Source organism: Ovis canadensis, chromosome 10 (genome assembly GCF_042477335.2).
Source record: "Ovis canadensis isolate MfBH-ARS-UI-01 breed Bighorn chromosome 10, ARS-UI_OviCan_v2, whole genome shotgun sequence".
Classification (NCBI taxonomy): Eukaryota; Metazoa; Chordata; class Mammalia; order Artiodactyla; family Bovidae; genus Ovis; species Ovis canadensis.
In genome coordinates, this window is record NC_091254.1 from 85,365,264 (window position 1) to 85,620,170 (window position 254,907).

The 254,907-nt window shown below is 41.6% G+C and overlaps 1 protein-coding gene and 1 pseudogene across 2 annotated transcripts; both read right to left on the reverse strand.

Annotated features, from left to right (window-relative positions):
* Positions 1-53,622: 53,622 nt before the first annotated feature.
* LOC138446671 (ATP-binding cassette sub-family C member 4-like) lies at positions 53,623-228,289 on the reverse strand. 2 transcript variants are annotated; one of them, XM_069601902.1, is made up of 31 exons: positions 227,770-228,284; positions 221,619-221,729; positions 220,948-221,068; positions 204,429-204,653; positions 200,171-200,260; positions 198,973-199,136; positions 198,413-198,502; positions 195,615-195,864; positions 185,856-185,957; positions 182,020-182,109; positions 180,385-180,576; positions 162,461-162,555; positions 162,152-162,238; positions 153,013-153,109; positions 150,597-150,764; positions 149,113-149,253; positions 148,276-148,313; positions 147,789-147,883; positions 135,603-135,749; positions 133,494-133,573; positions 121,386-121,536; positions 114,441-114,560; positions 113,173-113,283; positions 107,223-107,323; positions 105,762-105,953; positions 95,448-95,603; positions 82,894-82,983; positions 77,325-77,497; positions 76,797-76,902; positions 59,840-59,974; positions 53,623-55,437 (listed from the first exon to the last, which is right to left on the reverse strand). In XM_069601902.1, the coding sequence occupies exons 1-31, from the start codon at positions 227,841-227,843 to the stop codon at positions 55,417-55,419; spliced, it is 3,813 nt and encodes a 1,270-aa protein (XP_069458003.1). In that variant the 5' UTR covers positions 227,844-228,284; the 3' UTR covers positions 53,623-55,416. The 2 variants fall into 2 exon arrangements, with proteins under 2 accessions (XP_069458003.1, XP_069458004.1); XM_069601903.1 differs by lacking the exon at positions 198,413-198,502 and having other exon boundaries at positions 227,770-228,289.
* A 17,556-nt stretch (positions 228,290-245,845) lies between these two features.
* On the reverse strand, positions 245,846-246,596 carry LOC138931602 (small ribosomal subunit protein uS12-like; annotated as a pseudogene).
* Positions 246,597-254,907: the final 8,311 nt, after the last annotated feature.

Below are 254,907 nucleotides of genomic sequence, written 5' to 3' on the forward strand. Positions count from 1 at the left end.
CCCTGGCTCCATATTTAGCCTTCTTTATACAAATCAACACTGGTTTTCCATATCTCTTCTAAATACAGTATTGGTTAATGTTCAGAAAAGAACATTAAGACGTTTCCAAAAAATAGGTTAAAAAAAATAAGAGCAGAAACTGAAGGGAATGAATATATCTGGCAGTTTAGAGATGGCCAGTTATAGTTCTAAGGGCTTCCCTGGTGGCTCAGAGGATAAAGCGTCTGCCTACAATGTGGGAGACCCAGGTTCAATCCCTGGGCTGGGAAGATCCCCTGGAGAAGGAAATGGCAACCCACTCCAGTACTCTTGCCTGAAAAATCCCATGGACGGAGAAGCCTGGTAGGCTACAGTCCATGGGGTCGCAAAGAGTCAGACACGACTGAGTGACTTCACTTTCACTTTCAGTTATAGTTCTAAGATAGCAGTAGGGACTAGAGAGTATAGTATGGGCCATCTGAAAAGGGAAGTCTCTAGATTTCCAACTTTAGCAAGCAATGTCTTCATCTTTGAAGTAGCTCTGCTGCTACTGCTGCTAAGTCGCTGCAGTCGTGTCCGACTCTGTGCGACTTCAGAGACAGCAGCTCACCAGGCTCCTCCGTCCCTGGGATTCTCCAGGCAAGAACACTGGAGTGGGTTGCCATTTCCTCCAACGCATAAAAGTGAAAAGTGAAAGTGAAGTCCCTCAGTTGTATCCGACTCTTAGCGACCCCATGGACTGCAGCCCACCAGGCTCTTCCATCCATGGGATTTTCCAGGCAAGAGTACTGGAGTGGGGTGCCATAGCCTTCTCCGAAGTAGCTCTGGTAGCTGCTCATTTAAAGGGCTGAAACTGTACGGAAGATCAAAGTGAAAGTCACTCAGTCATGTCCAGGACTGAAACCTGACAGGCTCCTCTGTCCATGGAATTCTCCAGGCAAGAATACTGGAGTGGGCAGCCATTTCCTTCTCCAGGGAATCTTCCTGACCCAGGGATCAAACATGGGTCTCCTGCATTGCAGGCAGATTCTTTACCATCTTTGTGTTGTGTACTTAGTTGCTCAGTCATGTCTGACTCTTTGTGTCCCCATGGACTGCAGCCTGCCAGGCTCCTCTATCCATGGGGATTCTCCAGGCAAGAATACTAGAGTGGGTTGCCATGCCCTTCTCCAGGAGATCTTCGCAACACAGGGATCAAACCTGGTCTCCCACATTGTAGGCGGATTCTTTACTATGTGAGCTACACCAGGGAACCCTCTTTACCATCTGAGTCACTAGCAAAAGATAAAAGAGAAGTGTTGATCAGGTGAGGGCTAGTTATGTAGGCCGTAGACTGCATTATCTGAGAAACAGCAAACACCAGAAAGGTAGGTAATTGGAAAATTAAAATTTTCAGCTCTTATTGTGTTCCATTTTGCAATAGAAAATTTCAAACATGTATGAAAAATCAAGAAAATTATATACTAAACCCGTGTCACTCTCATCAATTGAAAATTATCAACATTTTGCCATTCTTATATGTTTGGCAAAATATGTTTATTTTATTTTTCAAGCATAAAAAAATTATTGAATACACTAAGGTTTTCTGTAAAATTGATTTCTCCTCCAGTGTTACTGAGGTATAATTGACAATCACAAATTGTGTATATTTAAGATGTACAACCTGATGACTTGATATACATTATCAAATATTCATCACAACCAAGCCAATCAACATAGCCATCACTTTACATCTTAATCATTTTTTTCTTTTTTATGTCAAAAATATCCAAGATCTACTATCTTAGAAAGTTCTAAGTACACAGTACAATATTGTCATCTGTAGCCACATGGCTATATGCCAGTTCTACAGATATTTATTCATCTTACATAACTGAAGCTAAAAGCCATTATTAATAACACTGAAAGTGAAAGTGAAGTAGCTCAGTTGTGTCTGACTCTTTGTGACCCCATGGACTGTGGCCTATCAGGCTCCTCCCTCCATGGGATTCTCCAGGCAAGAATACTGGAGTGGGTTGCCATTCCTTCCCCAGGGGATCTTCCCAACCCAGGGATTGAACCCAGGTCTCCTGCATTGCAGGCAGATGCTTTAACCTCTGAACCACCAGGGAAGCCCATTAATAACATTATTCTTAGCCAAAATACATGGGAAATTATCAAATAATAACAAGATGATCTTGTTAAAAGCACCAAAAATTTTGATCTTTCTTCAATGATGATGGAAGGAAAGAGAAGCTGTTGGGCTGGTAAGATGGTTACACAAATAACTAAAGACTTATAAGTAGGAAACCAAGATTTTATTCCTTCAGTCCTACAGTCTTCCAAACAGTGTATTGTACGCACTTTTCATGCACACTGTCAATATGCCAGTGAGACATGCATACTGGACCTGAGTCCCAATCAAGATTCATCATTTACTGATTTGAAGACCTTGGACAAGTGCTATCCTTAAGTCTCATCTCTCTCATCCATAAAACAGGAATAATAATACCTTCTTGAATAGGGCATTGTTAGAGTTAAAAGTGAGGTAAGGTTCCTGGAAATGCACATAACCTTGTTTTCTGTAACATATACCACTGTTAATATGCTAGACCCTGAGTTCATGATGAAAGAAATCATGTCAGTCTCTCTCTCCCCATATTCCCCTTTCCCAGTCTAAGAGGGGAGCAAAGAACTCTCAGAGATCCCTACACAGTCCAACATGTAAGATGAAAAAGGCCTGTCTCCAATGACAGCATTGAGTCATCTTCCAAAATCATTCAAGCTTTTCTAATCCTCTGTTACTTTCCTTTAGATCTCTGTAGCTCTACAAACAGAATCTGTGCTAAACTCTGTTGCTGCCTGAGGTCAAATGCTTGGCCACAGGTTGTGTTGTTGAACCCAAGTTCCTGTGCCCAAGACACAGTGGTGTCAAAGACACTGAAATGTTGGAGTTTCAAGCAGAGAAAAGTTTATCGCAAGGGCCAAGCCAGGAGAAAAGGGGCCCATGCTCAAAGACCCAAACACCCCAGTAAATTTCAGAAGAGTTCTTAAAGGCAAGGTGAGGGAGAGTCCATGGTACTAAGTTGAGAATTCTGATTTATCTGGCAGACTCACTGAGGATTTAAGCCCAGGAGACAGCTTCTAGATAGCTCTGAGGGGCTGCTCTGAAGAGAGAAGAACCAGGACAAAAAGGATATTTTGCAAAAACTGGTAGTCAGAATATCAAATGAAAATCAGACAGGACTTCCCTGGTTGGTACAGTGGATAGGAATCCACCTGCCAATGCAGGGGACATGCGTTCAATCCCTGGTTGGGGAAGATTCCACATGCTGCACCACAACTAAGCTCGTGAACCACAACTAATGAGCCCCTGTTCCACAGCTACTGAAGCCTGTGAGCCCTAGAGCTGATGCTCCATAACAAGAAAAGCTGTCGCAATGAGAAGCCCTTAGGCACCTTAGTCTCAGCCACAACAATCGAGAGAGGGCACAACTGTGAGAGAGAGCGAACACTCTATGTGGAGAACTAAAGACCATCAAGGTGGTTTTAGCTATAAGGTAAGAGGGAGAGCAGAGTGGGATAAAAACTAGAAAGGTGGGGAGGAGCTGGGCTATAAATTGCTTTGTTAAATCATGCAGAGGCAGGTGCTCTGGGTGCAGTAGACCTGAGAATGGCATAAGCCCTCTTGGAGGAGGTCCCCATTAACCCCACCATAGAGCTGCCAGAACTTGCACAGGACTGGGAAACAGACTCTTCGAAGGTACAAACAAAACCTTGTGCACACCAGGATTCAGAAGAAAGGAGCAGTGACCTCACAAGAGACTGACCAATACTTGTTTATGAGTGTCTAGGAGTCTCTGGTGGAGGCATGGGTCAGTGGTGGCCTGCTGCAGGGTTGGGGACACTGCCTGCAGCAGTGCCTGCATTGGACCTTTTGAAGGTGGCCATTATCTTCATCTCTACCATAGTTTGGCCTCAGGTCAAATAACAGGGAACGACCACAGCCCCTCCCATCTACAGAAAATTGGATCAAAGATTTACTGAGCATGGCCCCACCCATCAGAGCAAGACTCAGTTTCCCCCTCAGTCAGTCTCTCCCATCATGAAGATTCCATAAGCCTCTTATCCTTTCATATAAGAGAATGAAAACCACAATCACAGAAAATTAACCAATCTGATCACATGGACCACAGCCTTGTCTAACTCAAGGAAACTATGAGCCATGCCGTGTATGGCCACCCAAGACAGATGGGCCATGGTGGAGAATCCTGATAAGACATGATCCACTAGAGAAGGGAATGGCAAACCACTTCAGTATTCTTGCCTTGAGAACCCCATGAACAGCATGAAAAAGCCAAAAGATAACACACTGAAAAATGACCAGCCCAGGTCAGTAGGTGCCCAATATGCTACTAGAGGTCAGTGGAGAACTAACTCCAGAAAGAATACAGAGATGGAGCCAAAGCAAAAACAACATCCAGTTGTGAATGTGACTGGTGAAGGAAGTAAAGTCTGATGCTGTAAAGAGCAATATCACATAGGAGCCTGGAATGTTAGATCCATGAATCAAGGCAAACTGGAAGCGGCCAAACAGGAGATGGCAAGAGTGAACATTGACATGTTAGGAATCAGTGAACTAAAATGGAATGGGTGAATTTTACTCAAATGACCATTGTATCTACTACTGTGAGCAAGACTACCTTAGAAAAATTGGAGTAGCCATCATAGTCAACAAAAGAGTCCATAATGCAATACTTGAGTGCAATCTCAAAAATGACAGAATGATCTCTGTTTGTTTCCAAGGCAAACCACTCATATCACAGTAATCAAAGTCTATGCTCCAACCAGTAATGCTGAAGACTCTGAATTGAATGGGTCTATGAAGACCTACAAGAACTTCTAGAACTAACCCCTAAAAAAGATGTCCTCTTCATTATAGGGGACTGGAATGCAAAAGTATAAAGTCAAAAGATACCTGGAGTAACAGGCAAATGTGGCCTTGGAGTACACAATGAAGCAGGGCAAAGGCTAATAGGGTTTTGCCAAGAGAATGCACTGGTCACAGTAAACACCCTCTTCCAACAACACAAGAGAAGACTCTACACATAGACAATGGTCATTGTCCAAATGACCATTGGTCAATGGTCAATACATTGATTGTACATCAGATGGTCAATACCGAAATCAGACTGACTGCATTCTTTGCAGCCAAAGATGGAAAAGGTCTATACAGTCAGCAAAAACAAGACCAGGAGCTGACTATGGCTCAGACTATGAACTCCTTATTGCCAAATTCAGACTTAAATTGAAGAAACTAGGGAAAACCACTAGACCATTCAGGCATGACCTAAATCAAATCCCTTATGATTATACAGTAAAAGTGACAAATAGATTCAAAAGATAATATCTTATAGAGTGCCTGAGGAACTATGCATGGAGGTTCACGCCATTGTACAGGAGGCAGTGATCGAGACCATCCCCCAAAAAATGAAATGCAAAAACACAAAATGGTTGTCTGGGGAGGCTGTACAAACAGCTGGGAAAAGAAGAGAAGCAAAGGGAAAAGGAGAAAATGATAGATACACCCATTTGAATGCAGAATTCTAAAGAATAGCAATCAGTGATAAGAAAGCTTTCCTCAATGATCAGTGCAAAGGAATAGAGGAAAACAATAGAATGGGAAAGACTAGAGATCTCTTCAAGAAAATTAGAGATTTTCTTGAGAACATTTCATGCAAAGATGGGCACAATAAATGACAGAAATTTTATGGATCTAACAGAAGCAGAAGATGTTAAGAAGAGGTGGCAAGAGTACACAGAAGAACTATTCAAAAAAAGATCTTCATGACCCAAATATTAATGATGGTGTGATCACTCACCTAGAGTCAGACATCCTGGAATGTAAAGTCAAGTAGGCCTTAGAAAACATCACTACAAACAAAGCTAGTGGAGGTAATAGAATTCCAGTTGAGCTATTTCAAATCCTGGAAGACGATGCTGTGAAAGTGCTGCGCTTAATATGCCAGCAAATTTGGCATACTCAACGGTGGCCACTGGACTGGAGAAGGCCAGTTTTCATGCCAATCCCAAAGAGAGGTAATGCCAAAGAATGTTCAAACTACCACACAATTGCACTTATCTCACATGCTAGCAACATAATGCTCAAAATTCTCCAAGCCAGACTTCAAAGTATGTGAACTGTGAACTTCCAGATGTTCAAGCTGGATTTAGAAAACGCAAAGGAACAAGAGATCAAATTGCCAGCATCTGCTGGATCATCAAAAAAGTGAGACAATTCCAGAAAATCATCTACTTCTGCTTTATTGACTACGCCAAAGCCTTTGACTGTCGGATCACAAAAAAGTGTGCAAAATTCTTCAAGGGATGGGAATATTGGACCACCTGACATGACTCCTGAGAAATCTGTATGCAGGTCACGAAGCAAATGTTTGAACTGGACATGGAACAACAGACTGGTTCCAAATTGGGAAAGGAGTACATCAAGGCTGTATATTGTCAGTATATTTTCACCCTACTTATTTAACTTATATGCAGAGTACATCATGAGAAATGCTGGGCTGGATGAAGCACAAGCTGGAATCAAGATTGCTGAGAGAAATATCCATAACCTCAGATATACAGATGACACTACACTTATGGCAGAAAGCAAAGAAGTAAAGAGCCTCTTGATGAAAGTGAAAGAGAATGAAAAATTTGGCTTAAAGCTCAACATTCAGAAAACTAAGATCATGGCGTCTGGTCCCATTCTTTCATTGCAAATAGATGGGGAAACAATGGAATAATAATAGATGTTCTTTTTCTTGGGCTCCAAAGCACTGCAGATGGTGATTGCAGCCATGAAATTAAAAGACACTTGTTCTTTGGAAGAAAAAGGTATGACCAACCTAGAAAGTGTATTAAAAGCAGAGATATTACTTTGCTGACAAAGGTCCATCTAGTCAAAGCTATGCTTTTTCCGGTAGTCATGTATAGATATGAGAGTTGGACTGTCAAGAAAGCTGAATGCCAAAGAATTTATGCTTTTGAACTATGGTGTTGGAGAAGACTCTTGAGAGTCCCTTGGACTGTAAGGGTTTCAAAGCAGTCAATCCTAAAGGAAATCAGTCCTGAATACTCACTGGAAGGACTGATGCTGAAGCTGGAAACTCCAATACTTTGGCCACCTGATACAAAGAATGGATTTGTTTGAAAAGACCCTGATGCTGGGGAAAATAGACAGCAGGAGGAGAAGGGGATGACAGTTGATGAGATAATTGGATGGCATCACTGACTCAGTGGCCATGGGTTTGAGCAAGCTCTGGGAGTTGGTGATGGACAGGAAAGCCTGGCTTCCTGCACTCCATGGGGTCACAAAGGGTTTGACATGATTGATTGAACTGAACTGAACTGCTACTAGATGCAAAACTTTAATTAAGAGCTTCACCTCACTGAAGCTCATTTGTATTTCCTTCAAGCTCAGGGACACTTCAGTGATTTCAGAACCATAGGTGTCTCTGTTCATTAAATAAAAAATAAGTAATGTTCTTTACTGTCATGACCAGGTTCCATGTTGTACAATGAGAGGCACACAGGGAGAGAGGGAGGGAGAGACATCATAAACACAGGGACAGAGGGACTCATGAGGAATGGAAATAACCTAGATGTCCATCAACAGATGATTGGGTAAAGAAGCTGGGGTACATATATACAGTGGACTATTACTGTCATAAAGAGGAAGAAATTTGAGTCAGCTGAACTGAAGTGGATGAACCTAGAGTCTGTTATACAGAGTGAAGTAAGTCTGAAAGACAAAAATATTGTATATAATGCATGTATATGAAATATGGAAAAAATGGTACTGATGAACCCATTTGCAGGGAGGAATAGAAACACAGACAGAGAACAGACTTTTGGACTGCAGGGGAAGGAGAGGGTGGGATGAACTGAGAGAGAAGCACTGAAACATATACATTATCATATGCAAAATAGATAGCTGGAGGGAAGTTGCTACATAGCATGGGAAGCTCAGTCTGGAGCTCTATGACAACCTGGGATGGGGGGATGGGAGGAGAAGTGGGAGGGAAGTTCAAGAAGGAGGGCACATGTGTATACTTATAGCTGATTCACTATGGCGGTATGCTAGAAACCAACACAACATTGTAAAGCCATTATCCTCCAGTTAAAAATAAATTTTAAAGAAAGATAGGGGACAAGATGGCATTGTTTCAGAGCACTAGTTAGATAAAGAAGTTCTTAATAAGATGCTTGTTTCCAGGGGAAAAGGTGCAGATTTATTTCAAAACTGCAAATTCCTGCACAATATGGAGGCTGCCAGATAAGGGTTAAGTGGTGGTTGCGGGGCGGGGGGTTGGTTCTCCCTCTTGATGGGGATTCTTCCTTGGCAGCCTCTGTTCTCAGCCTCCCCACCTCCCGATCCTATTGCTCCTATTATTCCTCCTTTTCCTAGGCACTAAAGGCTGGTGGGAGGGCAAGTAGCAAAGTAGGGAGACCCTGGATCCCTGCCACTAGAACCTCCGGGTCCCCTCCCCTGCCCTGTCCTCTCAAGCCCCGGCGCCCAGGGCATGCAGGAACCACTGAGCCAGCGGAAAGCACTTCCTTGCCTGGGCTCAGCTCTAGGCTGCGGAAAGATGCCTGTGGCTCTCGGCTAGGGCCTGGCAGGGGAATGTCACAGCTCAGATGTGGCACTTACAAGAAGAACAGGCACGAGCGGAAGTTCACATCCTGCAGCGGGTTGGGTTTCACCTCTGAGGACACTGGCTGCATCCTCCTGGCCTGGATGAGCTCCTGGAGGCACCAGAGGGGCGGCTGGAGCCCCAGCTGCCATGTAGGTCAGCTCCTTAGAAGCCAGAGAACAACCTGCATCCATGAGTAGGGCTCCGGGCCCCTACTCAGTCTCCGCCTCCCCTGGTCACACTGCCTCCCCACCTGAGGGCGCCGGCTAAGGGCCATGGCCTGAGCCCTGGGAGACAGAAGCTACGCTCCATGTGCTGGGTTGCTTGATTATGAAAGTAAAAGCATCAGTGGCTCTGTGGAGTCTGACTCCTTGCAACCCTATGCACTGTAGCTGACCAGGCTCCTCTGTCCATGGAATTCTCCAGGCGAGAATACTAGAGTAGGTTGCCATGCATGATGAAGAGGGGGCAAGCAAAGCTACCAGGAGCCACAGGCAGTTGTAAGGCAAGGCCTCCAGCACAGCTGATGGAGGCAAGTAGACAGACTGCCCAGCACATTGGGTCCAGTGCCCAATTGCACACATACCGGCACCTGGCTGCAAATTCTGCCAAATGCTTCCTTTGAGCCCAGACACCCACCCAGAAGATGGAGAGGGAATTGAGACATCAACCGCCACTGCTACTCAGAAATGTCCTCTGGGCTGCAAGGAAGACATAGAAAATGCTGGTGGAAGGCAACCCACCCTCTGTTCATCCTACCCTCATCAGTATCAAATAGGGGAGCTATGGGAGGTTCCCCAACTGTGACTGGAAGGACCTACAGAGCCTTTGGAGGACAGATTCTGCTGCACACCCACCTCCGCTCCCAACCTCCCCCACATACTCATTCTCTCTCTAATGTCTTCTGCTGCCTTTTGTTTGTATTGATGAGCTTTAGTCTCCCAGGGCACAAAGGCTAGCTTAGGAATTAACGATTCAAATAATGTGAACATGCAGTAACAAAAAATAACAGATAACAATGTCGTCTAATCCACATTTCTGAGTTGTTGTTTTTTTTTTTTTTGCACGTACTGAACATCCCACTAGATGAAATAAGTTAACTGCATGTTGACCATGACCACATAGCCCCCAGACCCGCTAGAACCTGAGGATTAATTACCTTAACTCCTGCAACACCACTATGTTACCTCATCAACAACCACTCAGGGAATTGTGCAAGAGCTAATCATGTACACTGAAATTCTCCCTCATCTTGCCTTTAAACACCCTCCCTTGAATTTTATCAAGGAGTTCAAGTTCTTTGAGCAGGAGCTGCCTGTACTCCTTGTTCGGCCCTTGCAATAATTGTTTCTCTGCTTCAGTCTCCAAAGGTTTAGTTTGTTTGGCCTCACTATGCGTTGGTTAGGTTCAAAAACTTGGGTTGGACAACACAATCTGTGGCAAGCATTTGACCTTGGACAACAGCAGGGTTTAGCACAGTTTATGTTTGTAGTGTTTAAGACATCATGTGTGCTGAGTTGCTTTAGTTGTGTCCAACCCTTTGCAACCCTATGGACTGTAGCCTGCCAGGCTCCTCTGTCCATGGGATTCTCCAGGCAAGAATACTGGAGTGGATTGCCATTTCATTCTCCAGGGCATCTTCCCAATCCTGGGATCAAACCTGTGTCTGTTATGTCTCCTGCACTGGCAGGCAGGTTCTTTACCACTAGAGCCACCTGGGAAGTCCATTTAAGACATAAAGGTGATAAAAAATTAGAACTCAAATGGTTTTGGAAGATGAATAGATACTTTCCCTGGGAAAAGATTTTTGGCATCTCATATGCTGCATTATGCAGGGAACCTCTGTGAGCCTTTTATTGCCTTCTTAGACTGGGAAAGGGGAATGTGGAGAAAGAAAGATACTGCCTTATGATTTCTTTCATCATATGCTCAGAGCCTAGACAAATAACAGTGACATATGTTGCAGAACACAGGTTGCACATATTTCTGCAGAATGTTGCCAGAAGCCAGCGTGAGGAATTCTACCCGTGACAAGGTCATGCGGCAGAGATCTGATGGGCAGGGTCGAGTCAGATCTCAGGTTTTCCCCCTGGCATTTCCTGAGCAGGTACTCCCAAAAAATAAGAATCTGCCTGCTTTTTCACTCTTCTGACATTCTCTGGAAAAAGTCAATTCAGGGCTTTAGTCTTCTGCATTTGAAAGAGTGTTTCAATCCAAAAACCCTTCTGATGGCTTTCTAGTCTGCCTGCAGGACTCGAACAGCTGTGCATGTGATTGTTTGAGGCCTCCTAACCGCAGGAGGCACAGGAAGCTTAAAACATCCTAGGAATGTAGGGGCTTCCGAGGAGTCATAATCATTAGACTAGGACTGATTAAAGGTTTCATTTGTTGAGCCAATATTTGCTGCCAAATTTTCATATCTTTTACTTGTTGATATAGTTGGTATATAGGAAAACAAGTAGCAAAATTAGATCTTTGAGTTAAGTACCTTCTTTGTTATAACCCACTGCACCTTTGTTCTGTAGAGATGTAACTTTAGTGCTTTAAGGAGATGCAGATTAAAGAAAAACACTTCAGGGGAAACAAAATTAACATTCATTAAGGAAGAGAGCCAAAAAGTGTTAACAAGCCTCTTGGCCAGAAGATAATGCAAATCACCTGAGACCTTTTGTATACAAAAAGATATACAGAAAGAGTCTGGGCTGCTAACACTATATAATTTTGTATTACCCATTGATCTCTATGTATAATCAAAAGTATAAAAGGCCTTGAAGGACAATAGAAGGAGAGCCAGTCGCTGGACTGGTTTTCCCTGTGTCTCTTTAATTTCAGGCTGAATTCCCATCTGGGGTGCGGAGGCTTGCCAAGTCGACTTACTTGCCCTGGCTGTTAAGACCTGTGCAAAAGGGAGCCTAAGGCGAGGCACCCTTAGACATTCAAGCGAGCGCCAGTGGCCTAATGTAGATGGTGCAAGTTCCTTGTCTGGAATTTTATTGGTCTTCCACGTAATCCAAGTTATTCAGCCCTCTTTCTCCACTTAATTTTCCTACTATACTATTGTTTCTTAATCTAATCTTATATTAATAAACAAATAAGTTTTTCTCATGCCAATGCCGTCCCCGCTTCAAAATCCCTGAATCCACCAGGGCTGGATCCTGGCAGAATGTTCCTTTCTTTCAATGTTAACAAAGCCTTATTCAAGGAAGGTGTTATCATCCCTATTTTATGAATGGGAAAAATGAGGTTCAAGGACAGCACTTCTTCAAGGTCTTTGAATCAGTAAATGATAAATCTGTGCTGATGAATGGTGACTCAAGTCCAGTTTCAGCATGATCTGTCTCACTGGTGGATGGACATTGTGTTTCAAAACTGCCTTGAATACACTGCTTGAATGAATGAATGGCTGTAGGATTGAATGAACAAAATCTTGAACTCCTGCTGGTCTTTAGTTGTTTGTGTGGCCGTCTTACCCACTGAATAACTTCTCTTCCATTCCTCACAAGCTGAAGAAAGATCAATAGCATGTGGTGCTTATAACAGGAACACTTTATCACTCTAACAATTTCCCATGTAGCTTGGCTAAAATGGTATTAATAATGGCTTTATCTTCAGTCATTCAAGATGAATAACTGTTGAACTGGTGTATAGTAATGTGGCTGTAGTTGACAATATTGTACTATGTTTTCTTGATTTGCTAGAAAAATAAATCTTGGGTGTTCTCAATATAAAAGAAAAGAAAGAAAAAATGGCTAAGGTGGAAAATGATGGCTGTGTATATTGGCTTGGCTGTAGTGAATAATTCAATGTCTATCAAGTAATCTGGTTATACATCTTAAATCATAAATTTTTGATCACCAATTAAACCACAGTAAGATTGGAGGGGAAATGGATTTTAAAGAAAGCCATAATATATTCAAATGGTTTTTATAAATCAAACCTATAAAAATGGCAAAATTTAATAATTTTCAATTGATGGGCATGATGGGGAGTTTATTATGCCATTTTATTGATAGTCCATGCATGTTTAAAGTTTCTGTTGCAAAAAGAAAATTAGAGATGAAATTTTTTTTTTAGTTATCTGCATTTCTGGTATTAGTTCTTTCTCAGATAATGCAATCTACTACCTATATAATCAGTCCTCACCTGATTTACAGTTTTTTTTTTTAACATTCTGTACATTTTCTAGGCCTGTAAATTCTCAGATACTAGTTCTACTTCAAAGATGAAGAAATTTCTTGCTAAAGTTGGAATTCTAGTGATTTTCCTTGTCAGGTTACCCCAGACTGTACTCTCCAGCCCCCACAACTATCTCAAGACCATAATTAGCCATCTCCAAATTGCCAAATATGCTCCTTCCCTTCATCTTTTATTTTTTTCCTAACTAAGATATTTTTAAATTTAGCATTATTTTATGCACATTAACTAATATGATATTTCAAAGAGATATTGAGAACCAGTATTGAATTATACAGAGAACACTAAATATGAAGCTGGGGAGTCAGAGACCTAGATGCTTTGCCCATTAGCTAAACTATCTCAGAACAACAATGGGAAATCCCTACTCTTTCTACTTCCTACAGGATTACTGTGAACCACAAAACTTGTGAATGCACTTTGTGAAAAGTAAAACCTAAGGCAACATATGAATACAAATAAAAGTTTTGTTTTGTTTTTTCATTCATTGAACAGATGTTTAGTGAATGCCTTCTAAGTGCATGACCACTAGGCCATGCACAGAGCTTATAAACGTGAGAGAAATGTCATAAGAGCGTTATCTGCACATGTTTACTGATCTTAAATGGTTGAGTACTATAACTAAAAAAGACAATAGCAAGTATTGGAGAAGATGTAGAGAAATTGGAATCCTCATACTAGCTGGTGGGACTGGTATGTGGTACAATTCCAAAGTTACCATGTAACCCAACTATTCTACTCCTAGGTAGATAAATGAAACACACATGAAAACTTACATATAAATATAATAGTAACACTATTTGCAAAAGCCAAAAAGTGTGTTGGGGGTGGGGAGAATCAAGTTACATCAACTGATGAATGAATAAATAAGAAGTGGTATACATGCAATGGAATATTACTTTTAAAGATAGCTATAGTGATTCCTTGACTAGACGGACCTTAGTTGGCAAAGTAATGTCTCTGCTTTTCAATATGCTATCTAGGTTGGTCATAACTTTTCTTCCAAGGAGTAAGCGTCTTTTAATTTTATGGCTGCAATCACCATCTGCAGTGATTTGGGAGCCCCCCAAAATAAAGTCTGACACTGTTTCCACTGTTTCCCCATCTATTTCCCATGAAGTGATGGGACCGCATGCCATGATCTTTGTTTTCTGGATGTTGAGCTTTAAACCAATTTTTTCACTCTCCTCTTTTAATTTCATCAACAGGCTTTTGAGTTCCTCTTCACTTTCTACCATAAGAGTGGTGTCATTTGCATATCTGAGGTTATTGATATTTCTCCCAGCAATCTTGATTCCAGCTTGTGTTTCTTCCAGTCCAGCGTTTCTCATGATGTACTCTGCATATAAGTTAAATAAGCAGGATGACAATATACAGCCTTGACATACTGCTTTTCCTATTTGTAACCAGTCTGTTGTTCCATGTCCAGTTCTAACTGTTGCTTCCTGACCTGCATACACATTTCTCAAGAGGGAGGTCAGGTGGTCTGGCATTCCCATCTCTTTCAGAATTTTCCACAGTTGATTGTGATCCACACAGTCAAAGGCTTTGGCATAGTCAATAAAGCAGAAATAGATGTTTTTCTGGAACTCTCTTGTGTTTTCCATGATCCAGCAGATGTTGGCAATTTGATCTCTGGTTCCTCTGCCTTTTCTAAAACCAGCTTGAACATCAGGAATTTCATGGTTCATGTATTGCTAAAGCCTGGCCTGGAGAATTTTGAGCATTACTTTACTAGCAGGTGAAATGAGTGCAATTGTGCAGTACTTTGAGCATTCCTTGGCATTGGCTTTCTTAGGGATTGGAATGAAAACTGACCTTTTCCAGTCCTGTGGCCACTGCTGAGTTTTCCAAATTTGCTGGCATGTTGAGTGCAGCACTTTCACAACATCATCTTTCAGGATTTGAAATAGCTCAACTGGAATTCCACCACTTCCACTAGCTTTGTTCATAGTGATGCTTTCTAGGCCCACTTGACTTCACATTCCAGGATGTCTGGCTCTAGATGAGTGATCACACCATCATGATTATCTGGGTCATGAAGACCTTTTTTGTACAGTTCTTCTGTGTATTCTTGCCACCTCTTCTTAATATCTTCTGCTTCTGTTAGGTCCGGATCATTTTTGTCCTTTATCGAGCCCATCTTTGCATGAAATGTTCCCTTGGTATCTCTAATTTTCTTGAAGAGATCTCTAGTCTTTCCCATTCTGTTCTTTTCCTCTATTTCTTTGGATTGATCGCTAAATAAGGCTTTCTTATCTCTTCTTGCTATTCTTTGGAACTCTGCATTCAGATGCTTATATCTTTCCTTTTCTCCTTGGCTTTTCGCTTCTCTTCTTTCCAGTACTCATGTATGGATGTGAGAGTTGGACTGTGAAGAAGGCTGAGCGCTGAAGAATTGATGCTTTTGAACTGTGGTGTCAGAGAAGACTCTTGAGAGTCCCTTGGACTGCAAGGAGATTCAAGCAGTCCGTTCTGAAGGAGATCAACCCTTGGATTTCTTTGGAAGGAATGATGCTAAAGCTAAAACTCCAGTACTTTGGCCACATCATGCAAAGAGTTGACTCATTGGAAAAGACTCTGATGCTGGGAGGGATTGGGGGCAGGAGAAGAAGGGGATGACAGAGGATGAGATGGCTGGATGGCATCACTGACTCGATAGATGCAAGTCTGAGTGAACTCTGGGAGTTAGTAATGGACAGGGAGGCCTGGCATACTGCAATTCATTGGGTCGCAAAGAGTCGGACACGACTGACTGACTGAACTGAACTGAACTGAACTGATAGTGATTCCTGCTACAACATGGATGAACACTGAATACATTATGCTGAACTAATGAAGCCAGTCATTGACTCTAGAGAAGATGATGAGATATCATCTAAACTGAGATTCAGTCTTTTTGGCTTTGATGACTCATTCCCAGATAAATCTCAGGGACACATGATGCAAATTTGTAACTGTGCAAACTGTTAGGTTTGTCAAAATTTTTGTTTATTTTTTCCCCCATGTGATGGCTCTAATAGTGCTTAGTTGTCTTTTTTTTTTTTTCACATGAGTTCCCAATCCTGAACCCCCCTACCACCTCCCACCCCATATCATCTCTCTGGATCATCCCAGTGCACCAGCCCCAAGCATCCTGTATCCTGTATCAAACATAGACTGGTGATTCGTTTCTTACATGATAGTATACATGTTTCAATGCCATTGTCCCAAATCATCCCAGCCTCTCCTTCTCCCTCTCCCTCAAAGTCCACAAGTCCGTTCTATACATCTGTGTCTGTTTTGCTATCTCGCATACAGGGTTATCGTTTCCATCTTTCTAAATTCCATATATATGCGTTGCTGCTGCTGCTAAGTCACTTCAGTCATGTCCGACTCTGTGCGACCCCATAGATGGCAGGCCACCAGGCTCCCCCATTCCTGGGATTCTCTAGGCAAGAATACTGGAGTGTGTTGCCATTTCCTTCTCCAATGCATGAAAGTGAAAAGTTAAAGTGAAGTCCCTCAGTCATGTCCGACTCTTTGCGACCCCATGGACTGCAGCCTATCAGGCTCTTCCATCCATGGCATGTGTTAGCATGCTGTATTGGTGTTTTTCTTTCTGGCTTACTTCGTCTGTATAATCGGCTCCAGTTTCATTCACCTCATTAGAACTGATTCAAATGTATTCTTTTTAATGGCTGAGTAATACTCCATTGTTTATATATACCACAGTTTTCTTATCCATTCATCTCCTGATGGATATCTAGGTTTCTTCCATGTCCTGGATATTATAAACAGTGCTGCGATTAATATTGGGGTACATGTGTTTCTTTCAATTCTGGTTTCCTCGGTGTGTATACCCAGAAGTGGCATTGCTGGGTCATAAGGGAGTATTATTTGCAATTTTTTCAGGAATCTCCACACTGTTCTCCATAATGGCTGTACTAGTCTGCATTTCCACCAACAGTGTAACAGGGTTCCCTTTTCTCCACACCCTCTCCAGCATTTATTGCTTGTAGACTTTTGGATTGCAGCCATTCTGACTGGTGTGAAATGGTACCTCATTGTGCTCTTGATTTGCATTTCTCTGATAATGAGTGATGTTGAGCATCTTTTAAACTGTTTGTTAGTCATCCGTGTGTCTTCTTTGGAGAAATGTCTATTTAGTTCTTTGGCCCATTTTTTGATTGGGCAATTTACTTTTCTGGAATTGAGCTGTAGGAGTTGCTTGTATATTTTTGAGATAAGTTGTTTGTCAGTTGCTTCTTTTGCTATTATTTTCTCCCATTCAGAAGGCTGTCTTTTCACCTTGCTCAGGGTTTCCTTTCTTGTGCAGAAGCTTTTAATTTTAATTAAATCCATTTGTTTATTTTTGCTTTTATTTCCAGTATTCTGGGAGGTGGATCATAGAGGATCCTGCTGTGATTTATGTCGGAGAGTGTTTTGCCTATATTATCCTCTAGGAGTTTTGTAGTTTCTGGTCTTACATTTAGATCTTTAATCCATTTTGAGTTTATTTTTGTGTGTGGTGTTAGAAAGTGATCTAGTTTCATTCTTTTACAAGTGGTTGACCAGTTTTCCCAGCACCACTTGTTAAAGAGATTGTCTTTACTCCATTGTATATTCTTGCCTCCTTTGTCAAAGATAAGGTGTCCATATGTGTGTGGATTTATCTCTGGGCTTTCTATTTTGTTCCATTGATCTATATTTCTGTCTTTGTGCCAGTACCAGACTGTCTTGATGACTGTGGCTTTGTAGTAGAGCCTGAAGTCAGGAAGGTTGATTTCTCCAGTTCCATTCTTTCTCAAGATTGCTTTGGCTATTCGAGGTTTTTTGTATTTCCATACAAATTTTGAAATTATTTGTTCTAGCTCTGTGAAAAATACCGCTGGTAGCTTGATAGGGATTGCATTGAATCTGTAGATTGCTTTGGGTAGTATACTCAGTTTCACTATATTGATTCTTCCAATCCATGAAGATGGTATATTTCTCCATCTATTAGCGTCCTCTTTGATTTCTTTCATCAGTGTTTTATAGTTTTCGATATATAGGTCTTTAGTTTCTTTGGGTAGATATATTCCTAAGTATTTTATTCTTTTCGTTGCAATGGTGAATGGAATTGTTTCCTTAATTTCTTTTTCTACTTTCTCATTATTAGTGTATAGGAATGCAAGGGTTTTCTGAGGGTTGATTTTATATCCTGAAACTTTACTATATTCATTGATTAGCTCTAGTAATTTTCTGGTGGAGTCTTTAGGGTTTTCTATGTAGATGATCATGTCATCTGCAAACAGTGAGAGTTTTATTTCTTCTTTCCAATTTGGATTTTTTTAAATTTCTTTTTCTTCTCTGATTGCTGTGGCCAAGACTTCCAGAACTATGTTGAATAGTAGTTGTGAAAGTGGGCACCCTTGTCTTGTTCCTGACTTTAGGGGAAATGCTTTCAGTTTTTCACCATTGAGGATAATGTTTGCTGTGGGTTTGTCATATATAGCTTTTATTATGTTGAGGTGTGTTCCTTCTATTCCTGCTTTCTGGAGAGTTTTTATTATAAACGGATGTTGAATTTTGTCAGAGGCCTTCTCTGCATCTATTGAGATAATCATATGGCTTTTATTTTTCAATTTGTTAATGTGGTGAATTACATTCATTGATTTGCAGATACTGAAGTATCCTTGCATCCCTGGGATAAAGCCCACTTGGTCATGGTGTATGATCTTTTTAATATGTTGTTGGATTCTGATTGCTAGAATTTTGTTGAGGATTTTTGCATCTTTGTTTATCAGTGATATTGGCCTGAAGTTTTCTTTTTTTGTGGCATCTTTGTCAGGTTTTGGTATTAGTGTGATAGTGGCCTCATAAAATGAGTTTGGAAGTTAACTTTCCTCTGCAATTTTCTGGAAGAGTTTGAGTAGAATAGGTGTTAGCTCGTCTCTAAGTTTTTGGTAGTATTCAGCTGTGAAGCTGTCTGGACCTTGGCTTTTGTTTGCTGGAAGATTTCTGATTACAGTTTCAATTTCCATGCTTGTGATGGGTCTGTTAAGATTTTCTATTTCTTCCTTGTTCAGTTTTGGAAAGTTGTACTTTTCTGAGAATTTGTCCATTTCTTCCAAGTTGTCCATTTTATTGGCATATAATTGCTGATAGTAGTCTCTTATGATCCTTTGTATTTCTGTGTTGTCCGCTGTGATCTCTCCATTTTCAGTTCTAATTTTATTGATTTGATTTTTCTCTCTTTGTTTCTTGATGAGTCTGGCTAATGGTTTGTCAATTTTATTTATCCTTTCAAAGAACCAGCTTTTGGCTTTGCTGATTTTTACTATGGTCTCTTTTGTTTCTTTTGCATTTATTTCTGCCCTAATTTTTAAGATTTCTTTCCTTCCTTCCTGGGGTTCTCTATTTCTTCCTTTTCTAGTTGCTTTAGGTGTAGAATTAGGTTATTTATTTGACTTTTTTTCTTGTTTCTTGAGGTATGCCTCTATTGCTATGAACATTCCCCTTAGCACTGCTTTTACAGTGTCCCACAGGTTTTGGGTTGTTGTATTTTCATTTTCATTCATTTATATGCATATTTTGATTTCTTTTCTGATTTCTTCTGTAATTTGTTGGTTATTTAGAAGCGTGTTGTTCAGCCTCCATATGTTGGAATTTTTAATAGTTTTTCTCCTGTGATTAAGATCTAATCTTAATGCATTATGGTCAGAAAAGATGCTTGGAATAATTTCGATTTTTTTCTTTTTAATTTATCAAGGTTAGATTTATGGCCCAGGATGTGATTTATCCTGGAGAAGGTTCCGTGAGCACTTGAGAAAAAGGTGGAATTCATTGTTTTGGGGTGAAATGTCCTATAGATATCAATTAGGTCTAACTGGTCTATTGTATCATTTAAAGTTTGTGTTTCTTTGTTAATTTTCTGTTTAGTTGATCTGTCCATAGGTGTGAGTGGGGTATTAAAGTCTCCCACTATTATTGTGTTATTGTTGACTTCCCCTTTCATACTTGTTAGCATTTGTCTTACATATTGCGGTGCTCCTATGTTGGGTGCATTATATTTATAATTGTTATATCTTCTTCTTGGATTGATCCTTTGATCATTATGTAGTGTCTTTCTTTGTCTCTTTTCACAACCTTTGTTTTAAAGTCTATTTTATCGGAGATGACTTTGCTACTCCTGCTTTCTTTTGGTCTCTATTTGCATGGAATATCTTTTCCAGCCCTTCTCTTTCAGTCTGTATGTGTCCCTTGTTTTGAGGTGGGTCTCTTGTACTCAGCATATATAGGGATTTTGTATCCATTCAGCCAGTCTTTGCCTTTTAGTTGGGGCATTCAACCCATTTACGTTTAAGGTAATTATTGTTAAGTATGATCCCATTGCCATTTACTTTATTTTGGGGGTTAGGGTTTATACACCCTTTTTGTGTTTCCTGTCTAGAGAATATCCTTTAGCATTTGTTGGAGAGCTGGTTTGATGGTGCTGAATTCTCTCAGCTTTTGCTTGTCTGTAAAGCTTTTGATTTCTTCTTCGTATTTGAATGAGATCCTTGCTGGGTACAGTAATCTGTGCTGTAGGTTACTTTCTTTCATCACTTTAAGTATGTCTTGCCATTCCCTCCTGGCCTAAAGAGTTTCTATTGAAAGATCTGCAGTTATCCTTATGGGAATCCCCTTGTGTGTTATTTGTTGTTTTTCCCTTGCTGCTTTTAATATTTGTTCTCTGTGTTTTATCTTTGTTAATTTGATTACTATGTGTCTTGGGGTGTTTCGCCTTGGGTTTATCCTGTTTGGAACTCTCTGGGTTTCTTGGACTTGGGTGATTATTTCCTTCCCCATTTTAGGGAAGTTTTCAACTATTATCTCCTCAAGTATTTTCTCATGGTATTTCTTTTGGTCTTCTTCTTCTGGGACTCCTATAATTTGAATGTTGGAGCATTTTATATTGTCCCAGGTCTCTAAGATTGTCCTCATTTCTTTTAATTCATTTTTCTTGTTTCCTCTCTGATTCATTTATTTCTACCATTCTATCTTCTATTTCACTAATCCTATCTTCTGCCTCTGTTATTCTACTATTTGTTGCTTCCAGAGTGTTTCTGATCTCATTTATTGCATTATTCATTATATATTAACTCTTTTTTATTTATTCTAGGTCCTTGTTAAACGTTTCTTGCATCTTCTCAATCCTTGTCTCCAGGCTATTTATCTGTGATTTCATTTTGATTTCAAGATTTTGGATCATTTTCACTATCATTATTCGGAATTCTTTCTCAGGTAAATTCCCTATCTCTTCCTCTTTTGTTTGGTTTCGTGGGCATTTCTCCTGTGCCTTTACCTGCTGGGTATTCCTCTGTCTCTTCATCTTGGTTGTATTGCTGCGTTTGGGGTGGCCTTTCTGTATTCTGTTAATTTGTGGAGTTCTCTTTATTATGGAGGTTCCTTACTGTGGGTGGGGTTGTATCAATGGCTTGTCAAGGTTTCTTGGTTAGGGAAGCTTGCATCAGAGTTCTGGTGGGTGGAGCTGGATTTCTTCTCTCTGGAGTGCAATGAAGTGTCCAGTAATGAGTTATGATACGTCAATGGCTTTGGAGTAACTTTGGGCTGTCTGTATATTGAAGCTCAGGGGTGTGTTCCTGTGTTGCTGGATAATTTGCGTGATATGTCTTGCTCTGGAACTTATTGGCCCTTGGGTTGTCCTTGGTTTTAGTGTAGGTATGGAGGTGTTTGATGAGCTCCTATTGATTAATGTTCCCTGGTTTCAGGAGTTCTCTGATGTTCTCAGGATTTGGACTTAAGCCTCCTGTTTCTGGTTTTCAGTTTTATTTTTACAGTAGCCTCAAGACTACTCCATCTATACAGCACCAATGATAAAACATCTAGGTTAAAGATGAAAAGTTTCTCCACATTGAGGGACACCCTGAGAGGTTCATGAGTTTTGCAACTGTGCTGGCCCCGCAGGCAGCCCCGCGAGGCTGGCTGGGGCACTGGGGACATGGTGCGGCTGGAGCTCAGCGGCTGCCCAGCGCCGGTCCCAGTGCTCCGCCAGCCGCGCACCCTGTATGGGCGGGAGGCCCCAGCTCTGCAAGGCGCCCTCTCCGCGCACCTCCATGGTGGCGCTAGGTGAGTGGGGACGCCCCAGCCTGGGGTGCCAGGGTGTGCCAGCATGCGGGCAGCCACAGCGCTGCCGCTGGGAGCTGCTCCCAGCACCGCGCAGATGGCCGCGAGTGGGCGGGCCAGTGAGGATTAGCGAGCAGCTGGGTGGTGGGCGCAGTCGCTTAGTTGTCTTTAACTCCACTCAAAACAATTTTCTTAAATTGTATTATGACAGCTGTAATATCAGCATGCATTTAAAAATCCTTATCAAAATTGCTGAAATTCTGTGTAGCCATTTTAATATTGAAGGTGGATGAAAAAAGCAACATTTTCAGCATATTATGCTTTATTATTTCAGGAAAGATAAAAACACAACCAAAATTAAAAAAAAAAAATTGTGCAATGTATGGAGAAGGTCCTGTGACTGATCCAACATGTCAAAAGTAATTTGAGAATTTTCATGCAAAGATTTCACACTGGACTATGCTCCACAGTGGGTAAACCAGTTCAAGTTGATAGCGATCAAATCAAGACATTAATTAAGAACAATCAATGTTATATCACACAGGAGATAGCTAATATACTTAAAATATCCAAATCAAGATTTGAAAATCATTTGCACCAGCTTTGTTATATTCATCTCTTTTATGTTTGGATTCCACACAAGCGAAAAAAACTTCTTGACTATGTTTCCGCATGCAAGTCTCTATTTAATCATAATGAATATGTTCCATTTTTTAAAACAAATAGTGACAAACGATGAAAAGTGGATACTGTATAATAATGTGGAATGGAAGAGATCATGGGGCAAGTGAAATGAGCCAACACCTATAACACCAAAAGGCCAGTTTTCATCCAAAGAAGGTGACGTTGTGTATATGGTGGGATTGGAAGGGAATCCTCTAGCATGAGTTCCTTTGGAAAAACTAAATGATTATTTCCAACAAGCATGGCTCCCAGTTGGACCACTTGAAAGCAGCACTTGACAATAAGTGTCCAGAATTAGACAAAAGAAAATGCATGATCTTCCATCAGGGAACCGCAAGACTGCATGTTTCTTTGATGACCAGGCAAAAGCTGTTAGAACTTGGCTGGGAAGTTCTGATTCATCTACTGCATTTACCGGGCATTGCATCTTCAGATTTCCATTTATTTTGGTCTTTACAAAATTCTTTTAATGGAAAAAATGTCAATTCCCTGGAAGACTGCAAAAGGCACCTGCAACTGATCTTCACCCAAAAGGATAAGAAGTTTTGGGAAGATGGAATTATGAAGTTGCCTTAAAAATAGCAGAAAGTAATAATTATTATGCACTGTCATCCATCTCTGCCTCTCATTCAACTGAACTGCCTATAGTTTCATTTACATAGAAAAGTAATATATTTTTATTGTAATGGTATTTGTTTGTTTTCCACTTTCCTACATTCTTTAAAATAAGCAGAAGGAAAAATCAGTATGTTAATATTTTAAAAAGCAATTAATGCAAAGATGGAATGAGCATGAATAGACCAAAGGAGATACCTCTTTAGCACATATATTCCAAACAGATTACTATATGAAGTATTGACACTTTTCTATAGTTATATAAGAATTTTCATTAGAGAAATAAGATATATAGAAGCAAACCGAAAGGAGAGAGGGAGAGAGAAGCCAAAGACTGAGCCCTGGGACCCTCCATCACTTGCAGGTAGAGATCCACTCAAGGAGACTGAAATGGGAGAGAAGGGCTTCCCAGGTGGCTCAGTGGTAAAGAACTCATCTGCCAATGCTGGAGGCATGGGTTCAGTCCCTGGGTTGGGAAGATCCCATGGAAAAACGAAAGGCTACCCATTCCAGCATTCTTGCCTGGAGAATTCCCATGGACAGAGGAGCCTGGCAGGCTGCAGTCCATGGGGTCGCAAAGAGTCAGACACGACTGAGTGACTGAGCATGCATGCACATGCAGTCACAGAAGTGCAGAGAAAGCTGGAGTCTAGGCTTCTGTGATGCTGTAAGACAGAAAAGTGACAATTGGATTTGGCAAAGTGGAGGGTTTTCGTGACTTATTAAAGTAGTATTTTAAAGAGAGAGAGAGAAACCCTGTAAAACGTGTTGAGCAGAGAACTGTGTACGAAGGCTTGGACACATTGGTTGAACACAACTGCTGTGAGAAATTTTGCTGTGAGGAGGAACAGATACTAGAAAAAGAAGTAACTGCAGAAGTCTTAACCCTTGAGGAGGCACTCATCCACACTGTGGACTGTTCTATAGCCAGCTTTTAATAACATGGCTGAGTTGCCGTTGTCAGTGTCTCCCCGTAAGCCCTGCTCACTTCCATGTCACACTAGCCTGATATCCTGCAACTCTGCCTGAGGGTTTTGTCTGCCACCAGAGTCAATTTTGCTGAAGTACAAGGCAGCTCATGAGTGCCAGGAAATTTAATGTCTACCTCTGCTCTCCTCCCTCAACAGTCTTCAGTCAACAGACAGGCAGGAGCTGATGTATGCCAACTCACTCATCCAAGGAAGTTAATCTTGAGGTTTGTGCTCCACAGACTTCTAAAGTATCCCTGCAGGATTATGCTCCAGTAGCCCATCCTGGCAAAATGCTTGATAATACATCTTTACTGCCTTCATTATCTTTCTTGTCTCACTTCCCAACTCCATTTGGACTGTTTCCTGAGACCACCTCTCAAATAATCTATTGCATTCAAATTCTTAAAGTTTAGTTTTAGGAGACCCAAACTAAGACAACAGAAAATACTCATATTATGACATGAAACCATTATTCCAATTTTGTACAGGAATGCATGGAAAAAGAAACATTGGAAGAATGTATTCCAAAATGACAACAATGATTATTTGTTTCTGCATTGTGAGATTATGGGTGATTAAAAATCAAAACAAATTTTACTTTTCCCAAGAAAAGAAGGACGAAGGAATTCAGGTTTGTTTTCTTGTTTTGTTAAAGAAGTACTGTAAGTACAATATACAGATTAATAGAGGTTTTGTGAATTTCAGAAGGTGACCTTACAAGAACAAAAACTGTTCATAATACTAAATAAAATCATGGCTGCTGCTAGTTTACTCAGCAACACATATCAAATTAAGTGCTGATGTTCATATGAAAAACACACCAAAAATCTAAGTTTTCAAGGAATTTAGAATCAGTCTAGAAGTATGCTTCATACTGAAGGTCCTGTCATAATAAGGTAATTATTTGACAAAGCATGATTTTTTTATTCAGTAACAATAGCTACCATTTATTGAATGTGTGCACCCTTTTATCGTCTCACTAAATCCTTGAAACACTATTGTACAGTATGTATTATTATTACCTTTTTACAGGTAGCACAGTTTGGAGAAAATAAAGTGAATTCTCCAAACTATGGAAAAAAACCCACAAGATTTGAACCCAGATATTTGTCCCAAAGCCCATAAACTTTCTGCCACTTTGGGATGTCAACTTCAGTTATTATTTTAGAGCCACCAACAGAAAGTAAAGAAGTAATCATTGTATCAATAGCATATGTGAAACGAATCGCCAGTCCAGGTTCAATGCATGATACAGGATGATCGGGGCTGGTGCACTGGGATGACCCAGAAGGATGGTATAGGGAGGGAGGTGGGAGGGGGGTTCAGGATGGGGAACATGTGTACACCCGTAGTGGATTCATGTTGATGTATGGCAAAACCAATACAATATTGTAAAGTCATTAGCCTCCAATTAAAATAAATAAATTTATATAAAAAAGATTTCCATTAAAAAAAATGTCTGATGTACTTGGTGCAATTTAGAATCAGGAGGATAGAAATGTATAAGGACACTTTGCTGGGGAAAATGGTTGCATCAGAGCAAGGTGAAGTGGGGTCAGAATGATTGGAACTCTGTGCTCTCCAAACCATGGAACCTTGGCCAGTATGATCACAACAGAAAAAGTCAGCATTTACAGCAGAAACATGGATTTTTTTTTTAATGTCCAGGCCAAGAAAACACAATTATAAAGTATATCCAAGCTTAAAGTACTAAAAATGGCACAGATTACATAATAACATGCTGTAGAATAAATTTTTGATCAGAGTTAGATTCTTCAGTCACATTTTACATGAGAACAGCTCTTGCTCATCTACCAGCAGTATTTGCTGAGTACATACTGGATGCCAGTCACTAACTACTTTATTTACAGGTAAAATGTAAACAAACCTTTAGGAGAAGAGGAAGAAAGAATCCTTTTAGTTCTGTTTTCAGCTTTTTAAAAATGAGGGAAGAGTTATAATTGTCTGATCTGCACTTGTTCACCATACCTGGACCAGAGGCTTTTTAAAGCAGGTGGAGAAGGACTGTTTCCTGGGACTCAAGTGCCCACAAGAGTTTCAAAAGCACATGCCTTGTGAATGACGAGGGTATCACACCTCACCAGAAATAAGAGGGTGCTGAAATCTTTGGAAACGTTTAATGTGACTCAAAATTTCTCCTTCTGGACCAAAGCAGACTGCTTTTTCCATTGCCTGAGATACCTGGAGCTAGTGGTCCACACTGGTCAGTGGAGGTGAGCACAAACAATAGGGACAAAGCCAGCCAGGCAGTTTAGAGCAGGGTCCCCAAACTCTGGGCCTGAGACTGGTACCTTCTGTCAGATCAGTGGCAGCATTAGATTAAAAATAAAGTGCACAATAAATTTAATGTGCTTGAATCATTCCAAAACCATCCTCCCAGTCTATGGAAAAATTGTTTTCTACGAAATTGGTCCCTGGTGTCAAAAATGTTGAGGACTTCTGATTTTGATGACAACCCTAGACTCCCTAGTGTCTGTTCTACTGCTAGGTTGGTCCTGGAGGAATCCTGTTGTGATAACAGAAGGAAAGAGGAAAGACCACAGCATATTCTTTTCCTTGCATGAAGGACAGTTACCTAGCAACTGATGCACAGAGAAAACTGCCCAAGTAAGAAGTAAAATTTTAGTTCAGTTATTCCTCAAATAAATACATTTAAATGTGCTAATAAGTGAATATCAGTACAAGAGGGAAATAAGTAACTTCAGCCTCTTTTTTTTCTTCACATATGACACTCATATGAAAATATATAAAGAAAATAGATGCATTTAAAAGTGTTATTTCTGGAATGAATAAACAAAATATGGTATAAACATGTAATAGAGTATCTTTTCACCTTAAAAAAGAAAGAAATTCTGACATATGCTGAGCATGGATTAACTGTGAAGGCTGTGATATTGTGATTTATAAATATAAATCCATCTGGTCTGCTGGGACTTCCCTGCTGGTCCAGTGGCTAAGACTCCGTGTTTCCAATATAGGGGGCCCAGGTTCAACCCCTGGCCAGGGAACCATCACCCACATGCTGCAATTAAGAGTTTACATGCCACAACTAAAGACCCTGAGTCACACAAAAAAGATCTAAGATCCCACAAGCCACAACTAAGACCCAGTACAGCAAAATAAATGAGTAAATATTAAAATATATATATTTGGTCTTCATGATGTTTTGGCACAGAGCTTCTAAAACCCTTAGGAGTCCTAAGAGAGATAAGGTGCATTTTGCTAGTTATAACAAGCCCCTTTCAACCACACCTGTTTTTGTGAATGACTCTGCTTGTCAGGGAAACTAAACATTTGATTAAAGAATAGCAAGAAGAGATAAGAAAGCTTTCTTCAGTGATCAATGCAAAGAAATAGAGGAAAACAACAGAATGGGAAAGACTAGAGATCTCTTCAAGAAAATTAGACATACCAAGGGAACATTTCATGCAAAGATGGGCTCAATAAAGGACAGAAATGGTATGGACCTAACAGAAGCTGAAGATATTAAGAAGAGGTGGCAAGAATACACAGAAGAACTGTACCAAAAAGATCTTCACAACCCAGATAATCATGATGATGTGATCACTAATATAGAGCCAGATATCTTGGAATGTGAAGTCAAGTGGGCCTTAGAAAGCATCACTATGAACAAAGCTAGTGGAGGTGATGGAATTCCACTTGAGCTGTTTCAAATCCTGAAAAGTGATGCTGTGAAAGTGCTGCACTCAACATGCCAGCAAATTTGGAAAACTCAGCAGTGGCCACAGGACTGGAAAAGGTCAGTTTCCATTCCAATTCCAAAGAAAGGCAATGCCAAAGAATGCTCAAACGACTGCACAACTGCACTCATCTCACACGCTAGTAAAGTAATGCTCAAGATTCTCCAAGCCAGGCTTCAGCAATATGTGAACCGTGAACTCCCTGATGTTCAAGCTGGTTTTAGAAAAGGCAGAGGAACCAGAGATCAAATTGCCAACATCTGCTGGATCATGGAAAACACCAGAGAGTTCCAGAAAAACATCTATTTCTGCTTTATTGACTATGCCAAAGCCTTTGACTGCGTGGATCACAATGAACTGTGGAAAATTCTGAAAGAGATGGGAATACTAGACCACCTGACCTGCCTCTTGAGAAATCTCTATGCAGGTCAGGAAGCAACAGTTAGAACTGGACATGAAACAGCAGACTGGTTCCAAATAGGGAAAGGAGTACGTCAAGGCTGTATATTGTCACCCTGCTTATTTAACTTATATGCAGAGTACATCATGAGAAATGCTGGACTGGAAGAAACACAAGCTGGAATCAAGATTGCTGGGAGAAATATCAATAACCTCTGATATGCAGATGACACCACCCTTAAGGCAGAAAGTGAAGAGGAGCTAAAAAACCTCTTGATGAAAGTGAAAGAGGAGAGTGAAAAAGTTGGCTTAAAGCTCAACATTCAGAAAATGAAGATCATGGCATCCAGTCCCATCACTTCATGAGAAATAGATGGAGAAACAGTGGAAACAGTGGCAGACTTTATTTTTTGGGGCTCTAAACTCACTGCAGATTGTGACTGCAGCCATTAAATTAAAAGACTGTTACTCCTTAGAAGAAAAGTTATGACCAACCTAGATAGTATATTCAGAAGCAGAGACATTACTTTGCCGACTAAGGTCCGTCTAGTCAAGGCTATGGTTTTTCCAGTGGTCATGTATGGATGTGAGTGTTGGACTGTGAAGAAGGCTGAGCACCGAAGAATTGATGCTTTTAAACTGTGGTGTTGGAGAAGACTCTTGAGAGTCCCTTGGACTGCAAGGAGATCCAACCAGTCCATTCTGAAGGAGATCAGCCCTGGGATTTCTTTGGAAGGAATGATGCTAAAGCTGAAACTCCAGTACTTTGGCCACCTCATGTGAAGAGTTGACTCATTGGAAAAGACTCTGATACTTGGAGGGATTGGGGGTAGGAAGAGAAGGGGGTGACCGAGGTTGAGATGGCTGGATGGCATCACAGACTCGATGGACGTGAGTCTGAGTGAACTCCGGGAGATGGTGATGAACAGGGAGGCCTGGCTTGCTGCAATTCTTGGGGTCGCAAAGAGTCAGACATGACTGAGCGAATGAACTGAACTGAACTGAACTTTCAACCCTACCTTACTCCGCACATACAGAGAAGAGTGGGACTAGAAACTGAGTTCAATCACCAATGGTCAATGGACTTTAATTATCCCTGTTTAAGTATGCTTCTACAAAGCCTCAATTAAACACACACACACACACACACACACACACACACTAGCATGGGATTCAGAGAGATCCCAGGTTGGTGGACATATGAAGATGGTGGGAGGGTGACTCAGCTGGAGAGAGCCTGGAAGCCCCATACCCTTTTCCCCATACTTTGCTCTCTCCATCTCTTCGATCTGGCTTTTCCTAAGTTGAATCCTTTTATAACAAAGAGAGAGAGAGAGTGAGAGTGTGTGTGTGTGTGTGTGTGTGTGTGTGTGTGTGTATGTGTATGTTTTCAGTCATGTTTGACTCTTTTGACCCTATAGAGTGTAGCCCGCTAGGCTCCTCTGTCCATGGAATTTTCCAGGCAAGACTGTTGGATTGGGTTGTCATTTCCTACTCCAAGGGACTTCCCAATCCAGAAATAAAACCCATGTCTCTTGCATCTTGTGCACTGGGAAGCAGATTCTTTACCCCTGAACCACCTGGGAAGACCTTATAATAAATTAATAACCTGCTAAGCAAACTGTTTTCCTGAGTTGTAAGCACCTGTAATGCAAGAGATGGGTTTTATCCTTGGGTTGGGAAGATCCCCTGGAGAAGGGAAAGGCTACCCACACCAGTATTCTGGCTGGAGAATTCCATGAACCGTATAATCTATGGGGTCACAAAGAGTCAGACAGGACTGGGTGACTTTCAGCACTTTTTCTGTGATCTAGAAAATTACCAAACCCAAGGAGGGCATTTTATGACCAGTTGGTAAGAAGCACAGGTAGCCACCTGGACTCATAGTTGCTTCTGAAGTTGGCAAGAAGGGGCAGTATTATGGGACTGAATTCTTAACCTACAAGGTCTGACATTAACTCCAAGTATGTTGTGTCAGAATTGACTTAAATGGTAGGACACAGTTATAGCTGGAGAGTCAGAGAACTGGTTATTATGGGAGGAAAAGCCCACACACTTGGTATCCAGGGGTATTGTGTCACTGAAGTGCAAATACTGTGGGAGCCCAAGGTGGGTGGGCACATCCCCTCACTCACCCCCAGGGATGCAGGCCTTGAGTGGATTTCCTGATTGGCTCTGGGCTCCATGCCACCTCATGGTCCATGCCACCCTTTCTCTTCCCCATCACTAAGTGCTCAGGTTGAAAGATCCTTGAATCTTCTTAGACCAAAGGCTGATTGGTTAAAGATGGCAGAGTTGAAGGATGTGTACTCTGCTCATCTTCTGCTAGAGTGCAAAAGTCACAACTAGCTATTTGAACAACAATCTACAGGAGCACATTGGAAGTCACACACACACACACAAAAAAGATATCCTACATTCAAGGACCCAAAGAGAAGCTGCAACAAGCTGGTAGGAGGGGAACACTCACAATAAAATCAAATATTATACCTGCTGGGGGCACAATCCACAAACTGGAGAGAAAATGATAACAAAAAGAAGTTCTTGCACTATTGTGAAGGTTCTAGGCCCCACATTAGGCTCCCCAACCTGAGGTTTTGACAAAGGGATTCAGAATCCCCAGGGAATCTGTCTGTGAAAGCCAGTGGGATTTGATTACAGAACTTCCACAGGATTGGGGGAAACAGAGTCTTGGGAGGAACAAACAAAGCCTTGTGTGCATTAGGATCTAGGGAAAAGGATCAGTGACCACAAAGGTGACTGAGACAGACCTACCTGTGAGTGTTTGATCGTCTCCTGCAGAGGCATGGGTTGGCAGTGGCCCACTGTGGAGATGGAGACACTGTCAGCAGGAGTCCTGAAAAATGTATCTTGGCCTAAGTCCTCTTGGATGTTACCATTAGCCCCACTATAGACCTTCCCTAGTAGGTCAGACAGTAAAGAATTTGCCTATGATGTGGGATACCTGGGTGCAATCCCTGGGTCAGGAAGATCCCATGGAGAAGAGAACAGCTATCCACTCCAGTATTATTGCCTAGAGAATTCCATGGACAGAGGAGCCTGGTAGGCTACAGTCCATGTGGTCACAAAGAGTCAGATATGACTGAATGACTAAGGCTTTACTTTTGGAGCGTGTAGACTCCAGGACTGGGTCACCTCAGGCCAAACAACTAACAAGGAGGGATTGCAGTCCCACCTATCAGCAGACAATTGGATTAAAGTTTTACTGAGCATGGCCTGAACACCAGAGCAAGATCTAGTTTCCCTCAACAACCAGTCCATCCCATTAAGAAACTTGTACATGCCTCTTATTCTTCATCCACCAGAGGGAAGACAGAAGAAACAAGAGCTGCAGTCCCACAGCCTTCAGAAGGAATAACACAATCACAGAAAACTAAACAAAATGAAAAGAAATAGAATTATGTCCCAGATGAAGGAATAACATAAATCCCCAGAAGGGAAAAAACAAACAAACAAACAAAAAAACCTAATGAACAGGAGGTAGGTCAGGTGGTCTGGTATTCCCATCTCTTTCAGAATTTTCCACAGTTCATTGTGATCCACACAGTCAAAGGCTTTGGCATAGTCAATAAAGCAGAAATAGATGTTTTTCTGGAACTCTCTTGTGTTTTCCATGATCCAGCGGATGTTGGCTACTTGATCTCTGGTTCCTCTGCCTTTTCTAAAACCAGCTTGAACATCAGGGAATTCACGGTTCACGTATTGCTGAAGCCTGGCTTGGAGAATTTTGAGCATTACTTTACTAGCGTGTGAGATGAATGCAATTGTGCAGTAGTTTGAGCATTCTTTGGCATTGCCTTTCTCTGGGATTTGAATGAAAACTGACCTTTTCCAGTCCTGTGCCACTGCTGAGTTTTCCAAATTTGCTGGCATGTTGAGTGCAGCACTTTCACAGCATCATCTTTCAGGATTTGAAACAGCTCAAGTGGAATTCCATCACCTCCACTAGCTTTGTTCATAGTGATGCTTTCTAAGGCCCACTTGACTTCACATTCCAGGATGTCTGGCTCTAGATGAGTGATCACACCATCTTGAATATCTGGGTCATGAAGACATTTTTTGTACAGTTCTTCTGTGTATTCTTGCCACCTCTTCTTAATATCTTCTGCTTCTGTTAGGTCCATACTATTTCTGTCCTTTATCGAGCCCATCTTTGTGTGAAATGTTCCCTTGGTATGTCTAATTTTCTTGAAGAGATCTCTAGTCTTTCCCATTCTGTTGTTTTCCTCTATTTCTTTGCATTGATCGGTGAAGAAGGCTTTCTTACCTCTTCTTGCTATTCTTTGAAACTCTGCATTCAGATGCTTATGTCTTTCCTTTTCTCCTTTGCTTTTCACCTCTCTTCTTTTCATGGCTATTTGTGGCCTCCCCAGACAGCCATTTTGTTTTTTTGCATTTCTTTTCCATGGGGATGGTCTTGATCCCTGTCTCCTGTACAATGTCATGAACTTCATTCCATAGTTCATCAGGCACTCTATCTATCAGATCTAGGCCCTTAAATCTATTTCTCACTTCCACTGTATAATCATAAGGGCCGGGGTCCAGCCCCAGTGGATCCAGGGTAATTTGAAGTAGGGATGGAGTTGGCGGTTAGGAAAGAATTATTTAATTAGAGATATAAAGAGAGATTAAGAAAGAATAGTGTAGTGAAGAAAATAGAAGAGAAAAAGGGGCTGACATTCCTTGGTTTGCACAAAAAGCTAATAAAGCCTCAGAAAAGAGACTTGCTCTGTTCACGTAGGCCACTGGCGTCTGCTTGAATAGCGAAGGGTGCCCTGCCTTGGGCTCCCTCTCACATGGGTCTTTGAAGCCCGGGCAGAAAAGTGAACGCAGAGAGCCTCTGTGTTCCAAGGGATCAGCCTGAAAAAGAGAGGGAGGGAGAGAGAGAAATAATTGACATGAGGGAGGCCAAGTTTGTGCAAAAACCCAGTAACTTTATTTTCAAAAGGTGCTTATATACCCCAAGTTTTACATAATGGAAGATGTAAAGTTACACAGGGGCAGCAGTCCTGACCCTTATCAATATCAGGCTTTCTTTCTGCATATCTTCCCATATACAAAAGGTCTCAGGTGATTTATATTATCTTCTGGCCAAGAGGCCTGTTAACATTTTATGGCTCTTTTCCTCGATGAATGTTAATCAACCAAAAATACTCATTTTCCCTTTAAGTGTTTTTCTTTAATCTGCATCACCCTCAAAGTACTAGATAAAGTTGCATCCTTACAGAACAAAGGTGCAGTGGGTTACAACAAAGAAAGTACTTAAAGATCTAACGTTGCTACTTGTTTTTTCTATATACCAACTATATTAATTAATGCACTCCTGGGTACAGAACAAATAAAGGATATGAAAACCTGGCAGCAAATATTGGCTCAACAATGAAACCCTTAACTAGTTCTAGTCTAATGATTTTTAACTCCTCAAAAGGCTCTACATTCCTAGAATTTCTTAAGCTTCCTATGCCTCTCCCGGTTGGGAGGCTTTAAACAATCATATGCGTAGTTGTAAAAAGTCCGGACAAACCTGTCAGTCAAGTTAGAAAGCTATCAGAGGGGTCTGAATTGAAACACTCCAATTATGTCCAGGAGACTTATTAACTAGAGCTCTAAGATAATTTTGTTTAGAGAAAGGTGGTCAAGGATAGCCCTCCGTTAATGTCAGAAGAGTATAGTATAGCAAACAATAAACAGACAGATTTTGGTTTCAGGGTAGAAGCTCAAGCAGATCTAGGGGATCCCTTTGAGTCCTGATCCCCCCTTTGCCTGTCAGGGCTCTTCCTTATGAGCTTTGTCATGGGTGGGATCTCCTGTGCTGGTTCCCGGCACATAAGGGATTTGATTTAGGTCATACCTGAATGGTCTAGCGGTTTTCCCTACTTTCTTCAAATTAACTCTGAATTTGGTAACAAGGAGTTCATGATCTGGGCCACAGTCAGCTCCTGGTCTTGTTTTTGTTAACTGTATAGAGCTTCTCCATCTTTGGCTGCAAAGAATAGAATCAATTTGATTTTGGTGTTGACCATCTGGTGATGTCCATGTGTAGAGTCTTCTGTTGTGTTGTTGGAAGAGGGTGTTTGCTATGACCAGCGCATTTTCTTGGCAAAACTCTATTAGCCTTTGCCCTGCTTCATTCTACATTCCAAGGCTAAACTTGCCTGTTACTCCAGGTGTTTCTTGACTTCCTACTTTTGCATTCCAATCCTCTATAATGAAAAGGACATCTTTTGGGGGGTGTTAGTTCTAAAAGATATTGTAGGTCTTCATGCTGCTGCTAAGTCACTTCAGTCGTGTCCGACTCTGTGCGACCCCACAGACAGCAGCTCAACAGGCTCCCCTGTCCCTGGGTTTCTCCAGGCAAGAACACCAGAGTGGGTTGCCATTTCCTTCTCCAATGCATGAAAGTGAAAAGTGAAAGTGAAGTCACTCAGTCGTGTCCGACTCTTGGTAACCCCATGGACTGCAGCCTACCAGACTTCTCCATCCATGGGATTTTCCAGGCAAGGGTACTGGAGTGGGGTGCCATTGCTTTCTCCAGTAGGTCTTCATAGAACCGTTCAACTTCAGCATCTTCAGCATTACTGGTTGGGGCACAGACTTGGATTACTGTGATATTGAATGGTTTGCCTTGGAAACGAACAGAGATCATTCTGTTGTTTTTGAGATTGCATCCAAGCACAGCATTTCGGACTCTTTTGTTGACCATGATGGCTACTCCATTTCTTCTGAGGGATTCCTGCCCGCAGTAGTAGATATAATGGTCATCTGAGTTAAATTCACCCATTTCAGTCCATTTTAGTTCACTGATTCCTAGAATGTCAATGCTCACTCTTTCCATCTCTTGTTTGACCACTTCCAATTTGCCTTGATTTATGGACCTGACATTCCAGGTTCCTATGCAATATTGCTCTTTACAGCATCGGACTTTGCTTCTATCACCAGTCACATCCACAGCTGGGTATTGTTTTTGTTTTGGCTCCATCCCTTCATTCTTTCTGGAGTTATTTCTCCACTGATCTCCAGCAGCATATTGGGATCCTACCGACCTGTGGAAAATTCTGAAAGAGATGGGAATACCAGACCACCTGACCTGCCTCTTGAGAAATCTGTATGCGGGTCAGGAAGCAACAGTTAGAATTGGACATGGAACAACAGACTGGTTCCAAATTGGAAAAGGAGTACGTCAAGGCTGTATATTGTCATCCTGCTTATTTCACCTATATGCAGAGTACATCATGAGAAACGCTGGACTGGAAGAAACACAAGCTGGAATCAAGATTGATAGGAGAAATAGCAATAACCTCAGATATGCAGATGACACTACCCTTATGACAGAAAGTGAAGAAGTACTAAAAAGCCTCTTGATGAAAGTCAAAGAGTAGAGTGAAAATGTTGGCTTAAAGCTCAGCATTCAGAAAATGAAGATCATGGCATCTGGTCCCATCACTTCATGGGAAATAGATGGGGAAACAGTGGAAACAGTGTCAGACTTTATTTTGGGGGGCTCCAAAATCATTGAAGATAGTGATTGTAGCCATGAAATTAAAAGACATTTACTCCTTGGAAGAAAAGTTATGACCAACCTAGATAGCATATTCAAAAGCAGAGACATTACTTTGCCGACTAAGGTCTGTCTAGTCAAGGCTATGGTTTTTCCTGTGGTCATGTATGGATGTGAGAATTGGACTGTGAAGAAGGCTGAGAACCAAAGAATTGATGCTTTTGAACTGTGGTGTTGGAGAAGACTCTTGAGAGTCCCTTGGACTGCAAGGAGATCCAACCGGTCCATTCTGAAGGAGATCAACCCCGGGATATCTTTGGAAGGAATGATGCTAAAGCTGAAACTCCAGTACTTTGGCCACCTCACACGAAGAGTGGACTCATTGGAAAAGACTCTGATGCTTGGAGGGACTGCGGGCAGGAGGAGAAGGGGATGACAGAGGATGAGATGGCTGGATGGCATCACTGATTCGAGGACATGACTCTGAGTGAAGTGATGGACAGGGGAGTAAGTTGGTGAAGGACAGGGAAGGCTGGCGTTCTGTGATTCATGGGGTCGCAAAGAGTCGGACACGACTGAGTGACTGAACTGAACTGAACTAATGAGCAGGAAATAGGCAACATTTCAGAAAAATAATTCAGAATAATGATTGTGAAGATGATTCAGGATCTCAGGGAAAAAAATGGACAAGAGGCAAGAAATGTTTACCAAAGACATAGAAGAACTGAAAAAACAAATAGAGATGAACAGTACAGTAGAGTGAATCAACAGCAATATAATTTAGGCAGAAGAACCAATAAGTGACTTGCAAGACAGAATGGTGGAAAACAAATACTGTGATTCCAGTTATGTGAGGTGCCTAGAGTAGTCAAATTCATACAGATACTAAGTAGAATGATATTTGTCAGGGGCAAATGGGAGAGAGTGGGGAGTTGCTTAATGGATGTGCATGGCTGCTAAGTTACTTCAGTCATGTCTAACTCTAGGTACCCCATGGACTGTAGCCCACCAAGCAACAGTGGATACAGAGTTTCAGGTGGAAGAAGAAAAAGTTCTGGAGATAGACGGTGTTGACGGTTGCATAATAATGTGAATAAATCAATGTCACAGAAGAGGATACTTTAAAATGTTTAAAATCATTCACTTCATGTTATGTATGTATATGCTACCATTTAGGAGAGGGAGAAATTTTCTTTATCTTTTACCCTTCTAGGCTCTCTGGATGGGACCTTAAAAATTCAATTGATTTAAGACTGATAAACAACAGAAAAATAGTTCTTTAATATGTGCAGCATGCACACATATGGAGAAAATCTTTTTTTAAAAAAAAGGAAAATATTTTTATCATCTTTTAATTTTCCTATTTGCGTGTTTTTGCAAAAGTGCTTCATCTTCAAGTAGATTCAAAGGAAGAACTTTTGACAAACACAAGCTTCTGATAAATTTCAGATTATGCTGCTAAACTAGGTAAGAAATTAGAGTCCTAATGGAAAATTGATGCCTTCATAAAAATGTTAACAAAGAGGATTATTGCTGAGTGAACTGCGGATGTGGTTATAATTTTTATATATTTATCTAAAATATCAGTGGTTTTAGTTTATGTTATCCAGATAGACATTTGCTCTTTGGAAGAAAAGCTATGACCAACCTCGACAGACTATTAAAATTAGAGACATTACTTTGCCAACAAAGGTCCGTCTAGTCAAAGCTATGGTTTTTCCAGTAGTCATGTATGGATGTGAGAGTTGGACTATAAAGAAAGCTGAGTGCCAAAGAACTGATGCCTTTGAACTGTGGTGTTGGAGAAGACTCTTGAGAGTCCCTTGTTCTGCAAGGAGATCCAATGAGTTCATCCTAAAGGAAATCAGTCCTGAATATTCATTGGAAAGACTGATGCTAAAACTGAAGCTCCAATACTTTGACCACCTGATACGAAGAGCTGACTCATTTGAAAAGACCCTGATGCTGGGAAAGATTGAGGGCAGGAGGAGAAGGGGACAGAGAATGAGATGGTTGGATGGCATCACTGACTCGATGGACATGAGTTTGAACAAGCTCTGGGAGTTGGTGACGGACAGGGAACCCTGGTGTGCTGCAGTCCATAGGGTCGCAAAAAGTCAGATACGACTGGGCAACTGAACTCAACTGATCCAGATAGACAGAAACCTTTCCCCTCAAACTAATTATAACCTATTTGGAAAATTATACCTTTGTAAATAGAATTAAAACATCTTTCTTTATATCTAATCCTTCCCAAAACTGAAAGCTCTCAGGTTCCCAGCTGCTGTATAGGTAAATCAAAAAGGCCACCTCCTGATAGGCGCAACTCTTCTGCCTCAGGTTGAGTGACACTTATGTTCCCTGAACTCAATTTTTCATCTGTAAAGTGAGTACTAAAAAGTAGTATCCATTTCATGGAGTTATTGTTTTATGTGAAAGTGTTTACTGCAGATCCTGGCACAGAGGAGATTTTCAATAAGTGCAACTTATTATGGCAAGATATTTTATTAGAATATTAAATTAATTGCCCTTGTTATGTATGAATGTTTGTGATAAAGGAATGAAAATGGAATTCTAGAGGTTATAGCTTAAAGACCACTGTGCAGGCATAAAGAGAAAAGTTTGCATGAAAACTTGGCTAACCATGTTTTCCTCCAAAGAGATTAAAACTTAAGTCAGAGGAGAGAAAACTTCTGGAAATAAGAGGCAGAGAGCTGGAGATCTCTGTCCCCAATGGTCACCATCCTTAACCTCTCAGCCAAGGACAAAGTAGGGGAGATACAGGATATGATAGAAACCCCTTTGAGTCTGGCTGGTGCTTTACCACTTGCTAGAAGCCAGGTGAGTTGGTAGCTTTGTAGAGGAGATGCCCATGCCATCAACCCATGCTATAAGTAAAACAGAAAACTGTAACTTCCCACTTGGGGTCTGAAAAATTCAGAAAGTGGGAGGTAGCAGCCTTATGGACTCTGTAAGCCAGGATGAGAGAATGTCATAGAGGGAGATGAAGTGTGTGCCATCCAGCTGGGGAGCAGATGAGAACCCCATTATATCCTTCCTTTAAAATCCCACAGCAGACTTGATTTTAAATAAAAAACACATGTTAAAAACATTTGCCCAGGATGGCAGAAACCAGACTTTGCTAAAGTTTAAGAGACAACTCTAAGAAGATAAATAAGAACTCTTCCTAAATCTAGATCATCTGCTTTATAATCAGGTTAGATCTATGATCTCTATTTGTCATCCTCCTTGTTAAAATGGTGCAGGAGAAGGAAACATCTCTTTCTGGGAGATGGGGGAGTACCTGGGAGCAGCTTCCAAGTGAGGGTCCTTAGCTTCATGCAGGTAAAAACTGAAGAGTGAGGTGAAGTAGAGTGAAAATGGACTTATTCAGGGAGATACTCCATAGTCAGAATGTGGACCTTCTCAGAAGGTGAGAGGACCCAGGGTATGGGGTTGTTAATTTTTATGGGCTGGGTAATTTCATTACTTTGCTGACTAAGGTCGGTCTAGTCAAGGCTATGGTTTTTCCCATTAGTCATGTATGAATGTGAGAGTTGGACTGTGAAGAAAGCTGAGCACTGAAGAATTGATGCTTTTGAACTGTGGTGTTGGAGAAGACTCTTGAGAGTCCCTTGGACTGCAAGGAGATCCAACCAGTCCATTCTGAAGATCAGCCCTGGGATGTCTTTGGAAGGAATGAGGCTAAAGCTGAAACTCCAGTACTTTGGCCACCTCATGCAAAGAGCTGACTCACTGGACAAGACTCTGATGCTGGGAGGGATTGGGGGCAGGAGGAGAAGAGGACGACAGAGGATGAGATGGCTGGATGGCATCACTGACTCGATGGACATGAATCTGAGTGAATTCTGGGAGTTGGTGATGGACAGGGAGGCCTGGCGTACTGCGATTCATGGGGTCACAAAGAGTCGGACACGACTGAGCAACTGAACTGAACTGAACTGAATTTCATATGGTAATGGGTGGAAGGAATATTCTTGCTATTCCAGGGAAGGAAAGGGATTTTCAAGAAGTGAACCGCTGCATACTTTTGAAATGGTGCAAAAATCTATGGTCCTTGTCTCTCATGTCCCCTGCCTGCCTTTTGTCTATGGAAAAACTTTAGCCAAAGAATAAATTTATTCAGAGGGATGAGAACATGCAGAAACAAAGGAACACAATCAAAGGAGACCAAATGTAGAATAATAATAATGTAGTCATTAAGCACAGTCAGGGACATTTTAATTCCTTCTAAAGGGTGACAGATAATATTCTGAGCCATATCCAGTGAGCTGTCTTATAGGTACTGAAATCCCCATCAGGTAAAAGAACTACATAGTGACTGGACTATAGTCATGACATAAGCTGCCACAATTCTGAGAACTGACCTTGAGAAGTGGGAAAAAATAAACAGTCCTGGAACTGAAGACTACTGTACTTAAAACAATCAAGATGACGCCGGTAGACCACCAATGACCAATTTCAAGATGACTGTCAGAACTGACTGCTGTTTCAACACATAGCTCTCTCTGTCTATGAAAGCTCTCGTCCACTGTTAATCAAGGGAGGGGACAGTCAGCCTTTGGACAGGCATCCACCCTCTCGCCCACCAATGCCAGCATCCAAAATAAAGCAAACTTTATTTCCACCAACCTGGCCTCCTTATTGGCTTTTGAGAGTCAAGCAGTCAGAATTCCCCTTTTGGTATCACTTTTTGGCCTTTTCTGGTCAGCCTTGGAGCTATCACAACACCCTTAACAGCCAGAGGGGAGTGAATTTTAGTGCCATAATGAAGATGTAATAAGTTAGAGATCAACAACTGGGCCACGATCAACACTATCTTGATCATAGCTGGTTTGAGGTAGTTTTTGTTGGATCCTGTTTTTCTCAATATCTGTGCGCCCTTCTTTTTTTTTTTTTTTTTTTTGTAGAACAAGTGACTTTATTGGATAACTGGGATAAACACAAAAATCTTATCTCAAAACAGAAAACAGTCCACTTTCAAAAGATTTAGTCTCAAAAATCAAACTCATCTTAAACTTTTCCTGTACATCACTAGACATCATATGTTATTGTCCATGTTTGAAGTCAACAAAAAGGAATCCAAATCATACACTCAAAAATATACCAAATCTATCTGAAGATACTATTCAACTAAACTTAATCTGATTAATCCAAGTGAAAATTTTGTCAATGGAAGAAGAAATCTTGCTACCCTTCATTTTTTTATTTTTTTTTAATTTTTTTTAATTTTTATTTATTTTTTTTTTTTGTAGCATGAAAAGTATTGTGGTTTTTTTTGTTTGTTTTTTTTGTTTGTTTTTAGTTTTTTATTTTTTAAATTTTAAAATCTTTAATTCTTACATGCATTCCAAAACATGAACCCCCCACACACCTCCCTCCCCATAACATCTTTCTGGGTCATCCCCATGCACCAGCCCCAAGCATGCTGCATCCTGCGTCAGACATAGACTTGCGATTCAATTCACATGATAGTATACATGTTAGAATGTCATTCTCCCAAATCATCCCACCCTCTCCCTCTCCCTCTGAGTCCAAAAGTCCATTATACACATCTGTGTCTCTTTCCCTGTCTTGCATACAGGGTCGTCATTGCCATCTTCCTAAATTCCATATATATGTGTTAGTATACTGTATTGGTGTTTTTCTTTCTGGCTCACTTCACTCTGTATAATCGGCTCCAGTTTCATCCATCTCATCAGAACTGATTCAAATGAATTCTTTTTAACAGCTGAGTAATACTCCATTGTGTATATGTACCACAGCTTTCTTATCCATTCATCTGCTGATGGACATCTAGGTTGTTTCCATGTCCTGGCTATTATAAACAGTGCTGCGATGAACATTGGGGTACATGTGTCTCTTTCAATTCTGGTTTCCTCGGTGTGTATGCCCAGAAGTGGGATTGCTGGGTCATAAGGTAGTTCTATTTGCAATTTTTTAAGGAATCTCCACACTGTTCTCCATAGTGGCTGTACTAGTTTGCATTCCCACCAACAGTGTAGGAGGGTTCCCTTTTCTCCACACCCTCTCCAGCATTTATTGCTTGCAGATTTTTGGATTGCAGACATTCTGACTGGTGTGAAGTGGTACCTCATTGTGGTTTTGATTTGCATTTCTCTAATAATGAGTGATGTTGAGCATCTTTTCATGTGTTTGTTAGCCATCCGTATGTCTTCTTTGCAGAAATGTCTATTTAGTTCATTGGCCCATTTTTTGATTGGGTCGTTTATTTTTCTGGAGTTGAGCTGCATAAGTTGCTTGTATATTTTTGAGATTAGTTGTTTGTCAGTTGCTTCATTTGCTATGATTTTCTCCCATTCAGAAGGCTGTCTTTTCACCTTGCTTATATTTTCCTTTGTTGTGCAGAAGCTTTTAATTTTAATTAGATCCCATTTGTTTATTTTTGCTTTTATTTCCAGAATTCTGGGAGGTGGATCATAGAGGATCCTGCTGTGATTTATGTCTGAGAGTGTTTTGCCTATGTTCTCCTCTAGGAGTTTTATAGTTTCTGATCTTACATTTAGATCTTTAATCCATTTTGAGTTTATTTTTGTGTATGGTGTTAGAAAGTGATCTAGTTTCATTCTTTTACAAGTGGTTGACCAGTTTTCCCAGCACCACTTGTTAAAGAGATTGTCTTTACTCCATTGTATCGGGGATTCCCATAAGGATAACAGCTGATCTGTCAATAGAAACTCTTCAGGCCAGAAGGGAATGGCAAGACATACTTAAAGTGATGAAAGACAATAACCTACAGCCCAGATTACTGTACCCAGCAAGAATCTCATTCAAATATGAAGGAGAAATCAAAAGCTTTACAGACAAGCAAAAGCTGAGAGAATTCAGCACCACCAAACCAGCTCTCCAACAAATTCTAAAGGATATCCTCTAGACAGGAAACACGAAAAGGATGTATAAACCCGAACCCAAAACAATAAAGTAAATGGCAACGGGATCATACTTATCAATAATTACCTTAAACGTAAATGGGTTGAACGCCCCAACCAAAAGACAAAGACTGGCAGAATGGATACAAAAACAAGACCCCTCTATATGCTGCTTACAAGAGACCCACCTCAAAACAAGGGACACATACAGACTGAAAGTGAAGGGCTGGAAAAAGATATACCACGCGAATAGAGACCAAAAGAAAGCAGGAGTGGCAATACTCATATCCGATAAAATAGACTTTAAAACAAAGGCTGTGAAAAGAGACAAAGAAGGCCACTACATAATGATCAAAGGAACAATCCAAGAAGAAGATATAACAATTATAAATATATATGCACCCAATATAGGAGCACCACAATATGTAAGACAAATGCTAACAAGTATGAAAGGGGAAATCAACAATAACACAATAATAGTGGGAGACTTTAATACCCCACTCACACCTATGGACAGATCAACTAAACAGAAAATTAACAAAGAAACGCAAACTTTAAATGATACATTAGATCAGTTAGACCTAATTGATATCTATAGGACATTTCACCCTTCATTTTTTTAAAACAATTGTGACCCCTTCCTTCCCATCTCACTTGCATAGATACACTGTTTCCATAGTGAGGAGGTCATCTGGGAGTCCAGACCTGTTTCTCTGTACACTCTGATGCCGAGGTCCTTTCCTTTCTCATTTAACCAATACTAGGTTGTCTTCTTTGGATGAAGGGCACCACGGACTCCAATCTATTTCATAGCACCATCATGCCCCAGTCAAGAGCAAGTTACCTCACGGGCAAAAAAATAACAAAACAAAAATGATTATATCAAGATCTTCCCTTTTTGGATCATTAGGCACATGGGGAGAAATTTGTCTCTTTCTCTTCATCCATAGGTAACAAGCAAACAGTCATTAAAGGTAAGCTGGGACCTTTAATATTCCAGGAGGCCAGGCTGTGATCAGTCACCAACAAAACCCATCAACAATTCCCCGAAGTAAAAGTAGAATTCGGTAATAAAGTGTTGCCTTTTCTCTCTTCCTTTGTGTTGAGTGAAGTTTCACTTGCTCACAGAATGCTTTGTGCAGAAGCCTAGCACCTGGCCCTTCAGATGAGACTCCCTGGTGTGAAATGGCTGTACCGACACCTCAGCTCTGAGTGCCATGTGGAGAGTCTCTGCGTCTGGCACTTTGACCCAAGATTGTGGCCAGGGGGCCGTGTGCAGAGATGCTGAGCCCAGAACTATGATCTGGAGCCACGGGCAGCAGAGCCTGTCCTGTGAGAACCCTCCAACCCCCAGCTGACAGGAATCACATACAGCAGTCCCAGGGGTGCTTTTAGGGGAAAGCATGTCCTCTAGAGCACATTCTATGGGCACAAGCCACACCTGGCACAGGGGCTTCCTAGGCGGCTCAGCAATAAAGAACTTGCCTGCCAGTGTAGGAAACTCACACTGATCCCTGCTGGGTCAGGCAGATCGCCTGGAGCTGAAAATGGCAACCCGTTCCAATATTCTTGCCTGGGAAATCCCATCACAGAAGGGCGTGGCAGGCAACAGTCCTTGGGGCCAAAAAGAGTCAGACAAGACTGAGTGACTGAGCACACCCACACCCCCAGAAGGAACCACCTTCTCCCCCGGCCCCAGGCCCACCATCGCCTTTGGGGTCTGACTGTGGAGGGGCAGTAACAAAATAGGAAGAAATCTAGCTGATTCGGTTTTCCTGGTAGTTTAGAGGGTAAAGAACCTGCCTGCAATGCAGGAGACCTGGGTTTGATCCCTGGGTTGGGAATATTCCCTGGAGAAGGGAATGGCTACCCACTCCAGTATTCTTGCCTGGAGAATTCCATGGAATTCTGGTGGGCTACATAGTTCATCAAGTCACAAAGAGTCAGGCACAACTGAGACTACACTTTCTCACACTTTCTAGTAGTGAAAGCAGGTGCCATTTGGGAAGAAATGAGATTTTTTCCTCCATCAGTGGTTCTCGCTTGGCTGCAGGGTGGAATCACCTGTGGGGTTTTATTAATAAAAGGTGTTGACTCCTCTTGCCCCTCCCCCAAGATTCTGACTTAACTGAGATGAGGCGTCAGCCCTGGGATTTTACAGAGCTCCCTTGGTGATTCAAATTTGTAGCCAAGTTTACAAACCACTGGCCTTTACTATATGAGGATATAAAGAACTGTACCTGGATGAGGAAACAGAGGAAACAGAGTGATTCTGCAGGAGCAGGAGTGGGTGTTTCTGTGTATTGGGTGTAGATGAGGTGGGGGCCTGTGACCCCTCTTCCACTGTGAGGCCTTCCTGGCTCCACATTCCTTGGCCTGTCCATGCTTCTCACCTGGACGCCTGGATTCTGCTGCCCCATGGTGGTTTTCAGTATGGCACAGCTGTCCCTGGAGGTTTCATACAAGCCCAGCCTTAGTTCAGCACAGCCCTATGAGCCTGAGTCCCAAGGTGAGGCTTGCTGGAAGGGAAATCCTGGGAGCTGGACACGATGAGCAGACAGTAGCTTCAAGAGTTGCTCCTGCGCAGGGAAACTCAGGAAGCTCCAGGACAGTGGCCAAGCACAGGTCTGGCACAGGACTGTGGCTGGAGCCTTTCTGTGCCTGGGGTCTGAGGTGTGTGTGTGTCTGCTCAGTCATGACAACTCTTTGGCACCCCAGGGACAGATGATGGGATGTCTCGGGCAAGAATACTGGAGTGGGTTGCCATTTACTTCCTCAGGGAATCTTCCCCTACTTGTGTCTCTTAGGTCCCCTGCATTGGCAGGCACAAGTACCCCTGGGGGTTTAAGGTTATTGGTCTTATCCTCCAGTGACAGGTGCTTCCCAGGTGGCTCATGGTAAGGAATCCGCCTGCCAATGCAGGAGACACAGGAGACATGAGTATGATCCTGGGTCAGGAAGACCCCCTGGAAGAGGAAATGGCAACCTATTCCAGTATTCTTGCCTGGAGAATCCCATGGACAGAGGAGCCTGGCGGGCTACAGTCACAAGGTCTCAAAGAGTCATGGATGACTGAGCACAGCCAGTGACAAGTGCCTATGATATCAAGCATCTGAAAATGCAGAGATGTAATGAGTGGCTCAGTAAACAGCAGCCACTCCTATTCTGCTATGTGTGGCAGGATGTGTTTTTACTTATCACATTTAATTTTAATGCAATCTTGGAAGGTATTAGGATCCCCATCTTACAGACAAGGAAATAAACCTACAGGGCTTAAGGAGCTTGATTAACGTCATTTAACTCCTAACTGACAGATGACTCTGAGCCGCAGTTGGACTGCAGTCTGTCCCAGCTCCTCCCATGTCCCAGGAGGTCTCCCTGCCCAAAGATCTGCTCAGTGGCTTCAGCCCAACTTCCTGGGTGGGACCGTGTGGTCCCTCCAGGCTCCCACAGCCCCTTTGCTCCTATTGTCCCTGATTTGGATCCCTCCTTCTTCAGGGCAACACCCCCGCCCCCACCTGAGAGGCCCACGGTCGGCAGGAGGACACCCTTGCCCTGTTCTGGCAGCTTCTCCCTGCAGCCAACTCCCAGGGGTGGGGTCAGGCCAGGTTGTGAGGATAATCATGAGAGAAGCAGGAAGGTGTGAGCTTGTGGTCATCACCTTCCTCTGACCTGGGCCCTCCCTCTCTTCTCCTGACACTTCCCACCACTCAGGTCAGCTGCCGTCCACGTGCCCCCCAACTCCCATTACAAGGGCTCCTGTAGCTCTGCTGTGGATCAGAGTCACCAGGGGAGGGGTCAGAAAGCACATTCCTAGGCTCCAGCCCTGAAGATTCTGATCCAGGAGGTCACACAAGGGGGGCCTGGGAATTTGAATTTTTATCAAACAGCCCAGTGGATTGGGATGCAGGGAGTCCTCTGAACACACTTTGAGAAGCATTTAACAGACCTGCCACTCATATCTGTGAGCCCTGGATCAAGAATGAAGAGCATCCTATATGTTTAAATATTTAAAAGTTGTAAATCAAGCTAACACACTGTCGAGTACACTTTCATAATGACCTGGCAGGCTGGGATTCCTGGACCCTGGAGTTAGCAGCCAGAAGGAAGAACAGCAGAGGGAGGGCTAGTCGCAGCCCCCAGCCCTCCCCCTGCTCTTTGCACCTCTGGCTTTGACCCTCTTTGTGCCCTGAGGAATCTGCTGCTCAGGCAAGAGCATTACAGCCTTCAAGTCCAAGCTCAGACCATCCTTTTCTGACCTATAGACAGCTGTATCTCGACTACCTGTCAGGTTAGGACATGGGCCCCAGGAAGGAGGCCTGCACTGGGGCTGGGAACAGGGATTCTAGGGTCCAGGTGCTCAGAGCATGGCCTGGACGGGGCGGGGCTCCAGGTGACCACACCCCCTTGTCCTCTCTGACTGCCTGTACCTGAGGGGAGGGGAGGGCGGTGCAACCACAGGATGACCCAAGAAGGGCCTCTAAATCAGCGCTTCTCATACTGTACTGTGAGCAGGAGTCACCTGGGATCTGGAGATTCTGGGTCAGTAGGTCTGGGTTAGAGACTAAATTCCACGTTCCTAACAGCCTCCCAGGGCAAGCCAATGCTGCTGGTCCACAGGACGCACTTACAACAAAAGAGCCCTAGGGAAGGTGGGTGGAGTTTTCCTGTAAAGTCCAGGAAGTCCATTTTCAGGCTTTCAGGGCCTTATCATTTCTGCTCAGAAAAACATCTACTTCTGCTTCATTGACTACGCTAAAGCCTTTGACTGTGTAGATCACAACAAGCCGGAAAACTTAAACAGATGGGAGTACCAGACCATCTTACCTGTCTCCTGAGAAACACGTATGCAGGTCAAGAAGCAATGGTTAGAACCCGACATGGAAAAACTGCCTGGGTCAAAATTAGTAAAGGAGTATGACAGGGCTGTATATTGTCACTCTTTTTATTAAAATTACATGAGAAATAATGTATGTATATGTATAACTGAATCACTGCTGTACAGCAGAAATTAACACAACATTGTAAGTCAACCACACTTATATATTTTTTAAAGAAACAAGAAAAAAAGCCAAGGGTGTCAGTAGGTTCAGCAAGTTACTTGCTTACCCTGGTGTTTGCCAGATTTTTTCCGCTTTAAAAATATAATTCTTCCCTAAAGCACTAATGTGAGAATATATTTTGAGTCCATGAAAATACTGTGCCTTGCCCAACCCCCAAACATTCATATGTTCAGTCAATGATGAATTTTGTCTGAGTTATTTATGACAATGGCTGCCATATGGTACTTTTCTGTTAATCTGTTTACATTTGTGAGCTACCTTTCTGCTGTAAAAAAGAACTTTCCCTTCCTCCTATTTTATGTCTTATTGGAATCAGTATAAACTTATGGATTTAAAAAAATTTTTATTGTTGTAAAATGTAGGGTTTAAAAATCCTCAATCTACTGTTTATCTTTATTTACTTACAACGGTTTTAATGCTATATAAACTCCATCTAAGAGACTAATTTTGTTGTCTAGGTAGCCTGCAAAATGTAATTTTACAAATGTTTTTCACGTAACGTCCTTCAGAATTAAATGTGATTAACTATTGGACCAAACACTGGCTTGGAATACTCAAAGCCTCCACCTATTGGAATGGATAATTGTGAGCATTGTTGCTGACTGAAAGAGTGAAGTTAGTCAGAACCATTCAATGTAAACTCCGTGTAGAACCTTTTTAGTGTGTCTAAATCTTAACCCTGTTCTTAAAAATATCACACAATCCCAATTTGAATCTTAAGGCAAGTCATATGGGTCTGGTGTATAGATGGAGGTCTCATAGGGCTGGGGGATGTTATTTCTTCAAGTAGTATTATTTTTAGGTCTAAATACAAATAAAAATGTATTTCTCCCAGTTTTGAACATAAAAGGCTGGTTTAGTTTTTGAAAAAGTGTATATTTTCCTTAAAACATTAGGTTTCAAAAACAAAAGCTCAGTTAATCCATATTCTGTTTTAAAATGAAATTTAATAGCTTATACATGAAAGCTTGATTTAAAAAACTCTGAAGGGTTTTAAAGTAAGCTGTCATGTTTCTAGGTACCTTCTTCAGCAGTAGAACCATGCTGCTGATTCAAGAACATAATCTATATAAATACATGCACAGAATTGTTGTTAGACTTGGAGGAAAAAAACAAACCTCTTGAAGCATCACTACGAACAAAGCTAGTAGAGATGATGGAATTCCAGTTGAACTATTTCAAATCCTAAAAGATGATGCTGTGAAAGTGCTGCACTCAATATGCCAGCAAATTTGGAAAACTCAGCAGTGGCCACAGGACTGGAAAAGGTCAGTTTTCATCCTAATCCCAAAGAAGGGCAATGCCAAAGAAAGTTCAACCTAGTGCACAATTGCACTCATCTTCCACAGTAGCAAAGTAAGACTCAAAATTCTCCAAGAGAGGCTTCAATAGTCTGTGGACTGTGAACTTCCAGATGATCAGACTGGATTTAGAAAAGGCAAAGAAACCAGAGATCAAATTGCCAACATCTGTTGGACTGCAGAAAAAGCAAGATAATTCCAGAAAAACACCTTCTTCTGCTTCATTGACTATGCTAAAGACTTTGACTGTGTGAATCACAATAAACTGTGGAAAATTCTTAAAGAGAGGGGAATATCAGACTACCTTACCTACCTCCTGAGAAACCTGTATGCATGTCAGGAAGCAACAGTTAGAACTGGACATGGAACAACAGAGTGATTCCAAATAGGAAAAGGAGTACGTCAAGGCTGTATATTGTCACCCTGCTTATTTAACTTATATGCAGAGTACATCATGAGAAACACTGGGCTGGAAGAAACACAAGCTGGAATAAAGATTGCTGGGAGAAATATCAATAACCTCAGATATGCAGATGACACCACCCTTATGACAGAAAGTGAAGAGGAAATAAAAAAGCCTCTTGATGAGAGTGAAAGTGGAGAGTGAAAAAGTTGGCTTAAAGCTCAGTATTCAGAAAATGAAGATCATGGCATCTGATCCCATCACTTCATGGGAAATAGATGGTGAAACAGTGGAAACAGTGTCAGACTTTATTTTTTTGGGCTCCAAAATCACTGCAGATGGTGACTGCAGCCATGAAATAAAAAGACACTTACTCCTTGGAAGAAAATTTATGACCAACCTAGATAGCATATTGAAAAGCAGAGACATTACTTTGCCTACAAAGGTCTATCTAGTCAAGGCTATGGTTTTTCCAGTAGTCATGTATGGATGTGAGAGTTGGACTGTGAAGAAAGCTGAGTGCTGAAGAATTGATGCTTTTGAACTGTGGTGTTGGAGAAGACTCTTGGGAGTCTCTTGGACTGCAAGGAGATCCAACTAGTCCATTCTAAAGGAGATCAGTCCTGGGTGTTCTTTGGAAGGACTGATGCTAAAGCTGAAACTCCAGTACTTTGGCCACCTCATGTGAAGAGTTGACCCCTTGGAAAAGACTCTGATGCTGGGAGGGACTGGGGGCAGGAGGAAAAGGGGATGACAGAGGATGAGATGGCTGGATGGCATCACCAACTCAATGGACGTGATTTTGAGTGAACTCTGGGAGATGGTGACAGACAGGGAGGCCTGGAGTGCTGTGATTCATCGGTTGCAAAGAGTTGGACACGACTGAGAGACTGAACTAAACTGAAAGAGCCTCTTGATGAAAGTGAAAGAGGAGAGTGAAAAAGTTAACTTAAAACTCGACATTCAAAAAACTAAGATCATGGCATCCAGTCCCATCACTTCATGGCAAATAGATGCAGAAACAATAGAAGTAGTGACAGACTTTATTTGGGGGGGGCTCCAAAATCATTGCAGATGGTGACTACAGCCATGAAATTAAAGGACACTTGCTTCTTGAAGAAAAGCTATGACCAACCTAGATAGCATATTAAAAAGGAGAGATATTACTTTGCTGAATAAGGTCCATATAGTCAAAGCTATGGTTTTTCCAGTAGTCATGTATGGATGTGAGAGTTGGACTATAAAGAAAGCTGAACCCCAAAGAATTGATGCTCTTGAACTGTGGTGTTGCAGAAGACTCTTGAGAGGCCCTTGGACTATAATGAGATCAAACCAGTCCATCCTAAAGGAAATCAGTCCTGAATATTCATTGGAAGAACTGATGCTGAAACTCCAATACTTTGTCCACCTGATGCAAAGAACTGACTCATTGTAAAAGACCCTGATGCTTGGGAAAGATTGGAGGAAGGAGGAGAAGGGGACAACAGAGGATGAGATGGTTTGATGGCATGACTGACTCAATGGACATAAGTTTGAGCAAGGTCTGGGAATCGTGATGGACAGGGAAGCTTGGCATGCTACAATCCATGGAGTCTCAAAAAGTTGGACACGACTGAGTAACTGAACTGAACTGAAACTAGAACAGGAATTTAACTATTTCTAACTTTTAAATGCTATTTAAAAACTTTGATAATGAATAGTATTGCCTTTTGAAAGCCTGTATGGTCTCATTTTAAATAGAATCATGATGGTAACAATTAACAAGGCAGTGCTGGAGAGAGTAGTACTGATTGACAGCTAATCAAATATCAGGCGTTGTTTAAAAGCAGTTTTTCTCAACTGTGATTAAACATCAGTTTTATTTAAATTTTCAGACCATTGCAACTTAGTCACTGATCCACTGTGCATGGCTAGTGTGCAGCTCAACCACGTGCATCTCCCCCTTCAAGTGCAACACTCACACTGGTCCCTTGGCTGTTCAGGATCCCACCCATCCTGAGTGTGGATGTCATGGCAATAGCTGATGGCTCTGAGTTTCTAGCTTTCTTGAGTTTCCTGTAGTTAATTCTAACCTAGTTACAAACAGTTCATGGACTGACACTAGTGCATAGACCACAGAGTGAGTGTCACTGTCATTGTTAATGTTTGCAACAACCCTCTGTGAATCATACTATCCCCACCTCAACTTTCAGACGAAGACACTGAAGCACAGTGGACTTCCCAACCTTCAGAGCTCATGGGAAACAGGAGCAAAATTTGTATCCAAACCCAGTCAGCAATGCCCAGAGTCAGTATTTGTGCCTGGAAGGCTGACTCCAGAGCTTGTGCTCCTCCCTGTGATCTTATGATTTTAACCACGTGTGGAGGAAGAATTGGAGAAGGCAATGGCACCCCACTCCAGTACTCTTGCCTGGAAAATCCCCATGGATGGAGGAGCCTGGAAGGCTGCAGTCCATGGGGTCGCTGAGGGTCAGGCACGACTGAGTGACTTCACTTTCACTTTTCACTTTCATGCATTGGAGAAGGAAATGGCAACCACTCCAGTGTTCTTGCCTGGAGAATCCCAGGGATGGGGGAGCCTGATGACCTGCTGTCCATGGGGTCGCACAGAGTCAGACACGACTGAAGCGACTTAGCAGCAGCAGCAGCAGGAGGAGGAAGAATAGTCTGGTTTAAGCCACCAGATGAGGACCTTCTCAAATACACCTTCTACAGTCTACAAACCTCCTTCATCCACACTCATCTTGTTCTCCTCTCCTGGTGATTAGGAATCACCAAGGTCAGTGATTCTACTCTGTGTCTCTGGATGCTCTTGGTCCATCCATCATCCCAACCAAAGAACTCCACATGCAGGAATCATATCCATCTTCCAGATGAAGAAGCTGAGATTCAGAAGTTAAGATACCCAAACATGTAACTAAGGCTGTAAGGTGTCCATAGTCCATTTTTTCAAGGATGGTGCCAGTTTATCTCCCTGGCAGTCTGGCTGGTTACTGCTTTCCTTTCACTGTCAAGTGTCCCACTCTGGACAGTACTTTCTTTGGACACCCACACTGCTGGTGAGGAGCAGAGGAAGACCTGACAGGCAATCAGTGTGACTGACTCCAAAACCAGGGCTTTCCGTTAACCCAGGCTACTTCTTAGAATTCCAAATTACAAAGTTGACAAGGAAGGTTTGTTCTCAGTCATCATTTATTCATTCAGCAAACATTCCTGAGCGCCCCCTATGTGACAGACACTGTGCTCAAAGATGTAATTAAAAAGCGAATAGAGCACAGTTCCAAGTCTTTTTCTCACTTGGTTTAGTGAGAAAACAAACCATATGGATACTCATAGTCAGGGCAGGCTACATAGTTTACATAACCTGTGTAAAATGGAAAGTGCAGGGCCTCTTGTTTAAAAATCACCACACTGGATGACAATAGGACACTAACCAAGTATGGGTCAGTTTAACAAACTAGTGGTGCTCAGGGTCCTACAGAAATACGAGTTACCTAGGATGATGACTGATCTAAAGGTGACTTCCTAGAAGAGGTGACAACTGGGCTGACCCTAGAAAATGAGATTTCTCCCCTTCATGGACCTTCTGCTCTATTTTTCAAACCAGAGGGTATTGAGGAGAATCACTAAGTCATCATTCTGACTTACACATCAGTCATCAAGAGTTTCCCCCACAGGACATCTTCATCACCTACCTAAGAGCTGTGACACAGGATGTGGGGGGACATGGAGACGTGCTGTTCAGACCTCCCTTCAAGGACTCGTTGCCCAGCTGCTGGGGGTGCTGCTAGTGGGCAACCTTAAACCACCAGGCTACATGCAATGACCCTTCCAGGTGGAGGTATAAAGACCTGGCCATTGGATGTGTCAGGACAACCTTGAAGGGCCATCTTCACTCCAGATGCCCCATGGGATCAGCTAAGGTCATTGGCTGTTGTTCCAGCTTGATCCTTCCTTCTTCCCTATCCCATTTCTTCCCTCCTGATTCCACAGTGTTGACCCCAAGGGCAACCCTGATAAAAATCCCAGCACTAAACTCAATCTGAGTCTGCATTCCAGAGAACCAGCCTGCAACATGTATCAGAAAACACTCCAGTACTCACAGTGGACTTTTATTTGAAAATTACTGGTTACACATGTACTTAAAACATTTTAAAACCATAAAATGGTAGAAACAAGGACTTCCTGTGTGAATATCATCACCTTTGGTTTAAAATCCACAACCTAATGTTGTCTGGCCAAAATGAAATTAAGTTATATATTAATAAAGAAAACTATTATGTTTAAACATATGAAAGTGTCATTTTATATAAAAGGCTGAATGTTAGCAGTTCCACATGTTCAATCTAACAGAAAAAAAGCCATTAGCATTTGAAATTTAGAGAATATTATGCTTATGACTAACTCATGGGTAAAAGATATAGTTAATGAATTAAATTAGGAATTAGAAAATATATAATACCTTGGCTAGTGATTGGTGGTAAGTATCAAAACTTGTAGGTTGTAGCTAAAGTGGATCTCAGAAAAACATGTCAGCTTTATATACTTATATTAGAAAAATAATGATGTTATTGATCTGTTTTCAATTTAAGAATTTGAGGAAAAAATCTCAAAATAAAGGAAAAGTTGAAAGAAAGAAAGAATGATATGATGAACTAGAAAGAAAAACAGAGCATCAAACAAAAAGTTGATTCTTTGAAAACAGGAAAAAGTTATACTAGATTATTCATAAAAAAAGAGAAGCCTCAAAGAAAATTAAAAGGCCAAAAGAACACAGATATGCTTCAGAGATTAAACATATAAGCTATTGTGAATAAATTTATGCCAATCAAGCTCAAAACTCACAGGAAACAGATCCACTTCTAGAAAAATGAAACCAAAATAACTCTGCAGAAATAACACACTGAATAGGAAGCAAATAATTATCAAACGTTACCCAATGATGATGGCTGCACAACACTGTGAGTGTGATGAATGCCACTGAATTGTGTGGTTAAAAATGGTTATATGGCAAATTTTATGTTATATATATTTTACCACAATTTTTTTTAATGTAAGAAAGTAAAATCCTCTATCTAGAAGACAGTTTAGGCATGTCTGCCCTTCATTAGCGAATCCCCTAGAGGGGCTCCTACTTTGGGAAGGCATATTTTCTCTTCCTTCTCTTTTAGAGGGCTTCCCCAGTGGCTCAGCGGTAAAGAATCTGCCGGCAACGCAGGGGACACAGGAGATGAACGTACAGTATTCCCCTTCTGTATTTTAACCACATTTTTTTTGGAGAGGGACACGTCTCTCTCCTATAATGTCACTTAAACTACATGTACTCTATGTTTTTCCTATTACTTTTCTCTGTAGTATTTTAACCAGAGGGCTTTGAGTGGAAAATGGATCGTAGGTGACACAAAACGTGACATAAAGGAAGTGGTGACACAAAACGGCACCTTCACACGATCTTCAGGAATCTGCAATATAACTAGAAAGTAAAATGTAATTCTGCGAACAGTAAAAAAAAAAAAAAATGTGAGAAATTTGTCTCAAATCTTAGAAAATAAGTTTGGCTCCAGAGTCTCTCAAGACACAAAACCCGGGAGACACCTTTTATTGGTGGCCTGCACCTCTGATTTGGATAAAAAAGAAAATAGTATAACACATAAATAAACACATAAATCCTTTTGCAAGAGCTTGAAATCACTGAGTGAAGTTGGAGAAAAATTATAGATTAGTGTCTTATAATATGCCAATATCTGTTGCTGGTATAAAAAAAGAACAACATAATTTACACAGTGCAAGGTAGAATCACAGAGTTGACTAAAAAGTTGTGAAGGCTGAGGGTTGTCCATTGGCCATTCATAATATTCATAACCACATGGTCACTGTGAGTGATATCTGGTTATTTCCTTTTAGAGCGCACCTGAGCGGGGGGGGGAGACAAAAACCACACGTTTATGAGTTTTAAAGTCCTTCTCCTAAGGCAACACATTCTTAGGTCCACTGCTTCACATGAAGCAAATTATATCACTACTAGAAGCACAATAGGAAACACCAGGGGTGTATTTATTCTATGGAGGAGGAAGCCCCATTAAAACCTTCATTGGGGCTGGACTTAATGCCAAACCACCTGTAGATACACTTGAGTTCTGATCATTCTGATTCACAAATATGTTTTTAATACTAGAGTAAATTCATAAGTAAAATCATTTTACTAACTCAAAACCTCAAGAGAAATTAAAACCAAGGTAAGAAAGAGGCTGGGAAATCTATTAATAGTGCCTGACCAAGGGTTTCTCATTTTCACATATAAAATGAGCACAAATTTGGAGGTTAATATCAGGGTGTAATCCCTATATTTTATAAACTGATTGACAAGCATCGAAAATAAGGAGTAGGAAATGGAGAACGCATAACACTATGTTCTTGCCTGGAGAATCCCACGGACAAAGGAGCCTGGTGGGCTACAGTCCATGGGGTCACAGAGTCGGACACGACTGAGCGACTAACACACACACACACATAGTCATTAAAAAGAGTGAGATAACCATATGCTTGGATATAATCTGAGATACAACATTAAGTGAAAAAAAGAGAAAGAACAGCTATCATTTGTGCTTAGAAACAGGAAGTTTCTTCCTGATACACAGAACAGCTCAACAGAACAGTCAACAGGGGTGCTGGGGCTCCACCTTGTGGGGGAGCTTTGTGATGACAGGAGTGGAAAGTAATTTACTTTTTGTTCATACATTTAAAAAAAGTATTAAAAGTTTTTAAGTTTTGTAGCATTAGATAAGATATGTGTTTTAAAATCTATTATTATAAATGCATTTTAATTGTTTAGAGCAGTGGTCTCCAACCTTTTTGGCACCAGGGACCCAGTTTCTGGAAGACACTTTTTCCACAGACAGGGCGAGAAAGGGGAGGGTCAGGTGTAAAGTGAGCGATGGGGGCAGCAGCTGAAGTGTTGCTGCTTTGCACACCACTCACCTCCTGCCGTGTGGCCCAGTCCCTAACAGCCCACGGACCATACCAGTCTAGCCCGGGAGTTGGGGACCCCTGATTTAGAGTCTCTAAAGCTACTTAGAACTATGGGTATATTTTTTATTACTGGAAGGCAAGTCTTCTGTCTACAGCCTTTAAAAACATGATCCCATTTTTATACTGTAAAATGCTCTATATTCTCAAAGCCTTTAAGCATCTGCTCTCTCATCTGATCCCTGTAATAAGTGTGAAGAAGCTGGTAGGGCTGTAATCCCTGCTGTACACACAGGTGAGGACCTGAGGCTCAGAGACCATGGGGGACACAAGGCCACGTGGAGGCTAAGTGCCTCCTCCATCGATTGAAATGGGTCCAGGCTCGCAGAGCTCGGATATGAGGATTTTATAGTTACACACTGGGAACAAAGAAACCAGAAAACTTCAACCAGCTCTGCTTCATCACAGAACAGAATGGATTACAGGCATTCATTCTTCGAGCTGAACTGTGTCCCCTCCAACTTTACATGTTGAAGTCCTAAACACCACAGTACCTCAGAGTGTGACTGTTTGGAGACAGTGTCTTTAAAGAGGCAATAAAGTTAAAATGAAGTCGTACAGGTGGGTCCTAATCTAACAGACTGGAGCTCTTAAAAGAAGAGACCAGGACACAGGCTCATGCAGAGGGAAGACCCTGTGAGACACAGAGAGAAGACAGCATCTCCAAGCCAAGAAGAGAGACCCCAGAGGAAACCAACCCTACCGACATCTTGACTTCAGACTTCCAGCCTCCAAGGCTTTGAGGAAAAAAATTTCTGTTGTCTGAGTTGCCTACTCTGCAGTCTGTATGGCAGCAGTAGCAAACTAATGCCCCCTTCAGCTTTATGTATCTAAAAGGTACTTTCTCTGCAATTTCATGGATCAGGGTCAATCAGACAGTGATCAGCTCACCTAAACTATTTGTTCAAGAAAATGTGATGTGGAAGCACCTTCTCCCAGACGTTGGGTTTTCTCTTCAGACAAATGAATTCTGTTCTATTAGAGTGAAAATCCTGCGGCTTAGGCTAATCATCCTGTTGTTACAGCTCTGAACATTGATACCTGATGCTTGCAAATTCAGAAAACTGATAATCTGACAGCTTCCTCCTAAGAGGATGCAGAGTATGAAGAAATAATGGCAAGATGGGATGAGAATCAAGAACCTCATTTCTTTCTGTAGAGGTGACCTGAGCCAGTGGCAGGACTGAAATCCAAGAGTGAGTTTCTGTCACCCTGTGAACTTGAGTGACCACCCCACCTTGGCTACCACGTGAAAGAAGCAGTGTTCTCAGACTCGGCACAGAACACAGTACCCAGGACTGTACTCAGCCTCCCCAGAAATTCCCCCTCTGTGCTCCCTGGACCAGCTCTGTGACCTTGGGTGAGCCCTGGACCCAATCTCTTCATACGTGACATGGGATAAAAAAGGGCAGTCATGAGGATTAAGTGAAATCATACATGCAATAACTGTGTAAAATAAACGATAACTACACAAATGTAACTTGCCATTAATATTGTTAGAGTAGGGGCAGGATTACTAGACCAGGAATCACAAGATTTCTCATTCTATGACCTATGTCTGCTTCTGTATGTATCTTATGTGACACTTGATTTAAAAGATTTACTTAAAGAACAGATTTCTAGTTCTGTATCTGCTGCAACCTAGCTTAACACCAATTATATACATCGGACCACATTCCTTCTGAGGACTTAGTTTCCTCACCTGTAAAATGAGGATATTGAACCCTGCTATCTTATCTGGACATATCTAAAATTCTGAGATCAATTACTTGATCATACATAAGGATAATATAGTTTTTAAATGAACACTTTGACACATAGGTGGGGACACATCAAAATGTGTAATGCCTAACTTCTAAGGAACAAAAGGGCTTCAAGAGTCCTTGCTGCTTTGTGACTTGGTTATATGGGAAATCACAAATGATTATCAGATCTCAGGAGGGAAACTCTGACTGGGAGACACTGTAGTAGATGAAAGCAGTCTGTGAATTTTAGGTACAAAAAATACAGAGCTCCATGTTCAGCTTCTCAACATTTGCATACAATATAGTACTTACAAAAAGCTATCTCCTACCCTATGAACAGTGGAAGATACTGCTGTGCATTTCCTCATTTCTGAGGAGGATTGAGATGAAACAGTGACAGAGGGAATTTAGGTCACGTTTTAGATACATTTTTCATACAGAAATACTGTTAGATACTGGGGCATGTTTTCTTTAACAGATATTTTAAAGATTACACAATTTTATTCTACTTACAAGTGAAAATCTGGGAAATGCATAAAAATATGAAGAAGGTAAAATGCATCCATAATTTACTGCCCAGACATAAGTTTTCATGGCAGAAACCTTACCGCATACAGCCTGAAGCCTCATCCCACCCAAACCATGCATCTCAGGCAGCAAGAACACCACACCCTCCCTCCGTCCACCTATCTTCCCATCAATGTCAATCCCACCTTGTTCCAGAATGAATTACAGGTGGCTGCATGACAATGGCTAAGTCCCTTAAACTAGACCTCAGTTGTCACATCTGTCCAAGATACTATCACCTCTCACTTGTTAGAAAGGCACCACGTGACTGAAGGTCACTCATCAAGGGCCTTCCTCACACCAAGTACAGCGCTTAGTGCTTTCACCCACCTCATCTCCAAGCACCATTCAGAGTACAGTGTTAAGGTATTGTGAATTCCTGATTTATCCTGATGACAATATACCTTCTTCTGGAAGTTAGAGGGAGCATGGGCAAGGACAGGGTAATTGAATAAAATTCTAAACAACAAAGAATTAGGGATTAAGTGACAGTAACATGTAGGAGTTTTCTTTACAGGTTAGAAACAGAAGCAGCTTATACCTTTTCCTAGTCTGAAGATATTCCAGAATTTTTTCCCTTAAACTCTCAAATTTCACGGATGTTTCTGGGCAGCACTTGCATCACAAATGTGCTGAGGACCAATCAGAATGAAACACAAAGGGTCTGCAAAATGAAAGTGTTCTGTGCTCTAAGGGAATCTGAACCTAGGGTCCTAGTGTGTGGTGAGTCCTATCCAAAATCTGTCTCTTAGGCACAGGTGTGTGTGCACAGAAGAGCACACTCACCCTAAACCCCACCCCTACCACAGCTACAGATTCTCAGCAGACCTGCTTTCAACCTATCACATGTTGTTAAGACCCAGTCATGAAGCTTAGTCTCTGGAGGTTTATGATTGAAAAGGGCACAGAGACCCCTGGTGGAGATTCTGAAGAGTGAACCAGGAGACAGACTACAACACCCTGCAGCAGGCTCACCTGTTTTGCCCTTTCAGTGAGGGCAGAGGCCTCTGCCTTGCCCAGTTTCTGCACCATCTTGTGAAACAGGCTATCTGTATTTTGCAGCAAATCATATGTTTGGGTATATTCTTTCAGTCTCCCTGAATCCAAAACCTGTTAATCAGCAGAAAGAAACCAATTAGCACCAGTGTTTCACAGTAACATATTGTGTATGTGTGTATGTGTGTTAAGTCACTTCAGTTGTGTCCGACTCTTTGTAACCCTATGGACTGTAGCCTGTCAGGCTCCTCTGTCAATGGGATTCTCCAGGCTAGAATAAAGAGTAAATTGCCATTTCCATCTTCAAGGGATCTTTCCAACCCAGGGATTGAACCCATGTTTCTTATGAGTCTCTTACAATGGCACGTGGGTTCTTTATCATGAGCACCAAATGTTTCACAGTGATATTATAACTTGGACAATATTTCAGAAACAGGCAGGACAGAGAGAATAGGGAGAATCTATTTGGGTGGTAGGTCTGGCTGGTGTTTAAATGGTTTGATTCCCCTGTTTTACTAGGCAGACAAAGGTCTAACCTAATCTTTTATTATTATAAGGCTATAGGAAAGGAAGAAAATGGAAGTTTTACAGTATGATTACTGACACTCAGCAGTATGTAGCATCTTATATTTTGCCCAGGGCAGTTGGGGTTGTTATCATTAGTTAGTGCTTTTAGCTCTGAGACTCTGAGCTTTCAGGGATATCTATACAGATATACAGAGTTGGCAAATACCTTGATTCAAGAAAATGAAAGTCAATTTATCTAAAAAGCAGGTTGATATCAGACAAACCAGATGGCAGGGGCCTGACAGCAAACTATCAAGTTGGTTTGACAGAATCTGAGCAGTATTTGGGAAAGAAGGAGATGCTTCTGGAATTTCTTTAGGGTTCTGGATTACTGTCAGCTGCTAAGAGGGGCAGAATCCTTTATCTGAGAGGTTAACATGTTTCTTAAAGTTTGCTGTGGTTGTAGTTTATTATTCTGAGAGTGAAAGGCTGGCAAATGGAGCTGCTACATAGCAGCTTTAGTAGAATTGCTCTACACACACACACACACACACACACTCTAGAAATCCAATTTTCTCCTTGGATAAGATCAAAGAAGCAATTAAGAAATTGAGCTCATAATTCTAGTGATCATGGACCACACAACACATGGAGGCAGCTCAATCTGAACTGCCTAGGACCTGAACATGTTTTCACAAATTGTCTTTCACTGCTCCTTTTTCTTTCTTTCTAAATGCCTTCCTTGCTGCTGCTGCTAAGTCCCCTTTTATTGTTCATTAAGAGGTCTGCTGGGTTTCCCAGGTAGCTCAGATGGTAAGAATCCACCTGCAATGCAGGAGACCCTGGTTCAATTCCTGGTTGGGGAGGTTCCCATGGAGAAGGGACAGGCAACCCACTCCAGTGTTCTTGGGCTTCCCTGGTGGCTCAGACAGTAAAGAATCCACCTGAAATGTAGGAGACCTGGGTTTGATCCCTGGGTTGGGAAGATCCCCTGGAAGAGGGCACAGCACTCCACTTCAGTATCCTTGCCTGGAGAATCCCACGGACAGAGGAGCCGGGCCAGCTACAGGCCATGGGATCACAAAGAGTCAGACACAGACACAACTGAGCGACTAAGTGCAATAGGTCTGCTAATTGGAAATCGAAAGAGGAAGGGGCTCAATTCTCCCTTTCTACTTATTAGTGACTTTGGTTAATGATTTTTGGTGGGGAGGGGAGGGAGTGTCTGAAACAATTTGCTCAAATGACATAACTATAAAAACTGTTCTGATTCATGTCAACGTATGGCAAAACCAATACAGCATTGTAAAGCAAAGTAAAGTAAAAATAAAAATTAAAAAATAATAAATAAATAAATAACTGTTCTGATGTTAAGTAGTACTTCGTTCTTCATTTAGAGTAAATGTATCTTAAGAGAGTATGCTGAAACTCTAAACAAGACACAGGTTGTTTTTCCACATTACAGTAATTTTTAATTTTAAAGAGGTATTACAGTTAATTCCATTCTTTGTATTTAATTAGAAATATTTATTAAGTCTCATAAAGTCCATTTTCCTGTTGACCTTTTGTTCACTCCTGTGGATCTTTGCTAAGGGCAGCTTTCTCAAAAGAGCCCAAGAATTATAGAATCTGTCACATCCACATAATAATTTATATCTTCTGTAACTTGGCCAATTGAGATGCTCTGAATGTACAATTTTACTTAAGTATAACATGACAGAACATAACTACTCATTCTGATGTCAAGGAAGAAAAAGTACAATTTTAAAACACAGGTCTCCAAACGCCTATGGTCAATTAATCTATGAAAGAGTACTCAAGAGTATACAGTGGAGAAGACAGTCTCATTGGCAAATAGTACTGGGAAAGCAGGACACCTACATCGAAATAAATGAAATTAGAACACACTATTTTTTTTTGTATATATACAACCATACAAAATAATCCACATACAAAATAAACTCAAAATGGTTTAAAGACCTAATGTAAGACTGGATATTATAAAACTAGAGGAAAACACAGAACATTCTTTTTTTAAAAATTTTTTCTAACATATATTTATTAACACTCTTTGACATGAATCACAACAATGTTTTCTTTGATCAGTCTCCCAAAGCAAAAGAAAAAAAGCAAAAGTAAACAAATAGGACCTAATCAAACTCAAAAGCTTTTGAACAGCAAAGAACAACAACACCAACAAAATGAAAAGACAACCCCAAATGAATGGGATAAAATCAAAGGATGCAACCGACAGGGGTTTAATATCTAAAATACACAAATAACTCACATAACTCAATATCAAAAAACCAACCAAAAACGGACAGAAGACCTAAATAGACACTTCTCCAAAGAACACATACAGAAGACCAACAAGCACAGGAAAAGGTGCTCCACATCACTATTTATCAGAGAAATGTTACTCAAAACCATAATTTGGTATCACTCACATGGGTCAGAATGGCCATCATTAGAGTCTACACAGAACAAATGCTGGAGAGGGTGTGGAGGAAAGGATGCACCTCCTACACTGTTGGTGGGACTATTAACTTGGTGCAACCACAATGGGAAAAAACAGTATGGAAATTTCTGAAAAAAAAAAAAAAACTGAAAATGCAGCTACCATATGATCTAACAATGTCAGTACTGGGCTTGTATCTAGAAAAGACAAAAACCCTAATTCAAAAAGATACATACAACAGCGTTCATAGCATCAATACTTAAAATAGCCAAAATATGGAAACAACCTAAGTGCCCATCAACGGATGATTGGTTTAAGAAAATCTGATACACACATGCACATGCACACACACACACACACACACACACTTATGCACAGTAGCATATTACTCAGACCATAATAAATGATGAAATATTGTCATTCGCACCAACATGGGTGAACCTAGAGAATCAAATTAGTGAAGTAAATCAGACAGAGAAAGACAAATATGATATCATTTGTATGTGGAACCTAAACATGATACAAACAAACCAAAGTATAAAATAGAAACAGACTCACAGATACAGGAAACAAACTCAGTTACCAAAGAGGAAAGGAGAGGGTATATAAATTAAGACTATGGGATCAGTAGAAACAAACTACCATAAATGAAACAGATAAGCAAAATAGGTTTAATGTATAACACAGGTAACTATATCTAATATCCTGTAATTGTCTATCAGTCAAAATATGATGAAAAAAATATACATATTTAGGAGAATCAGTTTGCTATACATCTGAAAATAACAAAATGTTGTAAATCAACTATATTTCACGCTTACAAACAGGAGTAACACATAGCCAAAACACATTTGAGGAACACTAAGGTAAATTTTCATTAATTTCTGAATTGATTCTGCAAACATTTATTGCACATTTGAGTGCACTGATGGCACTTTGCTAGATGCTGTGGAAGATGAAATCACATATAAGCCACAGACCCTGACCCTGCGGAGCTTGTACTGAGAAGAGAGAGAAAGAAGAAAATTTCAAATGTCTATCATGCAGGAAAAAAAGCAACAACAAGGGTTTAGTAACAGAAGAGAGGACTTCTGGTCGGAGGTTCTGAGGATGAGCTTCAAGGAGGAGAGACGGCAATGAACTAGACGTTGAAGAAAGGACAGGCATGAACATGCAGAAACAGGGGTGGGTGGACAGTGGTCTTTCCAGACACATGGACTGTCATGGGCCAAGTGGACTGGAGATGAGCCTGGCAGCTCCTTAAGGGCAGGGTTATGTAGCTTTCCTTGTTTGCTGTTGCATCTCAGGGCCCTGGCACTGTACATGATAAGCAACAGGCACAGAGTAGGTTGAAAGTTCAATACAAATGAAACTAAATTCAGGGCGTGACTGGGTGAATGCCCAATGGTGTGGTTTGTCAAGACTACAGGGTGAGATCAAGGGGAGGATGAGTCCAGCTGTCATGGGGAACAGCTAAGGCAGGGGATACAGGGATGACAGGATGAGGGATGTGGACCTGGAGGACCACATGCTTCAGGTTGAGGGACAGGACGGAGAGTGAGAGGGAAAATGAGGGAGGGTCAAACCATGGTTGCAGATGAAGGCTTCAAACTCGTTTATGTCAAATATTGGAAAAGATAAAGAAGAAAAGAGAGAGAGAGAGGAGGGGGAATTGGGAGGAGCAGGAGTGCGGTGCAGCCACAGATATTCTAGGGAGCTGTCCTACACATAAAGAGTAAACGGAGCCACTGCAAGGTAATACAATTTGTAATGGAGTGGCTGCAAGGAAAAGTCGGGGCAGGAGAGGGTGGAAAAAAAGCCTAGTAAGAAAAAAAAAATGGAGAAGGCAATGGCACCCTACTCCAGCACTCTTGCCTGGAAAATCCTGTGTACGGAGGAACCTGGTGGGCCACAGTCCCTGGGGTCCCTAAGAGTTGGACACGACTGAGCGACTTCACTTTCACTTTTCACTTTCATGCATTGGATAAGGAAATGGCAACCCACTCCAGTGTTCTTGCCTGGAGAATCCCAGGGATGGGGGAGCCTCATGGGCTGCTGTCTATGGGGTCGCACAGAGTCAGACACGACTGAAGCGACTTAGCAGCAGCAGTAGGAAAAGATGCCAGGAATAGTTTTCAACATGGTGACAAACATTAAAGGGAGATCCCATTAGGGACAAATAGAATAGGGAGGTGAAGATCTGAGTATTAGACCTTGATTTTGGCTGCCAGGTGACACAGGGAGAGTTGTCCAGCCTTGGAAGTTGGGTCTCTCATAAAAAGGGTCCTTGTGATTTTCTCAGGGATTGGACAGTCTAAATTTTTTCTTAGGTCCTGAAATAATAAATCATTCTTCTTGCCCATGGAATGATGAGTGCTGGGTCATGGTCACCTCCATCATTGCTCTCCCAAATCTGCTGCTTTTCCATGTAAGCGCCTCCTTCATAAAGTATCTCTTTTCCCTTAGTGTGCTCTCTGGTGGTGGTTTAGTCGTTTAAGTTGTGTCTGACTCTTGTGACCCCATGGACTGTAGCCCGCCAGGCTCCTCTGTCCATGGGATTTTCCAGGCAAGAATACTGGAATGGATTGCCATTTCCTTCTCCAGGGGATCTTCTCAACCCAGGAATCAAACCTGGTTCTCCTTTGTTGCAGGCAGATTCTTTACTGACTGAGCTATGAGGGAAGCCCTATTGTGCTCTCTACTTCCATATTAGTTATTTTTCTTCTAAAAACTTAAATGAAAGCTCTTGACATGTTTTTGAAGGAGATTTCTCTTCTGAAATGTTCTAACTGTATCCATGCAGGCTTATGAAAGAAAAATTCCATGAAGGTAAAAAACAGAATTTAAGTAAAACTCTAGTTAGGTTTGAGTTGTTTTTGTGTTTTACAGGTGGGTATATTGCATTAGTTTCTGGATTTGATTTCTCTGGGAAAAGTACTTAGTAGAGGTTTGAGCTGAGGAAAAGAGGCAAAGAATATGCATAAGATTGTTTACAAATAGAAGAGGTGGAATTCGAGATTCCTGTTCCTGGTTTTGGTCCTTCATCATTCATTTCCAAAGAATAATTACACAGTGAAAATGTAAAACAGAGACAACAACACTGTTACAGCAAGTGCAGATTTTCATCTGCCTCCTCTGCTCATTCTTCTAGGGAGAATGCAGGTGATATGAAGACTGGAGTTTGCAGAGATGCGAGGGGACAACTGTGTTCTTGGCTGAAGAGAAAACAGGTCCCAAGCACCAAGTGAATCCTAAAAACGACCGGAAGAACCTACCTTTTAAGGCAGAGACAGTGGTGGGTATTAGGAGAAAGAGGATTTCTAACTTATCTGTCTTGCTCCACTGTTTTGGAGGCAATAAAGAAGATTAAATTAGCTGTCCCTATGACTCCATAATGTTTAATAAAATTAAAATTGAGAGAACATCTTTATAAAATAGAATTCTGAAATATTATTGGTACTTAATGAACTAAAGCAGAATAAATCCCTTTGAAAAGTCAACACAAAAATGAAGTTATTAACTGAGTCAGTTGTTTCCCAACAAGTCTTTTGCTCAGTTTACTTAGAGTAAAGAAAACTAATTCAAACAGCTGAGATAAGATAAGCAAAAGGCAAAGAAGAAAGGGAAACATATACTCATCTGAATGCAGAGTTCCAAAAAATTGCTAGGAGAGATAAGAAAGCCTTCCTTGGTGATCAATACAAAGAAATAGAGGAAAATAATAGAATGGGAAAGACTAGAGATCTCTTCAAGAAAATCAGAAATAACAAGGAAACATTTCATGCAAAGATGGGCACAATAAAGGGCAAAAATGGTATGGACCTAACAGAAGCAGAAGATATTAAGAAGAGGTGGCAAGATTACACAGAAGAACTATATAAAAAGATCTTAATGACCCAGATAACCATGATGGTGTGATCTCTCACCTAGAGCCAGATATCGTGAAGTGCAAAGTCAAGTGGGCCTTAAGAAGCATCACTATGAACAAAGCTTGTGGAGGTGATGGAATTCCAGCTGAGCTATTTCAAATCCTGAAAGATGATGCTGTGAAAGTGCTGCACTCAATATGCCAGCAAATTTGGAAAACTCAGCAGTAGCCGCAGGACTGGAAAAGGCTGGTTTACATTCCAGTGCCAAAGAATGTTCAAACTATTGCACAATGTACACATTTCACATGCTAGCAAAGTAATACTCAAAATCGTTCAAGCTAAGCTTCAACAAGATGTGAGCTGTGAACTTCCAGATGTACAAGCTGGATTTAGAAAAGGCACAGGAACCAGAGGTCAAATTGCCAACATCTGTTGGACCATAGAAAAAGCAAGAGGATTCCAGAAAAATATCACCTTCTGCTTCATTGACTATGCTAAAGCCATTGACCATGTGGATCACAACAAACTGTGGAAAATTCTTCAAGAGATGGAAATACCAGACCACCTTTCCTGCCTCCTGAGAAATCTGTATGCAGGACAAGAAGCAATAGTTAGAACTGGATATGAAATAACAGACTGATTCAAAATTGGGAAAGGTGTACGTCAAGGCTGTATATTGTCACCTTCCTTATTTAACTTCTATGCCAAATACATCATGTGAAATGCTGGGCTGGATGAAGCAAAAGCTGGAGTCAAGATTGCTGGGAGAAATATCAAAAACTTCAGATATTCAGATAACACCACCCTTAAGGCAGAAGGCAAAGAGGAAATAAAGAGCCTCTTGATGAAGGCAAAAGAGGAGAGTGAAATAGCTGGCTTAAAACTCAACATTCAGAAAACTAAGATCATGGCATCTGGTCCCATCACTTCATGGCAAATAGATCAGGAAACAGTGGAAACAGTGACAGATTTTATCTTCCTCGGCTCCAAAATCACTGCAGAGAGTGACTGCAGCCTCAAAATTAAAAGATACTTACTCTTTGGAAGAAAAGCTGTGACAAATCTAGACAGTGTATTAAAAAGCAGAAGCATTGCCTTGCTGATGAAGATCTGTATAGTCAAATGTATGGTTTTCCAGTAGTCATGAATGGATGTGAGAGTTGGACTATAAAGAAAGCTGAGTGCTGAAGAACTCATGCTTTGGAACTGCAGTATTAGAGAAAACTTAAAAGTCCCTTGGGCTGCAAGGTGATCAAACAAGTCAATTCTAAAGGAAATCAACCCTGAATATTCACTGGAAGGACTGATGCTGAAGCTGAAGCTCCAATACTTTGGCCACCTGATGTGAAGAGCCAGCTCATTAGAAATGGCCCTGATGCTGGGAAAGATTGAGGGAAGGAGGAACAGGGGACGATACAGGATGAGATGACTAGGTGACATCACTGACTCAATGGACATGAGTTCAAGCAAACCCTAAGAGATGGTGAAGGACAGGGAAGCCTAGCGTGCTGCAGTACCTTGGGTCATCAGGAGTTAGAAACGACGAAGCAACTGAACAACAACAAAACAAAACCATACCCTTTATGTGAAGAGAAAATATAATCTAAAATAAATTGAAAGAAGGCCACTACATAATGATCAAAGGATCAATCCAAGAACAAGATATAACAATTATAAATATATATGCACCCAATATAGGAGCACCACAATATGTAAGACAAATGCTAACAAGTATGAAAGGGGAAATCAACAATAACACAATAATAGTGGGAGACTTTAATACCCCACTCACACCTATGGACAGATCAACTAAACAGAAAATTAACAAAGAAACGCAAACTTTAAATGATACAATAGATCAGTTAGACCTAATTGATATCTATAGGACATTTCACCCCAAAACAATGAATTTCACCTTTTTTTCAAGTGCTCATGGAACCTTCTCCAGGATAGATCACATCCTGGGCCATAAATCTAAACTTGATAAATTCAAAAAAATCGAAATCATTCCAAGCATCTCTTCTGACCATAATGCATTAAGATTAGATCTCAATTACAGGAGAAAAACTATTAAAAATTCCAACATATGGAGGTTGAACAACACACTTCTGAATAACCAACAAATCGCAGAAGAAATCAAAAAAGAAATCAAAATATGCATAGAAACTAATGAAAATGAAAACACAACAACCCAAAACCTGTGGGACACTTATAAAAGCAGTGCTAAGAGGAAAGTTCATAGCAATACAGGCATACCTCAAGAAACAAGAAAAAAGTCAAATAAATAACCTAACTCTACAACTAAAGCAACTAGAAAAGGAAGAATTGGAGAACCCCAGAGTTAGTAGAAGGAAAGAAATCTTAAAAATTAGGGCAGAAATAAATGCAAAAGAAACAAAAGAGACCATAGCAAAAATCAACAAAGCCAAAAGCTGGCTCTTTGAAAGGATAAATAAAATTGACAAACCATTAGCCAGACTCATCAAGAAGCAAAGAGAGAAAAATCAAATCAATAAAATTAGAAATGAAAATGGAGACATCACAACAGACAACACGGAAATACAAAGGATCATAAGAGACTACTATCAGCAGTTATATGCCAATAAAATGGACAACGTGGAAGAAATGGACAAATTCTTAGAAAAGTACAATTTTCCAAAACTGAACCAGGAAGAAATAGAAAATCTTAACAGACCCAACACAAGCATGGAAATTGAAACTGTAATCAGAAATCTTCCAGCAAACAAAAGCCCAGGTCCAGATGGCTTCACAGCTGAATTCTACCAAAAATTTCAAGAAGAGCTAACACCTATCCTCCTCAAACTCTTCCAGAAAATTGCAGAGGAAGGTAAACTTCCAAACTCATTCTATGAGGCCACCATCACCCTAATACCAAAACCTGACAAAGATACTACCAAAAAAAAAAAAAAAAACTACAGGCCAATGTCACTGATGAACATAGATGCAAAAATCCTCAACAAAATTCTAGCAATCAGAATCCAACAACACATTAAAAAGATCATACACCATGACCAAGTGGGCTTTATCCCAGGGATGCAAGGATTCTTCAATATCTGCAAATCAATCAATGTAATTCACCACATTAACAAATTGAAAAATAAAAGCCATATGATTATCTCAATAGATGCAGAGAAGGCCTTTGACAAAATTCAACATCCATTTATGACAAAAACTCTCCAGAAAGCAGGAATAGAAGGAACATACCTCAACATAATAAAAGCTATCTATGACAAACCCACAGCAAACATCATCCTCAATGGTGAAAAACTGAAAGCATTTCCCCTAAAGTCAGGAATAAGACAAGGGTGCCCACTTTCACCGCTACTATTCAACATAGTTTTGGAAGTTTTGGCCACAGCAATCAGAGCAGAAAAAGAAATAAAAGGAATCCAAATTGGGAAAGAAGAAGTAAAACTTTCACTGTTTGCAGATGACATGATCCTCTACATAGAAAACCCTAAAGACCCCACCAGAAAATTACCAGAGCTAATCAATGAATATAGTAAAGTTGCAGGATATAAAATCAACACGCAGAAATCCCTTGCATTCCTATACACGAATAATGAGAAAGTAGAAAAAGAAATTAAGGAAACAATTCCATTCACCATTGCAATGAAAAGAATAAAATACTTAGGAATATATCTATGTAAGGAAACTAAAGACCTATACATAGAAAACTATAAAACACTGGTGAAAGAAATCAAAGAGGACACTAATAGATGGAGAAATATACCATGTTCATGGATTGGAAGAATCAATATAGTGAAAATGAGTATACTACCCAAAGCAATTTACAAATTCAATGCAATCCCTATCAAGCTACCAGCCATATTTTTCACAGAACTAGAACAAATAATTTCAAGATTTGTATGGAAAGACAAAAAACCTCGAATAGCCAAAGCAGTCTTGAGAAAGAAGAATGAACCTGGAGCAATCAACTTGCCTGACTTCAGGCTCTACTACAAAGCCACAGTCATCAAAACAGTATGGTACTGGCACAAAGACAGAAATATAGATCAATGGAACAAAATAGAAAGCCCAGAGATAAATCCACACACATATGGACACCTTATCTTTGACAAAGGAGGCAAGAATATACAATGGAGTAAAGACAATCTCTTTAACAAGTGGTGCTGGGAAAACTGGTCAACCACTTGTAAAAGAATGAAACTAGATCACTTTCTAACACCACACACAAAAATAAACTCAAAATGGATTAAAGATCTAAATGTAAGACCAGAAACTACAAAACTCCTAGAGGATAATATAGGCAAAACACTCTCCGACATAAATCACAGCAGGATCCTCTATGATCCACCTCCCAGAATACTGGAAATAAAAGCAAAAATAAACAAATGGGATCTAATTAAAATTAAAAGCTTCTGCACAACAAAGGAAAATATAAGCAAGGTGAAAAGACAGCCTTCTGAATGGGAGAAAATAATAGCAAATGAAGCAACTGACAAACAACTAATCTCAAAAATATACAAGCAACTTATGCAGCTCAATTCCAGAAAAATAAACGACCCAATCAAAAAATGGGCCAATGAACTAAATAGACATTTCTGCAAAGAAGACATACGGATGGCTAACAAACGCATGAAAAGATGCTCAACATCACTCATTATTAGAGAAATACAAATCAAAACCACAATGAGGTACCACTCACACCAGTCAGAATGTCTGCGATCCAAAAATCTGCAAGCAATAAATGCTGGAGAGGGTGTGGAGAAAAGGGAACCCTCCTACACTGTTGGTGGGAATGCAAACTAGTACAGCCACTTTGGAGAACAGTGTGGAGAGTCCTTAAAAAATTGCAAATAGAACTACCTTATGACCCAGCAATCCCACTACTGGGCATATACACCGAGGAAACCAGAATTGAAAGAGACACATGTACCCCAATGTACATCACTGTTTATAATAGGCAGGGCATGGAAACAACCTAGATGTCCATCAGCAGATGAATGGATAAGAAAGCTGTGGTACATATACACAATGGAGTATTACTCAGCTGTTAAAAAGAATACATTTGAATCAGTTCTAATGAGATGGATGAAACTGGAGCTGATTATACAGAGTGAAGTAAGCCAGAAAGAAAAACACCAATACAGTATACTAACACATATATATGGAATTTAGAAAGATGGCAATGACGACCCTGTATGCAAGACAGCAAAAAAGACACAAATGTGTATAACGGACTTTTGGACTCAGAGGGAGAGAGAGAGGGTGCGATGATTTGGGAGAATGGCATTGTAACATGTATACTATCATGTAAGAATCGAATCGCCAGTCTAAGTCTGACGCAGGATACAGCATGCTTGGGGCTGGTGCACAGTGATGACCCAGAGAGATGTTATGGGGTGGGAGGTGGGTGGGGGGTTCATGTTTGGGAACGCATGTACACCCGTGGTTGATTCATGTCAATGTATGGCAAAACCAATACAGTATTGTAAATTAAAATAAAGGAAAAAAATTATTACAAAAAAGAAAAAAAATTAAAAAATAAAATAAAATAAATTGAATGCACACACACACACACACAAACCATACCCTTCTGCCCTTGTGCAAATAGGTTCACCAGTGCAACAAAATGTACTTTTTACAAGAAATGGCAGCCTGCTCCAGTATTCTTGCCTGGAGAATCCCATGGTCAGACGAGCCTGGCAGGCTACCATCCATGGGGTGGCACAAAAGTCAGACACAGCTTAGCAACTAAACAACAACACCTTCAGCACCTAGAACCACAGGACTTCATGGTGGCAACCCTGTCGGTTATGCCCTTCATCAGTATCTGTCATTTCTCCAGCCCCTCCCTGAAGCTGGCTGCCTGCCCTCTGCAGCATCACATTTGGCAACAGGTTGACTCGTTTCATGTCCACATTAAAGCTTTCAGAACAGACAGTCACCTGCTTTCCAGAAAGGAAAGAGGTACAGGGATCCCTTAGAGATATTGGGGGTTTACTGCCAGAACACCAGAGTATAGTGAATATCACAATAAAGTTAGTTATACAAAATTTATGGCTTCCCAGCCTGTACAAAAGTTATGTCTAGACTACACTGTAGCCTAGCAAGTGTGCAGTAGCATTATGCCTGAGAAAACAATGTAGAGACCTTAATTTAAAAAATAATTTATTGCTCATGGGCATACCCGTGGGTGATTCTTATTGATGTTTGACTGAAAACAACAAAATTCTATAAAGCAACTATCCTTCAATTAAAAAAATAAAGTAAATTAAGCAAAACCATCATAATAAATTATTGCTAAAAAATACTAAACATCATTGGAGACTTCAGCAAGTAATACCAAAAATCACTGATCACAGATCACCATAACAAATGTAACGATAGTGAAAAAGTTTGACATACTGTGAGAATTACCAAAAGGTGACACAGACATGGAATGAGCAAATGCTGTTGGAAAAATGGTACCTGTAGATTTTCTCGACTTGCTTCATGAACTTTTTATTAAAAACAAAACAAAACAAAAAGCATTATCTGGGAATTGCAATAAAACAAGGTATGCCTGTACTTCTAAAGAAAGCAATAAAAAAGAAAACTGATTCAAAAATCAAAGGATAGAAAAGGAACACTATTTGTTATTTGTAATGATTTGCTGAATTAAAAACCAACTGGTAGCTTCAGAAGCTCTAGAACAAAACATAAGGTTTACACCTGGGGTGGATGGAGCACAGAGGACAATCCCCAACTCTGAAGCTGGGAGATGCAAGTCCCTTAGTCCCCTAAGGTCTGATCCTGCCATTCCTACCAGAGGAATCAGCAACCACAACCAGCTCGAACCAAGATATAAACAAGTGGCTGAGTCTATATATCCTGGTGGGACCTCCCTGTGATTTTACTGATGACCTCAACCAGGCAGCCCTAAACTGAAGGTCTCCCCACACAGGAGTGGGAAGGGTTCCTCCACAGTGAAGGACAAGGTCATCATGGAAAACAAGTCCAATCATTGCAAAGGTGACAGACTTCAAAGTAAAGGCTTCCATTTCCCTTCTGCCTCCATTCACCCAGATGCTCAGTCTCCACACCCAGAGACCAGCATCGACTCCTCTCTCCCCTCTCAGATCCCACGTTGAATCCATCGCTTGGCTCCACTTCCTCATTTCCCCCAGATCCAACCATCTCACCATTTCCACTGCAGGCACCTTAGTCTCAGGCAAGGGAAGTGACAACTGTGAGAGGGAGGGAACACTTCATTTGGAGAACTGAAGACCATCAATGTGGTTTTAGCTCTGAAGGAAGAAGGGAGAAGAGTAGGGAAAAAACTAGAAAGGTGGGGAGGGGCCAGAGTGTAAATTGCTTTATTAAACCACATTAAAGATTTGTTCAAAGACACTGACCAATCGAGAAAAACTTGAGATTATAGAAATTTATCAGGAGATAGGCCTCCCTGGTGGCCCAGATGGTAAAGAATCTGCCTGCAATGTGAGAGACCCAGGTTCAGTCTATGGTTTGGGAAGATCCCTTGGAGAAGGGAATGGCAACCCACTCCAGTATTCTTGCCTGGACAATCCCATGGACAGAGGAACCTGGTGGGCTACAGTTCATGGGGTTGCAAAGAGTCAGACATGACTGAGCAAGTAACACACACAAGTAAGTAAAGCATTAAAAAAGTTGAACATATTTTGATAACAGCAACAACGCTGATTGGTTCAAGGGATACAGATGTTCACATCTATGGATCGGGTGCTGAGGAATAAGACTTAGAAATGACCAGAGGACATGCTTTCCAAATTCTGTCATTCCTCTCTGTTCCCCTAACCAATCACACATTTCAAGGTGACAGTATTTGTAAGAATTAGATAATAAAAATAATCTGCTGCAATTAATGCTGGAATACCAAAACCCAAAAATAAAGCTGCAGGGTACCTTTAGGAAAAAAGAATTTATTTGAACCGACGCCTAACTGAGCTGGAGATCAAGCCATCTTTCTGTTGCTGCCTCTAAAGCCTGATAAAGGGTTTGAAACAGCTAAATTTTATAGCATCGTTTATTTGTTATGGAAGAAAGATGCTTTGGGGTCAGTCTTAAAAATATACAGTGCTAAGAGGTAAGAGCAACAAAGCAACAAGGAAAAAGTAGAAATGAAAGGCTGTTTTTCCAATTAGCATTCAAGAACACAAAATGAGGATCCAGGAATACCGGGTGCTAAAAAGCATTTCTGGAATTTGAGCTACTGTCCTGTAGTCTTGGAATTTAACCCAGTCCCTCCTGAAAGTTTTCAGGTGGAGTCGGCTTCCTACTGAGCTGCTCTAGTCCAGGCAACTGGCTCCACTGCTGGAGCCTAGAGCACCCCTTTGGTTGGGGATGCCTCACTCCTCTCGTTGGACTCCTTGGAGCTCACTTCTCTGTATGTCCATCTTGGTGAGTGAGGCTACAGGCACTGTTTCAATGCTGACAGCCTGATATCTACTCAATGTTCCCACTGATGATCCATCTGACAATGCATGTGAAGTGTGCGGAAGGGAGTGATATTTTAGAAACTGTCCGAGAAATCAAAAGAGACAGTTCCATTAGCATAAGGCATAAGGAAGTTTGGATGTTACTGTTTATTATTGGTTATTACCTATTTTGTGTGGACCATCAAAATACTTCTTTTGGGACTGACTTCCCTTGTGGCTCAGACAGTAAAGAATCTGTCTGTAATGCAGAAGACCTGGGTTCAATCCTTGAGTCAGGAAGATTCCCTGCAGAAGGGAATGGCTACCCACTCCAGTATTCTTGCTTGGAGAATCCCACGGACAGAGGAGCCTGGCAGGCTACAGTCCATGGGGTCACAAAGAGTTGGATATGACTGAGTGACAAACACATTCTTTTGAGATTATATGCAGCCAACGGTTTTCCTTTCAGCCATGGTTTCTATATCATTTTGTAAAGCCACATTCTAACATTTACTGAAACTCAGCGAGCAGCAGAGGGAAACAACAAAGGGAAGATGAAAAGAGATAAGGAATAGAGGGAGGAAGGAAAAGAAGATAAGGAAGGAAATGTTAAATTACTGAGAGGAAAGAGCCAGCCAAAGCTGGAGGGAAGATAGTAGAAAGATATCCAGAGACCAAAGCTTGAAGCCCACTGCATTGCAGTGCCTCGATCTACTGCGCAAGAGACTTGTTGGTTGTTTATCTACAGTCTCTCAGCCTTGATTTGCCTTCTTTCTAAACTCTCTCCTGTGATGCACAGGTTGGATCTTTGCAAGTCACATTTCAGAGGCTCTTTGGCAAGCTGGCTGTTTTTAAGGTTCTGCCAGTAACTGGGCACTAGAGGGAGACTGACAGTGGGACAGAGCTAATGTTCTATCTGACTTGCTGTTCCTGCAGCGTCATCTCAGTAGTGGGGCCTGACTCCAGCTCCCAGCTTTCATTAGCACATGGAGAAATAGCCCCTTCCTGCTTCCTCTGCATATACGACCAGCTACTGGGCCTCTCCTTAGAGGTTTCAGCACCAACTGTAGGGCCTCTCTTCTGAGTTCTTAGGTCTGGAGATCTGTCCTAGGACATGGTAGCTGCTTCCTAAAATCATTACCCCAGTGCTTCCTTTCATTTTTCTAGCCTCCTATTCTTATGTAACAAATTTCCTATATTAAATCCTTGCAGCTGAAATATTGTTTTTCTCACGAGGCCCTTTCTTCTCATGGACTCTCTTCTGACAGCAAGAGCTGAAAAATTCTGCAACCTTAGCCAACAACCTCCTGGCAATCTAAATGAAAGGTTAATATCTTGATTAAGGGAATTAAAAAATACTGAAACAACTGTGACACAGTGAAAATGACTGTGTTCTAGCCTCTTGAAATATGAAGCTACAATTTGGCTTTGGAATATTTTCATGGCTGGATGTCTTTAGAAAAACAATTCAAATATAAGAATATTATATAAAATATAAGGTTATTGGATATATTATTTAATAGCACATTTTGAAAGTAAAGTTCATTGCTTGAGTTATCTGCAGGAATGAGAAGAGAAACCAAGAGAAAATTAATGGAGGTTTCTATCAAGTTTTACAAGGAAGGATCAGTGCTAAATTGAATATAAGTGAAAAAAAAAACAAATAGTGAGGGACTTACCAGTATCCATTCACAGCCAGTAACGGTGCTCAACCTGTGTGTGATGGTTAGCACAGTGCACTGGGTAAATTTCTCATGAATTTTTTTTTGTATTAACTCATCAGTTCTGAAATCAGAGAAGTTGATATACTTCAGTGAAGACAGGAAAGGCAGACTAAAGAGTTAAAAATTAAAAATCAATAACATATAATCTTGCTCCTAATAAACTAAGTATAAAACGTCTATTTATAAATTTACTATTTTCCATAAAGTGATGGAAAATAGCCTTCTCTTGAAACTGTTTAAAACTATCTGGATTAAAACTAGCTGGATTCCTAAATGCAGCTCTCTTAGGATGCCTCACAACAATATTAACAGCATATAACTGTCTTGGTTTCTTTCTTTGTTTTCCTTTGTTTGTGATTAATATTATTAAAAGACATCTGTGGGCCAAAGAGAGCACAGAAACATTTCTCAGCATCACTAAATGTTTTCCATTTACGACATTTACAATTTGGATTCCAGGTTTAATGGACCTCAGCTCCATACCTTGGATCCACATTGGATGTGGCCTTGTCAAGAATCAATATCTGATTTTTCCTGAGAACAGTCCTGGCAAGGCACACTAGTTGTCTCTGTCCAACACTCAAGTTCAACCCTGATTCTGCCAATTCAGTATCCAATCCACTAGGAAGAGCTTTGATGGCTTCTTTAAGTTGTACCTATGGATACAGAAAGAACAACATTTCAAAAACAAACTGCTGCAGAAGTAGAAAAGCCTCTTAGACATTAGAGCTTTGAAGTCCTCATGACTTCTTATGTATCTTACATGTACAGTCACATGATGGGAAAAGCTGTTTCCAATTAGTGTTCACTGAGACCCAGATAATCACGATGGTGTGATCACTCATTTAGAGCCAGACATTTTGGAATGTGAAGTCAAGTGGGCCTTAGAAAGCATCACTATGAACAAAGCTAGTGGAGGTGATGGAATTCCTATTGAGCTATTTCAAATCCTGAAAGATGATGCTGTGGAAAGTGTTACACTCAATATGCCAGCAAATTTGGGAAACTCAGCAGTGGCTACAGGACTGGAAAAGGTCAGTTTTCACTCCAGTCCCAAAGAAAGGCAATGCCAAAGAATGCTCAAATTACCACACAATTGCACTCATCTCACATGCTAGTAAAGTAATGCTCAAAATTCTCCAGGCCAGGCTTCAGCAATACGTGAACCGTGAACTTCCTGATGTTCAAGCTGGTTTTAGAAAAGGTAGAGGAACCAGAGATCAAATTGCCAACATCCACTGGATCATGGAAAAAGCAAGAGAGTTCCAGAAAAACATCTATTTCTGCTTTATTGAGTAGGCCAAAGCCTTTGACTGTGTGGATCACAAGAAACTGTGGAAAATTCTGAAAGAGATGGGAATACCAGACCACCTAACCTGCCTCTTGAGAAATCTGTATGCAGGTCAGGAAGCAACAGTTAGAACTGGACATGGAACAACAGACTGGTTCCAAATAGGAAACGGAGTACGTCAAGGCTGTATATTGTCATCCTGTTTATTTAACTTATATGCAGAGTACATCATGAGAAACGCTGGACTGGAAGAAACATAAGCTGGAATCAAGATTGCCAGGAGAAATATCAATAACCTCAGATATGCAGATAACACCACCCTTATGACAGAAAGTGAAGAGGAGCTAAAAAGCCTCTTGATGAAAGTGAAAGAGGAGAGTGAAAAGGTTGGCTTAAAGCTCAACATTCAGAAAACGAAGATCATGGCATCCAGTCCCATCACTTCCTGGGAAATAGATGGGGAAACAGTGGAAACAGTGTCAGACTTTATTTTTGGGGGCTACAAAATCACTGCACATGGTGACTGCAGCCATGAAATTAGAAGACGCTTACTCCTTGGTGGAAAAGTTATGATCAACCTAGATAGCATATTCAAAAGCAGAGACATTACTTTGCTGACTAAGGTCCGTCTAGTCAAGGCTATGGTTTTTCCTGTGGTCATGTACGGATGTGAGAGTTGGACTGTGAAGAAAGCTGAGCACCGAAGAATTGATGCTTTTGAACTGTAGTGTTGGAGAAGGCTCTTGAGAGTCCCTTGGGCTGCAAGGAGATCCAACCAGTCCATTCTGAAGGAGATCAGCCCTGAGATTTCTTTGGACAGAATGATGCTAAAGCTGAAAACTCCGGTACTTTAGCCACCTCACGCGAAGAGTTGACTCACTGGAAAAGACTCTGATGCTGGGAGGGATTGGGGGCAGGAGGAGAAGGGGATGACAGAGGATGAGATGGCTGAATGGCATCACGGACTCGATGGATGCAAGTTAGGGTGAACTCCGGGACTTGGTGATGGACAGGGAGGCCTGGCGTGATGTGATTCATTGGGTCCTAAAGAGTCGGACACAACTGAGTGACTGAACTGAACTGAACTGAGAAGGATGGTGGGTAGAGTCAAGTCAGTACAGAAAGATCTCAATGTTCCCCCATCCCTGCCCCATGCCGTCCACCAACTCCCACCTAGGAATTAGTTCAGAAAGTCTCTCAAATATTGCAGCTATTTCTCCCAATATGGTTTAAACAAAAAATCTAAAAGGATCTTTACAGTTGAATCAACTTTACCATAGTAAATTTTGCATAGAAGTTGAAAAAACATTACAGAAAGTTGGGTTCTCTAAAGATATATTATTAACACTTTACAATTTTTTAACATTTAAAATAATACAAATTTAAACAATGGAAAACTCTGTCTTATACATTAGTGATCCTGGAACATTTCCCAAGCTTAGTCTATAAATAGTGGAGTCAAGTGCATTTTCTTCAATATCATAAATGTCTTAGAGTGAATGAAAACTCAGAAAATCAAGGTAAATATTACATCTTATCTCCCCCACAATATGGATATAGGTTATCTCCCCCACAAGATGGATAATCCATCCTCATAAAATTATACTCATAAGTTTAAAAAACCAAATCTTTAACTACCAAATATAATCTGAAAGTACACTTGGTGGTAGGGGTTACTTCAATGAATATTCATTTTGGAGAAATACTATGGAGCAAGAAGCAAACTCAGGCTCTACTTAAAGTGAAAGAACAAAGAAGAAATACACCTCAAATTAAGAAACCAACAGATTGATGGCCAATAAGTTACGTGACACAGTACAACTTCAGATAACAAAACACCAAGGGTGAATGATTAGTATTTTCTTGATATCCTAAATGCTGGAGCACTTCCAAGAATGTGATCCTGAATTGTGCTCCTGATGGAGTCCAGTCCCTAGAAAGCAGGATTCTGAGTTAGGATTAAATATGGTATTGGTGTTTACCAGCATAAAAGGTATACAAACTGTAAAGGGTAAGATTTGGATTGTGGTGCAAGTGGTTGGTCTTTGTTAAGACTGACATTTTAACTTTGAGGAAATAATCTCACACTCCTGAGTTGGATGACATCACATAACTCATCTGTTTTTTTCCTCTTCCTTCAGGTTGTCCATATTTGCTTCATGATGAATAAGAGTTGTAAGGGGAAGTGTTTTTCATAAAATACTGTTTTCTGAGACACTATATTTATTTATGAATCAGGGATGGTTATGTGAACAACATGAATATCAAGGCCCTCTGTAGTGTAATCATAAAATCAAGGTATGAAATATTACAATGGAAGAAAAGGGCAACAGATGCAGTAGACAACAGAAGTTGCAACTGGAGAATCTGAACATATTAGACAAGAGTGTAATATGACTATTTTATTTCTTAATCAAGATAATTGTGTTAGATTATGCAAGAGAATGTCCTTGAAAAGGACAGAGATTGTGCCTCCTGATGACTGTGATAGACCCAGAATCTGCAACGATGCCTGTCTAAGAAGCTCTCAGAGATATCTGTTGGCTGTGTGAAGGCAGAAGTGAATCTCATCATATGACATATCTGTCCCTATAAATTAGAAAGTAAATCCATATAAACAGGTTATGTATAACACTATTATTACGTGTTAAGGGATTATATACTTATAATAATTAACTGGCTCCAGAATATCACAACATCACACTGTAAATTGTGGAAAGTATATAAAAAGTTATAATTTAAGGAAAATGGACCAAATAATACTAATCAAAACTATACATCTCAATATGAAACACTTTAGATCATTTTTGAGGTTGGGAAAATAATGGAATATAGCAAAATTGAGAAACAGTAAACTGAACTTATAAGGTACCCTATTTCTATCATCATAAACATGTTTAAAGTAACCTGCTGTGTAGTGTATCTAGCAGGTGCCAGCCCCTCTCACAGGAAGTTAACACAGATGTCAGGTGCTTCCCACATTTCGTGGAACCTTCTTACTTCTCAAAAAGAAAGGCTGGTGAGGGCTGGAAGGAGACAGGGAAATGCATTCAACAGATGGGGAAGAGCTTTTACTAGAGCAGGGCCAGCAGTAAAGGAAGCAAAGGGACAGCCCGTTCACCTAGCACAAGGCCCCGGGAAATGGATATGTGAGTTGTCCCACAGCAAGGACTGAACCACGTGGTTCCTGATGCACAGGCTGCTGATGACCAGGTTTCTGTATCTTGGTTTCCTATGTGATGAGACACACTTGTGCCCTAACAGAGATACTATCAATGCTGGATTTGTGTAACACAGAATTTTTTAAAGAAATAAGCCATATTTCTCTAAAATGAAGAAATCAACCAAACATTTAGCACCTATTTATCAAGTGCTGACTTCCCTGGTAGCTCAGATGGTAAAGTGTCTGTCTGCATGTGGGAGACGTGGGTTCAAGCCCTGGGTCGGGAAGATCCCCTGGAGAAGGAAATGGCAATCCACTCCAGTACTCTTGCCTGGAAAATCCCATGGACAAAGGAACCTGGTAGGCTACACAGTCCATGGGGTTGCAAAGAGTTGGACACGACTGAGCAACTTCACTTTCACTTTCACTTTATCAAGTGCTACTTTTTTAAAATCAAAAGACTGAGCTAGATCCCATGGGAGACTAGAAGTCTGTCTATGGTTTAGAAATCTAAAGTTTCTGCCATCAGTAGAGTCAATTTGCAAAATTAGGACTAATATACAAATTAATTAGTATTGAAATATACAAACAAACAGCAACTTAATAGTCAAATTTTTTTTCATGCAAGGGCAGGGAAATTCAGTGAAGTAGGGCAAGGGGAAACATGACACAAATAACAGGAGCTCCTCTAGTAATTAACATATCCATGTAAAATCTGAGCCAGAACACCAGGGTTCTGTTACCTGCATTCATGCTGCAGCATTAAAATGATATAATCACCAATAAGTAATCATCATCACATTCCAACTAAATAATTTACTTTTATAAACACTTTCTTATACAACTTCATACCATTTTATTTGAATGATCTTGTTTATCTTTCAGTTAATAATGAAAAACTAGTGTCTTCACTTAGATATCCAGCAAGCAGATCCAACCAGCCCATTCTGAAGGAGATCAGCCCTGGGATTTCTTTGGAAGGAATGATGCTGAAGCTGAAACTCCAGTACTTTGGCCACCTCATGCAAAGAGTTGACTCATTGGAAAAGACTCTGATGCTGGGAGGGATTGGGGGCAGGAGGAGAAGGGGATGACAGAGGATGAGATGGCTGGATGCCATCACTGACTTGATGGACGTGAGTCTGAGTGAACTCTGGGAGTTGGTGATGGACAGGGAGGCCGGGTGTGCTGCAGTTCATGGGGTCGCAAAGAACTGGACACGACTGAGTGACTGAACTGAACTGAACTGAAGGCCAGAGGAATAAAATGAACATTGGAGGGTAATTAGGGTAATTAATTTACCAGGTCAATCATGGAATTTGATCCCACAGTTTTAATGTCTAGTTTAATGCTCTGTTAAGGACAAAATAATGAATCTAGTTGCTTGGGGTTCTATAGAAAAAGCTAAAATGAAAACAAGAGGAATTATATTGTTGGTTTTCATTATCAGTACACACATTTTAGGTGTACCCATCTCATCACTCTTCTCCTAGAAAGTAAACAGTTAAAATGACAAGCTTCCCTTAATTACCTGCAGTGCCATGAATGTACACACACAGATACCGATGCTAACAAGTTAACAACATTACATAAATTACCTCTTCTAAGACATTCCACAGTTCCTCCTCCAAATACTCATTATAGGGATCCAGATTTTTCCTCATTGTTCCAGTGAATAAAACAGGTTCCTAAATACCAGAAAATAGTGAATGTTAGTACCTTAATCTCTTTTCATTTTAAACCAATGCTTATAGAAAATGAAAATACCAAATATCAAAATTTACTGCAATTATTAATATTTAAGTTTCAAATGTATGTTTACAAAACAGTATCTCTAAACTAATTTTCCATTGTACAAAGTGTGCTACAAAAAATCCTCTGGACTATTAAACACTAACAGAAGAAAGTGTTTAAGAAGTATTTTCATCTTAAGGAAAAAAATACTGAAGAAAAGAAAGGAAATTTTGATTTTTTTTAAAAAGTTGCCATTCTGGTAATAAATATCTGCTTAAACACACACACAAACTGACATTATAATCACAGGAAGAAGTTTACAGCAAGATCTACATAAATGAAGTATCAATCCTGGTGTGACTGGGAAACATCAAGTGCATGATTAGCTGAGGTTTGTGCTTCAAAGCAAAACCATTCAATATTTATACGTTGGCAATGAAGAATAAACTAGGCTATTTTCTCCATTGGTCAGACTGTCTTCTAGGACCTGGAATCTCTCCCCAGGTATGAATGGAACATCCCCTCATGTTCAGAGAACGTCAGCTCCTGGGGCCTGAGGCACCTCTGTCCATGGAGAGATCACCTCTGATTCTGCACCAGCTGGTCCCCACGTTCTCTCACCTGTGCATCAGGATGACCTGCCTCACAGAACCTCGTTACTAACTTCAAGGCCAGAAGGACCTGAAACCCACTGTGATGTGAGCCATCATAAAACTGTTTAAATAGCTTTTCCTATTCATCATCAGGAGGAGCCACAAGTAAATTACACTGGAAACACACCTCCTGAGTTTCGAGAGAGAATCTTGTACATAAGCTCATGTAGACAATTTACATTTTCTTCTGGAAGGCTCTAGTAAGCCAGGTCATAAGAATATGGGCAACAGAGAAGAGCCCAACAGGCTCCTTTCAGTGAAGGGGGCAGAGCAAGGGGAGGCACATGTGTGGGAACAAGAAGAGACCTGACTCCTCCACAAGTGCCCGGAACTGCTCGGAATCACCAGCCTCAAATCCCGCCTGGTCTTGGGGCTGGACTTTCCTCCTAACTTCATAAAAGCCTGAGAAGAAAGATGAGGAAGACAAATATTTCTTTTCTTTAGTCATGATGAAGAATGACACTCAGAGAGCCTCCCATACCTTCTTTCCCTCTTGTCTCAGTGTTAAGTCTAGTGATCGAGAAATGAATGCAGAAGGCACAGGACAGTGTGCCACCAAAAGAGATATATCCCTAAGGGAAGTCCAAGATTAAAAATATACTATGTAGGGAGCTTCATTTGCACAAAGTTGATTAAGTGACTGATAAGCCTACAAAGCATTGAAAATCACTGGACATACAACATTTCAAGATGATTATTGAATTGAACTGAAAAATCCAGAGACTCAAATTTAAAGTTTCCCTTAAAACTCTTGAATTTAGGAATAAAGATTAACAACCATCTAAGCAATACTAAGAGTTCCTTGTCAGGAGAATAACCATCATTGTACTCCAGATTTTTATAAAAACTTTTTACTCTTTGTAATTTTCAACCCTAAGTGTCCCCTATGCAGGCTATTTCTCATCTTTTAGCTGTATCTATGAAGTTTACACAAACAACCGGCGAGGTGAGGGGAGGCTGGTCCCCAATATTCCTCACCCTTCTCTTTTCCATCTTCCCTCCATTATTCAGGTCCTTTCAAGTAAGCAGGTACTCCCTGAATGTAATCTCAACTGGAGTTCTTCATGGGGAATATACTTAATTACTTCAGATCTTGAGCACAAAGGACGTATACACTTCAACTCCCTGTTGCGTTTAAGGAAATTATTTAGGAACCCTTTCACTTTTGCTTTTTCCTGAAAATTTGAACACAAATTGAGGAGTACTTCTTAAGAACACAGTATTCATCTCTTAAAGTTCCCCCCAGGACTGATGGTCTATGCCCCCACTCCCCTGTCTCTGGTCCCTACTCAGGTCCTTGCTGCTATCACACCTCCCCCAGTTCTGACCTGTTCATGGCAGGACCAACAGTGATGGGGATAAGCCTGGGGGAGAGAGAGAGAGATGACCCCAGAAGCTTGCTGCTGTTCCCAGGATCACAGGTAACAGGGATTCAGGGAACATGATGTGGGCCTGGCTCACTTGAGTGGGGCAACTCAAAGAAACAGCACTGGGCTCCCTCTTCTGCAGAGTCTGCTCTCAGCTTCCCAGGTTACTTAAATCAGGGTGTTGACACACAAGCATCACTTGCTACTCATTTGAGGGGAAGAGAGATGTACATATTCTGCACTTAGACAAGTTAATTTCGAGTAACCAAACCAACAGATTTTTCTCCATCTCTGAGCCAACAAGGCACTGTAAAGACAAAGGGCTCTTGCTGGGGAGGGGTAAGATTTTGAATATCTTCTCCTGATACTTATTAGCCCATAACACATAAATGAAAAAAAAAAAAAACATTTCAAAACGGATATTCTCCAAACGAAACTCAAAACAGGAGGAATCATATCTTCTGACTTTACTAAACTTTTGTTATGTTTTGGGGAAAATATCTCATGAGAACATCATCAGTTTAACTAACATTTATTGAAAACAAAAAATAAATTTGGAGTCAGACAGTTCTAAGTTCTGATTCAACTTCTCATTAATTATTAGACTGAGGGTAAATTATTTATCTTTCCAAGACAGTTCCATTACTGGAAACTAGGGTTAGCCTTGCAAGGTTGCTGTGACAATCTGAAACAACAATGAAGTTCCTGATGTGATGCTAACATGGAACAGGAGCCGAGCCCAGCCCAACAGGGGGACAGGCAGGGACAGTGTCTGTCAAACTTCAGATGTAGTCAGTGGATTAGGAAATTAATTTTGTGCATAGTGATAATCATTTTGTCTTTTATATGAAGTAGAATAGAACTGGCATCACAGAAAATATCAGAGCACAGAGCAATAGGAATGTTGTTTTGTGACATTTTTGTTTCTCTGTGTATGTGTGTGCATGCACACGAAATCATGATATGAAGCAGTTCTATCAAGGACCACAGTCAAGAGCCGCCTGAAGTCTTGCACAAGCAGAGTAATTTGCTTCTCAGCCTCTGGAGTTGGGAATCTTTTTAAATTTACTTTGAACCCTATTAGTATATTTTGGAAATTAATACATTGCTGATCATGTCATTTGCAAATATTTTCTTCTTTTCCATAGGTTGTCTTTTTGTTTTGTTTTGTTTTGTTTTTTTAATGGCTTCCTTCATGCTATACTTTTAAGTTTAACCAGGTCACATTTGTTTATTTTTGCTTTTGCTTCCATTACTTCAGGGATCAGATCCAAAAAAATAGCGCTGTGATTTATGTCAAAGAGTATTCTGCCTATGTGTTCCTCTAAGATCTTGTCTTACTAAGCATCTTGTCTTATAGGGCTTGTTCATTTATTCATTTTTACTTTATTTTTTATATGGTATTAGAGAATGTTCTAACTATTTCATGTAAATGCAGTTGTGCAGACTTCCCCACACTATTTATTGAAGAGACTGTCTGTTCTTTATTACATATTGTTACCTCTTTTGTCTTAGATTAACTGACCATAAGTGTGCGGGTTTATTTCTGGGTTTTCTATCCTGTTCCATTAATCTATGCGCCTGGTTTCTGTGACAGTAACATACTTTTTCATTATCGTAACTTTGTAATATAGTTTGAAATCAGGGACTGTGATTCCTCCAGCTAGCTGTGTTCTTCTTTCCCAAGATTGTTTGGCTATTTGCAGTCTTTTCTGTTTCCATACAAATTAAAAAAAAAATTTTTGTTCTAGTTTTGTGAAAAATGCCACTAGCAATTTGATAGAGATTGCATTGACTCTATAAATCGTCTTGGGTAGTATGGTTATTTTTAACAACAATGAATCTTCGAATCCAAGAATACAGTTTATCTTTTCATCTGTTTGTATCATCTTGAATTACTTTCATCAGTGTCTTACAGGTTTTGTATACAGGCCTTTTACCTCCTTCAGTTCAGTCAGTCAGTCAGTTCAGTTGCTCAGTATTGTCTGACTCTTTGTGACCTCATGAATTGCAGCACGCCAGGCCTCCCTGTCCATCACCAAGTCCCGGAGTTCACTCAGACTCACGTCCATTGGAGTAAGTGATGCCATCCAGCCATCTCATCCTCTGTCACCCCCTTCTCCTCCTGCCCCCAATCCTTCCCAGCATCAGAGTCTTTTCCAATGAGTCAACTCTTCGCATGAGGTGGCCAAAGTACTGGAGTTTCAGCTTTAGCAACATTCTGTCCAAAGAAATCCCAGGGCTGATGTCCTTCAGAATGGACTGGTTGGATCTCCTTGCAGTCCAAGGGGCTCTCAAGAGTCTTCTCCAACACCACAGTTCAAAGGCATCAATTCTACGGCGCTCAGCTTTCTTCACAGTCCAACTCTCACATCCATACATGACCACAGGAAAAACCATAGCCTTGACTAGAAGGACCTTAGTTGGCAAAGTAATGTCTCTGCTTTTGAATATGCTGTCTAGGTTGGTCATAACTTTTCTTCCAAGGAGTAAGAGTCTTTTAATTTCATGGCTGCAGTCACCATCTGCAGTGATTTTGGAGCCCAAAAAAATAAAGTCTGACACTGTTTCCACTGTTTCCCCATCTATTTCCCATGAAATGATGGGACCAGATGCCATGATCTTCATTTTCTGAATGTTGAGCTTTAAGCCAACATTTTCACTTTCCTCTTTCACTTTCATCAAGAGGCTTTTTAGTTCCTCTTCACTTTCTGCCATAAGGGTGGTATCATCTGCATATCCGAGGTTATTGATATTTCTCCCAGCAATCTTGATTCCAGCTTGTGTTTCTTCCAGTCCAGCGTTTCTCATGATGTACTCTGCATATAAGTTAAATAAACAGGGTGACATTATATAGCCTTGACGCACTCCTTTTCCTATTTGGAACCAGTCTGTTGTTCCATGTCCAGTGCTAACTGCTGCTTCCTGACCTGCATACAGATTTCTCAAGAGGCAGGTTAAGTGGTCTGGTATTCCCATCTCTTACAGAATTTTCCAGTTTATTGTGATCCACACAGTCAAAGGCTTTGGCATAGTCAGTAAAGCAGAAATAGATGTTTTCCTGGAACTCTCTTGCTTTTTCCATGCTTAGGTAGGTTTATTCTGAGTTGTTGTGTTTTTTTTTTTTTTCCCTCTGATGTGATGTCAATGGAATTGTTTCATTAATTTCTCTTTCTGATACTTTGTTTCTAGTCTATATCAATACAGTCAATATCTGTATAAACAATAGCTTATACAGCTCAATATCAAAGAAACAAACAACCTAATAAAAAAATGCAAAGAAGACTTAAATAGACATTTCTCCAAAGACATACAGATGGTCAACAGACCCATGAAAAGATACTCAGCATCACTAATTATTCAGTTCAGTCGCTCATTCATGTCCAACTCTTTGCGACTCCATAAACTGCAGCACGCCAGGCTTCCTTATCCATCACCAAACTCACAGAGCTTGCTCAAACTCATGTCCATCGAGTTGGTGATGCCATCCAACTGTCTCATCTTCTGACGTCTCCTTCTCCTCCTGCCTTCAATTTTTCCCAACATCAGGGTCTTTTCTAAGGAGTCAGTTCTTTGCATCAGGAGGCCAAAGTATTGGAACTTCAGCTTCAGCATCAGTCCTTTCAATGAATATTTAGGACTGGTTTCCTTTAGGATTGATTGGTTTGATCTCCTTGCAGTCCAAGGGACTCTTAAGAGTATTCTTGAACATCACAGTTCAAAAGCATTAATTCTTCTGTGCTGAGTTTTCTTTATAGTCACTAATTATTAGAGAAATGCAGATCAAAACTACAATGAAGTATCACCTCACACTGGTTAGAATGACCATCATTTAACATCTACAAATAATAAATCCTGGAGAGGGTGTGGAGGAAAGGGGACCTTCCCACGCTGTTGGTGGGAATGTAAATTGGTACAGCTGTTATGGAAAACCATATGGAGGTTCCTTAAGGAATTGAAAAAGAGTTACTGTGTGATCCAGCAATTCCCCTCCTCAGCAAATATCTGGAAAACATAAAAACTCTAATTCAAAAATATACATGCACCCCAGTTTTCACAACTTTTCTATTTATAATAGCCAAGGTATGTCCATGGACCGATGAATGGATAAAGATATGATGTATACACACACACACACAGAGGAATATTATTCAGCCATAAAAAGAATGAAATAATGCCATTTGCAGCAACATGGATGAACCTAGAGATTATGAGACCAAGTGAAATAAGTCAGCAGAGAAAGACAAATATCATATACGATCACTTATATGTGGACTCTTAAAAATTGATAGAAATGAACTTATTTACAGCACAGAAAAAGATTCACAAACATAGAAAACAAACTAATGGTTACCAAAGAGGAGAGTAGAGGAGTAGGATAAGTTAAAAATCTGTGCTTAAGAAATACACACCACTACTTTGCTATACAATTGAAACACTGTGAAAAATAATCAAACACACACAAAATCTGACTCCTGGCTCTGCCCCTTGATAAGTGAGACAAGCCCCCAGGGCCTCAGTTTTTAAATCAACTGTTAGTTAAGGATAACTACAGAATTGTGAGGATTAAGCAGGAAACGGTTGGATAAGGGGTTAAAACATGTTAATGATTCCACAAATGTTAGGAATTCTTATCAGTACTTGTCAGGGACTGTAATAAGCACAGAGGAGCAGAAATGAGAGCTACATTTTTGTATCCTCAAGCAGATCCTCAAGGAGAGGAAGAAAATAGCCAAGACTATGGGGAGGGCTGAGAAAAAAGGCCATTGGTCTTGGTGGAAGACTGGTAAGTAACAATGTGTACAAGGTGGTGGTCAGGAAAGAAGCTGCTGGGAGGGGAAAATGAAATCAAAGTACAAGAAAGTGTCATTCTCTCTTTTTGCTTTTGGTGGAAATGTTAGATACATATCTCTGTTACACCTTCCCACAAATTCCTATTGCATTTTTTTTTCTTCTTTGCTCTACTATTTATATTTATACAAACAATTTAGTTTATATTGTAAACAATAAATATAATCACCAAGCACCATGAACACATATGAGAAATTAAAGAGTAAAGTCATTCCAGAAAGTATTACTCTTTTTACTTAAGCAGAAATAATATTCAAGGCCAGTAACCCAATCATTAAGAATAATAATAGATCCTGATGACTGAGCATTCTCAAGAACCAGACATGGACACAAACCTTATCTCGCCCAGTTGTGTGTGCTAAGTCACTTCAGTCATGTCAGACTCTTTGTGACCCCATGGATTGTAGCCCACCAGGCTCATCTGTCCAAGGGATCTTCCAGTCAAGAATACTGGAGTGAGTTGCCGTGCCCTCCTCCAGCAGACCTTCCTGACCCAGGGATTGAACCTGCATCTCTTATGTCTCCTGCTTTGGCAAGCAGGTCCTGCACCACTAGCACCACTTGGGAAGCCCAGATACATCTTCACAACACATCTGTGTGGCAATGATTCCCAGACCTGGTTTAAAGATGAGAACCCTGAAGTCTGGAAGCTGAGTAATGTCATCAAGGCCCCAAAGTCCTTTGAGGCAGAGCAGGAATAAATCTGCGGGTCACATTGACACTCGGGCTACACAAACATTCTCTCCCTAGCTGCCTCTGGAATAATTTCCTGGGAACTTTGCACATTGCAAGTTCTCTACAGATACTCCTTCTTTTATCAACCAGTATTGTAGCTTAGAGACAAAGGCATATAGAGAGGAACCTACATGTATACTAAGCTTGACACTATTTTGTAAGGATGCTCTCTGGAGTGTGTATGTTGAACATGCTCAAAGGAAGGGTGGAAATCAACAGAACAGAACAGAACCAGACCATGTTGATGCAAAGGTATGTTTAGTCTTTGCTCAGATGTGCTTCCAAACATTATTGGCAGAGCCAAGGATCTTCCAATGTTATTTCTTTACTTATAGAGTTATTTTATGTACACAAGCATACATTTTTTTCAAATTAAGAACCTTTAAAAATAAGGCAGTATATGTTTCAAAAGCTTTGCATCAAAGGAAATGAAAGGACTCTACAGATATGCCCTTTATTTCTACTAACCAATCTCACTTGGACATTTCAGAGATGAGTATCATCAAAATGTAAAACTTGGGAATCTAAACTCATTTATTTTCTACTGTAACCACAAGTCACGAATTAAATAGCCAGAAGGAATCTTTAAATATGGAGACTAAAAGTGCTAAAAAGTTCTTCCCATTTTTTCTGAAACGGATACCTTTAAAATTTTTTAAAATAGTGGTAAAATACACATGAAATTTACTAGCTTGACCAGCTGTAAGTGCACAGTTCAGAGATATAGAGTACATTTACACTGTTGCTCAGCGATCATCACCATCCTGCCACAGAACTCCTTTCATCTTTCAGAACTGAAAATCTGTAGACATTAAACAACTCCCCACTCCCAGCGAGCAGCTCCTGGCACCCACCATTCTACTTCCTGTCCCCATGAATTCAGTACTCTAGGTACCTCATATTAGCAGAATCATACAGTATTTGTGCTTTGTGACTGGCTTATTTCACTTAGCTTAATTTCCTCAAGGTTCATCTGTGTTGTAGCACAAGTCAGAATTCTCTTCCTTTTTGAGACTGAATAATACTCCACTGTACACATATATCCACTACATTTTGCTTACCAATTCATCAGTCAATGGACCTTTAAGTGCCTCCACATTTTCGCTACTGAGAATAATGCTGCTATGAACATACAAGTACAGGTATCACTTCAAGATCTTTCTTTCAATTCTTTTGGGTTTACACTCTAAAGTAGAATTGCTAGATCATATAATAATTCTATCTAACTTTTTTGAGAATTGGCCAACTTGTTTTCCACAGTTGCTGCACTATCTTACATTCCTACCAGCAATGAACAAGGATTCTAATTTCCCTACATCCTTGCCAATACTGCCAACCCATTCTTTATTTCTCTCTTTCTTTTTTTTTTTTTTTCTGATAGCAGATGTCTTAAGGGGTATGAGGTAGCATTTCACTGGAGTCTGAAAAGCTATATCTTGGTTTCCAAATACTTAGACATATGCATTACCATATGTAAAATTAGATAGCTAGTGGAAATTTGCTGTATGATGCAAGAAACTCAAATTTGGTGCTCTGTGATAACCTAGAGGGGTGGGATGAGGTGGGAAGGAGGTTCAAGAGGGAAGGGACATATGTATACCTATGGCTGATCCATGTTAATATATGGCAGAAGCCAAAATGATACTGTAAAGCAATTATCCTTCAATTAAAAATAAATTAATTAGAAAAAAAAGAGTACTTAGAGTAATTCCAGGCATTTTAGAGGCCACAGGTAGGTAGCCACAGCTGTACTCAGTCATAAGGCCCAAGCCCACATTCTCCCTCCCTTTGGGTGCCATGCTGAAATGCTTCCTAATAAACAGGCATTTCAGGGCACGTTACACCCAGATTCCAGGAAGCACATTCCCCTGGCTCTTTGTGTCTCATCTCTTCTCTGTTTCCCATCTCAAGAGGGTGCTTTTCTGAGCTCTGTTTGATAAGCAGATGATTATGGAGTACAAAAATAAAACCTCAAAAAAAAAAAAAAGGGAAAACAGCAAGTCTCTCAAAACAGAGGGCAGGATGGAAGATCAAGATATCTGGCCTACATTGCCCTTGGCTATATACCTGGACACAATCAAGGACAGAAATGGTGAAGGCCTAACTGAAGCAAAAGATATCAGAAGAAATGAAAAGAATACACAGAAGAACTGTACAAAAAGGATCTTAATGACACAGATAACCACCATGCTGTGGTCACTCTCCCAGAGCCAGACATTCTGGAGTATGAAGTCAAGTGGGCCTTAGAAGGCATCACTACCAACAAAGTTGGGCTTCCCAGGTGGCACTAGTGGTAAAGCATCCACCTTCCAATGCAGGAGACATAAGAGACGTGGGTTTGATCCCTGGGTTGGGAAGATCTTCTGGAGGAGGGCATGGAAACCCACTCCAGAATTCTTGCCTGAAGAATGCTATGGACCGTAGCCCCTCAGGCTACGGTCCATAGGATCTGCGGAGAATCAGACATAACTGAAGCGACTTGGCATGCACAAAAGAAGCTAGTGGAGGCAAGGGAATTCCAGTAGAGCTATTAAAATCCTAAAAGATCATGCTATCAAAGTGCTGCACTCAGTATGTCAGCAAATTTGGAAAACCCAGCACTGGCCACAGGACTGGAAAAGGTCAATTCTCATCCCAATACCCAAGAAGGGGAATACTAAAGAATATTCAAACTACTGGACAATTGCATTCATCTTCCACACTAATAAGGTTATGCTCAAAATTCTGCATGCTGGGCTGAAGCATTACATGAACCAAGAACTTTGAGATGTCCAAGCTGGGTTTAGAAAAGACAGAGGAACCAGAGATCAAATTGCCAACATTTGCTGGATCTTAGAGAAAGCAAAGGAATTCCAGAAAAACATCTACCTCAGTTTCACTGACTATACTAAAACCTTTGACTGTGTGGATCATGACAAATTTTGGAAAACTCTTAAAGAGATAGGAATACCAGGCCATCTTACTTGTCTGTTAAGAAACCTGTATGCGGGTCGAGAAGCAACAGTTAGAACACTGCATGGAACAACTGACTGGTTCAGGATTGAGAAAGGAGTACAACAAGGCTGTTTATTTAATGTATATGCTGAGAACATCATGAGAAATGCTGGGCTGGATGAGTTACAAGCTGGAATCAAGACTGGCAGGAGAAACATCAACAACTTTAGATATGTGGATGATACCACTCTAATGGCAGAAAGGAAGAGGAATTAAAAAACCTCTCGATGAGGGTGAAGGAGAAGAGTGAAGAGGCCAGTTTAAAACTAAATATTAATAAAATTAAGATCACAACTTCCAGCACCATCACTTCATGGCCTATAGAAGGCAAAAGGTGGAAGCAGTGACAGATTTCCTCCTTTTAGGCTCTAAAGTCACTGTGGATGGTGACTGCAGCCATGAAACTAGAAGATGGCTGCTTCTTGGCAAGAAAGCTATGACAAATCTGGACAGTGTGTTAAAAAGCAAAAACATCACTTTGCTGACAAACGTCTGTATAGTCAAAGTTATGGTCTTTCCAGCGGTCATGTATGGTTGTCAGAGCTGTGCCATAAAGAAAGCAGAGCACCAAAGAATTGATGCTTTCCAACTGTGGTGTTGGAGAAGACTCTCGAGAGTCCTTTGGACTGCAAGGAGTTCAAACCAGTCAATCTTAGAGGAAATCACCCCTGAATACTCACTGGAAGGACTGATGCTGAAGCTGAACTCCAATACTTTGGCCACCTGATGCAAACAGCTGACTTATTGGCAAAGACCCTGATGCTGGGAAAGACTGAAAGCAGAAGAAGAAGAGGGCAACAGAGAGTGAGACGGCTGGATGGCATCACCATACGAAATGGACGTGAACTTGGGCAAACTCTGGGAGATGGTGAGGTCCATGGGGTCACGAAATCAGACACGACTGGGCAACTGAACAACAACAGTATACCTGGAGGATGGTAATTGCTCAGTAAATATTCACTAAAGTATGTTGAGTGGGTAAATCACAAGGAAAGACAGGAGCTTCTACTGTTCACATAATTCAATTTCCAACACACTGTCTGAAAGTCACACTTCTTTAAGAAGCAGAAGAAAAGAAAACAGAATCAGAGCTGAGGGAGAGACGGTCAATTCAATGCTGCACCATCACAGCAGCCACACACTGGGTCTCAGGGTGAAGCACTCTATACCATGCACTGATCTATTTTGCCATCAGAACACCTTGAAGGGTTGGTATTGTTAGCTGCCTTATAAGACAGAAAACTGAGGAGCACAGAGGTGGAATTCCAAGTCCCTTTCTCTTCCTCACTATTCTGTACTGACTGCCTGGAGAAAATTACTTATTAATGGCTGATTTGTCAAAGTCTCCCCATAGCATCCAAACACTCTGCAATTCTCAAAGCCCCACAGTTTCATAGAACACCCTCCAGGGACACAATCACCTTTGAAAGGATGTCCTCATTTCCTACAGCAAAGCTCTATCTGGAAGACACTTAAAATTTGCATTTCCCTATGGAAACCTCTCCAGCGCTAAACAAACAATTTACTGTTTTGTTCTCAGAATTATGTGGTTATCAGTGGATAAAATTGTGGGACCTGAAGAAGTCTGAGTCCAGAAATCCATCTCAGTAAAGTATTAAATCACAAGCACAGAAAACTAACAAATAAACAAAGAAACAAAACCTAGTATATGATGAAAGTATCTGTTGAAAATACCTGCTGCTAAAAATATGCTCTACTAGGTGTAAAAAGGATTAACCCTTTGTTTAATTTGAAAAATATAAAAATAAAAAATAAGTAAATTTAGGTGGCTTATGAAAAGAACATGTGAGTGCATACCTGAAGTGCAACTGACATTTTCTTCCTTAAATCATGAAGTCCAATATCGCTTATCCTGATTTCATCAATCCAAACACCACCTTCAGGTTCTGACAGTCTAAAAAGGGCAGCGATGAGGGAACTTTTTCCAGCCCCTGTTCTTCCTACAATGCCAAGCTGTAGAGAGATCCAGGAGAGAGTAAGAATTAACAAAATGCAACAAACCTGGGAGAAATGCTGGCTATTGATGATGAATTTTAAAAGTTCTATATAAAGGGTAGTCTATAAGTTTCTCAGTCATGGCACTGTTGACATTATGGGCCAGATTTCATTCTTGGGGGAAGAGGGCTTGTCCTGTGTATTGTAGGATGCTTAGCAGTGGCCTTGAACTTGACCCACTAGATACCAGTACCAGTAGCACTCCCTAAATCAACTGTGGCAACCAAATATTTCAGACACTGACAACTGTCCCCTGGTTGAGAGCCCCTTAGTCCCAAGAAGAGTTAAAAATGACAATCTGCTGGCAATGAAAGGCCAGCGATCTCCTAAGTGGTCCATAAGAAGTCAGCCTTTAAATTAGCTTTATTTCTATAGCCTGAGTAATTTGACCTGGAGAATTATGTGACTAATTTTATGGAGATATCAACAAGTAAAGTTAGAAGTATTATACATAAAAATAATATTCACTTTTTCAAGGGCCTAATTATTTAAGAGGAATTATTCTTTGGTAGAAAAACTAAAAAAATTCCCAATATTAAATATCTTAACTATATTATATCTTGAAAGAAAATATCTTAAAATTATAAAATGCAGATCTCAGTGTCTTATAAGGCAGAGGACAGTAGACAAAATACACATAATAAAGTCAACATCAACACAACATTTGCTACTTATATGGGACCTTTCACTGGAGCAGTTCAAAAGGTATTTTATAAACAAATTAATACTTGCAATTGCACCTTGGAAAGATACATGTCAAGTGTCAGTCAAGTCATTAAAACCAAAGCAGAGAGAAATTCAGTGCGCTAACGATAAGATTGGGGCTTTTCTGATGACTCAATTGTAAAGAATGTACCTGTCAATGCAGGAGACTCAGGTTTGATCCCTGAGTGTGGAAGATCTCCCAGAAAAGGAAATAGCAACTCACTCCAGTATTCTTGCTTGGATAATTCCATGGACAAAGGAGCCTGGCAGGCTACAATCCATGAGGTCACAACGGAGTTGGACACAACTAAGCAACTAATACCTATCAGTGCAGGAGACATGGGTTCAATCTCTAATCCAGGAAGATCCCACAGCTACAGAGCAACTAAGCCAGTGCACCACACCTACTGAAGCCCACATGCCCTAGACCCGGGAGCCACAACAAGAGAAGCCACCGCAGTGAGAAGCCTAGGGACTGCAACTAGAGAGCTGCTCACTGCAACTAGTGACCCCTCATTCATTCCAACCAGAGAAAAAACCAGAGCAGCAATGAAGACCCAGCCCAGCCAAAGAGAAAGAAATACAATTATTTTGTAAAAAGTTATGTTTATACTATGTTGTAGTTTACTTAGTGCACAATAGCATTATGTATGAAAAACAATATTCATACCTTAATTTTCAAATACTGATTGCTAAAAGAATGCTAACCACCATCTAAGCCTTTATTGGGTAGTAACACTAAAAAACACTGATGACAGATCAGAAAAACAAGTTTAATAATAATAAAATGGCTTGAAATATTGTGAGAATTACCAAAAGTTGACAGAGGCATGAAATTAGCAAATATTGTAGGGAAAATGGTGCCAATGTACTTGTTCAAAAATGAGTTGTTGTAAATGTTCAGTTTGTTAAAAAAAAAAGAAAAAGAAGCAGCATTATCTGTGAAGCACAATAAAAATATGCGTCTGTCTGTCTGGGTGTTCTCATACATAAATCAACACATGTTAAGAAACAGGTGACAACTGCATCCATGAGAATGTGTGTATGTTCCCATGTTATGAGCTCTACTGACACTGATCCATCTGTGCAAATGGGAACATTTGTAGACTTTGGATAATGGGCTGAGATATGTAGGGGCATTGAGGGCTGTTCGTGACCACAGGACTGTGAGCTCCAAACTCCAGTGAGGAGAATAATAAGAAACAAAGGACTTCACGGGCAGTCCAGTGGTTAAGATTCTGAGTTTCCACTGCAGGGGACTTGGGTTCGATCCCTGGTATGGAACTAAGATCGCACATGCTATATAGCCACACATCCCCTCCAAAAGAGGCAACTCAAAGGGAAAAAAAAAAAAAAAAAAACCTGGCTCTGGCTATTTCTACAGTTAAATCATTAAACCTATAAATATAGTCTGAATGTCTTATCTGGGTCACCAATGGGTTTTACCAATTCCACACGGAAAGTGTCACCAGTATCAGTAAGTTTACACCAAAGACACTTGGAAAAAGTCTTATTTTAGCTGCTTCACAACAGCTCCTTTCTGTTTTTCCTACCACTTGGATCAGAGTGGGAAGTGTAAGACAGGAAGACAGGAGCTGTTGTGTCTACAGCAAGATGTCATGGGAAAATGATACCACTTTTTGAAATTAAACTGATGTCCAATAAAATTAAGCTATAAATCCCAGGTTTGTGAATGTGCAGGGAACCAGGCCAGGGTTCATCTCTGATGACCACACCAACCTGTTAGACACTTGCTCCTGGATCTCTCTTCACACATCAAACTCGACATGATCAACATCTGATGCCCCACATAAAACAGCCATGTCCTCTGACTTCCCCACTCTGCTTCTTTCCCAGGCTCATAGGCACAACTGTCCACCTTCCTTCCAGCTTTCCCCGAGTCCAGCACGCTGCCAAGCCCTGAAGACACTACTCTTGCAGTGTTTCATGGCTCGATCCCTCACTTTAAGGTCCACATTCACCACCTGGGTGTCAGGATGCATTATCGTTTAAAAAACAAAATAAAACAAACTCTTTTCTTAATCATAATCAGTGCAAATGAATTTGAAAAGTAAATAAAGACTAGATATACCCGAGAAGTCTGATAAAACCAATCTTAAGACGTTGATATTTTGATTTTCCAGACTTGTGTTATGTGGTCTTAAAGATACAAATTTACATATTTAAACAAAATATGATTAGTATGAACATAATGTATCTTCATTTAGAATTTCAAATTTTTATTTTATTCTACTTTGCCAACAAAGGCCCATATAGCCAAGGCTATGGTTTTTCCAGTAGTCATGTATGGATATGAGAGTTGGACTATAAAGAAAGCTGAGTGCCGAAGAATTGATGCTTTTGTACTGTGGTGCTCAAGAAGACTTTTGAGCATCCCTTGGACTGCAAGGAGATCCAACCAGTCCATCCTAAAGGAGATCAGTCCTGGGTGTTCATTGGAGGGACTGATGTTGAAGCTGAAACTCCAATACTTGGGCCACCTAATATGAAGAGCTGACTCATTGAAAAAGACCCTGATGCTGGGAAAGATTGAAGGTTGGAGGAGAAAGGGATGACAGAGTATGAAATGGTTGGATGGCATCACCGACTCAATGGACATGAGTCTGAGTAGGCTCCGGGAGTTGGTGATGGACAGGGAGGCCTGATATGCTGCAGTCCATGGGGTCAAAAAGAGTCGGGCACGACTGAGCAACTGAACTCAACTGAACTGTTATAATGTATCTTCATTTAGAATTTCATAAAAATATTTATTTTAAATGGCTATATAACATTACAGTATATGTGATCATTTAACAAACTTCTACTGGTAGATATTTAGACAATCTCCAATATTTTGCTATCATAAAAAACTGTGTCAAATATCCTTGAAGCTCAGTCTCTGCAAACAACCTTAATTATTTCTTTCAGATAAATTCTCAGATGTGGAATTGCTGAGAATAAGGTACGTACATTTTAAGAGAAAGCTGCTAAGTATTGCCAACCTCCAGAAAAATGACACCATTTTCAACTTCCACCTGTTTCCCCGCACATTCATAAACCTGGGTATTATAGCTTTGTTTTAATTAACATCAGTTTGATTCTTAAAAGTGGAGTCTATTTCCCAGGACGTCTTACTGGAAATACAACAGCTCCTGACTCCCTGTCCCCTGCACCTGCCCACTCGGGTCCACGTGCTCTCACTTCTCAGATTAAACCCCAAAGGTTGGCTCTGTGTCACTCCACTCCAGGACATCTCTTCTACAGAACTGTCCCCACTGACCTCTCCATCCTTCATGTCCATGAGTCAGCTTCCTTGGGGTCACTAGGTAGTTGTGAGGGTTGGATATGAAAATGTGTGTTACACACCTGGTAGTTCTTTTCCCTGAATGCTCTGCAGGTGCCTAGTTCTTCACTCACTGGATCAGGGCATCGTGCCTTTGCTCATGTTGGTCTCACCTCCCAGAATGCCTTTCACATGCATTTCCACCTGCTGAAACCCTGACACACATCACTAAGTCTGTCTCACATGCCTAATTCTTCAGAAATGCTCTCCCTGTCCCCTATGTGTGCTTATCTCAATATTAACAGGTGTTGTATTATCTTTTCCTAAATTTATATAAAAATTCTGATCACCTTCTAGCTTACAAAACTAATATACCTATTTTCTTGTTTCTTCAACTGGCCTGTATATGTTGACAGCAGGATCTGTATTGGACTTGACTTTTTCTGATTTTTATTCCCTGTGGAGCCCTGAGACAAAGAAGCTTCTGCAGAAAGCTGAGATTTTTAATCAGGCCAGAGAATTTATGGAAAATTTATCATCATATTATTTAGACATATGATAAGCTGGACAAAAAGAAACATGGTAGATGGATCCTACAGCCATAAATAAAACTTCGAATGGCCAGCACCTCACTCTCATGGGACAGACAGCAACTTCCACCATGTAAGTGGTTATGGCCATTTTATACAGTATGAAAACTACAACCATCATTGGTCAAGCATTTACTCTGACCCATGTGCTGGGTGCTTTACATGTCTTATCTTGTTTAAGTCGTACAACAAGCCTACGGGTTAGGTCCTATCAATTCCATTCTTCCAAAAGAAGACTGAGGCTTAATTAGTCTGCTTGAAATTTTGGTTCAGTTCAGTTCAGTTCAGTCGCTCAGTCGTGTCTGACTCTTTGTGACCCCATGAATCGCAGCACGCCAGGCCTCCCTGTCCATCACCAACTCCCGGAGTTCACTCAGACTCACGTTCATCGAGTCCGTGATGCCATCCAGCCATCTCATCCTCAGTCGTCCCCTTCTCCTTCTGCCCCCAATCCCTCCCAGCTTCAGAGTCTTTTCCAATGAGTCAACTCTTCGCATCAGATGGCCAAAGTACTGGAGCTTCAGCTTCAGCATCATTCCTTCCAAAGAAATACCAGGGTTGATGTCCTTCAGAATGGACTGATTGGATCTCCTTGCAGTCCAAGGGATTCTCAAGAGTCTTCTCCAACACCACAGTTCAAAAGCATCAGTTCTTCGGCACTCAGCCTTCTTCACAGTCCAACTCTCACATCCATACATGACCACAGGAAAAACCATAGCCTTGACTAGATGGACCTTAGTCTGCAAAGTAATGTCTCTGCTTTTGAATATGCTATCTAGGTTGGTCATAACTTTTCTTCCAAGGAGTAAGCGTCTTTTAATTCCATGGCTGCAGTCACCATCTGCAGTGATTTTGGAGCCCAAAAAAATAAAGTCTGACACTGTTTCCCCATCTATTTCCCATGAAGTGATGGGACCAGATGCCATGATCTTCGTTTTCTGAATGTTGAGGTTTAAGCCAACTTTTTCACTTTCCTCTTTCACTTTCATCAAGAGGCTTTTTAGCTCCTCTTCACTTTCTGCCATAAGGGTGCTGTCATCTGAATATCTGAGGTTACTGATATTTCTGCTGGAAATCTTGATTCCAGCTTGTGTTTCTTCCAGTCCAGCGTTTCTCATGATGTACTCTGCATATAAGTTGGGTGACAATATATAGCCTTGACGTACTCCTTTTTCTATTTGGAACCAGTCTGTTGTTCCATGTGCAGTTCTAACTGTTGCTTCCTGACCTGCATACAGATTTTTCAAGAGGCAGGTTAGGTGGTCTGGTATTCCCATCTCTATAGGATGAGACTCAAACCCACATCTGTCAGCCTCTTTTCCATTCTGCTGATGATTAAACCTGGATGGCCTGGTATCTTATCATGTTTCTGCATAGCTAGACCAGAGAAAGTGGGGAGAGGTATAGCTGCAGTTAAAGGAACAGGCCTACCATAGAGATCCTGTGGCCAGAGAGGTGAAGCGTGATGTGGACATGGGTACATACAACACGGTGAGTGGGACAAGAGGGATGACATCACTGAGCAAAGAGAGTACCTGAGGTCAGGTGGGCTGGCTGTCAGCAGGAAGAAACAGCACCCCAGGTGGGCTGGAAGAGAAACCTGCAGCCTAGTGGGGCAATGGTTCCCCAGAAGACAAACCAAACAGACCTCCTGCCCTGCTTGGGGAGCGAGACTCATTCTTTATCCCATCAGGTGGTGAAAGAGCCGCACATACACTGCTGCACGAGGCTGTCTCTGACTCCAGGTCCAGGCAGGGCTGAGCCTGTGGGAAATCCCTCCAGTCCTTGTAGGAAGCTGGTGTGGGGAAGGTAGGAGCAGGATGAAAACTGCCCGTGATGAAGACGAGACTCCACCAAGAGGATGCAAAGAAATGCAGTGGAATCTCACAGAGTTGAATTATAAAGCATAAGCGCAATTTGAGGAATTTGAAGGTAAGTAAATCTATAGGGGAAGTGGCACAGAACTTTCTAGAGCCTCATGCTCAGTCATAACAGGGACTTGGGTAACTTCTGAGCTCAACTTCAACCTGTCAAAGGATGTTTAATAGAAATCACAGGTCATCACTCATAAGAAATGCCTATGGGAGAGAAAGGAATTTACCAGAAGGTCTTGTTCAAATGAGTAAGAGGTCTGGATGGGCCTGAGACTCTGCATTTATAGAAAGTTCCAAGAGAGGTAGGAGCTGCTGGCCCTGACACCACAGTCTGAGTCACAAGAAGTTAGAAAGCCGTCGATGGACGTGAGTCTGAGTGAACTCCGGGAGATGGTGATGGACAGGGAGGCCTGGCATGCTGCGATTCATGGGGTCGCAAAGAGTCGGATATGACTGAACGACTGAAGAGAACTGAACTGAACTGAAGGGAAGTGGGACAATCTGGAGTGAGGAGAGGTGTTGCTGAGGAGATACTATGTAAAAAAGGAGAAAATGTAGGAAACTAATATTTTTGCACATTACAGCAAGGTCTAGTAAGCATCTCTAAAAGTGTATTATAGAAGTAAGAGCTCTGAGCAAGAAAAAAAATAACAAACCAAAACCAATCTATCGTGAGAGCTGGATAAATGCTTTAAAATGTCCCAGAACTCTAAAATCATTAAATCAACCACAAAACCATCTAAATGAAAACTGTAACCTGTGTTCAGAATCTAACTGGGAAGATTAAGGTGCTATTTACCTCATCTGAGGTCTTTATTTTTACTTGCTATTTCTTCCATGAATTAGAATTCTATGTAGTACCTACTACATTCTCCTATTGATTCTAACTTTCAGGAATCAGGACAGCAGAGGAAACAATGGAAAGAGAATAAAGCCCCATTTTGGCTGGGCAGGCTCACTCCCACATCCCCCACAGCACCCTCTTTCAGTCAAACCCAGCACCATAGGGGTGACCCAGAGTGATGGGGTGAGACAGATTAGGAGGGAAGGAAACCTGTGATGTTCACAGGTGGAGTAGAATCACTTCCTGAACACACTGCATGGGTATTATCTCCAAACACAGAAATGAAGCTAACGTTGTCAAGGCAGAAGGGGATGACAGAGGATGAAATGGTTGGATGCCATCACCAACTTCAAGGATATGAGTTTGAGCAAGCTCCAGGAGTTGGTAATGGACAGGGAGGCCTGGTGCTGCAGTCCATGGGGTCACAAAGAGTTGGACACAACTGAGCGACTGAACTGATCTGTGATACAGGGAATAGACCAAGTCAGAGATCAAAAGTCAAGCTACCACAGTCATTAATTCAGTTTCTAAATTCAATCTGTTCTCAAATATTTTGGAATCTCAATAGTCCTGTGATTTGCAGTTTTTAAGAAGGAAGAATAGAATCTATTATGTTCGTAAGTTGTGCTGCAGAGTTTCTTAAATAATTCCTATTTTATGGCTTTGGGGAAAATGAAGACAAGTGCAAGTTAACAGAATCACATTTACAACAGGAAATCTGACAGACTCACTGTCTGAGAGTAAGCTAACATCACCTCCAGTGCTCTCAGGGACAGGATTGTATCAAGAGCTGTGGTTCATGTTTTCCCAACAAAACAGTCCTCAGCCTCTTCCTGAACTGCGATGGAACTGGAAATAATTATGAGTCATCTTTAGCACTGCAACTAACTGAAGCTGCTCCCTGGGTATCATTTGGCAATAAGTTGAATATGTATTTTCATGTTACAAGGATATCATTCATTAAACTACAGCTATAGTCCACTGGGGTTGTGGTGGAAAGAGGTAAAGAGCAGTTCTTTCAGTTGTTCATGCAGTTGTTGTGTGTGTATGTTCTGGTTACTGGCTGCTCACATCTGTGTGTTACTCACCCTTGCAGACAGCAGTCCCTCAGCACCCTCTCTAAGCCCTGCAGAATGCCACTTTCTAGGGAACAAACATGAAAATAAGATGCTCCTTGATTTTAAAAAGCCTCAAGGTACCGTGAGATAGAGACCTCAAATTACAAAACATGCACAGATGCTATCTTACATTTTAATTACAATAAAGTTCGCATAACATAAAATTTAACTACTTAACCATTTTTAAGTGGATGGTTTAATGTTCAGTACATTCACGTGGTGTATAACCAAGCTCGATAATTTTTTTTTTTTTGCCTCATAAAACTGAAATTCTATAACCATTAAACAAACAACTCCCCATTGCCACTCCCCAAGTCCTCCCCAAGAAACCACCATCCTACTTCCTGTCTTCCTGAATTTGGCCACTCTGGGTCAAATTCATAGAATTTCACCACCTCACATAAGCAGAATCAGAGTATTTGTTCCTTTCATGTCTGACATTTAGGAAGATGTTGTCAAGGTTTAGCCATTGGTCATAAATTTCCTCCTTTTAAACATTGGATATTCCATTGTAAGGATTAGTTCCTTCAAACTTTTGGCTGCTATGAATACAGTTGTACTGTGAATGCTACCTTAAAAGAATATATAAGACCCTAAGGAAGAATTGAGGGTCTCAAAGACGCATTAGAATCACCTCAGAAAATGAGGAGACTTTCACCATCCAGATGACAGAGGAGGAGGTCTCTGAGGCAGAGGGCAGACTGCACACTGGAAGCTGGGAGGATGTGGTGCTTTGGGAGAACCTACACACAACCCAAGTGTAGTGGTGTGTGTTAGTCAGAAGACATTCTGGCAGCAGAGGGAGGTGAGGAAGAGCTTCCTATCAACTTGTCTGCTCTGGTTTATTCTCTTCTTCAGGAGTCTGCCCTGGTCCAGGCCAAGGACCTCAAGTTGAGTATAAAGGAACATCACAGCAGCCATGGACACTGGCTGGTTCAGCTCACAAGTCTCTCTGCCATCTCCCATGTGGATCTTCCCTGCTCTGTTCAATTTGCTTTTGACTTTGAGCAAATCTCTAGGTCCTGCCTCCATCACAGGTCCTGGTTCCTCACCCTTGACTGAGTCATAATTCTGGTCTCCACTCTAGTAACAATGAACTCACCCCATGGCCCCTGCTGGAGTGGTTGTCTGGGGCTGTGCTCTGGTTCCCGCAGCAGCTCTCCCAGCCCAGTAAGGATCAGATCTGTGCTAAAGAAAGATGCAGTCTGTGGGGGGAAGGCAGGGGGATGGCAGCTCAGCATGGATGTGTAGGAGGACAAGTCTACAGAAAAGACCAAGAGAGAGACGAGCAGTTGCAAACAGAAGGCACTGTGGGGGGAAGATTTCAGAAATACAAAGAAGAAAAGATGGAAAGGAGATAGTGGAGAATTAGGGACAGGAAGCTAGGACTGACTTCTCAGACTTTGTATGAATAATCAGGTGTCACATATAGTGTCCTGGGTCAGGTTAAAATTGAGCCCAGGAGCCCAGGGCCCACCAACCGCCATGAGGGAGCTCACAATACAGGGGATAAAAAATGCTTGCATCCCCATTCCGTGGTCAGTTTCCAAGAAAGATTCACCTACATATCACTGATTAAATCTGCATCCATGAGGTACAAAGAGCTCTCTCCCCACCCCCAACACACTGACAAGGAAACCAAGAGCAGATGTGGTGCTAAAACTTTAGCTGGATTTTAAAGAGGCAAATGGCTTAAACTAACCTTTTCTCTTGGGGCAGTGGGTGCACTCAAGTTCTTCAATACCAGAGGCCTATCGAGGCTGTACCTGAAGTTAATATAATTAAAGTCAATCTCTCCTCCATGGGGCCAGGATGGCGGTGGACGACACTCAAGTTCCCAGGGTGCTTCTTTCTCAAGGTCTGCATATTTAATCCCCCTTTCTACTGAAATCATCTGAAACACATATGACATCACATGAGTTAGTATCAGGGAGTATTGTTTATGGATGTTCAGAGACTGTAAATGAGACATTTTGCTTTTTTTATCTTTATATCTGATTTTATATGGTTCAGAATATCCCAGGTCTTAGCATCCAACAAAGGACAGAAATGAGAGTCTGATGAGGCCTTGGATGAACTGCAAATTTGTTTGTCATCTTCAATACTTTTCCTTACAGCCACTTCCTCCAAATTTATATTAACACTAAAAGAATTAGAGAAATGAATGCTAAGATTTTATTGATCCACTTTTCACACCTGAATGAAAAACAAGAGCATTTTGTCAAAGAAAAGAATATTTATGGGCACCAGTCAGTAATATGTGGCTACAGAAGAGTCATGTATTACAGATAACAGAACTGGATGGTCATCAAACCTCCATTTAATTATTAGTCATTTTCTATTCTATTAGAAGCGAGAAGTGGAAAGATTTCATTTTTATTGTTTTTCTCCCTTTAGGAGAAGCTGCAAATATTCAAAAGTGCGTAATTTACATATTGACCAAGGCCTCCTAAACAACCATGACTCAACACCTTTGAGAGCAGTTTCTGAGAGGGAGCTTGCTGCTGCTAAGTCACTTCAGTTGTGTCCAACCCTGTGCGACCCCACAGACAGCAGCCCACCAGGCACCCCCATCCCTGGGATTCTCCAGGCAAGAACACTGGAGTGGGTAAGAGGGAGCTTATCCTACCAGAAAGAAAGGCCACCAGAAATTTCAGGTGTTCAACACACACAAGAACAAATGATTAAATGGAGGAAGGGCAGAAGATAGGAACATATTAATTAAAGAAACCTCAAAAAAATGAATTCTTTATTTTACAAAATATGAGGAATCACCTATTAAGAAACAAAGATAACCAAGCTGCTAAGAAATTAGCTTCTCTCCAGGATTTCAGAACCTCTCTCCTACAGAGACATTTATTGTATTTGAGGACAGCTTGTGACGAATATAAAACCTTCTGACATGGCACACATAAGACTGAGAAAAGACGTATGTATTTTATTCATGTCAATGTATGGTAAAACCAATACAGTATTGTAAAGTAAAATAAAGTAAAAATAAAATTAAAAAAAAAAAAACTTCAAGCAGATGAAGAAGAATGTTAAAAAACTTTGTTAACTATGATGTGAAATATTAGTTTTACTATTTTACATAAGAATTGCTTTTATGCCATTTAACAGCAAGGAGACTTGAAAATGCTAATAATGGAAAGATAGTCATCACCATATTCTCCACTTCGGCGCTTTGCCTGACGCACCACTGGAACATCCCCGTGAGTGTGAGGGTGAGAGACAGCACCAGGCCAACCTGTCCGGGAGTCAAAGCTAAATGAGGAAGGAGAGGAATAAAGTCAGTCTCCTTCTCAAGCCCTCATGCAGCTCCTTCTGTCACTTTATGAAGAACACTCCTTTATTTTAATGAGTTTTAAAGGAGTAGAGTTGATTTACAAAGTTGTGTTAGTTTCAGGTGTACAGTAATGTGAATTAGCCATATATATATATATATACTTTATATATATATACACACACACACACACACACACACACACATATATATATATATATATATAATCCACTCTGTTAAAGTTATTTTTCCCATATATGTCATTACAGAGTATCAACTAGAGTTCCCTTTGCATTTTTAGTTTTCTATTTTATATATAGTACTGAAAAGACTCCTTTATAACATTTAAGTCATTTGCATGTAATGATAGTATTACTCATAATATTACTTCTGTTGATTGAGATAATAATACAGTTTAAAAAAAAAAAAAAAACCATGAGGGACTTCCCTGGTGGTCCAATAACTAAGAATCCAAGCTTCCCATCAGGGGGCTGAGGTTCAATCCCTGCTCAGGGAACTAGATTCCGCATTCCACAACTGAGAGCGCACCTGCTGCAACCAAAGTCCCGCCTGTCACAACTGAGACTGAAGATCTGTGTGTCCCAACTAAGACCCAGTGGAGCCAAATGAAGAAGTAAATTTTAAAAATACTATGAATTTAGAAAGCATTAACAATGTTGCTGTTGTTGTTCAGTCACTAAGTTGTGTCTGACTCTTTGTGATGCCATAGACTGCAGCACACCAGGCTTCCCCATCCTTCGCTATCTCCCAGAGCTTGCTCAAACTCATGTCCTTCAAGTCAGCAATGCCATCCAACCATCTCATCCTCTGTCATCCCCTTCTCCTCCTGCCCTCAATCTTTCCCAGCATCAGGGTTTCTAAAGAGTTGGCTCTTCATGCCAGGTGGCCAAAGTATTGGAGCTTCAGCTTAAGCATCAATCCTTCCAATGAATATTCAGGACTGATTTCCTTTAGGATTGACTAGTTTGATCTCCTTGCAGTCCAAAGGACTCTGAAGCGTCTTCTTTAGCACCACAATTAAAAAGCATCAATTCTTCTTTCTATTAGTGGGATATTTTATTACTATAGACTCTCAATCTCTTCACTTTCTGCCATTAGAATGGTATCATCTGTATATTTAGGGTTATTGATATTTCTCCTGGCAATTGTGATTCCAGCTTGTGAGTCATCCAGCCTGGTATTACACATAATGTATTCTGCATATAAGTTAAATAAGTAGGGTAACAATATACAGCCTCATCATACTTCTTTCCAGTTTTGAACCAGTCCATTGTTCCATGTCTGGTACTAACTGTTGCTCTTTACCCGAATACAGGTTTTTCAGGAGACAGGTAAAGTGGTCTGGCATTCCTATCTCTTTCAGAATTTTCAGCAGTTTGTACTGATCCACACAATCAAAGGCTTTTGTGTAGTCAATGAAGCAGATGTTTTCCTGGAATTCTCTTGCTTTCTGTATGATCCATCAAATGTTGGCAGTTTGTTCTCTGGTTTCTCTGCCTTTTATAAACCTAGCCTGTACATCTCTAAGTTTCCAGTTCATGTACTGTTGAAGCCTTGCTTGAATAATTTTGAGCATAACCTTACTAGCATGAGAAATAAGTGCAATTTTATGGTAGCGTGACCATTCTTTGCAATTGCCTATCTGGGGGATTGGAATTAAAACTGACCTTTTCCAGTCCTGTGGCCACTGCTGAGTTTTCCAAATTTGCTGATATATTGAGTGCAGCACTTCAACAGCATCACCTTTTAGGATTTGAAATAACTCAGCTGGAATTCCATCACCTCCACTAGCTTTTCTCATAGTAATGCTTCCAGAGGCCCACTTAACTTCACGCTCCAGGAAGTCTGGCTCTAGGTGAGTGTCCACATAATCATGGTCATCCAAATCAGTATGATCTTTTCTGTACAGTTCTGTGTATTATTGCCAGCTCTTCCTTATCTCTTCTGATTCTCGTAGGTCCTTATGATTTCTGTCATTTATTCTATTAATTCCAACTGGATTGAGATACACTTTATGGTATTATATAGGTGAGGGTCATGTCATTATTCAAGGTCATTCCTGGTGGCTCAGTTGGTAAAGAATCTGCCTGCAATGCAGGAGACCCAGGTCAATCCCTGGGTCAGTAGATCCCCTGGAGAAGCAAATGGCAACCCAATTCAGTATTCTTGCCTGGAGAACTCCATGGACAGGTAAGCATGGCAGGCAACAGGTCATGGGGTCACAAAGAGTCAGACACGACTGAGTGACTTTCACTTTCACACATCGTTATTCAGATTTTTGTTCTTATGGCTCCAATTTTCATTGTATAGTTTCACTTTCTACATCCAATGTAGTTGCAGTTGCGACCACAAAAACAAGGCAATGGGTTCTAACAGCTAGTGTTTTTAAATCTAAAGTATTACTCTCATTGTTCCATTATCAAATACTGTGTTTCATGGTTATTACTATGGAACAGTTCAGTTCAGTTCAGTCACTCAGTAGAGTGCGACTCTTTGAGACCCCATGAATCGCAGCATGCCAGGCCTCCCTGTTCATCCCCAACTCCCGTTGTTCACTCAGATTCACATCCATCAAGTCAATGCTGCCATCCATCCATTTCACCCGCTGTCGTCCCCTTCTCCTCCTGCCCCCAATCCTTCCCACCACCAGAGTCTTTTCCAATGAGTCAACTCTTTGCATGAGGTGGCCAAAGTACTGGAGTTTCAGCTTTAGCATCATTCCCTCCAAAGAAATCTCAGGGTTTATCTCCTTCAGAATGGACTGATCGCATCTCCTTGTGGTCCATGGGACTCTCAAGAGTCTTCTCCAACACCACAGTTCAAAAGCATCAGTTCTTCAGTGCTCAGCTTTCTTCATAGTCCAACTCTCACATCCATACATGACCACTGGAAAAACCATAGTCTTGACTAGACAGACCTTTGTTGGCAAAGTAATGTCTCTGCTTTTGAATATGCTATCTAGGTTGGTCATAACTTTACTTCCAAAGAGTAAGGGTCTTTTAATTTCATGGCTGCAGTCACCATCTGCAGTGATTTTGGAGCCCCCCAAAATAAAGTCTGACACTGTTTCCACTGTTTCCCCATCTGTTTGCCATGAAGTGATGGGACCAGATGCCATGATCTTCATTTTCTGAATGTTGAGCTTTAAGCCAACTTTTTCACTCTCCACTTTCACTTTCATCAAGAGGCATTTTAGTTCCTCTTCACTATCTGACATAAAGGTGGTGTCATCTGCATATCTGAGGTTATTCATATTAGGGATGCTGAATTCATGCCATGCACCCCAACAGCTGCTCATTTGGTACCCACACAGCAGTGAGGACACTGTTCTTTGCTACAGAGAATCTTTCTCTTCCCAGTACACCAGGCACCTACAGCCAAGAGATCCAATTAGCCCTAAAGTTAGACCTAAACCCTAAGCTGTACAAAAAGCTTAATAGTAGATTTGGCTCTCTCCATCCATGTACAGGACATTACCTGGAATGTTCAAGTCAGCTTACTACAGTTGCATGGACCTCAACCAATTTAAAGAAAGATAAAAGGATAAAAGTTCTCAACAAATACCTACAGTAAACAAACAAACAAACCACCCAAAGTAATCCACAGATTCAGTGCAATCCCTATCAAACTGCCAATGGCATTTTTCACAGAATTAGAACAAAAGCTTTTACATTGTGTATGGAGACACAAAATACTATGAAAAGCCAAGGCAACCTTGAGAAAAACAGAGTAGAAATTTGAAGCTGGGTAGAATCAGGCGCCTTGTCTTCAGACTATACTGCAAAGCTACAGCAACTGAAACAATATGCTACTGGCACCAGAAACAGAAATACAGATCAATGGAACAGGATGGAAAGTCCAGAGATAAACCCGTGCACCTCAGGTCACCTATGACAGAGGAAGCAAGGATACACAGTGGATAAAGACAGTCTCTTCAATAAGTGGTGCTGGGAAAATTGGACAGCTATGTGTAAAAGAATAAAATTAAAGTACTCCCTAACATCATGCACAAAAATAAACTCAAAATGGATTATAGACATATAGGTAACACCAGACAATATATAACTCTTAGATGAAACCTCTTAGTTATATGTATTCTGATATATAACTCAGAATTCTCTCTGACATAAATTTCAGCAAGATCTTTTTTGATCAACCTCCTAGAGCAATGAAGATAAAAGATAAACTAATGGGACCTAATTAAGCTTAAAAGATTTTGTACAGCAAAGAACACCATAAACAATACTGAAAAAACAACATTCAGAATGGGGAAAAATATTTGCAAACAAAGTGACTGACAAGGGATTACTCTCTGAAATACACAAACAGTTCATGAATTTCGATATAAAAAAGTCTCAATCAAAATATTGGCAGAAGATTAAAACAGACACTTTCCAACGAAGACATACAGATGGCCAAAATACACATGAAAAGATTGTCAACATCTCTAATTATTAAAGAAATGCAAATCAACACTATAGCGAGGTCTCACCTCACACTAGTCAGTATGACCATCGTCAAACAATCTAAAAACAATAAATGCTGGAGAGGATGTGAAGAAATGCTCCTACCCTGTTTCTGGGAATGTAAATTGGTACAGTCACTATGGAGAATGATATGGAAGTTCCTTTAAAAACTAAACCAGCACTACCACATGATCCAGCAAGCCCATTCCTGGGCATATATCCAGAGAAAACCATAATTATAAAAGATATATGCACCCTAATGTTCACTGCAGCACTATTTACAATAGCCAGGATGTGGAAACGACCTGAATGTCCATCAACAAAGCAGTGGGTAAGGAAGATGTGTGGTATCATATAGACAATGAAATATAATCCAGCCATAACAAAGGGAAGAGAATGCCATTTGCAGCAACATGGATAGATATAGAGATTTTTATACTAAGTGAAGTATGTCAGACAGAGAAACACAGAATATGATATTGCTTATACAAGAATTCTAACAAAAGGCAACAAATGAACTTATCTGCAAAACAGAAGTAGAGTCACAGATGTGGAAAATAAACTTATGGTGACCGGGGGATAAGAGAAGGGAGGGATAAACTGAAAGACTTGGGTTGACACATACATACTACTATATACAAAATATTAAAATAGATAATTAATAAGAAACAAATGTAAAGTACAGGGAACTCTGTAATGACTTATATAGGAAAAGAATAAAAAAAGGAGTATATATATGTATCCGTATTTCAGATTCATTTTGCTATACACCACAAACTAAGACAACTGCGTAAACCAGTAAAATTTAAAAGAATGGTCTGAGCCAGCCACAGCAGGGGCCCAAGACACCACAGGTCTGCTGGAGGCACTTTCATATCTGGTCTTTGCTCTTAAAGATTCAGAAAATCCAAATCAGAAATTATTTTCTAAAGGACAATTTATTTGAAGTTAATTAAAATGCAAATTACTAAAAAAAAAGATACATGCACCCCAATGTCCATGGGGTATAGAAAAAGAATCTTTTATAAAGTGGATATACATATAACAGATTCACTTGGCTGTACACCTGAAGTTAACACAACATCATAAATCAACCATACAACAATCAAAAATTTTTAAAGAGGTCTCAACAAAAACCTACTGTAAATAAATAAGTAAATGGAAAAAAATATAAAAGTTTTCAAGACACAAATGTCTTCACATGGACACACTGTGGAGTCACATGCTGCAAACACTTTAATTCATTAGAACCAAACAGTATATATTAGACAAGATGGCAAGAGTTTAATAACTACAAAGCTATAAACTGTAAACATACTACAAATATTCACACATTTACTTACTTTCTACCAGAATCAGAGCCCCAAAGGCAACAACAGTGACAGAGATGGCACAGATGACATCTAGATACACAGCGAGCCATCGGGACGTCGTCAAAAGCAGGAACCAAACCTCTGCATTTGTGAACCGTAATAAGCATAATACATAAACAGAAAAACCATGTTAGCTGCTTCTAATGAGGGAGAGTATTTCCTAGTTAAGGTACAGAAGATTTTACACAGGTAGGACAGCAAAGTCACACATTCAAGGAACCTGAAAATTCCAGAAAACTAGGTTCTAACACAAGGCAAAGTATGGGACACAAAGGAATCAGTCCAGGAAGCATGCATTGAAAATGTCAATCCACAGGTTATCAACAGAAATACGATCACAAGAAATAAGACGGAAAATCATCTCATTGCTGCATTTTCTGCAGTGCTGGGCCTCAGCGTGAAGATTGTCCGTTCACACTTTGACTGTTCCCAGCTCTCACACAGCAGAGAGCATAGCTCACACTGTTTCCAGCACCTTCTGCACTCACCACAGGGCCCTGTAGTGTTTATTCTTAGGAGCCACTGTCTATATGACCATCAGATAACAGGATCTGCATGTGGTTTTAAAAATGCCATTTTATCTTCAAAATATAGTAACAATTGTAAAGTTTGACCAGGATTTTATAGACTTAGAGGAAATTCTGAATTTTCTACCTAAGAAAAACAAATTCACCGATACAAAGTATAATCAAGTGGGTGGCAAATCAGGAAGTTAGTTTCGTCAATCATGTCTACTACCCGCCATGCTCTGAAAAGAGTTGGCAAACTACAGCCTGGGGAACAAGAATAGTGACCACCTGGTTCTGAAAATAAAATTTTATTGGAAAACAGCCATTTGCTGATGTATTATCTTTGCTTGTCTTTGTGCTACAACAGCCAAGGTGAGTAGTTGCAGCAGACACAGTATAGCACACAAAGCCTACAATATTTTCTATCTGGATCTTTGCGAAACACAAAATTTTACTGAGTCCTGCCCTAAAGAGACAGAAGCCCACAGGGCACAGTGATGGAAGGACAATGCAAGCCATCAGGGGAGAAAAGCAGGGGGTGATGGGGAAGAAGGGAGCACAGAGGGGATGCTGAGAGGAGGGGTGGGCAAGGTGAGTGTGCAGAGGGGGACAAGTGGGACATGTGGGTGACAGAGAGAGAGGTGCTGGCCTTTTAGGCCCCCTGAGATGGAGGTCAGGCCTCAGAAGGCAGCACATCCCATCTGAAATTATTTCCAGAAACTTACAGACCTGAGTGCGAATCCTGATATGTGTCGAACAGCTCCTGAAACCTCTGTTCAGCTTTGTATGCCCGGATGGTCCAGAGTCCCCGCAGAGAAGATGCTAAGTGGGAAAACACTGGGCTCCGAGCTGGGGAAGCAGAGATAGACACACGACAAAGAAAGTCAGGGAGACTGGATAAGAGAAAACCCACTAACTCCTGGGGTATGTGGTGACACATCCCACCAATAGGAATCCTCCATGTGACCCTCACTCCTGCTCACATCAGGCTTCACTTTAATGACATGGGAATGCAAGATATTCTCTTTGAAACTATGTTTGACCAAATTCCTTCACAGCTAGATTTAGATAAAGAAATTCTTTACTGGTTCTTTGATCAAGGTCCTCTCAAACATGCCTCCCTCCAAATTCTTCTGGCATCTCTCCAGGTGGAAATTGTTCACAAATTTTAAAAAATTTATTGAAGTATAGTTTTTTTAAATATAAATTTATTTTAATTAGAGGTTACTTTACAATATTGTATTGGTTTCGCCATACATCAACAATTATCCGCCACAGGTATATACGTGTTTCCCATTCTGACCTCCCCCCTCCCCATACCATCCCTCTGGGTTGTCCCTGTGTACCAGCCCCAAGCATCCAGTATCATGCCTTGAACCTGGGCTGGCAACTCATTTCATATATGATATTATACATGTTTCAATGCCATTCTCCCAAATCATCCCACCCTCTCCCTCTCCCACAGAGTCCAAAGACTGTTTTATACATCTATGTCTCTTTTGCTGTCTCACATACAGGGTTATCTGTTACCATCTTTCTAAATTCCATATATATGCGTTAGTATACTGTATTGATTCACAACAATGTATTAGTTTCAGGTGTATAGTTATTCATTCAGTTATTTTTTTCTGATTATATTCCATTACAGGTTATTATGAAATGCTGAATAAAATTTCCTGTGCTTTAGTAAATCCTTGTTGCATACCTATTTGACAAATAGTAGTGTGTCTATTAATCCCATATTTCTACTTTGTCCCTCCCAATCCGCTTTGGTAAGCTTGTTTTCTATGTCTCTGAGTCTATTTCTATTTTGTGTACAGATTTATTTGTATTATTTTTAGAGTCAATGTATAAGTGATACCATATTTGTCTTTCTCTGAATTTTTTTTAAAATATTATTTTCTAAATCCATCCATGTTGCTTCAAATGGCTATATATTTTCTTTTTCATTGTTCACTAATTTTTGAATCAGTAGCATTCTAAAATTTAATTCATCATTAAAGTCCTTACCACACTGAATTTTGATGAGCTACCTGTGTTTTCTCCCCACCTCAGATGAGTAACCTAAGGACTGGGATAGAGTTAGTACATCCCCACCCTGGACCACAGCCAGACCCAGGACAGGGTGAGATGAGTAAGGGGAAGGGACAGTCTGCTGTCTCCCCCATCCTGGGCCTCCCCCTGCACCTGTGCCAGGAGCCTCTGTGCAGGTCACGTAGCACCCGGCACTGCATCACCCTTGTGCCCATATGACCCAGCAGATGAGGAGCCTTTGAATGGTCTTGACTTCCACTCCAGGAGCCTGATGGGTGCTCTCATAACTGCCCTGCTACATCTCTGAACTGCGACATGATCTAACACTTCCCCTTTGTCCTTCGTTCACTCAAAGAGCTGAAAGTGACTCGGTGGTGCCTTTATCATCCAGTCGAGTACATGTTTTCTCATTCCAGCTTCTACACTGCTTTCTCTCTCTTTACTGACTTTTTAGCTTCCTATACCATTGTGCTTATAAGAGCAACATAAACTCAGATGGAGTTCATGTTCCAAATAATAAAGGCAAGGGACTGTGTTCAGACCTTTTCTTCAGTCCAGCAGGTGCCCCAACCCACCCTCAGAACTCGGTCTGGAAGCAGGGTGCTTACAGGGATGATGCAGGGGTATTCCAGGGACCATCACCCTGTCAGAAGGATGGCAAGAGTCCAGCTCCAGAGAGCACAGAAAACTCACTAGAACCAGGCTCTCATTTCCTGAGCAAATGAGGTTATGTCAACACTATCCATCACAGAGAAGGCTTGTGAGCAGGAAACAGACGTGGCTGTTCACCCAGGGAGAGTCCTGGAGTGAACGCTTCAGCATGGCCTCTCTCACCTGCTTCCCTGTCAGGAGATCAAAGTGCAGCTGATTCTCTCCAGCAGGGATGGAGGGTGGGGTGGACTTTAGAAACCAGGTGTCATCTCAGCCTTGAACACCTGGGAACCAAACACCCCATCACCTACCTCACCTCATGCCCAAGAGTTACAGGCTGAGGGAATCTGGGCCTGTGAAAATCTATCCTGCTTCTCTCAAACCCCATTTAGGGCTGAGCAGGATGCCAGGAAGAGTGAACTGGAGGGTCTGCAAAGAAAATTAGCTAGTACAGGGGGAGAGGGGATGTCAAGGCTCTGGTGCTCTGATGCCCAAAGTAACACTTTTCCCACAAGCACTGAGCTCGCTGTCCTGAAGCAGACTATGTCACAGTCACGGTGTCTGTCTGCAGTCACAGACTCGTGTAAACCTACAGTTCACAGGACTGACGCCTGTGTTTCCCACAACCCTGAGGACACTTGGGGGCACACCCCACCAGGACTGCAGATCTTCCTGGGCAGGACGACCCCAGGCTGACAGCCCTGCTGCAGATGATCATTCAAGCCATGTGAGACCTGCTGGTTGTGAGTAAGTTCCTAATTCCCTCATGTCCAAGGGTCCAGTGCCTTTGGTCATGGCCAGCAAGTAATTTACAAGCATCAGTTCAAGAAATCCTCATGAGAACTCCAGAGACTGAGGGATCAAGAGCACTCACTGCCCAAGATGAACTATTTTAACCCACCAAAGTGACAGACCTGAGTGTGAGACATAAATTTCTTAATCCGAAGATTGTGCTTTTAATCACAACAGCAGTGTCTCAGAGGGAGCATAATCAGGGTTAAGGATGCTCGTGTGCAACGATGTGCATTTTTCTCCAGACTTTGTTATTTACGTTCAGAAAACCCTCAACTACCATCCAACAGCCTTTCCCCCTACTGCACATCTTATTAAGCACCGAGGTTGAACTAAGTTCCTGGGGATCTAGTATGAGAACTCCTTAAATCAGCAGACTTGAAGACCCATGGTCCTAATGCACCTGACACACATCCTAACCCTCCCCTAGCAATGCTTGTAGCAGACCTTGCTAGTTGATCCCAGTACCTTTCAGACAGAATTTGGATATGACTTCATCATTCAGGCACTGCCAAAGGCAAAAAACTGGTTGGAGAAATGCAACCAAATGCCACCCTGGTTTTATGTACTTGTCCATTGCTATGCTCACCTTTGCAAAAATGTGCCCCTCGAAACCCTATTATAATTAGCTGCCAAATGTCATCAAGATGAAAATGTCAACCTAAGCTTCCAGAGGCAGTTATGCAGTAGGATCTGAAACTAAACCTCAGGACGTCAGCAGCCTTTCACAGCACAAGCAGGATTATGCCTTCTGGCCACAGCAGTCAGGTGTCCTTCTTTTTGCTGGTGGCTCCAGCAGTGACCTGAAGACATACTCTCACTCACTCCGTTGCTCAGTTGTGTCTGACTCTTTGCGACCCCATGGACGGTAGCCCACCAAGCTCTTCTGTCCATGGGATTATGCAGGCAAGAATACTAGACTGGGTTGCCATTTCCTCTTCCAGGAAATCTTCCCAACCTAGGGACTGAACCCATTTCTCCTGTGTCTCCTGCATTGGCAGGCAGATTCTTTTATCACTGAGCCACCTGGGAAGCCCTAAAACATACTTTCAGTTACTATTTAGAGAAAACAGTAATGTCAGCATTTAAGGCACAGACCCACCACCTAGAGAGAACATCAACAGTTCTAATCAACTGGCTACCACATTTGGTTACCTGGGGTGTATAGGAAGGGATATCTGAATTGAGTTTAGTGTCTAACTTATTGCAGAGTACTAGGATGCAGGAAAATCCACATAGTCCACAGAGACGATGCACAAGTTCTCAGACTCTCCAGCTCAAAATTGAGAAAATCCTGTACTGCTTCTTGAAAATAGCCTCAAGAGGTGCCCCTTCTCTCCACTTCCATATGGATGTGAAATGGCCCTTCCCCAGGTAAAAATCTCTGTCAAGTGTTCCTTCTGGAACAACTCCTCATTGAATGTCCCAGAGAGCTGCTTTTCAGCAAGACTCTCGAATGATCCCATTTCATGGGCAGCCTCAAACCATAAAATGCCTGAAGCCTTGTCTTCACAGAAGACTGGATGGAGCTTATCACTCCTCTTATCTCCTCAGATCCTTCCATCAACCAAGTCACATCAGCAGAACGCCACAAATCTGGACTCTACTGCTCTCCATCCATCCAAACACCTCACAAAACTGGACCTGACAAAAGTTAGCTGGTTCACTTGATGACTGTAAAAAAATTTTTTTACAGCTTTTAGGAAATGGATGATTAGTATCCTTTTTGCAACTAATTAGAAAATATCTCTTTAAACGTGAAATTGTTAGTTGCTCAGTCATGTCCAACTCTTTGTGACCCCATGAAGTATAGTCCACCAGGATCCTCTCTCCATGGAATTCCCCATGCAAGAATACTGGAGTGGGTTGCCATTTCCTTCTCCAGGGTAACTTCCTGACCCAGGGTTCGAACCAGGGCCTCCTGCATTTCAGGAAGATTTGGAAGTTAACAGGGAAGTAAGCATCTTATGTGTTAATTATAAAAATAAAAATGCAATTGCCACAGTGAAAAAACTCATTTGACTGGATAACTGAGATTTTTTTCCACTTGGTAGATACAAAGACCATGAGGCTCAACATTCTTCTCTTCTTGGCTTCATTTCTAGGTTCAGTCCAGTTCAGTTTAGTCGTTCAGTCATGTCCGACTCTTTGTAGCCCCATGAATTGCAGCACGCCAGGCCTCTTGTCCATCACCAAATCCCGGAGTTCACTCAGACTCACGTCCATTGAGTCCGTGATGACATCCAGCCATCTCATCCTTGGTCGTCCCCTTCTCCTCCTGCCCCCAGTCCCTCCCAGCATCAGAGTCTTTTCCAGTGAGTCAACTCTTTGCATGAGTTGGCTGAAGTACTGGAGTTTCAGCTTTAGCGTCATTCCTTCCAAAGAAATCCCAGGGCTGATCTCCTTCAGAATGGACTGGTTGGATCTCCTTGCAGTCCAAGGGACTCTCAAGAGTCTTCTCCAATACCACAGTTCAAAAGCATCAATTCTTCGGTGCTCAGCCTTCTTCACAGTCCAACTCTCACATCCATACATGACCACTGGAAAAACCATAGCCTTGACTAGACAGACCTTAGTTGGCATAGTAATGTCTCTGCTTTTGAATATGCTATCTAAGTTGGTATTAACTGATAATAATTATTTATAGTTGAGGTCTCTGATATGAACATATTCCCACCTTACTTTTTGGCTACAGTTTTTATAACTTTTAAAAATATATAATAATTCTACTTCTCTTATTAGTTTTAATATTGAAGTATATGCACTAATAATAAGATAAGTTCAATTATTTCATTACCTGTGATTACCTACACAATAGAATGATTAGTCATAAAATGTGATCCCCTATTTTTAGGTTTGTTTGTTTTTTTTGGATGCACCTTACAGGTTCTTAGTTCCCTGACCAGGGAGTAAAACAGTAGAGGCACAGAGTCTTAACCATAGGACCGCAGGAAAGTCCCTGTTCCCATTATTCTAAAACTAGGAAGCTGAATCAGAGAAGGCGATGGCACCCCACTCCAGAACTCTTGCCTGGAAAATCCCATGGACAGAGGAGCTTGGTGGGCTGCAGTCCATGGGGTCGCGAAGAGTTGGACATGACTGAATGACTTCCCTTTCACTCTTCACTTTCATGCATTGGAGAAGGAAATGGCAACCCACTCCAGTGTTCTTGCCTGGAGAATCCCAGGGACGGGGGAGCCTGGTGGGCTGCCGTCTATGGGGTCACACAGAGTCGGACACAACTTAAGTGACTTAGCAGCAGCAGCAGCAGCAGCAGCAGGAAGCTGAATGGAGTAATAAACTCAATGCATACTGAACAGACCTCCCTCTCGTGTCCTCCTAAGGAATTCTTTTCAGCATCGTTTATATGAATAACTTTAAGAAAGGGGAGCCACAAACAGTGTGGAATCGTCCCAAATACTAGTAATGATAAAGAGCAAACCTGCAAATAACAGGGCTTATCTTTTCAGCAGGGCTTCCCTGGTGGATCAGATAGTAAAGACTGAACCTGCAATGCAGGAGACCAGGCTTCAGTCCCTGGGTCTGGGAAGATCCTCTGGAGAAGGGAATGACTACCCTCTCCAGTATTTTTGCCTAGAGAATTCCATGGACAGAGGAGCTTGGTGGGCTACTGTCCATGGGGTCACAAAAAGTTAGACACAACTGAGTGACTAACATATGTCTTTTCAATACATTTAACAACTGCAACTTACTTGAACATGTGAAAAAAAAGTATTTTTAAAGTATATCACTTCTGACATATGTTTCATGAGGTCTCCTTTACTTTTCTAATCTTTTCCTTTCCTTGTCATTTCTGGTAACTTCAGGAGGAGAAAAATTGTCTATTTTCCTTCTATATTAGTTCCAACATGATAAAATATTTTTAAGAAAAGTATTTATGGAGTGGATACCCTGTGTTAGGAAATATGTCATGAACAAGACAGAAATGGTCCCTGTCCTCATGGTGCTCACATCCATCCTCCTTGTGCTAAAATGCAAAGCTGCACCTGACCTGCACCAGCTCTATCTGCCTTAAGAAACACGCTGACTCACAATGGCCATAACATTCAATTATCTAATGTTGACTTGTGAGAAATGCCAGAAGACAGAGTGCAGAATTTCAGGTGTCTGGTTAATTATGGCATAAACAGAAGCCAGCCTGCACTGCCATCCCAACCTGAGAGCCCCTGTACTCACTTGTACATTCCAGGCGTTTCACATCTCGTGACGTCCTTAAGAAATACCACCGGAGGACAAAGAAAATGATGCCAAGGGGAATCAAAGGTATAGCAGTCCAAGGAATCGCAGCCACCATCACGCCCACCACACCAACCACAAGAAGAAATGTCTGAAATAGCAAAAATAGATGCAGAGGCCTCCTTATGAAGGGTACTTGTCAAAGATAAACTGTAATGATTTGTTCTATTGGGATTAAACTCCTTTCCTCAAAAAGACTTGTTGGGATAGCAGGGAATGCTTTCCCTTCCAAATAAATAAAATTATAGGCGGTCCTCATGATACTTAGTGCATATGTTGAACAGGATGGTAAGAATTTTCCAGGTATCAGCTCTCATGATACACTCAGTAGCCCTTTGAGGCAGGCATTACTACATTTAACAGATGAGAATATATGAGGCTCAGAGAGTAGGAGCTGAATCCCAAACTCTCAGGAGTCAACAGGTGTTACTAGAGAGATGAGTGAGCAGGCATCACAGGTGAGGAATCCAAACGCCTCAGCTATACATGGAGGAATAAAGAAGCGGTTAAATACAAATTCTGCGTCCAGAAAAGTAGGACAAAATTTAAATGTTGACCTTTGGAAGTAGGAATTTCTCTTTTTAGATTTTCTATCCATAGTTAATACTTACTGAGTGTTGACAGTATACACAGCTATACCTTCACACCTTCACATATATTAACTCATTAATCCTCCCAACAGCTCTATCTAGTAACAGATAGAATTGTCTCATTTTACAGATGGAGAGAGTGAGGCACAGGGAGAGGAAAAAAAATTTGATGGACACTGCAAAGCCTCAGTCACGAAACTGGGAAGTCCATGTCACAAGTCTTTATGACATATTTAAGCTTGCCCCCAATATACAGCCATCTATCATTATAGTAAGTATTTAAAATGCGTATTCCAAAAGTTAATGATTGTAGCAACAGCAGATTCCATTTACCAAATGTTTACTGTACATAAGACAATGGGCTTAGAGTTCCATGAGCATTTTCTTAATCATCACATTATCCCATGAGATTATTCTATCTTGGTTAGTCTATCTTGGTCAAAAAAAGAGAGCAGGTAGAAGAGAAAACAAAATCATTGGTTGTTGCTGCTTTAAGCATCCATCTTTATCAGGAAAATTATGATACCCTTACTTTTTAAGAATGCAATCAACATTTAGTGTCTGCCTGCTATGACAATGGGGCATGGTGGTGAGGATGTGCAGGTTGAGTCTGGGTCAAGGCCTCCAAAGCTTATGATCTCAGGTAGATACAAATTCATGGTGATCTACACAAGGCAGAGAGTGCTGGGGAAACACAGAGAAGAATTCAGGAACATTTTTAGACAATTCTAAGAAGAGATTTATGGCTGAATTTTACAGGCTGGTTTAACAAATAGAAAGAGTGGCAAGAAAAACTTGCGGGCAGAAACTACAATTGATGGAAATTTTGAGCAGAAAGGAGCTGAGATGAGAAGCTAAGATGCCTGTCTGAGTTAACACTGGTTGTTCTGGGTCCTCTCAGCACCAGCACCTGCATTCCGTGCTTGCCACCCCAGGGCCTCCCCACCTTGTCACCCAGGGCAACTGGCCCAGGTGCGTCTCTGAGGGATGGGTTAGGGGTGGTTATGTCTGTATCACATGGATGTGGGTTATCATTTCACAGCTCTTCCTGATCAGTTTTCTCATAGGATCTTCACAAGCATCTTGTGAATGAGAAAAGTAAGAACTCCATTTTCATTTACAGATATGGCATAAAGATGGGAGGGTAAGTGGTTATCCTAAGTTTTCCCAGGAAGGACTGCAGGTCAAGGAGAAAGGCAGGAGTGGTTTGTACTCGGGGAATCCTAGAGTCTTGGCTGCAGGCAGGAGGAGCCTGGAAGGAGGAGGAAATGTCCAGAAATGTGACTCAGTGTTCAGGAGCCCTTGGGAACCAAACTGTATTATCTGGATGGAGACCCATGTACTTTTCCTGTTTTTCCCACATCTGCTGTAGTATCAAAATAAAACCCAGAGTGAAGAAGATGGGATTCAGAGGCAATACTCCAGTCATTAGTGGAAAAAAATAGGCCTGACTGACCTCTCTCCTATTAACCTACAGAAGAATAACTGCTTCCAGCTACTGCATTAAATATGCATTCTGTCTGCTATAACTTTCATGTTCATGGGGAGGGGTTCTGCCAGGGCCTTCTAAGTCTGGACTTAAGTTATCTGGCTTGCCATTGTTGGTTGTCATAAAAACCTGCTAAAATGTCAATAAAAAATTCAAATTACAATTTTTTAGCAAACTCATTGGCTTAAAGCTCAACATTCTTTGGGACGCTGTGGGAGAGGGCGAGGGTGGGATGATTTGGGAGAATGACATTGAAACATGTATAATATCATACATGAAACAAATTGCCAGTACAGGTTCAATGCAGGATACTGGATGCTTGGGGCTGGTGCACTGAGACGACCCAGAGGGATGGTATGGGGAGGGAGGAGGAAGGGGGGTTCAGGATGGGGAACACGTGTATACCTATGGCGGATTCATGTTGATGTATGGCAAAACCAATATATAATTGTAAAGTAATTAACCTCCAATAAAAATAAATAAATTAATATTTTTAAAAAAGCTCAACATTCAGAAAATGAAGATCATGGCATCTGGTCCCATCACTTCATGGCAAATACATGGGGAAACAGTGGAAACAGTGGTTGACTTTATTTTTCTTGGCTCCAAAATCACTGCAGAAGTTGATTGCAGCCATGAAATTAAAAGACGCTTACTCCTTGGTGTTTATGCCAAAGCCTTTGACTGTGTGGATCACAATCAACTGTGGAAAATTCTGAAAGAGATGGGAATACCACACCACCTGACCTCCCTCTTGAGAAACCTATATGCAGGTCAGGAAGCAACAGTTAGAACTGGACATGGAACAACAGACTGGTTCCAAATAGGAAAAGGAGTACATCAAGGCTGTATATTGTCACCCTGCTTATTTAACTTATATGTAGAGTACATCATGAGGAACGCTGGGCTGGAGGAAGCACAAGCCGGAATCAAGATTGCTGGGAGAAATATCAATAACCTCGGATATGCACATGACGCCACTGTTATGGCAGAAAGTGAAGAGGAACTAAAAAGCCTCTTGAAGTAAGGGAAAGAGGAGAGTAAAAAAGTTGGCTTAAAGCTCGTCATTCAGAAAACAAAGATCATGGCATCTGGCCCCATCACTTCATGGGAAATAGATGGGGAAACAGTGGAAACAGTGTCAGACTTTATTTTGGGGGGCTCCAAAATCTCTGTAGATGGTGACTGCAGCCATGAAATTAAAAGACGCTTACTCCTTGGAAGGAAAGTTATGACCAACCTAGATAGCATATTGAAAAGCAGAGACATTACTTTACCAACAAAGGTCCATCTAGTCAAGGCTATGGTTTTTCCAGTAGTCATGTATGGATGTGAGACTTGGACTGTGAAGAAAGCTGAACACCGAAAAATTGATGCTTTTGAACTGTGGTGTTGGAGAAGACTCTTGAGAGTCCCTTAGACTGCAAGGAGATCCAACCAGTCCATTCTAAAGGAGATCAACCCTGGGTGTTCTTTGGAAGGATTGATGCTGAAGCTGAAACTCCAGTACTTTGGCCACCTCATGTGAAGTGTTGACTCATTGGAAAAGACTGTGATGCTGTGAGGGATTGGGGGCAGGAGGAAATGGGGACGACAGAGAATGAGATGGCTGGATGGCATCACCGACTCGATGGACGTTAGTCTGAGTGAACTCCGGGAGTTGGTGATGGACAGGGAGGCCTGGCATACTACCATTCACTGCAGCACCCCAGGCCACCCTGTTGTGTGTCCATTGTGTTGGTGATACCATCCAACCATCACATCCTCTGTTGTCCCCTTCTCCTCCTGCCCTCGATCTTTCCCAGCATCAGGGTCTTTTCAAATGAGTCAACTCTATGCATCAGGTAGCCAAAATATTGGAATTTCAACTTCAACATCAGTCCCTCCATTGAACACCCAGGACTGATCTCCTTTAGGATGGACTGGTTGGCTCTCCTTGCAGTCCAAGGGACTCTCAAGAGTCTTCTCCAACACCACAGTTCAAAAGAGTCAATTCTATGGCACTCAGCTTTCTTCATAGTCCAACTCTCACATCCATACATGACTACTGGAAAAATCATAGCCTTGACTAGATAGACCTTTGTTGGCAAAGTAATGTCTCTGCTTTTTAATATGCTGTCTAGGTTGGTCATAACTTTCCTTCCAAGGAGTAAGCATCTTTTAATTTCATGCCTGCCATCACCAGCTGCAGTGATTTTGGAGCCCCCCAAAATAAAGTCAGCCACTGTTTCCACTGTTTCCCCATCTATTTGCCATGAAGTGATGGGACCGGATACCATGATCTTAGTTTTCTGAATGTTGAGCTTTAAGCCAACTTTTTCACTCTCCAACTTTCAGGTTGTATGGTATTCCCATCTCTTTAAGAAGAAGAACCATTGTTAATGCTCTCAGAGCTCCAAAGTTAGGTTACATCCCTCAGATTTCATGCCACTAAATTCTGAAATATTTTAAATAGGTTGTTTCTGACATCTACTTGTAGGTAATACTATAGCCACCCTCATTGTGGATTGAATGTTATATCTATAAACAGTGTATGTATTTAAAGTTATATGAATATACATTTGTGAATCTTTTATTGCCAGCTATCTCAAACTCTTTATAGAAGCTGGCAGAAGATGAAAATAGTATCTAAACAAAAAGTCATTTGAAGAAGGAAACAAAAGATTCTGGTGTACAATACAGAATACTTCCTTTAAGTCAACCTCATTTCTTTCTCCTACATTCCCAGGAATTCCAAAAAGCCCAGTTAAACCTACACACATAATTCCCCCCATCTGCTTGGATTTCAGGGCCATATGGTGGCCCATATCACCATGGCCAGTGTTTCTACACCTCTGTCACACTGGCACGGAGACAATAATGGATATATAGAAAGAAACATATTGTCCCAGGAGTAAGTGACTCAAGTCCTGATGCCCCCCAAATAAAGAGAATCATTACTTTTATATATTTCCCAATTGGAGCACACTATTTGGGAAATTATATCCAAAGTCTATGAATCCACATGAACAAATTAAAAGAAATTCTTAGATGAAATCTTTCACTTTAGAGAAAATGGTGATTTTTTACAATTCAGAAAAATCCTTTAATTTGCAGAGAATGACAGCCTACACCTAGAGAGGATATTCCACTAGCCCAGTATTGTGCTAAGACAGGGTTTAGGACAAATCTTCCTGCATATTAAAAGGGAGGGTAAGACACTACATCCATTCTCAATCTTAGTGAAAACTGGGATATACCAACAACATGAAAAGATGGTAATGGGAATTAAATGAGGTCACACACAAAAGTGTTAACCAGTTCATGCATAACAAATAGAAACTCTTAACTCCACCATTACTATCATCAGCGTGCTCTGGGTGCCAGCAGCCAGGGGAGGAGGGATGAGGTGTTCATAGATTGATGAGCCCAAAGAATCTTAAGAATCTGATGGAGTTGAGCCCTAACAGGCCTCTCATTCTAACCACTAGAACAGTTTAGTATTATCCAAGAATGTATCAGAGCAGGTACGATTTTTCTTAGATGTGGTGATGAGGTCACATGTACCAAAGTGACTGTGGCTTTTCTTTAGTCACAGTGAAAATCACATCTGAGGTCTATTTTGTTTGAAGATGCACTTTTAAAATAATATGACCAATAAACTTCATGTCTACTATAGTTTTTTTCCTCTCTGAATTATCTTCCCAACTCTAAGCCTTCCAAAGACTGACAAATTTTGGGACATGGCACTAAGTAACATTTTTTGAGATGTTTCTTTTCGTTTTTAATATATATTTTAAAGAAATGTTTCTTTTCTTATTTTGTATCATTTTTCTCTTTCAAGTTATCCTTTTTCTTAGTGAAGACTTGCCATTTTGAAACTCCTAAGCATTTATGGGAGACTAAGAGGAAAAGTGCTGGACCTCTGAATCAACAAAACCAAACAAGATTATTCAATATAGACCAAAGAGAAGATCAATTTGACAGTTACTATTTTATGCACCATGAACTGGTACACTGATACCAGTGGAAGTACAAAATCTGTATTTTGTAAAATCATGAATCTCAGGAAATTGAACAGTGTCCACTCCAGGTCGGCATTCTTGGTGGAAGCAAGCAGCCTGGTTAGGTTGTCAGGATGACTAAGGCAAAGGATAGGTCCCCACCACCTATGGAAGGAAGTCCCATGAGCATCTTTCATCCTCCAAAAGGATGCTGTGTTGTGAGCAGCTGTTTATGACAAGCCACACTGGTTTCTAAATGACTTGTAAGTGAAATATATAAAAAAGCAGCAAAGAAAAGAAAATAATGCTTGTGAAAATGTTAATGGTTTTGTTTAAAAGCCTGTCCAACCAAAAAACTAGAAAAATAAGACTTTGCTTTATTGCTAGAGGCTATGACAAGTTTTCTCATAACACAGAAATCCACAATTCTCTAGACCTAGCCAACAAGCCAAGAAGTAATGGTTATGCCATGCTTCCAAATACCAATAATGGATGACACTTCCTAAGACTTGTCATGAGTCCCAATCTCAAGTATTTCACAGGCTTTATATATATATATATATCATTCTCACATCAACATGAGGAGGGATTATCCTCTCCATTTGCAAGGCAGGAAACTGATACTCAGAGAGGCTTACTGATTTGCCCAAATTCAAACAATTCAGTCATTATGACCCCAAGTCTTTGCTTTTAACTTCTGCCTGATACTGCATCACATATTATATATTTCCCCTTCTGTCTGCATTTTCTAACCCTGTTGGGTTTCTTGTGGTTCTATCTGGTCTCTCCCATGAGGGGGCCAGTTCTAGATTCCCAGCTACTTAGGGAATAACAGCCTGTTCAGTTCAGAGGGCAGAATGATCATTAAAAGATCTTAAAAGTGATTACTGGGCTTCCCTGGTGGCTTAGTAGTAAAGAATCTGCCTGCCAGTGTAGGAGATGCGAGTTTGATCACTGGATCAGGAAGATCCTCTAGAGAAGGAAATGGTAACCCACTCCAGTATTCTTGCCTGGGAAATCCCATGGATAGAGGAGCCTGGAGCACTGCAGTCCATGGGGTCACAAAGAGTCAAACACAACTAAGCGACTAAATGGCAACAGCAGCGGTTCATTCTGTTCATAGTTTTTCAGGCAGTCTGTCTACCAGATCTAATTCCTTGAATCTATTCATCACCTCCATTGTATAACCATAAGAGATTTGATTTAGGTCAAACCTGAATGGCCTAGTGGTCTTCCCTACTTTCTTCATTTAAGCCTGAATTTTGCAATAAAGAATGATGATTGGAGCCATAGTCAGCTCCACGTCTTGTTTTTGCTGACTGTATACAGCTTCTCCATTTTCAGCTGAAAAGGACATAATCAGTCTGATTTTGGTGTTGATCATTTGGTGATGTCCTTGTGTAGAACTGTCCCTTGTGTTGCTGGAAGAGGATGTTTGCTATGACCAATGTGTTCTCTTAACAAAACTCTGTTAGCCTCTGCCCTGCTTCATTTCATACTCCAAAAGCCAAACTTGCCTGTTACTCCAGGTATCTCTTGATTTCCTACTTTTGCATTACAATTCCTTATGATGAAAAGGACATCTTTTTTTGGTATTAGACCTAGAAGGTACTATAGGTCTTCACAGAACCAGTCAACTTCAGCTTCTTTGGCATTAGTAGCTGGAGCATAGGCTTGTATTACTGTGATGTTGAATGGTTTGCCTTGGAAGAGAACTGAGATCATCCTGTCGTTTTTGAGTTTGTACCCAAGGACTGCATTTCAGACTCTTTTGTTAACTATGACAGCTTCTCTGTTTCTTCTAAGGGATTCTTACCCACAGAAATAGATACAATGGTCATCTGAATAAAATTTGCCCATCCCCGTCCATTTTAGTTCACTGATTCCTAAGATGCCAATATTCACTCTTGTCATCTCCTGCTTGCTTGACCACATTCAATTTACATTGATTGATGAACCTAACATTCCAGGTCCCTATGCAATATCCTTCTTTACAGCATTGGACTTTAGTTTTACCAAAAGATACATCCACAACTGAGTGTCATTTCCACTTCAGCCCAGCTGCCTCATTCTTTCTGGAGCTGTTAGCAGTTGCCCTCTGCTCTTCCCCAGTAGCATATTGAATCCCTTCCAATTACAAAGGCTGTACTTATAGTGTCATATATTTTTGCCTTTTCATACTGTTCACGGGGCTCTCACAGCAAGAATACTGGAGAGGTTTATCATTTCCTCCTCCAGTGGACCTTGTTTTGTCAGAACTTTCCACTATGACCTGTCTGTCTTGGGTGGCCCTGCATGGCATGGCTCATAGTTTCATTGAGTTACACAAGCCCCTTCACCAGGACAAGGCTGTGACCCATGAAAGGGGAAAGGACATGAGGATTCAGTCATTTAAGCTCAGCCAGGCTGATGATTGTTGTTGTTTTCTCTTCCTGAATAAGGTGTGTGTGAGGAAGAAAGGTTTTGCAATTCAGTTTTCCTCAATAAATTAAAGCATTTTGCTGAGGGCAGCTGTATGCAACTTCTGATGCTCACAGAAGTCCCCCTTTTTTTTTTGAAATTTAATAAGTGATATTTTTGGTATTTTAAAATTTATTTATTTTTAATTGAAGGATAATTAAAATGCCTAAATTTAATTTCCATATCTTACCTTCATTTTCACTTGTTTTATTTGTAGGAAGACTTCTTGGAGGTGATGATTTCAATGTCAAAAGCAGTGCATAATTGAGACTCCTTACTCAATGTTATTTGGGACATTGGAAAATTGTATGAAAATTATGTTAATTTGAAATATTTAGTGCCCAATGGTCAGTTTTGAAAACAACTGATTTTAATTCTGTGAGTCTACATAAGAAAGTGTCCCTTAAGATCTTCAAGAATTACAAACCTAGAATCTCTGTAATACAAACACATGAGAAGGTATTTACAGGCCTGGAAACTATGTCTGACAATAAATTTAATGCAACATAATGCTGGTGTCATCAGACAACTTTTCTCACTTAAAAATACATAACGGTGTTTTAAAAATAACTACCTACTACTTAGTGCTCAACATGCATTTAGATGTTATGAAAAGAATAATATTAAAACAACTTCATTTTGTCTTCCCACAACATTTATGGAGTTGGTAGTATTTTGTCTATTTTACTGAGAAGAGACTGGCTTTTGGGGGTACAGACAGGAAGGAGAGCTGGGATTCAAGCTTGGAAAGGGAGACTGCAGGGCTTCCCACGCCACTGTACTTTAAAACTGTCAACATCATAAATGATTATCAGGTGGAATCACACTACATAAATTGATTTTTTTAGGCTGCTTTTCCTTCACCCTTTTTAAAATGGTGAACAGCTCCAATCTGCCCAACAACTATACTGTGACTGAACAGGCAACTTCTGTGGCAGCTGTGAGAGTCAGTGCACAGGATGGTGCACACACGCATGATCGCCCTCTAGTGGGATGTGGTCTCTGAGTGGCATTGTCTGAGTGGATGGACTGTCCTGCAGTGCAGACCACTACTCAGAATTCAGGGTTTCCCTTAGCCACACTTGGCAGCACTATTACAAAATATTAAATAAGTTATCTGAGATATCATTTAAGGGAATGAGAAAGAATTAAATGAGGAAAAGTATATGAAATAAACACTTTAGAAGTAATAAAAATAAAAATGATCAAGAATCTTCCAAGGTTTATCAAATACACCAAGGATAAGCAGAATCATCAAAAATGAGTGGAAAACACTTGGCACAAACTACGTCCTTTAAAACAAAATTGAACAACCCCCTTCCAGCCCCTTTCTTTCCCTCCTCTCAGCTGGTGAAGGGAGAGAAAGATAGGTTCCCACATAGGAACCCTGCTTCCAGCAGCACCTCCAGCCCCACCATCCACAGCAGCCTTTTCTTTTCATCTGGGATCAAAGGTCACCTCCTAGAAGCTCCGCCCACCTCCTGGACCAGGCTCCCTAACTGCCTCCAGCCCCCACATCCAGTTTGCCTTCCTCCACAGAGCTCCCACAATTAGGATTCCAAAAGCAGCAAGGGGTGAATCTCTGGATGTCTCCCTCCTGAAGGGAAGCTGGAGGAGACCACCCATGAGAGGAGGGGTTTGGCTCACCCTTGTTCTTCAGGACCTCAACTCTAATCACTGTTGAAGGGAAGGAGGGAGAGAAATACCACCCACCACCTCACACACACACGCAACTCACAAACTGTACACCCCAACACCCAGCAATACCTCCTCAACCCTGCATTCCAGATGGGCCTCTCTCCTGCTTCATTCAAACTCCTTCCAGGAGTAGCCTGTCTTCACCTCAACTCCCTCCACACCTCCTGGATTCTCAGCCCTTTGCACTCTCACCTCCTCACATCTGAAACCTGCTTCTCAGGTCACCAACACCTCCTGATTCCAAATCAACCAACAAGTTTTCACAGACTCACCTTCTCGTTTGCACTGAGCAGATCTGTCCTTCCTTGATTCCCCAACCTACTTCCTTCTTTCTCCCTTGCTATTCACTGTGTGTCTCCTCTCCTCCCCTTTTCTCTCTTTGCTTTCTCTCTGATATCGAGTCTTCTTATACTGGCCCCTAAAATGCTTCCTTCTCTCTGGGCAATCTTGTCATCTTCAGAGTTTCAGCTACTACCTGCTCAGTGAAGGGTACACAGGCTCCATGCTCATCTGAGGTCTTCCCCTCAAACACCAAACTCTTACTTCCAATGAGCTACAGGACACCTCCACCTTCAACTTCAAGATAATTTAACTACAGGTGGCAGAGCTGGGATGGGAAATCAGCGAGACTGGAATTTTCCCTCCTCATTAATGAGAATGTTTCCTACTGAAATCAGGTAGCATCTATCCCTGTCCCTTTATATGACATGTAAAAAACATGTGGCAATCTGTCTATGACCACTAACTAACCATGTAAGCACATGGCAGAAACCCAAGTTGGCCTACCTTGCCATAGCAAAGAAACAGAACCAGTCACAAAATCTTTTCAAAGAAATTCACAGTCATTGTTAAAATGTGACACTGTTTTCAGGGAAAAATCATTTCTGAGGATAAATTATGCAGTTAAACCCAGAAGGGCACATTTATAAAATAAGTCTGCAGAATAGAAAAAAAATCAGACCTCTTTGCAGTAAAAGTCCTCTGCTTCTGAGTCTCAGTGTAGTTCACACTGGTAACTGTTGAAGCCATGCCCACAGTTGACACTGTCTGCAGTCAGATCTCTGCTGCATTTCCCTGGGCTATAGTCCATGGGGTCACAAAGCAGTCAGACACACTTTAGCAACTAAACAACACTGTCCTTGTTAAAGTAGTATTTTCACCTTATTTTTACCAATTTTTTCTTTGTAAGTAACCACAGCTGGCTTTATCCAAATAAACTAGTGCAGTAAATATCTGTCCTCTGTGGTAATTCAGTGCCTTGTGCATGTCTGACTGCAACCCCGTGAACTGTAGCCCACCAGGCTCCTCTGCCCATGGAATTTTCCAGGCAAGAATACTGGAGTGGCTTGCCATTTCCTTCTCCAGGAGATCTTCTTGACCCAAGGATTGAACTCTTGTTTCTTGTGTCTCCTGCACTGGCAAGTGAATTCTTTAACTCTGAGCCACCTGGGAAGCCCAATACAATGCATAATTTAGTTCATCTAGGCTATCTTTCCATGAGAGGTGATTTTTTTCCCCTATTATGAAATGTGCTCACAGTAAGGGAATCCACACCAGAAACCTGGAAGGCAGAGGGAGAACCACTTACCCAGCATGTCACTGCTTCAGACCAACCTTGACAAGACTGTGTAGCCACTCCTGCCCCAGGTGTTCCTCATGTTAGCTCAGCCTCCCAAACTGCACCTTTCTCTCATAAATATAACCTTTACTGAAGGTAACAGGGCACAACACCAGGCTGAAAGCCCACCCTCAAGCCCCTGTGAGAAGGCCTTGATAAACAGGTATTCTGCTCCTTCCTGCGAGAATTCTGGCAGGACTGATACATTACCTGGATGAAATCTTGAAATATCAGGGGCAGCAAGTCATCCATATGCCCAATGTCTTTCGAGAAGCAATTTAAAATCCTTCCTGCAAGAACAAGATACAAGAAAATACTCACTTCCTCATATAGGAACCTTAAGGGAAACAATACATGAACAAATCAAAACAATAATTTTAAAGCACATGTATTTAGGGACTTCCCTGGTGATACAGTGGAGAAGAATCTGCTTGCCAATGCAGGGGACATTACAAATTCCACTTTTGAAAATAAAAGATAGGAGAGTTCAATTTAATATACCACTAAAAGAGTAAGTAATTTACAGCCCCTAAGCCTTTTGGGCAAAGCAGGCCTATCTTTGCAGTACTTATTTGGGCTTCTATTTTCTTGACTGAATAAAGTCATGCTAAGAGATACAGGAGGGGGACACAAGATAAATATAGTGTGCTGACTGTTCTAAGATTAGTGGCCTTCAGGATTTAAACTTGATCCCAAATCCTTGAATAATAAATAAGTCAGCATCTGGAGAAGCCTACAGGTCTTGAATATAAAGAGCCTGGTTAACTGTGGTCATGAACACTCAGAGGCTGTGAGAACAGAAATTCACTCCCACTTAATGCTCTCAACTTTATGACTAGTTTTCACATTAACAGGCAAAGTGGAGCAACTTCACACCCATAATAGCATGAACTCCTCCAATCCCTTCCTCACTCTGGCTTCATAATAAGATGAGAACTGTGTGGGCCTCTGCAGTTTACCATCCTGTGCTCTGCTCACTGCCTGGACTAAAAAACGTGCACTGAATAAATCTACACAAGATGCTGCCCTCAACATTCTTATTTAATCCTCACAACAGTCTTGTGGAACAGAAAGGGCAGTGGTTATTCCCATTTCACAGGAGAGAAGTTCCCAGACACCACGTCGTCATCTCACTAAGGTTCATTAGGCACCGCCTATGTGCTAAGTGCTGCGAATTGTTAACCTGCTTAATGCCCACAATACCAAGATATTAGTGTGTGAACAGTATCCTCATTGTACAGGTAAGAAAATCAAGACACAGAGAAATTAAATAACTAGCACAGAAGTATTACCATAGTAACTATTACTATTAGCTAACTAGCAACAGGACTGAACCCAGCCAGCTGGTTCCAGAGTCCACACTTAAGACCATGACAACATCCTGCCTGGAGATTTGCCTGGCCAGTAGAATCTACCTGCTTTGGCCTCAGTCACATGACTAGTTGATGACCAGGCTGAGGCTACACTTGTCCTCCCTCCAGTCACATCCCTGCCTCGACAGGCCCTGTCAATCATCACCTGTGAGAGAACAAAGCCCCCTGGGCCTCAGCACAAGTGTAACCAACTGAACAGAGTGGGCATGTTCACTAAAGAACTAACTCTTCGCAGAAACCCAGGTCAGGAGGCTGTCTTCTGAAGCAATACAGGTCAAAGGCCTCAAAGTAGAGGAAACAACCACTGGGAAACCATCAGGGACACTGTTACTTAATACTGAAGATCCACCTGCTATGTACCACAAAGCCTCTTAAATGTAACCAGAAGTTCATTATAAAACTAGAGAGCTGACTTTATTGAAGACGATGTATACATTTAACTGATCTTGTGTTTTAATCAATTTTCCACTACCACTTAGGTAAACCTCAAAATATGAGCACATGCCAGACCTCTGTGATCCCAGAAATGGATGAGCAATGAAAAAGAGAAACACACAGCCTGTCTCCTATAGAGATGTTCCTGAAAGAAGGTCCTTCCTAGTTAGCTTAACATTATTAACATAGGAACATTTCAACAACTAGTCAAAATTATTTCAACACATTTGCATCATATCTTGGGTGCTTTGTATGTCTTACAAATGGATTCATAAATCATCCTGCAAAGTAAACATTCATTTATCTTTATAGACACACACAAATTGGAATAAAAGGTTGCATACTCCTATGCAGATTTTCTCTGGTAGGAAAAAATATTAGTGAAGCTTTTCATAGAAAATGAACGGTGATTTTCTTCTAAGCATCTCTTCCATTTTCAAATATCAAATGTAATCAGGAACTAAATGTGTTAACAAGACATATTCACTGAGAAACCTGGTGTCTGACTTACCTATTGGATTTCTATAGAAGAACAATACTGGAGCTCTCAAAATGGACCTCAACATTTTGTTATGCAAAGTTTGTGAAGAATTAACAAGGACGTAGAATATCAACAGAGACCTTGTGATGCCAGAAAGGATGGTAGATACAGTTAACCCTGAAATAAAGAAACATCACTCAGCACAAGATCTCTGCCTTATCCTCAATGATGTTAAAGCATGGAAGACAGTTTATAAAATATTATGTATTTTATTCTATAAATAAGATTTATATAAAATTTATACATGTAGACTATATAATACATTTATATATATAAATGCATATATATGTGAATATACATATGAAATGGGTTGTATAAGAACTTGATGCTGTCACAAAATATTTATAAAGAAGAATATGAAAATCACTATTTTCCTCTCACTAAATAGAAACAGCACAGGGAGGAAAGTCTTATATAAATTACAGTTTCATTCCAGGCTTTCCTAATTCACTTACAAGTTCTAATAAAAACTCACAAGAAAGATAATTACAGGGCTCTCTTGGTAGTTCAGTGTTGGAGAGTCCATCTGCCAATGCAGGAGACATGGATTCAGCCCCTGACCCAGGTGAATCCCACATGTCTCAGAGCAGCTGAGCCTGTGCTCCATAACTATTTAGCTTGTGCTCTAGACTGTAGGGACCACAACTACTAAAGCCCACTGGCTGCATCTGCTGAAGTCCACACACCCTAGAGCCCATGCTCTGAAACAAGAGAAGGCATGTAATGAGAAACCTGCACGTCGCAATTAGAGTAGACTCTGCCCTTGGCAACTAGAGAAAGTCCACACAGTGATGAAGACACAGCATGGCCAATAAATAAAACTTAAAAAAAAAAACTTTAATTATTAAACACTTTTTAAAAACAAAAAGAAAGATAATTATGAAAAATAGTTGATCTTCTTCCCTTTGCCACATTTCAAATCCTACTAGTTACATATTCCACAATCAAAGCATACTTCAGTTTTAGATATCAGCATGATAAGGAAGAGTTACAGGAGAAATGACTTACCATTTCCTTGTAAACAGTAAATTTACATGAAAATTTACTTATATGTAAAATAGCTACCTGAGAACCTACTTTTATAGCACAGAAAATTCTACTCAGTGGTGACCTAAATGAAAAGGAAATTAAAAAAATGGGGACATGTGTGTAATGTACGTATGACTAATGGCACTTTGTTGTAGAGCAAAATCTCACACGACATTGTAAAGCAACTATACTCCAGTCAAAATTAATAAAAATAAAATAAATTAAAAAATAACATAGCAATTTCTAGGTCCAAGTAGTTTTAAAGAGTACAGAAGGATTATATTAACTTGCAAACAGACAACTTAATTGTTTGCAACTAACAGTTAGTTTGCAAACTATTGCTATTCAAGAAACAGCAAGAAACTATTATATTTGACAAGAGATAATTATAACCTAAATAATAATTTATAGATAATCTGAACAAGCAACTAACCTCTCACTAAATGTTTTAAGGAAACACAAAGCATTTGTAAATAAATATTATCATTTAAATTTTTTTATCAATGATAAATGAGCATCACTATGCATATAAAACCACATAAAAAGTCAGAAGGAGCAGCCATGAGGAGATCCACATCCAAGGTCAGAGAAAACCTAGTAAGACGGTAGGCACTGGAGCAGCTGTGAGGAGATGCCCCATGTCTTAGGCAAAGGAGCAGCCCCAGCAAGACAGCAGAAGGGGCAAATTCACGTTTAGAATCAAACCCCATTCCCGCCAGAGATGCTCAGAGGGCTCACATGAACCTTGTGCACACCAGGACCCAGGGTCCCCACAGAGACTGAGACAGAACTGTGTTTGAGTGTCTCCTGTGGAGGTATGGGTCAGCAGTAGTCTGCCGCAGGGACAGGGGCTCTGCGTGTGGGTATGGCATAAGTCCTCTTGGAGGAGGTCACCATTAACCCCACCATAGAGCTGCCAGAACTTACACAGGACTGGGAAATAGACTCGTGGAGGGCACAACAGAACCTTGTGCACCAGGACCAAGGAGGAAGGAACAGGGACCCCACAGGAGACTTGCCTATGGGAGTCCGGGGGTCTCCTCTGAAGGTGTGGGTCGGTGGTGGCCTGCAGCAGGGTTGGGGGCACGGTCTGTAGCATTACATGCATGGGATCTTTTGAGGGAAGTCACCATTATATTCATTCAGTTCAGTTCAGTTCATTCTCTCAGTCGTGTCTGACTCTATGCAACCCCATGAACAGCAGCAGGCCAGGCCTCCCTGTCCATCACCAACTCCCAGAGTTCACTCAGACTCATGTCCATCAAGTCAGTAATGCCATCCAGATATCTCATCCTCTGTCATCCCCTTATCCTCATGCCCCCAATCCCTCCCAGCATCAGGGTTTTTCCAATGAGCCAACTCTTTGTATGAGGTGGCAAAAGTATTGGAGGTTCAGCCTTAGCATCACTCCTCCCAAAGAACACCCAAGACTGATCTCCTTTAGGATAGACTGGTTGGATCTCCTTGCAGTCCAAGGGACTCTCTAAAGCCTTCTCCAGCACCGCAGTTCAAAAGCATCAATTCTTTGGTGCTCCGCTTTCTTCACAGTCCAACTCTCATATCCATACATGACTACTAGAAAACCACAGCCTTGACTAGACAGACCTTTGTTGGCAAAGTAATATCTCTATTTTCCATGCTATCTAACTCGGTCAAAACTTTCCTTCCAAGGAGTAAGCATCTTTTAATTTCATGGCTGCAATCACCATCTGCAGTGATTTTGAGACCAAAAAAAATAAAGTCTGACACTGTTTCCACTGTTTCCCCATCTATTTCCCATGAAGTGATGGGACTGGATGTCATAATCTTCATTTTCTGAATGTTGAGCTTTAAGTCAACTTTTTCACTCTTGTCCTTCACTTTCATCAAGAGGCTTTTTAGTTCCTCTTCACTATCTGCCATAAGGGTGGTGTCATCTGCATATCTGAGGTGATTGATATTTCTCTTGGCAATCTTGATTCCAGCTTGTGCTTCTTCCAGCCCAGAGTTTCTCATGATATACTCTGCATATAAGTTAAATAAGCAGGGTGACAATATACAGCTTTGATGTACTCCTTTTCCTATTTGGAACCAGTCTGTTGTTCCATGCCCAGTTCTAGCTGTTGCTTCCTGACCTGCATGTAGGTTTCTCAAGAGGCAGGTCAGGTGGTGTGGTATTGCCATCTCTTTCAGAATTTTCCACAGTTTATTGTGATCTGCACAGTTAAAGGCTTTGGCATAGTCAATAAAGAAGAAACAGACATTTTTCTGGAACTCTCTTGCTTTTTCCATGATCCAGCGGATGTTAGCAATTTGATCTCTGGTTCCTCTGCCTTTTCTAAAACTAGCTTGAACATCTGGAAGTTCATGGTTCATGTATTGCTGAAGCCTGGCTTGGAGAATTTTGAGCATTATTTTACTAGCGTGTGAGATGAGTGCAATTGTGCGGTAGTTTGAGCATTCCTTGGCATTGCCTTTCTTAGGGATTGGAATGAAAACTGACCTTTTCAAGTCCTGTGGCCATTGCTGAGTTTTCCAAGTTTGCTGGCATATTGAGTGCAGCACTTTCACAGCATCATCTTTTTGGATTTGAAATAGCTCAACTAGAATTCCATCACCTCCACTAGCTTTGTTCATAGTGATGCTTCCTAAGGTCCACTTGCCTTCACATTCCAGGATGTCTGGCTCTAGGTGAGTGATCACACTATCGTGATTAATTGGGTTGTGAAGATCTTTTTTGTACAGTTCCTCTGTGTATTCTTGTCACTTCATAATATCTTCTGCTTATGTTAGGTCCAGACCATTTCTGTCCTTTATCGAGCCCATCTTTGCAAGAAATGTTCCCTTGGTATCTCTAATATTCTTGAAGAGATCTCTAGTCTTTCCCATTCTGTTGTTTTCCTCTATTTCTTTGCATTGATCTCTGAAGAAGGCTTTCTTATCTCTCCTTGCTATTCTTTGGAACTTTGCATTCAGATGCTTGTATCTTTCCTTTTCTCCTTTGCTTTTTGCTTCTCTTCTTTTCACAGCTGTTTGTAAGGCCTCCTCAGACAGTCATTTTTCTTTTTTGCATTTCTTTTCCATGGGGATGATCTTGATCCCTGTCTCCTGTACAATGTCATGAACCTCCGACCATAGCTCATCAGGCACTCTATCTTTGATATCTAGTCCCTTAAATCTTTTCTCACTTCCCCTGTATAACCATAAGGGATTTGATTTAGGTCATACCTGAATGGTCTAGCAGTTTTCCCTACTTTCTTCAATTAAGTCTGAATTTGGCAATAAGGAGTTCACAATCTGAGCCACAGTCAGCTCCTGGTCTTATTTTTGTTGACTGTATAGAACTTTTCCATCTTTGGCTGCAAAGAATATAATCAATCTGATTTTGGTGTTGACCATCTGGTGATGTCCATGTGTAGAGTCTTCTCTTGTGTTGTTGGAAGAGGGTGTTTGCTGACACAATGTGGTCCACTGGAGAAGGGAATGGAAAACCACTTCAGTATTCTTGCCTTGAGAACCCCATGAACAGTATGAAAAGGCAAAATGATAAGATACTCAAAGAGGAACTCCCCAGGTCAGTAGGTGAAACAGATCAGTGGAGAAATAACTCCAGAAAGAATGAAGGGATGGAGCCTAAGCAAAAACAATACCCAGCTGTGGATGTGACTGGTGATAGAAGCAAGGTCTGACGCTGTAAGAGAAATATTGCATAGGAATCTGAAATATCAGGTCCATGAATCAAGGCAAATTGGAAGTGGTCAAACAGGAGATGGCAAGAGTAAACATCGACATTCTAGGAATCAGTGAACTAAAATGGACTGGAATGGGTGAATTTAACTCAGATGGCCATTATATCCACTACTGTAGGCAGGAATCCCTCAGAAGAAATGGAGTAGCCATCATGGTCAACAAAAGAGTCCAAAATGCAGTACTTAGATGCAATCTCAAAAATGACAGAATGATCTCTGTCCATTTCCAACGCAAACCATTCAATATCACGGTAACCCAAGTCTATGCCCCAACCAGTAACACTGAAGAAGCTGAAGTTGAACGGTTCTATGAAGACCTCAAGACCTTTAGAACTAACACCCAAAAAAGATGTCCTTTTCATTATAGGGGACTGGAATGCAAAAGTAGGAAGTGAAGAAACACCTGGAGTAACAGGCAAATTTGGCCTCGGGATGTGGAATTAAGCAGGGCAAAGACTAAAAGAGTTTTGCCAAGAAAATGCACCTCCACCATAGTTTATCTTTATTACCTCCACCATAGTTTGGCCCAAGGTAAGTAGCAGGGAGGGAACACAGCTCCACCCATCAACAGAAAATTGGATTAAAGATTTACTGAGCATAGTCCTGCCCATCAGAACAGGACCCAGTATGCCCCCTCAGTCAGTCTCTCCCATCAGGAAGTTTCCATAAGCTTCTTATCCTTCTCCACCAGAGGGCAAACAGACTGAAAGCCACAATCACAAAAAAAACTAACCAATCTCATTACATGGACCACAGCCTTGTCTAACTCAATGAAACTATGAGCCATGCCATGTAGGAGTACCTAAGACTGATGGGTGATGGTGGAGAGTTCTGACACAATGCGGTCCACTGGAGAAGGAAACAGGAAACCCCTTCAGTATTCCAGCCTTGAGAACCTCATGAACAGTATGAAAAGGCAAAAAGATAGGACCCTGAAAGATGAACTCCCCAGGTTGGTAGGTACCCAATATGCTACTAGAGGACAGTGGAGAAATAACTTCAGAAAGAATCAAGAGATGGAGCCAAAGCAAAAACAACGCCCAGTTGTGGATGTGACTGGTGATGGGAGCAAGGTCTGATGCTGTAAAGAGCAATATTGCAAAGGAACCTGGATTGTTAGGTCCATGAATCCAGGCAAATTGGAAGCAATCAAACAGGAGATGGCAAGAGTGAATGCCATCAAATTCCTAAAATTTGACAGTTTAGGAATCAGCGAACTAAAATGGACTGGAATGGGTGAATGTAACTCAGAAGAACTTTGTATATACTACTGTGTGCAGGAGTCCATTAGAAGAAATGGACAGAGTCAAAGCAAAAACAACATCTAGTTGTGAATATGACTGGTGATGGAAGTAAAGTCCAGTGCTGCAGAGAACCATATTGTATAGGAACCTGGAATATTAGGTCCATGAATCAAGACAAATTGGAAGGGGTCAAACAGGAGATAATAAAGGTGAACATTGATGTTGTAGGAATCAGTGAACTAAAATGGACTGAAACAGGTGAATTTAACTCAGATGACCATTATATCTACTATTGTGGGCAGGAATCCCTTAGAAGAAATGGAGTAGCCATCATATTCAACAAAAGAGTCCAAAATCCAGTACTTGGATGCAATCTCAAAAAACACAGAATGATCTCTGTTCATTTCCAAGGCAAACCACTCAGTATCACGGTAATCCAAGTCTATGCTCTGACCAGAAATGCGTAAGAGGTGGAAGTTGAACAGTTCTATGAAGACCTACAGGACCTTCTAGAATTAACACCCAAAAAAAGATGTTCTTTTCATTATAGGGGACTGGAATGCAAAATTAGGAAATCAAGAAACACCTGGAGTAACAGGCAAATCTGGCCTTGGAGTACAGAATGAATCAGGGCAAAGGCTCTTGGTGTTTTGCCAAGAGAATACACTGGTCATAGCAAATACCTTCTTCCAACAACACAAGAGAAGACTCTACACATGGACATCACCAGATGATCAACATTAAACTCACACTGATTAATATTCTTTGCAGCCAAAGATGGAGACACTTTATACAGTCAGCAAAAAACAAGATTGGGAGCTGACTGTGGCTCAGATCATGAATTCATTATTGCCAAATTCAGACATGAAAGTAGGGAAAACCACTAGACCATTCAGGTATGACCTAAATAAAATCTGTTATGATTATACAATGGAAGTGAGAAATAGATTTAAGGGACTAGATCTGATAGAGTGCCTAATGAACTATGGATGGAAGCTCGTGACAATGTACAGGAGACAGGGAGCAAGACCTACTCAAGAAAGAGAAATGCAAAAGAGAAAAATGGCTGTCTGAGGAGGCCTTAAAAATAGCTGTGAAAAGAAGAGAAGCAAAAAGCAAAGGAGAAAAGGAAAGATATACCCATTTAAATGCAGAGTTCCAAATAATAGAAAGGAGAGATAAGAAAGCCTTCCTCAGTGATCCATGCAAAGAAATAGAGAAAAACAACAGAACGGGAAAGACTAGAGATCTCTTCAAGAAAATTAGAGATACAAAGGGAACATTTCATGCAAAGATGGGCTCGATAAAGGACAGAAATGGGATGGACCAAACAGAAGCAGAAGATCTTAAGAAGAGGTGGCAAGAATACACAGAAGAACTATACAAAAAAGATCTTCACAACCCAGATAATCACGATGGTATGATCTCTCACCTAGAGCCAGACATCCTGGAATGTGAAGTCAAGTGGTCCTTAGTAAGCATCACTATGAACAATGCTAGCAGAGGTGATGGAAATCCAGTTGAGTTATTTCAAATCCTAAAAGATGATGCTGTGAAAGTGCTGCACTCAATATGCCAGCAAATTTGGAAAACTCAGCAGTGGCCACAGGAGTTGAAAGGTCAGTTTTCATTTGAATCCCACAGAATAAATGAATGCTCAAACTACTGCACATTTGCTCTCATCTCACATGCTACCAAAGTAATGCTCAAAATTCTCCAAGCCAGGCTTCAGCGATACATGAACCATGAACTTCCAGATGTTCAAGCTGGTTTTAGAAAAGGCAGAGGAACCAGAGATCAAATTGCCAACATCTGCTGGATCATCAAAAAAGAAAGAGAGTTCCAGAAAAACTTCTATTTCTGATTTATTGACTATGCCAAAGCCTTTGACTGTGTGGATCACAAGAAACTGTGGAAAATTCTGAAAGAGATGGGAATACCAAACCACCTGACCTGCCTCTTGAGATATCTGTATGCAGATCAGAAGCAACAGTTAGAACTGGACATGGAATAACAGACTGGTTCCAAATAGGAAAAGGAGTATGTCAAGGCTGTATATTGTCATCATGCTTATTTAACTTATATGCAGAGTACATCATGAGAAACGCTGGGCTGGATGAAGTACAAGCTGGAATAAAGATTGCTGGGAGAAATATCAATAACCTCAGATATGCAGATGACATTGCCCTTATTGTAGAAATGAAGAACTAAAGAGCCTTTGATGAAAGTGAAAGTGGAGAGTGAAAAATTTGGCTTAAAGCTCAACATTCAGAAAACTAAGATCATGGGATCTGGTCCCATCACTTCATGGCAAATAGATGGGGAAACAGTGGAGACAGTGACAGACTTTATTTTTGGGGACTCCAAAATTACTGCAGATGGTGATTGCAGCCATGAAATTAAAAGACGCTTGCTCCTTGGAAGAAAAGTTATAATCAATCTAGACAGTATATTAAAAAGCAGAGATATTTGTTTGCCAACAAAGGTCCATCTATTCAAGGCTGTGGTTTTTCCAGTAGTCATGTATGGGTGTGAGAGTTGAACTATAAAGAAAGCTGAGGGCTTAAGAATTGATGCTTTTGAACTATGATGTTGGAGAAGACTCTTGAGAGCCCCTGGAACTGCAAGGAGATCCAACCAGTCCATCCTAAAGAAAATAAGTCCGGAATGTTCATTGAAAGGACTGATGTTGAAGCTGAAACTCCAATACTCTGGCCACCTGATGCGAAGAGCTGACTCATTTGAAAAACTCTGATGCTAGGAAAGATTGAGGGCAGGAGGAGAAGGAGACAACAGAGAATGAAATGGTGGGATGGCATCACTGACTCAATGAACATGAGTTTGAGTAAACTCTGGGAGTTGGTGATGGACAGGGAAGCCTGGTGTGCTGTAGTACATGAGGTCACAACGAGTCCGACACGACTGAGCAACTGATCTGAACTGAACTAATAAAAATGAAGATAGCATATAAAAATGAAAATAGCCCTCCGAACATCTCTTCAACTCACAATGGTAAATAAAGGGGTGATGACCCTTGTAATAAATATTCCTTCACATAGTGTTTTTCCATTCAGCTGACACATCAGTATTAAACTCTGAAACCTGCTCAGATTCCTGAATTCCATCAACAAGCATTTGCCCTAGCCCACTACCCTATATGAATATATAACAGAATCCTTTCCTTCTTCCTTTAAGCCCCCATAGTCCACCAATTAAGAAGGTAAACAGCTAATGTATTTAGATTTCTTAGCAAGTGATTCATAAAATAAACACCAAATTTCAAAGAGTGGATTTTTATATACCACATTCTTTGTAGAAAGTTTATACAAGTGTTTCCTGTGGGGATATTGCTATTTATTTATTTATTTTTACTGGCGTGTAGTTGCTTTACAATGTTGTGTTAGTTTCTGTACAAGGAAGTAAATCAGCAATATGTACATATAACCCCTCCTCCTATACCTCCCCCTCTCAACCAGTCCCACCCCTCAGTGTCCTCAGAGAGCACTGTACCGAGTTCCCTGTACTATCCAGCAAGTTCCCACTCACTATCTAGTGTATGGTAGTGTATACTCCTAACCTGTCCATTCATCTCCTATACCTCCCCCACATGTTTCCATACCTACATTCTCTACATCACTATCTCTATTCCTGCAATTAGGTTCATCCATACCATTTTTCTAGAGTTCACATATCTGTGTTAATATATGCATTTTTTTGCTTTTCTTTCTGACTTACTTCGCTCTGTATAACAGACTCTATGTCCACCCATGTCTCTACAAATGAGCCAATTTCATTCTTTTTTTGTAGTTGAGTAATATTCCATTATATATAGGTACCATAAAAGAGACGAAAAGACAATCCTCAGAATGGGAGAAAATAACTGCAAACTAAGCAACTGACAAAGGATTAACCTTCAAAATATACAAACAGCTTATGCAGCTCAATATCAAAAAAACAAACAATCCAGTCAAAAAATGAGTGGAAGACATAGATATTTCTCCAAAGAAAACATACAGATGGTCAACATGAAAAAAATAGTTGACATCACTAATTATTAGAGAAATGCAGATCAAAAGTACAATGAGGTATCACCTCATACCAATCAGAATGGCCATCAGCAAAGAATCTTACAATAAATGCTTGAAAGGCTGTAGACAGAAGGGAACTCTCTTGTACTATGGTGGGAATGTAGATTGATATAGCTACTATGGAGAACAGTACGGAGGTTCTTTACAAACTAAATATAGAACTACCATATGACCCTGGTAGTCCAGGAGCCCCATTTCTGGACATATACCCAGAGAAAAACATGGTCCAAAAGGATACATACTGGGATATATGCACCCCAGTGTTCATTGCAGCACTGTTTACAACAGCTAACATGTGAAAGCAACCGAAATAACCATTGACAGGAATGGGCAAAGAAGAGGCGGTACATACATACAATGGACTACTACACGGCCATTAAAACAGAATGAAATAATGCCATTTGCCACAACATGGGTGGGCCTAGAGATTGTCAGGCTGAATGAAGTAAGTCAGGGAAGGAGAAATATTGTAAAACATCCCTTATAGGTGGAATCTAAAGAGAAATTATACAAATGAATGTATTTCTGTAACAGAAATGTACTGACAGACTTAGAGAATGAAATCATGGTTGTCAGGGGAAAGAAGAAGGGGGAAGAGGCAGTTGGGGAGTTTGGGATCAACATGCACACTCTTCTGTATTTAAAGTGGGTAACCAATAAGAACCTACTGTATAGCACAGGAAACTCTGCTCAGTTACATGGTAGCCTGGATGCGGGGTGGGGAAGGGATTTGGAGGAGAGTGAATACACATATATGTATGGCTGAGTGTCTTTGTTGTCCACCTGAAACTATCACAACATTGTTAAACATCTATGTGTGCATGCTAAGTCACTTCAGTCATGTCCAACTCTTTGCAACCCTATGGACCATAGCCCATCAGGCTCCTCAGTCCATGGGATACCACAAGCAAGAATACTGGAGTTGGTTGCCATTCCCTTCTCCAGGGATCGAACCCAGGTTTCCTGCACTGTAGGCAGATTCTTCACCATCTGAGCCACCAGTGAAGCCCAATCATTTATAATCCAATATAAAATTATTTTATTATTTTTATTTATAATTTAAAAATTAATTAGTTAATATTATTATTATTTATTATTATGCCCCAATGTTCATAGTAGCAAATATTTATAATAGCCAGGACATGGTAGCAATCTAAATGTCCATCAACAAATGAATGGATAAAAAGATTTTTAAAATTTTAGATGAAGACATCCTTTAAACACTATATAATATATATATTCTAAGCTCTTATGAATACAGTGAGTCATGTTAATATTAGTCACATGTTAAATTAATCACACAGCTGGAGATAAGATAACACTGTGAACTCAAGGAAAGAAAGAGAAGGAATCTATCCCCAGATGCTGGATTCCCCCTGCTTAGCTTCTCAAGTAATTAGTGATGCCCAAGAGATGAGCAGTGTGGTGAAGGGGACTTTGCATACCTGCATGGCTTCCCTGGTGGCTCAGAGGTTAAAGCGTCTGCCTGCAATGCGGGAGACCTGGGTTTGATCCCTGGGTCAGGAAGATCCCCTGGAGAAGGAAATGGCAACCCACTCCAGTACTCTTGCCTGGAGAATCCCATGGACGGAGGAGCCTGGTGGGCTGCTGTCTATGGGGTTGCACAGAGTCGGACGCGACTGACCAAGCGACTTAACTAAGATCAATAAAAGCCAGAGCTTATTCAGACAGAATTGGGACAATCTGAACCACAGAGTAGGGATCTGTTTCTAATCCCATTGCCCATCCATATAACAATATAAGATTTAGCTAAACCAACCTATTAGAATAGACAATGCCATGTATTTACAGTGGCTGATTTTCTGAATGTACAATCCTGGTTTAACTACCAAAATCCAGTGCACAGTAAATCAAGAATCTCCATTCAACTTCTTTCTCCTAGATTTTAGAGATAATTGTTCTAGTTAATTCACAGAGCAAATGCAAATCAAACTTTTAAATCTGTTGAGACATTACTGAATTGTGCCTGGAAGCCCTAGATGCTCACACAGGCTCCTTGTAAGCACCTCAGACTCTCATATAAGAGACCGGAGAATTCAACTTTACCTGAATAGGCGCCTAAATACCAGTTCAGATCAAGCATCACAATTGTCTCTCCTTTTCCATATACCCCCAAATACAGGGCAGTTTGTAAATTCGCCCTGTGGAACAGGGAAGAAAAAAATATTATGCTTCAGACAGAATGTATTCAAATACAAAAAAAAAAAATCTCAATTTGAGTAATGTATTTTATGCTAGAAAAATGGCTCCCAGTTCACAGGGTTCTGTGTCCATCTACCTTATAAAGATTCAACTTGAATCACAACCTTCAGTTCTCAAAATCATCTATGAGGAAGCTGCTGAGGGTCAGACATGGGGAGAGACAATGGGAGTGTCACACTCCACCAGCAGGAACTTTACTTTTTCTTCAGGGAAACTATGTGAGGGTCAGAAGAGGAGGCTGAACAAGCATCTCCTTTCTCCCCCTGACTGTTGGAAAGTTAGGTTTCATGCAGATTTCACAGCACTTTGGGTCAGATCAGGAATCACTCACCAGTATGCAAGCCACCAGTCCTGCAGGACGTAGGCAACCTGGAGCAGGAAACAACAGTCACTCACACACTGACATCACTGAGCCTCACACCCCGCTCAATAGGATAGGGGATGGAAAGGCTCCAGAAAACAGAGATGGTCCTTTCAGCCCAGGTCTGTGTCAAGCCCCACACGTCAGATGGCTACAGGTCAGGGAAGGGCATCTTACATTTTAAACTCTTTAAAAGATATTCTTTTTTCCCTGGAAGTTCTCTATCATGTACATAATACCGATAAGCTTCATTTATTTCGCTCCCCACAGATAACGTATTTCAAAGCGAACACAAGTGAACTGCCAAGTGCAATACTCATAGTGCAAATATGGGGATTTTTCCCAGAAAAAAAACATTTGACAGGTACTGTGATGGTCAACTGTCTGTGTCAGCTTGGGCAGGCCAGTGTCCAATGATTCAGCCAAACACTCGTCTAGATGTTGCCGTGAAGGTAGTTTGTGGATGTGGCTCACATCCATCATCAGAACTTCAGTAGAGGAGATCACACGCAACACTGTGGTGTCCTCATCCAGTCAGTCAAAGGCCCTAAGAGCAAAACCTGAGGCTTCTTGGAGGAAGAAGAAATTCTGCCTCAAGATAGCAGGGTCAGCTTCTGCCTGAAGTTCCAGTCTTCAGGCCTGCCTTTCTGATTTCACATTCACCCAGCAAGATCCCACAACTGCATGAGCCAGTTCTTTGAGATAAAAATTTTCATATACATATTAAAAATAATGATAACATAAATACAGTATAAATATGTAAATACCAAGCTGAGGGCACACACCAAAATAAATGTCCTTATTTACCTGAGCTGCGATGTTCACTAGAATAAGGAAAATGAGGATAAACCATTGAGCACCGGCTGTGAAGTAATCGTTGTAGGTCTTAATACCAACTTTCCCTTCCAAACGGTCCTCTAAAGGAAGTGTGACCTCTATATTCTCAGTCTGGGAGGGAAAAATGGCAGTGAGAGACAAAATTTTAAATAGAGAACCCCCGAATGTGAAAAGTTCAACAAAGCCCTCCACAGCAAAGCTGTGGGGAGACAGACATATCTCATACACTAGTAGAAGTGCAAGATGGTCCGTCTCCTATGGAGAGGAGTGTGGGAATATCTGGCCATACCATGTGTGTATTTACCCTTAGACCCAGCCATCCCGCTCCTAAGAATCCGTTACAAATAAGAAAGTATCATTTGTACAAGGTTACTCACTGTTGGGTGGCTTTGCTTAAAGTCAGTCATGACTCTCAGCAGAAGCTTGTTCCAAAATAATACACAAAATGATATGAAGCTTAAGTATCCTTCTAGATAATTTGTGTCACTCAATCATAGAAACATGAAACATACAGCATACTTGTGGTTCAAAATACTAGCTAAATACAGTAAACTGAGGTCACAGGGTGAATTTGAGTAAAATGGGTTTGGATAGTAAGAGACAAGCATATCATCTGAATCTGTTTGATTCCTAAATTTCAGAAAGTGATTCCTGAGTTTTGAAACTGAGGAATTAATCCAAATGCTTATCAAAATCATCCAGAGTTTGGATACTGAAGAACACCTATGCATGTTTTTAAGGGAGATCTAGTGCATTTCTGCATTTCTGTCTGAAGGACTTAGAATGCATTATAGAGTCACAGCAGCCCAGCATGTCCTCAGCTTGATGATGTCTAATCCACCTTGAATCCCTGACCATTGGGATTCAAGGTGAATTAGATGTGGTTCTCAGTCTTAAAAGATAAGAAAGGAAGATGGGTACTAACTCCAAAGTCTGCTGTTTGTCAGGTTCTTTGCACAGGCTACCTCTGATCCATCATAAACCATCTGAAGATGAGGCAAAATACTACTATCAGTCACCTGCAGTGCCAGAACATTCCAACATATAGGAAAAGTAGCTGATTTAATGTGGCGACATCAGGACTCAGTCTAAGGGGCCTTCACATTAAGCCTCTGGATGCATAAGGGAAGCTGGGGGCCACCACAGTGAGTAGTATGTAACTACAGTAAATGAAAGAGTTCACATATCATGGTGAGTCACATACACCCAGGAAGTCATAGCAGTGCACCCTCTACTGATCCCCATAAGATCCTCTATTCTACACCCGAAGGAGAACCACAAGCAGGCTTGCTCCCGTCATGTTCTTCTAATTCTACCAGTTCCACGGAACAGGGCCTTGGACTCTTAGGATCTACTTTAGGACAAATGAAGATGTCACCAGTGGAACAGACTGAAGCTCCATAAGTCTACCAAGAGCAGACATACAGTGGCATGTTCCAGGACGAGAAACTCACATCTTGGAGCTCTGGAGCAGCACCTCTCATCAAGGGTCTGGACTGATTCTTCAGGGTAGAAGATTCCAGATCTGGAGATGGTTCTTCCTCATTCCTCTTTAAAAGGAAATCAAAATCTACCCCAGATTCCAGGAGCCCAATGTAAGTCCCATATTGTACTATTGTGCCCTAAAATAAAGAATTTAAGAGGAATATATTTGCATTAGATAATAGTAATATAATCTGAACACTAATCAACTAAAGTTAACTGGTCATAAATTTTGATTTTCCTAAGAAAATGATCCTTGGGTCTGACATTGTGGTTGACAAATCTAATGCAGTTCAACTCTACACAGAACAGAACATATTATTCTCTGCTAAACCCTGTGTTAGGTTCTGAGGGATATGAAAGAAATGTGTGATGATGTGTTAAGAATGGAGGCCACTGACATAACTACCGTGGGCACTTAGGGAAGCAAGAAGTACAGAGGTGGGTGAGAGGATCAGCACTGTCTTTTTAGACAACATGAGAACTGAGAGACACCTCATGTGAGAAGCAGAATTTTTAAAAAAATTAACTGGGGAGGATATTCCAGGAAAGAAAAATACTGACACAACTACAGAGGTAACAGTCATTCATCAAAACTTCACTGACCACTGTCATTTTCATAGTATCATGCGCTCAGCTGGGACAGGACATGTAGGAACCAGCCCTGGACAGAGAACCCAGGAGCTGCATCTTCACAGTATAGTATAGCTTCCCCACAAATGCAGGAAGTTCCCAACTGAAAATTCAATATTCCACCTGTTGAAGCAACTAAACAAGGAGGCCATGAGATTGGGGTGGCGCTAATGCCTTGGCAGCCAGCAAACCAAAATCTAAGCCACAATCAGTGCACCCAGACCCAAGAAAAAGACTTAGGAACAACCAACCACAAGCAGCCAACGAGGCTTCCCCAAATCAGGCCTCTGTTTAAGCTACAGCCAATCTAATCATTTTCTTTGAACACGTGTGACACATCCTTGCACAGTTTCCCTCCCTTACAAAGTCATATAAAATAATATGCAGATATTGTCACAATTTTCTCACCCCATGAAACAAGACTCAGCTGATTTAGTCAGGGGCAAACAAAATATTATAAAAAACCCTAAAATGAAAAATTCACAAAATGAGAGCAGCTCTGGTTAAGACAAGTCAGGGGGAAGAAGGCCCAGGACCCTCACTGGACCCCCTCTCACCCTATCCCCTGAGGTGGCCCCTGGGAGAAACTCAGTGAAGACTTTGGGCACCATCTGACACCACAGAACTGGAAAATTATTCAGGATACATTGTGTTATTTCACTTGGAAGGCAAAATTCATGCACCTTTTAAATGAAATTACCATTTTCCACTTCACATCTGTAAGATGCAGAAGGAAACGACTGGTGGGTATAAAGGTTGCTACTGCACTCTGAAAGCAAGTACTGACAATTTCAAAAGGACAGCCATCCTCTCCCTTCTGCGAATGGGACCAGATGAATAGCAAGGAATCTTTCAAATCCCACATCAGACCATATCACTGCTCTGCTCTGGACTGTCCAAGACTTCCATCCCACTTCCACCCGCTGCCCAGTGCTCAGAGACCAGCTCCCTCCACATCCCCCTGCTCACTCTCCCCAAACACACTGGTCTTCCTGTTGTTCCTCCAACCTGCCAGGTCAGCTCCCTCCTTAGGACCCCCTGCCTCAGATCTGCCTACCCCAGGTGATTGCATGGCCCCCACCTTCATGTCACTCAGGCCACGTGAGGCACCAGCTCTTTAAGCAAGTAGCCAGGATGTCAGCTCCACCCCTCTCTGTCACATTTGTCCCCATAAGAACAGGAGCCCCATAAGGTAGAGCTTTATCGTCCTGCTGCACAGGCTCCCACACATATCAGGCATGGAAAGAGACAGTGAGACCAGCAACTGGGGACACAGCAGAGTGGGTGTCTCTGACCTGGGTGCTCAGATACTCAGCCTCGCTTCTGGTGTTAATGGAAGATGCTCTTTAGCAAACTGCATATGACAATTACATGGTTACAAATAGGTCTTAGTATCTCTAATTTCTAAATAATATACTTTGACTTAAATCCTGGAAGGGGAAAACAAAAAGTTTTATATAAAATAGCATCATTATCCTTAACAAATTTCACAAGAACAGTGATGACTCAGTAACCCTGTGGTAGCACTTTTATATACTTTAGGGTTTATGTGGCTCAGAGTATAGTAGCGACATTTCTACAGGTCTTTGGATTCATCACCAGAGGCATGAACACCACGTTTGAGAAGAAGGAGCTGTAAAACTGAGGGAGAAGAAGGTGTTTACCATGAACCCAAGGAGAGTGACCTGCTGAGAGGCCTGGCTTTCAGCACACCTGAGTGCTAGCAAGTTCCACAGGCATCTAGAAATTACTTACACCTTTCAATATCAGAATCCAACTTGCAGCTTTCAGGTACTGCCACTGATGCGTCACTAAGATTGTGATCTTCTCCCTCAAGACTTGACAAATACATCTACAAATGTAAAATGTACAGTATACAAAAGCAGATTAATGGGGCTGCTCCAAATTGGGAACATATTTTGTAAACATGAGACAAAGACAACACAGCAAAGATCTGTAGTTTAAATACCAAGTCAATAATACAAGCTGAATAAACATAAATCAATAAATCTGACTAGGTCCTCACAGTCATCAGCAGCAAACTTTAAACAACAGTTACACTAAAAAATTCTAAAAAGCAATCCCGTGAAGAAGGCACTAACAGCTAAGGCTTTTTTGCCTAAAACTCAGCTTAACCCATTTACATGTTTCATAAAGAAAAACAACTAATACTGGAATTCTAAAACTTGACTGAACTAAAACACTTTTATCTCTATGTAGGAATGGAAAAAAGGAATCCATGTCATATAAAAATGTGTACATTTATCTTAGGCAGTTTTCTAGATGATTATTCATGATTAATGATGTACATACTCAAACAAAAAGTAGATTCTTGGTAACTTTTGCCAGAGTGTATTTTCTAGATACTTCTTCCAAAATAGTACTAGACATAAAATTAATGCCAGCGTGGCTTCCATCGGTCTCTACAACATTCCCAGTCCCATCCAGGAAGCAAGTCTTTTTTCACTAGGGCTGAACACCTTCCAAACATGAAAACGAAAGAACGGAATCCAAATTACAGCAGGAATCATCCAACAGCAGCTTTAATTTCTTTTCTACAATAAAAAAACTGCTGCTACATTTTACTTATTTTTTATTTTTTAATATAAATTTATTTATTTTAATTGGAGGTTAGTTACTTTACAATATTGTATTGGTTTTGCCATACATCAACATGAATCAGCCATGGGTGTACACATGTTCCCCATCCTGAACCCTCCTCCCACCTCCCTCCCCGTACCATCCCTCTGGGTCATCCCAGTGCACCAGCCCCGAGCATCCTGTATCATGCATCAAACCTGGACTGGTGATTCATTTCACATATGATATTATACATATTTCAATGCCATTCTCCCAAATCATCCCATCCTCTCCATCTCCCACAGAGTCCAAAAGATTGTTCCATACATTTGTGTCTCTTCTGCTGTCTCACATACAGGGTTATCGTTACCATCTTTCTAAATTCCATATATATGTGTCAGTATACTGTACTGGTGTTTTTCTTTCTGGCTGTCTTCACTCTGTATAATAGGCTCCAGTTTCATCCACCTCATTAGAACCTATTCAAATGTATTCTTTTTAATGGCTGAGTAATACTCCATTGTGTATATGTACCACAGCTTTCTTATCCATTCATCTGCTGATGGACATCTAGGTTGCTTCCACGTCCTGGCTATTATAAACAGCGCTGTGATGAATATTGGGGTACACGTGTCTCTTTCAATTCTGGTTTCCTTGGTGTGTATGCCTAGCAGTGGGATTACTGGGTCATATGGCAGTTCTATTTCCAGTTGTTTAAGGAATCTCCACACTGTTCTCCATAGGGGCTGTACTAGTTTGCATTCCCACCAACAGTGTAAGAGGGTTCCCTTTTCTCCACACCCTCTCCAGCATTTATTGCTTGTAGACTTTTGGATCACAGCCATTCTGATTGGTGTGAAATGGTACCTCATTGTGGTTTTGATTTGCATTTCTCTGATAATGAGTGATGTTGAACATCTTTTCATGTGTTTGTTAGCCATCTGTATGTCTTCTTTGGAGAAATGTCTGTTTAGTTCTTTGGCTCATTTTTTGGTTGGGTCAGTTATTTTTCTGGAATTGAGCTGCAGGAGTTGCTTGTATATTTTTGAAATTAATTCTTTGTCAGTTGCTTCATTCGCTATTATTTTCTCCCATTCTGAAAGCTGTCTTTTCACCTTGCTTATTGTTTCCTTTGTTGTGCAGAGGCTGTTAATTTTAATTAGGTCCCATTTGATTATTTTTGCTTCTATTTCCAATATTCTCGGAGGTGGGTCATAGAGGATCATGCTGTGATTTATGTCGGAGAGTGTTTTGCCTATGTTCTCCTCTAGGAGTTTTATAGTTTCTGGTCTTATGTTTAGATCTTTAATCCATTTTGAGTTTATTTTTGTGTATGGTGTTAGTAAATTTTCTAGTTTCATTCTTTTACAAGTGGTTGACCAGTTTTCCAAGCGTCACTTGGTAAAGAGATTGTCTTTACTCCATTATATATTCTTGCCTCCTTTGTCAAAGATAAGGTGTCCATAGGTGCGTGGATTTATCTCTGGGCTTTCTATTTTGTTCCACTGATCTATATTTCTGTCTTTGTGCCAGTACCATACTGTCTTGATGACTATGGCTTTGTAGTAGAGCCTGAAGTCAGGCAGGTTGATTCCTCCAGTTCCATTCTTCTTTCTCAAGATTGCTTTGGCTATTCGAGTTTTTTTGTATTTCCATACAAATAATTATTTGTTCTAGCTCTGCGAAAAATACTGTTGGTAGCTTGATAGGGATTGCATTGAATCTATAGATTACTTTGGGTAGTATACTCATTTTCACTACCTTGATTCTTCCGATCCATGAACATGGTATATTTCTCCATCTATTAGTGTCCTCTTGGATTTCTTTCACCAGTGTTTTACAGTTTTCTATATATAGGTCTTTAGTTTCTTTAGGTAGATATATTCCTAAGTGTTTTATTCTTTTCATTGCAATGGTGAATGGAATTGTTTCCTTAATTTCTCTTTCTACTTTCTCATCATTAGTGTATAGGAATGCAAGGGATTTCTGTGTGTTGATTTTATATCCTGCAACTTTACCATATTCATTGACTAGTTCTAGTAATTTTCTGGTGGAGTCTTTAGGGTTTTCTATGTAGAGGATCATGTCATCTGCAAACAGTGAGAGTTTTACTTCTTCTTTTCCAATTGGGATTCTTTTTATTTCTTTTATGCTATGATTTCTGTGGTCAAAACTTCCAAAACTATGTTGAATAGTAGTAGTGAAAGTGGGCACCCTTGCCTTGTTCCTGACTTTAGGGGAAATGCTTTCAATTTTTCACCATTGAGGATAATGTTTGCTGTGGGTTTGTCATATACAGCTTTTATTATGTTGAGGTATGTTCCTTCTATTCCTGCTTTCTGGAGAGTTTTTATCATAAATGGATGTTGAATTTTGACAAAGGTTTCTCTGCTGCTACATTTTAAATGCAGACCCCTAGGAAGTGGTTCCAGTCCTATCCGGGAAGTAATTTTTTTTTTTTTTTTTTGCACTGAGAACTTTCTAAATGTGAAATTGAAAGATGAGAGTCCAAACAGTCCTAATGAGAGTGAAAAATCACCCAAGGCTAGAGGACACACAATTTTCTTAGCCAAGACCTCCTCAGAAGTCAAACCTCAGTGTTTTTTGTTTGTTTGTTTGTTTGTTTTTTGTTTTCATAGTACCCCTCCAGACTGCTTCTACATTTTAAAGGCAGACCCCTAGGGACTCAGCCCCAGTCTCACCCCAGAGGGTCTACAGCCCCTCCAAGGAAGTGAGTGCGTGGGTCCAGGGCCCCAATGACCACGGGCAGGGCTCCAGGCAGGTACTCTGGTAGCCCAAGCCCCTTGTAGAGCAAATCTCAGGGACCTGGGCCAGAGCTCAGCCTATGAGTGAGTTAGATGGAGAGTCTGGAGGCACCAGACTGCAGCTCAGTCCCTCTCACATGTGTGATGACATCAGACAAGTGACAAACTTCAGACTTTTTTAGGGGACTTCCCAGGTGATAACAGTGGTTGGGAATCCACATGCCAATGCAGGTGACACAGGTTGGATCCCTGGCAGCCTGGTGGGGGGACTAATATCCCCATGCCTCAGAGTGCCTGAGCCTGTGCATCACAGCTAGAGAGGCTGTGTGTTGCAACGGAAGATCCCACATGAAGCAAGAAGATCCTGTGTGCTGCAAATAGGACCTGATGTAGTTAAATAAATAAATAAAAATTAATTAATTAAATATAATGCTATTTCTCCAAGCCACTCTACTTTCCAAGTTTTTAGAGTAAAGATTTCCAAGTCATGCCACAAAAATGATTGATTCAATAGTCAGTTGTTTAACTGTTATTCCTATGTAAGGGTTGGGTTAATCTTATAATAACCATATGAAAGTGAAGTCCCTCAGTCATGTCTGACTCTGCGATCCCATGGACTCTAGCCTACCAGGATCCTCCACCCATGGGATTTTCCAGGCAAGAGTACTGGAGTGTGTTGCCATTTCCTTCTCTAGGGGATCTTCCTGACCAAGGGATCGAACCTGGGTCTCCCACATTGTAGACAGATGCTTTACCATCTGAGCCACCAGGGAAGTCTAGAAGCATGGAAATACACCAGTCTGGAAGTACACCAGGAAGTATAATACTATGTATAATTCTATAATGGACTGCGTTAAGAGTGGATACATCCAATGGTACAGGGATGTGTACCAAATAAAACAAAAAAGAGAGTCCCCACCTTCATTCATCCAGTCAGCAGAGGTTGTTGAAGAGCCAGGCACTGTCCTACATGCCAAGGATACACCCACTGGTCAAGACAGGAGACAACACTATATACCATGTAAATGGGGACACACAGGACGAGTATAGAAAATGCCCTTTCAGGCCATGACATGTGCTGTGAAGGAAAAGAAAGGGGGGCTGCTGTCTTAGATGGGGAGACACAGGAGCCCTGAGGCTCTCTGGGGAAACATCCCTAGAAGAAGACACAGCAGGTGCGGGGGTCCTGGGACTGAACAAGCTGGGCTGAGGCACCTTCCTGCATTCACAGCTTATGGGGGCTTGGCGGGGGGTACTCATAAATGGTCAAGTGCAGCCCTCTGTGGGCTGTGGGAAGACAAGGGGCACAGGTACCCACTGGAGGAGCAGGGGGAATGGCAGGGCCCATTTTTCACCTTCTTTCTGTGCCCTGGCACACTGTTTCCTAGCTTGGGGACAGAGGGACCAGAATATACAGACAGACAGGGGTGAGAAAAAAGTGAAAATAATAGTGTCAGTTGCTGAATCATGTCTGACTCTTTGTGACGCCATGGACTGTAGCCTGCCAGGCTCCTCTGTCCATGGGGTTCTCCAGGCAGGAATACTGGAGTGGGTAGCCATTCCCTTCTCTAGGGAGGGGTGAGAAAGGGCCCCCACAAAGCTAGCACAGCTGGACAGGCTGGTGGGCACAGGCGGCAAAGAAGCCTGTTCTCTGTCTGAGGACCTGGCGCCGCATCCTGAACGTGGTTGGCGGGGGTCTGTGAACGGCTTGGAGCAGGGGGGTGAGCTGTGTAGACAGCAGCGTGGGAGTCTGGTCAGGACAGACCCGAAGACCTGATGACACAGGAGGCAGGGGCCTGCTGATGTGGGGCTGAAACATGTTAAAATCCAAGTTAGACACAGGTAACACTGCATCAGTTCCCTGAAGGCCGCTAACCTTCTGTAGGTGACAGACCCACACAATGTCTGCAACATATAGATGTAAATTCACAAAACCTTAATAAACGTGGATGTATATTCACAACTGAAGGAAACTGTTAGCAGAAGGTAGAGTGCAATTCATTCACATGTAATATAAAACAATCCCCATTACTAATACAAAATACTCCCTGGTGAGCTGCAGTTCATGGGTCGCAAAGACTTGGACACGACTGAGCGACTGAACAATAACCCCATTACTAAGCTTCAACATGCCAACCATCACTCATAGCATATTATTCTATCCAACTTTCTAACTAGAGAACATTCTCACCTTGCTGCTGAGAGATTACATAAACTGCCTTCATGCTCTCTACTTTGGGTTTCCCTAGAGAATGTGGCTGTGATTAGCAAGCAACAATCTAAACAAGCTTGCTTCCATCGAGTGTACATTTCAAGTCATTAAACCCAAAATGTTTAAGAAATCTTTACAAATACTTCCTGTGCTCAAATAAGAACTTGGGAGGACTACTGTGATCAGCACACTATTCTCAGCAATCAGAATACATCCCTCTTCCATCCCCATGACACAGATGTGATGGCCAGCAGAAACTCTTCAGGAAATGATGGGGAACTTGTGCAGCCTCACATAAGGTGGGGTGACAGCCATTTGTAGTTTCAGGTCAGGGTCCTGGGAAGAGGGAGCCTAAGCTACTCATAAAGCCAGGAGGGTAGGGGTGGGGAATCCCTGTCACAGCACTAGCCCCAGTCACTGAACTCATGACAAGTCACAAGGCACTTCTCTAAGGGAAAATTCATCCAGTCAGGATCAAAAGAGGATGGGAAAGGAGGGCCAGATTAGAGCTGGAGGCCCTGCCATGTGTCAGCTCCTCTGCTACCTCAGGTTCTGAAAGATTCGATTCTACTATGCAGGTTTTAATTGTGGTAAAATATGTTGGTGATGTTGTTCAGTCCCTAAGTTATTGCTGACTCTTTGTGACCCCATGGACTGTAGCCCACCCGATTCCTCTGTTCCTGGGATTCTCCAAGCAAGAATACTTGAGTGGGCTGCCATTTCCTTCACCAGGGGATCTTCCCAACCCAGGAATCCAACCTGCATCTCCTGCTTGGCAGGTGGATTCCTTATCACTGAGCTACCAGGGAAATCCTGTGGTAAAATATACCTAACATGAAATTTACCATTTCTGCCATTTTAAGCATACAGTTCAGTGGCGTTAAGTACATTCACATTGCTGTGCAGTCATCACCAAAATTTATCTCCACAACTCTCATCATGCCAGCACTAAGCATGTTTTTCATATGGGCAGGTTCAACCTCTGCTTAGTTGACGTGGAATCCCAGCTCCTCGTGTCCAGAGGTCAGAGCTCCTCACACATCTGCTGACTCTGCTGAAGTTTCTACTTTGTTATTCTGGACCTGCTGTAAATCAGTCATGTCCCGTCAAAATTCACTTGTTGACATCTTAGCCATTAGTACCTTAGAATTTCATAACAGGGACTTTAAAGAAGTAACTGTTACCCTTAATTACTCTGGGCCTAATTTAATCTGATGGGGATGCTTAGAGGAAGAGGAGACTAAGACACAAAGGCAGAGACACAGGCTTGTAAATCAATGCAGTTAGAACACACCTCTCACCACCCACAAATATAAGCTTAAAATGACTTAACGACTTAAACTTAAAACATGACACCATAAAACTTCTAGAAGAGAACACAGGTAAAATATTCTCTGTCATAAATAACATCTACTTTTTCTTAGCTTAGTCTCCCAAGGCAATAGAAATGAAAACAAAATAATCAAATGGGACCTAATCAAATGTACAAGCTTTTGCACAGCAAAGAAAACCATCAGAAAACAAAAAGACAACATACAGAATGGGAGAAAATATTTCCAAATGATGCAACGGACAAGGGGGTAATCTGCAAAATATACAAACATTTCATACAATTCAATAACAAAAACAAAACAAACAACCAAACTGAAAAATTAGCAGAAGAACTAAATAGACATTTCCCCAAAGGATATATATATATACAGCTGGCCAATAGGCACATGAAAAGATGTTCAACATTATGAATTATTAGAGAAATGCAAATCAAAACTACAGTGATGTACCACTTCATACCAGTCAAAATGGCCATCATTAAAATAACAATGGCTAGAAAGGATACAAAGAAAGTAAAGCTTTCCTACACTGTTGGTGGGAATGTAAGTTGGTAGAGGCAGTATGGAAAACAGTTTGGTGGTTCCTCAGAAAATTAAAAATAGGATTACCCTATAATCTAGCAATCTCACTCCTAGGCATATATCCAGACAAAGCCACAAAAGGACACATGTACCTCTATGCTCATAGAAGCACTATTCACAACACCCAAGACAAGGGAACAACCTAAATGTCAACTGACAGCTGAATGGATAAAGAAAGCAAGAACGAACACCATTTTCAGAAACATGGTTGGACCTGGAGATCATCACACTAAGTGAAGTAAGTCAGAAAAAGAAAGACAAATATCATATGATACCATTAATATGTGGCATATAAAATATTGCAAAAATGAAACTATCTACAAAACAAAACCAGATCTACAGACCTAGAGAACAGACTCTGATGTAGAATAAATCATTCTTAAACTCTAGACTTTACTAACTATTTTCAAACCTACAGAGTAATAAGCATAAACCAAGGGTCTTTCCAGTCACTACTGAAAACTTTGCTTCTCACGTGCCTTAAAAAAATGATGGAGGATTAACAGATAAAGAAGCTGTGGTACATATATACAATGGAATACTACTCAGCCATAAAAAGGAATGCATTCAAGTCAGTTCTAATGAGATGGACGGACCTAGAGCCTATTATACAGAGTGAATTAAGTCAGAAAGAGAAATATAAATATTGTATGCTAATACATATACATGGAATCTAAAAAGATGGTACTGATGAATTTATGTTCAGGACAGCAATGGAGAAACAGACATATAGAAAAGACCTAAGGACACGGGGGTGAGGGAAGGAGGGAGAGGGTGAGACGTATGGAGAATAGCATGGAAACTGAGATTACCAAAGGTAAAATAGATGGCCAATGGGAATTTGTTTTATGACTCAAGGAACTCAAACAGGGGCTCGGTGACAAAGCATAAATAGGCTGGGAGGGAGGTTTGGGAGGGAGGGGACATGGATGTAACTATGGCTGATTCTTGTTGATGTATGACAGAAAACCACAAAATACTGTAAAGCAATTATCCTTCAATTAAAAATATAAATAAAGAAAAGAAAAAAAATGATGGTGGAAAAGAACTGCCAGCCAAGTACCAGGTTACCAAGTCCTGTTCTCTGACTTAAAAATTGTATGTCATCTTTCTTATTCCTGGGGTCTGGATCCATCAACTGCAATTAGCAGGGGGAATCTGCCATTTATCCCTCACTCCCTGAAGCACAGACCCCACTGGTCTCCACACACTGGAACACCTTCTGTATTGTCCTTTCTTGACCTCATCATGATGCAAGATTTCTCTACGATGGATTTTCTGTGGAAGGAAGGGAGGGGAGGGAGAGGCATGAGGGCAGAGTGAGCTGAGTCTCCTGAAGCACAAAGGCTTTCCTGAGCTCTCTTCCCTGATCTCTATAGGGTTCCTGGAAAGAAGAGATGATAGAAACACAGGAGCAAACTCACTCTTCGAACAAGTGCCTGCTGACACCTGCATCCACTGCACTGAATGGATCATCCAGGAGGTAGATGTCTGCATCCTGATACACGGCTCTAGAAAACATAGACAGACGTCAGGAGAGGACACTTCACAGTCCCTGGGTCTCATCTCTGATCATGATGGTGTCCAACAACTGCAGGTTCATTCTAGGAGTCCATGGAAAGAACCAAGACCCTGCTTCATACAGGCCCACCCAATGAGCCCGGTCTGTGTGCTCATGTCCACTAGGAGCTGCGGAGGGGGAGGGGGAGGATGGCAACTGAAACCCCATTTACCTGGCGAGGCTGACCCGGGCTTTCTGTCCTTCACTCAGCGGGGTTCCTCTGTCTCCTATCACAGTTTGATCTCCATCCTTCAGAAGCTGTAAATCCTATGTAGAGATAGAAAAGGGAAAGAGAATAAATTTAAAATGTGTTCTCCTCCTCTCATAGCTCAGCTGGTTAAGAATCTGCCTGCAATCGGGAGACCCCAGTTGATTCCTGGGTTGAGAAGATCCCCTGGAGAAGGGATAGGCTAACCACTCCAGTATTTTTGGGCTTCCCTTGTAGCTCAGCTGGTAAAGAACCCACCTGCAATGCAAGAGACCCCAGTTCGATTCCTGGGTTGAGAAGATCCCCCTGGAGAAGGGAAAGGCTACCCACTCCAGTATTCTGGCCTGGAGAATTCCATGGACTATATAGTCTATGGAGTCGCAAAGAGTCAGACATGAATAACTTTCACTTTCCTCTCATCCTTTTTTTTTAATTTTTTAAATTTTTTTATTTTTTAAATTTTAATATCTTTAATTCTTACATGTGTTCCCAAACATGAACCCCCCTCCCACCTCCCTCCCCATAACATCTCTCTGGGTCATCCCCATGCACCAGCCCCAAGCATGCTGCACCCAGCGTCAGACATAGACTGGCGATTCAATTCTTACATGATAGTATACATGTTAGAATGCCATTCTCCCAAATCATCCCACCCTCTCCCTCTCCCTCTGAGAGCAAAAGTCCGTTATACACATCTGTGTCTCTTTCCCTGTCTTGCATACAGGGTCGCCATTGCCATCTTCCTAAATTCCATATATATGTGTTAGTATACTGTATTGCTGTTTTTCTTTCTGGCTTACTTCACTCTGTATAATCGGCTCCAGTTTCATCCATCTCATCAGAACTGATTCAAATGAATTCTTTTTTTGTTTGTTTGTTTGTTTTTGTTTTTTTTTTTTTGGTTTTTTTTTTTTTTTTTTTAGTTTTTTATTTTTTAAATTTTAAAATCTTTAATTCTTACATGCATTCCCAAACATGAACCCCCCTCCCACCTCCCTCCCCATAACATCTTTCTGGGTCATCCCCATGCACCAGCCCCAAGCATGCTGCATCCTGCGTCAGACATAGACTGGCGATTCAATTCACATGATAGTATACATGTTAGAATGGCATTCTCCCAAATCATCCCACCCTCTCCCTCTCCCTCTGAGTCTAAAAGTCCGTTATACACATCTGTGTCTCTTTCCCTGTCTTGCATACAGGGTCGTCATTGCCATCTTCCTAAATTCCATATATATGTGTTAGTATACTGTATTGGTGTTTTTCTTTCTGGCTTACTTCACTCTGTATAATCGGCTCCAGTTTCATCCATCTCATCAGAACTGATTCAAATGAATTCTTTTTAACGGCTGAGTAATACTCCATTGTGTATATGTGCCACAGCTTTCTTATCCATTCATCTGCTGATGGACATCTAAGTTGTTTCCATGTCCTGGCTATTATAAACAGTGCTGCGATGAACATTGGGGTACATGTGTCTCTTTCAATTCTGGTTTCCTCGGTGTGTATGCCCAGAAGTGGGATTGCTGGGTCATAAGGTAGTTCTATTTGCAATTTTTTAAGGAATCTCCACACTGTTCTCCATAGTGGCTGTACTAGTTTGCATTCCCACCAACAGTGTAGGAGGGTTCCCTTTTCTCCACACCCTCTCCAGCAATTATTGCTTGCAGATTTTTGGATCGCAGCCATTCTGACTGGTGTGAAGTGGTACCTCATTGTGGTTTTGATTTGCATTTCTCTAATAATGAGTGAAGTTGAGCATCTTTTCATGTGTTTGTTAGCCATCCGTATGTCTTCTTTGGAGAAATGTCTATTTAGTTCTTTGGCCCATTTTTTGATTGGGTCGTTTATTTTTCTGGAATTGAGCTGCATAAGTTGCTTGTATATTTTTGAGATTAGTTGTTTGTCAGTTGCTTCATTTGCTATTATTTTCTCCCATTCAGAAGGCTGTCTTTTCACCTTGCTTATATTTTCCTTTGTTGTGCAGAAGCTTTTAATTTTAATTAGATCCCATTTGTTTATTTTTGCTTTTATTTCCAGAATTCTGGGAGGTGGATCATAGAGGATCCTGCTGTGATTTATGTCTGAGAGTGTTTTGCCTATGTTCTCCTCTAGGAGTTTTATAGTTTCTGATCTTACATTTAGATCTTTAATCCATTTTGAGTTTATTTTTGTGTGCGGTGTTAGAAAGTGATCTAGTTTCATTCTTTTACAAGTGGTTGACCAGTTTTCCCAGCACCACTTGTTAAAGAGATTGTCTTTACTCCATTGTATATTCTTGCCTCCTTTGTCAAAGATAAGGTGTCCGTATGTGTGTGGATTTATCTCTGGGCTTTCTATTTTGTTCCATTGGTCTATATGTCTGTCTTTGTGCCAGTACCATACTGTCTTGATGACTGTGGCTTTGTAGTAGAGCCTGAAGTCAGGCAAGTTGATTCCTCCAGTTCCATTCTTCTTTCTCAAGATTGCTTTGGCAATTCGAGGTTTTTTGTATTTCCATACAAATCTTGAAATAATTTGTTCTAGTTCTGTGAAAAATGTGGCTGGTAGCTTGATAGGGATTGCATTGAATTTGTAAATTGCTTTGGGTAGTATACTCATTTTCACTATATTGATTCTTCCAATCCATGAACATGGTATATTTCTCCATCTATTAGTGTCCTCTTTGATTTCTTTCATCAGTGTTTTATAGTTTTCTATATATAGGTCTTTAGTTTCTTTAGGTAGATATATTCCTAAGTATTTTATTCTTTTCGTTGCAATGGTGAATGGAATTGTTTCCTTAATTTCTTTTTCTACTTTCTCATTATTCGTGTATAGGAATGCAAGGGATTTCTGTGTGTTGATTTTATATCCTGCAACTTTACTATATTCATTGATTAGCTCTAGTAATTTTCTGGTGGAGTCTTTAGGGTTTTCCATGTAGAGGATCATGTCATCTGCAAACAGTGAGAGTTTTACTTCTTCTTTTCCAATTTGGATTCCTTTTATTTCTTTTTCTGCTCTGATTGCTGTGGCCAAAACTTCCAGAACTATGTTGAATAGTAGCGGTGAGAGTGGACACCCTTGTCTTGTTCCTGACTTTAGGGGAAATGCTTTCAATTTTTCACCATTGAGGATAATGTTTGCTGTGGGTTTGTCGTAGATAGCTTTTATCATGTTGAGGTATGTTCCTTCTATTCCTGCTTTCTGGAGAGTTTGTATCATAAATGGATGTTGAATTTTGTCAAAGGCCTTCTCTGCATCTATTGAGATAATCATATGGTTTTTATTTTTCAATTTGTTAATGTGGTGAATTACATTGATTGATTTGCAGATATTGAAGAATCCTTGCATCCCTGGGATAAAGCCCACTTGGTCATGGTGTATGATCTTTTTAATGTGTTATTGGATTCTGATTGCTAGAATTTTGTTGAGGATTTTTGCATCTATGTTCATCAGTGATATTGGCCTGTAGTTTTCTTTTTTTGTGACATCTTTGTCAGGTTTTGGTATTAGGGTGATGGTGGCCTCATAGAATGAGTTTGGAAGTTTACCTTCCTCTGCAATTTTCTGGAAGAGTTTGAGAAGGATCGGTGTTAGCTCTTCTCAAAATTTTTGGTAGAATTCAGCTGTGAAGCCATCTGGACCTGGGCTTTTGTTTGCTGGAAGATTTCTGATTACAGTATCAATTTCCGTGCTTGTGATGGGTCTGTTAAGATTTTCTATTTCTTCCTGGTTCAGTTTTGGAAAATTGTACTTTTCTAAGAATTTGTCCATTTCTTCCACGTTGTCCATTTTATTGGCATACAACTGCTGATAGTAGTCTCTTATGATCCTTTGTATTTCTGTGTTGTCTGTTGTGATCTCTCCATTTTCATTTCTAATTTTATTGATTTGATTTTTCTCTCTTTGCTTCTTGATGAGTCTGGCTAATGGTTTGTCAATTTTATTTATCCTTTCAAAGAACCAGCTTTTGGCTTTGTTGATTTTTGCTATGGTCTCTTTTGTTTCTTTTGCATTTATTTCTGCCCTAATTTTTAAGATTTCCTTCCTTCTACTCACTCTGGGGTTCTCCCACTCTTCCTTTTCTAGTTGCTTTAGTTGTAGAGTTAGGTTATTTATTTGACTTTTTTCTAGTTTCTTGAGGTATGCCTGTATTGCTATGAACTTTCCTCTTAGCACTGCTTTTATAGTGTCCCACAGGTTTTGGGTTGTTGTATTTTCATTTTCATTCGTTTCTATGCATATTTTGATTTCTTTTTTGATTTCTTCTGTGATTTGTTGGTTATTCAGAAGTGTGTTGTTCAACCTCCATATGTTGGAATTTTTAATAGTTTTTCTCCTGTAATTGAGATCTAATCTTAATGCATTATGGTCAGAAAAGATGCTTGGAATGATGTCGATTTTTTTGAATTTATCAAGTTTAGATTTATGGCCCAGGATGTGATCTATCCTGGAGAAGGTTCCATGAGCACTTGAAAAAAAGGTGAAATTCATTGTTTTGGGGTGAAATGTCCTATAGATATCAATTAGGTCTAACTGATCTAATGTATCATTTAAAGTTTGCGTTTCTTTGTTAATTTTCTGTTTAGTTGATCTGTCCATAGGTGTGAGTGGGGTATTAAAGTCTCCCACTATTATTGTGTTATTGTTGATTTCCCCTTTCATACTTGTTAGCATTTGTCTTACATATTGTGGTGCTCCTATATTGGGTGCATATATATTTATAATTGTTATATCTTCTTCTTGGATTGTTCCTTTGATCATTATGTAGTGGCCTTCTTTGTCTCTTTTCACAGCCTTTGTTTTAAAGTCTATTTTATCGGATATGAGTATTGCCACTCCTGCTTTCTTTTGGTCTTATTTGCATGGTATATCTTTTTCCAGCCCTTCACTTTCAGTCTGTATGTGTCCCTTGTTTTGAGGTGGGTCTCTTGTAAGCAGCATATAGAGGGGTCTTGTTTTTGTATCCATTCGGCCAGTCTTTGTCTTTTGGTTGGGGCGTTCAACCCATTTACGTTTAAGGTGATTATTGATAAGTATGATCCCGTTACCATTTACTTTATTGTTTTGGGTTCGGGTTTATACACCCTTTTCGTGTTTCCTGTCTAGAGGATATCCTTTAGAATTTGTTGGAGAGCTGGTTTGGTGGTGCTGAATTCTCTCAGCTTTTGCTTGTCTGTAAAGCTTTTGATTTCTCCTTCGTATTTGAATGAGATCCTTGCTGGGTACAGTAGTCTGGGCTGTAGGTTATTGTCTGTCATCACTTTAAGTATGTCTTGCCATTCCCTCCTGGCCTGAAGAGTTTCTATTGACAGGTCAGCTGTTATCCTTATGGGAATCCCCTTGTGTGTTATTTGTTGTTTTTCCCTTGCTGCTTTTAATATTTGTTCTTTGTGTTTGATCTTTGTTAATTTGATTAATATGTGTCTTGGGGTGTTTCGCCTTGGGTTTATCCTATTTGGGACTCTCTGTGTTTCTTGGACTTGAGTGATTATTTCCTTCCCCATTTTAGGGAAGTTTTCAACTATTATCTCCTCAAGGATTTTCTCATGATCTTTCTTTCTGTCTTCTTCTTCTGGGACTCCTATAATTCGAATGTTGGAGCGTTTCATATTGTCCTGGAGGTCTCTGAGATTGTCCTCGTTTCTTTTAATTCGTTTTTCTTGTTTCCTCTCTGATTCATTTATTTCTACCATTCTATCTTCTATTTCACTAATCCTATCTTCTGCCTCCGTTATACTACTATTTGTTGCCTCCAGAGTGTTTCTGATCTCATTTATTGTGTTATTCATTATATTTTGACTCTTTTTTATTTCTTCTAGGTCCTTGTTAAACCTTTCTTGCATCTTCTCAATCCTTGTCTCTAGGCTATTTATCTGTGTTTCCATTTTGATTTCAAGATTTTGGATCATTTTCACTATCAATATTCGGAATTCCTTCTCCGGTAGATTCCCTACTTCTTCCTCTTTAGTTTGGTTTGGTGGGCAACTCTCCTGTTCCTTTACCTGCTGAGTATTCCTCTGTCTCTTCATCTTGGTTATATTGCTGCGTTTGGGGTGGCCTTTTTATATTCTGATAATTTGTGGAGTTCTCTTTATTATGGAGCTTCCTCACTTTGGGTGGGGTTCTATCAGTGGCTTGTCAAGGTTTCCTGGTTTGGGAGGCTTGTGTTGGAGTTTTGGTGGGTGGAGCTGGGTTTCTTCTCTCTGGAGTGCAGTGGAGTGACCCGTAATGGGTTATGAGACATCAAAGGTTTTGGGATAATTTTGAGCTGCCTGTATATTGAGGCTCAGGGGAGTGTTCCTGTGTTGCTGGAGAATTTGCGTGGTATGTCTTGTTTTGGAATTTGTTGGCCCGTGGGTGGAGCTTGGTTTCGGTGTAGGTATGAAGGCATTTGATGAGCTCCTATTGCTTAATGTTCCCTGAATTCAAGAGTTCTCTAATGTTTTCAGGCTTTGGGTTTAAGCTTCCTGTTTCTGGTTTTCAGTTTTATTTTTACAGTAGCCTCTAGACTTCTCCATCTATACAGCACCGATGATAAAACATCTAGGTTAAAGATGAAAAGTTTCTCCACATTGAGGGACACTCAGAGAGGTTCACTGAGTTACAAGGAGAAGAGAAGATGGAGGGGGTAGTTAGAGGTAACTGGAATGAGATGCGGTGAGATCAAGAGAGGAGAGAGCAAGCTAGCCAGTAGTCACTTCCTTATGTGTGCTCTATAGTCTGGACCGCTCAGAGGTGCTTACAGAGTTATACGGGGAAGAGGAGAGGGAGGAAGTAGACAGAGGTGACCAGGAGGATAAGAGAGAGGAATGAGTAGGAGAGAGACAAATCCTGCCAGTAACCAGTTCCTTAGGTGTTCTCCACCGTCTGGAACACACAGAGATTCACAGAGTTGGATAGAGGAGAGATGGGGGAGAAAAGAGACAGAGGCCACCTGGTGGAGAAAAAGGAGAGTCCAAAGGAGGAGACAGTGGTCAAGCCAGTAATCTCGCTCTCAGGTAAACTGGGGTAGTGAAGTTTGGGTATTTAAATGTACAAAATTGACAACAAAAACCTAAGAGCAAAGATTAAAAATCTGGAGTAGAGGTTGGATTTTCAAAGATACAATATTAAAGAAAAGAAGCAGAAGGAAAAAGGAAGAAAGAAAAAAAAAGAATTATTAAAAAACAAACAAACAAAAACAAAACAAAACAAAACACCAACAACCATCCAAAGAGTATATATGGTGTTTGCCTTAAAAAAAAAAAAAAGTCTTTTTTTTTTAAAATAGTAATACTAGGTTATAGAAATAAAAATTAGAGGAGAAATAGAAGACTTAACAATTAAAAAAAAGCTCGGAAAAAAAAGAAAAAAAAAAGCAAAAAGCAAAAAAAAAAAAAGAATGATTTTAAAAATATTAAAAAATTAAAAATATATCTGGCTCTTCTCTGATGTTATGGGCCGTGTGGGCTCACTTCCAAGGTGGTTCCCTCTGTTTAACTTCTTCTGTTTGCTGGTTTTTAGGCTCACTAGTTCAGTCGCGCTGTGGGGAGGGGGGATGCTGCAAACAAATAGCACTGTCGTGTGTACACAGTATCTCTGTCCTTTCTCACGGCGCACAAACCGCTCCGGCTCTATGATGCTCAGCCGGGAACTGTCTGGGGCCGGCCCTAGGCTGCGTGCACTTCCCAGGTCCAAGCCGCTCAGGTTCAGCCCTCAGGCAGCCCTCAGAGGCACAAATGCGGCTGGGACTGCGCTTTGTGCTCTTCCCAGGTCGGAGTAGCTCAGGAGTTTGGCGAGCGCGATCTCCGCGGCTTGTCACCTTTTCCGCCGCTGCCGCTCAGCTCTCTGGGTGGACCGCTGGCGCACCCCGTGAGGCAGACTGTGACTGTCCAGCACCCCCAGAAGTCTTAGCAAAGGAGCCTGCTTGCAGTTAGGTAAGTAAAGTCTCTCCGGGGCTGCAATTGCCCCTTTCCAGTCCTTACGGCTCTGGCTGCCTGTCCCCGGCGGGGGATGGTCTGCAGCCGGCTTTTTCCGTTCCGTCCTTTGTTCTGTGCTCGGTCCTGGCGGTGTCTTATGTTCGAGCTTTTCGAGTGGTAGCTATCCCACAGTCTGGTTTGCTAGCCCAAGTTAGATCGTTCTGATTGCGCGTGGGGCGTTCCTGCCCGATTCTTACAAAGCTCTGCAGCCCGCGCCTCCTGCGCGTCCCTGCCCTGCCCCCACTTCCCAATGGCGGATGCAGGCGTCTGTGCTGCTTTTCCGCTGGGGGAGTTACTGGTGGGCTTGTAATCTCTTGGTTTTAATTATTTATCTATTTTTCCTTCCTGTTATGTTGCCCTCTGTGTTTCCAAGGCTCGCCACAGACTCGGCAGGGAGAGTGTTTCCTGGTGTTTGGAAACCTCTCTTCTTAAAATTCCCTTCCCGGGACGGGTTTCCCTTCCCGGGACGGGCTTCCCTTCCCGGGACGGAGCTCCCTCCCCACCTCCTTTGTCTCCTTTTTCGTCTTTTATATTTTTTCCTACCTGTTTTTGAAGACAATGGTCTGCTTTTCTGGTTGCCTGATGTCCTCTGCCAGCCTACAGAAGTTGTTTTGTGGAGTTTGCTCGGTGTTGAAATGTTCTTTTGAGGAATTTGTGAGGGAGGACGTGATCTTCCCGTCCTATTCCTCCGCCATCTTTTTTGTCCTTCCAAATGAATTCTTTTTAACAGTTGAGTAATACTCCATTGTGTATATGTACCACAGCTTTCTTATCCATTCATCTGCTGATGGACATCTAGGTTGTTTCCATGTCCTGGCTATTATAAACAGTGCTGCGATGAACATTGGGGTACATGTGTCTCTTTCAATTCTGGTTTCCTCGGTGTGTATGCCCTGCAGTGGGATTGCTGGGTCATAAGGTAGTTCTATTTGCAATTTTTTAAGGAATCTCCACACTGTTCTCCATAGTGGCTGTACTAGTTTGCATTCCCATCAACAGTGTAGGAGGATTCCCTTTTCTCCACACCCTCTCCAGCAATTATTGCTTGCAGATTTTTGGATCGCAGCCATTCTGACTGGTGTGAAGTGGTACCTCATTGTGGTTTTGATTTGCATTTCTCTAATAATGAGTGATGTTGAGCATCTTTTCATGTGTTTGTTAGCCATCCATATTTTAGCCAAACCATGTAGCTTGTGGGATCTTAGTTCTCTGACTAGGGAATGAACCCACAATCTCAGCCATGAAAACATGGAGCCCTAACCACTGAACCACCAGGGAATTCCCATCCTCCTAATCCTTTAGTACCAGCTCTTCATACAAGTATTTGATGAAGGGCCTTGGGAATGTTTCATAGTGACTAAATATAGCCTTGAACAACAACAAAAAAAACCTCTTTGGTTTCTCATTTGTTTTCATTCTATAGTTTTTCACAGCATTTATGCATTTGACTATTTTCACACTTATTTATTGAAGATCGACCTTTACACCAGGCATTATTCAGGGCATGATGAATTCAGTCAGAAAGAAACAAAGTTCTAGAGTTTCTTTCCATAGTGGGAGATGGATGATATAAGAAATTAACCTGAGTGTAAATACTGAGGACAGAAAGGAAAAGCAAGCTGGCTAAGGGGGATGGAGAGTAAAGGAGGGAAGCGAGTCCACACTGGGGTGTGAGGGCTCTGCTCAGAGAGGGTGTGAGCAGATCTGGGAAGGAGGGACTCAGGCAGACCTGGAGAGCCTGCTGCACACAGAGGGATGGGCGAGTGTAGGGGACATGGAGGAGATGCCCAAGGCATTCAGGACAAGGAGGAAGGAGAGCAGAGTAAGAATGAGGGGAGTGAGGGCAGAGACAGAGCAGGAGGAGCCTGGGGGCACTCCTAGTAACAAGGGAAGGGGGAGAAGGGAGGACTGACCTGGTCTGAGGTTTTTTAAAGAATCACTTCTATGCTTTGTGGAAAACAGGCAGTAAGGGGGAATGGGTGAGGGTGACTACAAGTGAGGAGGCAACTGGAATAATCCAGGGGATAGATGATGGTGGTCAGGACCAGAGTGGGAGCAGCAGGAATGGAGCGACAGGGTCACACTCCAGACACACTTGGAAGGTGGAGTCTGTAAGACCTGCTGATGGGATGGGAGTGAGCTGTAAGAGAAGAGGAGGACTGTGGTGTCTGAGACATGAGGAAGGGGGAGGACAGGGTCTCCATTTACTAAGTTGGGAAAGATGGTAGATGTCGGTTTAGGAGACTTCACTTTTGGACAAGGTGAGATGATATCATGGTGATATCACAGTGCAATTGGACATGCAAGTGTGAAGGTCTGTGCTAGAGACACTGGTATGAGAGCTAGTGGCCAGGGTGATGAAGGCACAGGATTAGTTTCATCAGGGAATGAGTGTGTCTTAAATTTCCAATTTTGCTGAATATGATGTCAGCTTCCCACTTCCACAGAAGGAATAAGACCTGACTGGGGTCTTCACAGTGATACTTAAGACCAGTCATAGAGTGACAGACAAGAACTATACAAGAAAAGGGAGGAAAAAAAAAAAAGCAGGCTGGGCAGGAAAAACTAAAGGAAAACAATGTACTCAAGGAACACGCGGCAGATCAGCTAAACCAAGTAGACGCTTGCCCATGGAAGCAGAAAACACTCAAAGCTAAGAAGGATGTGAAGCTTTGATTTGAGAATATGCGAATCTATCATAACTTTTATCTGAATACTATTTAAGAAATAAATAGACAAATCTGTTAATTTTCCCGAGAGTAGCTGGGGAAATAAAAAAAGATGACAAGAACATCCCCCAAACCACAAAATAACAATAAAGTTTAAGTTACACAGTATTTACATTAGAAATTTTAGACTGCCTGTAATTATCACTGGACAGATCCTGGCACAGACAAGCAGCACTCATTTCTTTGTCTCTACTTTAGCAAATTTGGGGAGGAAGCAAGCGGCACACCGGGGTCTCCATGATAAACAAATCCTTTGATCACCTAAGTCTCACTTTCCTGTTCTACAGAATGTGCTGCAGAAACAAGAGTCACTAACCTCAAGGATGCTGTGAGAATCTAAAGTGTAGGAGAACCCTCCATCAATGGAAAAAGGACAGGAATTGATAGCTTGCTATTGGTGACTGATCACACTCCTAGTAAATAGACAAACTGAGACTCAATCTCTGAGCCTGCTGACTCCTGGACCTTGGAGTTATCTCATCAGCCTGAATTTATATTCCCAATGTGATTACTTCATATCTCCCTATTACAGAAAAGTTTTCAGCTCAGTAAGCTTAAAGGTTTACTTCAGTTAGATCTAGTGGAATACATCTACTTATTAACATATGTCATACAAAAAATTTTTCTTTTTTAAACTATTTTTTTGCTCCAAGATTAGGCAGATGTGAGCACAGGGAGAACTGTAAGGAGAAATCTTTATAATATTTATATGCATTTAAGTATTGATGGATGAAGAGAAAAAGGCTGTGTTAGTAACAGTTGCTACCATTAACTGAAACCCTGACTTGTTTGCATTGCACAGGCGTGGCCTGTAGCCTTTAGGGTAATCCCACCCCTCCACCATGTAGTAAGAGAAGAAATTGAGACAAACATCTGGAGTTACTATCCAGGACTATTTTTCTCTAAAGGTCAAACCTTTTCTTCTACACGTGCGGTCTCTGTATCTTCAGGCAAAGATAACTCTGCTGCCGCTGCTGCGGCTTAGTGGCTTCTGTGTCTGACTCTGTGTGATCCCATGGACTGTAACCTGCCAGGTTCCTCTGTCCATGGAACTCTCCAGGCAAGAGGGCTAGACGAGGTTGCCATGCCCTCCTTCAGGGGATCCTCCCAACCCAGGGATCCTGCATGGCAAGCAGATTACCACTGAGCCACCAAGGAAGCCCAAAATAACTCTAGACACCTCTACTACCTGTGACCATCTCATGTTCATCCACCGACACATGGATTCAAAAGCAGATAAGCAGAGGCTCTCATAACTCATTAAATGGTTCCCAAGTGCTGCAAAGACCTTGCTAACCCCTTGCTAATTGCTAATCAGTCATAGAGGACATTTCAGAGCAGCAACAAAACCTCTTGGAAATCCACTGAACCAGTGTCCTCATTTTGCTGTGGAAACCTCAGGCAGGTAACAGGACGTGTTCAAAGTAAGAGCAGGAGTGACACAGCTGGGTCCAGGACTCCCCTCTCACTACTCCTTTGCCCTAGGCCACCTTCCTGCCAAGGAGAGAAAGGGCACCAGGGGCCCCAACTCTCTGTCCTGACTATGCCAACAGGAGAGCAGTCCATCTTTGTAAATGTTTGTCTCATCACATACAGAAGAATCACTGTGCAACCCAGTCTTGCAGGGCCCCTTCTCACAGAATCTGCTGCATGGATGGTCCAGGGTGAGGGAAGCCTCAGAACACTGTCCACGTTACTGGTCCAGTTACGCCATGTGGCTTCAGCAGAGCATCGCCCCCCAGGGAGCACAATGACCCCTGAGGAAAACATTGAATGGTAGCCACTGTCTCACAGCTGCTCTTCTCCAGAGATGCTCAAATGTGGGAGAGAAAGACAGGGCTGAGCTTCACCCGAAAGGCAAGGTCTTGAGAGAAACACTCACACCTGGCCTGGGTCTTTGGGGTCTGATGTGGGCATCAGGAGCTGGACACGATTTAGGTAAACAAGAAACGCCTGAGATCTGTTTATTCCGCATCCCACCTTCCACCTTCATCTATCACCTGCTTTTTGAAAAGTTCTTTCTTTTAAACTTCCTCAAGCCAGCACAGCACCGAGGACAAGCATGGAGTCTAGAGTTGTGCAGAGGTAGATCTGAACTTGAGCTCCAGGTGATGAGGACAGCTGTTTCATTCCCCAAGCTTCAGCTTTACCAACAAAAAATGAGGAATTTGACATCGAGGACACTCATGAAGAATAACTTACATACCTTCTTATGTGTGTATACACACACGTGTGAGAGAGAGAAAATGATCTGCATGTAGACTCTGAATGGGAGCTGCTGTTCTCACTGTTTACATTTGCTTCCCCCTTTTCTTACACAGTATTTGCAATGTAGTGTTAGTCGCTCAGCTGTGTCCAACTCTTTCAACCCCTATGGACTATAGCATGCCAGGCTCCTCTGTCCATGGAATTCTCCAGGCAAAAATACTGGAGTGGGTTCTACTCCTTTCTCCAGGGATCTTTTGGACCCAGAGATTGAACCCAGGTCTCCCACATTGCAGGCAGATCCTTTACCATCTGAGCCACCAGGGAAGTCCATATAATTGCTCTTAAATTGTTTTTAAAGTTTTGGTTGCACCTTGTGGCGTGTAGGATCTTAGCTTTTGACCAAAGATCGAATCTATGCCCCCTGCATTGGGAGCATGGAGTTTTAACCACTGGATCACCACATTATAAACACCATTTAATAAAAATCCAGCTTATTCCTGCTACCTTGATACTGTAATCAGGAAGGGTTAATTTTGAACTCATACTGGATTTGCTTCTGTGACTTTAATCCTTATCTTGCTGCTTTTGTTACTGCAGGAATGCACATGGCCTGCCTCAAGGAGATAGCCTGACGCTGCCCACCTGTGAAGGGTTATAAGGAAGTGAAACTAACATCTCCCAGCATGAGGCTTGCTGCTTTATAAGATACTCACAAGAATTAAATGATCTTTTGACTTTGTTTCCTCATGTCCAACCATCGCTGATTCACAGAAGAACGTGACATCCTGCCCCTGATGAGAAGGCTATCTTGAGGTGCTAACCTGTCATCTCAGCTATGCGTAAGGCCTCCTCAGAGAATCATTTTGCCTTTATGCATTTCTTTTTCTTGGGATGGTCTTGATCATTGCCTCCTGTACAATGTCATGAGCCTTTGTCCATAGTTCTTCAGGCACTCTATCAGATCTAATCCCTTGAATCTATTTCTCACTTCCACTGTATAATCATAAGGGACTTGATTTAGGTCATACCCGAATGCTCTAGTGGTTTTCCCTACTTCAATTTAAGTCTGAATTTGGCAATAAGGTGTTCATGATCTGAGCCACAGTCAGCTCCCAGTCTAGTTTTTGCTGACTGTATAGAGCTTCTCCATCTTTGGCTGCAAAGAATAGAATCAATCTGATTTTGGTGTTGACCATCTGGTGATGTCCATGTGTAGAGTCTTCTCTTGTGTTGTTGGAAGAGGGTGTTTGCTATGACCAGTGCAGTCTCTTGGCAAAACTCTATTAGCCTTTGCCCTGCTTCATTCCGTATTCCAAGACCAAATTTGCTTGTTATTTCAGGTGTCTCTTGAATTCCTACTTTTGCATTCCAGTCCTGTATAATGAAAACGACGTCTTTTTGAATGTTAGTTCTAGAAGGTCTTGTAGGTCTTCACAGAACCATTCAACTTCAGCTTCTTCAGCATTACTGGTCAGGACATAGACTTGGATTACCATGATATTGAATGGTTTGCCTTGGAAACAAACAGAGATCATTCTGTCGTTTTTGAGATTGCATCCACATACTGCATTTTGGACTCTTTTGTTGACTATGATGGCTACTCCATCTATTCTAAGGGATTCCTGCCTACCATAGTAGATATAATGGTCAACTGAGTTAAATTTGCCCGTTTCAGTCCATTTTAGTTCACTGATTCCTACAACATCAATGTTCACCCTTATCATCTCCTGTTTGATCACTTCCAATTTGTCTTGATTCATGGACCTAATATTCCAGGTTCCTTTGCAATATGGTTCTCTGCAGCACTGGACTTTACTTCCATCACCAGCCATATTCACAATTGGATGTTGTCTTTGCTTTGACTCTGTCTCTTCATTCTTTCTGGAGTTATTTCTCCACTGATCTCCAGTAGCATACTGGGCACCTACTGACCTGGGGAGTTCATCTTTCAGTGTCCTATCTTTTTGCCTTTTCATACTGTTCATGAGGTTCTCAAGGCAAGAATACTGAAGTGGCTTGCCATTCCCACCTCCAGTGGACCATGTTTTGTCAAAGAGTCAGACACAACTGAGCAACTGAACTGATACTGATACTGAACCTGCCATCTTCTCCGTCAGGGGCTTCGTGAATAAAGCCCCTTCCTTGGCTCAACACCTCATCTCAGACTTATTGGCCTACAGTGCAGTGAGCAGAGTGAGCTTGGACTCAGTTCAGTTCAGTCACTTAGTTATGTCCAACTCTTTAAGACTCCATGGACTACAGCACGCCAGACTTCGCTGTCCATCACCAACTCCCAGAGCTTGCTCAAACTCATGTCCATCAAGTCATTGATGCCATCCAACCATCTCATCTTCAATTGTTTCCTTCTCCTCTTGCCTTCAGTCTTTCCCAGTATCAGGGTCTTTTCCAGTGAGTCAGCTCTTTGCATCAGATGGCCACAGTATTGGAGCTTCAGCTTCAGCATCAGTCCTTCCAATGAATATTCAGGACTGCTTTCCTTTAGGACTGGTTGGATCTCCTTGCAGTTCAAAAAACTCTCAAGAGTCTTCTCCAACACCACAGTTCAAAAGCATCAATTCCTTGGAACTCAGCTTTCTTCATGGTCCAGCTCTCATATCCACGCATGACTACTGGTAAAACCATAGCCTTTACTAGATGGACCTTTGTCAGCAAAGTAATGTCTCTGCTTTTTAATACACTGTCTAGGTTGGTCATAGCTTTTCTTCCAGGGAGCAAGCATTTTTAATTTCATGGCTTCAGTCACCATCTTCAGTGATTTTTGAGCCCAAGAAAATAAAGTATGTCACTGTTTCCATTGTTTCCCCATCTATTTGCCATTAAGTGTGGGAACTGGATGTCGTGACCTTAGTTTTTTGAATGTTGAGTTTTAAGCCATCCTTTTCACTCTCCTCTTTCACCTTCATCAGGAGGCTCTTCAGTTCCTCTTCACTTTCTGCTATAAGGGTGGTGTCATCCATATATCTGAGGTTATTGATATTTCTCTCAGGAATCTTGATTCCAGCTTGTGCTTCATGATATTGTTACTGAGTCCACAGTATGAAAAGAGTGGACTCAGTAACAATATCATTTCTACAAAAGAAGATCTCTCTTTAACAACAACCCAGGAAGTGGCAACCCACTCCACTATTCTTGCCTGGAGAATCCTGTGGACAGAGGAGCCTGGTGGACTGCTGTCCATGGGGTCACACAGAGTTGGACACAACTAAAGCGATTTAGCATGCATGCATGCATGCATTGGAGAAGGAAATGGCAACCCATTCCAGTATTCTTGCCTGGAGAATCCCAGGGACTGAAGAGCCTGGTTGGCTGTCGTCTATGGGGTCACACAGAGTTGGACACGACTAAAGAGAGTTAGCAGCAGCAGCAGCAGGGGAAAGAAACAAGAGCATTAAACAAGAAATTCTGTTTTGTTCACATCAGCACAAAATGCTACTCATCTGATACAATCTATGATTCTATGATATTAAGTCATTGTTCAAGCAAAATTACTATTGTTTCACAAAGTGAGTTTGGAGCCTTCAACACCACGCCTTTGAAAGACCACCCCAATCTTTTCCTCACAGTACAAAAGAACACACTGCACTGAACAGGCCTGGGGAGGAGAAGCCCTTTAATGCTATTATTTCGGTTTTCATAACCGAAGAGAGTAACACAGTATTCATCAGTATTTACATTTTTCTTTCTTTTTTGCCAGATTATATTGTTTATCAGGTAATTTCATTTTCACCATTCATTCACTGATTTCATCTAAATTGCAGAGTTTCACCTTGCCATTTTCTGTGGACCGCAGTCTCTTCTGAAAACAATCTCTCCCCCAGTGAAACAATGCAGTATTAAGAAAAAAAGTTAAAGCATTCTATTTTCTTTAAATAAAAATACCAGTCATAACCAAGTGCAGAGAAAAACCTAGAGACTGAAAGGGTGAGGAGGCACCAACCAAGTGCAGGGGGCAGACCTCATGTGGAGTCTGATTCAAACCAATGGTAAAGGAGGCTCCTCAGTGAGATGATTAGCAACATGTAAACTAGAAGGTTGATAATATTGAGGAATTTGGGTTATTTTTCAGATGAAATAATATGTTTTTCCAAAGACTCTCCTATCTCTTAGAGAAAAACTAGTAAAATGTTTGTGTGTTAGTCGCTCAGTGGTGTCTGACTCTTTGCAACCCAATGGACTGTAGCTCACCAGGCAAGAATATTGGAGTGGATAATTATTCCCTTCTCCAGGAGATCTTTCAAGCCCAGGAATCAAACCCACATCTCCTGAACTGCAGGCAGGGTCTTTACTGTCTGAGCCACCAGGGAAGCTTTGAAAGTGAAATTGAAAGTCACTCTGTTGTGTTCAATTCTTTGCGACCCCATGGACTACAGAGTCCAAGGAATTCTCCAGGCTAGAATACTGTAGTGGGTAGCCATTTCCATCTCCAGGCAATCTTCCCAATCCAGGAATCAAACCCAGGTCTCCCACATTACAGGGAGACTCTTTACCAGCTGAGCTGAAACCTTTAGAGATGAACTAATCTGAGGTCTAGGATCTGCTCCAGAATAACTTGGGAGGGTGGGGCAGTGGCGGTGGGGCTGGCAGAGGGCAGGAGTGAAGATGCAGCAAGACTGGCCACCAGCTGCTCCTGCTTGAATCTGGGGAGTGGGCACATGAGGGTTCATTACGCTGTACACTCTAATTTTAGAAATGTTTGTAATTGTCCACTACGACAATAAGTTAAAAGTGAATTAAACTTCACAAAGTGAAACCACTCCCTCCTCAACAAGGCATTCTGTGAGTGTCCTTATGACATCAAGATTGAAGGAGTAGCATATATGCCTGCATACTTACTCAGAAGACCGGTGTAAATACTAAACAACACTGAACAATCTTTCAAACTTTAGAAAAAAAAAAAAAAGAACTTTGAGCAAACTTTACTGATAGTTTAAACCAAGTCTGCCATTTGAAATTCTAGTACATGCTACTCAAAATTCCTACTTACCTCTCCCAATGCACAAGCCTTTATTACTTCTTCATATCGGTCTTTTTCATATTTCTTCCCAAATAAAATGTTACTCCTCACAGTTCCTGAGAACACCCAGGGCTGCTGAGAAACATATGCGATCCTCCCGTGCACACTGACCTGCCCCTGGCTCGGGGGCAGCTCCCCCAGCACAGCACGTAACAGTGATGACTGAAACAGACAGAAACACACATGCGTGAACAGAGAGCACTCAGAATGAAACATATCCCATAGCACAGCTGACCCCAGGCTGGTGCTTGATACACAATAGACCTCTTGCATTTAGAACAGGATAAAGTACAGCCCTGGAAGTTTGGACAAAAACAAATGAAAATAACACTATCGGTCAATGCAAATGAATGGCTGATAAGGAATATTAATAAAATACTATAACAATCTCCTCTGCCCAAGAGGAGCCCCAAAATGAAGCACTACACTCAGCAAAAACTAAGAATGTCTAACATCCTTCACTAGCAGAGCAGCCCAGCAGGGTGTGTATTTCATGTATCTGACGTTTAGCGCAGTTGTTCCTGCATCCAGGTATCCTGTATACTATCATGTAAGAATCGAATCACCAGTATGTCTGACGCAGGATACAGCATGCTTGGGGCTTGTGCACGGTGATGACCCAGAGAGATGTTATGGGGAGGGAGGTGGGAGGGGGGTTCATGTTTGGGAACACATGTACACCCATGGGGATTCATGCCAATGTATGGTAAAACCATACAGTATTGTAAAGTAAAATAAAGTAAAAATAAAAGAAAAATAAATAAATAAAAATAAAAAATGAAAAAAAAAGAAATAAAATACAAAAAAATTAAAAAAAGGCTATGTGTGAAGAATATATCCAAAGATGATTACTTAAAAGAATTCTGAAATGAGTTGTGTCTAAAAAGCAAAAGGCCATCATAGAGGAAATCATCACCCTCTCGTGTATACATCCACATTTAGGTTTATATATTTTGTTGTTTCACAACACAGGACACTAAGTGCAAGTGCACATCTTTCCAATCTCTTGTGACACAGAGAAGTGACGTGTCTGTGTCTATATCAGAGCGCTCACCACACTGGGCTGAGATAAACTGCCTGTGTATCTGTCTGGCCCTGGAACCTGGTTGCCTCTGGACGCTAGAGACGTCAGGGTCTGGCTCACATCTGTGTCTTTAGCTCCAGCATGTGGCTAAACATTCACTACATGTGCACTGAAAGGATCACATCAAGTCCCATGGGGAAATGCTCAGAGCTTCCTGGAAGAGCCTTCACCACCTCCAGACTTCCTGGAGGGGCCACTGTGATGAAAATAAATCCCCGCTGTTTCCATCCAACCTGAACAGCTGTCACATCAATAATTTCATTCACTGAGACGTCCAAATTCCTGACAAAGGTTCCCAGCTGTGCAATGTGAAGCACCAAGAAGGAAAACACAGTGTGCGCTTATCTAGATTTATTTGGCCATGAAACCTTGCAAAACCAATATTCCATGGAACAGTTTGAGAAACGCTGTTCTAGGTACACCCAGTTCAAACTGTGTCACACACAGCTCTGGGCTCGACTCTGAAAATTTAACAAGGGCAGTGGTGTTGCATCAAGCTGACAAAAGGCATCACAACTTACCTTTCCTGCACCCACAGGTCCAACCACAGCTAAGAGTTCACCGGGTCTGGCAATAAGGAAAAGGTCTTGGAGGGTTGGGTTTCCTGATTTCTGCAAATTAAAGTTTATAAAAATGTGCCCATTTCAATAAAGTAACATACATACTTCAGAAGGTAGAGAAAATTATGTAATAGTCATTGATATGCTAATGTAATCCACATTTTTCCCCTTCCTATTTTAAGATAGTAAGTCCTGGAGGCCTTTTCATCCAATCATACATATCTCTTTGGGGGTTAACAAGGCTCATTGTTTTACCAGATTTCCATAAGGACATAGCTCTAGAGACCCACAGAATTTTAGTCGTAGAAACGACAAGGCACCTGCCTGAAACGCAAACTGAATAATGCACATAAGCTTATTAATATAATGCACTTAATAGAATATCCAGCTTGGGAAACTTTTAATCATTTATGTTTTCATCATGACCCTTGGTTTTACTCTCCACAGTTCAATTCAGTTCAGTCACTCAGTCGTGTCCAACTCTTTGCGACCCCATGGACTGCAGCATGCCAGGCTTCCCTGTCCATCACCAACTCCCAGAGCACATTCAAACTCATGTCCGTAGAGTTGGTGACGCCATCCAACCAGCTCATCCTTTGTCATCCCCTTCTCCTTCTGCCTTCAATTTTTCCCAGCATCAGGGTCTTTTCAAATGAGTCAGTTTTCCACATCAGGTGGCCAAAATGTTGGAGCTTCAGCTTCAGCATCAGTCCTTCCAATGAATGTTCAGGACTGATTTCCTTTCAGATTGACAGGTTGGATCTCTTCGTTGTCCAAGGGACTCTCAAGAGTCTTCTCCAGCACCCCAGTTCAAAAGCATCATCAATCCCCACAAGGTGGCAGCATAAGTTCCTGGCATGCCTGGCCCTTTAATTAATTTGAAATCTCCACTAATCTCTCCACTTTCATTTGATAAAGAATGAACCTCAGTAGTGCTCAGCAAGCAAAGGGGTACTTTATGTAATAGTCACTCTTGGCAAATTAAGTGTTATTAATAACGGTCCAAGCTCTAATTTTTAACAAGAGCTCTAATTTAATACTACCACCATCAACAACAACAATAAATGGGGAATGAGTTAATTATGACATGATGAATCAAAGTGATAAAGCCTTAATTTTATATGTATTTATATACATTACCTGTCTTGGCTGAATGGAGGATAATAAAGTACTTCTACTGAAGAAAAACAGGCAGCTTATTTACTGTCTGAGCCACCAGGGAAGCCCAAAGGAACAAAATAACAACAAAAACCATGGAGATACATGCGCTAGTACCCCCACCCAATGCAACGGAGGACAAAGTATTCATTGTGCCAATAGCAAGTCACATTCTTGAGAGACTTACAGGCTCATGTATGTCGTTACATATCATAAGTGTTAAGAAAACTGTCAATAGCTGCCAATGCTTAAAAAAAAAAGGAAAAAGAATGGTGACACTTGACTCTAAAGTGCCCCAAAGACTAAAAACATGACTCTGAATTTAAAAGTCTGAATATTCCTCAAAATGAAAAATTTCTCCGGAAAGAAATGAACTAATTATAAAGCATTCACATGCTAAAAAATGACAGTTATTTTGCATGGTCAAAAACACCAGCCCCAGATTAAAAAAAAAAAAAAAAACTATAAATCTACCAATAAGAAGCTAGGTATTAAAACATAAGAAATATTTTCTAACCTTCTCCACTTCTTTATTCTTTTCTGACACTTAGCGTATTTTATCACTCAGTTATGACTAAAAAACAATGAGTCACATACCAACATCAGCTGCCTGTCACCACCCCTCACAGTTTCCCAGGGTCAAACACTGAGTTCCCTCCCTGCTCAGGCTTCAGGATCAGGCACTACTCAGCCGAGACCAGTAGAGGGCAGCACTCAGCAGTGCAGAAGTGCTGAGTCCAGTCAATTCCTGGTTATCCAGACTCAGGGGATGCTGACTCAACAAAGATCATCAGCTGAGCCCCCGCTCTGTACCAGACATAGTTGAAAACCCCATGAATAAATGGAGGCTACAACAGGACCATTTATTTTACAGCTTCAAGATTGAGACCAAGTTCCATCATTTCATGAATGAGAACGGGGTCCCTGAAACCTGCCCCTACCTGCCCACCTGCCCACCTGGCTCTCTAATGGAGCAGGTTACAGAGAGTTCATGTCTATCTCCTGCCTCTCAACCCAGCAGGGGCTTCATTCAGATTCAGCTTCTCTTTAAAACCCCAATGTCTGTGTCCCCCGTCCAAGGGATCTCTCACCCATGATCTAACCTGACAGCCATAATTACTAATGACCTTCCATGGGCAAGGCCAGGACAACATAACAGGCTGTTCTGTTTTACAATGCAAGCTGCACAAAAATCTGAGAACATGTTATTAAGTTCTTGAAAGAAAAACAAAACAGCTCATTTTAAAATGCTGCATAATTTGGTACAAAAGAAATTTGGTAATGGGTCATTAAAAAATATATGTTTGCATTCACATGGAGTGGTATTTATAATGGAATTTTAGTGCTTTCCATAAATGCTTCAAGAGTACTGTGATGAGAAATACAAAACAAGAGGTAAATCTACCGGAATACGGTATGAGAAACTCTCAGGATAGGTCAGGCGCCTTCTGTGTGGTGCCATGTGCAACTGGCACAGGGCTGTGGTTTTATATATTCGGGAACATATTATCCTACTGTGCTATTGACGGAGATGGCAAGCACTTAATCAGAAGCTGGTGAACACCAGGCATGAAAGATAGGAGGAGTCTACAGAGTCTAGACACTTGCCCTATGGTCCCCACTCTGACAGCAGCCAGGCTTCTGAGCTCTGCTCTGGAGAGTGGACCCTCTGGTAGAGACATCTCCTTCCTGAGTCCTCCCGGCTCTTGGGTGGGAACAGTTTCCTGCCTTTGCTAATTTCTGGGTTGTCTCACCCACCACCATTTTGCTGTTTCTGCTTTTGCCCACTCTTGTGATCTATGCAACTAATTCCCTGCATGGAACTCCCTCTCCCATGGTGGGGTTCTTTTCTCCTGACTAATCCACAATGATACAGGAGGATGTGCACAGAGGACCAGGGAACCACGGAGGCAGGAACATTTCAGCCATTGATAAAGGAGGCAGCATTGCATGTGCAATTTTGAAAGTGGACCCTTGTTTTTTTTTTCTGTTTGCCAGAAAGTCATAAATAAACCAAGTGTTAAAAAATCACAGTTCTCCCTGTCAGTTTCCACACACTGCAGCCCTTCAACTAGGAATCACTGGTGCTCACTATACCCACCTGCTGCTTCCTTCCTACCCCTGGCTGCTACCAAAGTAGCCAGAACCATCCAGAAGCTTAGGATGAGGGAGCCCCTACTTTACCCCACAGCAAAGATCCAGATCATGGCCTCACTGCATGTACAATAAAGTGATCTGATAATCAAGGCAAAAAATGTACACTGATTCCCCAAAGCCTCTTTAACAACTGTCTGTGTATTCATTAGTTAAACCATTCCACACTGCAGCATTTTGTCCATCCAGTCCTATAAATCCTAACATTATAAACACATGTACTTTAAATTCAAAATGTGCTACTACTTTGAAAGCTCTCTTGAAAATGAAATAAAAAGCAACATGTCAAACTTCTTAGGCTGATTTTTATGCTTAATCTCCATTAGCTGCAACCTTATTCCTGATTTTGAGAATATTTATAACATACTCTTAATATGTGAGCAAATCACATTTTACACCATGTGGAAAACCTCATCATTCTCCCATAAACCTATGTCTTCAGTTGTCAATTAGTAGTCATGATCTTGGGGTGGAGGGCTTGTTACCTTATCCCAAGAAGCAGTGAAATTGTTTATGTCCACTATCCTTTTACCATCTGATGCCAGCTGAGTGTTGAGCTGAGGTATCTCATCAAGTAATAGGAAGTTCTACAGAAAAAGGAGAAACACAGATTGCTAAACTGCAAAAACAAAGTACAAACAAAAATAGTTGCTTTTCTGGAATTTATAATAAAAGATTTTATACAGCCTACATATCATTTTGTCAGCTGTATGCAAACTAGTTTTGTTTCATATCAGAACATACTAAATAATATATATTATATAGAAAAATATATATTATATGGTATACATAATCATATAATATAGTATACATAGTGTGCATAGAGTGTTTTATATACATATGTATGTGTGTATATAAACATATTTATATATAAGGCACATATAAGAATATTTTATATACAAACACTGTTATTTAATTGCTCAGTCAAGTATGACTCTTTTAAGACCTGCATGGGATTTTCTGGGCAAGAATACTGGAATCGGTTGCCATTTCCTTTTCCGGGGGATCTTCCCAACCCAGGGATCAAACCTGCATCTCTTGTATCTCCTGCTTTGGCAGGAGGATTCTTTACTACTGTGCCACCTGGGAAGCCATATAAACATAAGGTTATTTACCACTAGCACCACCTGGGAAGCCATACACACACACACATATAAAATAAACAGTTCCTGGCCATGAGCAAAGTAGTGACTTTCTCAACAAGTGTACTGGTTCCTCCTTAAAGAGAAAATATGACTCCAAACTTCAACACATTTAGAAGCTGGATATTTTTATTGTTTACTTTTTGAGTTACTAACAACAAACAGGATAACTGGCAGGAAACAATTCCACAAATACTTATTGAGTCCCACCAGGTGCCAAGCACCACGTGACACTGCTAGGAAACAGTGAGGAAGGCCATGCCCAGGCCTTCAGGCATCAAGGGTCACAGGACAGGCTGGGACAAGACCAATGGCAGAGATGCCAAACAAAAACTCTGGCAATGCCTGTTTTGCATCCTGACCTTTCCCTGGATGCTTAAACATACTCTGCCTTTTTCCTAATGTGTTTTAAGTCAGTATCACTGTTTTCCATTTCTTATCACTTAAGTTGTTATTCTAAAAATGAAGTGCTCTTAAATTTCTCTTAAAAATATTTTACAAGCATCTTTCCACAATCAACTGTCTCTTCTTCTTGGACACTGCCCTCTCTCCTACAACAGGAATGACTGTAGCTCCCACTTCTTGCCATGTTCACATTGCTTAGCAGTTATTCAGTGGAATGTAGCTGATTAAAACCAACTCCTGAGAACCACTACAAAGCTAGCATAATCTTATGCACGAAAACTCCCTCCTGTCCTGCAAATGCTGGACATAATCCAACAAGAAAAGCTACTATGGCAGAGAAATTGAGTAAACAACTAAGACAACCCCAGTGCCATCGCCTCCTCCAAGAACCATGAAAGTGTGGCAGAGACTGCTGGCTGTCCTCAAAATCTGCTCTCATTTTTCCCAAACCCCAGATATTAGCTGCAAGCGGCAGCCTGGAAGAAGGCCTTCGCTCTCCAGGCTCCCAAGCAGATAGGAGCAGCCACGTGACTAAATCCAGGCCAGTGGAGAGTGACAATGTCCAGAACCTTCCTCTGCCCCATGGCCTGGGCTTTGGAGGCTGCTAGCTTGGTCAAGGCCATACACAGTGGAGTAACAGGAAAGAGTCTGGGACCTCCCTAGTGATGCAGTTGATAGGAATCTGCCTGCCAATGCAGGGGACATGAATTTGATCCCTGGTCCAGAAGATTCGACATGCCACAGAGCAACTAAGCCCATGTGCCACAACTCCTGAGTCTGAGCTCAGAGCCCAAGTGCCACAACTACCGAAGCCTGGGCACCTGGAGCCCATACTCCACAAGAGAAGTCACTGCAATGAGAAGCTTGCTTGCCACAGCTAGAGAAAATCTGTGCAGCAAGGAAGACCCAGCACAGATAGAATTAAATTTTTGTTAGAAAAAAGGAAAGAGTCTGAGTCCCTAACACCATGGAGGATGATTCCCAAACAAAAAAAAGTCTGCTGAAATCCTAAACTATTACCGCAAAATATGACTTAAAAAAAGGGTTGCTGCAGATGTAATCAATTAAGGTGAGATCACACTGGAGTAGATCACAAATCCAATAGTAGTGTCCTTCTAAGAAGAGAAAACCAGGAATACACACACACTGGCAGGAAATGCCCACGTGATGGTGGAGACAGAAGCTGGGGTGATGGCAGTTACAAGCCAAGGAAGATCAAGGTTTTCCTGCAACAACCTAAGCTAACAGAGGCGAGGAAGGATTCCCTCTTACAGGATTCAGAGGGATGGTGACCCTGCTGACTCCTTGACTTCAGACTTCTAGGCTCCAGGACTGAGACACAATCCATTTCTGGGGTTTTAAGCACCTGTTTGTGGTACTTGGTTACAGCAGCCCCAGGAAACCCATACAGAGCCTTATAAGGACACTTGCATGAGAGAAAAATAAACTATCTGTGCAAGCAGCTTTAACATGGGTAATTCTAGGACTCATAGGCAAACTGAGTCCAAACCAACATAAGAGGAAACTGAAATAAGCATCTGAGCATGTGGGAGAAAGAAAACAATACATACTCAGTAACCTATTACCCTAAAAATCATAAACACACTTCAAGTCCTTGACACCCAGAATATCATGCCCCCGAATCATAAATGTGATTGAGATCTTCTACTGCAAAAGAACAACTGGTAAAAACTGAACATGAAAACCTGCTTCTGTGCAGGAAAAGAAAGACATCGTGATCCCTGCATCTCTCTCAAAGGCCAGCTGGTGGGAGACGCCATCCACTTGTTCCCTCTTCCTCTCATCCAGGCTCACTGAGAGCCTAATGCTGGGCATGGGTCCTCCTCCCCACCCCGAGCCCGAGCCCAGCAGGAGACAGGGTGGACGGACAATGGTCTGAGGACTCCTCTGCAGACTCTCAACCACCACAGCCCGAGTTCCCACTCCATACCACCTCTTCCGTAGTCAGCCAGGTACCAGCTCTCACCTGTTCTGACACAGCTCATCCCTCTCCCAATGCTTTTCTCTCAAAACAATATGATTTCAGAATTTCACCCACTTTTAAACACTGAAAATATTAATACAACTTTTCTTTTGCTGGCTCCTTCGCCAGCCCTCCCCAACACGACCAAACCGATCCCAACACCACTTCTTCCTGATCTCTTTACAGCACTTCTGAGTGTCCACCATACTTAATACACCCAGAGACCCATCAGTACCTAAGTCCACACTCCCCAGGTGGCCTCTGCCTTGATGCCCTGAGTACTAACCCCACCCCTCCTTCTGAGTCCATCTCAAAGGCTAACCCTCCATGGAACCACTCAGGACGATCCAGGCTGACACTGCCCTCCCTACCTCTGAATCCCCAGAGAGATAGTAAGTCACATAGAGGAGAGACACTACATCATTCATGCACCTACAGTCACAACTCCAACTGAGACCAAGCTTTGCACAGAGTCAACCCATCATGGGTAAGGCAAGGAACAGACTGTAGGGCTGGTTCAAATCAGTACAAACACTGACTGCATGACTGCTATAGCCTTACACAGTCTGAGCTAACACGGCAACAAGCCAAAGGTTACACACGTATGTTGTACATTTTTTCTAGACAGAAATTCCAAGTTTAGCTTAAATGTGTTACCAAGACAAAAAACTGTGTTAAGTATGTGCACAGTTCAGTTCAGTTCAGTCGCTCAGTCGTGTCCGACTCTTTGTGACCCCATGAATTGCAGCACGCCAGGCCTCCCTGTCCATCACCAACTCCCGGAGTTCACTCAGACTCACGTCCATCGAGTCAGTGATGCCATCCAGCCATCTCATCCTCTTCTCCTCCTGCCCCCAATCCCTCCCAGCATCAGAGTCTTTTCCAATGAGTCAACTCTTCGCATGAGGTGGCCAAAGTATTGGAGTTTCAGCTTTAGCATCATTCCTTCCAAAGAAATCCCAGGGCTGATCTCCTTCAGAATGGACTGGTTGGATCTCCTTGCAGTCCAAGGGACTCTCAAGAGTCTTCTCCAACACCACAGTTCAAAAGCATCAATTCTTCAGCACTCAGCCGTCTTCATAGTCCAACTCTCACATCCATACATGACTCTGATATTGTTCCTCTAATCTATGTAAACAGCACTATTTGTATGGTGCTCTCTCCTTCTTCAATATTAAAGTTAATCCTTTTATGGCCCAAGATGAACCATTTGGAGATTATCCCAAAATACATCTTATGGGTGAGGGGCCTGGTGCCATTCTAAGTTTTGAGACATTCCTTTCTTTCATTAACAGACTGCTGGTGACTTTATAACATCCAGCTAAAGACTAGCAGGGGGTACTCTTTCTGCCCCCTTCTGATGCCTATGTCAGAAGCTTTCTCTATCTCCTTTATACTTTAATATAACTTTGTTACACAAAAGCTCTGAGCAATCAAGCCTCATCTCTGGCCCTGGATTGAATTCTTCTCCTATGGGGGCCAAGAATCCTGGCGTCGTAATTCAACAACAACCTTTCACTAGGACTCCCAGATATGACCTGAGAATAAATCCTAGGAGATGATCATCCAGTCTACTGAGTCCCAGACTCCGGGTGACAGTGGGGCAGCAGAGCTCAACCCCACACTGTATTCTAAACTCCTCATGCCCACCACACTTTCAGCCCATCTGTGGTCAAACCTCACCCAGCTCTAACCACCTGTCAGTAAACTCAGCTGACCTTTTCGTCTACTCTTGCTGCCCTTTTCACCTTCTAATTGGACATTAACCCATCTAAGTGAGAGGCAGGTTGAGGAAAAAAATGAATATCTAATCACTGTCTACTACCTGTTAGATAACAGCATAGGAACTAAATAACAGGATAAAAGGATAAGAACTAAAGAGCCTCTTGATGAAAGTGAAAGTGGAGAGTGAAAAGTTGGCTTAAAACTCAACATTCAGAAAACTAAGATCATGGCATCTGGTCCCATCACTTCATGGCAAATATTTGGGGAAACAATGAAAACAGTGACAGATTTTATTTTCTTGGGCTCCAAAATCACTGCAGATGGTGACTGCAGCCATGAAATTAAAAGACACTTGCTCCTTGGAAGAAAAGCTATTATCAACCTAGACAGCATATTAAAAAGCAGAGACATTACTTTGCCAACAAACGTCCATCTAGTCAAAGCTATGGTTTTTGTAGTAGTTGTGTATGGATGTGAGAGCTGGGCTATAAAGAAAGCTGAGCGCAGAAGAATTGATGCTTTTGAACTTCGGTGTCAGAGAAGACTCTGAGAGTCCCTTGGACTGCAAGGAGATCCAACCAGTCCATCCTAAAGGAAATCAGTCCTGAATATTCATTGGAAGGGCTGATGCTGAAGCTGAAACTCCAATACTTTGGCCACCTGATGTAAAGAATTGACTCATTAGAAAAGACCCTGATGCTGGGAAAGACTGAAGGCAGGAGGAGGAGGAAACAACAGAGGATGAGATGGTTGGATGGCATCACTGACTCAATGGACAAGAGTTTGAGCAAGTTTCAGGAGTTGGTGATGGACAGGGAAGCCTGGCGTGCTGCCATCCATGGAGTTGCAAAGAGTCAGACACAACTAAGTAACTGAACTGAACTGAACAGAATGGGAAGCTGAATCGGGCCAAGGACAATCAGTGAAGTGGGTCTTATAGCAAACATTTAGATATTTCTAAGCATCTCAGAATTCAAAACCAAGTTCATGCTCTCCACCCCAAGGTTGGCTCTCCTCTAGTATTCACTATTTGAGTGAATCCAGGTGATTTTATAGCCCCAAAATGTGAAGCAGCCTGAGATCCACCTTTTCCACCCTCAATACCCAACTCAAGATGTGCCCCGAGTATCTCTCAAATCTGGCCAAGTCTCCCTATTTCACCCTAAACCTAATCACATCATCTCATCCCTGGATGAGATGTCTGGCCCCAGGTGAGTGATCACACCATCATGATTATCTGGGTCATGAAGATCTTTTTGTATAGTTCTTCTGTGTATTCTTGCCACCTCTTCTTAATGTCTTCTGCTTCTGCTAGGTCCATACAATTTCTGTCCTTCATTGAGTCCATCTTTGCATGAAATGTTCCCTTGGTATCTCTGATTTTCTTAAAGAGATCTCTGGTCTTTCCTATTCTATTGTTTTCCTCTATTTTTTTGCACTGATCACTGAGGAAGGCTTTCTTATCTCTCCTTGCTATTCTTTGGAACTCTGAATTCAAATGGGTATATCTTTCCTTTTCTCCTTTGACTTTTGCTTTCTTTTTTACACAGCTATTTGTAAGACAGCCATTTTGCATTTTTGAAATTCTTGGGGATGGTCTTGATCCCTGTCTCCTGTACAATATCATGAACCTCTGTCCATAGTTCTGACAGAATGTGGTCCACTGGAGAAAGGAATGGCAAACCACTTCAGTATTCTTGGCTTTAGAACCCCATGAACAGTATGAAAAGGCAAAAAGGACATGGAAAGATGAACTCCCCAGGTCGGTAGGTGCCCAATTTGCTACTGGAGATCAGTGGAGAAATAACTCCAGAAAGAATGAAGGGATGGAGCCAAAGCAAAAACAACAGCAAAATTGCGGATGTGACTGGTGATAAAAGCAAGGTCCAATGCTGTAAAGAACAATATTGCATAGGAAGCTGGAATGTTAGGTCCATGACTCAAGGCAAATTGGAAGTGGTCAAACAGGAGATGGAAAGAGTGAACATCAACATTCTAGGAATCAGTGAACTAAGCTGGACTGGAATGGATGAATTTAACTCAGATGACCATTATATCTAATACTGTGAGCAGGAATCCCTTAGAAGAAATGGAGTAGCCATCACAGTCAACAAAAGAGTCCAAAATGCAGTACTTGGATGCAGTCTCTGAAATGATAGAATGATCTGTGTTCATTTCCAAGGCAAGCCATTCAATATCATGGAAATCCAAGTCTATGCCCTGACCAGTAACGCTGAAGAAGCTGAAGCTGAATGCTTCTATGAAGACCTACAAGACCTTTTAGAACTAACACCCCCAAAAAACATCCTTTTCATTATAGGGGACTGGAATGCAAAAGTAGGAAGTCAAGAAATACCTGGAATAACAGGCAAATTTGGCCTTGGAGTACAGAAAGAAGCAGGGCAAAGGCTAATAGAGTTTTGCCAAGAGAATGCACTGGTCATAGCAAACACCCTCTTCCAACAACACAAGAGAAGACCCTACACATGGACATCACCAGATGGTCAACACCAAAATCAGATTGATTCTATTCTTTGCAGCCAAAGATTGAGAAGATCTATACAGTCAGCAAAACAAGACTGGGAGCTGACTATGGCTCAGATCATGAACTACTTATTGCCAAATTCAGACTTAAAGTGAAGAAAATGGGGATAACCACTAGACTAATCAAATTGTTTTTGATTCTGCCCAAATCAAAAGTGCTTCCTTCATCAGAACAAAAAGTAGCTTAACAAAGAAAATTTGTCAGCCCCAGAAAATTCAAAGTTTTCCCCAGGTCATAATTTTAATATTACTGCACACATCTACATGGGAAGAAATTTCAAGCATCAGACAGTTTGATTGAACTTTGGTGGGAAAGAAATAAAAAAATCTTAGTGAATCAGGAACTCCAAAGTATGATCATGTAGGTTTGAAGACCCTGATGCTGGGTAAGATCAATGCAGGAGGAGAAGAGGATGACAGAAGATGAGATGGTTGGATGGCATCACCAATTCAATGGACTTGAGTTTGAGTAGGCTTTGGGAGTTGGTGATGGGCAGGGAGGCCTGGCATGCTGCGATCCATGGGGTTGCAAAGAGTCGGACATGATTGAGCAACTGAATTGAACTGAAGTGAACTAGGTGATTCTGATTAACTAGACAACTAAATATTTTAAAGGGCTGTAGAATTATATGGGCTGAAGAAGCATCTAATATCTGAATGAAAGTCTAACACCAATTACTTCAACTCACCAGGAAGCAAGGGCTTCCTTGGTGGCTCAGAGGGTAAAGCGTCTGCCTGCAATGTGGGAGACCTGGGTTAGATCCCTGGGTTGGGAAGATCCCCTGGAGAAGGAAATGGCAACCCACTCCAGTACTCTTGCCTGGAAAATGCCATGGACGGAGGATCCTGGTAGGCCACAGTCCATGGGGTCCAAAGAGTCAGACATGACTGAGCGACTTCACTTCACTTCACCAGGAAGCAGTTTTCCACGATAATACCTACTCTTCTCACCACTCTTATTCTCAGCCATTGGTCACATCTTTAGTGAAAATAGCTACTGCTGACAGATCTCTAAATTCCTAGACCAACTTCCTGCCAGACATCTAGTATACACAAGGGAAACTTTAGGTTTTCTGCCCAGATCACAAGTGCTTCCTTCATCAGAACACAAAGCAGCCTGACAAAGGAAATTTGTCAGCCCCAGAAAATTCAATGTTCTCCCCAGGTCATGATTCTAATATTACTGCACACATCTACATGGGAAGAAATTTCAAGCCTCGGACAGTTCAATTGCATTTTGGTGGGAAAGGAATAAAAAACCCTACCCAAATATTTGAGCACAATTCCCTGAAAACCTTCTGCAGGACCCTTTTCATGTCACAGTTCTTGGTGCATCACATAAGCTACCAAAGAATCAGAGTTATTACTTTTCTCCACTACAACCATACTTAATGGTTAGGCATTTGCAAGAGCTCAGACATGATGAAGCTGGAAGTTTTCTTCAGTTAAATATTTTCTGAGCATCTGCTATTTGACAGGACTACAAAGATGAACGAGGCATTGTATCTGCCCTTTATGTAAGTCTGGAGCTCAGGGAGGGAAAGAAATCCATTTATACCTGGCTTAGTGAGGACAAAGTCATGTCCAAGAGCTCAAAGGAGGAAATAGGGATTCAAGTGGGTGTGATGGTTACTTTTATGTTGATTTAGGTAAACCACAGTCCCCAGATACTTGTTCAAACATGTATTACAGTGAAAGTATTTTTCAGATGAGATGGACACTTAAATAAGTAGACTCTCAGTAGAGCATGGAGCAGATTATCATCAATAATGTAGGTGGGTCTCATTCAATTAGTTAAAGGCCTTAAGAAAAATTAGACCAATATCAATAATAATAAAACCACAGCCACACAACACACCTGAAGCTTCCATCTTGGACAAATTACCGTGTCACTCATTACATCACTACAGTCCCAGATATTCCTGAATGTATTTCAAGATGTGAAAGCTATGAAAAAGAAATTCTGTAAACTGCATGGACCGTCCCTTATCAGTGTTGCTAGAAGTCCCATAAGAAAGAATGATAAACTCGGGGAATCAGAAATGACCCAGTATGGCTGATCTGTTTTATGGGTAATAGTTTTTTACAGTATAGAAACCTCATCACACACACACAAATCTCATCTGAGTCAGCACAGGAGATGCAGTCCGCTTCCTTCCTTCTCCTGCTTTTGGTCACTTCAATTGCCCTGTGGGCATCACTGCACATAGAGCCTGTGCCACTGCTATTGATATTACTGCCCCTAAATGAGCAGGGATCCTACGTGCTTTGTAATGCATTCCACCTAAGACGAGACAGGAGTATGTAAGACAGTTTGGAATGACTGACAGATTTGACACTGAGAGAGGTAAATCTCACCTAACTGGAACACAGTGACACCACAAAAAAGGAGGCAATTTACAAAGAATCCACCTGCAATGGAAAAAAATTATCTGTCACCAAACCTTGATTCTTTGGATGCTGACAATGGCCTCTGACACCTTCTCGACAGCCATGGGGAAGTAGAGAGTGCTCGAAAACCGTAGAGCCTCGAACAGCGTCACCACCACAAACACTTGGCTGGCTGTGATCAGGTTGTCAAGGAGATCATTGGTGATGAAGGTGACAAAAATCATGATTTTGCTAACAGCAAAAAATGATGCCAAATTCATTCCTCTAAGGTAGGAAATTTTCAGAATCTTGGAAATTTCCTTCCTAGAAAGGACAGTAGGAAATAGCATTTTTAAGAACCATTGACATCCAACGCATGAATTCAAGTGCCCTGTGTGAGTGGCCCCTTTTTAGGGAGTGGACACAGATTAAGGTAAACCCTCAGTCATGGCATGGAGACACTCAGAGTGCACACCTGGGACTCTGCTCCAAACCAGGGGCTACACACTTCATCGCCACTTCACTTTTCCAACTAAATGAAGTCTTAATGTCACACTTTTAAAAACTGGGCTCAATCCGACAGGATTTGAACATACATTCAGCGAGCATTCACAACCACATATCCTGTGCTGGGCTTCTCATTGATGATAGAAAAAAATGCCCACCCCCACCAGGACCTCATAAACTTGGAGAGGAAAAGAATAATAAACCTCGGGACTTCCCTGATGGTCCTGTGGATAAGAATTGGCCTCCCAATGCAGCAGACATGGGCTCAGTCTCTGGTCTGGAAGATTCCACATGCTGCAGAGCAACTAAGCCTGTGCGCCACAGCTACTGAGCCCAAGCTCGAGAGCCCGTGCATTACTGCAGCTACTGAAGCCTGTGCACCTAGAGCCTGTGCTCCACAGCAAGAGAACCAGCAGTTAGAAGCCCAAGAACAGCAATGAAAAGTAGCCCCCGCCCGCCACAACTACAGAAAGCCTGTGCACAGCAATGAAAACCCAGCACAACCAAAAATAAATGAGTAAAGAAATAAAAAAGATGTAGTGTGATGCGTGTGTACATTTTTAAAAAAGAACACAAAATTTGTGAGACACCAAAACATTAGACAGAGGCAGCCAGCACATCCCCACAGGAGCACAGAGCTGAGTCATGTAACTCAGAGCAGTAGAGACAGGACAGGTCACACACATGTGGACCCTGAGAAGATGAGCAGGAGTCAGTTAGGCCTGGCAGAGACCAGAGGAGAAGGAAGATGAGTGTGTATTTCCAGCAGAGGGCGCGCAGCCCCCCACAAAGATGCAAAGTGAGAGGTGACAGGGTACTCCCAGAAAATTCTAAGTCCCCTGTGCTAGAGTATAAACACTCATCAGATATTTCAATGAAACATTTTTTTTTAAATCTACAAACATAAAGCAAAGACAAAGAAATAGTATTTTCATGGCTTTAGAATGAGTAATACTGATCCATAATGTTTGGCCTGATAGAGGTACACTCAATCTATAATCTCCCCATTTATGCTGCTGCTGCTGCTGTTGCTGCTGCTGCTAAGTTGCTTCAGTCGTGTCCAACTCTGTGCGACCCCACAGATGGCAGCCCATCAGGCTCCCCTGTCCCTGGGGTTCTCCAGGCAAGAACACTGGAGTGGGTTGCCATGTCCTTCTCCAATGCATGATGGTGAAAAGTGAAAGTGAAGTCGCTCAGTCGTGTCTGACCCTTAGAGACCCCTTGGACTGCAGCCCACCAGGCTCCTCCGTCCATGGGATTTTCCAGGCAAGAGTACTGGAATGGGGCTACATTAACACATATTATAGCTTTAGTTTAAATATCATCTCAAACACTAATATCTTAGAATCATTGCTTATTTGGAATTTGCAGTATTAAGAAGTATTTGGAATTTCATTTCTGTATAAGTAAGAATCATATGTATTTCAAGAAGATGGTAAATGGAAGAGCAGCTGAAAATGACATCTCTACTATTCCCCTTAACCCTCCTGCCACATATGGGGGCATGGAGGGGTAGTATTTAAATTTACCTTAATGTGAAAACTCGGTAAGACTTCTAAACCATTTAGTAAAAATGGGAAATAAAACAGTACAAACATACACTGTGATATATTAAAAAGAAAAGAACAACTTACCTTCTCAGTCTGGAAGTAAGGTCTATAAATGACTTTTCCCAAGCATTCATTTTTATTGTTTTGATGCCACTTATAACTTCACTCATGGTACTGATCCTGTCATCTGTGACAGCTGCAGTCTTACTCGTGAAGGGACAGACATGAGAGATGACCCTTAGTGACCACAGCCCAAATTTCTATGGCAGCACCAGTGGGCACAGGGAGGGACCAGGGATCAAATTATTTTCTATAGCTCTTTTGAGCTGACAACAAACATAGGCAAGTCCTATTCAAAGTACAAATTGAGAAAAACTTCAATTAGGAAGTCAACCATTCAGTCCAATTCAAGAAGTAACTTGGAGAACTTGCCATATCAGCTAAGGAAGACCTGAAATGAATCAGATACAACCCATCTTCCCAAGCAGGTTGTGCTTGGGCAGAGAAGGCAGAAAGGGTGTACCAGGAAGACAGTATCTATGATGTAAAAAAATAGTAAAATTCTGGGGAGCTGAAAAGATGGGGCTGTTAACTCCACTGGGAAAAGAGAGCAAGACAATCTTTAGAGACCTGGTAGCTTTGGAACAGAGCCTTGAAAGATAAGGAACATCTCTCCACAGCAAAGACAGGAAAGGAAATCTCAAATAGACAAAAATATCACATGTAAAGTCACACATAAAAAGAAAAAACTCAAGGAAAAAAATCTTCAAACAGCACAATACCTCCATCACCTGAAAACCCGGACAATGACCCACCTCCAACCCTCTGGGACCTGCTTCAGGTCTATCTCATCACCATCAGGCCCTTCACCACCAGCCACTGTTCTCTCACATATGCTGCTGGGACTGTGGGGTTTTATAAAAACATAATTAAGGTCAACCTTGCCTTTGGGGTGCCTATAACTTAATGGAAACATTGAAATAAAACAAAACATAAATACACTACCTGAAAGTGGCTCTAAAACAAGCTTAACAAAAATAAATGCAGCTAGAAATGGACCTGTAAAATTATTACTCTTTTTAATAATGTTTAAATAACTTGGACATTGGTAAATTCTTCTTAAGGACTCTCCACTTATTCAGGTACAGCGTCAGGAGGAGCCAGTAAGTGCCATCACCTTTTCTGTTTAAAGATCATCCTGCAGCTTAAGGCTGGAGCCTCCACTGGCTAAGCCTGAAGGGTCTGCAACCCATGCAAAGAAGAGACTAGAGAATGCATTGGTTTTGTTTTTGAACAGAAGCATCTACTTCATTCACAGACTGTGGATGTTACCAAGCATGTGTCACCTATTTTTTTAAACCAGTGTTTCTCTTACCGGAGTGATGAAAACAACTTTCCAAGGCAGCTTTGCAAAAGCAGAAGAATAATGAGAACCGCCATTCCAGCAAGACACGACATTCCTATTTCCATCCAGAGCAGGGCGGTCACGGCAATAGCCTGCAGTGGTCCCACCCACAGATAGTGCAAGAACATCGTTACCTTAAAAGAGAAAGACAAAGCCTTCTTGGGACTGTATACAATCAAAGTCAGTAAAGACACCGTGTAGAAACAATCTGCTCTGATAGAACAGACAAGAACCTAAACAAGGACATCTCAGTGGGTTTTAAACCTGCTAAAGCAGAAACCCATGTCCACCCCAGATGACACTGTTCCTGGCAGCACAGGGCCAGCTTCAGGGACATACAGGGAGAACCCGACCTGAAGGAAGATGTTGATTTTGTCTACACCACAAATGAGCTCAGGGCATCCCCAAACTCTCACTCCTCCCCATATTCAGCCCCCATCTCACTCTAGCACCCAAGAAAACCTTATATTATGATAAGTACCACACTCCCTAGTAATTATTTGTGTACTTACCTCCCTAATGGGCTGTGGTTTCTCCACAGCAAAAACTAAATCATATTCAACCTTGAAACTGAGTAGTGGCCTTACTTCATGCTTGATGAATGAATAACTGAAAGAGAAGTGTCTAGTACAACACAGATCTGACCCACAGCTACAAGGCCCTGGAGACTGTGATCTATTCATAAAGTCAGAGGAAAAAAGAGTGTGAGGGGACAGAAGAGAGTAGGCTGTGTCTGGCTGAGGGCCACCCACTTGGCATATTCCTCTCAGGCTCCCTATGTAGCAGGCACTGAACAGGGCACAGGGGAAAGAACAACCCCTGCCCACCAGGCCTTCATCAGCCAGAGGAGGAGAGAGACAGTTCAGCCAGCAACACTGACTCCACGTGCCAAGAAGGGCCATGCCAGGAGGACCCCTAGGGACACTCACTGAGCCGGGCAAGAACACTGCTGCCTGTCTATTACTAGAAAAACAAAACCCTCATCTACAGGACAACCCAGATTATTACATCTAAGTTGCACACAGAGGAAATGAGAGTTGGATAAAGAGAACACTTAAGTCCTCAACAGAACCCTGGCCAACACCCAGTGCTGGCACCTGGCATCCCAATAAGCAGAACCCAGTGAGAAGGATGGGACATGGAAGAGGATCCCTCAGGGGCAGCTCACCTGGTCAAACCTGTTCGCATCATTGGACAGCAGGTTGACTATCTGGCCTGTGGTGGTCTTCCCCATGGCCGAGCTACTCAGGCAAAGTGACTGAAATAAGACAGGGAGAGAGAGAATTGGATTCCTAAGGTGATACCAAGTCACTCTAAGAACATAACAAAATGAAGTGTGTTTTCCTGGGATCTTGCCTGGTGTCAGGATGACAGCAGGGCTCTAGGGACCCTCCTTCATCCTTCCTCCCCTCAGTCTGGCAGCAACCTCGGCCACAAGGACAGCAAAGGGAGGAGAGGGAGGTAGAAGCAAATCCCCCACCCAGTTTCTCAGTGAACTTGGACCTGCCTGAAGTCTAAAGGGTGTAGATTCAGACTTAGGGGTCAACTAAAGTAATTTTGAGGCAAATTATATGAGAGTGGAGAGACTGCATTAAGGAAATAAAATAAGAGACTTAGACTATAAATCTGGAATCGATCACTAATTCTGTGGGTGATGTCATTTTAACACTTTGGGTTTAGTTTCTTCATTCTAAAGAGTATGGAATCTTCATTCTGAAGAGTATGAAAGGGAATCTTCATTCCCTTTCATTCTGAAATGAGTATAATGCTTCCAGTCTTCTGAATTTAAAAAACACAGCCTGTGTTTCACAGTCCCTTTATTTGGCAAAAAAAAAAAAAAAACCCTCTGAAAGATGCCCTAGAAAGCTGAGGAACCTAAACAGACACCACGAGTTGCTTCAAAAAAGCATCAAGTGGAGGCTCTGATCCAAACAAAATGTCATGGTTCATAAAAACTTCTCATTTAGTCCTTGAGTTAAACAGAAAACTCAGCAATCAATGAATGTAAAACAGTATGGCTGTGATGGAAGACAGTATAGCAGTTCCTCAAAAAAGTAAACATACAATCAGCATCTAGTACAGCAAGACCACTTTTGCGGATGTACTCAAAAGAACTGAACACACAAACTTGATCTTTTTGCACACCTGTGTGCAAATGTTCACAAGAGCCAAAGGTGGAAATAATCCAAAAATCCACTGACAGATGAATGCATACAAACAATGTTGTATAGACCTATAATGGAATGTTATTCAGCCTTAAAAAGAAATTAAATTCTGGCACCGGCTTCAACATAGATGAACCTTGAAGACATTGTGCTACATGACATAAGCTAGACACAAAAGGTCAAACATTGTGTGATTCCACTTATACACAGCACCGAAAGTAGTTAAATTCGGAGAAGTAGAATGATGAGGGATGAGGGGAGGGAAGTTCTGAACAATGTGATACTTGATGTGAATAAACAGTGTACTTAAAAAGAGTTAAGATAGTAAATGTTTTATTGTGTATATTTTGCCACAATTTAAAAAATCAATGATCAAAAGCCAAAAGTAATTTTACCAAAGCTGTGAAAATGTGAATAAATGACAAGTCATTTTACATACGATTCCTCCTGAAAGATCATTCCAAGTTCAGCTGAAAAGCACTAAAATGCTGAATGGGGCATTTTAGGAAGCTGCAGATGTGCAGCCTTAAGGAGCTCCTAGACATGTGTTCCAGCCTGGAATCCATGGTGCAGACAAATTATGACTCTGAGCTTGGTAGCCATTCCATTTCTAACACCCACCCTGATTTCTTCCCAGGACCAGGGATTGGAAGTTGAATAAGAACCACAAACATTCAGAATTGCTCTGTAGCCCCAGATTTGCTGGTGCTAAGGAATCAGCCCATCTGTAACCTGCAAAAAAAAGTGTATTATTCTTGCACTTCAGCAGGATTCTAGATGCAAGGCTGGCGCTAGTGCTAAGTCACAACCCTGTGGACTGTAGCCCACCAGGCTCCTCTGTCCATGGGACTCTCCAGGAAAGAATACTGTAATGAGCTGCCATTTCCTTCCCCAGGGGATCTTCCTGACTCAGGAATTGAACCCAGGTCTCCTTCATTGCAGGCAGATTCTTTAACATCTGAGCTACCAGGGATGCCCTAGATGTAAGGCTAGGCACACGGAAATTTGTCTTTCCCACGTTTCTTGAATTTCAGATTTAGTCTATGGTTTAACCTCTAAAATTCCTGACTTCATACAGGGACAGTTCTTTCAGGCATAATCAAGCCAGCAAATGAACACCTTTTGGAGAAATTTACATTCACACAAGCATACATGCCAGGTCAGATCAGATTTCCCAAAGGTTATGTTCCAAAGTGTTAGTTGGAAATAAGAAAAACAAGTGGACTATGGCTCACCTGTACAGCAAAGAGTAAGCTTTGACTGAACTATCAGCTCACACCTAACTTAAGGCTTTCACATTATAGTTCTGGTGAGTTCCGTGCATATTCATGGGAACTAAGCATGATCTAGGAAGACAAACATCATTTGTGGGGAAATCTAAGTATTTGTCTGCTAAATGGTGGACTGCAAAAGAGACTAGGGCTTCTCTGGTGGCTCAGTGGTTAAAAATCTACCTTTCCTGGAGGAGGAAATGGCAATGCACTCTTATATTCTTGCCTGGGAAAGTCCGTAGACAGAGGAGCCTGGCGGGCTACAGTTCATGGGGCTACAGAGCACAACTTAGCGACTGAGCAAGCACACATATACACAGGATGACGATGGAGGACAAGGAAGACCCCTGACTAGAGTGTACGGGCACCGCTGCCATTTCCATGTCACCCAAGAGCAAACCTGCTCACGTGCAAGAGCCAAACACAGACTGTGAGATGTCAGGGCCCTGGATTCACACAGCCCTGACATTAATAAGACTCTGCTCAGGGAAAGAAGAGAAGACACCTTACATTTTGCAAAGAAAAACATTCCTAAGAAACAGAAGCTCTAGATAAGTAGCAACCAGGCAAAAGAAGCAATAACTTTGATTTAAATTGTTTGGTTTAGTTTCCAATAAGGATTTTTTAAATAAAAATTATATATATTTAAGGTGCACAACATGATGTTTTGTTAAAAATACACATTGGGAAATGATTTCTGTAGTAAAGCCAATTAATATATTCATCATCTCATGTAGTTATCATTTTGTGTATGTGAGATGAGCTCACTCTCAGCAACTTATAAGTATACAGTACAGTCAAGTAAGGATTTGAAAAAAAGCAAACAACCCAGAGCAACAAGATACACAGGAACAAGCTTATACAGAGTCTTTAGCTCCTGACATAGTGTATCTGTGGCAATTTCTACGTAAAGACACCTGAAATTCTTACTCTTTTTATATTAGCTAAGACCAGGATAAACTATGAAATAATTCTATGGTATTTCTCAATAGAAAGTCACTGAACACATCAAATCGGGTCTTATTAAAACTGATATAATGCATGCTAAAGACAAAAAGGAAATATTTAATTATGAAAATAATTTGAATGAACCGCCACAAATTCTCTCCAAAATTGCCAAGGACAATGGAAAATTTCAAGTTTTACCCCAAATATCCAACTATTTTCTTTAATACCATTAAAACAATCATAATTATATAATATAGTGAGTGAGTCTGTATATGGCCTAGATTCTATTTATATTTTTCTTTAGTTAACACAATTTTACTGAATATGAGTAAATGGGCCATATAAAAACATAATCATTCCCTTTCTCAAACACATTCTGTTTTCCTAGATTTAATTTTATAAATTAAATTTCTTAGATTTAATCCAATCACTGAAGTTCACTTTCAAATACAACTTTGATATAAACGAAGGTTTTAATGAACAACAACAACAAAATTTCCATCAATACTACTTTGGCATGAAAACACTGAAAATCAATGTGCTATTTTTGGTACATATTTTTAAATTAGATTTTGTTACAAATTTAGTAGATATTGTGTAACAGCCTATGACTAAAAGTCATCAAAGGCAGTCTTGACCTGATTTCAATAGAAAATTTTTTATTATACATTTGTAAAGTTTGCTTAAAGGACAACAAACTTGGCTTGATGCAAATAAGCTTCTCTGTTTCTGTTCAGTCACTCAGTCATGTCCAACTCTTTGCGGCCCTATGGACTGTAGCCTGCAAGGCTCTAGGGAATTCTCCTGGCAAGAATATTGGAGTGGGTTGCCCTTTTCTTCTCCAGGGGATCTTCAAGACCCAGAGATTGAACCTGTGTCTCCTGCATTGGCAGGTGGATTCTTTAACACTGAACCATCATCTGGAAGCCCTAGCAAAGTATAAATGATCCCAGTTACAAAATTTTTAACTTACAGAGAACTTTCCCAAAATATTTCTGATGCTCCAGGGGAGGAACACACCATGGTACCGAGTGGCACTCACCTTGCGGTAGATCATGTGGCACACGGCTACTCTCAGCCGCATCCCCACGCGCTGCATGTGGTAGAAGTACAAGTGGTGCAGAACGGCCCACACGAGCACGCAGGCGCTCAGCCCTGCCGCGTAGCCGTAGGCTTCGTGCAAAGCGGCAGAATCGGTGGGATCGTAGTTTTCAACATAGCTAACCATTTTCCCCAAAAATATGGGTTGAACTACTCTGGTGCCTTCCTAAAAGAAAAGAAAAGTCTTAATTAGAAATGTCAGTTTTTCTTTACACAAGATTTACTTTTTTAGCATTAGCATGCTAAAAATACATTTTGACAAAATGCTACATTCGTGGCTAATTTAAAAGAAAAATATGCAGATTCACTATCTCCTATAAGACAAGTAGACAACAGTTTTAACCTTAAGACAAAATTTTACATGCAAAAATAGTAAAGCCTTGCTGCTGCTGCTGCTGCTGAGTCGCTTCATTCGTGTCCGACTCTGTGCGACCCCAGAGACGGCAGCCCACCAGTCTCCTCAGCCCTTGGGATTCTCCAGGCAAGAACACTGGAGTGGGTTGCCATTTCCTTCTCCAACGCATGGAAGTGAAACGTGGAAGTCAAGTCGCTCAGTCGTGTTCGACTCTTCGCGACCCCGTGGACAGCAGCCCACCAGGCTCCTCCGTCCATGTGATTTGCCAGGCAAGAGTACTGGAGTGGGTATCATGCTTAGTGTAATGTGAATGCTCAGTAAATACCACAACCAGGCTCAATACCAACTGAGCCTTAAGATGAATAAGGGAAAAGGTGGCAGAAGAAGAGTAAGAAATCTGCTTCCATATGAGGAGGCCTGTTGGCACCTTGCCCATCCCCTGTATTCTTAATGTCCCAGCCCAATAGAAAGCCAGCCTGTTCACATATGGGAGACATGCTTTTATTACCTTCTTTGTGACTATGAACTGAGACACTGGCACAAACACATCCACTCTTTTCCATCCCAAACTCCACATGTCTGTAGGTCAAGGGAATGGAAACCAGCTTCAGCTGGAATACCACAAAGAAACCAGGCTTGGCAGCTCTACAGGCTCTCAGCTCCCGAGAGCACTGCCTCAATATGTCTCTACTCCCTAGAAGTTGGAATGTTCCTTGGAGTGAAAAATTAAATATGGTGGAGGTCAAGCTAAAAAATCCTAACTTCCATGGTTCTCCATCCACCATCCACTGCAGTTGGTGGTTGGGAAGAAATGTTCCCAATCATCTCTTCCCCAAGGCTAAACCAATTGACTCAGAGTGCACTGAGGCTTCCACTCTAAGTAAGACTTAGGGAAAGCAAGCTTCTTTCCCAAAGAAAAAGGCAAAGAAACAGCAACACCTACCCACCCTGCCAAACAGCCACTTTGCCCCCACACTTACTCTCTCCCTCTAGTCACTCCTTGAAGGTCTCTTTCTCCCCAGGTCCCCTTCTTTCTCCACCATCAAAGAAAACCAAACACTCAATGAATCCAAGTCACCAAAAGTAAACACCTTGACCCTCAACATCATTTCCTCCACAGACTTCTCAAAAGACAACATGTTAAAAGTTTGGAAGTCTTTGAGGAACAGGGCTCTTCCTTTCTCAGACATCCAGCATTACTAACACGGACAGGGGAAGCTTGGCTGACCTGACAGGTGTGATTTGCTAGCTCTTTTCTGTCTGAAGCTGAGGGACCCACACACAAGAGCAGGGAAGGAGAATCCATAACACCAAACACCAAAAAAACTAAGCATTTCCTGCTCAGACAACTAGTGCCTGATCAGGATATTTATCAAAAGATGTCCCCATCCCTCATATGGGGGTCTCATTAAACCTTAGCATTCCTGTCTTGTTCTACACAAATGGACACACACACATTCACAGGCTACACCAACTGCCTCTCCCTCCATGAAGTCATGGAAATTTTCATCTACTACAGATGATAAAGGGAACACTATTTAGTTGAAGAAGTATAAGTAAGATGATCAGACTGGAGTAAAATGATCAGTTCTGGCACATTTCCACCGTGTACTGTCACCCATCCCAAGAGGCATAGAGAGCTCATGGAAGAGTCCCTCATAAAATGGATTGTCAAACACACTGTTGATAGAGTTTCCTGAGATGGAAATGTGGAGGCTCACACAGAGAAGCAAGAATATCAAACTGTACACATGGGCAGTCCCGGCCCAGGTGTCACCAAGGGCAGTCCAGTGCTGGAGCCACAAACCACCAGAAGCCCAGCAGTAATATCTGCCATCCCAGACTTTCCTGAAACATGATTCTCTTTGGGAATCACTGTTGCCTGTTACTCAGCTCTCCATTTGAGCTAACATCCTTGTGATTACAGGAGAAAAAAAAAATAATGTCACTCACCAAACAGAGTATGGATAAAAGCAACAAATCCAGCAATAAAGAGTGTAAATAAAGGCAGGTCACTACTGCCCAGGCATATCTGGAGTTTTTCACTGAGAAACAATGTTTAATAACCCAGCTGAAGGACTTCCCTGGTGGTCCTTTAGCTGAGACTCCACACTCCCAACATAGGGGACCTTGGTTCTATCCGTGGTCAGGGAACTAGTTCCCACATGCAGAAACTAAGACCTGGTACAGCCAAAAAAAATAGAAAACAGTTGGAGAAATAGCCTCACTAAGGTATAATGCCAGTTCATGGCTCATATCTTCCACTCATCTGTGAATTCTTTTTATTCTTGACAATGATTATTATTTAATTGGGATAGAAAGTGTGTTATCTTTCAAAAAGATAACAAAGGATTTCAAACATGAACTGTTACTGATGCAGTTTGGGAGGAGAGTCATTTATTATTATTAAGCACTATTTTGGGACTTCCTCTGATGACTCAATGGTTAGGAATCCATCTCAATGCAGGAGTCACAGGAAATGCAGGTTTGATCCCTGAGTTGAGAAGATCCTCTGAGGAGGAAATGGCAACCCATTCCAGGATTATTGCCAGGGTAATCCCATGAACAGAGGAGCCTGGCAGGCTACAGTCCCGGGGGTCACAAAGGGTCAGACACGACTGAATGACAGAGCACACCTGCACAGCTGTGCCTCCAGCAAGGAGCAGCCACGGCAACTCAGAGAAGCAACGAAAAGTGCAATGCACAAGGAATCTCCATCCTGGCACAAGTTGCAACTATGGAAAGCAGAAAATGGATATTATGCTCCGCATGAAAACTAACAGGAAGTAAAAAACAATTTTCCAGTAATGGCTCTCAAACAGAAAAAATAGAAAGCAAAATAGGCAAAATAGTGAATAGCACAAAATTGTGAAAACAAAACCCCAAGTACATATAGAGAGTAAGAATACACATATTAAATATGATTCTACAAAGCTTCCAGAACACACAGGACAGAAGTCACTGAAGTCATCAAAGGTAGACTGAGTAGATCTGTCCCCTCCACACACAGGGAAAGGTTAGATGAACAGTCATTTAATAGGACAGCTGGCAGCAGCATTTATAATCTGTGAGTGTTTCCATTTCTGACATTTGGTAAAACTGCCTGAGGCAAACCAGGCAAAAGGTTTTCCAGCTACCAGAAGATTAACTCCTGCATATGCTCAATGTTCTGTTCCGAGTATTAACTCCAAGTGAAACAGTGGTGTGAACCCCAAGGTTAGACCAAATTCCAGAAGACTCTGCTTGTCTTGGAGAGTCTCTCAGAGAGGCAAGGAGTGGCTGTGGCTCACCCTGGGACACAAACACTGGGGATAGCCATTCCCAGGAGCTGCCCCACCACGTGTACACTGGTGTGGGCAGACACTATCAAGGAAACCTGTCATCTGTACATTCGCGATTCTCACCATCAACTAAAAAGAAATTAAACAACTGAGAAAATATTCATTATCAACCTTGAAGCTAATCATACTGAAATTTTCTTAATCAGCAGGAACAAGGTCAAACACTGCCCCTTTAGACCCTTCCTCTTTGACATAAATCTATGATCACATGTATATTCTTTCCACAAACCAATTGAGAATATAGTTCTTATTCTTTCACAAGAATTCTTCACAACTCTGAAATCGTAAAGGATCTTTAAAAGAGCAGAATTTAATACCACAACATCCATTATTCAGGATTCTCTGAGAGTCTGAGTCTCTGAGGCAGACTTTTCATTTTTGCCATGCCCTGTGGCATGCAGAATCTTAGTTCCCTGACCAGGGATCAAGAACCCTCACATCTGCACTGGGGGCATAGAATCTTAACCACCGGACTGTCAGGGAAGCTTGTGGTAGCCATTTCTTGACAGAGGCCTTAGTATTCAGCCTCCTGAAAGCACCTGATATTGGGTCCCACCTTTTGCTTCTTAGAATAACTTCTTACAGGGTTAGGTTAGAAACCAGAACTTCTGCAGTGGATAGAATTCCTTCTCCAAGTTAATGTACTTGAAACATTTCTCACCCAGTTTCCCCATATCTCATTCATGGAAATAAAAACACAAAAATAGAAACAAGCTAACAAAGAAAAACACTTGAGTGAAACATAAGCAGAAATGAGTGAGCTTGTAGGAAAAAAATTGAACAGGCAGTTAATCTTTAGAACTGGGGGAGTTCTAAAGTGGAGTTGAGAAAAATCTAGAGATAAGGAGGAAAAGCAGTAAATCTGGGAAATCATACCTACCAGCATTCTAGATATCCTAGCCTTCACTAATCTTTAACACAGTGGTCTTCATCCTGGCTGCACCTTAGCATCACCTGGCTGGGGATAAGGGCACTCTGATGCCTGAGGCCCAGCCTCCAGAAACTGGTTTAGGTTCAACTGATTAGTGATGAAGCCTGAAGATTCCTCTCCCTGGAAGATTCTGGATGCAGAAACTAACCCATGTAAGCATCTGCTAAACTCCACTCTTGCACTGTCTTGGCATCTGAGCCTGGAATGGCTACAGACCTACTCTGAAGGAATTACAATGATCACAGACTTTTAATCAGAGTTCCATGGCACATTTCATGCTTCCAGAAAAATCCTTATAAATCCAAGTCCAGAGATTACAGTATTGAAATTGAAAATTTTCATTCTGCACACTAGAAATAATTAAATTTTAGATAAAACTATATTTAAAAAACATCAATAAGAAGATGAGTCAAAATTAGCCTGGAAAGTTATCCCTAAAAGGAGAAGGAGAATTAGAATAGAGGCAACGAGGATATCAGCCTTCTTTAAAAGTAGCCTTGTCTTGATTTTGGAATCATGAAAACATTATACAGAATTATAATCATAAAAGAACTAATTTTTTAAAAAGCAATTCCTAAAATTTCAAAGTAAATTTAAATAAAAGTACCTAAATATCTACCCATCCTGTTGGTTCACAGAGCAATACAAAAGGAACTATCAAAAGTGATTTTAAACAAAACAAGTTGAAAACACATTCTCTGCATCACACACCCACATGAAGACAATATGAACTGCAAAAAGATAAATCTTGTTATGTTTTCAGAAGTCACATTATAAGGTAAAGCAAATGAATAATTATGTTGATATCAATGAGAATTATGCTTAGACTTGGGACAAAGAGAATAGATGATGGGAGAAAAGAGATACAGATGTAAGCACACTAAGATGAAGTAAAAACACTAGTGTCCTGCATCTGACTTGGATTGGAAACACCTATGTAAACATATTTGTTTACCTTAAAAAAATGTATTCTGACTTGGTCTAATGAAAAAAAGCCAAGAAACAATAAACAAGAACAATAAGCCCCTCTAGCACCCAGACTATAGTCTTTAAATACCATTTCACACTAAAAGAAGAAAAGGCTGCTTGGAGAAATGGTTGATTCCAGGGCTGAACAAATGCTGTACAAAATGAACTAGAAACATCCTGTCACACCAGAAACCAAAAAAAAAAAAAAAACAAAACAAACAAAAAAGACATTAAAAAAAAAAAAGAAAGAAAAAAAACTAGCCAAGACTTCTAGAGTATGTGCAAAAGACTTAGGACCCAACCTGAATAGACTCCCACTGCCCAAAGATGGCCAAAGGTTGACACAACATAACAAATGAAATGGACTGAAGCAGATCAGAAATGCTTAAATCCATGAGCTCAAACTGACATTCACAAAACCAAACCAAACAAACAACCATGAGAACTCACTAGCCCCTCTCTTCACTAGAGGAGAACCAATTCATCATCTTGAAAACAGGTTTTAAAAACTGAAAAAATTATTTTCCCCTACCCTCCCAATAAATACTATCAGTTCAGTTCAGTTCAGTTCAGACTCTCAGTCGTGTCCGACTCTTTGCAACCCCATGAATTGCAGCACGCCAGGCCTCCCTGTCTATCACCAACTCCCGGAGTTCACTCAGACTCATGCCCATCGAGTCAGTGATGCCATCCAGCCATTTCATCCTCTGTCATCCCCTTCTCCTCCTGCCCCATTCCCTCCCAGCATTAGAGTTTTTTCCAATGAGTCAACTCTTTGCATGAGGTGGCCAAAGTACTGGAGCTTCAGCTTCAGCATCATTCCCTCCAAAGAAATCCCAGGGCTGATCTTCAGAATGGACTGGTTGGATCTCCTTGCAGTCCAAGGGACTCTCAAGAGTCTTCTCCAACACCACAGTTCAAAAGCATCAATTCTTCAGCACTCAGCCTTCTTCACAGTCCAACTCTCACATCCATACATAGCCTTGACTAGACAGACCTTAGTCAGCAAAGTAATGTCTCTGCTTTCAAATATGCTATCTAGGTTGGTCATAACTTTTCTTCCAAAGAGTAAGCGTCTTTTAATTTCATGGTGTTAACCAAGGAGCTTAAAACATCTCCATTTTGCAACTCTTAATAAATTAAGGGACCTTGAGCAAGGATCATGAATAGCTCCAACATCACACACACACACACACACATACACACCAAAGATGTTATGTACCTCATAACGGATATATACAACCCTACCTCCTACATAGACAAAAGGGGTGAAGAAAATCCAAATGAGCTACATCAAACTTCTAGACCTAAACACCAACCTAAGGTGCCAGAGGAACATGTGAATTGACACAGTGAGAGATGCAATCAGCCAAATCCAGGCTGTGGGAATATCTACAGGACAAACAACCTAGAGGCACGGGATGGAAGGGAACAGAAAGGCAATCCGTATAACCTGTGTCAGCCAAGTGTACCTTATTTAATACTGCTTCCAACAGAAGAGGAGGAAAAGACAACTGTGAGCGCTGGCTAGACACTAATGATATTAAAGTTAATATTTTTGAATAATAATAATAATGTTTATGCTAAATGTGTTTAGTGGGGGGAGATTCCATATCTTTTAAAGATACATACTAAAATACTTATGGATAAAAATGATATGATGTCTTGAAACTGCTTTAAAATAATCTTGGGAAATGAGGGTGAGTTTCAGATGAATCAAGACTGCTCTTTATGGCAATTATTGCAGCTGACTTAGGGTGACATAGACGCTTATTTCCCTTTACCCTTCTGAGTTCTTAGCTGAGGATCTCTGTAATAAATGACAGAATAGCAGGACAAAATCAAACAGAAGTTTATTAACATGTATATTTCTGATACACATGTGAAATATCAAGAAGAACTGAGTAACTCCCTGAGATGGCCCAAGCCACCACCTTAAATACCATCCCCAGCTAAAGACAAAAGAAAAGGTGATGGGGCGCCTATGAGAGGTTAATAGGAAAAGCAGCTTAAACTACACTAGAGTTGTGTTTGTTATGCAGATTTCATTCTTTCTGAAGACTGTCCTTCAACAGGATTCTGCTGTGATTTAGAGCCATCCTTCTTTTTCTGGTACAGAGAGGGAGACACCTTTACAAATGGAGATTCCTTTATCAGTGTAGCTGTCCCTCAGAAGAGTAACTTCTACTCCGTCTTCAGAGTTTCTCCTGTGTCTATTTCTGAAAAACACAATCAACTCACAACAATCTTCCTACCAGAGAGCCCTACTCTGGAGTGACACATTGTGTTACCTTTCATTCTATTTTTGCATTTTTGAAATGTTTTTAAAAATCTACAGGAAATTAAAAACAAAACAAAAAGCACTATAGAAAGCAGTTGACAGAGGAGCACAGAGCTGTTGCTAGAAAAGCAGCTCCTCCTGGCTCTGAGCCTCAGTGGAGGCTGTGGGAGGAGACGATAGAACACAGAGAACACGGGTCTAGCAGTCAGAACACTGTGCCTCGGGGACCAGATCGGCCACCTGCCAGTCACATGACCCCGAGCCCATCGTGTGCCCTCCTGGGCCTCCGGGTCTTTATCTGTGAAAATACCGGCCTTGCCTCCCTCAGAGGAATCCTGGGACAGCTAAACGAGATACAACAGCTCAGAGAGCTCTGAAACCACCATAAAAACAAGGGTTTTTCATCACTTTTATTATTAGAAGTCCCAGTAAGAGAATTACTCTATTCTTAATGGCAGAGCCTGGTTTCACAAAGGGCCTGGAGAACTCATTGTTGCTCACAGATGGTCACAGGTGAATAAGAACTCTTGAGAAAAGCCATGTGTAAAGCCAAATTTTCTAGACTGCAATTAAAGTTTCACTTCTAAGCAGATTGCTAAAATTTTTAATCATTATGAATGCAATCTTTTAAAAAGAGTCTCCTACCTCCCTGACTACATAAAGAAAATGGATTGAGGGGGGTGGAGGAAACAAGTGAAATAGATGAGGGAACTTAAGAGGCACAAACTCCAAATTATAAAATAAGTAAAAGGGGATCAGGGGCAAAAAAGTAAATATATAAAAGTTAAAAAATAAATAAATCACAGGATTATAATATACAGCATAGGAAATATATTCAATAATATTGGAATAACTTTGTATGGTGACACTTGGTAACTAAACTTATCATGTACTGTATGAGATCCAACCAGTCCATTCTGAAGGAGATCAACCCTGGGATTTCTTTGGAAGGAATGATGCTAAAGCTGAAGCTCCAGTACTTTGGACACCTCATGCGAAGAGTTGACTCATTGGAAAAGACTCTGATGCTGGGAGGTATTGGGGGCAGGAGGAGAAGGGGACGACCCAGGATGAGATGGCTAGATGGCATCACGGACTCAATGGATGCGAGTCTGAGTGAACTCCGGGAGATGGTGATGGACAGGGAGGTCTGGCGTGCTGCAATTCATGGGGTCGCAAGGAGTTGGACACGACTGAGCGACTGAGCTGAACTGAACTGATGTATACCAGAAACTAATATAACATTCTAAGCCAATCATACTTCAATTTAAAAAATTCTTTTAACTTTACATTAAAAACTTACATATGCTTAGAAAAAGAAAAGAAGTTGGATATAAGCCCTAATTTATAACTCAAGGTCATCACTGTGGGTATTACTGACACCTAATGGCTAACATGATGCTCTCAGGAACCAGCAGGGCACACGCAGCAGGTCTGCTCAGCAAATCCCCATCCACTCTGCTCAAGGCCCCCTCCTCCTCTCCTGCTGTGTGGTCCTCAGTGGTTGCTCTCAGCCCGCAGTATCTCTGCCATCAGCAGCCACTCCTCAGCCTCCTGGGTTGAGCAAAGGGAGGGACACATTTATTGGGGAATAAATGCAAAGACCACTCAGCTCTCGAGGAACCAGCCGTGAGTCAAGGCACAAGTCCACTTTGGGACACAGAGGATTCTGTTTACTTCCTGCCCATCAGCTGAGCTCCAAAGGGAAGATGTATACACATATGGGCTTCCCCACAGCCTCCACTTGGACCAGAGACCATCAGCAAAAGTGGTCTCAGACAAAAGCCAAGTGTCTGGACAAGGCCGGGCCACATCTAAGGGTCCTGGGAAGAGGACATAACTCCCAGCCACTCCTCCCCTCTCAGAAGACTGTGTGAACCCACTTTGTCTCTCTGAGGTCACCCCACTTACACACCAGCAGGTAGAGACCTCACGTCTCAGAGAGAAGCCCTAATGACCTGGAGATGGTCTCCGTGTCTCTGGCCCAGGAAGAAACTTCAGGCTCCTCCTCTCCACCCTGAGAGCCCTGGGCATGCGGAAACCTGTCCTCCCCACCCGCAGTCCCCATGAAGGTACACACAGGGGCTAGGGTGCTAGGAATTCTCTGACTGTTCTTTTCTAATTAGCATTGACCTGCAAGGGCTCCACAGCCTGGTACCTGTTTCTCCGAGTGGTAAAGACACTCCTCAGTTCTCATAGGACAGAGGTTTTCATATTTCAGAATCCTAAGAGTCTCACCCTGGACTGGCGTCACCCTGCTTTTTCTCACTGGTGCTGCCAGGAGTACCTGGGAGGCCCTGCTTGTGCTGTGGGTGGAAAGAGCACACTGCTTGGGATCATGGATGATCCACGGGGCATTCTGTACACCGGAGGAATTGAAAAAGGGCTGGAGATCTAAAAGGAAACATATTTGTGTTTTAGAAAATCCTGGGCTGAGTTTAGATCTTTCATTATCAAAAATATAAAGACCAACAAGCAGTACAGATAGATCACAACATGGACATTTGCTTCATAAAATCAATTTAAGTAACTAGTACTGCTACTGCTACTAGTACTAGTAGTACTGCCACACAGAGGAGCCCCTACACTCAAGGTCCTCTACTCCCACTTCTCTGCCATGACCACCCAAAAACCAATCTCCTAAAAGAGGGCCCAGGGCTCTACCAGCTGCCCCTTATGCAGCCCCAGGCCTGGCTTTCCTGGATCCCCAGCAGGAAGTATTACTGGATCCAGAAAACTCTGAAATCAACACTCCCAGCACCACAGTGGGGCGAATTCCCTCTCAGGAAGAACCCCAGATCCTGCGGCCTCTCCCTCTATGTCTGCTTCTCCCATGAACTGCCACAGCCAAGACCCAGGACTCATATTAGGATGGGATCCATTCGAGGTTTAGCAACCGCGCCTAAGGAGCCGACAGCCCAGGACAGCCAGAAAATCCACATGGGCTATGCTATGAGACCCACTTGCCTTCAAGCCTCTTTATCATCTGGTACCAAAGAGAAACTAGAGAACCAGGGACAGCAGAGAAAGACCTGCTCCAGGATATGATCCAACGTTAAACCTGGAGGCCACTCATCCAACCAGGCACCTGGCATGAGCCACAGGCAGACACTGAGGCCCCAGGGTTTCCACACAAGCAGAATTCATGAGAACTCACCCAGGACGGAAACCTGCAATGGAGGGTGCATGAGTTCTCCACAATTCATGGTGAAGCTGGAGCTCCTCCCCATGGCGGGCTGTGGCTAGCTGACCTGGCCCATGGGGAGGGAGCAGCCCAGGGAAGGGAGTGATCTTGGAAGCTCTGGCAGCTCCAGCCCAGACACAGGACCCCAGGTTCTGTTCCACAGGAAGGAGATGATCCTTTCCCAGGAAAGCATTTATCATATGTGACCTGGGAACGTCAACAATTACTTGCTGAGCAACTGTCAAATGTCTTATGTTATTCTGGGCTCCAGTCCAAATTTGAGTGAGTAATAGTCACTCAGTCATGTTTGATTCTTTACGACCCCGTGAACTGGACACTGCCAGGCTCCTCTGTTCATGGAATTCTTCAGGAAGGAATACTGGAGTGGGTTGCCATTTTCTTCTCCAGGGTATCTTCCTGATGCAGGGATTGAACAAGGGTCTCCTGCCGGGGGCCAGCGTGAGGAATTCCGCCCATGGCAAAGGTCATGAGGAAGGAGGCTTGGCATACACAAAGGAGTGATCAAGCCTCAGGAAACCCCCTGTTCCCGAGCATCTAACCCCAAAGCCAGAGTCTGTTTTATGCTCTCACCTACACCTCTGATTTTACGGGGGGCTCTCCCCCATAACCATTTCTCTTGGAGAAGGAGTAAACGTGCAGCTCCAAGGCAATAAAAATTCTTGGGCGTGACAAGACTGTTTCAGCATACGGACTGCTCTGAAGGTTATCTAGCCCACCTGTATAGGTTTGTCCGGCCACATGTGATTGTTTACAGCCTCCAAATCTGAGAGACATGAGATGTTTTGGGCTTACTAAAGGCAAATTATTTTGGGGAGTTAGAAATTATTAGTATAGTGGGTTGGTTAGGAATTATATTGGTGAAGGGTTTTTCATTTGTTGTGTCAATAATTGCTGCTAATTCCCTGCTCTGGGTGGGACAAGGATGTCTTAGGTCAAACCTCTCTGCTGACAGACTAGCTTGTGTGACAGGATTATCCATACTCCTGCCACATGATTTTTACTACCTCTCAACCATAAACAGCACAGAGAGTTTTGGAGTATTTTGAGAGTCTTAATTAGCATAGGGCTTTTTCTTCTTGTTGAGTCAATGATTGCCGCCAGGCCTCCATATCCTTAGGCACCTGGGAATATATTAATCAATATATTTGGAATATAGAAAAGGAAATATAGTAGTTTTTGATGTTAGCAATACTAGACTTTTTGAGTTAATGGATTTTCTCTTTTGTAATAGATCACTGTACTTTGTTATAAATCACTGTGTCCTTGCTGTGTAAAAATGTAACTTTATCATATCTTAAGACTAAATAGATCTTAAGGGGAGCATTGATGAAAGGATTTTCATTTGTTGGGCTGATGTTTGCTGCTAAATCTCCATGTTCCCTACCCTTATAATGAATATAACTAACATATAGGAGAAATAAGTATTAACCTTTAAGCATATAGGAGAAATAAATATTAACCTTTAAGACTAATCATGTTAACCTTGGGTTAAATAAATTCCTTTCTTGATTATAACTCACTACACCCTCACCCTATAGGAATGTAACTTTATTTGGAGGGTGGTGCCTGGTTTAAGAAAAAACACCCTTGGAAGAAATAAGTTTTTTGGTTATCAGAAAGAAAGGATCATAAAATGTCAGCAGGTCTCTCTCATGGCCAGAAGATGATGTACCTTTTTTTATGCATTTATGTGAAGCACCTGATTTTGATAAAGGTCAGGACTGCTGACCCCCGCGTGACTCTGTATTCATCCCTATGTGTAACAAAAGGTATATAAGCAAACCCAAAAATAAAGAAATCGGATCAGTTTCCGGAAAGACTGATTCCCCCATGTCGCTTCTTTCTTGCTCCCGTTTTTCTGGCTGAATTCCCATCTGGAGCATGGATGCTATTCCATGTAATCCAAGTTATTCAGCCTCCTTTTCTCCACTAATCTTCCTACTGCACTATCCATTTCTAATCTCTCTATATCTGTGATTAAATATGTATTTTTCCAAAAACGCCGACTCCGTCCCCCCACCTTCGAATCACCCTGGATCCACCGGGGCTGGACCCCGGCAGTCTCCTGCACTGCAGGCAGATTCTTCTGAGCACCAGGAGGTTCAGTTCAGTTCAGTCACTCAGTCGTGTCCGACTCTTTGTGACCCCATGGACTGCACCATGCTGGGCCTCCCTTTCGATTACCAACTCCGAGAGTATACTCAAACTAATGCCCATTGAGTCAGTAATGCCATCTAGCCATCTCATCCACTGTCATCCTGATCTCCTCCCAAATTCCCAGCATCAGGATCTTTTCCAATGACTCAGTTCTTCAAATCAGGTGCACAAAGTATTGGAGTTTAAGCTTCAGCATCAGTTCCAATGAATATTCAGGACTGATTTCCTTTAGGGTGGACTGGTTGCATCTTCTTGCAGTCCAAAGGACTCTCAAGAGTCTTCTCCAACACCACAGTTCAAAAGTATCAATTCTTTGGTGCTCAGCTTTCTTGATAGTCCAACTCTAACATCCATACATGACTACTGGAAAAACCATAGCTTTGCTAGATGGACCTTTGTTGCCAAAGTAATGTTTCTGCTTTTTGATATGCTGTCTAGGTTGGTCATAACTTTTCTTCCAAGGAGCAAGCATCTTTTAATTTCATGGCTGCAGTCACCATCTGCAGTGATTTTGGTTCATGTACTATTGAAGCATGGCTTGGAGAATTTTGAGCATTACTTTACTAGCATGTGAGATGAGTGCAATTGTGCGGTAGTTTGAGCATTCTTTGGCCTTGCCTCTCTTTGGGACTGGAATGAAAACTCACCTTTTCCAATCCTGTGGCCACTTCTGAGTTTTCCAAATTTGCTTGCATATTGAGTGCAGCACTTTCATAGCATCATCTTTTGGGATTTCAAATAGCTCAACTGGAATTCCACCACCTCCAGTAGCTTTCTTCTTAGTGATGCTTCCTAAGGCCCACTTGACTTCACCTTCCAGGATATCTGGCTCTAGGCTAGTGATCACATCACTGTGATTATCTGGGTCATGAGGATCTGTTTTGTGTAGTTCTTCTCTGTATTCTTACAACCTCTTCTGCTTCTGTTAGATCCACACAATTTCTGTCCTTTATTGTGCCCATCTTTGTATGAAATGTTCCGCTGGTATCTGATTTTCTTGATGAGATCTCTAATCTTTCCCATTCTATTGCTTTCATCTCTTTCTTTGCATTGATCACTGAGGAACTCTTTCTTATCTTTCCTTGCTATTCTTCCGAACTCTGCGTTCAAATGGGTATATCTTTCCTTTTCTCCTTTGCTTTTTTGCCTCTCTTCTTTTCACAGCTATATGTAAAGCTTCCTCAGACAACCATTTTGCCTTCTTACATTTCTTTTTCTTGAGGATGGTCTTGGTCCCTGCCTCTAGTACAGTGTCATGAACCCCCATCCATAGTTCCTCAGGCACTCTGTCTATCAGATCTAATCCCTTGAATCTATTTCTCATGTCTACTGTATAATCGTAAAGGATTTTATTTAAGTCATACCTGAATGGTTTAGTGGTTTTCCCTACTTTCTTCAATTTAAGTCTGAATTTGGCAATAAGGACTTCATGATCTGAGCTACAGTCAGCTCCCAGTCTTCTTTTGCTGACGGTATACAGTTTCTCCATCTTTGCTGGCAGAGAATATAATCAATCTGATTTCGCTGTTGGCCACCTGGTGATGTCCATGTGTAGAGTCTTCTCTTGTGTTGTTGGAAGAGGGTGTTTGCTATGACCAGTGCATTCTCTTGGCAAAACTCTGTTGCCTTTGCCCTGCTTCATTCTGTATTCCAAGGCCAAATTTGCCTGTTACCCCAGGTATCTCTTGACTTCCTACTTCTGCATTCCAGTTCCCTATAATGAAAAGGACGTCTTTTTTGACTGTTACTTCTAGAAAGGCTTGTAGGTCTTCAGAGAATCATTCAACTTCAGCTTCTTCAGCATTACTGGTTGGGGCATAGGCTTGGATTACTGTGATATTCAGTGGTTTGCCTTGGAAATGAACAGAGATCATTCTGTCATTTTTGAGATTGCACCCAAGAACTGCATTTTGGACTCTTTTGTTGACTATGATGGCTACTCCATTTCTTCTAAGGGATTCTTGCCCACAGTAGTAGATATAATGGTCATTTGAGTTAAATTCCCCATTCCAGTCCATTTTAGTTTGCTGATTCCTAAAATGTTGATGTTCACTCTTGCCACCTCCTGTTTAACTACTTTCAATTTGCCGTGATTCATGGACCTAACATTCCAAGTTCCTATGCAATATTGCTCTTTATAGCATCAGACTTTACTTCCATCACCAATCACATCCACAACTGTGTGCTATTTTTGCTTTGGCTCTGTCTCTTCATTCTTTCTGGAGTTATTTCTCCACTGATCTCCAGTAGCATATTGGGCACCTACCGACCTGAGGAGTTCATCTTTCAGTGTCCTATCTTTTTGCCTTTTCATACTGTTCATGGGGTTCTCAAGGCAAGAATACTGAAGTGGCTTGCCATTCCCTTCTCCAGTGGACCACATTTTGTCAGAACTCTCCTCCAGGGAAGCCTACTATTAAGAGACATTTCTAAATATAAAGACCGGTCAACTTAAAAGTATCTTCAGTACATGTTTCACTCCATCTTACAATCTATAGACAATACGTTAGAATATGTAATGAATCCATATGCCTTTTCCAAAGGAATACCCGACAGAAGTAGCAATAAAGTTATAAATGACAGTCATCAATCAGATGAAATAATTTAGATGAAGCTTGTCTCTCTCGAAGAGATGGGGACTGGGCAAGTGGTCAGGAAGGAGATACAATATGCTTTTAACTTTGTATGAAGAATAATCTTCAGTTCCATGTTGTTGAACATAGGTCTGTTGTTGCCACATAAATCCTCTACTTCAAATTACTGTCCAAATGCTTTATTAAAACTCTGCTTCTGGCCTTTGTTTTGGAATCTGTTAGGTTTGTTGCCATCTCCTGATCTCTGTTTTCTGAAGTTACTTCCTCCAAACCACAGGACACATATTCCCTGAGGTTGTAAGATCTTCTTTTGGTCAAGGGTCACTCAATATTTATATTGAGCACCAAAAACATCCTAACATGGTATAATATATATCTCCAGTGCTGCTATCCTTCCATTACACTATGTTTTAATCATTTAAGAGAAAAATAGTAATCTCCAGAGGTCAAGCCCTTTAAGAATCTGTCTATTCTAAAGATAAATACAACTGCTGATCTACATCATGATTCCTAGATGAGATTTACCCTCAGACCTTAAATCACTGTCCTCTTCCTGCCTCAGTCCATCCATCTCAGGACTGACCCACATATACTCAAAATCAATGCACTGTATGGAAAAGCTTTTACCTCAAGAAATGTTAACATTCCCAAAACTAAGTAGGATTTCCCGTAGCACTTTATGATCGCTTTCATTAAAGAAGGCTCCCGCGCATCTTGCTGGGCTCTCGACACTTCTTGATCCCAGTACCTGTGAAGAGAGACAAAGCACAGTGAGGAACAGCCCTGCCGCAGGAAAACAGGGGAGGGACAGAGCAAAGGACAAGCCTTCACTCCAGGGTGCTCCGTGGCTGCCCATAGATGCTGGCTAACTGCTCGCAGGGCTCCCAAAAGATGAGCGGTGCAGACACTGAAGCACCAGGATAAGCACCAGACCAGGTCTTCAGAGAAAAGTCCCAGATTCTAGGAACAAGTTCCTGCTAAGCTTTGCTGAACTCACAGGTCATGAGCAGCTCAGAAGGGCAGACACTGTCCCCCAGGGACCCCATCTCTGGGGACAGAGCTAGGTCTCCAGGGCCATGGCTGGGGGCTCCCTCCACGTCCACTCATGCAGGGAACACAGGCTCCCCCAGCCTCGAACGTGGGCTAAGCCCAGGGTCAGCATGAACGGGTGAGGGTTCAGTGTCAGGGAAGGAGGCTCAGAAGACCCCGAAGGAAGGCAAAGGCCTCTCCCCACAAGCCTTTAGCCCCATGGAGAAATTCTCACTCTCCTAACCATACTCCCTGCTGCCTGCGCTCACCCTTGCAGCTCTTCTCCAAGGTGCTGGGAGCGATCTTCCGGAAGCACTGGGTACATGTCATCTTCTTCTAATTTCCGTTTATGACCAATTTTAAACAAGGGGTTTAGCCACCTGTTAAACATCAAAAGGAGAGTGACATATATTCAAATTATGTATCTTTAATTAGAATCCTACATTCATGGACATTGTTTAAAAAAGTCTACATTTTAACTATACAAAGATGTAGGGAGAAAATTAGACATATGCTTACAAACACATATATCAGGGTGTTGATAAGTCACTCTGGCTTACACAGAATATAACTTAACTAAAATACCCTGTTTGTGGGCTACTGAACGTGCATTGTACATCTACTTTAATTATTAAGAAAAATACATTTAGAAATCAAAATAATGTTACCTTGGTTCAGGAGCACAGAATAGAGCTGAATGGCTATTGTGGATAAGGCTGTAGATACGTTCCTGTACTTCCAAGCACTTAAATTTTCTGACCTGTAGCAGACTCAAGGATTTTGCTGTTGTTTCTTAGTGGCTAAGTTGTGTGTGACTGGTTTTGTGACCCCATGGACTGTGGCCCTCCAGGCTCCTCTGTCAATGGGATTTCCCAGTCAAGGATCCTGGAGTGGGTTGCCATTTCATTCTGCAGGGTATCTTCTTGGCACAGGGATCAAACCTGTGTCTCCTGCACTGGCAGATGGATTCTATACCACTGAGCCACCAGGGAAGCCCGCCAGACTCAAGAATGCCTCAGTCACATTCACCTAAGACGCAACCTTGCAGTCTCAAGACCTCCTTAGTTCAGCTAATAACACAAAGGAAATTTTACAGGGAATCATGTTACAATTCACCACCCTGAGTCCAACAGGCTCTGGACCCTGACCTCCTTACAGCCCTGTCAGACTCCCCTCACATGAGCCTCTTTCTGATCCCAACCATCTGAAGATGTCCTGAAGATAAGTAACATCTTTCCAACTAAAATGAATACATTGATTTTTCTTATAGTCCTCCCTATAATTGAAGCAGAAATTGCTAGACACTGTAAGATTTTTTTTAATTTCAATTTTTAATTCATTTCTTAATTTCAATTTTTCTCTTCTCAAGTAAGCATCTCACTCTGTGCTCCAATTTCCAGGCATTCAGAGGAATCCCTTCCTGGTCTGGAAGGTCATAAAACATTCAGACCCAGGACAAGACAATTATTAACTGCTGTCCAGTTTATCGAGAGAAGCTTCCACAAAGACCATTAGCACTTAAAACATACATTTGGTCCCTAAATAACGGTCTGGGGTCTTGAGAAAGGGTCGAGCGATGGCGTTGCAGTGTCTAGAGAAACTGAGAGACTGGGGTTCCAAGAAAGCCATAAAATCGACAAACTGGACATGGTGACGTTTACATTAAGTCATGAATCAACCAAAAATGTACAGATCAATACTAGAAAAGATATAAAACTGCTATTATCCTCGCCTTTTGGGGGCCTTTCACCCCCTCTCAGAGTCTATGCTGAGGACTTTGTGTCTCTATCTTCTAAAATAAATTTTGCCTCTGTGTTTGCGAGTTCTCCGGAATTCATTCTTAGGCTCCGTGAACAGAATTCAGGTTTCACGTTTCATTATCTCTTCCTGGCCGATTAATTTCTTTTCAAATGTAACACAAGACTTTCATAAGGGCTGAAATTTTACTGACTGTGGGGTCTGCCACTTTCAGCCCCAATCGGGGAATAAATACTGGTGTGCTGCAATTCATGGGGTCGCAAACAGTCGGACACGACTAAGTGACTGAACTGAACTGATACTTTCAGGAACTCCACTAACAGTGGAGAATATCACCAAACTACAGTTCAATCCCTTCATGCCCAGGCTTCTGCCCAGGGACATCAATTACCCCCATTGCCACCCCACCCCAGCAAAGGGGTATGTGTTAGTCAAATCCCCATTTGCTAGGGACCCAATCAATATTCCCAATGAGCCCTCCACATCCAGACATGACCGACTCTAGATACAGACCATGCCCAAGGGCTCTGGGAACAGGATCATACAAACCTGAGGGGGCCTAGTCTATGGAGGCAGTATCCTGGATGGAAGGGCGCCACCATTAGTCTAAACATGACTCAAGAAAATCCAAACACAGATGAGCCCCTAAGAGTCCTTGAGGCCCCTGGGGCAAGGACCACCCACAATGGGACATTAACTGTCTCCAAGAAAACTCTACTAGTGGATACTGGGCTATAAGAGGTGCACACCCCAATCCAGGTCACATTGAGATTTTAATTACACTCACCCCACCTCCCATCTACATGGAGCCATTCATCTAGTCAGGACGGAGCTGGACTGGACTGGTAATGGAAGGAGCTGTCGCCCCTGTAGCATCCTTGGTGAGCCTGGCACGAGAAGCAATTCATAAAGCCAAAGCTACTGAAAAATAAACAAACAAACAAAAAAAAAGGGCACTGGAACATGGCCTGGCAACTAAAGAACTCAGCTGTAACTTTAGAAATATGAAATGTTCACTGGGCCTCTGGTCCACATGACACTCAACCACTGCATAGCTCCTGATTACCTGCTGGCTGATCAAGGAGGAATCCGTGCCCTTGCAGCTATTTCTTGTTGTTTCTATGTTAATGCGAGTGGTCAAATAGAAGACAGTGTAACCTGACTGTTAGAGAAGCCTGCTTGCAGACAGAGAAGGACGAATATCATATGATATCGCTTATATGTGGAATGTACGTAAAGGCTATAAACGAACTCTTTAAAAACTAGACTGAGAGTCACAATGTAGGAGAAAAAAAAAGTTATGGTTACCAGGGGGTGAGAGGAGGGACAAATTGGGGCACTGGGATTGACATACACACACTGTAATATATAAAACAGATAACTAAGAAGGACCTATGGCATAGCACAGAGAACTCTATTCTATACTCTGTAATGGCCTACATAGGAAAAGAATCTAAAAAGAGTGTGTATGTGTATGTGTATAAGAGATTCACTTTGCTGTAGAGCAGAAACTAACACAACATTGTTAATCAACTATACTCCAATAAAAGTTCAAAGAGAAAGTCGCTTGATCCAATACTCAGAACAAGAAGGGCCCTGACTGAACAAATTTGGGACAGTATCAAAAGGGTAATCGCAGCTTCCTGGGCTTCTGCCATTCTTGAAAGTGAAAGTGAAGTTGCTCAGTCATGCCCAACTCTTTGTGACCCCGTGGACTGTAGCCCACCAGGCTCCTCTGTCCATGGGATTCTCTAGGCAAGAATACTGGAGTGGTTTGCCATTTCCTTGGACCCCTTACAATTATTCTCCTCCTGCTTTTTGGTCTGTGTATCCCCAACTGCCTCATTAGTTTTATCTGGTCTTTATCTGGGTGTGAGAATTGGGACTTCAGCCAGGTGACAATCATATTTATTTTAGCTATCCACTCCAGTATTCTTGCCTGGAGAATCCCATGGAGAGAAGAGCCTGGCAGGCTACAGTCCATGGGGTCATGAAGAGTTGGACATGACTAAATAACTAACTCTTTCATTTCCACTTCCTGCTTTTGTCTGAGTCTCAGGCCCAAAGGAGGAAGTTACAGAGAAAAAGAAAAACTGGTTAGAACTAACTAGGCCCAAAATTGGAGGAGGAAATGGCAACCCACTGCAGTACTCTTGCCTGGGGAAGACAGAGGACCTGGTGGGCTACAGTCCATGGGATCGCAAAGAGTTGGACATGACTGTGCAACTAACTTTCACTTTCAGGCCCAAAATGGTGAAAAACCTAACCTCCCCTAGACCCTGAGCCTATGCATTCAATGTAATATATTACTATGCTAAATGGCATACTCACCAGTGCCATGACAGTTGACAATGTCATGACAACATCCCACACAAGGACTAAAAGTGAGTGTTGCCTCAGTTTCAGGTCCAAACCACATCCTTGTTCTCAGATAGGTCATGAATATTCCTCCCTCTCTTGATTCAATTTCCTTGCTTTTACCTTGACCCAAACTGGGTTGAGAAGTTGATTTGTGAACTAAGCTCTCACTTCTCCATTCTTTGGTCATTGAATAAAACTTGTGCTGTTCCAGTCTCACCATCAGTTTAGTTATTGGTTGTGGGAATCTGAGTGGAAAAACAACCTCTTCAGCCAAGAAAAGGGGTCTTAGCCTGAGCTAGGAGCCCAGCACAAGGAAGGAGACCAACTTGGTGACATCAGTTACATATACAAGGAACACCATCTTCAGAGCCAGACTGCTTGACTTGGGGTCCTGCTCCATTACTTACTGGCTGTGTGGCGGTAAGCAACTTACTAAATCTCTCTGCTTCAATGCCTTCAAGTATAAAATAAGAGGTAATAGTGCCTTTCCCTCCAGCAGGAAAACTGGAAATGGGTGCCTACCCAAATCAATGAAAAGTCCTCACCTTCCCATTTCCAGGCACACACATTTTGAAAATTCACAAACAGAAGATGTTTGGAAAGTTCCTTGCTCTGCCTGAAGTTAAAGAGAATTTTTCCTATTTTACTATTATGTATAGTAACCACACCTATATTCCTTCTTCTAGGCCCCTCTTTCCTTAAGGGCCACCAAATGGCCAAGAGATGAAGCTACACACACTAAATACACCACCATCAAAACAAGCATAGGAGCTCCCAATCCCTGGAGATCCCCTGGGCTGTTCTGTAAAAGAAGGAAATACTAAAATCTGGGGAAATATAAATGGGTTACGGTCCAGAAATAAAACAACTAGTAACCATCCAAGTGTGATTAAAGCCCAAAGGTTCAGGACCACATAGTTAGTGGCCCCAGCTACCACATGGAACACTTCAGTCAAGTGCTTCAACTCTGAGCTGTTTTTTATCTGTGTGTCTCCTCTGGGCTCAGGGACCCTTCAGTGGTTTCAGAACCAAATGATTCCTGGGCAGGACCATCTGCATCAAGACCATGCACTGCTTCTCTGAAGTCTAGAGATTGGGAAAGACCTCACAGGCTTCAGGGACGCTATCCCCAGAGTGATCCTCAAAGGTGGAAGTGGAGATAATTCACAATAAGGAAAGGGGCCGATCAAATACATCCTCCAGTTCTGACTGTGTGTCCCAGGCAAAAGCAAAACGTGTTCAAGAATAGTGTTCCCAATCATTAAATAAAAAACCTTTCATTTTTTTACCCATGTGAAATTTGCCACAACTAGGAACCAGGTTATACAGTGAGAGCCACACAGGGAGAAAGGGAGAGGGAAAGAAATACATGGTCATAGACCTGGGGGCAGAGGGAACCCAGTGGAGCTGGAACACACTGTCACACAGGGCATGTGGGAAAAGGTGGGGACATTACTGAAAGATGGCAAAGAAGGTGGAGCACTGAAGAACTGATGCCTTCTAACTGTGGTGCTGGAGAAGACTTTGGAGAGTTCCTTGGACTGCAAGGAGATCAAACTAGTCAATCTTAAAGGAAATCAACCCTGAATATTCTTTGGAAGGACTGATGCTGAAGCTGAAACTCCAGTATTTTGGTCATCTGATGCAAACAGATGACTCACTGGAAAAGGGCCTGACGCTGGGAAAGATTAAGGGCAAGAGAAGAGGGTGTCAGAGGATGAGTTATAAGGATGACCCCACGGATGCAATGGACACGAACTTGGGCAAACTCCGGAGATGTTGAGGGACAGAGACCGGCAGTGCTGCCATCCACGGGGTTGCAAAGAGTCGGATATGACTGAACGACTGAACAACAACGGTCCAGGGCACTAATTAGATAAAGGAAGCTGTTCATAAGCTGCTTGCTTGGGGCTGGGGACAAGGGTAGGGGGTGGGGGTGTGACGCTTCAGTTCAGAACTGGGAATTCCTGAGCAGTTCAGGGGAAGCCAGTAAGAGTAGAGGCGTGGTGTTCAGTGCATTTTTCCTCTGGGCTGCGATTCCCCCTGGGCAGCCTTCTGGCTTCCTGTTCTCTGGCTCTAGAGGGGCTGCCGGCAGCAAGGCAAGGAGACCCTGTACCTCCGCCACCAGGTCACCGGATCCCCTCCCCACCTCTGCTCCCCACTTCCTTGCCCAGTCGTGCTCCGCCTTCCCAGGGTGCAGAAGGGAACAAGACAGCATTGGGAGGGTCCACACTCGTTTCCGAAAGGCGCGGGCAGCGGAGGGCGCCATGACTGCCGCGTATCACGGCCGGGGGCGCTCACCAGAAGAACAGGCGCGAGCAGAGGTTCGCTTTCTGCAGCGGGTTGGGCTTCACCGTCGGGTGCAGCGGCGGCATCGTGCCGGCCGGGGCGGGCTTGAAGAGGCGCAGCGCGCTGCTCTGGCAGCAGTGATGCTCCCGCTGCTCCTGGAGGCGAACACGTGGATGCTGGAGATCAGTCTGCCTTCGGTCTGCTCAGCGGGCCGGAGAACCACAGATTTCTGGGAGTGGAGCACCCACAGCCTGCCCGGTCTCCGCCTCCCGCAACTACACAACCTCCCATGGGGGTTGCCTCCAGTTCACCGGCTTTGCCCTGCTGTCACAGCTCTGGCAGAAGTAGGGCCTTGTGTGGGGTTGCAGGACGAATAGGCAGTCAGGCCAAAGCTTCCAGGAGTCGCATCCAAGTGGGACGCAAGGCCACCGTCTCTTCGATGGAGGAGGGTAGGCGGACCGGACAGCAGGAACAGACCAGCTCCAAGGATCCCACCTGGCTGCAAACTCCGCTGAAACTCCTGTTCTGAGCCCAGGCACTCCCCCAGAAGGCAAAGAGGTGAGGCTCAGGCTCTGCCCTCCTCTGCTGCTCCGAAGCTCCCCATGGGCTGCAGGGAAGGCCTGGAGAAAGCTGGCAGAAGGCATGAACAGCCCACATGAGATGTCTGTGGCATCTCACACGTTGCATTGTGAGGGAACCTCTGGGAGTTTTTTGCTGCCCTCTTAGACTGAGAAAGGGGACTCTGGGGGGAGAGAAACTGCCTCCTAATTTCTTTCATCATGTGTTCAGAACCTAGATAAGTAACAGTGACATATGTCACAAAATACATATGCACATTGCTGGGGACCTTACCTCACTTTCAACTCTAACAATTCCCTGTTCAAGAAGGTATTATCCCTATTGTACAGATAAGAAAGATGAGGCTCAAGGACAGCACTTGTCCATGGTCTTGGACCCAAGTTTGGGGTTCGGCATGGTTGTCTCACTGGTAGATGGACAATGTGTGTGAAAAGTGCCTAGAATATGCTGTGTGAATGAATGAATGACTGCAGGACTGAATGAACAAAATCTTGGGCTCCTACTCAGAAGTGTTTAGTCACCAGCTCAACAGTTCCTCTTCCCTTCTACTCTAAGTGAAGAAAGATCAAAATTTATATGCCTACAACAAGATCACCATATTATTCTTTGATAATTTTCCATATACCTTGGCTAAAATTGGTGTTATTAATGACAGCTTTTTGATTCAGTTATGAAAGATGAAAAGGTAAGTTCTAGAAAACTGGTGTACAGCAATGTGATAATATTGCTGTGTGCTTTTAATTTGCTTAAAGAGTAGTAGTTCTCAACATAAAAAAAAAAAGGAAAATGGCAAAAGTGCAAATGATGGATATGTTGATTGGCTTGGTTGTGATAGCTTATGGTAAATGGTGTTCAATTTGTGATCTCCAAAGTAGAAGATTTAGCTTCGGGACCAGGAACCAGCCTTGATAACTCAAGAGTTTTTGTGTAACAGAGTTTTATTAAACTATGAAAAGGGACAGAGAAATCTTTGACATAGACCTCAGAAGGGGGACAGGGGCGGGGGATGGAGAGTGCCCCCACTAAGTAGTCTTACCAAGGCCTTGTGTTCTTTCACCAGACTCACTCCCACAACACACACTGGAAGATGACAGGATTAGTCAGGAGGTTCTCAAGAAGGAGACACATGTCCTGGAGCAAGCTGCATTGTTATATTGACTACAACAAAGCAATGTAGGGAAAAAGTTTGTCTTTTTCTCTTTGAGAGCCCCAGACCCCTTTCTTCTTCTTGAGGGCTCTGGACCCCTTTCTCCTCCTTGGGGACCCTAGACTTATCAACCTACCTAGGAACTGACTCTCAGTTGTGATGAATATTTCACAATGTATCTGTAAATCAAGTCATCAGGTTGAACATCTAAATTTATGTAATATTTGTCAATTATACCTTAATGCCAGAGGAGAAATTTATTTTAAAGAAACCCTTAATATATTCAAACATTTTTTATGAGTCAAACATATAAGAATGCAAGGTGTTGATAATTTTGTATTGATGGGCGTGATGACAATTTATGATACTATTTTCTTGCTTTTCATGCATGTTTGAAATTTTCTGTTGCAAAAAATACAAGTGATTAGAGCTGAAAATTGTAATTTTTCAGTAACTACCTTTCTGGTGTTAGCTCTCTCTCAGATAATGCAATCCGCAAGGTATGTACCAGACTTCTCCTTATTTATAGTTCTCTTTTACATTCCCTACATTTTCCAGTGCTGTAAACACTCAGCTACTAGTTCTATTTCAAAAAGGAAGGAATTGGTTGCTAGAGTTGGAGGTCTAGTGATTTGCTTGTCAGTCGGCCCCAGACTGTTCTGTCCAGTCCCCACAACTATCTCAGGACCATAATTAGCCATCTCCAAACTGCCAAATACATTCAATCCCTTCAGCTTCTGCTGTCTTTTTTTTTTTTTTTTTAAACTAAGATCTTTAGAAACTTCTTAGCATCCTATTCTGGACATAAGCTAACATGGTATTTATAAGAGACATTGAAAACCAGTGTTGACTTGTACAGAGAAGACTGAATCTGGAGCCAGGGGACTAGAGATTTAGATACTTCCCTTTTTACCTAACCTTTCTGACCTAACTGTTTTCAGGTTTACAAATGGTGTGGCTGTTTTTTAGGTTTGTTTTTTTTTTTTTTTTTTTTTGCTGGCACTAGAAAGAGAAAACCTCTCTTTCCTTTCTGATCAGGAACTTATAAGGATATGATCCATAACTGCTGGTAGCCATGCCTCCCATTCACATGAAGAGGCTAAAAAGAGTGAAGCAGGAACCCAAAGGGAAGTCATACACTCAACAACTATTTATTAAACACCTACTGTGTGCCATGAACTGTTCTAGGAGTTAGGGACATATAAGTGAACAGCATGGTGATATAAAGGAGAGTCTGAAGTGAAGTGAAGTTGTTCAGTCGTGTCTGACTCTTTGCGACCCCATGGACTATAGCCCACCAGGCTCCTCCGTCCATAGGATTCTCCAGGCAAGAATACTGGAGTGGGTTGCCATTCATCAAATCTCTGGGGTTCCTAAGGCTACTAGGTTTCCTCCTTAGATTATGGGACCTGCTGGAGCAGGAGCTGTCACTTTCCAGCTCATGTTCCCTTGACTCTTCTCCAGGATTAAGGAGTTCACTGCTTATCTGCCAACTCTCTGCTGAAGGACCTTTTTCCAGCTGTGGGAGCACTTTGGGACCATAGTCAAGGCAAGTCCAAACCCCTGCGTTCAACCCTCAACTGGTGATGGATGGGGAGCTGGGAGATAAATGCCCCAGTGCCCTTGTCTGTGAGCTGGAACAATTCTGTCTCCCAGCACTCTAAGCAACCTAGTTGCCTAAGCAGTAATTTGTTAACACAGTTTTCACTGCCTTCCTTCCCTTCTCCGTCTCACTTCTTCACTCCCTACAAATGTTTTCCTGGGATCACTTATAAAATAAACTATTTCCACTCAAATCCTTCTCATAGTCTGCTACCAGGGAATCTAAACTATGACACTTACCAGAAACATCCTTCTAGTTACTGAAAAATCTGTTCACTCCCTGGAAATGGCAACCCACTCCAGTATTCTTGCCTGAAGAATCCGCATTGACAGAGGAGCCTGGTGAGCTAGAGTCCATGGGGTCACAAAAAACTGGACAGAGCTGAAGCGACTTAGTATGTATGAACCCATAAAAGTGCTAGCTAATACTGTAAACCCTGGATTACCCCATACGATAGCACTATCTACATGATAATTTTGAGGACTTGAAATGCATCTGGTCCAAATTTGAGAAGTGCCATAACTGTAAGATAAGATACACAATAGATTTCAAAGACAGCAAAAAACATTTTTTTGTCTCATTAATGATTTTTATATTGATTATATGTTGATATAGTATTTTGGACACACTGGTGTAAAGATGTCTTACTGATATTATCTTTACATGTTCCCTTTAAAATGGCTACTACAAATTTAACGTTACAGATGTGGTTCACTTTTTATTTCTATGGACAGGACTGCTGTAACCAATGGACAGGCTCTGGCACCAGAAATCTCTCACAGTCAAGAAAGCAAATTAATAACATTCATGTTATTATACAAATAGCCTTGAATGTGATCTAATTCATGGAAAGAAGTCATCCTCACATTTCAGAATGTTGTTACTCGTAATGAATTACTTGTGTCACTTCCCACTGGCTCTCAGACATACTTGCATGATGACACTTTCACAGAGAGTCCTGGTATAAAAACTTAAACCAAATTCCTTACTTTGGGTCAATATATTCTATTTGATCTTCCTTTAAGATGTTATAATAATAATGGAATCTTGAGTTATTTTGTTCTCAGTTCATTTGGAACACTAGCCGATTACTGAGATGAGTTGTCCACAAACTGTTGAGTTGATAAAGACGTCCTCAGAAAAGAATATACCTAAAAAATTGAAATTCCCACTTTCATTAGGCTCACAATCTAGAAAAAGAATAGGTAAAAAGGAAATTTCAGCAAAAGAGTAAAAAATAATAAAATAACACAAACACATTCATTCTTACCCTGATAAATTAAGGATGTTTTGTGATGCTGCTGGCGCTGCTTGTGTCACATGGTTTCACGTTTCAAATGTTTTTTGTACAAATAAAGAGGCCTAATAGCCATCAAAAACAAAAACAAAACAGAAAAACCAGAATACCCCATCCTAATGAAGGCAAAGTCTGATAGGCACTGTAGTATATTATTGACAAAATATAAATTAGAATTTTGTTTCAGAAAATAATCTAACAATATTTATTTATCATTAAGAGCCTTAAAAATGTCACAGCAGGATCCTCCATGGTCCACCTCCTAGAATACTGGAAACAAAAGCAAAAATAAACAAATAGGATCTAGTTAAAATTAAAAGCTTCTGCACAACAAAGGAAACTATAAGCAAGGTGAAAAGACAGCCTTTGGAATGGGAGAAAACAATAGCAAATGAAGCAACTGACAAACAACTAATCTCAAAAATATACAAGCAACTTATGCAGCTCAACTCCAGAAAAATAAACGATCCCATCAAAAAATGGGCCAAAGAACTAAATAGACATTTCTCCAAAGAAGACATACAGATGGCTAACAAACACATGAAAAGATGCTCAACATCACTCATTATCAGAGAAATGCAAATCAAGAACACAGTGAGGTACCATTTCACACCAGTCAGAATGGCTGCAATCCAAAAGTGTATAAGCAATAAATGCTGGAGAGGGTGTGGAGAAAAGGGAACCCTTTTACACTGTTGGTGGGAATGCAAACTAGTACAGCCACTATGGAGAACAGTGTGAAGATTCCTTAAAAAAAATGCAAATAGAACTGCCTTATTACCCAGAAATCTCACTGCTGGGCATACACACCGAGGAAACCAGAATTGAAAGAGACATATGTACCCCAATGTTCATTGCAGCACTGTTTATAATAGCCAGGACATGGAAACAACCTAGATGTCCATCAGCAGATGAATGGATAAGAAAGCTGTGGTACATATACACAATGGAGTATTACTCAGCCATTAAAATGAATACATTTGAATCAGGTCTAATGAGATGGATGAAACTGGAGCCGATTATACAGAGTGAAGTAAGCCAGAAAGAAAAACACCAATACAGTATACTGACATATATATATGGAATTTAGAAAGATGGTAATGATGACCTTGTATGCGAGATGGCATAAGAGACACAGATGTATAGAACGGACTTTTGGACTCAGGGAGAGGGAGAGGGTGGGATGATTTGGGAGAATGACATTGAAACCTGTATACTATCATGTAAGAAATGAAGCGCCAGTTTATGTTCCATGCAGGATACAGGATGCTTGGGGCTGGTGCACAGGGATGATCCAGGGAAATGATATGGGGTGGGAGGTGGGAGGGGGATTCAGGATTGGGAGCTCGTATACACCCGTGGCAGATTCATGTCAATGTATGGCAAAACCAATACAGTATTGTAAAGTAAAATAAAGTAAAAATAAAATGTTAAAAATAAATAAATAAATAATAAAAAGAAAAAAAGAAAAAAAATGTTCATTCTTTTTGACTCAATAAGATTTCCACCTTGAATATGAAGATAAAAAGTCAGCTATAGCCAGCTATTTATGTACAAATATTCAAACAGCAAATAATCTTCCTGCAATGCAGGAGACCAGGATTCAATACCTGGATCAGGAAGGTCCTGTGGAGAAGGAAATGGCAACCAAGTCCAGGAAGTACTCTTGCCTGGAGAATTCCATGGACAGAGGAACCTAGCAGGATATAGTTCATGGGATCACAAAGAGTCGGACATGACTGAGCGACTAATTTTCACTTTCATGTTTCTCAGAGCAGTGTTTATTATAACATTAGAATTTAGAAACATCCTAACTTCTAAGTTCAACAATAGCAAAATGATTGAATAAATCATGAATCATTTTGAGAGAAGTGCTTTAGATTTCCCTGGCGGTAGAGTGGATAAGAATCCATGTGCCAATGCAGGGGACACAGGTTCAACCCCTGGTCCAGGAAGATCCCACATACGCCCAAGGTGCAATTTCGCCCAAGCACCACAACTACTGAAGCCTGTGTGCTTAGAGCCCATGCTCCACCACAAGAGAAGTCACTGCAATGAAAAGCCTGTTCAGTTCAGTTCAGTTCAGTTGCTCAGTCGTATCTGACTTTTTGCAGCCTCATGGACTGCAACACTCCAGGCTTCCCTATCCATCTCCAATTCCCAGAGCTTGCTCAAACTCATGACCATTGACTCAGTGATGCCATCCAACCATCTCATCCTCTGCTCCCCTTCTCCTCCCACCTTCAATCTTTCTCAGCATCAGGGTCTTTTCAGTTCTTCACATCAGGTGGCCAAAATATTGGAGTTGCAGCTTCAGCATCAGTCCTCCCAGTGAATATTCAGGGTTGATTTCATTTAGGATTGACTGGTTTGATCTCCTTGCAGTCCTGGGGATTCTGAAGAGTCTTCTCCAACACCACAGGTCAAAAGCATCAGTTCTTTGGGCTCAGACTTCTTTATGGTCCGATTCTCACATCCATACATGACTACTGGAAAAACCACAGCTTTGACTAGACAGACCTCTGTTGGCAGAGTAATGTCTCTGCTTTTTAACATGCTGTCTAGGTTGGTCAGAGCTTTTTTACCACGGAGCAAGCATCTCTTAATTTCATGACTGCAGTCACCATCTGCAGTGATTTTGGAGCCTAAGAAAATAAAGTCTGTCAGTGTTTCCTTTGTTTCCGCATCTATTTGCCATGAAGTGACGGGACGGGTTGCCATGGTCTTTGGTTTTTGTATGTTGAACTTTAAGCCAGCTTTTTCACTCTCCCCTTTCACTTTCATCAAAATGCTCCTTAGTTCCTCTCTGCTTTCTACCATAAAGTTGGTATTATCTGCATATTTGAAGCTATTGATATTTCTCCTGGAAATCTTGATTCCAGCTTGTGCTTCATCCAGCCCAGCATTTCACGTGATGTACTCTGCATGTAAGTTACATAAGCAGTGTGGCAATACACAGCCTTGACAGACTCCTTTCCCAATTTGGAGCTAGTCCATTATTCCATGTCCGGTTCTAATTCTTGCTTCTTGACTTGCATACAGATTTCTCAAGAGGCAGGTCAAGTGGTCTGATATTTCCATCTCTTAAAGAATTTTAAATAGTATCTTACAACCCACAAAGTCAAAGGCATTGGCATAATCAAGAAAGCAGACGTAGCTGTTTATCTGGTATTCTCTTGATTTTTCTTTGATCCAACAGATGTTGGCAATTTGGTCACTTGTTCCTCTGCCTTTTTAAAATTTAGCTTGAACCTCTGTAAGTTCTCAGTTCATGTAGTGTTGAAGCCTAGCTTGGAGAATTTTGAGAATTACTTTGCTGAGTGAGGCCCCAGAGAAGCCTTCTGATGGCTGCAGCTCCAGCGTGCATCTGATTCCAGCCTCATGAGGGACCCTGAGCCAGATCACCCAGCCAAGTTGCTTCCATATTACTGACCCTCAGAAATTCTCAAGATTTGGAGTATCCGGGAGTCTTCAGCAGAGGCGTGAGTAGGCAGTGGCCTGCTGCTGGGTTAGAGGCACTGAATGCAACATTGTGTGCACAAATCCTTTTGAAGGAGATCTCCATAAGCCTCTTATCCTTATCTATCAGAGGCCAGACAGAAGGAAAACCACAATCACAGAAAACTAACCAAACTGATCACATGGATCACAGCCTTGTCTAAACTCAATGAAACTATGAGCCATGCCATGTAGGGCCACCCAAGATGGATAGGTCATGGTGGAGAGTTCTGACAAAACATAGTCCACTGGAGAAGCGAATGGCAAACCACTTCAGTATTCTTGCCTTGGGAACCCCACGAACCTTAGCCCCCACTCACCACAACTGGAGAAAACCCAGGCAGCAACAAAGACCTAGAACAACAACAGCAAAAATGGTATTGAAAGCTTTGAACAATGACCAAAATGGGAGAAGATCTTTAAAAAGCTGGGTGCAGAGAGTGTACTGACGAAGGCGACAAAGAAGTTGTGAGGTATTCCAGCAAAGAAGCTATTAGGCTCTGCCTGCCATTCCCATTCCTTCATTTCTCTTTCATGGCAAAACGTGTTGTGTATCACCTTTCAACTCAGAATCAGCCCACTGTATATTGACTTATCTTTACTGCACTGACAGCTAATACCTTTTTCTGACTCAACTGCAGGTTCTTTCTGGATTCTTACTTTGTAGTAGGTTTTGCTGGATTCTGCCTGGTGATGGTATTTTACTATTGACCAGAGTCTACCACACAGAGAAATTGAGATCAAAGTGATAGTTGTTTTTTTTTTTTTTGGGGGGGGGGGTGGCAGGGGAGGAGTTTGTTTGTTTTACTCCTGCTGTGGGTTTCTCTGGATTTTGTGTGGTGACAATATTTTACTATTGACAACAATCTACCAGATGGAAGATCCACGCAAGGTGATAGCTTTAGAAAAGAAGCGACTGGGAAAGAGCAACTGGCTTTTGGTTCAAGGCTGGTAGTTTTGGTCTGAGAGCCTGAGGTGCCACCTCGTCAAATGAGCTGATCTGTAAGGATACATTTAACTCCATGTCATGTAGCCACACAAAGTTCAGAATCAAATTATGTGGTATAGCTTGCTTGTATCCCATGAGAGATGCCACTCTGTCTAAATTGAGACCAAATTCTGGACTAAAAGTTTTGATACCTTTATGTGTATGTCACTTATTGTTCTGCAACAGCCAAGAGTCTTAAGTTTCTACTAGTTAATCAAAACAGCCAGGGAAGCTATTTCTAGCACACATCTAGATGTCCTGTTGGGTCATAACCTTTACTCTGCTAACCTCAAACCACTTTTCTTATTTCAAAATTTAGAATTTCACCCAACAACTGATTACCAAGTATTGCCATCCATTTCTGTTAAGTTGTTCAGTTTCCATAAAACAATCATCTCTGTATCATAATGGGTCTTCTTTGTAGGTCCATTTAGGCGTTTCATTACATTTTCCTCCACTGTTTAAAAAATAGAAGATGGAAAGAATCAATATGCTAATATTAACAATTATTGTAAATTAATTAATTTACAATTAATGTAAATATGGAGACAGCATGAAATGAAAGAAAGGAGGTGACACTTCAGACTGGATTGGATGCATATTTGAAGTAAGCTGGTTCATTATGTATTTAATTTTTAAGGAAGAGAGACCATTTTTTTTGAACCTACGAAATATCTAGGGCAACTTTATTCAAACTACCAAACTTTGGAAGCAATCAAGATATCCTTCAACAGGTGAATAGATAAACTGGTTCATCCTGGCAATGGAGTACTACTCAGCACTAAAAAGAAATGAGCTACCGACACATGAATCAACACGGAGGAAACGTAAATGCTCATTACTGAGTGAAAGGAGTCAGTCTGAAAAGGCTACATGCTGTATGATTCTAACTATATGACAAAAAGGCAAAACTATGGAGACAGTAAAAGATCAGTGTTGCCAGAGGGTGGAGGTAGGATGAGAGATGAGTAGATGGAGCACAGGGGATTTTATACCACAATGATGGAAATGTTATCATACATTTGTCTAAACCCATGGAATGCATGACACCAAGAGTGAACCCTGATGTAAACTATGGATTTGGGGTGACTGATGTGTCTCTATAGATTCATCAGATGTAGCAAATCTTTTCCTCTATATTGATAGTGGGGAGGCTATGGGGTATGGGGGCAGGGGAGAGAAGGAAATCTCTGTGCCTGCCCCATCCCACCTCCCCCAGAAAGAAAAATCTATGAAATGCTTGTGAGACACTGATAATTATACGTTCAAACTTCCCTGGTCGTCCAGTGGTTAAGAATCCACCTGCCAACACAGGAGACGTGGGTTCTATCCCTGCCCTCAGAAGATCCCACAGGCTGTGTAACCCACACTCTAGAGCCTGTGCTCTGCAACTACTGAGCTAACAAACCATAACTCCTGAGGCATGTGCGCCCTAGGGCCTCTGCTCCACAACAAGAGAAGCCACTGCAATGAGAAGCCCATCCACCACAATGAAGAGTAGGCCCTGCCCACCGCAAGTAGAGAAAACCCACGCATAGCAACAAAGACCCAGCACGGCAAAAATTAAAATAAGCAAATAAATAACAATTTTAAAAAATGAAGTGTTATAATAGAGAAAATTAGATTTTTAAAGTTATAGATTGAGATTCATATTAATAAAATGTCCCATTGATCCCTTATAGTATTTCTTAGACTTCTAAATCACATGATAACTTTCTTCAGTTTAATCAAGAAAATAAGAACAATTTACCTTTTCTCTTGTCAATTTTAAAATAACTTATAAAACACTACCAGGGTTATGATATCCTTCCAACCCCTTGCAAATCAAGTCCATTTTGCTTCATTAAATTTTCTGTTTATTAAATATAACTTCAGTGAAATTAAGATAAATTGAGTTTGAGGTAAAAAATACATCTATAAAATTAATTTGTATTGCATGTTATTAATACTTAATCTATATTTTAGATACTCATAATATTCAGAGGTTAAGAAGCTGAAATATTCTTTCTAAACATAAAGAACTTTAGAATTCTTTGTTTTCTGAGAAGAGACTCCCTTGCTTTTTTTTATACAGTCTGCTTTCAATTGCACTCTCAGGGAAGCTGTGGGTATAAAAGTACAAAACTGCATCTGAATGAAATGTATTTCCTACCCTCACCAAGCATACAACTTATAATGTGTGTACAATTCCCATTCTTAAGTCACACCTTTGCGTGAAGGCTTTCATTATATGTGGACAACAGAAATGAAGTCCATCATGTGTCAATATTAAAACAAAAGTAATGACTTTTTATGGACACTTTTTCTAACATGGATTGCGGATGTCCCTCCCTCGAAGTTTGCAGAACATCATGACAAATGTTATTAACTATTTGATATCATTACCAGCAGTAGTATGATGCCATTTGGTGCAACTCTTAGGGTCTAACTAACATAGGTATAGGGGGTTACAGATTCATGTATATACACTTACTAACAACAAATTAACTTTTAAAAATTTCACATCTATTTTTTCTATATTTTATTTCTTATCTTGTCTAATAATACTTTATATTTTACTACTTTTAAACTAGCTTGTAAAGTAAGATTTAATAGGCTTTAAAATAAGGACCTGAGGATCTCTGCTAGGAATAATTATGAGTTTGCAGACCTGATTTTGGCAATTGAGATGCCTCTTGGTGTCAGGTGTCTTCTGTGAGACTGAAATTACCCAGAGATGACAGCTGGAAAAGTGAATGTTATCAGAAGGCGCTTTGGTTTGCCAAAGGCTTTATGAAAGTAAAGGTGAAAGTGAAAGTTGCTCAGTCATGTCCGACTCTTTGCAACCCCAGGGACTATACAGTCCATGGAATTCACCAGACCAGAATACTGGAGTGGGTGGCCTTTCCCTTCTCCAGGAAATCCTCCCAACCCAAGGACTGAACCTAGGTCTCCAACATTGCAGGCAGATTCTTTACCAGCTGAGCCACCAGGGAAGCCCATGGTTTTGGAAGTGTTCCTAAATGATCAGTAAATTTCCACTCTTCTTTTGACATGAAACGGTTTAAGAATGCTAAAAATATTTCTCAATTTTATTTTTTAAATGTAAATAATTCTCAACTGGATTCCATATAAAGTATTCACACTTTTCAATCATTATTTAAGGATTTTCATTAAAGAATAAGATATACAGAAACAAAGAGAGAGAGGGAGAGAGAAGCCCAAGGCTGAGCCCCGAGACCTACCAGCACTCACAGGTGGAGACTCACCCAAGGAGACTGAGGCGGGAGAGAAAGCGCAGTCACCGGAGCAGGAGAAGCAGGAGAAGCAGGAGCCCGTGCCTCCGGGAGGCTGGTGAGTTGAAGGGGGACAGTACCAGTTGGATTTGGCAAAGACAGGGGTTTTGGTGACTTAGGAAAAGCATTATTTTAAAGAGAAAGAGATTGAAGCCTTTTAAAGATGTGTTGAGCAGAGAATTGTGTCTGAAGGTGTGGAAAAGTGGTTGCACACAACTCCTGTTAGAAATTTTGCTCTGAGGAGGAACAGAAAACAGAAAAAGAAGTAACTGCAGGACCATAACCCTCGAGGAGGCACTCATCCACACTGTGATCTGTTCAACAGCCAGTGTGAAAGTAGACTGTTTGAGTAACATGGGTGAGCCGATGTTGTCAGTATCTGCCCCGGTGCCTTCCCTGTCACCCTGGCCTGACTTCCTGCAACTCTGCCTGAGGGCTTTGCCACGTGAGTCAGCTCTGCTAAAGCACAAGGCAGCCAGGAGTCCTGGGGAATTTAACCTCTCCCACTGCTCCGTCCAGGCAGCCTTCAGTCAACAGACACACAGGAGCTGGTGTGTCAATACCCGACTCCCTCACGCAGGGAAGCTAACCCTGAGGCTTGTGCTCCGCACTGTCTCCTAGAGTTTCCCAGCAGGATGGTGTTCCAGTAACCCAGCCTGCAACATACCTGGTAACACATTCTGTGCGGCCCTCTCTCCCTTTCTTGTCTCACTTCCCCCCTCCGTTGCCAGTGTTTCCTGGGACCCCCTCCCAAATAACCTATTGCATTCAAATTCTCATCCTAGACTTCAGCTTCAGCACACCCAAACTAAGACAACTGAAAATATTCATGTAATGACATGAAGCCATTATACCAATTTTGCACAAGAATGCACGAAACAAGAAACATTAAAAAAAAAAACAAACTTGAAAATGATAACAATGGTCATTTCTTTATTGTGGGATTATGGGTGATTAAAAAGAAAATCTCATTTTTCCTCAAGAAAATAAAGTGGTTTTCTTCTGGTAAAGAAGTACTGTAATTACAACATACAGATTAATAGAGATTTTGTGAATTTCAGAAGTTTGTCTTAAAAGAACAAACAAAGGGAAAGAAAAAAAGGGAAGCCGCTCAGTCATGTCCAACTCTTTGTGACCCCATGGACTGTAGCCCGCCAGGCTCCTCTCCCCATGGGTTTTCGCAGGCAAGAATACTGGAGTGGGTTGCCATTTCCTTCTCCACGGGATTTTCCTGACCCAGGTTTCAAACCTGGGTCTCCCGCATTGCAGGCAGACGCTTTACCATCTGAGCCACCAGGGAATCCCTAAAAGAACAAAAAGTATTACCAAAGAAAATATGGCTGCTGCTAACTTTCTCAGCAGCACATAGTAAATGAAGTACCAATATCCATATGAAAAACACACCAATGGCTTTTGTTATAGTTACTATTTATCGAATGTGTAACAATACCCTTTTATCATCTCACAAATCCTTGCAATACTACTGTAACATATGTATTATTCTTATCTTTTTACATAAAATATAGTTCAGACTACAGTGAATTCTCCAAATTGGGGGAAGATTTGAACCCAGATATTGGTCCCAAAGCCCATGAACTTTCTGCCACTTTGAGCTGCCTCTCTCTGTACCTTCAGGTATTATTTTAGAGTCACCGACAGAAAGTGAAAGAGTAATCACTACATCAGCATTTCTGATGAGCTTGATAAAGTTTAGAACTAGGAGGATAGATGTGTATAAAGACATTTTGCTGGGACAAATGGCTTCTTCAGAGAAAGCTGAAGTGTGGTTACCCTGGAAGCAAGAACAGTACATCATAATGGTGGAAAAATCAAACTGTACTGCAAAGAGATAGATTTTTTAAACTACGAGGGCAAGAAAGCACAAACCTAAAGTATATCTGAGCTTAAAGGACCAAAAATGGCACAGTGTACATAGTAGCATACTGTAGAATAAATTTTTGGTCAGAATTAGGTTCTTTGGTCACATTTTACACAAGAACAGCTCTTACTTATCTCTCAGCTGTATTTGCTTGACTATCTAGTAGATGCCAGTCACTCACTACTTTATTTACAAGGTAAAATGCAGATTAATCTTTAAGAGATAATGGAGAAATAAGCCTGTTATTTCTATTTTTAGCTTATTAAAAATGAGCTAAGGGTTATAATTGCTGGATCTGCACTGGTTCTCAGTGCCTGGACCATAGGCTTCTTAAAGCAGGAGAAGGTCCGCTCCTTTGGACTCAAGTGCCCACTCAATGCCCTGCCCACAGGAAGTCTTAGAAAGTGCATGCCTGGTGAATGACGAGGTTACCCATACCCCACCAGAAAGAGGAGGGCGCTCCAACCTCTAAAAACATTTACTGTGACTCAAAAAGTTTCTCTATCTCTCAAGACCAAAGGGAGAACTATGCTTCCCCCACTGCCTGAGATATACAGGGATAATGACCAATGCTGATCAGTGGAGGTGAGCATAAATGATGGACAAAGTCAGCCAGCCTACTTAGATGACAGCCCCAAACTCCCTAGTGTCTGTTCTACTCCTAGGTAGCTCCTGGAGGAATCCTGTTTTGATAAGAGAGGGAAAGAGGAAAGACCAAAGCACATTCTTCTAGGGGCATGAAGGCAGTTACCCAGCAACTGATGTATAGAGAAAAACACATAAGCAAGAAGTAAAATTCTGGTTTCTTTCTCTCTCAAATAAATAAATAAATTTAAGTGAACTAATAAGTGCACATCAGTATAAGAGGAAAATAAGTAACTTCAGAATTTTTCCCATATATGAAAATCATCTGAATAAAAAAATAGAAATATTTTTAAAAATACAAATAAAAAATAATAAACGCACTCAATGCTGATTGTACTGTTTCTGTCTATAGTTTACAATGCTGACTGTAGCCCTGTCTGTCTATAAAAAGTTCTTGTCCACTGATTGTCAAGGGAGGGGGGGGTCAGCCTTTGGACAGGAGTCTACCCTTCCCCCAACACACACACCAGCATCCAAATGAAACAAATGTTCCTTTCCATCAGCCTGGCCTCTTTACTGGCTTTTGGGTGGTGAGCAGACGGACCTCCCTTCCCTTTTTGGCCTTCTCTGGTCGGCCTTGGAACTATCACAGCACCTGTCAGGGTGAGAGGGGAGTGAATTTTCGTGTTACAATAAAGGTGTAATGAGTGAGAAGTCAGAGACCAGACCATACTCAAAACCATCTTGATTTTAGCTGGTTCAAGCAAATTTTTGTGGGATCCTGTTTATCTCAGTATCTGTACCCACCTACTTCCTTCCTGTCTCACAAGCATAGGCACACTGTTTCCATAGTGACGAGGCCATCTTAGCCTGTCACCTGAGAGCCCAGACCTGGTTCTCTGTGGACCCTGATGCCTAGGTCTTTTCCTTTCTTAGTTAAATAATACCTAGTTGTCTTCCTTAAATGAAGGGTGCCAGGGGCTCTCGTTATTTCAGGAGCAACATCAAGCTCCAGACAATAGGGAGCTACTTTGTGGGTTAAAAACAACAACAATACCTTCCCTTTTAGACCTTCAGGAATAGAAGAGAAATTGGCCTCTTTTTCTTCATCAGGATTACCTCCACACGTAACAAAGGAAACAGTCATTAAAGATAAGTCAGGGCCCTTAATATTCCATGAGGCTGAGCTGTGATGAAACAGTCACCAACAAAGCCCATCAACAATTCCCTGGGAGTAAAAGTGAAACCTTGGTAATCAAATAAAGTCTACCCTTTTGTTACTCCGTTTGTGCTGAGTCGAGTTTCACTTGCTCACAGGGTGCTTCATGAAGAGGCCTCACATCCGGCCCATCAGACAAGACTTCCTGGTGTGAAACGGCTGCGTTGACATCTCAGCTTGGAGGGCCGAGTGCAGGATCATGGCCCCCAGCACTGTGATTCAAGGTGGCATTGAGGGGTCGAATGCAGAGATGCTGAGCCCGGAACTACAATCTGGAGCCACTGGCAGCACAGCTGAGCCGGTCCTATGAGAACACCCCCGGCCCCCAGTTGACAGGAATCACATTCAGCAGCGCTGTGGAGGGTTTTCAGAGCAAACAGTGTCACACACGCACAACCCCTGGCAGAAGGACCCCCACCTCCTGTCGAGGGTGGGAGGTATCACTTGGGAGAATCGGTAACAAAATAAGAAGTCAAACCATTTCTGTTTTTCCTGGTGGCTCAGATGGTAAAGAATCAGCCTGCAGTGCAGGAGACCCGAGTTTGATCCCTGGGTTGGGAAGATTCTCTGGAGATGGGAATGGCTACCCACTCCAGTATTCTTGCCTGGAGAATTCCATGGAATTCTCGTGGCTATAGTTCATGAAGTCACAAAGAGTCAGACACAACTAAGTGACTTATGCTTTTTCACACTTTCTAGCAAGGAAAGCAGCTGCCATTTGGGAAGAAATGAGATCTTCTGCCTCCAATAGTGGTTCTCACTTGGCTGCAGGGTGGAATCACCTGTGAGGTTTTAAAAAGTGTTGATTTCTGCATCCCCTCCCCTGAGATTCTGATTTAACTGAGATGAGGCTTCAGCACTGGGATTTACAGAGCTCCCCTGGTGATTCAAATGTGTAGCCAAGTTTACAAACCACCGGCCTTTGCCATACTGAGGATATAAAGAACTCTGGACGAGGAAGCAGAGTAAACAGAGTGATTCTGCAGGAGCAGGCGTGTATGTTTCTGTGTACGGGGTATAGTTGAGGTGGGGGCCTGTGACCCCTTTTGCCCACTTTGAGGCCTTCCTGGCTCCTCATTGCACAGCCTTTCCACACTTCTCATCTGGATGCCTGGATTCTGTGCCCTGGTGGTGATTTTCAGTATGATACAGTTGTCTCAGGAGATTTCATAGAAGTCCCACCTTAGTTCATCACACACCTATGAGCAGGATTCCCAAGGTGTGGCTTGCTAGGAGGGAAATCCTGGGAACTATACAGGACGAGCAGCTCAGCAGTAACTTCAGGAGTTGCTCCTGCACAGGGAAGTTCAGGGAGCTACATGCCAATGGCCAAGCATGTGTGTGGCACACGGCTGTGACTGGAACCTTCCTGTGCCTGGGATCTGAGGGGTGTGTGTATGTGCTCAGTTGTGATGACTCTTTGGGACCCCATGGACAGAGGATGGGATTTCCCAGGCAGGAATATTGGGGTGGGTTGCCATTTCCTCCTCCAGGGGATCTTCCCAACCCAGGGATCGAACCTATTACTCTTGAATCTGCTGCACTGGCAGGTGGATTCCTTATCACTAGCATCCCCTGGGGGCTTGAGGGAACTGATCCTAAAGTCAGAGACAGGGAATTCCCAGGTTCAATGATAAAGAATCTGCCTGCCAATGCAGGAGACACAGGAGATGCAAGTTCTATCCCTGGGTCAGGAAGAAGCCCTGGGGGAGGAAATGACAACCCTCTCCAGTATTCTCTTCTTGCCTGGAAAATCTCATGAACAGAGGAGCCTGGTGGGCTACAGTCACAGGGTCACAAAGAGTTGGACATGATTGAACACAGGCAGTGACAAGTGCCTATGATATCGAACATCAAGAAGTGCAGAAGTGTAATATAATAAGTGTCCCAATAAACAGCAGCTGCCCCTTATTCTGCTCTGTGTGACAAGGATGTGCTTTTGCTTAACTATCATATCACATTTAATTTATTTTTTGGTATGTGAAAATTTATTACTATCATTCTTTCATCATCAAAATTTATGATCTTGGTCTTTCCTTCTTGCCTTTGTATAAGGCAAAAAAAGAGACACTGGCTACTTTGACAACCTTAAAGTGGACTCCAGGAATGTCACCAACAGCATGACCTTTCCAACCAAATCCAGCAACAGAACTTCATCATTTTTCTCAATAAAATTCAAGCAACCGTCTCTGGGTACAAAAGGCTGTGATTTTTTGCCATTCTTGGTGAACTGAACCCTGCCACATTTCCTGATGGCAGAATTTGGCTGTTCGGCTTCAACCCCTATCTTTTTCAGCACAATTCTCTTGGCATGAGAAGTGCGTCTAAAAGGGCCTTCAGGGCTGCACCCAAATGGGCTTTCTTACACTGTTCCCATGCCACTTCTGGGCTCGTCGGTGGCTACAGAGCTTCCTGGCGAAGACCACGACGCTTGCTCATCCTACCAGCACCATGGGCCTGAAAGAAAGACCATCATGTTTAATTTTAACACAAGCTCAGAGGTATTAGGATGTTAGGACCCCCACCATTTTACAGAGCTTAAGCACCTTGCTAGAGGTCATAAGACTCTTAACTGACAGATGCAGCCTCTGAGCCCTGGTGGAACCGCACACTCTGTCCCTGCTCCACCCAGTCTCCCTGCCCAAACACCTGCTCAGCCTGACTCCCTGGGTGGGTCCGTGTGGTCCCTCCAGGGGCCTGCAGCCCCTTTGCTCCTATTGCCCCTGACTCAGGTCCTTCCTTTTGCAGTGCAGCCCCTGAGAGCCCCATGGTCGGCAGGAGGACACCCTTGCCCCATTCTAGCAGCTTCTCCCTGCAGCCAACTCCCGGGGGTGGGGTCAGGCCAGGTTGTGAGGAGAATCATGAGAGAAGCAGGAAGGGTGTGAGCTTGTGGTCAGCACCTTCCTCTGATCTGGGACCGCCCTCTCTTCTCCTGACACTTCCCGCCACTCAGGGCAGCTCCTCTCAATGCCCCGCCCACCTCTATTACAAGTGCTCCTGTGGCTCTGGGTGGATCAGAGTCACCAGGGGAAGGGCAGAATGCAGAGTCCTAGGCTCCAGCTGCCGGGAGCCAGCGTGAGGAACTCCGCCCATGGCAAAGGTCATGAGGAAGGAGGCTTTGGCAGGATTGAGCCTCGGGAGAACCCCTGTTCCCAAGCATCTACCCCCTAAACCAGAGTCTGTTTTATGCTCTCACCTACACCTCTGACTTTACAGGGGGCTCTCCCCCATCACCATTTCTCTCAGAGAAGGAGTTAACTTGCAGCTCCAGTTAATAAAAATTCCTGGGCATGACAAGAGTGTTTCAACTTACAAACTCCTTTGAAGTTTCTCTAGCCTGCCTGATCAGGTTCGTCCAGCCACATGTGATTGTTTACAGCCTCCCAACTGTGAGAGACATGAGATGCTTAAAACTTTCTAAACACAGACTCTTTTGAGAAGTTAGAAAATTATTAGTATAGTATAGGGGGTTGATTAGGAATTATATTGGTGAAGGGTTTTTCATTTGTTGTGCCAATAATTACTGCTAATTCCTTGCCCTGGGTGTGACAAGGGTGTCTCAGGTCAAACCTCTCTGCTGACAGACTAGCTTGTGTGACAACCTCTCAACCATAAACAGCACAGAGAGTCTGGAGTATTTTGAAAGTCTTAATTAGCATAGGGCCTTTCTCATTGTTGAGTTAATGATTGCCACCAGGCCTCCATATCCTTAGGCCCCTGGGAATATATTAATTAATGTATTTGGAATATAGAAAAGGAAATATAGTCATTTTTGATGTTAGCAATACTAGACTTTTTGAGTTAATGAATTTTCTCTTTTGTTATAGATCACTGTACTTTGCTATAAATCACTGTGTCCTTGCTATGCAAAAATGTAAATTTATCACTATCTTAAGACTAAATAGATCTTAAGGGGAACATTGGTGAAGGGTTTTCATTTGTTGGGCTGATGTTTGCTGCTAAATCTCCATATTCCCTGACCTTATAATGAATATAACTAGCATATAGGAGAAATAAGTATTAACCTTTAAGATTAATCATGTTAACCTTAGGTTAAACAAATTCCTTTCTTAGTTGTAACCCACTATACCCTCACCCTATAGGAATGCAACTTTATTTGGAGGGTGGCGCCTGGTTTAAGAAAAAATCACCCCTGGAAAAATAAGTTTTCTGGTTGACTGACCCTTATCAGAAAGGGCCATAAAATGTCAGCAGGCCTCATGGCCAGAAGATGATGTAAAACCCATAAGACCTTTGTATAATTTTATATGAAGTACCTGATTGTGACAAGGGTCAGGTCTGCTGACCCCCGCGTGACTCTGTATTCATCGCTATATATAACAAAAAGTATATAAGCAAACCTGAAAAATAAAGAAATCAGATCAGTTTCTAGAAAGACTGATTCCCCCGTGTTGTTCTTTCTCCTTCTGGCTGAATTCCCATCTGGTATGTGGGTACTCACCAAGCCTGCTAATTTTGCCTGGGCTTCTAAGATCAGACCGTGGAGGCCTCAGTGCCTCCTCTCCTTCGGGAGAATGAAAAGACGCCTGTGGCCTACATAAGTGGTGATTGGTATTCACGTAAACCAAGTTATTCAGCCTCTTTGTCTCCACTAATTTTCCTACTACACTATCCATTTCTAATCTCTCTTTATATCTGTAATTAAATAAGTTTTTTCCTAGGACGCCTACTCCATCTCCCCTTCTAATTACCCTGGATCCACCGGGGCTGGAGCCCAGCATCCAGCCATGAAGGTCTGATCCAACATCCCAATCCCAGTGGATTGGGATGCAGGGGGTCCTCTGAGCACATTCTGAGAAGCATTTAACAGACCTGCCATTCACATATGTGGGCCCTGGGTCAAGAATATAAATGAAGCCCATCCTACATGTTTAAATATTTAAAAGTTATAAATCAAGCTAACACACTGTCAAGTACCCCCTCATAACCACATGGCAGGCTGGGATTCCTGGAACCTGGAGTTTGGAGCTAGAAGGCAGGACAGCAGAGGGCAGGGCAGACCCAGCCCCCAGCCCTCCCCCTGCTCTTCCTACCTCTGGCTCTCACGCTCTTTGTGCCCTGAGGAATCTGCTGCTCAGGCAAGAGCATTACAGCCTTCAAGTCCAAGCCCAGGCCATCCTCTTCCGCCCCATAAACAGCTGTATCTCGACTACCTGTCAGGTTGGGACATGGGCCCCAGGAGGGAGGCCTGCACTGGTGCTGGGAGCAGGGGTTCTAGGGTCTAGGTGCTCAGAGCACGGCCTGGAGGGGGCGGGGCTTCAGGTGGCCACACCCCCTGGTCCTCTCTGGCTGCCTGCGCCTGGAGGAGGGTGCAACCGCGGGATGAACTGAGCAGGGCCTCTAAACCAGTGCTTCTCAAGCTGTACTGTGAGCAGGACTCACCTGGGATCTGGAGATTTTGTCAGTAGGTCTGGGGTAGAGACCACAGTCACGTGTTCCTAACAGCCTCCCAAGCCAGCTGACACTGCTGGTACACAGGCCTCACTTAGAACATCAGGGCTCTGGGGCAGGGAGGGCAGAGATTTCCTGTAAAGGACCAGGAAGTACATTTCCAGGCTTTGGGGGCCTTATGGTCTATGCTCAGAAAAGCATCTACTTCTGTTCCATTGACTACGCTAAAGCCTTTGACTGTGTGGATCACAACAAACTGGAAAATTCTTCAAGAGATGGCAATACCAGATCACCTTACCTACCTCCTAAGCAACCTGTATGCAGGTCAAGAAGCAACAGTTAGAACCTGACATGGATCAACTGCCTGGGTCAAAATTGGGAAAGGAGTATGACAAGGCTGTATATTGTCATCCTGTTTATTTAACTTACATGAAAAATAATTTGCATATGTGTATAACTGAATCACTGTGGTATAGCAGAAATTAACACGACATTGTAAGTCAACTATACTTAAATACAATAAATTTTTCTAAAAACAAGAAAAATAAAAACCAAGGGTGTCATTAAGTTCTTTATTAGTAATGTGTGCTCTGGTTACTTGCATGGCCTGTGTTTGCTGGATTTTCCCACTTTAGACAAACAATTCTTCCTTAAAGAATTGAGCTGAGAAGATACTTTGAGTCCATGAAAGGTCATGTTCCTCTCAACACCCATGCCCCAACATTCACCGTTTAGTCAGCCAATGATGAGCTTTGTCTGAATTATTTATGACAATGATTGCTGTCACATGGTACTTTTCTGTCAGTCTGTCTACATTTGTGAGCTGGCGTTCTACTAAAAAATAAGAGCTTTTCCTTCCTCATAGCTATTCTATATCTTATCAGAATCAGTATAAACTCATGGATTAAAAAAAACTATTGTTGTAAAATGTGGGGTGTAAAACCCTCAATCCTCTATTCACCATTATCACATTTCTAATGTGATATAAACTCCATCCCAGAGACATTTTTTGCTAGGTGGTCTGCAAAATTTAATTTTAAAATTGTCTTTCATGTATTGTTCTCCAGAATTAAATATGATTAGCTTTTGGATCAAACATGGTTTGGAATACCCAAAGCTTCCACCTACTGGGATGGATACTTGTGAGCATGTTTACTGAGTAGAAAGTAGAATTTAGTCAGAAACATCCAATGTATACTTTGTGCAGAACATTCTTAGTGTGTTTGAGTCTTAACCTTGGTTCTTCTTCATTTTAATTTTATTTTTAATTGGAAGAAAATTATTTCACAATATTGTGGTGGCTTTTTCCACACATCAACATGAATCACCCTTGTGTGTACATGTGTCCCACCATCTTGAATCCCCCACCCCATCCCTCTGGGTTGTCCCAGAGTACTGCCTTCGAGTGCCGTGCATTGAACTTGCACTGGTCATCTATTTTGCGAATGGTAATATACATACACATTTCAGTGCTATCTTCTCATACCGTCCCACCCTCACCTTCTACCACATAGTCCAATAGTCTGCTCTTTACATCTGTGTCTCTTTTGCTGCCTTGCTTATAGGATCATCATTACTGACTTTCTAAATTCCAAAAATACGCATTAATACACTGTATTGGTGTTTTTCTTTCTGGCTTACTTCACTCTGTATAATAGGCTCCAGTTTCATCCACCTCATTAGAACTGACTCAAATGTATTCTTTTTATACTTGAGGAATATTCCATTGTGCATATGTACCACGACTTCCTTATCCATTCATCTGCCAGTGGGCATCAAGGTTTCTTCCACGTTTTAGCTATTGTAAACAATGCCGCAATGAACACTGGGGTACACGTGTCTCTTTCATTTCTGTTTTCCTTGGTGTGTATGCCCAGAAGTGGGATTGCTGGGTCATAAGGCAGTTCTATTTCCAGTTTTTTAAGGAATCTCCACTCTGTTCTCCATAGCGGCTGTACTAGTTTGCATTCCCACCAACAGTGTAAGAGGGCTCCCATTTCTCCACATCCTCTCCAGTGTTTATTGATTATAGGCTTTTTGATGGCTGCCATTCTGATCGGCATGAAATGATACCTCATTGTGGCCTTGATTTGCATTTCTCTGATAATGAGTGATGTTGAACCTCTTTTCATGTGTTTGTTAGCCCTCTGTATGTCTTCTTTGGAGAAATGTCTGTTTAATTTTTTGGCCCACTTTTTGATTGGGCTGATGTTTTCTGGTATTGAGCTGCATGAGCTGCTTGTATATTTTGGAGATTAATTATTTGTCAGTTGTTTTGTTTGCTATTACTTTCTCCCATTCTGCAGGCTGCCTTTTCACCTTGTCTATAGTTTCCTTTGATGTGCAAAAGCTTTTAAGTTTAATTAGATCACAATGACCCACAGAGATGTTATAGGGAGGGAGGTGGGAGGGGGGTTCATGTTTGGGAACGCATGTAAGAATTAAAGATTTTAAAATTAAAAAAAAAATTAAAAAAATTTAAAAAAACAATATGCCAGCAAATTTGGAAAACTCAGCAGTGGCCACAGGACTAGAAAAGGTTCATTTTCATTCCAATCCCAAAGAAAGGCAATGCCAAAGAATGCTCAAACTACCACACAATTACACTCATCTCACACGCTAGTAAACTAATGCTCAAAATTCTCCAAGCCAGGCTTCAGCAATACATGAACCGTAAACTTCCAGATGTTCAAGCTGGTTTTAGAAAAGGTAGAGGAACCAGAAATCTAATTGCCAACATCTGCTGGATCATCGAAAAAGCAAGAGAGTTCCAGAAAAACATCTATTTCTGCTTTATTGACTATGCCAAAGCCTTTGACTGTGTGGATCACAATAAACTGGAAAATTCTGAAAGAGATGGAAATCCCAGACCACCTTACCTGCCTCCTGAGAAACCTATATGCAGGTCAGGAAGCAACTGTTAGAACTGGATATGGAACAACAGACTGGTTCCAAATAGGAAAAGAAGTACATCAAGGCTGTATATTGTCACCCTGCTTATTTAACTTATATGCAGAGTACATCATGAGAAACAATGGGCTGGAAGAAGCACAAGCTGGAATCAAGATTACCGGGAGAAATATCAATAATCTCAGATATGCAAATGACACCACCCTTATGGCAGAACGTGAAGAGGAACTAAAAAGCCTGTTGATGAAAGTGAAAGAGGAGAGTGAAAAAGTTGGTTTAAAGCTCAACATTCAGAAAACTAAGATCATGGCATCCGGTCCCATCACTTCATGGGAAATAGATGGGGAAACAGTGTCAGACTTTATTTTTTCCGGCTCCCAAATCACTGCAGATGGTGATTGCAGCCATGAAATTAAAAGACGCTTACTCCTTGGAAGGAAAGTTATGACCAACCTAGACAGCATATTCAAAAGCAGAGACATTACTTTGTCAACAAAGGTCTTTCTAGTCAAGGCTATGGTTTTTCCAGTAGTCATGTATGGATGTGAGAGTTGGACTGTGAAGAAAGCTGAGCGCTGAAGAATTGATGCTTTTGAACTGTGGTGTTGGAGAAGACTCTTGAGAGTCCCTCGGACTGTAAGGAGATCCAACCAGCCAACCCTAAAGGAATTCAGTCCTGAATATTCACTGGAAGGACTGATGTTGAAGCTGAAGCTTCAATACTTTGGCCACCTGATGGGAAGAACTGACTCACTGGAGAAGATCATGATGCTGGGAAAGACTGAAGGCAGGAGGAGAAGGGGATGACAGAGGATGAGATGGTTGGATGGCATCACTGACTCGATGGACATGAGTTTGAGCAACCTCTGGGAGTGGTGTTGGACTGGGAAGCCTGGCGTGCTGCAGTCCATGGAGTCACAGTGTTGGACATGACTGAGTGACTAAACTGAACTGAAACTTGAACAGGAATTTAACTCTTTCTAAATTTTAAATGTTATTAAAAACTTTGATAATGTATAGTATTTCCTTTTGAAAGCTGGTATGGCCTCATTTTAAACATAATTATGATGGTGAATAAGAAGGAGAGGGTAGTACTGATTAACAACTAATCACATATCCAACATTGTTCAAAAGCAGTGTTTCTCAACTGTCTGGAATTACATATCAGTTTTAATTTTACATTTTCAGCCCATTGCAACTTAGTCACTGATCCACTGTGCGTGGCTAGTGTGCATCTCCCTCTTCAAGTGCAACACTCACTTTGGCCTCTGGGCTGTTCAGGATCACATCCATCCTGAGTGTGGATGTCATGGCAATAGCTGATGGCTCTGAGTTTCTAGCTTTCTTGAGTTTCCTGTACTTACTTCTAACCTGGTTACAAATAGTTCATGGACTGGCGCTAGTGCACAGACCACACAGTGAGACTCACTGTCATAGTTAATCTTTGCAACAACCCTCTGTGAATCATACTATCCCCACCTCAACTTTCAGACAAAGACACTGAAGCACAGTGGACTTCCCAACCTTAAGAGCCTGTGGTAAACAGGAGCAGAATTTGTATCCCAACCCAGTCAGCAATGCCCAGAACCAGTATTTGTCCCTGAAGGCTGACTCCAGAGCTTGTGCTCCTCCCTGGAGGCTTATGTCATTTTCACTACATGTGGAGGAAGAACAGTCTGATTTAGGCCATCAGATGAGGACCTCCTCAAATACACCTTCTACAGTCTACAAACCTCATTCGTCCACACTAACCTTGCTCTCCTCTCCTGGTGGTTAGGAATCACCAAGGTCAGTGATTCCAGCTTGTGTCTCTGGATGCTTTTGGTCCACACTTCATCCCAACCAAAGAACTCCAAGAGCAGGAATCATATCCACCTTCCAGATGAAGAAGCTGAGATTCAGAGGTTAAGATACTTGCCTAAGTATATAACTAAGGCTACATGGCGGTAGGGTGTCCATAGTCCATTTTGTCAAGGATGGTGCCAGTTTATTTCCCTGGCACTCTGGCTGGTTACTGCTTTCCTTTCATTGTCAAGTATCCCATTCTGTGCAGTACATTCTTTGGACACCCACACTGCTAGTGAGAGCAGAGAAAGACCTAACAGGCAGATCAGTGTGACTGACTCCAAAACCAGGGCTTTCTGTATCCCAGGCTACTTCTTAGAATTCCAAAATTACAAAGTTGACAAGGAAGTTTTGTTCTCAGTCATCATTTATTCACTCAGCAAATATTTACTGAGTGTCCCCTATGTGACAGACACTGCGCTGAAAGATGAAATTATAAAGTGAATAGAGCACAGTTTCAAGTCCTTTTCTCACTTGGTTTAGTGAGAAAACAGACCATATGGATAAAGAAAGCTGAGTGCAGAAGAATTGATGCTTTTGAACTGTGGTGTTGGAGAAGACTCTTGAGAGTCCTTTGGACTTGAAGGAGATCCAACCAGTCCATTCTAAAAAGATCAGTCCTGGGTGTTCATTGGAAGGATGGATGTTGAAGCTGAAACTTCAATACTTTGGCTACCTGATGTGAAGAGCTGACTCATTTGAAAAGACCCTGATGCTGGGTAAGATTGAGGGCAGGAGGAGAAGGGTTGACAGAGGATGAGATGGTTGGATGGCATCACTGACTCAATGGACATGGGTTTGGGTGGACTCTGGGAGTTGGTGATGGACAGGGGGGCCTGGTGTGCTGCGGTACATGGGGTCGCAAAGAGTCGGACACAACTGAGCAAATGAACTGAACTGAGACCATATGAAT

Coding starts and splice junctions, on each gene's coding strand:
- LOC138446671 (XM_069601902.1), bottom strand. CDS start 227,843: ATGCCGCCGCTGCACCCGACGGTGAAGCCCAACCCGCTGCAGAAAGCG. Junction 195,865..198,412: donor CAGGTCCCAGAGGGTTGGAG/GTGGGTCATTGT, acceptor TGTCCTTTCTAG/GAAGGAAATTTCCAAGATTC. Junction 149,254..150,596: donor CTGCTCCAGAGCTCCAAGAT/GTGAGTTTCTCG, acceptor TTTCCCTCCCAG/ACTGAGAATATAGAGGTCAC.